At 43.7% G+C, this 288,358-nt stretch overlaps 4 protein-coding genes and 1 long non-coding RNA gene across 9 annotated transcripts; 4 read left to right on the forward strand and 1 right to left on the reverse strand.

Moving 5' to 3' along the window:
• Window positions 1-1,504: 1,504 nt before the first annotated feature.
• On the reverse strand, window positions 1,505-40,164 carry MLH1 (mutL homolog 1). Of its 3 annotated transcripts, none has more exons than XM_033133247.1 (19): window positions 39,830-40,164; window positions 37,958-38,048; window positions 35,817-35,915; window positions 33,781-33,854; window positions 32,129-32,201; window positions 30,933-31,024; window positions 30,086-30,128; window positions 29,861-29,949; window positions 27,733-27,845; window positions 25,381-25,474; window positions 24,326-24,479; window positions 21,149-21,519; window positions 19,302-19,450; window positions 11,302-11,410; window positions 8,671-8,734; window positions 5,017-5,181; window positions 4,399-4,491; window positions 4,009-4,122; window positions 1,505-2,688 (listed from the first exon to the last, which is right to left on the reverse strand). In XM_033133247.1, exons 1-19 carry the CDS (start codon window positions 39,943-39,945, stop codon window positions 2,521-2,523), a joined length of 2,271 nt encoding a protein of 756 aa, XP_032989138.1. In that variant the 5' UTR covers window positions 39,946-40,164; the 3' UTR covers window positions 1,505-2,520. The 3 variants fall into 3 exon arrangements, with proteins under 3 accessions (XP_032989138.1, XP_032989140.1, XP_032989139.1); XM_033133249.1 differs by having other exon boundaries at window positions 39,986-40,101; XM_033133248.1 differs by lacking the exons at window positions 1,505-2,688; window positions 4,009-4,122; window positions 4,399-4,491 and adding an exon at window positions 4,514-4,877.
• Window positions 40,165-40,293: 129 nt separating this feature from the next.
• EPM2AIP1 (EPM2A interacting protein 1) lies at window positions 40,294-48,053 on the forward strand. Its single transcript, XM_033133250.1, has 2 exons — window positions 40,294-43,103; window positions 43,554-48,053. The coding sequence occupies exon 1, from the start codon at window positions 40,399-40,401 to the stop codon at window positions 42,223-42,225; it is 1,827 nt and encodes a 608-aa protein (XP_032989141.1). The 5' UTR covers window positions 40,294-40,398; the 3' UTR covers window positions 42,226-43,103; window positions 43,554-48,053.
• A 2,855-nt stretch (window positions 48,054-50,908) lies between these two features.
• LOC117037191 (uncharacterized) lies at window positions 50,909-59,963 on the forward strand. The gene is made up of 3 exons (XR_004425473.1): window positions 50,909-51,031; window positions 59,014-59,069; window positions 59,469-59,963. It is a non-coding gene; the product is annotated as an uncharacterized LOC117037191 (long non-coding RNA).
• Window positions 59,964-70,207: 10,244 nt separating this feature from the next.
• TRANK1 (tetratricopeptide repeat and ankyrin repeat containing 1) lies at window positions 70,208-166,844 on the forward strand. Of its 2 annotated transcripts, XM_033133008.1 has the most exons (24): window positions 70,208-70,508; window positions 95,939-96,070; window positions 100,631-100,757; window positions 103,707-103,857; window positions 106,051-106,169; window positions 108,727-108,810; window positions 109,031-109,169; window positions 110,965-111,096; window positions 119,324-119,494; window positions 126,631-126,792; window positions 130,297-130,551; window positions 132,103-132,279; window positions 132,906-135,833; window positions 140,380-140,579; window positions 140,854-140,991; window positions 145,944-146,090; window positions 147,308-147,464; window positions 150,066-150,154; window positions 152,332-152,435; window positions 152,545-152,677; window positions 157,694-157,839; window positions 160,528-163,577; window positions 164,029-164,127; window positions 165,305-166,844. In XM_033133008.1, exons 1-24 carry the CDS (start codon window positions 70,486-70,488, stop codon window positions 165,400-165,402), a joined length of 8,961 nt encoding a protein of 2,986 aa, XP_032988899.1. In that variant the 5' UTR covers window positions 70,208-70,485; the 3' UTR covers window positions 165,403-166,844. The 2 variants fall into 2 exon arrangements, with proteins under 2 accessions (XP_032988899.1, XP_032988900.1); XM_033133009.1 differs by lacking the exons at window positions 70,208-70,508; window positions 95,939-96,070; window positions 100,631-100,757; ... (6 more) ...; window positions 126,631-126,792; window positions 130,297-130,551 and adding an exon at window positions 130,734-130,798.
• Window positions 166,845-205,429: 38,585 nt separating this feature from the next.
• Window positions 205,430-248,856, forward strand: DCLK3 (doublecortin like kinase 3). 2 transcript variants are annotated; one of them, XM_033131627.1, is made up of 5 exons: window positions 205,430-205,533; window positions 226,814-228,663; window positions 243,171-243,303; window positions 245,889-246,056; window positions 248,249-248,856. In XM_033131627.1, exons 2-5 carry the CDS (start codon window positions 226,864-226,866, stop codon window positions 248,581-248,583), a joined length of 2,436 nt encoding a protein of 811 aa, XP_032987518.1. In that variant the 5' UTR covers window positions 205,430-205,533; window positions 226,814-226,863; the 3' UTR covers window positions 248,584-248,856. The 2 variants fall into 2 exon arrangements, with proteins under 2 accessions (XP_032987518.1, XP_032987517.1); XM_033131626.1 differs by lacking the exon at window positions 205,430-205,533 and adding an exon at window positions 224,013-224,084.
• The last annotated feature ends 39,502 nt before the right edge of the window (window positions 248,857-288,358 follow it).

The following is a 288,358-nucleotide window of genomic DNA, read 5'->3' on the forward strand; positions in this document are numbered from 1 at the left end:
TGTGGTCTGAAGCCAACCTCCAAGTATGTTGGTTCTGGGGCTTCTTGGGAGGGGCTCCAGTGCAGGCGCAGGTCACCCACTGCCTGTGACTGGCCAGGGACTACGTTGTAAGAGCGACAAAATGATCCGCAGTTGTTCGCTGCCTGTGCTAAACCTAGAGGCGCATGGGAGAGGCTGCGCTGTGAACTGAGGACAGCTGCTACCAGTACCAGGCCTGGGAGGTTACTTCCTCTGATAAATGCTCAGACACCTGGAGGCCTGCTGCCACCTGCCAGCTTCCTTAGGTTCATCCACTGATAAAGTTGTGTGGTACATGAGTTGAACGAGGCAGGGTCTCAGGGAGTCACTAGAGCAGGGGTGTCCAAACTTTTTTCAACGGTTTTCACCAAGGGCCATATGCGGTAAAACACACAAACAGCCGGGCCACTCACTCGAGGTGAAGCACGTATTGCCTCACCTGGTTTACTTAAGTAAACTAAATATATTTTTGGAATTTGCTGCAGGCCAATTAAAAATGGATTGCAGGCTGCAGTTGGCCTGCGGGCTGCAGTTTGGACACCCCTACACTAGAGTGTGAAGAGTTGTGGTCACCATGTTAACGTAGACTGGTTTGGTGCCAGTGCTGAGCCTGGAGTGACTCAGCGGAAGTCTCAGAGCACGCGGAGCTCAGTCGCTGCTGCCTGGGGCCCGTGGTCTCTGCTCGTGTTCCTAGAAGGAGTGCAATGGAAGTAGGGCTGGCTGCGTGCGGAGAAAGTGCCTCCGCCTGTGAGCGAGTTGAGCGGGGCGGGGTCCCAGCTGAGTCGTCAGGGCAGAGCAGCAGAGCTCACCAGGCCAATCAGGTTCAGATTTGGCCGGAAACATAGGGGGTGGGCTTAACATAGGAAAGATGGCGCCCACCTGCTGGCTGCACCGGAGGATCCCTCACTGCGAAATTGCCGACTGTCCTCCAGTCCACCCGAAGCCACACACCTCAGTCTGTCCCCTGCATGAGGCCCTTCACCCCAGTCACTGTCTCCACTGGAGCTCAAGGTGAGTGCCTGCGAGTCTGTGCACGGGTCGTTTAATAAGAGGACGTCTGGGTTTCCTGCAGCCTTCCATCCCACCTGAAAGGTCAGAATCCCCACTGTTTTTCACAGCCAGATATTGTGGGGGCTCCTCCAGGGGTAACCTCCACAGCTGGTTCTCTCTCTCCTGATTCTCAACCACCAAATGGAGGTTTAGGGCCCGTTCCGCTTCTCTGCCCTTCCTACCAGTCTCTACGTGGCTTCTTTATATTTTTAGTTATAGGACTTCTGTTCTACTACTGTGTTTCCCCCGAAAATAAGACCTAGCCAGACCATCAGCTCTAATGTATCTTTTGGAGCAAAAATTAATATAAGACTTGGTCTTACATTATGTTAGTAAGACTGCATCTATTAGTAAAATAAAATCGGGTCTTATATTAATTTTTGCTTCAAAAAACGCATTAGAGCTGATGGTCCAGCTAGATCTTATTTTCGGGGAAACACGGTAGACATCAGATGGTTCTTCAGGATGACAGTCCTGTAATTTGGTTGTAATTTTAATATGTTCACTGAAGGATGCAGGCAGTGTTTATCTACTCCACCAACTTGGATCTCTACTTTTTGGAAGTTCTAAGTGTTAGAACCTGATCTTGCCCCTTTTGTGGCATAAAAAATATGTGTATCTGTTGTCCCAGCCTTTTCCATATGGAATGGCTTCACTTCTTCATCAGATAGTTTTCTGTTCCTCCCAACGGAATTTTCTTCATTGAGTCTTATAATCTGCATTTGACCTCCAAACTATAGGCATTCTTCCTCCAGTGCTGACTACATTTCTTATAATGCTGATTAATACTAAAGTAGCTGATTTTATGGCACTTATAGTTTAATTTTGTATTTTTTTAATCATCATTCAAACAAGAATACCCAGAACTTTCTTTATCTTAAGCTGCTAATAGTCACAGCCATTAACAAAAATGGGCTACCTTAAAAGGTCACACTAGTTATAGACTGGATAAGGACTATTGTCTTCTCGAGTCTTTTTTTAAATAAAGAACAAATTAGTTACTCTTGGGTTACTGAACATACTCATAAATTATCAATTCAGCTTTCTCCATAGGCTGTGTCATCAGAGCCTCTTATATGTTCAGAACCTCTTTTAAAAGACACCTGAACTATGTCTATCACCTGACATTAGACATTTACCAGAATACACAAAGATTTAAATTAGAGCATGATCTATGAAATCTTAGATGACTTAGATGCCCAGGGGGCTTTCAAAGTACCTTGGGATTCTTCACAATCAGGTATATACTAAGTGAAAATCGATCTAGAAAAACTTTCAAGTGTAATGAAATTAATAAGAATTCATGTTAGGACACATCTGACAATTTATTTATAGTCAATCAACCATGCATACGGAGTGCTACTAGTTAGAAGGAAAAGTCTTCAACCTTAAGACCTACCAACATCAGGATACAAGGAAGAACACCACCCCTGAGTCCATAAATGACCATATTTAACACCTCTCAAAGACTTTGTATAGATCGGGCAGGTTAGCAAGCTGCAGGATATTTCCATCTTCTGTGAAATGTTTAGGAGGCAGAAGGTGTGAGCGGAAGGCTTTGTAGATAATGTGTTCCACAGTCCACTTCCAGGGGCTCGGAGTGGGGCCAGGCACTTCACTCTGGAAAAGACATGTTTGATGTCATAAGCCTCCCCGTTTGCGTCCCAACGTACACTGGCTTCCTGGCTGACATGCACTGCCGGGAAAGTCTCAGTAGCTCATAATGGGCTGCGTTACCTAATGCTTGTGAAGCATCCTCTCTGGGCCAGCCTCACAGGGATCCTAGAGGCCTGAACACGAGAAGAGATGGGGGAAAAGAAGCCACAGCTCTCATGATACTTTCTTCCCTGGAACCTGTGTTTCCATTCAGGGAGAATGTGTTTACTGTGTCTGATCTTGACTATGATGTTTGGACAGCAGTAATAGGAAGTAAATTTCTAATTCATTGCAAAATTTGGGGATCTTAATGTAGCTGTTTACCAAAAAGCACCACAGGTAAGAAATGAAAATAAAAATAATGAGGATTGTTGTGATCCACCCTTCCTCTCCTACAGTTGAGCCTTCGCGGTCTCATGTAAAAAAAGATGTTCTTTCTCATTCATCCTTTCCTTGAAGTAAATTGTTCCAATCAAATGAGATATTCGGCACAGTTTGAGTATGCTACCTTACATCCTCCCCTGGAATGAGATATTCCCTAGGGGCTTTGGCCAGTAGGACCTGGGACTGAATCTGCTCCAACACCTACAGGCTCTGGGGACCCCGGAGTATATCAACTGTCCCTTAGTTTCGTCACCTATGAAACTGGAGCTTATCACTTCACCTCAGAGGATGACTGTAAGTAATCACCAAGGTTACTTACGCATGGCAAGTTGCTACCCTTTGATTCTTAGACTATTTCGATCCCCAACGCCTCCACCCAACGAAACCATCCAAAATAGTTGTTGATTGAAAAGCACTGTCATCTAATCGGAAAAAGTGACATGGAAACCTGAGGAACCTAGGCCCTTTTTGTGTCAAGCTGACCTTCCTTAAGAAGAGCTGGGGATCTCTCAGTAAAGTCTTGTTTTCCTGGCTAAGCAGTGGTCAAATGTAGACTAAGGCAAAAGCTGAAAGAGCCTGGGGAGGCTGGCCCAGAATCTGAAGACTGTGGCCACACTTACGGACTAACACTGGGAGATACGGACCGGTTAGCCCTGGACAGTTTGAACTCAGCCTCCCATCTTTCACTGTGATGGCTGTGTTTTTACATTTGACAGTGAGATCACTCTGGAGGTCCCTCCAGCAAAAGAAAATAAAAATCATGAATAAAAGCTGACCATTGTGTTTAATCCTTATATACAATGAAATCCTAGGAATTTAGAGATGAGCATGTTTCATCTCCTAATGGTTGTGTGAGGGCCCATCCCAGTCCTGGGGTGCTAACGTGCATCACCACAGTACCTGCTGGCCTGAAAGGGTCGACTCCTCAGATATGTACTGCTTCCGGATGGAGTAAAACATAGCACATTCTTTACTGAGGCTTTCAAAACATTCCTTTTCTTCATCCCAGTTCACCTGGTCCAAAGAGAATTCAACACCTCAACACAAGTATGTGCTTTAAACACACCTGATTTCTAAATGGAGATCACAGATGACTTTAAACCTTAATGTGCCCTTTTAGGCTGTAAATTGGAACCGCTGAGTATCACTGGGGGTCGATGGGGGTACAAGGGGGCCTTTAGCTATTTTACCCTTTTCATCTTTATTACTCCAAACGAAGGCGGGGCCCAGTGCCCTCCTCCTAGCACACACCCACATACCCACACACTTAGTACGGGTTTGATCACTTGCCTCAGTGGCTAGTCGAAGAATGAAGATCGGCAGACCCTCTAATGGGGGCACGTAGTTGTCGATCAGAAGGGGCAATCCAATCAGGTTCCCTTCCTGTTTGTAGGAAGAAAGGCCAGGACGGGGCCAAGAAATAATACTATTACAGTTTAGTTTAAACAAATTCCATTTCCCCAGAGCTTCGTCCAGGTCTTGTCCTGATATGTGTCACTGATACGTGTCATTCTGCTGAGCAGGTGCTTGACTGCGTTGGGCAAGGGGGGCGATTAAGAGCCAAGCACCTAAAAGCTTTTTGTCCCGACATGTAACAGAACAACCTTTTCTTTGATCTGCTCACCAACCAATGGTCTTATTGAGAAGGAATGCCCCAAAGTGAAGGGGTAAGAGGAAGAAACAGGAGAACCAGTGGCGCAGCATAAACTCATTCACTAGCTGGCAGGGACTGGGGCGTTCAGCTCTCCTTCGTGTCTGGGTCCTTCACCCTGGGAACAGGAATGGGCACGATGGATGATAAAACTGTAGGGTAGCCTAGAAATGCAAACGCCAAGTCTCCTAATCTTGGACCAACTACAGAATTTGACTCTGAAGGATACAACAGGCATAAAAATGGCTGTCACACACCTTGTCAATTTCCAAAGAGAAATAGTCTGCAAGCATCTCAGTCTTCTTTTTCAGAAACTCAACAATGTATTCGGCAAGCCCTTCTTTGGGACCATCCTCCTCTGTCCAGCCACTCTCGGGACTATCTAGAGCGAGCATGGCGAGGTCAAAGAGTGCTGCTGGCTCCTGGGAAGAGCAAGAACGTTAAACAGCAAGCATAACAGGGCCTCCAAAGAAGCCCGAAGTTTCCCTCAAAACCACTATTAGAAGAGCCACAAAACCATGGTCCCAACTGGAGGTGAGAACCCACAGATCTAACACTCATTCCCTAACAACAAAATCCACAACAAAACCCCTTGTTCCTCACCAATGGCCATTTCAACAGAGGCTGTGCCAGACAAATCGCCTGCCGAGCAGGTGGGAGGGTGAGGCTGTGTGCGAGGAGGCACTTCTCTTCTGTGTGGCTTTAAAGATGCCACTTCCTTATTTCTAGAAAATCACTAGGCAGATTAAGAACATTCCTTTCTTTCTACTGCCTTACCATAACTGAGGCAAGGGGGAGGCATAAGTTAAATGATATTTTAGGTAAATCAGCTTACTAAGGAAGAACACCGAAAGCGATTGTTAAAAATAAGATGGCTAAATTTTCTTCCATTTCTCCCTTTCTGATCTCGTTACTGTGGTCAACCATTTTCCCTTTACATGTTATAAACCCACAGTGCACTGTTCTTATTTTTTCATAATCCTAGAGGATTCAATCAAAAGGACTTAACAATCCTAAATGTTTATACACTCAATAACAGAGCTTTAAAAACATGAAGGATAAAACTAATAGATAGAACTGCAAGCAGAAATAGACAAATTCACAATTACAGCTGGAGGTTTTAATACCCCTTTCTCAATAATTGACAGAACAAGTAGACAGAAAACCAGGATACAGACAATTTGAGTTTCACTATCAACTTGATACACTTGCCATTTATACAACATTCTACTCAAGACCAGAATACAAACTCTTTTCAAGTGCACATGGAACATTTACCAACATAGACCATATTTTGGGCCATAAAACATGTCAATAAGTGTAAAAGGATTCAAGTATGGTTTCTGACCAAAATGGAATTAAATTAAAATCAATTAATCAATCTCTGGAAAATCCCCAAGTAAGAAGAAACTAAATAACATGCTTCTAAATAACCTGAGGGTCAAAGAAGAAATCAAGAGAAATCAGAAAGTATTTTGATCTGAATGAAAATGAAAGAAACATCAAAATTTGTGGGAAGCTGCTAAAGCAGTACTTAGGGGAAATTTATAGCACTTAACACCTATCTTAGAAAAGAAAAAAGATCTCAAATCAGTGACCCCAGCTTCCACCTTAAGAAATGTGAAACAGAAGAGCGAATTAAACCTAAAATAAGTAGAAGAAAGGAAAAAATCAGAACAGAGATCAATGAAAGAAAAATTGAGAAAAATTAATGAAACCAAAAGTCAGACTTGGTTTGAGATCAATAAAATTAATAAACCTTTAGCTAGATTGATCACATAAAAGGAGGATATAAATTATCAATAGTAGGAATGAGGGGGCCAGCCTGGTGGCTCAGGCGGTTGGAGCTCCATGCGCCTAATTCCAAAGGCTGCCAGTTCGATTCCATGGGCCAATGGGCGCTCAACCACAAGGTTGCCGGTTCAACTCCCGTAAAGGATGGTGGGCTCCGCCCCCTGCAACCAAGATTGAACACGGCACCTTGAGCTGAGCTGCCGCTGAGCTCCGGGATGGCTCAGTTGGTTGGAGCGCCTCCTCTCAACCACAAGGTTGCCGGTTCGACTCCCGCAAGGGATGGTGGGCTGTGCCCCCTGCAACTAGCAACGGCAACTGGACCTGGAGCTGAGCTGCGCCCTCCACAACTAAGACTGAAAGGACAACAACTTGAAGCTGAACGGCACCTTCCACAACTAAGATTGAAAGGACAACAACTTGCCTTGGAAAAAAGTCCTGGAAGTACACACTGTTCCCCAATAAACGTCCTGTTCCCCTTCCCCAATAAAATCTTAAAAAAAAAAAAACAGTAGGAATGAGGGAGGTCACATCATTACAGATCTACAGACACTAAAAGAATAAAAAACATTATGAACAACTTCATGCCAATAAATTCAAAAATTTAAATGGACAAATTCCTTGAAAAAAACAGTACCAAGGCTCATTTAAGAAAAAGTTCATTTAAGAAGAAAACGTTCATCTGAATAGCTCTATGAAAAAAATTGAGTTTTTAGTTAAAAACCTTCCTATGAGGCAATCTCCAGACCCAGATGGCTTCATTGGTGAATTGTACCAAACAGTAAAGGAATAAACACCAATTGTACACAAAGTCCTTCAGAAGATGGAAGAGGAGGGGATACTTCCCAACTCATTCTATGAGACCCAATTACCCTGACACCAAAAACTGACAAAGATACTACAAGAAAATGACAAACCAATACCATTCATGAACACAGATGTAAGAATTGTAAACAAAATTGTAGCAAATCAATTCCAATAATAAATAAAAAGGATAATACACTGGCTACAAGCACGGTTCATCCCAGGAATGCATGACTCGTTTAATATATGAAAAGCAATGTAATTAATTTCCTATATTAACAAACTAGGGAAAAAAAACTATACAGTTATCATAACAGATACAGAAAAAAGTAGTTGAAAAAATTCAACACCATTCCTGAATAAAAACTCTAAACAACCAAGGAACAGAAGGGAACTTCCTCAACCTTATAAGGGGCATCTACAAAACTACCGAAAGCAGAACAACTGAATGCTTTCCCCCTACAACAGGAACAAGACAAGGATTTCCGTTCTCACCTCTTCTATTCAACATTGTACAAGGTTCTAGCCAGTGCAATCAGGCAAGAGAAACAAAAGGCATCCAGCCCAGACAGGAAGAAATAAAACTGTCTTTATTCAGACACTATGATCTACGTAGAAAATCTGATGGAATCTTAACTTACTAGAACTAATGAGTGTGTTTAACAAGTTTGCAAGATGCATGATCAATGTACAAAAACACTTGTATTTCCACATACTTGCAACAAACAATTGGAATTTTTTTAAAAAGGTCATCTACAATAGTGTCAAATAATGTGAAACACTAAAGGATAAATCTAACAACAGATTTTCTCCCAAAATTGATCTATAGATTACACATAATCCCAATAAAAATTCCAAAAGGCTTTTTTATGGAGTATGTCACATGTAAAAAGAAGATATGAAACTACAAAGATATGTAGTGTGATTTTAACTCTAAATTAAAATTAGGCAATGAAAAAGTTTTGGAAAAAATGGACTAAAATTCTTGGTTGGGGTTGTGTTTAAGTCATGGGTTTTAGAGAACATTTATTTCTATTAATATTTTTATCTCTACCAGTTTTCTTAAATAGATAAATTAATTTCTGTAATAATAATAAACATTGTTTAAGTTGGCTACCAAATGACAGTTCTGCTTTGTATAAAACTATTATAATTAAAGATACCTCCATATGTAAATCATATAATATACAGAAACTATCCTACGCATATTTAGAAAACTTTAATATACCACAAATAAGGTATCAGGGTAAAGCTATTAATTTCAGAAATAACCAGTTGTTGAAGTTTCAGAAATGAGAGGCAGGAAATAAACTTACCGATAACCTCAGAACACCAAAGTTGGCAAAATCATAAATGAGTATCTGGTAGAACAGTTCTTCACTGAAAATAAAAATGAAATGACTTAAAGGAAAAGCTAAATCCATGCTTGAGAGCCAAACCGTAGGGACAAAAGGGAAAACTAACCCCTGAAACTGGATGGGACACTGAGATGGTTCTGCCTTGCTGTGGAAGCTTTTAACAGGCTACCAAGATCTCCTTTTCCTCCACAGAGCTAGGATTGTAGTGCGCTGCAGCCAGGGCTTTGGCCGGCCTCTACGCACAGGCTCAAGCACTGACACCAGGTTGAGCTTGTTCTCACCCACGCTCTGGTGCTAGGGAAGGTTTTGATACCTGCAGTGAAACTGAAGGAGTTTTTGTTTGCTTGCCTTTTTCCCACTTGTAAAGAATCCTATAAACCACATTCTTTTGTAACTCACCATTAAAAACATTAGGTTGGTGCAAAAGTAACTGCGGTTTAAAAGGTTAAAAATTGGGGCGGCCGGAGGCTCAGTTGGTTAGAGCGCGAGCTCTGAACAACAGGGTTGCTGGTTCAATTCCCACATGGGCCAGTGAGCTGCGCCTCTACCTAGATTGAAGGACAACTACTTGGAGCTGCTGGGCCCTGGAGAAACACACTGTTCCCCAATATTCCCCAATAAAATTAAAAAAAAAATAAATAAATAATAAAAAAAATAAAAAAAATAAAAGGTTAAAAATTGCAAAATCTGCAATTACTTTTGCATCAACCTAATACTATGGAATGTACAGGAGAGCACAGAGACTTTCTACACAATCAGGAGAGGACATAAGGCAGAATCAGCCTATGCTGGTATATGGTTTAGGATGATGCCCTGGCTGGCAACATTTCAAAAACAGCTTTGAGGTTGTGACAACATGGAGGGCCCTAGAGGGTATTATGCTGAGTAAAATAAATCAGAGAAAGATAAATACCGTTACAAATTTATTTATATGTGGAATCTAAAGAACAAAATAAACAAAACAGAGACAGACTCATAGATACAGAGAACAAACTGATGGTTGCCAGATGGGAAAGGGGTTGGGGATTGGATGAAAAAGGTGAAGGGATTAAGAAGTACAAATTGGTAGTTACAAAATAGTCATGGAGATGTAAAGTACAGCGTAAGGACTATAGTCAATAATGTTGTAATAATTATTTATGGTGCCAGGTGGGTACTAGACTAATTGGGGGGATGACTTTTTAAATTATACAAATGTTTAACCACTATGCTGTACACCTGAAACTAATATAATATTGAATGCCAACTGTAATTGAAAATAAGATTAAATCACATCCCCTCAAAACAAAACAAAAAAGCTGTGAAGTATACAATATACTGAACTTACAAAAATACAGAATTGAAATAAATGGTACTTCATAGTTCTGAATGCAATTTGAACCATATAGATCTTGTTTAAAGACTTCATTTTATCAGAACAGATGAAGCATCTGCTATGCCTGCATTACAGTGGGGAAACTGAGGCTCCCAGTGAGTCATAGTCAGTAAAGTGGGGAAGGAAAGAGTTGGATCTAGATATTGCACTCAGAAACTGGTTCTTTGTCTGTGTTTACCTTCTCACTGGGAAACCGTTCACATTTATTAATAGCTGAAATCCTGAGACTGGCCTGGATTCACATCTGACATGAAAGAACATGGACAAAGCTGTGATTCAGAGCCTTGGAAATCATGCACTTAGATATGCTGGAAAAGAAATGAGTCAGCTCACTGTGGAAGCCCAAGGATTCTCAAAGACAATGGACTCTGAACAGGGCTGCACCAAATGGGTTTCCAAGCCCAGGAGGAATGAGTTCCAAATATCCAAGGAGGTATGTGTGCTAACAGTGAACTGCTGAACCGGGGCGGTTTCAAGGTCAGGGAGAGCAAACAGGTTTTTCTTTCGTGTGCCAACTGCAAGCAACATACAGCAGCTGCCCCACTCGCAGGGCCAAGCAGCACTGTGGGGGCCACAGAAGCGCTTAGTGGGGAAAAGTAGATGGAAGGTGGCGGCACCCTCCTGTCTGTACTACCAACTAGAGAACATATTTAATACTGGTTCTTGACTCAACAGGAGCTCATCCACCAACTTCCCTGGAAACAATCAACAGAAATGGCACAGCTGGGATCACCCTTCCTGTGCTCATCAACCCCACTGGCTTGTTTGGTGGCTGGAGTAAGCCTTTGCCACATTCCCAAAGCTGGGAGGCAAGGAGGCATCAGGACCTCTTTCTCTTGTATCCCCACAGTACCCTGCAGTACACAGCAGATGCTAGAATGCTCTATGAGCACTTAGCCCTCAACACCTGGTTCACAGCAGCCAACAGTCACTGAGCACCAAGCACCAGGCTTCTCGGTATTTCTTATCCTCACAAAAGCCTGCAAGTTTATCCCAATTTACAGATGAAAACTCTGAGATGCAGTTTTGGAAAGGAACTTGTCCGCGGTCACATCAATGGTCAGTGGCTGAACCTGGATTTGAGACCACGTGTGTTGGACTCCGAAGCCTGGGCCCTTTCCAACTGCACCAGGCTGTTCTCCCTGGTTTTGGGCCTGTGCCTTCAGGACCATTCGTCAGGCGGCCCTGCTCTTTTCACACACTCACTGACTTACCTGAGTTTGGTGGTGTTGAGCAGGTATAACTTGGTCTGGTGCTGTGCCAGGGCCCACTGAGGATTCACACAGCCCACAAAGGAGTGGTTATGCAGCATCTCCCGCAGAGCTGGAAAACAAACACAAGTAAGTGATGGTATCCCACCAACACCTCTCTTCAGCCCAAAGCACCAAGCATCACAGGTAGAGACAGCAAACAAGCAAAGGTGCTGAGCCAAACTTCTTGAGGAAAACAAATGAGGAATAAAGCATAACTAATCTTTCATAATGCAGCAAGGAATTACCAAAAGAGTCAAGAATACTCAAAGTCCACAATCTAAGGCAAAGCAGGAAGCCAGAGAAGTAAGGAGAGCTCTGAATCCAGCTTTATCCAGATGCCAAGGGAACCTCAGGAGTCATGAACTTTAGTTTCTGCAGGCTCTCAGGTGTGGAAGAAAAAAACAACAGAAGCCTAGAAATGGTTTGAAATGGGGAGTCAAACAGACTATCTCCCCACCACATGAAGCTGAGACCCTAAGGGCTCCCTCAGTGTGAAGGGAAAAAACTACTAACATGTCCCAGGCTCCTGCCCCTCAAAGGTCAGTGCCCACCGGCCTCCAACCTTAGTGCTGGGAGTAAAGAAAAAATTACCTCCCTGAGAATCTGTGACCATCAGCTGGTCCTCATGTGCTTCTGCAGCCAGGATTCACACTAAGCGGGCTGCCTGGAAACCTTAAGTGCAGATTTTAGTTTAAACTGATTCCAGGGCTGACTGTTCCTCCAGGTCTCTGACAGAATCAAATGCAAATTCTCTGGAGAAATTCATCTTCAATCCAGGCTTCAAATAATTCTTCACAGAGACAGTACCAGGAAGTAGCAGTCAAAAATTAGAAAACACACAAAGAAACCAGGCACCAAGAATTCGAGTATAGAAGAAAGCACAGAACCATATCTGCAAAGGTTCAGAGACTGGAAATACCAGCAAAGAAGATAAAGTATGTTCAGTATGTTTAAGAAGTATTAAAACACATGGATGGACCTAGAGAACGTTATGTTAAGTGAAATAAGTCAGACAGAGAAAGACAAATACCATATGATTTCACTTACATGTGGAATCTAAAGAAAAGAGTAAGTGAATGAACTAATCAGAAACAGTTTTGGAGACAAAGAGGAAAAACTGAGGGTTGCTAGGTGGGGGGGTGGGGATAAGGGGGAAGGTGAGGGGATTAGAAAACAGTCAGTAACCACAAGATGGCCACGGGGTTTTGAAAACTAATTTGGGGAATGTAATCAATAATGTTGTAAAGATTTTGTAGGGTATCCGATGGACACTTGTCCCATTAGGGAGACCACCTCAGGGATGATGTAGATGCCTGATCACTGCACTGTACACCTGAAGCTGAAGCTGAACAATAATGAATGTCAACTATAATTTTATATATATAAATATATATATATATTTTTAAATATATATTTTTAAAATATATGTTATATATATATTTATATATATTATATATATATAATATATATATTACAAGAAGCGGAGTACAGCATTAGGAATAGAGACAGTGGAAATGTAATGGCTCTGTGCGATGTCAGGGGGATAGTGGATGGGGGAGGGGGGTTCACACAGTGTGAGGGATATAAATGATAAACGTCTAAGTATTACTTTGTCTTGTGCACCTGAAACTAATTTAAAAAAAAGAAGTATTAAAACAGTAGCAGGAGACTATCAAAAATGATCAAGATTTCCAAAAGAACCAAGTAAAACTTCTAAAATTGAAAAATATAAGAATTGAAATTAAAAATCAAGACAGACTTAACAACAGGTTAGACAAAGCTGGTGAGGTAATTAACTGGAAGGTGGATCTAAAGAAATTATCCAGAACGCAGCACAGAGACAAAGATGGAAAAGAGAGGTAATAAGAGACACCAAACCTCAGCTCCAAAGCCCAGCAAAATCCACACCTGACACAGAGATATTGTAGGACCCTAAAGAAAAGATATCTTTAAAGCACTCAGAGACAAGAGAGATTACCCACAAAGTAATAAACTATAAGACTGAAAGTTGAACTTTCAATAGCAACAGTAGAAGCTGAAAACTGATAGAATAACACCTTCAAGAAAAAAATAACTGCCAATCTGACATACTAAACCCAACCAAAAAACTTTTCAAAATAAGGATGACAAAGCAAAACTCAGTTTGCCACCTAAGCCCCAATGAAGGATGTGCTTAGGGCAGACCATGAAAGGTCAGAGGGAAAGAATGTATGAGCAAATAATATTTGCTAAATCCAAACAAACTAACAGGAACATTGTCTTATGGAACAGTGAGATCCTCACATGAAAACTGTGACTGATACCACACACCACAGATGAATTCCAGGGGGAACAGAGATTCAAGTGTAAGCATTTTAGGAGACAATGTAAGAGCATGTATTAAATTATCTTAGAGAGAGAAGAATTTCCTAAATAAGATAAAAGAGCCAGTCTATAAAGAACAATTCATAAAATCTGCCTACATTAAATCTAAAAATTTCTGTTCATAAAACAAGTGTTTATCAAAAATAATTAAAAAATACCAGATGAGCCCAAAATTGGGAGAAGATATTTCCATGTACCTGATTACTATTCAGAATATATAAGGAACTCTGAAAATCAGTTAGAAAAAAAACAAAAATGCAACAGAAAAAAATGGGCAAAAACCCTGAAAGAGTACTTAACAGAAGAGGAAATACACTGACTCAACTTTATCCGTAACCAGAGAAACACAAATAAAAACCACCATATTTCATTTCACAAACACCAAACTGGTAAAAAGTCTGACCGTATCAAACACTGGAGAAAGAGTGGAGCAAATGCAACTTCTTCACATTGTTGGTGGGACCGTACATGTATCTGAACCCTTTGCAAAATGCTTTGTCATTTTATGACTCAACAGTAACTCTCCTAACTGTGTACCCTGTGGCAGTTTCCCAGCCGGCGGGCCAAGCTCTTGATCCTGTCATGGGTGGGAAAATGGATGGGTTGTGAGAGGCAGGGATGAGGCCATGAGTCCTCCAAATGTCCCTCAACAGCAGAATGAACATGCAATGTGGTCATGAAGTGGAATCTATCACACAGAAAAGATGGATGCATTTTAGGAATGTATAAAGAGGGTGCCAAAAAAATGTATACACATTTTAAGAAAGGAAAACTGTATTACCATTGTAATATTCAATATATACCGATAACAAAAGATGAATACAAGTCACGTTTGACTTTTGCAATTGCAAGAGGTGCTCAAGGTGGTTACCATCAGCATCCAGACACCTCTGATTATGGAGAACTACTGCTTGAGCAATGTTGACCTAAGTGTCCACATGTATCCATTTTTTTGGCACCCCTGGTAAATATATCTCAGAAAACTACAGTATAATTTCATTTATGTAAAATTTAAGACTTGTAAAACTAAACAAGTTTTTTAGGGCCACAAATATGGGTGGTTAAACTACAACAAAAAGAAAGGAAATAATAATCACAAAATTTAGGGTCTAGTTACCCTTAAGGGAGAAGCGAAGGGGATAGGAAAGGCAACCAGACCTAAAAGCTTCAAAGGTGATGGCGTTGTTTAAGCACGTGTCCTTCGTTTCCTTCTGTAGATCCTACACGTACTTGATAAATACGATTTTCATTTACTAATATATCGTATATACGTGTGTGTGTGTGTGTGTGTGTCTTAATGAAAGAAGTAAAAACATTACCACCATTAAGGGGGCTGGGGGACGAGGCGCTGGAGACAACAGGGTAAGGGTCGTGGGGGCAGCAACAAGCCTGCACATCACGTTTTTATTATACTTTTTTTAAAGCTTGGGCATCACAAGTGAATTCTCATTGTTACATAAGTTCTGCAACAGTTCCTCCTCCCCCCATAAGAAGCAGCTTATTTTCTTCAGTTTTAGAGTAAGTGTTCCCCTCTGTTCCCACTGGAAACTCAATGTCTCTGCAGGATGTTCTGTGTAGGCAAAAAATGATTATTTTAAAAGCTGGAGAACATCAAATAATCTTGAATAATGAGGCACTGGAGGAAAGAGAAGCAGTGTAATCCACTAAGAAGGGTCAGCGATTTTTCCACAGATTTGTCATGGAACGTTTGCGGCATCCGCAGCTACTGAAGTGTAGGGGGGGGGGCTGCTCCTGGGCACAGGGCTTCCCGAGCTGCAGCCAATCAACAGCGAAGACCGCCTACAAGGACGTGAACCTCTTCAGGGCCTCTTAGCAGACCTGTATTCCATTCCTCTCCTAAAGACCCCACAGCACTAGAAATTTGTGGGCCTTTCCCTACCATTCTGTCAGCGGCAAAATGGCACAAAGTTCTGTGCTTCAAAGCCAAACTGCACATCTGCGTTCACAAGGAGGCCTTGGGTCCCAGCAGCCTTTTCAGAGAAGCAGTAAGGAAAGGCAAACCCCAGGGAAGGGCAACCAGTCCCCTAGGTCCAAGTGACCACCTGCAGAGGAGAAGCCCTGGGTGCCAGTGAGATGATCAGGAAGCCCCCCAGGCAGATCTCACACGGGGCTCTGCTGAAGTGGCCTCTCTGTTACACAGCGTCTCTCATTCTACCTGATGTTGCAGCCAGTTATTTACTCAACAGTCCCCACGACACTGTGCTACCTTCACGGCAGGAGTCATGGGTCATTCATCTCACTTTCTGCCTCAGGGCTCGGCAGGGCACACTCTGTACCAAGAAGATACTTGACAAATGTCGGCTGAACTAATTTCACATACCAGAGAAATTCATTTGGTGCCAGTATGAGTAAGAACATTTAGACACAGGACTGTTTGCCAAAGACCAAGGCAATAAATTAAAATTGTGGATAAAATGCGAAGCACACTTTCACATTCAAATGGCAGCAAATAACTTAGGACATTCCTCGTCCTCACTCATGAATTTACACATCAGAATTATGGGAGAAGCATAAGTAAGTTATCAGTGATCCGAGATGAGCTTAATTCCATGGAACATTTGACTGGCTACTCGGCCAAAAATTCACCTCACTCGGGGCAGCTGGTTAACTCGGTTGGTTAGAGCATGTGCTCTTAATAAGGCTGCCAGTTCGATTCCCACATAGGCTAGTGAGCTGCACCCTCCACAACTAGATTGAAGACAACAACTTGAGCTGAGCTGCCGCCGAGCTGCCGGTGGGCGGCTGGGATGGCTCAGTTGGTTAGAGCGCATGCTCTTAACAAAGTTGCCAGTTAGATTCCTGCATGGGATGGTGGGCTGCGCCCCCCACAACTAGACTGAAAACGGCGACTGGACTTGGAGCTGAGGTGCGCCCTCCACAACTAGACTGAAGGACAATGACTTGACTTGGAGCTGATGGGTCCTTGAAAATACACACTGTTACGCAATTAAAAAATTAAAAAAAAAAGAAATCACCTCACTTGCTGACTGAATCTGTGCCCACCAGGATGGGCAAACCCCACCAGACTCAGGAGTTGTCTGAGTGTTCAACTTGGACCTCCCTTCAGAACAGAGATTCAAGGGCTTCACCCCCCAGGCTGCTCCTCAGTCATTTACTCAGCACTCTTTTAGCAAATACCTACGGAGTCCATATGCCAGGCACTCTGCCGGGCGCAGTGAGCTCAACAGACACGATCCCTGCATAGACGATACACTGACGAAATACAAATAAGTGTGACTAAGAATGTCATCACAGGGACAGTCTCTTCCTTCCTTCCTGGGCCAGCAGCACAGCTCTATGGGGGAGTAGCCAGGCTGTTGGTCTATCAAGGTGAGGGGCCGACCTCACCACTTCTGAGCTCCAGAGAAGTCCCTGTACAGCATTCAACTCAAAAACAAAGAGCTTCCCCTGCTGCGGGCTATGGGTGGAAACGAAATACCAGCGGGCAGGACCCAAGGCAGAGGTCCCTCCCCGGAATGGAGGCCTGGAGTTTACAAAGCACGCACATGGTATCTGAGGTGTTCATCACAAAGCCCAGGAAAGGCTGCCACAGTAGCATTTTACAGAGCAGGAAAATGGTGCCCCAAAAAGGTGAATAAATTCCCAACAAGCTAAGGAATGGTGCAGCTGGCAGGAGCTTCAGCAGACTTCATCTGGATCCAAAGGAACTGCTCACTCCACTCCGCACGTCACAGCTACTCCCTCTGGAGACCCTACGGCAGCGTGCCTCAGTCTCAGGTCCGAGTCACAGGGTGTGCCTGTCCCGCACAGCCAGCTGGTGTGGGTTTGCATCTGAATACTGGGCTGCCTCGCTGCGTGCAGGTCATGCCCGTAACTACCCACCCTCAACAGGCATGTACCTGGGATGTTCCAACTAATCTGTCCTCTCCTCCATCTTCCACTCCATTTCCTCATCTTTAAAACACAGATAACAGCATCTGCTCTTTCTCCCTTACCAGACTATTCTAGAATTAAATGAGATAACGTGTATAAATATGCAATTTTAGAACATTTAGATTCATCATCTTAGCCTCAGCCATGGACGCCAAACCTGATCAAACTTGATACAGGTTAATTTTATAGTGCACTGAAAATAGTTTGCACCCATTCAGAAATGTATTGAAATTTTAACTTTAAAAGCCTGCTTTGCATGAGGGCTACAAACCCTTAAAGAAAACTGAGTAAATTCCAGATCTGAGGGAGTCTGCCCATTAAAACTACTGCAAGCAAGGAAGACTGCTAAATAAATCAAGGAATAGCCCACCTTTCTTATTTTATTTTAAATGGTTTTAAAAGCTCCCAGTTTGAAAGCCAGAAAGAGGGAAAGAGCAACCGGAACAAATCCTCATGGAAACAAAAATCAGAAGCCAACTGTCAGCTACTCCCACTACTGGCAAGGCCTTAGTCACAGGAAGTTTCTACCCTTCCCAATGGTAGAGACTCTCTATATGTTCCCCCACACGCAGACAAAGGCCCAGATGCTAAGAAAAGAGAATGAACAAGAAAAGGCAAATTGAGGCCTTCCTGAATTCGTTCAAACAAGTGGTGACTGAGACAGAGAAAATGGAGGAGGCCACTGAGTCAGACCATCTGTTTTAGAAGGTTAAGGATTAGTGGGAAAGGTACTAAATTGCTCCTCAGCCCCCATTTCCTTTAAAAGTTAATCCAAGTTGTCACATTTTAAGATACATTTCATAGCAGTATTGATATTTATTTTAATCAAGAACTGTGTTATAGATGAGAAGTGGGGACGCCGTGGCTAACTTGTGTGGACTCACGTGCAGAGCTGCCCTGTGGGGCCTGGAGCAGTGATGTACACACTTGGAGCCTTCCTGGCTGACTCATGAGGGGTGAGAATTGTTGTAGGGACGAGTGGCTGTTCTACACCCCCATCCCTGGGTCAGTTCATCCCCGGGAGATGACTAGCTCTTTCAGTTAGTTTAGAAGAAACGGGAACCAAAATGGAGTTCTCCACTCAGGGACTCTGAAAAGCTGTTTCTGAGGAAGATGATAATGATTTTTACTTTGTCTTCAGGATATAAAAGTTATCTACTGATTCCTTACTCTGTAACAAGTGTTTTACTTACATTCTATCTCTAATCAGCACAATAATCTTCAAGATGAGGACAAATGGAGGTACAGAAAGGTTAAGTCACAAGTCTAAGGTCACACAGTAGAAGCAGAAGTGCCGGGATATGAACCCAGGGCCCTCCAAAGCCTGTGCACTTTCAGCAACAGCACACCCCAGTCAGGCCACGGATTGGAATTTTGCTGATCAGTACACTGTGTTAAGCTAAGAAACAAACTGAAGGTTATTTAAATGACTGCTTTATTCCAACTCCTCTGGTTTAATGAGAATACCGATTAATTCTGATTAAAACCAGTGACGATTTTCCCCTTCTCTCCCAGTTGAAAACTGTCTTTAAACTGTTGCTGCTGCGGGTCAGTAGGGGAAGGGAGGTTTGCTCAGCACACTGCAGCGGCCCTCCTAACCTGAACACTTTCTGCACTTCCAAACACGGGACATGAGCAGTCCCGGCCCTCGGAGTCCCTGACAGACCTGGGCACTTACGTACTCTCATGTCCCCGCTCATTAATTTCTTCCTGGAGACTCAGAACACTGGTGAGGTTAATGATTCTTCTACGGGGGGTACAAGCTGCTGTCATTTCCTTTCGGGACTCATCTTCTACCATTTCCACGTCGGAGACTTCCCGATGCCTCTTTCTGCAATGAAGATAAGGAACTGGCAGATCATCACTGTTCTTTTCCTTTTTTTTTTTTAAGTCAGCCAAGTTTGGTGTACTGCATTTTGGAGAAGGGAGCAGCTGCTCTTAGCTGCCTCTGCACATCTGGGGAGGGATCCCTGTGCTGGTGGCAGGCCAGTAAGGTCAGTCTGCCCTCCAGCACACTGCTCACCTAACAGCCCTCAGCTCCCAGCAGCCGGCCACTGCACACAGGCCTTCAGAGTCCAGCTCAGCCCCATAGAGCTGCAGTGCCGTGAGCAAGGGAGCTGACAAGAGCCAAGGCTCATTCTTCAGTCCTCCATCTACCTCCCCATCGGACAGAGTCATAATAGCCACTGCACACAGCCACGAACAAGACAGACACGCTGCCTGCCCTCACGATGCTGCCTTTCTAGCGGGGAAGTCAAACAGTTTTAAGTAGCAACAAATGCAATGAAAAAAACAAGGTAACATAACAGAATGACGGGGAAGGGAGAGAGAACCTGCGATCAAATGGACAAAGAAGGCCTCTGGTAAGAGGCGACATCTGAGTTGAGACCTGAGTGACAAGAAGCCAGAGTCTTCCTAGGCCAAGGGAACAGTGAGAGCACAGGGTAAGCAGCTCGGTGACCTCAGGTCACCCACAGGAGCAGTGTGAACAAAGTGCCACGAGGGAGGGGACGGTGGTGGGCTAGAGGGAGGGCACGGGGCTTTTATCCCAAGGGCAATGGGAAGCCACTGGTTTTCAGCAAAGGAGTGATACAATCTGATTTCTGGTTTAAAAAGATATGACTGATGTGTGGTTAAATAGCTTGTGGTGTCAGTTCCTCAAACGATCAACAGAAATGTCATACCTCCAGGCAGGGCTGTTGAGAGCATGAAATGAGACGTCTATAGAGCATATGGCACATAGCAGGTGCTCAATAAATGTTAGCATCCTTTACAATTCTCTGGAAAAACATCCTTAGAAGTCGTCTCACTAGGCTGACTCGGAAATGAGCAAACTAGAGTTAAGTAACTCATCCAAGTTCCAATGGCCTATCAGTGCCAGGGTTTTGGAGGTCAGCCACCAGGTGGACGTGCAGCTTGGGCAAAGGACTTCACCCTGAGCTCCAGGTACAGGCACCCGAACACATGAGATAACGAATACCCACCTTACGGAATTCAGTGGGATGTGTTTCAAGAAGCTGCAGATTGTATATTGGAAATGCCCCAAATTAAATGACAGTCATTATTGCTGTTATTCTGCCCTCTTTTTCTATCCTCACTCACCACTAGTTCACATGCTTCAGAGAGTTTCATATCTAATTTGAATTGAGAAAGTACGGTTTCCTAAAAGGAATGAAAGTAGGATGAAAGAGAACCCTCCAGATATTTTGGGTTCTCTGTCTAGCCACCTCTGCTATAGAGACTTTATCAAAAGTCATTACTGAAAATAAAGCGTAAGTCTTCTGATTCTTTTTCCAATGTGTTTTTAACTAATGCTTGGAATTATGGAAATTTAAGGTATTGCAAAGGCCATGGTGATGGGTGACTCTTGAGACTCTCGAGAGTGGACAAGGCCACAGCACTGTTCCATCGGAGGCAGAGGGTGAGTCAGGAGGAGAGGAGATCCAAGTTGTTCATGAGAAGTCCAAGTCAGAGGCGGTTTTATTAAAGAACAAAGGATGCAAATTGCATTTTTCCCAAAAGGCCATACCTGGGGTTGTCCGTGCTAGAAGGGGGCCCTCTCTTCTCTGATGTTTCTGAAGTCGCCTCCCCTTCCAAACTCTGATTCTCGGCAGCCACTTCAGCAGGAGCTGGGAGTTCAAGCATTTCCTCACCTTGCTGTTTGGCACTACAAGTGTCTGTCCTGTCCTCTGGAACCATTGTTCCAATGGCCTGGGGCTGACAGGATGGGGCCTGGCTCACAGGCTGCAGAAAGGCATCGAGCTTCTGTTCCCGGGAGTCTGTGCGGACCATCTGGTGGGCATAGACCTTGTTGCCACTTCCAGAAGTAGACGTGAGGGTCACACCTGTTGATGATTTAACCATCTCCCCAGAGGGGCCAGCAAGACTTGGTAGTAAAGTCTGTGTCAAAAAACAAGACAGCGGGAAGATTCAGAATACAAGGTATAAAAGGCCAGATCCCAAAATGGAGCAGTACTGAAGAAAGAAGCTAGAACCTGGTAAACTCACCATTACTGAATTATTATGCAACTGGTCCAAATATGAAGTATAAAATTAAAGATATACAAATATAAAATTCAAAACTTCAGCAAAATCTTTAAAATCTTAAAATTGGTTTGAAATGGAAATATTCGCATGAAGTTCTCATATTTTTGGAGTTTTCTGCTGCCATAGGAGGATTTTATTTTTTTATTGTGGTAAAATATACATAATCCAAAATTTTCCATGATACCAGTTTTCAGTATACATTTCTGTGGCATTAAGTACATTCACACTGTTGGGCAACCATCATCACCATTCATCTCCAGAACTTTTTCATCCTCCCAAACTGAAACTCTGCCCTTTCAACAGTAGCTCACCATTCTCCCCTCTTGCCCAGCTCCTGGCAACCACCACTCTACTGTTTGTTTTTAAATATATATACTTCCTAGCTCTGTCCACTGGAAAGGCCTAGAAGCAAGGACCACCCTGTAGCAATGAGGACCCTCTGGTCAGAGATTACAGTCTCTAAATACCATTCCCCACTACAGTATATCAGAGCTCCTTGGAGAAGTGGCCAATTTCGGGGCTTGGACTGGGAAAGTACATAGTGAACCGACAATATCTTGCCATGCCAGAAACAAAGAAATGACCAAAGACTAATGGAAATGGGCCAAAACGACAAGAACACCACCAGCTTGAAGGGGCTACCATTGGTCTAAGATGGGATAATGTGAGCATCAAAAAGAAAAATGACTACAGTTGGTTAAATTATATATTACTTTGTTACCAGCTATGACAAAATAATGAAAAAAAGAAAAAGATGGGGAAGGAGAAAGAGCGAAGAAGAGACAGAAAGAGAAAGGAAAATGTCATTAAACATCACTGGAGAGTGCTAGAACACCAACTCATTCCTTTGCAAATGGATAACTGAAGGGACAGAATTCAGCATTTATTCTTACTTTCTATTATGAACTGTATTTCAGGATAACCAAATAGCTCTAACAAATGAGGAAAAGTTATTCTATACAGAAGAATTAATTAACACAGAAAAAAATGATACAATCAGAAAATCATAATCTTGCAATCTTAATGAAATGACTGATTCAGGTAATGGCTATCCATGGATGGTGAAACCATTAAGCTAAATATCACTGGGGATCATTACAATGAAGGAATCAGGCTGTGACCAGCTGAATCACCAAAATGACATAACAAGTCAATATGCACCTCCTGCTGGGACGCGATAGAAAGTACATGGCATCATCTATCAAGAATTCTCGCCCCCAAATTTTTTTATCTGAATATAATCATGCCTCTAAATCTAATTTCCAGTTTATAGAAAACATGGAGGATTGCAGTAAGTTAAATGACACCGAGAAGAAGCAATCAGCCCATCTGAGATATGTAATATTTTACAGGCAACCTTTAGAATAAGCCAACGGGAACAACAAAAAAAGGTAGGTAGGGTGACTTCTAGTTTCAAAGACACTTAAAAAAGATTTAAAAGACATATGAGTAACAGCCACACCTAATGAGAAACTTAACCGGATACACATTTGAACAAAGCTACTATATAAAAGGATCGTTTTTGCATAACGGGGACATTTGAATGTGGACTGGGTATTAAATGATATTATTACTATTAATTTTATTAGGTATAAAAGGACATTAGGTTATACAAGAAAAATAGTATTTTTAAATGCATAATAAAGTACTAAGTAAAAAAATAAATACCTGGAATATGCTTTAAAACACTCCTTTCCTCAACCCCAAGTAGGAGAGGGAGAGAAAAAACAAATATGGTAAAATGTTGATGGTTAAAACTGGGTGATAGGTACGTGGGTATTTGTTATGTGATCTACTTCTTTTTGTTTAGAAATATTCAACAATAAAGAATTAAATAATAAAAGTTAAGATAGCAACTTTGCTCAAAAAGGAAAAAACCTTTCTTCGTGGACAATTTAAAACCCTTGCAATGTATTTACTTCATTTGCCTATGCAATACCCAGAGGTGGGTTTCAGGAAGCAGAAATTTACTACTTTGCAGCCAGTAATTTTAAAGCCCAGAAAACTGAAACAGCTTGTCCAATATAACTGCGTTGGAACAAACTGCAGGCCTCGCCAGGGCTCCTGATTTCATACCAAATGGCTGCACTGCAAACCAGGGCTTTTGCTGTACTGGCCCGGGGCAGTGGAGTGCAAGGCACAAGCTGGGAGCAGGCAAGTGACTCCAAGGCCAAAGAGTCAGGGGCCGGGTGGCCAGCCATGGGCAGGGACAGCCGGTATTGTGAGGACGCCACAGAAGCAGGGACAGCAGTGGGTGGCAGGTCCTCTGCCACACTGCGTCCCCAGGGCCCAGCCCCTCCACGGTGCCCTGTATGCTGTATGTAGGACGGGCCCCCTCCTGTACATCTCCGAGGGAGGAGCACACATGGAAGAGGCGCCCCATGTGTTTCAGAGAGCTCGTTTTCCTAGGAAGTCAGTCTAAGGTCCCAGATGCAGGCAGAGGGAGCAGTCAGGCCTTATGACTCCTGGCCCACAGATAACATGACAATACCTTCACAGTTAGGTTCAAAGACGGAAATGGTACTCAAAGAAAATACCAAAGTAATACCTGGAAAGAGCCTTACAGCAATAGGCAAAAACCTGGGTTCTCACGTCTGACAGGCTACATTTTAAAGGTGGCAAAGGCACCAGAGAAAGAGCCGGGGGACAGCACCCTCACCTGGGTGAAGTACATCCTGGAGGAGTTGGCACCCAGGAGCTTGCTCTCTATGTGCTGCTGCACTCGCTCCAGGATGCTGTCCTCGTGCAGGAAGTGAACTTCATGCTTTGTGGGGTGCACGTTGACATCCACATTCTGGGGGCTGATTTCCAAACTGGCCGGAGAAAAAGAGAACAATGACCTCACATGGTAGGCAATGGGGGAAAAATTCACACATGTTGTACGTGGCGGCCAAAAGACTTGGGAAGGCCAAAATGACAGTGTTTAAAACTTCCAAGGTCAAACCTGAGTGATCTGGGTTCAAAAGCTGCTGCTGCTACTTAAAAAGCTGTGTAGCTGTGTATAAATTACATCATCTTTCTTTGCCTCAGTTTCCTCATTTGTAAAGTGGGGGATTAAATTCATGGAAAGCACTCTGCATGTAACTGGCACATTTATTATATGTCAGCTGTTGTTATCATTCCAGAACTAGTGGAATTTCTTATTATGTGACTAGGGTAAGTCACTTAATGTCTCAGCACCACTTTTCTCATCTGTACCCATGAATCTGTCCCCTCCTTATATTTCAGTATTATATGAGGACCAAAACAAGAATACATGTGAGAAAACTTTCTATTGTTAAAATGTAATACAAAAGTCAGTTTAGAAGCTGTGCCAGCTATCAACTTACTGCCTCAGCTCCAACTGCACCTTTCTGTGGCTGCTCTGTGATAACAGAGCTTTGTAATGTGAACCTTTGTCAGTAGAGGGCGTGGGGAGGACTTAGGAGGAAGGAGTTTCTCTACCAGGTTTGTTTCTTCCTGGTTCAGGGGCAAGCTATGTTATTCACCTTTGTTTCACCACATGGGGGCTCTGAGTGAGATTCTGCTAAATGAGTGAGCAAATGAAGGCACACTGTGCCCGTGACCTGTGAGAAGGGACAGGACATCCTTTCGCTAGTGTGGTGTGTGGGATTCACTCTGATCAGGCTGCTAGCAAGCCCATCTCTTTCAAGGGCAGCAGGATAGAATGTCTGTTCCTTGTGAGTCTTGGGTGAGGAGTTGGTACTGCATTACCTGAGGTACAGGAACGGGTGTGTGTTTTTGGGCAAATATGCTGCATACACCATTTCAATGGCTTTTCTTAAGGAAGTTGACTCTACCAGACGATCTAAAAAAATGGAAGTAACCAGTTAAAGACTGTCCTGAGGGGTGGGGTGACGACACTCGTACCGTGACATGAAATCACCTCAGGAATACGCCTCTGAAATGATACTCACATCAGACTCCCAGGAAGGAAGGGTCCCCGTTACCTGCAGCATCTTCCTACAGGGGTGGGTCTCTCTCCTCTCACCCAAGTAGCAGAAACAAGACCGGGCAGTAAATTCTGCCTCCCCACTTCCCTTCCCCCCAGTCATCCCGGGTGGACTACCTGTGCCCTTGCTGTGCAGTGGGCAGTATGACATCAGCTCTCAGACTTCATTCTGCAAATACACACGTGTCGTGTGCTGGGAGAGGATAAGCTGGTGAATAAACTAATTCCAACTCCAAGTGGTAAGCATTACTAGAGAGATGTATGTGCTAAATATTGAGACGAGGGACCAACTACCTCTGCTCAGGGACTTCCAACTGTGGGGTATCCAAACTGAGACATGAAGGTAAAGAGGTGTCAGGCAGTACAAGTATCTAAATGTATGTTGAAGGTAATTTCGGAAACGAGGCAGATTTGCAGGAGTGGAAAACAATAAAAGCTGGGAGAGGTAAGAGTAAAATCAGAGGAAGATCTATGTTCAGATAACACAGCTCTCCTTTCTCCCCAGACAGGTGACCTGCTGAGGATCTGCTGTCCTGTGTCGGTGTAGCCAAGGTATGTCACATCTTTTTATTTCCAATGAGAAGAGTGGCTGTGATTTTATCAGTAGGGAAACTATTATTCTCTGAGTGCTCACTACATCAACAGCCCCCTCGATAACGTCACTGTACTCTACACCACGTGTCCTGACCACACAGGCCCGGAGCGGGTGTGGGCACCTGACAAAAGGACAGCTCTGCTGAGCCCCTCTGCTGAGCTTTCTGACCTTGCAACATGCCAATGGAGTGTTCCTTCGTCCCTGCTATCTGAGTGAGTCTGCAGAGTGTGTAGCTAACTGAACGACACGCTAAGAGTCTGACGTCTCTTGGCTACTGGGAACTTGGCATCAGGACCCGATTAACTAATGTTAACGCACAGCCCGTACGGTAATCAGCCCCACCAGAAGCAGGGACGTGAGATACTCCGATGGCACTTACTGATCTTTGCTTGTCTGTTCTGTAGCCAACACATGTGTTACAAAGCAGTTATTCTTCACGGTTAGGAAAAAACAAATGAAAAACATTCCGAGCCTTGATTAAAGCAAGCTTTGTTATGTATCAGGCGTAAGTCCTTCCTAATGAAGTAGGGAAAGACCCTGCTAACGTAAATCCATTTGACAGAGTGTGTCTATAAAATACTGGCTCTCGCCTCACTCTTTCCATATTGCTTTGAACTGTAAAATATTCATGACTTGGGACATTTATAGTTGGCAATGTAAGTGGAAGGGGGGGTACTATGCCATTTCCAACAGCAAGTAAACAAAACAAAAATTATAAAATATATGAATTGCTTTAAATAATAAAGGTAAAGGATCTGTATGATAAAAATGATAAGAACTGAACAAATGGAGAGACGCATCTTGTTTCTGGATAGATAATGAAAAACAGTCAGACTGTGGTTGGGATTATTTGTTGTTGCCCTGTTACTCTCTCTCAAAACCGTATAATATGCAATTAAGTAAAACGAAGTATTAATAGAACGCACGATAGTATTTTCTTAATAGTCAGCAATCATGTAAACACTATGTCAGCAGTGTCCAGAGATAGAGACTGAAAAGAAATCTGAGAAAAATCCGAATGTATTTAGTTAATTTCCTCCCTGATTTTCAGTACTATTCTTTGTATCATAAATAACTCTCATTCATTAAAAAGAAAACTCAAGGGGTTTAGCATTCAATTTCTTTAATTTAATAACATTGCCTGTACCCAAGGTACCCCTCTCCCTGTGTCCTGCTGTGTCATTTCAAACAGGATACCTCCATCTAAGGGGAGAACGAAGGCCTGCGTAGGGCCTGCTTGGAGAGGCTCTGACGCCAGCAGGCGACAAAGACATGGTGGCTCCCAGTGGCCTGTCGCACCCTTTCCAGGGCTCCCTCTTAGAGCAACAGCAGTCGGCCAGCAATAAGCGCATCTCAGAGGGCTGAGCAGACTTAGGCCAAATTATAAATGCCTCCTAATCAAACCACATTGTGGCATGAGGTGTTCCTGTGTGTAATCAAACCCATGCATTAGGAATTTTCCATGGTCCCACAGATTCCCCGGGGGATAGATTTCCCCACTTGGTTCTTTTTCACTTACGGTTGATGAACAGTAAGAAGATGCACTTCTTCACTGAGTAGTTTGCATTGGATATGTAGCCATTCATTCTGAAGCCTAGCGTTTTATCTTCACACCCAACTTCTATCAATTCTCTGGTTGGAAAAAAGAAATTTTGAGGCTCCTGAATATACTGGAAAATTCAAATGTTATAAAGAATCAGAGTTGGAAAAATCAGAGCTCCTTCCCATAAACTAACTGCCAAATAAGGGCCCCAGAGATGGTTTGTTGTGGTTCTCTGGGCCCACCCATTAGTTCATCTCCCTGTCCAACCACTCACCATCTATCTGTCCATCCATCCATTCATCCATCCACTTACCCACATAGTCATTGTTTTCGAGCACTTAATGCTATATGCCAAGCACTTCTCTAATTGCTAGGACATAATGACAGGTCCAAGCTCTGAAACTTTATTTTGCTGAAACATATGTATCTTAGTAACTATATCCCAACCATGGGGTTCCCCAAAAACTCATCTCTGCTGAATCCCTTACTATAACGAATCATATGGCAATGGGGCTCCAGTGTGGTGTTCCCCAGGGTGTGTTTAAGAGATCAGTTTAACAGGTGAAAGGAGGTCCTCATACAAGCCACACCCATTTCTGCCTGTGGGCCATCCAGAGAGCTGGTCCCTCGGCAGGCAAAGCTCCTAGTATCAGCTAATGAACTCCTCACCCCTCACACCTCAGGGATTACTTCTGCAAAGGGTCTTCTCTGACTGACCCCTCCCCATCCCAAGTTTCTCCCATTGTGCCTTGTATTTTTTCTTTGTGGCGCCTAGCACAACCCCAATGAATGGCATGATTATTTCATGTGTCTTTCCAACTAGAATATGAGTCCTTTGAGGGCAAGAATCATTTCTGTTTTATTCCCTACTATGCATCTCTACCACACAGCATAGCACCCAGCAAACAGCAGGTACTCAGTAAGCATTTGCCCAATGTATGCTGGAAGCTCTTCATGCAGTAATATGAGCTCTGAGTATCCGAGCAGAGGGTACAGCTTGCAGTGTGTCCCATACACCATCAACCAGCAGACGCTTTCTTTCCAAAATCTCAAGGGGGGGGTGTTCTGGCAACACGCTTTGGGAACTGCTGCTCTATGGGATTTCTAATCTCTTACAGTCCCTAGAAATTTCTTAACAACTAATTCTGAGTCTTACAATTTAGTCAAAAAGCTCTTAAAAGTTTCTATGTATAAAAGAGCTCCCTCCTTGCTCTGGGAGCACAATGTAAAACAATTAATTCAGTAACACTTAATTAGTAAGAAAAGGGTAATTAAAAGCAGACTGACTGTTCCCTAGTTAGACACTTGGTTTTGCTCAAATAATAATTTGTCTTTCAAAGTAGAAAACTGGGTTCTGGGACTACTGCTGCTGCTTTTAAGATTATTGGAAAAAGGGAAGTCAGAGGCTATCTCATCATCCATCTATCCCTAGCACCTGGTACCTGCCGGGCATACAGAAGGGTCTTAGTATTCTCCCCTTCAAATGATGACATACGCATTTTGGGCTTTGTAGAGTCCTGAGATTTACCTAGAATCTGATAGACATGGTGGTTTTGGTGGTAGTGGAACAGTGGCAGAAGGGAGTGCCATGAAGAATCTATAATGTAAGTAATTTCCCCTCTTACGCTTTCCTTGACAATGAAGATTGGGTGACACTCATAAATCTGCTTGCCACCAGATAGGGAAGTCTTTGAGGGCAGGAAATACTGTATTTGTCTTTACATCCTTAACTTCTGGCACACAGCCTGGAATATGGGAGGCAATTAATAAATGTTGAATGATACTAAATGAAATCCTAAAGTGATGATAACGGAAATGTAAGGAAAAGAGGAAGCACTGGAGGATGAAAAAATTCTACTCCACTATAAATATTTTGAAGACAGAGACCTATAGAGAACACAGTGACTCATAGCCAGACCACCTAGGAGATAACATAAACCCAAGAAGTATTAGTAACATGAAATAATGACTCGATTAACAAATGTGAAGCATGACAACAAGCCTGCATATTTGATTAAAGCAAACTCTTAAGGCAGGTGCTATCTTATCTAAAATAACGTGAGGGAGTGTGGAAGATTTTTTTTAATCTAAGTTCTCAACATACCGGCTAACAGCATTTCCAAAGATGGAGCGAATGTTGTCCACAGTTGTGGCATTGGGCAGTGTTCTAACATCAGCTACTGTCTCACCTTGCTGATAAATAGAAGAGAAAATACAACTGACTGTCTCATAGTTGTGACTGAAACATCATAACCTTATCTCCACAGGAGAACTATAAAAAATCCTTCTTTTATAATACATAACCACCCCCTATGAATCAATAACTTACCTTTTTAACTGAGAAACTAATGCCTGAATTGTGTATTGAATACCTGGCAAAGAAAAACAAAACAAAACAAAACAAAACAGTAAGCAAAGAGTGGCCAAATGCACAGTACATGTCAGAGCCCCCTTTTAGTTAAATAAATTGGTGGAGTTAAGTGATATAAACAAAGATATATGCAAACAAAAATATCTTCATCTATCATATTTTACCCACAGGAAAATAAGCCAGCATTGACTTCATGGAGATATCACTGCTAAAAATGTGGTTGAATCAAACCAGAAACAGGGTTCCACTTTGCATCTATAGACTGCTAACTAGACTCAATATCTCAATACAATTACCTCCAGTTTTATTTTCACAAACTCAAAATGTCTGGGTTGCCTCAAGGACATCTTGGGAACCTCGCTGTAACAATCCGTGCAGTCTTTTTATTCTCCCTCAGAGACCCTCAATACAGACCCTCCCCTGCTTCTTCCTCGAGCAGGGTCACTGCATTAAATCTCTGAAGCCGCCCTGGTTCTTGTTCTCCCCAAGAAGCAACTGTCCATGCTTCTTTCCCTTTGGTGAGTCACCCTAGCCTTCCAGTAGATTTATTTTGGGCTCAGGTTAGCCAGAGTCAATTTGGTTTGCTTGTCATCGAAGAACCCTCACTGATACAGAGACCAACTGCTCTCTCCTGGGGACATGAGCGAAAACCCAGAATTAGTGACTAAACCCTGACTAGATACAATATGTGGGCCAGCACTGCTGTAGTCCAGGTAGCTCAGCAACCACTGTCAGTTCACACGCACTGGGACACATTCCTTTGGCGAGAGATCTCAGAGACCCACACCCAGATGCAGGACTGTACCTGCCGACGACTTCCAAAATCTTCCCATACTCTTCACTTGGATTTTTTAAAGCTTTCCTCCTCGTGGGTATGTTGTAAAAAAGGTCCTCCACCTAAACAGAAGATTGAGTTTTCTTGTAATTTCATAGAAGTATATGGAAATAAAGACCCAAGCTGTCCACGTAAAGCTGGGTCTTAATGCAGAGAATCCAACTATATTTATCAACAGCCGGTTCTAAGCACTAATTGGGGCGAGGGAGTGAGAGATAGGGAGCCTTAACAAAGGAGAGAAAGGGTATTTTTTCTGCCTTCCGCATCCATTCACTGATTTCTCAAATGGGTACTGGGGGCTATCTTTATGCCAGGCTCTTCACTTTGCACAGGAAATATGGAGACAAATAAAGCACAGTCTTGCCCAGCACAACTTAGTGGGACAAACCTAAATTTACAATTATAACATCACAGGGCATTCAAACATAACTTTTCAAACTAAGAATTACAAAATTTCTGAGATCATTTGGGGTTTTTGGAAATCGGCTGCGGTCGTCTGGCACAGGAGCCCTCTTAACGTGCCCTTCAAAGCACACGTTCATTCCTGCCTCCCGCCAGCCTCGACAAGCCCAGGGCTTCGTTTCAGGGGAATGTGCTCTAGTTAGGGCTGGAGGCGGAAGGTGGGATGCATAACACGACAGTGGGGTACTTTATGCAACCGCAGAATGGGAAGAGACCAAATGTAACACCACAGAAACAAGGGAGCGGAAAGGACTTTCTCCTGAATAATGATGCAATCACATTCCTCAAACACCCTTTGAGTGGGCAGGTATTCTTTATTCTGTTTGACAGATGAGAAAAGTGAGGTTACGGGACATTAAACAACTTGCATCTGGACACACAACCACTGAGTAGCAAGGCTGAGATTCTAACTCACGTCTTCTAGAGCCACGCTTAAGGTTCTTTCAATGCCAACTACCCTGCCGTGATTTCTGCCACCCCCCAAAAAAAATCTCCCGGCCTCTTAAAAAAGATGAGGGAGTGGACAGCCTGTCATGCCACAAAAGCCAATAATCATTTCTCTTGTTTAGCAGGTGATACCTTAGGGCTTCTATTAACTAGTAGAGATTTATTTTACTATTATTTTGCAAGTTCAGAGATAATTTTTTTCAGTATTTACACAAAGCTCTTTTTCAATAATTTACCCTCCCATGTACCATTCTTACCGTGATCTGGGTCCCCTGATTGCCCGCACATGGTTTAGGAGGAGCTTTCAGCTTTCCATCGGAGTAATTTGCTCTAATCAGGAAATATAAGCGATTATTAATATCTAAATAGAAACAGAATAGATACTTATCCAAAGGATAAAAAAGAAAATTATACCAACGATAGGTTAAAATATATGCATGTCATATATTGTCTTAATTATCATTTTCCCACTACACTACTTGCATACCATTCTAATTGGATACCAAAAAAAAAAAAAATCTCTGTTCTTCTAGCAAATGTGGCTTTTTTAGTTCCTGAGTTCTGAGCTACAGAGAATAGTTTTGCCAGTGTCTAAGATGACAGTAAAGTTTTTTTCAGTAATTCTGTGATCTTTTATTGAGGGACTACCACACATCAGGCCTAGAATGAAGGCAGGACCAGGAACAGTGGGCTAAGTGATCTAGAGAAGAAGTGATCTAGAGAAGGGTTGAGTATGGTAGGGTGAAAGTGTCACAGAAGAGGTGACAATTCATCTGGGCTCGAGGGAGCAATAGTTTCAGGTGGAGAGAGCAGGGAAGACTGTCCAGGAAGAGAAAAACAGAAACAAAAGCATAGAAGCTTTAGAATACGTGGCGGCTGGGGATGTGTGGCGAGAAGAGGCTGAGGGCAAGGTGGACTGAGGGCACATTGGGAGGGCGCTGGTTGCTGTGAGAGTGACTCTGCATTCATCCGGCCATGAAGGGGAGCCACCAGAGGCCCCAAGGAGGGGCCTACCGCCATCCCAGAGGTGAAGAAACTGAAGTTGTGTCCCAGGCTATACAGAAAGACAGTAACTCACACGTCTCCCCATTTTGAGAGAAGGGATTCTAATCATATCAGCCTACCCAGATCCCAGGGTAATACTAAATCACAGAGTCAAACTCCTCTAGCATCAGGGCTGTGTACTCGGAAAAGCTCCATCTTCTACTACTTCACTCATTTGTCAGATGAAGAAGACTGGGAAGCAGGCAGCACTGTCCCTGTTGAAGTGATTTTCTATATTAACTCACAAAAAATCTGTGATAAAAAAAAATTCTCTTTTGGGGACATGAATTAGGTACTCCTACTTGTCTTCCACCAGTGAATGGCCAGTGCTTATAAAAACAAAGATGTGATTTTTGATTCCTTGAATCTGGTTTTCCGCTGTCCCAAGGCCGTTCATAAGCATAAAAACTGTGCCAGCACAACAGTGGGTGGCCACCCACGGGAAGGCGAATCTGCACAGGCGCACGTGTGGCAGGGAGCTGCGGCTCACCAGCCAGTTAAACAACCGTGAGCCGCCAGCATTCCGGCCGCAGTCCTATAATCAGCCAGACTGACTTCCTACGGAAGGGCCACAGGGCAGAATAACGCCCACGCCTACCACTAACTTAGGATACCTGTGTAATAGACACCTTGCTGTGCACTTGTAGTATTTCACATCTTATCCTCTAATAATCCATGAAGTAAGAGTATTACCTAATAATCATCCCTGTGGATTATCAACTAATCCAAAGGGAGGAAAGCAAACTTACCCAAGAGTTTGGCCAAAAAAAGGTAACACTGGTGTTTAGGCAGGATTACTTTGAGAAATAGGCAAAAAGCACTTTTCTGGATGAATACATATGAATGAAAGAAGACAGCACTTTACCTGTATGCGCACTTTCCATCAGCTGTTTTGGTTGTAATAGTAACGTGAGCCACATGGCTGATGCTGGCCAAAGCCTAATAAAGAAAAGGAGATGGAATGAAAGAAAAACACAATGCTGGGTCACCCCGTATCATGTTAGTAAGGGCAAGCGTATCTAAATTGCCTCTTCCATTCCGTATTAACAAACGACAACAATGAGCACTTGGCTCACTCACTTTGATGATATGTTAAAAAAAGACAAAGAATATCAAATGGAATCTGTAGCACAATCACTAGAACAAGGGGAAAAAATATATTAAAAAGTCAAAAAGGGAAACACACCAAAGCATTAATGGGTTACTAGCAATTGAGTTCAGGTGTAGAGTTACAGGCATGTTTAATATTCTTTATTTGTCTTCCAACAATTTTAAAACTTGCCTTCAGAAATAGATAATAGAGTCACTCCAAATACACAACGTTGTACACTTTTAGTCAAAACTGTTTTCTGTAAGTAATTACATGTTTAGAAATATAAATTTAAAATTATACAATTAAGACAAAACGAATTTAAAACAAAACAAAACACCGTGACCATTTTTTCCCTTATAACCAAGATTGGTTTCCCAGCCCTTTGGAACCTGCATCTCCTTTCACCAGGACATCATGGCATATAAAAGTATAACCAGGCACGGTGCTGGGGTGTGTGTGATAGCACCTCAGGAACATAGCCCGTGGCTGGCTGAGTGCATTAAAAATGCACATGGCTCAGGCTAAGATGTCATCAGATGGTTGCTGGATTTCCCTGGTTTATGTAATTGAGCTAATTTTCCTCATTAAAAATGCAAATGATTTTGAGACCCGTGTAAGGAAGGACATGAAACACACACAGTACTGGAGGCCAGGAAGAATGTACCACTGGCAGATGGTCCTACAATTTGAAGTCCTTTGTATCGGCACTGGAGCCAAGCAGACAAGAGCACAAACTCTGGAGTCAAACTCGCAGGGTTCAATCCCCACTCTGCCACTTTTAGCTGTGTGCCCTGGCTGTGTTTCTTAATCTCTCAGGGTCACTTTCCTCATATGTAAAACAGGATAATAACAGAAAGTACTTTGCAGAATTGTCAAGAATAAGAGTTAATACATACAAAGTGCTGAGAACGATGATAGTGCAGAGAAACCCCTCAATCAATCTTCTCCTTTAATTACAGTGAAATAACAACCCCAAAAATACCCTACAACTAGGTTAAGGCTCCAAGAGGTCATAGACTTAGAAACTGACCCGGGAAACCGCAAAGCCAGAATGAAAGTGCTTTGCTAGGGCTTCATCTGAAGCATAGTTAAGGGGAGCATCAGGATAAATAGTCTGGTATTACCCCTACCTATAGCAATTTGGGGCTCACTGTGAGCCAGAGGGCGTTTGAGACCCCTCTGGTTTGATGCAAATTACAGTGACTAGGGTCACAGTTGCCATTTAATTTTTAAAAACTAAATAAAAGTAATACATGCACATAAAAAATTGCAGAAAGGCCTAAAATGAAAAGTAATTGGCTCCATTCCCCTCTCTACCTTCACTCTCTATACATTGGATCTAGTTCATCTGCCTCTCAAATCTCTTGTAATCTACAGGTTCTTGTTCCCTTTTCTGCTTTTCCCCCTTGCAGTTTATTTGCTGAAGAAAACAAGTCTTTTATCACGTAGTTTCCCACTCTCGGTATCATTTACCATGGTCCCCTGGCCCCTATATTTCCTGTGTATTGGTACTTAGATCTAAGTATTGATCAGATTCACATGTGATTTTTGGACAAGAAAACTGTGTAGATGGTGTTGCATTCTTCCATCGATAGACACAGGATGTCTATAGCTATAGTTTATGGTGTATTAAGTATGTATGAATAATTCTCAGTTTCAGCAAATTGAGTTTAGGTTTGTTTAGATTCAAATATACTTGCCACGCAAAAAGTATCGTATCTTATTTACCTGTTGAGAAACATGCTGACAAATGGCAGAAATGTCATCCCAGAAGGAGGTTTTACACATTTATTTAACCCTTAGCTTACCTCACCCCGAAAGCCATAGGTAGAAATATTAGCTAAATCCTCAAAGGACTGCAGTTTACTTGTAGTAAACCTCTCACACACAATATCCAGATCTTCTTTCTACAAGATACCAAAAAATAAGTAAATAATTACGGTACTCATTTTTCCAAATCTTTTTGAATTTACCTTTTCTTGATTGAACCCAAGAAGAAAACTCTTAGGAGAAGAGGTTTTAAATTAGCAGTAACTTCCTCACCTGGCATCCAGAATGCCACACTGACCTGGTGCTCCTTCTGCCTCACTTGTCTCACTTCTCAGTCTCATTTGCTGGTTCCGTCTCATCTCCCCTGACTGTGGAGTAACCCAGGATGCCATCCTTGGACCTCTTCTCTACCTACACTCACTCTGGATGATCTCATCCAGTCTCATGGATTGTATACAACTTTTTAGAAAACGTCTCTATAAAAATCTACAGATACATTTAATTGTACTAAAATATACAATTAACAAAATTTACAATTTTAGCCATGAAATGTATAGTTCTGTGGCATGATGTACATTCACACTGTTGTGCAACTATCACTAACATCCATGTCCGGATCTCTTTCCTCTTTCCAAACTGAAACTGTACACGTTAAACAAAAACTCTCCATTATCCCCTCCCCTAAGCCCCTGGTAACCACCATTCTACTTTCTGCCTCTATGAATTTCACTACTCATATAAGAGTAATCATATGTCCTTTTGTGATTGCCTTGTTTCACTTAGCATAATGTCTTCAAGGTTCATCCACATTGTAACATGTATGAAAATTTCATTCCATTTTAAACTGAATAATATTCCATCGTATGTATATATCAAATTTTGTTAATCCATTCATCTGTTGATACTTGGGTTGCTTCAACCTTTTGGCTGTTACCAATATGTTGCTATGAACATGGTATACAAATCTCTTTAAGACTTTGCTTTCAGTTCTTTTTGGTATATAACCAGAAGTGGGATTGCTGGATCATATGGTAATTCTGTTAAATTATTCTGAGGTATCATCATATCGTTTTTCACAGTGGCTGCGCTATTTTAGATTCCCATCAGCAATGCACAAGGGTTCCAATTTCTCTACATCCTTGCCAATACTTATTTAATTACTTTTAATAATAGCCATCATAATAGATATCAACTGGTATATCACTGTGGTTTTTATTTGTATTTCCCTAACGATTAGTGATGTTGAGCATCTTTTCATGTGAGTCTCATGGCTTTTAATATCACCAAAATGCAATACACAAAATTTGTACCTCCAGCTCAAATCTGTACCTTGTACTCCAGACTCACACATGTATCCAGCTAATAGGCAACTTAAGTTTAACATGCCCCCAAATGAATTCCCAAACTTCCATCAAGCCCGCTTCTTCCACAGTTGCTCCCATCAGTGAATGGCAATTTTTTTCCATTTGCACAGGCCAGAACCTTAAAATCATTCTTGATGCCCCCTTTCTCTCACACCCTACATCAGCAAATTTTGAGCTTTGTCTTCATAATTGACCCAGAATCTCACTACTTCTTACATCTCTCTTGCCCAAACTGGTCCAAGGTACCATCACCCCTCTCCTGTACTGCTCCAAGTGCTTCCTCACTGCCGCTGTCCTGCCCTGATACAGCCTATTTTCCACGCTGTAGACAAAAGAGTTCTTATAAACTTGCCAAACCATGTCACCTCTTTGTTCAAGACCCTCTAAGAGTATCCCACCTTATTCAGAGTAAAAGTCAAAGATTTTATAAGGGCCCACAATGTCCTACATGATCAGTCTGCTTAGCCTTGAGATCTCATTTCCTATTCTTCTTCCATCCCCTCACCCTGTTCTAGACACACTGGCATCCTTACTGGTTTAAACATGTCAGGCATGCTTCCAGGTCATGTTTTTTGCATATATTGTTCTCTGTTCAGAACATTCAGCCTTTAAAGGGTCTCATGACTCACCCCTAGACCTCCTTGTTCCCCTGAACAGTGCCCAGCTCAATAAATATTTATAGTTAGAGCTGAATTTTTCAAACAATCCCATCCACAAAAGCCCAGAGTTTCCAGAATAAGGAAAGGTTCTGCCATCTCCTGCGTATGTATCACAAGATGAACACAAACGACTTGCTCCTCTGAGGTTTTACTTACCCTGATCCCGGTGCCATTGTCTTGGATCTGAATCAACTTCAGGCCACCCTCTTTAACAACCACTTGAATACTTGTGGATTTTGCATCTAAGCTAGCAAGTCAAACAGAAAAAATAATTTATCAGTCTGCAACTAATCTAATGCACATATTTTAATATGAGCCAAGGAAAAAGAACACATTCCAGATAAATATAAGACTAATTAATGTTTTTCCTTTGTCTAACAGGCCCTGTGACTACCTTCTTATCAGTTCACATACTGTGTGAGAGAAAGGGAAGAGAAGGGCAAAGGGAGATAACCATCATTTCCTCTAGGAAAGAAATTGAAATTAGAAGTCCTTTTAGTACATGTCTTTTTCTTACCCTCTTCTCTACTAATTCTACCATCTGTTACTTGAACTTTATTTGAACTTCATTCAAGTTCCTAAATGACCCTAATAAAATGTCATTTTTTAAAAAACCAAAAATTCTAAATGTTTTTCTCTACTATTCCCTTTCCTTTAAGAAAATATATTTACGTTGAGGAACAGAAAAAAAAACTGGCAATGAAGAAAGTTTTTTAAAAAGCCAATAAATCTTTTATACCTTCCAAGAGTAGCCTCAGAGCATAGAATGAGCACCTGCTAGCGAAAACAAATTCAGCCTGGTGCTGCATGGGAAAGAGAAGTTATCAACTCCTTACGCAGAAAATTCTTTATCCAGAAATATGACAGTAAGTTACTTAAATATTAAAGACTTTCTCAGGAGCCCCTGAATTTAAGTTGCATTAGCCATCTTGACTTATTAAAAAGAGCATAACTGGACTCCATACAAGGTCTCTACTTATAGAAATTAATGATAAACCACTGAGCTAATGTTTGGTTTTGTTGTATTCTGATACAGTACAATAATAGGCCCAAAGTGTTCTGTCAGTTAATTCTAACATTATACAAACAAAAGCCAGCCTTATGGTAAGTAAAGTCAAAAGGAGAAGCTGTTCCCAGGTCCTTCTTTTGCCTATCTCCTAATTCTCTTCCTTTCCCTAGGTGGCCCTTTCCGATCCCGTTCTTTCAGTCCCATTACCCTGAATGGTTTGTTTTCACAAATATCTCTTTACAAACCTGCCATTCTTCGGTGGCATATTTTTTTGTCTTTTAATGTATGGATTTTATCAGCATCAATTGATTTTAACACAAAGGATGTGACATTACCTTTGGATACGTTATGAGCATTTGTCTTTTTTGAGGTTTACCTTTCCACGTTTTTAACCTTTGCCCTCCACATTTTGATAGTTCTTTGATAAACTTCAGAATCCACGCAATAACCCATAAAATCAGGTATCTTCGAAGTGCCCCAAAGTAAAGGGCAGGAACTACACTAAGTGGGATCACGAATTCGACAATAGGGAAATCACAAGTTAAACCCAGATAAAGTACATCGGCCTGTTCTAAAATCTCGACAATTTATTTAGAATAAAACTCAAAATGACTTGTACTCATGAATGTGCATGATTTCTGGAATAAGCATGAAACTGATAAGGTACCCTCCGAAGGATGCAGAGATTACTTTTTCCCCACCGAAAATTTTCATACATTTAAAATTCTGCACCTTTTGCAATATAATCTTAAAAGCATTTCCTTCAGTTAATGGCCCCATTAAAACATTCCCGTGTACCCTCTAATTGCGCCCACAATCCTAGAAAAGTCTCGCGACAGCGATCAAAATCACGCCGCGGAAAAGGTAAGAGTTTAGAAAGCAAGACCCGCAGGCCTCCGCCGCTGTGGGCATGCGCCGTACACGTCTCCGCCCAGGGCAGGGAGGCGTGTCCGCGCCTTCCCGAGAAGCGGCCCGTTAAGTCGTAGTTTCTAAGGAAGCCTGGCTCGACTCCCCCGTACCAGTTCTCAATCATCTCCTTGATGGCATTAGCCGGCCGCTGGATAACTTCCCCTGCCGCGATGCGGTTCACCACCGTCTCGTCCAGCCGCCGAATAACGCCGGCTACGAGCGACATTTTGGCGCCAGAGGAGTCCAGGTCACGTCGAGATGCTCACCGGAAGTGCCTTCAGCCAATCACCTCAGGGCTTCGTGCTCACGTCTTAACCTCAACTTTGTTTACGCCGCCCTGCCTACCCCTTCCAGCTGCAGCGCCGCTTCCCAGCTAGGGAGCTATTGATTGGGCAGCTTGAATGCCAGTCAAGTTTCTCGGGTCCGTGGGTTCCTAGGGCTCTTCGTTCCGCCATAAAGCAGCTTCAGCCGACTAGGTAGAAAGATCTGCGCCTGTGCGCTAGAAATCACTGTCCGCTCTTCCGGCCAATAGGAGCGGAGGTGAGGTAGCGGGAGGTTGGTGTCCCGATGCTGGGGTGATCTGGCGCAGAGCGGAGGAGGTGCTTGGCGCTCGCTCCTGCTCCGCCCCTCTCCTTGCGGCCGCCGGGAGGTTGGCCCTGCTCTTCTGCCCTCCAGTAGAATGTGGATGACACCTAAGAGGAGCAAGATGGAAGTCGAGGAGGTTCAGGGTTTCCGGCCCGAGTGGACCCAGCGTTTCTTGGTGGTAGAGCCTCCGGAGGGCGAAGGGGCCCTGTGCCTGGTCTGTGGCCACCTCGTCGTACCCATCTGCGAACGCGACGTCAGGCGCCACTACGAGGCCGAGCATCACTACTACGAGCGGTATGTGGAGGAGGGCGAGCGCGCGGCCCTGGTGGAGCGTATGCGTCAGGGCGACTTGCCCGAGATCCCCCCGCTCACTCCCGAGGAGAGAGCTGCTCGTGCAGGCCTCGGGCTCGCCCGCCTGTTGGCCTTGAAGGGTCGCGGCTGGGGCGAGGGGGACTTTGTATACCGATGCATGGAGGTGATGCTGAGAGATGTATTGCCGGATCATGTAAGCGTCATCGGTGGCATTGATTTATCTCCAGAAATCATCCGGCAGAGGGTCCTGAACATTAACGAGAATCTACGCAGTCAGCTTTTTAACCGAGCCAAGGACTTTAAAGCCTATTCCCTTGCCTTGGACGACCAGGCTTTTGTGGCCTATGAGAACTACCTCCTGGTTTTTGTCCGCGGTGTGGACCAGGACTTGGAGGTGCAAGAAGAGCTTCTGACCATAGTCAACCTGACTCATCACTTCAGCGTCGGTGCCCTCATGGCGGCAATCCTTGAGGCCCTGCAGACAGCAGGGCTTAGCTTGCAGCGAATGGTAGGGCTAACCACAACCCACACTCTGAGGATGATTGGTGAGAACTCAGGACTGGTGTCATACATGAGAGAAAAGGCCGTAAGCCCCAACTGTTGGAATGTCATTCATTATTCGGGATTTCTTCACTTGGAACTATTGAGCTCCTATGATATAGATGTTAATCAGATCATAAATACCGTATCTGAATGGATAGTTTTGATTAAGACAAGAGGCGTTAGACGACCTGAATTTCAGGCTTTGCTAACTGAATCTGAATCAGAGCATGGCGAAAGGGTTAATGGACGATGTCTGAACAATTGGCTTAGAAAAGGGAAAACTTTAAAAGTAATATTTTCTCTAAGGAAAGAGATAGAAGCATTCTTGGTTTCAGTAGGGGCAACAACAGTCCATTTCACAGACAAACAGTGGCTTTGTGACTTTGGCTTCTTGGTGGATATTATGAACCACCTTCGAGATCTCAGTGAACTATTGCGAGTCAATAAAGTCTTTGTGGCTGCTGCCTTTGACCATATTTGTACCTTTGAACTTAAGCTGAATTTACTTCAGAGACACATTGAGGAAAAAAATCTAACACACTTTGCTGCCCTCAGAGAAGTTGTTGATGAGCTTAAACAGCATCTTAAAGAAGATGAAAAAATACTTGATCCTGATCGATATCAAGTGGTGATCTGTCGCCTACAAAAAGAATTTGAGAGACATTTCAAGGACCTCAAGTTCATTAAAAAGGACTTAGAACTTTTTGCAAATCCATTTAACTTTAAACCTGAATATGCACCTATTTCAGTAAGGGTGGAGCTCACAAAACTTCAGGCAAATACTAACCTGTGGAATGAATACAGAGACAAAGACTTGGGACAGTTCTATGCTGGATTGCCTGCTGAATCTTACCCGATTATCAAAGGGGTTGCCTGTAAAGTGGCATCCTTGTTTGATAGTAGCGAAATCTGCGACAAGGCATTTTCCTATTTGACTCGAAACCAACACACTTTGAGTCAGCCATTGACAGATGAGCATCTGCACGCCCTGTTTAGGATCGCCACAACTGATACAGAGCCACACTGGGATGCTCTTGTGCGAGGAAGAAATCAATTGAATCCATGAGCCTTTTGTAGTCCCACATTGAGACAACATTGAGGAATCCCGTTCTAAAAGCAAAAATTTGTCTGATTTTTCAAGTTTACTAATTTGGATCATGGGAAAGCCCCAAGTGTATTCAGCCAAATTGATCATGATTCAAATTCTTCTCACAGTTTTGTTGTTTTGGTTTTTTTTTCATCTCAAGAGGCAGCATGCAACTGAAACATGCGAACACCTTTTTTAGAACTTAATGACAAAATCATTGTCTTTTGATTTTATGGTATAATTGTTTTTAAAGAGGTTTAGTGCCAGTAATGTGAGTGGAATTAGAAGTATTCTGAAGAAATTTTAGCTCTTATTTTAACAAAATGTTAAAATTCTGATACACATAGTCTGAAATTATCAACTCCTTAAATGTATGCTTAAGCCAATTTGCAGAAACTCACAAGGCAGTTCAGGAGTTTCTGAAAAGGAAGAGCGTACATTCAGTGGAAGTATTTTGTCAAGCTATCAAAGTGTTTGTAACTTTTTTTTTTAAACATTTTTGAGTCTGAGGTAAATATTAAGATTACCTCCCTCTCACCTCCTCCCTCTCCACCTCAGCGATAATGATAATTAGTAATCATAGAGGAAGTAATCAAAATTTTAGGAGCAAGAATTATTTTTTAAATTGCTGGTTAGAAAGCTTCCTGCAATTTGGAGATCAGAGTAACCAATTTTGGAGGTTTCCCCTGAATTTTTCACAGTTGGGTGCTGTTTTACCAGCTTGCCTATTAAAGGACTATGGTAAGTATAGAATCTTAATGATTGCCCATTAGTAATTCTTTTTTCTGTTGTAGACAGAAGTTTGACCTTGTCAATGAAGATGAGGAAAAAGGATTTTTCCACACAAGTATCAGGAGGTGTGAGATATTTTAGCTTATTTGTCCTGTCTGCATAGATGTATAACTGCTTTATAAAGAAATCCTGCTCAAAGGAAACATTTTATTTTACAGTGATATATTATCAGATTTTGTTAGCTGCTGGAAATGGATTTATTATAGAATTTGAAACGCCCCCCCCATTCTGTATTTAAGACTGCACAGGTAGAAATATTTAACTCTTTGAGAAGCAGCTTTATTCACAGCTTGTAGCAATTTCGTATTTCTTGTGAGCCATCATGTGCTTTGTGCTAAAACAGTAATTTTCAAACTTAATGTTAACCATGAAAAGGAAATCTTACAGTAAAGCCAAATATGCAAAATGATTTAAAAACAGGACCCAACTTTAGATGTCTTAAGTACAATCTGAAAACTTGTGCTAGAGTCCTGTCTTAACTATTGTAACTCATTATTCTATGGTCACTAATCCAGCAAATTCAAGGAACCAGGATACAACCAAGAATTTAGAAGGAACGGATACCTGAGCAATGAAAATAGATGCCATGGGAACCCAGGCACAAAAATTGTGTCAGTGGTTCTCAACCAGAGGCAGTAACCCCTCTTTCCAGAAGATGTTGGAAAACACAGGGGACTTTCTTTGGTTGTAACATTTACTGGGAGGGTCTGCTGGCATTTAAATGCATAGAACAGCCAGGCACAATGAAGAATTATCCCTCTCAAAGTGCCAGTAGACACCCAATGTATATTATTTTATTTTGAGGGACAAAGAAAATTACCGGTAGAAACAAAATTAGAAGTTCAGGTTGGACAAACTGACAATGCTTGAGAGGGGAAGACAAATTCCAACATTCTAAGTTTGGCTGGTAAGGTGCAATAAAGGCTTTAATAGGTTTTGGTACCTCACAATAGCATTTATAAGCCAATAATTAATATTAAACAGATTAAAGGCTCTACGAGTATTCTGTTTATAGATAATTAGTTGAAGGCAGAAGAGCAAGTGTTAAGTATTAACAAGGTACTTATGCTACTTATCAAGAACGGTCAAGGTGAGATTTTGGTTAATAGGGAGTAGGCTTAAATACTTGGGAAAACAACATAGTGAAAAACCAACCAAACGAAAAGCTACCGGTAATTTCCCAATAGTTTGGAGTATTCTCTGTCATGCAAGTGCTTTGTTGAAAGAACGATTGGAGACCTGAAAGCTGCTCTGCTTTCTAACCCCTGTGCCCTCAAGTATCGAAGTCTTGTACATTTTGTGAAGTTCTAGTATATATTTTGCTTAAGGTAACAATGAAGTTAGTTTGCATCGTACACTTACTGAGGGGGGTGGGGGGAAATACAAGCCAAGGATTTTAAATTCATCTCGAATAATAGAGAATTTATTATAAACTAGTCTTGTTTGTAAAAAAAGAAAAAAGTGTGTATTTTACTGTTTTCTGTATTAAGTAATTCTGTAACTGCATGGGAGTCTTGTTTTTTAAATATTTTTTATAAAATAGTTGTTACTGGTCCTGTTGTATCAGTGAATATAGTTAAAATAAGTGCTATTTTTAAAATATTGTTATCTCCCTATATCTTCCGTTCCTACTAGTTTTCTTGAAAGATGTATCTGTATTTGCAGTCTCCTGTATCGCCACTCAGATGGCTCTCCCCTGCTCCCAACGTCTTTGTCAATATTCTTACCCTGTGATACCACTGACCACTGTCCTTGAAATACTTGTTTGCTTTGGCTTTAGGGAGATAACATCTCCCGGTATACTTGCTTAGTCTTCTTTGCAGGTACCTCTTTCCCTTAAATATCTGTGTTTTGGGGATTTAAAAATTTTTTGGACTGTCTTCTTATTCACATCATCTCTTAGCTATTCCATCTTCCTTGGCTTCAGTTATGCTAGTGACTCCCAAATGCGTATTTCCTTTCTCTTCCTATCCTAATTCAGGTATCTAATTGCTAACTTTGCTGTCTCAAGCACCACAGCATGTCTTTGGTGTTGCCCCCAAACCTGCTTCTCCTCTCATGTTCCCTCTTTGAGTAAATGGCAGTACCACTACCAACCATTCAGTTGCCCTTGCCTAAGCCAAAAACTGAGTTATCCATGACTTTTCCCTCTTCATCCATCACACCTACTCACAAAAACCTTTCTGTTAAGTCTACTGTCTAAACTTTTCTCAACTCTCCAGTGCCACTGTTCTAATTCAGGCCATCAACCTGCCTAAGTGATAGCATCAGCCTCCTCATTAGTTTCTCTTTCTCTGATTTTGATCCCTTTCCACACTGCAGCCAGATTGTTGCAAAAGACGTATCTGGGCATGTCACTCCGCTGCTTTCACCATTGCTCTTAGGATAAGACAATTTCTGCTCATCTTTCAGGTGTTACTTTATATACCACTTCCTCTTGGAAGCCTTCATTGATGCCCTCTAGACTAGGTGCCCCTACCACACGCTCCCTAACTACCCTGTTCTTTCCCAACCATACACTTCACACACTTTAATGCTACTTCTTAATAATCACTGCTAGACTGTAAGCTTTGTGAGGGCAGGGACCGTATTATGCCTTGCTCACTGTTTTATCTCTAGTGCTTAGCCCGATGCCTGGCATTTCAATAAATGTTTGGATGAATAAATGTACGTGTAGTGTTTTGTACTCTTTGAAACCCTTTCACAGCCTTATTTCTCTTCACAGTGGTCCTGCCTTAGATTGCTCTCTGGGTAATTGCTATTCCCATATTACAAATTAAGGAATGAAACTAAGTTCTTTGTGACTAGGAATCTCTTATAGGCCCAGAATTTAACTCAGTGCTTGGCATAAATAGTAAAGCCAGATTCAAACCCAGGTATACTCACATAAATCCACTATGTAATACTAAGTTTTCATCTCCTTGATAAGAAGTCTTAATTTTTTAATTTCCAAAGACAGACTTCCAAAAGAACCTGGATGAAAAAGATTGGACAAGGAGTGGTCTAAACAAAACTTAAGTAATTAGAAAGTTACATTCAGTATCAGAAAAAGAGTGCTGCTTGAGAGTTAATATCCATTTTCCTTTTGTCAGCGTCAACCGTAGGAGAAAATGGCATACTATTTACAGATGGTGTCTGACTCTTCCGGGATTTAAAAGTAAGTAAATCTAACAAAATGTTAGAGGAATGACTCAGTCAGCCCTTCTGGTCACTCAATATTCAGTTCACTTACATTCCTACCTGCAGACTCCCCTCATTTCCTCCCCAAAAGTGGAAGAGGACCCAAAAGTGACATCTAGTCAACATGTACTTCCTTGATTTGCTGTATTTCTTTGGTTTCTTGTTCACAAGCCTCTCTGAACTTAATTTCTGGGTAACTGGAACCTTCAGCCTTCATGGGAGAGCCATACCTTTATTCTCTTTATCCCTGAGCCATTTTGTCCAGTTGAAGGGAGTAACCAGTATTCTACTCTTAATTGGATGTTAGTCTGAAGCACATTAACTCAGAGATCTTAACAGTAGGTATGATAGTCATCCAGTGCTTTCATCCCTGCTGCAACACTGGATTTTAATCAAACTTGGGATTACAGCATTTCTCATGTTTGAGAAATGGCCTCATCCTACTCAATGGGTAATTGAATTTGTGAACTCTGTTCCCTTGCATTTCTGGTTGCAAAATGATGAATTATATTTTATATTGAGTTCATCTCTTTCCTGTGCATTTTGTCAAATTCAGCCCACAGCAATCATAAAGTATTTTTCCTTTAGTAAAGGGTACGTTATCTGCTTTCCAGCTTCTCTCAAGCGACAGTTCTCGCCCGTGTGTAACATGAATTGCCCCTCCATAAGTTATTTCTTCCATCTTCCAATACAGTGTCCTGAATGCCTGCCAATGAAGCCAATGTTCAGTATTTTAGGCTTTTTGAAAACTGAACCAGTTTCTGTATCAGGATAGGTTAAGGTGCCACACAGTAACATCCACAAAATCTCAAGTGTCTCACACAACTTTTCTCTCACTTGGGCAAGGACTTTGCTCTAGGTCAGGGGTGGATCACAGGCAAATCTGCTTGTTTCTGTAAATAAAGTTTTACTGGAAGATAGCCTTGCCCATTTACTTGTGTATTGTCTGCTTTTCCCTACAATTGCAGAGTTGAGTAGTTGTGACATAGTATATGGCCCACAAAGGCTAAAGTATTTACTGTGTGACCCTTTACAGAAAACATCAACTGATCCCTGTCCTAAGTTATGCTCATTCTGGGACTCAGGCTGACCGAGGGGATACCAGATAGGGTGAGGCTGCTCATTTTGGGAAATGAAGAGTATGGCAAATCACTCACAGGCCCTTAAAGCCCTGTCATTGGCTAAAGTAAATCACATGGCCACAGCAAAGTCTAAGGGGCATAATCCTTCCACCTGCCTTGGAAGAAAACCAGAAATACTCGGAAGACAACACTACTGATTAACACATGGTTATAGCTCTCCATTTAGAGAATTTCTTTCAAAATATTTTTCTTTTTTATTGAGATAGAACTTACAGTCAGTAAAGTGTGCAAATACTAAGTGTATACCTCAGTGAATTTATATATACACCCATGGACCCATCACCCAGATCAAGGTACTGAGCGTCTCTAGCATCCCAGTAGGTACCCTGTGTCCCTCCCACACAGTTAACCACTATTCTGAACTTTATCACCATGGATTACTTTTGTCTGTTTTAAAACCTAATGGAAATGAAATAATTATATGTACTCTTGTGTCTTTTGTTCAACACTGTTGTTGCATGTAGCAGCAGTTCATTTTTTACTTCTGTGTAGTATTCCCTTGTATGACTATCACGATTTATGAATCCATTCTAGTATTGATGAAAATTTTGATTGTTTCCAATTGTGGTTATGAATAAAGTTGCTGTGGACATTTTTGTATTTGTCTTTCAGTGAACATACACACCTATTTCTGTTGGGATCCTCTGGTATATATACTCTGCTTCCATACTTCCCACATAATCACATAGCAACCAGAGGGGTCCTTATTGTTTTTCTCATTTTAAATATAAATCAGACCGTGCCACTCCTCTGCTCAAAATCCTCCAATGGCTTAGTATCCAGTCAAAATAAAATCCAAGGTCTTTTATCATGGTCTACACGGCCCTGCAGGACCTGCACCCACATGTACCCTGCACACACCCTTTTCTTCGTACACCATCTTACATCGTATCCTTTATCCCTTCCCTGTTCCCCCTCACTCTGCGCTACTAGGCAGTGCTTGTACATTGGGAAATCAAGATAAATAATTTGACCCTCTCCTTAAAGAGGTTGTAATCTGCATAGATAATTTTCACATAAGCCATGACACTGGCGTAAGGTTATTCTGAATTACATAGCAGAGCCAGGACTAAAGCTATTTCCTGACCCCCCTCCCAGTGCCTTTCCCACTCTGCCATTGCTGTCATTACTAGATTGCCCCCATGACTCCATTCCTTGTAGGGAACTGCCTGTTTGCCAGGTAGAAGGCCCCAGAATCCTCACTGTCCTGCCGTTTGGTTCTGGCTAGTAATGGCTGAGACAGGATCTCTCAGGGCTTGCAGAGGAATCCTTTAGGAGTCTAAGAATTCTTTGAGATGTCATTTTGTTAGATAATTAATAAAAATTATAAAATTTTCATATTTTAATGTGTATTCTGAAATAGTTAAAATAGTATGCATATTACCAGTTTCTAGAGGCTTGAAAAAATTGAAAGGCATGAACTACTGCCACATTAGGTAATTATTGACAATTTTAAAATTTATTTTGTTTTTCTTTCATATTGAATTTTAATGTTTTAATTTTCCTAGGAAATTTTCCATTAAGTTAAGGTTTTAAAATTTATTGAATTGTTCATAGAATTTTTATTTTATCTCCTCTGTATCTCTGGTTATACTTCCTCTCTCATTCCTAGTGTTTGGGCTCTTTTTCTTAATTAGCCTCATTACAGATTTTTATTTTTGTTTTTATTTTTTTGTCCTTTTCAAAGAATTTAGTTCTGTGTTTATACATCAGTGCTCTTGTTTTCTAATTTCTTGATTGCTGCTTTTATTTTCTGTAATTCTTCCTATTTTCTTATTTTTTGGTAGTTTATTTTTTCCATATCCTTGAGTTGGATATTTTTGCACTTTGTTTAATAACCTGTTTCCATTGTACACCAAACCTATTGTCAATGTAAAGTGAATTTCGAAGCCTTTACTATGTCTTTTTTTGCTTTGAATTCTTGTTTGACTGGTGTGGGTAGTGTGCTACCCCATCGAGAGAACTCCTTTAGCACTGAAGTTCATATTTAATCTCTAAAAAACAAGAACATTTTCTTATATAATTATAATGCCGTTGTCACACTGAATAATAATTCTTTGACAAAAAAACTAATGCCTAGTTCATACTGAGATTTCTCTAATTGATCTCAAAAATGACTTTTTATACCGTATTTCCCCCAAAATAAGCCCTAACCGGAAAAGAAGCCCTAGCATGATTTTTCAGGATGACATCCCCTGAACATAAGCCCTAATGTGTCTTTTGGAGAAAAAATTAATATAAGTCCCGGTCTTATTTTTGGGGAAACACAGTAGTTGGCTTCTTCAAATCAGGATCCAAGCAAATCCACAAACCGTGTTTGTTGTGTCTCTGAAATCTTATTTCATCTCCAGGAATGAAATGAGCATGGTGCCTCCCCATCTACCTGCTCCCCATTTTTTTCCTGCCAGTGTCTTTTTCAGGAAACCAGGTCAGCTGTATAGAATGTCACATTCTGGATTTATCTGTTTTCTTTTTTGTCATGTTTTATTTGTCCCTCTGTCTTCCATGTTTTGTGTAGTGTTGAAGTTAGTTCAAAAGGCTTGATTAGATGCAGGTTTAAATACTGTGGCTAGAATCCTGAATAGGTGGTACTGTGTGCTGCTTACTGCCTACCATCAGGATCACAGAGTGGCTGATGTTTCCCAGTGTTCTTAATGCTAAGATTGGCCAATGGTTCAGATGGTTACAACCTGATCCTGCTCTTGTCACGTTCCCTGTCAGTCTCTCACCCGATGGTTTTGATCCATAGATCATTGTTGGCTGAAATTCTTCCATAAAGTAGAACTTTCCTAATTAGAACTATTGGGTTACCTGGAAATATAGTTTGAAGCAGACATGCAAAGGAGGGACAGATCCCCCAGGGTAAGAATTTATTTTGCTTTACTGATGAATCTCCAGTACCCAGACCAGTGCCTGGCACTGGTAGGCTTTGATTAGGTAATTGTTGAATTCAGAATAAATGCTCAGTTCTTCCCCTTTAATTACTGATTTTCAGAGTTAGGAGTTGGTGTCTCTCCTCTTTTTTATTTGTGGACTTTTTGTATTTTAATACAAACTTTTATTTATAAACCTATAGATCTTTATATTTTTATTTTCAGTCAATTTGCAATCATTATTCTTCTGGATGCTCGTGTTGCCTCATCCTTGCCTACTGGGAGCTTCTTTGAGCTGGCTCCTGTATCCTTTGCTGTGATCCTTAGTCTTTTATAGCTTCCATGCATTTCTTCATAAGATGATCCTGGCTCATCTCTACATTCCAACTATAAAACATTGTTGAAAAATTAAAGGTCTTCCCTCCTTTGGGGTAAATCTTCAAGTAACTTTTTCTAAAAGTGAACATAGATGGTGTAGTTTTTTAATTCTACATTTCAAAATGTATACTTCACAACATTTTCTAGGCTATATCTAGGGATGGGTCTTTTTACTGATATTCTTTTCCTATGGAAGAGCTACCTTGCAATGAACTATTTGTCCAGTTCGTTGGCCTTTTGGGTGGGAAATTGGGCTGAAGAAAGGATGTTTTAAAATGCAGGTTTTATTTTATTCAGGTATGGTGAGGCCAACAGATCAGGAAATGACTGCCGTTGACAAGATAGCTTGTTTCTCACAGTTCCCAAGAGGAGGGGGCACTCCACGCGATGCAGGGCCAGGGCCACATGGGAAGCACCAAGGTATGTCAGGAGCCAGAAGGAATGGGGGGAAAGCATGGGTAGGAGCCTCTCTTGTGGTTTCCATGGGAAATGCACGGCAAGGCAGGTAAACGGGATTGGCTAGTTTGAATAATTTCCGCCAGTTCTGGGAGATAGGAGCTGTCTGTCTCTCTAGTTGTCTAGTACCTGGCCATGGGATGATTAGGCCAGAGGAATATTGCCTCCTAGAGTATAAGAGCCAGATAGAGGAGGAAGTGGTTCAGAGCTTATGCTCTGGATCGGCTTATGCTCTCATTTGTATGTGAAAGGCCTGCTCCAAGGGGAGCAGGAATTATGTAGCTCTGTGTAGGAATTAGCCAGCCCTGGGAGGGGCAGTCAGCCTTGAGTCAGCAAGGCCCCAAATGCCAAAGCATGAAGAATACAGCAAATAAGAAAATACAATTAATGCAAGGGGTACCTGCCATTCCTGATCCCATAAATTTCCCGGAAGGGGAAAGGTAAGTACCAGCTCAGGAATAACAGACTTATGCTTGCAGATATTCAGAGGACTCATTTCAGGAGTCTCCTATTCAAGGGGACACTGGCTCTTAACTTCAAGCATGGGCGTGTCAGTCAAGGTCAAGCCAGTGGCTTGATGGAGAATTCAGTTCTGGCTTTTGTGCCTGGCTTGGGTTCCTCACGTTTTCACATAACTAGGAAAGCCAACCAGCTTCAGTACCACCTACAGCATCTGGTTTAGTCTCCCTCTGGTGCATCACATGAGTCAGCAAGACACATGAGTTAGCCTCCTCCTGTGAAAGGAAAATTATTCGTTAGTTGGAATATAAAGGGTACAGTCTGGGGGATGAATGATGGTTACGGTTCCTTTCTGGCCCATAGATTGTGACCTATCTCTGCTGATCCTTTACCGAGTATACTTGACTGTTAGCCCTGCCTTGAACACAGGCAGAAACAGCACACCAGTTATCCAGCCTTATTGGTCAGGCAGCCTGCAAAACACTTTCCTTAATTGGAAGTTTCACATAGATCTTTGTTTGCCCCTGCTTTTATAGCTGCTGTGGAGAAGGTGTGTCCTTCTCTACCTATTATCAAATGTCAATAATTATTCAAGCTGGTGGGTGGGTACATGGAGAAGTCTCCCATCTTTTGCGTATATTTAAAAATTCCATAACATAAAAGGTTTTTAAACATGAATCAAGTTTATACCATTAGGATGGTTATTACAAACAAACAAACAGAGAAAATAAGTGTTGGCAAAGATTTGGAGAAATTGTAGCCCTTGTGCACTTTTGGTGGGAATGTAAAATGGTACAATTACTATGGCACTTCCTCAAAAAATTAAAACAGTACGGCACTTCCTCAAAAAATTAAAAATAGGATTAGCATATGATCCAGCAATTCCACTTCTAGGTATAGACCCCAAAGAAGTAGAAACAGGAACTCAAAGAGATACTTGTACATTTAAGTTCATAGCAACATTATTCACAATAGCCAAAAAGTGTAAGCAATGGATTAATGGGTAAACAAAATGCGGTATACATACGTGGGATATTCAGCTTTAAAAAGGAAGAAAATCCTGTCATGTGCTCCAACATAGGTGAACCTGAGGATGTTATGCTAGGTGACGTAAACCAGTCACAAAAAGACAAATGTTTGATTCCACTAGAGTGTCAAACTTGATACCTAGACTGTCAAATTCATAGAAAGTAGAAAGGTTGTGGCCAGAGGTTGGGGGAAGGGGAGAATGGGGTTATTATTTAATGGGTACAGAGTTACAGTTTTGCAACATGAAAGTTCTGGAAGTGGATGGTGGTGATGGTTACACAGCAATGTGAATGTACTTAATACCACTGAACTGTATGCTTAAAAATGGCTAAGATGGCAAATTTTACATTATGTATATTTTACCACAATTTTTAGAAAGAATCAAGTTTAACTATCTTATAAAGTTTAACATAGGTCTACCTCATGACTCAGCAGTTTCACTCCCAGGTGTTTATTCAAGACATGAAAACGTGACAAAAAAACTTCATTGTTAAAGAATATTCAGAGCAGCTTTATTCATAATAACCAAAAACTGTCAATAAACCCATGTCCATCAACAGGAATTGGATAAACAAAATGTGTTCTATTCATACAGTGGAATACTAATCTGGAACAAACTACGGACACACATAATAACATGGATGAATGTCAAAAATGTTATCCTGAGCAAAAGAAACAGACACAAAAGGGAACATACTGTTTATATGAGGGTCAAGAACAGAAGAATCCAAACTATGATGAGACCATAGTAATAGAAATCAGAATAGTGGTTGCCTGTGGGGAGTGAATGTGGGAAATGGGGGGCGGGGGTAGGGAGGATGGGGTAGCATGCGTGTGTGTGTGTGTGTGTGTGTGTGTGTGTGTGTATTGACTAAAAAGGTCTAAGAAGGAACTTTCTGCATTGGTAGAAGTATCCTATATCTTGACTGGGGTATTGGTTCTACAGGTATATATATTTGTCAAAACTCATAAAACTATACTTAATATCTGTGCATCACTATATGTTATTTATATCAACATAATTAGTATTAAAAAAAAAGTAGTCTCTCTGCTCTCCCTCTCTCCCCTTGGGATCGGTGAAGCAAGTATGGAAAACGTAAAGTGGTTTTTATACTATTCTCTGTGCTGTGATGCATGTCATTTAAAAAAAAGACTGATACTCATTTCTCGTGAACACGTGTGCTTGTCATAAAACAAGGACAGCAGGTCATGCTGACTGGTATAGACCCCTTAGCCAGTGTCACAGGCAACAAAGAGGGAAATGAGAGACAGCAGGTGTAAGCTTTCTACAGCTGTACAGCATCACACTGGGACAAGAGATAATTCCGGAAGGTGGCATGGTTCAAGAGAAAGGTTGCTTGGTGAACGAACAGCAGGCTTCAGCATTATCTTTGGTATCAGTGAAAAGCTGGTTTCCCTGGCAACGAGGCTTACTTAATGAATGGTGCCGGGAAGCAGGCACGAACATGTCCATAGCAAGTGTACAGAGAAAAAGAATGCCTCGTCAAATACTCCCTTTTAGTCTGCATATTTAGGTCTATCGATGGTTTATTTAAAAAATCAGAAAATGCCCAAAGACATAATAAAAAGCTGTGGTGCCCTCACTTCCCCTCCCCTCATTGCTATGCTCCGGTGATAACCACTTATAATCTTTTCTTATATTCTTTTGGTTTCATATCTCTGTATATATCACTAACTCAATTTATCAACTCTAAACATTGTCTCTTTATTGTCTGTCATGATAAATATGCACTTAGTGAATTTGTACCACCCAATTTCTCCTTTCCTTCTTTTTTGCCTCATTTTTTCACAGTTGTATTGGTTTTCGTTCCATTCGTTACTTTTGCAATTTAGATTCTATTCTTAAACTATTTGTGTTTCCTCTGTCAATTTTCACCTGTGTCTCTTGGCTCTGCCCTTGCCTTTGCCTCCATCCCTCCTTCCACCTCATAGTCCCTTGGACCATCCAGTGGAGTTAGGGTTAGGGGACTCCGCTTTTATATTTACATTGTCAAAGTTGAAAAAATATATAACATTCTGTTCAGAAATCCCCCACACTATAACTATCCCCCACACTTGGTCTCTAGGTTTATGATAGAAGTATAAAATTAATAATAAATTGCTGTGACATACTACATTTTTTCCTATACTAATTATGTCATGAGCCCAAATCTCTCAAAGGACAATGCTCCTAGCAAGTCATCAAAGGGACTCTCTTTTCTTAAACTACCACAGCTGTCCAAATTCATACCCCTTTTTTGTTTGCTTCAAATTTGGATCATAATTTTCCTGTCTTATTGGAATTTTTTATTGCTCCTCTCCCCACCCCAGCCCAAATTGGGAAAAGTAAAAGCCTTTTTCATCATAGCACTGATAGTTTCTTTTTTTATTGCAAAATAGTTCAGGGTGTATCTAGAGTTCTTAAGGACATCTTTTTGGAACCCATTGACCTCCTATTTTGATTTAGATTTCTTTCAAAACCTGCTGCAAGCTATCATCTTGGGATTTCTTTTCATTAGATTAACAAGGTTAGTTCTGTTATTTCTTGTTTCTGCATACTCCTCACACTTGATTTCCTGGCCAGCATCTTCAGTTATCTCCTTCAGAAAAGGTAAGTAGTAGATAAACACGCTGAATCTTTACAGGTGTAAAAATGGCTTTACTCTGTCCTCAATCTCAATAGCTAGCTTGGCTAGATACAGATTTCTAGGTTCTAAATTGTTTTTCCACAGAACTTTGAAGATACGTTCATTTAAAAACATTTAATTGTGAAATAGGACACATATACAGAGACGTAGATAAACACAGATGTGTATCTTAATGAATTGTCATAAATACCCTTATAACCACTATGAAGGCCATAAAATACAGTTTTGTCAAAACCCTAGAGGTCTGCACCACCACTCTCCACCCCCCAGCTCATACGCCCCTTTCCAATCACAATGCTGCCCTTCCCTCTTAGAGATATCCCTAATTCTGACCTTTATGAACACAGCTTTCTTGCTTTAAAAAGTAATGTTATCACATAAGGATGCATCCCTAAACACATAGTCTAGTTTTGCTTATTTTTGAGCTTCATATAAGTAGGGTGATACAGTATGTATTATGTCTGACCTCATTTGTTCAACATTATATTTTGAAATTCATACATGTTGTATGTAGCTGTAGTTTTTTTTCATTGCTGTGTAGTATTCCATTGGATAAATCTAACACAATGATTCATCTCTTCTATTGATGAATGTTTAGGTTGTTTCCAATTTGGGGCTCTTGTGAATAATGCTGCTGTAAACATCCTTATGCATGTCTTCTGGTGCTAATGTGTAGAATTTTTGACTGTTGTTCTACCAGTTACTGATAGAACATTGTTAAAATCTCCTACCAGCGTTGTGAATTTGTCTTTGCGGGTCTGACAACCTTTGCTTTACGTATATGGAGGCAGTTATTTGGCACATACACATTTAGAATTGCTCATTTTTCCAGATGAACTTTTGTAATAATGAAGTGGCCCTCTCTAATGCTTTTTTGACCTAAATTTTGTTTTGTCTGATATTAGTAGAGCTTGACCAGCTTTCTTGCATTTTTGCTGTGGGAAAATACATACAATATTAAACTTTGCCTCTTAGCTATTTAAAAATGTACAATTCATTGGCATAAAGTGCATTCACAATCACCCCTATTGTCAACCAGTGGTCACTAGCACCAATTCAACACCAACAGGAATCCCCAATGTGGGGTATGGTGCAGAAACTTTATTCAGTGCAAATAGCTCAATTGTGATACAGCATGGTTCTGAGAACAGCATGGCTGTAGAACACCTCAATAGTGTTACAGCTCATTTATTCATTTATGAAGCAGTACAGCTGTGAGGCAGCCCTGGAGAAAGGCAGCCCTGAGGCCAGGTCCCTCTCTGTACAGCGATGCTCTACTCTGCCCTGCTCTGCGTCTCTCCAGCAGGAAGTCTTTGGCGTTTCATCATCAGTGTTTCAGATCCCGCAGGGGAAGTGCAGTCTTTGGTGGAAAGGGAAAATGTGCTCCCCAAGCCAGAGGGGACCTGACTTACAGAGACAGAAGTCCCTGCCCCTGTTCCCTGATCAGTCTGTCTCATGCAAATGAGGACTCCAAATCCTCACAGTTTCATTGGTCCAAAAGGCACTGTCCTGATTGGTCAGAATGGAGCTGCTCTGATTGGTCAGTGAAGATGTTGATGGGAATATAGCTGCACAGTTCCAATCAGACAGGAAAAGCGTCAGTCATATTGGTTGAAATACAATTCCAGGAACTCCTTTATAAGGACTAGCTGGGATGGCAGGAACACAGTGCAAGTAGGTAGCTTAGTGCGGGCTTCTCTGTTAGTGTAGCATGGAGGCTCCTGTGTACAAATGGCTGTTAGGCTCTCTTATTTTTCAAATTTGAGCCCGGTTAGCCACCAGGAACCCTTCTTGGTAGGTATCCTCTTTCTCAATGTCCATACTATCTTGCTCCAGAATGTTTTTATCATTCCAAACAGAAACTCTCTACCCACTAAGCAAGTGCCCTTTCCCTTTCCCTTCAGCCTCTGGTAACCACTGTTCTACTTTCCTTATGAATTTGAGTATGCTAGGTACCTCACATAAGTGGAATCATACAGTATTTGTCCTTTTGGCTTATTTCGCTTGTTATTGGAGCTTTAAACAAACTTGCTACAAGTTATCATCTCCATGTAAATGCACTAAGCAGAGATTTAAAAAAAAAAAAAGCAAACACACCTGCAGTTTGTAAGGCCCTGTGGAAGAAACAAAGGTGAATAAACCTGTGTCCCTGAAGCCTTACAGACCAGTTAGGAGGAAAACACAAGACAAGGAATGAGCATCAAGGAGTGGCATGTTGGTTGTGAAATGAGTGGCTGGTCCTTTTGCTTGACCTCAGCTGATTTAAAGAAATTTTGTGTATGACGTTCAAATGCCAGTAAGTTGGATCTATAAAGGTGCTGGGCTTGAGGAGGGTTTCTGCTTGGGTGGAGGTGATATCTGAACCTGTCGCCTAGTGGTGTAACTGCACACTTCTGCCTCAAGGTGGCGGCATACCGAAATGAAAGCCACAGCTCTAGGAAGTAATCGTGTTTCCCCGAATATAAGACCTAGCAGGACCATCAGCTCTAATGCGTCTTTTGTAGCAAAAATTAATATAAGACGCAGTCTTATTTTAATATAAGACTGGGTCATAATATAATATAATATCGGGTCTTACATTAATTTTGGTCCAGCTAGGTCTTATTTTCGGGGAAACACGGTAGCAAGTCCCTCTAGATCTGAAGCTGGAGAAATGAATCAACAAGGATCATACCACAGGAAACAAAAGCCCGCTCAAGGTGGCTGTCAGCGGCGTGCTGGAAGCACTTTCTCATTATCATCTCAGTTATCCCTGCACAACCCTTTCTGCACAGTTCCTCGTTAAGAACCCTCCATCACAATCACTTAATTTCATTTGTTGTCTCTCTGTTCCTACTATCCTCCATCAGAGCCCACCACAGGCTTTCTGCCTTTGGAGTCTTCAGTTTCATTTCTGTATGTTCTTCTTTTGCTCCTCCCCTTCTGCCCTGAGAATTAGTTCTCCAGTTCAAATGCAGATCCTTAGTCATCCCGATGAACATGATTTTGCCCTACTCCTAATCTCTTATATAATAAACATTGTCAATAAACTTGTCACGAATACCAATTTGGAACTAGATCCAGTAGTTTTGTGACATTGGTCTCATTACTGATATGTATTGTTTATTCATTCATTCCACAAGTATTGTGTCATGTGAGGGCAAGGAGCCAGAAACACAAAATGAACAAGATAAAATCCTAGACTTCCAGGAGCTCGCTGTCTAGTGGTAAATGACGAGTAAACAGTTATAAAGCAATGTGATATGGGCTGTAACAGACATGAGTAAGGGGCACTGAGCAGGAAGCTGTGAAATTGGGAATCTTGGGCTGGGCGGATGAGTCAGTTCAGGTTTACACACATGGAAGATGATAATAGAGATGAGTCACATAGGGACTTTGGGATTTTATCAGATAGAAGAGGGTGGAAAGGCCATAGCAGGCTGCAAAAATAACAGCATGTGAAAACACCATTACTTCCTTGAACTGTGGAATTCAGTGAGGTCAAAGCAAACCACATGTGGGGTAGCCCCCAGCTTGCCTCAGCTTGCCAGCCAGATCTGGTATTGGTGTTTAGTACGATTTGTGGCTAATTGATTACTAAACTTGGCTCACCTATCTGGCCTGTCTGTGGCTGGGTTTTATTTGTTGGGCACTGTGTTAAATTTTTGAATTAGTTAATAGGAACTTCACATAATAAAATCAAGATTTCTGGTTTCTATAAAAAACAAAATATTTTTGACATCAAGCCCACCTATGGCAACAGGCAGCTGGAGCCACTTTTTTAAAAAAAGATTTTTATTAAAATATAGCTAACATACAATGTTATATTAGTTTCAGGTGTACGCCATAGCTATTCAACATTTATACCTAAAGAAGTGATCACCATGGTAAGTCCAGCAACCATGACACTTGTACCACGTTATCACAATGTTATTAACTATATTCCCTATGCTGTATATTACATCCCCATGACTTAATTTGTTTTATATCTGGAAATTTGGACCTCTTATTCCCCTTATCCTTTCCCCCCCTTTTTAAATTTTTCAATTAGAGTTAACATTCAATATTTTATATTAATTTCAGGTGTACAGCATAGTGGTTAGACATTTGTATAATTTAAGAAACGATCCCCTGACTAGTACCCACAGGGCACTGTACGTAGTTATTACAATATTATTGACTATATTCCCTATGCTTTACATCCCCATGACTATTTTGTAACTACAGATTTGTACTTTTTAATCCCTTCATCTTTTTCACTCATCCCCAACCTCCATCTGATGTAGGATTTCTGATGTGTGTGTATACGCACCAGGATCGTAGTCTCACGAAACCGAAGAATGGAGGCATGGACCGGAGAGGCCAGAGGTTGCAGAAGAGAATAGTTATTAAAGCAAAGAGTTAGAGCTCCCGAACAGGAGGGGGGTACCCGAAGCTGGGATGCCCATCAGATAAAGCAAAGACTTCTATTTTTATACTTTTCCTTGTATATCTAAAGAGAAAAGCTGACGTCTACTGGTACAGTTTTATCAAATTCTCAGCCTTGAGGAAGCTTTCGAGGAGGTTTTTGCAACAAACCAGCTGTCCTGTGCTAATGATGTTTCCCAGGGCTACGGCCTTGAAGATATGACTGTCCTTGTCTATCGTACCAGGGAATTCCTGACTGCCTGGAGTCATGCTGACTAACCTGCCACACCTCCTATCTGGCAACCATCAATATGGCCTCTGCATCTATGAGTTTGTTTCTGTTTTGTTTGTTAATTTTGTTCTTTAGATTCCACATAGAAGTGAAACCACGTTGCATCCGTCTTTCTGTGTCTTACACTCCATTCAGCACAATACCCTCCAGGTCCATCCATGCAGCTGCAGATGGCAAGAACCCATTCCCTTCCATGGCCGAGCAATATTCCATTGTACATATGTACCACCTACTCTTTATCCATTCATCCATCAACAGACACCCAGGCTGCCTCCACATCTTGGCCACTGTAAACAATACTGCAATGAACATACGGGTGCTCACGTCCCCTCAAAGTAGGATTTGGGTTTCTTCAGATAAATACTCTAAAGTGGGATTACTGGGTCTTTCTTTGTCTCTTGTTCTAGCCTTTGTTCTAAAGTCTATTTTGTCTGGCCTAAGTATTGCTACCCCAGCTTTTTTTTGTTTTTTGTTTTTGTTTTTTACATGAATATCTTTTTCCATCCCTTCCATCCCTTCTGTGTTGTGTGTGCCCTCCTGTTATAGTTGAGCCTTGCTTGCTATTGGCATGTCAGTGGGTGGGATTGACCCTCAGGCTGATTGGCTGGGGGGTTTGGTCATGTCCACAGCTTACAGACTGCTGTGAGGGGCCCTTATCCAACTGAGTGGGATTTGCCACAGGGGGCTCTGGTGCCTGTTGAGACCACCTTTGGGTGTGCCACTTGTGGGGCTAATTGGTGCTCTGCTGTGATCTAAAGCCAACCTCCAAGTATGTTGGTTCTGGGGCCTCTTGGGAGGGGCTCCATTGCAGGCTCAGGTCACTCACTGCCTGTGACCGGCCAGAGACTACCCGGTAGAAACTACAAAGTGATCCCCAGTTGTTTGCTGCCTGTGCTAACCTTGGAGGTGAATGGGAGAGACCATGCTGTGAACCAAGGACGTCTGCCACCTGTACCGGGCCTGGGATAGCTCTGCAAAATGCCAGGACACCCCGAGGCCTGCTGCCATCTGCCAGCTTCCTTAAGGTTCAGCCACTGATAAAGCCTCAAGTGGTAAACAAGTTAGTGAGGTAGGGTCTCAGGGAGTCACTAGAGTGGGAAAAGTTGTGTTCAACAGTTAATGTAGATTTTGATCTGATGCCAGTGCTGAGCCTGGAGCTATTCAGCAAGTCGCAGAGCATACCGGGCCAGTCGCTGCTGCCTGGGGCCTGTGGATTCAGATAGTTTTCCAGGAAAATGCAATGCAGTTGGGGCTGGCTGCTCGAGGATTAAGTGCCACCAGTGTTGGGAGATTTGGATGGGGCGGTCCCAGAGCAGCTCACCAGGCCAATTAGATTCAGGTTTTTCTCTTGTCGGGGAGTGTTCAACACGGTAAAGATGGCGCCTGCCTGCCAGCAGCATGGGAGGAGGACCCTGTCACAGGGAGAATGGCAACCATCCTCCAGCCCTCGCTCCGAAGTCACACACCTCAATCTGCCCTCTACATGTCTCTGACACCCCCTGAGTCACTGTTCCTCCATTGGAGCCCAAGGTGAGTGCCTGGGAATGAGAGAGTCTGTGCACGGGCCATTTAAGAGAACCTCTGGATTTCCTGCAGCCTTCCGTTCCACCTGGATAGTCGGAATCCCCACTGTTTATCACAGCCAGATATTGTGGAGGCTCTTCTTCCTGGCACCAGTGCTCTGGTCTGGGGAGGCTGGTTTGGAGCTGGGGTCCCTTGCTCCTCTGAGGGGAACCTCTGTCCTTCCTGGTTCTCAACCACCTCACAGAGGTTTGGGGCAAGCCTGGTTCTCATCTCTGCTCCTCCTACCACTCTTGACATGGCGTTTTCTTTATATTTTTAGTCATAGGACTTCTGTTCGACTAGATTTTAGATGGTTCTCCAGGTTGCTTGTTCTATAATTTAGTTATAATTTTAATGTGTTCAGGGAAGGAGGCAAGCAGAGTGGTTATGTACTCCACCATCTTGGATCCTCTCTCAGCTGAACCCACTTTAGAAGGAGCCTGGCTGTCTTGGTTTGCTACACATCTTACCTCTCCCAGGTACTTACATGTGGCCAGATAAACTCAGTTATGATATATGTCTTGTTCCTGTAGGCACCTGAATTTGTGACCTCTGCTTTGACATCCCACCCGATCTACAGGTGTGAGCTAGAATGAGGTAGAACATACATATGGTTGGAACCTACATGAGGAATAAAGAAAATAATGAATGAACATGCCCAGGCTCTATGCCTTGGACATTAATTCTTGTCTGTGAGGGTGAGAGTGATAGGTCCACCACTGATTGTCATGGGGGCCGGGGCAATAGTACACATGGAGATCCACAGCCTGCCCTCTTTCTCTTCCTTGTCTCATCTCTGTCCCATAGCATGAGGTGTACATGTGTGTGGACAACCCAGCTCACAAGTTCAGTTCTGTCACAGCTTCCCATTTTCCTAGCAAACAGCCACCCCTTGGCTAGCCCTTGGCCTAGAGGTTTACACACCAGCAGTTTGGTCCACTCTCGGACAGATTCAAGAACCAGGTTTGACCAGACCATGAAAGCAGGCCCAGAGCCATTTGGGCAGGGAATTATGGCCAAGATCATGGTGTAGATGGAAGGCCTGGGCTCTGGATGGGCACATCCCTTTGGGCCAGTGGACTCCTCGCCCTCAAAGGGGGCGTGTGGTCAGAGAGGCAGAGTCCTGGAGTCTTCTAAAGCTCATGGCCAAGAGGCAGTGTTAATGCCCTTGGGTTACCTTAGGTAATGAAGTCTGTATTCATTTGCTAGGACTGCTGTAACAAAGTACCACAAACTGAGTGGCTTAAAACAACAAAATGTATGCTCTCATAGTTCTTGAGGCTAGCTGTCCAACAAAATCAATGTGTCAATAGGGTTGGGTCCTTCCTGAGGGCTCTGAGGGAGAATCTGTTCCATGCCTCTCTCCTAACTTCTGATGACAGCTGGCAATCCATGGCATTCTTTGGCTTGAAATGCATCATTTTAATCTCTGCCTTCATCTTCACATAGCATTCTGTCCGTGTCTCTGTGTCTTCATATGGCCATCTTATAAGGTCATCAGTCATACTGGACTAGGGGTTCACCCTACTCCAGTATGACCTCATCAATTACATCTGCAACAGCCCTATTTCCAAATAGGGTCACATTCTGAGGTACAGGGGATGGGCACTCCCAACATATTTTTTTCTGGGGGAGACACAAGTCAACCCACAACAGCGTCTGTCATGAGGTCCCAGGCAGTGATAAGGGAGGTAAGACTCAAATGTTCGCAGAAACCATCTTTCAGCCAGGCCTCCTGCAGTTGGGGAACAAGGTGTGGATGCTTCCAAGGGATAGCTTGGTTCTCACTGATTCTTGCTAACAAGCATTTACTGATTATCTAATATCATGATGCCCCAGTCTCCCTGCATCTGCTTTGATTTCTCCTGCTGCTTTCCAAACCAACTACCTACCTTCACTCCATGTATCTCTTTCTCTACCTGATGCCTTTGGCTGACTCGGGCCCTTATGGCCTGGATGGCTGCTGTTTTTCAATATCTTTCATCTTTTGCTTCTACTACCAGTTGTCCTGGCTCTCTACTCTAACCTCCAATTCAAATTGCTGAGAAATGGTCTGGTCCAGAAAATCACTGTGGTTCCTGCTGGCACAGCCTTCTCACTGGTGGCTCCCATCGGTTTGCCTCAGTGGGAACTGGCTAGTCTGCATTGGTTGTCCTTGGGGTAGGAACCTGCCCACCCTGGTCTAAGTAGCAGAGTTGGAATTTTGTGGTGCAAACCATGGCCAATTATCAAGGAGAAAGCAGTCCCAAGTGGTTTATTAGCAGGTTGCTAAGCGCAAGACAATTGCCCACTCCTTCAAAGGCAAGGTTTCCCAGCCTTGGCACTATTGACATTTTGGGCTGGATAACTCATTGCTGTGGGGGATGGACGTGTGCATTGTAGGATGTTTAGAGCATCCTAGGCCTCTACCTAATAGATGTCAGCAGTGCCCTCTCCCTGTTCCCACCAAATTATGATAATCAAAGTATCTTCAAACATTGCCAAATGTCTCCTGAAGGAAAATCATCCCTGGCTGAAGTCATTGTTCTAAGGGTATGGGAGGCTCCAGGATTAGGCCGTCCAGGTGGGTGTAGTCGACAGACAGGAGTGTGAGTATAAATGCTACTGATTATAGTATACTCGTGTCTGCCTCTGTCAGGGCTGTCTCGTAGGTTTAGAGGGGCAACTCATGCTGTGGGCAGGGTGTTGGTGGGTTCACATGTGAATAGATGTGCCAATCACAGTGGGGAAACCAAGACAGGGTACCGTGTGCGTGTGTTTTGTAGCTACTTGAAGTTGAATGAGCATGTTCAGTGGTTTACTTTTTGTGTATACATGTCTGAGAATGTGCAATTCTTGGTGTGGGTGTAGGTATCTGTGCGAGGACATGTATCTGTATGTGTCCAGGTAGGACTGTACATAGTCCACACTGCCCCTCCTTCTACGTTATCAGAATAGGTTAGTGTCACATATAACACACTTAATTGGTATTCTCTGAGTGCTACACAGGGTAGGAATGAACTCTACTGAATTGAAACGAAAAACAGCAGTTGCTTAAGAGCAGGGGTGTCCAAACTGCGGGCCCGCGGGCTAACTGCGGCCTGCAATCCATTGTTAATTGGCCCACAGCAAATTCCAAAAATACATTTAGTTTACTTAAGTAAACCAGGTGAGGCAACACGTACTTCACCTCGAGTGAGTGGCCCGGCTGTGTGTATTTTACCGCATATGGCCCTTGGTAAAAAACGTTGAAAAAAGTTTGGACACCACTGCTTTAGAGTGATTTTTCCCTACTGTGTACACCTGCGTGCCTCTAGGCATATGTAATGTGTAATAAATGGTCTCCAATGACATCATGCTTTAGTATCAGAATCGTCGGTGGACCAAACTCAGGATCCAAGAAGCACAGCCAAGCCCATTCTGAGCTCATCCGTGTTCTCTAGTCTCAGCCCTTTCACCAACTGGTTGTATAACAAACCGCTCAACCTTCCACTTTTTTATGTTTCCTGTCTGTAAAACAGGGATAATTAATATTGTTAGAGGACTGTTTGAGAGCAACTTACATTATCATAAGGAATTAAAATTAATGCTACATAAATGTTGAATGAAAATAAATTGTACTTCCTCTATTTGGCATTGTATAAGCTCTTCCCTTTAAAAAGATCAACTGATACTTATTTACATACTCTATTTTCCTTATCATCTAGCTAAATGTTTGTCTTTCTTACTTGGTTAGCTATCTGGGTACATAGGGTTGGGTCTGTATCTTCACTTGGTATAATGGCCATTGTGGCCACTAGTGACTCAATAGTCATTTGTTTTCGTGGATGTGTTTGACAGTGAAGATTCTGGCTGAACGAAGTCCTCAAGATGGTCTGTTAATTTTCAGTTATTCAAGATCATTGAAGTGGATTCTTAGACACTTTCAAGGGAGAAGAGCTTGTCATTCTTTCAAGCAACCAACCAACCACAGGTGAGAAGCAGAAAGATATGTAGAGTGATCTCCGGCCTTCAAAACATCATAGTAAGGGACAAGCCACGGAATCAAAGGAGAGAGAACCGTGGATGCTCTCACCAGATACTTCTCCTGTTCTTTCAAATTAATATTCTTTTTTTCCCTCCAGCTTTATTGAGGTACAATTGGTAAATAAAATTGTATCTATTTATAATGAGACATACACCATGATGATTTGATATACATATACTTTGTGAAACGATTACCACAGTTAACACATCCATCACCTTACAGTTACCACTTTTTTGTAATGAGAATGTTTAAGATTTATTCTCTTAGGAAAATTCAAGTGTACAATACAGTGTTATTAACTACAGTCACCATGCTTTTCATTATATCTCCAGAAATTAAGTCATCTTATGACTGAAGGCATATACTCTATGACCAGTCCCTGCTCCAGCCCCTGGTAACCACCATTCTACTCTCTGTTTCTGTGAATTTGGCGCTCGCTCTCTCTGTTTCCACATATAAGTGAGATTATTTAGTATTTGTAAGATTTCCTTCTTTCTCCTGGCTGAATAATATTTCATTATATATCTCCATTGTATTTATCTATCATCTATCTATCATCTATCACATTTTCTTTAGCTGTTCATCTGTTATTTAGGTTGTTTCCCTAACCCTATCTTGGCTATTGTGAATAATGCTGCAATGAAAGAGCAAGTATAGATATCTCTGTGAAATACTGATTTTGTTTCTTTTAGATAAATACCCAGAAGTGGGATTGCTGCATCATAGAGTTCTATTTTTATGTTTTGGAGGAAACTCCATACTGTTTTCCATAGTGGCTGTACAAGTTTCCATTCCCACCAACAGGGCACAAGGGTCCCCTTTTCTCCACATCCTTGCCAACACTTTTTATCTCTTATCTTTTTGATGATGGCTATTCTAACAGGTGAGAGGTGATATCTGTGGATTTAATTTGCATTTCCCTGATGATTAGTGATATTGAATACCTTTTCATGTAACTGTTGACCATTTGTATGTCTTCTTTGGAAAAATATCCAGTCAGATTCTTTGCCCATTTTTTATTTTATTTGTTTGTTTATTATTTATTAAATTTATTGGAGGGTGACATTGGTTAGTAAAGTTATATAGGTTTCAAGTGTACATGTCTGTAATATATCATCTACATATTGCACTGTGTGTTCACTACCCAGTCAGTTCTCTTTCCATCATCATATATTTCCCACCCTTCCCCTCTTCTACCACCATCTCCCCCCTTATCCTCTGATAACCACTAAACTATTGTCTGTGTCTATGAGTTTTTGTTTCTTTTTTCTATTTATTTACTTATTTAAATATTTTATATTAATTTCAGGTGTACAGCATAGTGGTTAGACATTTGTGTAATTTAGGAAGTGATCTCCCTGGCTTGTCTAGTACCCACCTGACACCATACATAGTTATTATTATATTATTGACTATATTCCCTATGCTACACTTTACATCCCCATGATTATTTTGTGACTACCAATTTGTACTTCTTATTGGTAAAAGATGTAATCCCTTCATCTTTTTCACCCTACTTCCCAGCCCCCTCCCATCTATCACCCCAATAAATCTAGTACCCATCTGACACCATACATAGTTATTACAATATTATTGACTATATTCCTTATGCTATACCCTACATCCCCATGACTGTGTAACAACAAATTTGTACTTCTTAATCCCTTCCCTTTTTCACTCACCTCCAAACCCCCTGCCATCTGGCAACCATCAAAATGTTCTCTGTATCCATGAGTTTTTTCTATTTTATTTGTTCATTTATTTTGTTATTTAGATTCTACATATAAGCAAAATCACATTGCATCTGCCTTTGTCTGACGTACTCCACTCAGCACAATACCCTCCAGGTCCATCCACGCCACCGCAGATGGCAAGAACCTATTCCCTTCCATGGCTAAGCAATATTCCATTGTACATATGTACCACCTACTCTTTATCCATTCATCCATTGACAGACACCCAGGCTGCCTCCACGTCTTGGCCATTGTAAACAATGCTGTAATAAACATATGGATGCACATGTCCCCTCAAAGTAGCATTTTAGGTTTCTTCGGATAAATACCTAGAAGTGGGATGACTGGGTCATTCTTTGTCTCTTGTTGTCACCTTTGTTTTCAAATTGATTTTTTCTGGTATAAGTATTGCAACTTCAGCTTTTGTTGTGGTTGTTTCTATTTTCATGAAATATCTTTTTCCCATTCTTTTACTTTCAGCCTTTCCATCTGAAATGAGTCTCTTGTAGGCAGCATATATAAGGGTCTTGTTTTCTTACCCATTCAGCCACCCTATCTTTTGATTGGAGCATTTAATCCATTTACACTTAAAGTAATTGTTGATAGATATGTAGTTACAGGAGACTGTATCCCAGGTGCCAGTCCTGGAAGTTCAATATTTGAATAATAGGATTTCCAAAAAGACAGAATAGGGGAAATGGAGGAGAAGACATAAAAAATAAACAAATAAAAATAAAAATTCAAGCTCATTTCCCAGAACAAAAGAGCTTGAGTTTCAAGACTGAAAGAACACATCCAATATACAATGGGATGAATGAATGGGCCCAAATCAAAGCACATCATTGTGTAATTTTGAAACATTAGGGAGAAACAGAAAAATTTTCAGGCTTCCAGAAATTTAAAAAAAAAGAGAGAGAGAGGTCACATAAAATGGGTAATTGGATGTTTCCAGAATTCTCAACAGCTGTATTGGAAGCTAGTCACTGGAGTAATAGCTTCAAATCCTGTAGGAAAATTATTTCCAACCTAGAATTTTATACCCAGACAAACTATATGGAGGGTGAAGGTTTTCAGACAAGCACAACCTAAAAAAAAATTTACCTGATGATGCATAAAACTGGGGAAAACACCCCAACAATAAGAAGTAGCAGTGTTATTTAGAGATACGAAAATAGCCATCTACCTGATCTGCTAATAGAGACAAAAGTTGCCTCTGGGGAAGAAGTCAGGTGGGAAAGGGAACTGTTCCTTTAACTGTGAGAATGTATAATTTTGATAAAAATATTAATATAGCAGAAAGAGAAGAAACAGTTTTAAAAAGAAAGACTTGACTGTCTTGAGTTGATGTGACTGTTTTGAGGACGATGATGAAAGATACAGAGGACGAAGTATGACAAAAATATTCTGAAATGCTTATGTAAGAACCTGGCTAGGTCTTCTGGAAGCAGAGATTCCTTGCAGTTGGCTCAAAAGAAGAGGATGTTAGAAGAGGTGGTATGGGCCTTTCCTAAATATAGCAGTGGGAGATGTTGGGAAAAACATTGGAGAAAGGATATGTAAACTCTCCTAAAAGTGCAAGAATCAATGATGTCTGGGAAACAGCAAGTAACTCCAACTATTTAGACCCCAGCAGTGTTTCCAAAATTTTTGCTTCATGTTATAATCACCTGGGGAGCTTTTAAAAATCCTGATGCCCGTATCACACCCCATACCAATTAAACCAGACTATTTGGCAGTAGGAGCCAGACTTCAGTATTTTTAAAAGACCCTCAGGTGATTTGAATATGCTGCCAAGTTTGGGAACCACTGGAGTATAAGGAGGCTAAGACTGGAAGGATAGGGTAAAATTGTCAAGAATCCCAAATGCTCAGCTACCTAATCTGGTCTCCATTAGGCAACAGGATGCCGTAGAAGACTTTTAAACTGGAAGTGTTGCAGGGTGGTATTTGAGGAAGATTAATGCACAGAAGAAATGGGAGGAGGTGAGACTCCAGAAGCAAGGAGACTGCTAGCTAGACTGTTTGGCTAGCTCTTCATTCAGAGTAAGCAGCGCAGAGAAGTACATGGGCTGCGTGTTTTAAGTGTGTTTACTGTCATCAAATCCTCTCTGCTTCTGTGGAAACTGTACTGTTCCTTTCTCTAAAACTCTGCGGTGTCCCCCTCCCCGACACAGGGGTGGCCTGGCTGGGTAGTCCCCCAAAAGGAAGCGAGAACCACCAGGAGGCAGTGTAGGCCAAAGCCTTGTCCCAAGAGAGGACAGGGGGCTTTGTTCTCTGATTGGGCCAAATCCGTGGCTTGTGGGAAAGGAATGTCCGTCCCAGAGAAGTTGAGGCCCAAACAGGAGCAGAGGGTGAGAGGGTGTGTGGCTTATAGTTCCAAGAACCGACGGGAAAATGGCAGCCTGAGGTTGTCCTAACTGTCCCCCACCTCAGTTATCACACTGCCCTTCCAGGAGGTTTCCGCTAGTTCCTGCCTGTGGTGAGAGATTTACTAGACCGTAGGCGCCATGAACACGGCTGTGAGCATCAAGAAGTTGGGGGCCTCTTCCCACCTGAGTCCCCAGCGACTAAAGAATGGAGGCTTGAGCTCACAGTAAGTACTTGGTATCCAGTGACTGACTGAGGCAAAAAGGAAGTGGGAGCTCATGGGCCGGTGTTCGGAGCCCCGCAGGCTGTCGCTCTGGTTTCTTTTGTATGAGGGGGACGGAAGGAGGGCGAAGAGGCGAGTCATGACCCTGCTCACAGTTTCCGCGACAATCGCGGTGGGCCCGGGTAACGAAGTGGAGTTCATCGATGGCTGGACCGTGTCCGGGGTGTGTGCGTGCGTGTGTGCGTGTGTGTGTGTGTGTGTGTGTGTGTGCTCAGCCCCTCGTGGTAACCGGGTCGAAATCCCTGTTTTTCAAAGGCAGCCGAGAGCCACTCCATTGGAGCACTCACACGCTTAATGGGAGACGTCACGTCCAAACGCCTCTTTTGAACACAGTGACAAACACCCCCTCCCATCCAGCGGCGACGTGCACGTGACAATCTTCGGTTTCTCCCAACTACGTGGAAACTTGGAATAGGTCTGCGGCTGCACACAGCTGGGCGCCAGGGTCCCCGCGCCCCCGCCCCTTCTCATCACTGCCCCGGCGCTGATCCGCCCGGGAGCAGGGGGCCCCGGCGCGGCCACTGCACCGCGCCGCCCCTGCCCGGTACCGCGGCTTTCGGGCTTCCGCACCGCCCGCTGCGTCCTGTCCCTAGGGAAGCGGCTCCCGAGGCGGTGGCGGCGGCGGGCCCAACGCGAGCCCTCGGGCCCGTGCCATGTGGGACCCGCGGGCAACTAGGTGCGTAAGTGGCGCGGGAAGCGCGGGGGGCGCCTCGGGTCTTCCAGGCCCCTCGCCTCTTCCTAGAGGGAAACGTTTGCGCGCGGGGGCCGGCGACCTCCGAAGCAGCACCCGAGCAGGCCATCCCTGTGGGCCCCGCGCTCATCCCGGTGCAGACCCGGGCCTGTTGCGCGGGGTCGGGCGCGGGGGTGGCTCTGGCCTTCCGAGCCCCAGGGGACGAGGGGACACGCTGCGACAGGACTGCAGAGGCGCGTGGCCTGCCTCGTTCCCAGCAGGGTACAGAACCTGCGGCTCCGGGTCTCACCTCCCACCTCCTTGGGAGGACCCCAGGGCCGCTAGTATGTTCTAATGAGAAGACCAGTGGATGCGCCCCCGGCACACTCTTGGGCTGGGAAGCGCCCCGGCGCGGGGCGGGATTTGCGGGGAACTTGGAGAGTCTGTCTGGTCGATTCCCGGCTGCTGTAGGTTCGCGAATCCAGCACTGGGCAGGCCTCTTCTCCAGCCCGCCCGATCGATCGTGAGCGGGACTTGCCAGAAACGGGCTTGCTTCACGGTCTACAGTCCTCGGCAAAATGAGTCTAGGGGCAGGGGAAGAGCAGGGGCCCAAGGCTCAGAAGCAGAGTCCCCAGATGCCCAGGCTCTGCTTCCGATCGTTTTCAAACGTGGGCTCAGAGCCTGGGAAGGCGCACTCCGCCCCCTTCGGCCGCGAGCCCAAGGAAAGCCCTGAGCTTTTGCAACCCTGCTGAAATTGCACCTATCTTTCCGCGTGCAGCGCAGGCCCGCTCCCCTTCCAGCTGGGGGTCGTTTCTGGAAGGTTGTAAGCTTTGGTACTTCCTAGCGAAAATTTTTAGGGAGATGTGCAATTGAAAAATAAAGAAAAAAATTTAAACAGAGAAAGGGGGCTCTGAGATCTCTAATCCCCAGCGCATTTGCTGTTAGCTCAGTCAACCTTAGCTGGAAGATCAGGGAGCAAAGGACCTTGCGTTCCCAGCACCCAAGTTCTCCCATGGCTGTCTGTGCTGAGCCTCCCTGGTGCCAGGCACCTTTCTGAGGCAAAGCTGTTACACGGATGGCTTGGTCTTTTGTTGAGCATCCTGTTTTGTACCTTATAGGAAGTACTACCTTGTAGGAGAGTCAGAAGTTTGTTTCACCTGTTTTCCGGTCAGCTCTGTTTTGTAGAATTGCGTGATCGGTGCTTGAGTTCTCAGCACCGTTTGCTGGCCCTTGCATTCTCCACAGGGCATGGAGGTGGGATGGATGTGTGCGGCATTCATCCCAAGTCAAATCCCCCTTCCTCAGATGTACGGGTTTCTCAGTCCTCTTTTGACTAAGACCCACAATAGGAACCACACCCACCCACGTGCATATATAAGCATGAAACTGCAACAAGAGCTCCACAGTGTATTTATTCTTTCTACAGGGTGAAGCACAATGACATTTTCTGTCCTATTAAAAAGCTAATCATAATCCATTAACTTGATTTTATGACCAATTAACCAGTTTATGTGGCAACTGCCGGCTCTCTTTGGAGCACCTCAGAGAGTCTTAGGAGAACATCACCATTTCCTTGGGAAGTAACTGTTGGAGAGATGAAGGAGGTTGATATTCATACTCGAGTAAGAAAATTCATACTTGAGTAATGAGAGTACCATAGGACATGGCTATGTGGGTCACACCAGTAGCGTCTGCAAAGGCAAGCTGGAGGATGCTTCTGGTTGCTCTGGTTCTGCCTGCCCACACCAGCTGGTTGTCTACCTTGAGCTCAGTGGGGCCTTGTGTGAGTGCTGGGGAGACAGGGGATTAATGGCTCCTTGTCATTATGCCTGTTTTCTTTTGATCTTTTTTTTTTTTTTTTTTTTTTTTTTTTGAGAAGGAAGTAGAGTGCTTTAATGCTGTCACAAACTCTGGATTTATAAATGCGAAAGGGGATTCTTTAAGTCTCTGCTCAGAATTTTACAAATGCAGTGTCAGGAATGGGGCCATGAACATTTTATAGATGAAGAAACCTAGGCCCATCACTTGTTAGTCATTAGTGGCAAATCAAGATTATATATATGTATTCATCCTCTTCACCTCCCAGTCCATGGCTCTCAGCGACCAAATAGAGACTTTGTGAGATTCTTAAACTTCTCTTTGCTGATTAGTTTTGTTTTTCTGTGCCTGCTACCAAAAGCCCATTACTAAGGTAGATGCCCTTGTATTATTATTATTATTTTTTTTTTGCTTGTTAGGATGAAGCTTCTTTTAGCAGCCAAAGTCGAACCCGCAAGCCTTATGTTTGGGTGGGGAAGGTAAAATGATCCTGAGGATGTTTTTAAGACCTGAAGTGGAGGTTGGGGGTGTGGGCCTCTGGCTGTTGTCAGGAATGTGGCGTTGTTTTAATTAACCTTGAGGAACAAGATCTTTGCCCTTTCAGATGGGGAAGTGGGGCTGACAGGTCAGAGCTTTGCCTTTGTTTTCCAGTCAGTGACACCGCTGACTGTGGGTTCATGGCTTTTGTGACAAGTTTCCTTAGAGTGCACGCCGAGCTTCTTAAGGTCAAAAAAATCCTTACTGTAAGAAATCTTTATAAGAAAGAGGAATTTGGGGGAAATGGATAGTTTTAGTAAAGATGACACTCTAAGTTACAGCAGAGATTGATTATAGGGACAGTGGTGATGGCAGAGAGAAGATTCAGGTTTAAAATAAAAAATAAGTGTTGAAGCAGGTAAACAGGCACCTTGAACCCCAAAATGTCACAGTGCCTACACCAAGAGCAGTGTTCTTCTTGTTGTCAGTGGGGTTGGACATTCTGCCTGACCAGACATTTTTCTTGGTCTCAAATTTTTGAAGTAAACATTGCCTTGTTTCCTTGTTTTTAAGGAAAATCTGGAAGCGGGAATGAGCCTTACCTCTGATACCCTGACCCAGTTTACGTGAGTGGACTCCACGTTTTGCCTTGGTGTTGAACCTTAGTATCAGTGCCCAGCTGGACTCACCATGACATGTGTCTGCAAGCTGGTGGGACTCCTGTGTGTGTGTTGGACCCAGGCCAAATCTGGCTTTAGCTATGACTGTGTTTGAAGTTCCAATGACATTTAGATTGAGATGTTTATATTTTTGTAGGCCCTGGATCCTCCCGTCAATGGAAAGGGGGCCAATTGCTACCTCTAGAAAATGGTGATGACATTTTGGAGGGGTACGGGTGGAAAAGTTCTTTCTCCCTTCTTCCCCGCTAGGTTCTTTGGCTGTTCTAATAGTTAAACTGACAGAAGACAGATTAACAGGAGGGAAACATTTAATTTTGCACACAGGAGAGCCCCATAAAAATATGAGACTCAAAGAGGTGTCCAAAGCAAGAAGCTTTTATACCTTTTAGACAAAGAAATAATGCATTTGCGAAAAATTGACAAGACAAAGGGTTTGGGTTTGGGGTAATCAATTGGTAAAGAAGTAAGAAGGTTTGTTTATACAGCCTCCTCACCCCTAAATCCCCTGTCTCTGGTGATAAGGATGTCTTTCTACCTTCCTGGTACAGGGAGGGCACCTTTCACATGGAGATTTATCTTCTGCTTTCAGGAAGATAAAGAAGGGTCAGAGTCCTTCTTACACCAGCTGTTTCTCAAATACCCTTAATTCAAAATAATCAATATGCTAAAGTGACAATTTGGGGTGGCAGATTCGGTTTCGCTTCAGAGGATGCCAGGCCATTTGGGAGGAAACTTCACAACACAGGGAACATAGAGAATCACAGTGCTATACTGGCAATTTGATTCACTGTGAGAATTCTCAGATCACAGCCTTGAACTGGGATGAGCTTCATGTCCAGGTGTGGCCTCCAGTGCACTCTCCTTGGTCACCTTTGGACCAGCTCGTCCTCTGCCCATCAGGGCCTGCTCTACCTGGAGACTCAAAAATCAGTGACTTCCAGGGCTCACTCAAGTCTGAGCTCATTGGCCAGGTACCAAGGGTCCCCATAAACCGTCCCTCCAAGACTTCCTCTCTAATATGCCCTTTCTGCTCCCCTCAGTGTCTTACCTCTTTTCACCTGTCTATGCATTCTTATTTTTTTTTTAAGGCAGTTCCTCTCCCCACATATCTCAGTGCCCTGTATAGGCCTATGGAGGATGTAAACATATAAGACATACGCGCTGCTCAAGGTGGTGAAACAGAGTTAATGCCAGGCTGACCTGTGGGAAAGGATTCATGGAGATGCAGACGAGCACTCCCAGAGTTCCCTGCTCCTGGATCCTTCCCAGGAGGAAGTATGGGAGGTCAGTTTTGAGTTGTGCCTAGATAGATGAAGAGAACTTCTAGCAGGCAGACTGAAGGGTGCCAGGAGGGAGAGAGGAGTATTCTAGGTAAGAGGAGCAGCTTCTTTTTAAGAATAATGGTGAGCAAAAGGGTGTATACTTTAAACATCAATATAATAATTAATAATAATAACAATAATAGTTGATCCTATGCTAGGCTGTATGGTAAGTGTGTTTCATATATATCTTATTTAATTCTCACAGAAATATTACGAGCAATCCCCATTTTATAGACCTCCCTGTACCAGAAGGTAAGCTTCATGAGGGCAGCAGTGTTTCGGTCAGTCTTGCTCATGCACGTATCCTAAGCATCCATCAGAGTGCCTGGCACACAATTAGCACTCACTCAATATTTATTGACCGACTGAGGAAATGGGGAGTCCAGGCTTGTAGGCAATACTATCCCTGTTGTCCAGTGAGGAAACTGAGGCCTAGGGTTAAGTGAATTGGCTACCTGACATCAGGCCTGGAAGAGGTAAAATAAGACTTGATCCCAGGCTTCTGGATTTTCTCTGCTATCAGGGGGACACATTTACGTCCTTCTATCTTCCTGGCACCAGCCCCAGCCCTGTTAACATTGTTGTGCAAAGGTGCGTGAGAGGGAAGGAGCCAGATGAATTTGTGGCTACAATATTGTGGGCATATAGTTTGGAAAATGCTGAAGGTAGTTGAAATGTGTGTGTGGCGGTCTTAGAATGGGAATCGAAGCTTTTGGGGCTTTACTCTAAATGGGGTTAGGAGCCATGGAAAGTGTGGTGTGCATGAGTGTGTGTGTGTGTGTGTGTGTGTGTGTGTGTGTTAACACACAGTTTTATTTAGAAGGCTGGGAATGTGGATAAATACATCTTTCAGCCTGGCCCCTTTTTTCAAGGCCAAGATTAAGGTTCCATGTTTCAGTAAACTGTCAGCTGGTGTTAGAACTGAGGCTAGAACTCAGATTCTCCTGACACTGTTAAGGGGCTGCCCTTCAGGTGTCCCTGTCTGGGGGAGACTGTTTTGTGTAAGGGGAGCTCCGGGGCACCTCGGGACCCTCCTGATGCCACAGTGGATGGTGTTTTAGCCTTTGCTGGGTTTCTCTTGCCCATCAGGTTGACGGGGAATTAGATTACTCTGGTCTTGAGGGTGGGAAGTGGAATGGAGGCCATTAACCAGCATTTAACATATCACAGAGGGACTTGGCGACATGGAGGGGAGGATGTCTGGGCTGCTATTATTCAACTCAGGTTCTCTGGTGAATGAGAAAACACCTTTGTTCAAGGGCTGCTGCCGCAGGGCGGCTTTGTGCCCTCTGGGGCTGCTCCGAACTTTGCAAACTTTACCATCATCTCTAATTCCCAGGTGCTTTGGTGGGGGGGGGAGGGGACCTAAATAAAGGTAATGTGGCAGTTTTAGGGCAGCCTGGAGTTAACGCAGGTACCGAGTCAAGGTTTATGGGCAACCTGTCCTGGCTGAGGGTTAACTTCCTCATTTGTTTGTCTTGAGGCAGAGTGTGGAGTGCTAATTTCTCAGACTTTCTTTGGGGTTGCTTTTGCAGGGATTTGATTTTAATTTTAAAGGCCATCCTTCTTGGTTTCCCTAGTTACCCTCCCCTCTTTGTTCACCGTCTCTCTCCAGGCTTGTGAACACAGATTTTGGTATCAGGCTTGGGTTTGCTCCTTGCTTGAAGTCTCTTCACCTTGATTAAACCTGTTTTCTGACCTGTGAAATTGGGATAATAATTATACCTCTTTCACTGGCATCATTAGGGATATTTAAGGAGAAAATGCCCGAGAAAGGCTTAGCACAGGGCCTGGAACATAGTACATGCTCAATAAATTTTATTTGTTATCACACAGCTGCCTTGGACTACTCTCTCATTCAAATAGCAAAATGGAAAAATGCCCATCTGTGGCACACACTGGGGAGAAATTGTGCCTATCAATGGCCACCAGCTGGGAGGGAGGCCTCCTTATGTCCTTTCTCTTTGTAGGTCACATGATTGAGACTCCACTGCAGAACCAGGAGTTGAAATTGATCTATCTTTGCCCTTTAGCGATATTTCTTGAGCACCTTCCAGGGGCTTGGTGTGGTTTTAGGGCTTGAAATGACTCTTTCAATGTCCAAACCCTCTGCACACTATCCGAGACTAAAATGTGCTGTAAGGCTCTTAGCTCGTCCTTCTTGAGAATGGCTTTCTTTCGTCTGAATTTACATTTTTCCTCCTTTTATTGGAATTAAAATATTTCTTCTTTTGTGCAATTATGGGGGTAGTAGACAGTACAATTTTTTTTTTTTAAAGTTCTTGTTTGGCAAAATAAAGAGTTGGCAACCCTATTTAGGTTCCCTTAGATTTCTTTTCTGTGTGTGCAAATGTTACTGTTTACCAGCTCCAAACTAACTATAGGATTACTCTTGGTTTGAGCATTTCTAAATCTCTGGGACTATAATTTCACACGGGATTATGTAGCCTTGTTCGCTGACCATCGAATTCTCAACAGGTGCTTATAAATGTGTAAACATCTTTCTCCTTTGTTTTTCCCAAGTAGCCAGCAGCTTTGGGAATTTTATTTCTGTTGGGTTTATCTGGTGGTTTCTGGCTTACACTTTGTGTGATTGGCTTTTATTGAATTTGTGTCCTCCAAGGGAACATCTAATAGTTCAGCATTTCTTGGCATTCCAGGAGGTGGTCAGAAATCCAATACCACCAGTGAAATCATCTAGTTTGAATTAAACACCTAAACCTTTCTTCCTTCCCCATTCCTCTAGCTTACTCATCTGTCTCTGATAAGTAAAGAAACAGCCAGAAAATCATTTATTCATGCAACGCTGAGCCCTTGGGTTGCAGAAATAAGACTTAGTTAAGACTTAGTTTCTGCTTTAAGAGCTCAGTCTATTGGGGAAAGCAGAAAACCAAAGGTCTAGCACGGAGCTTTGGACGCCTAGCAAAGGGTTGGGGGCAGGATACCCGTGATCTAGACCTTGTTTAATGTGAAGTTGTAGAGAGGGGTGAAATAGGCTAGCCACTCTGCCTCTTTTCTTCCTTTCTAGTGAATGAAGGAAACAAACAACTACTTAGGCAAAAAGAGGCAAGTTCTGGAAGACTGCTGATATCTTTGGGAATTAGGGAAGGGACAGGCGCACAGCTGGGCCTCAGGGGCAGTGGTATGCAGAATGGTGGGGCCCCAGAAGCCCCCTCTTTCTGCCTCTCCTGTCTCTGGGTATAAGTATCATATTCTCTCACCCCAGAGTGGCTTCTTCGCAGGGTAGGGGGGCAAGGCCACCCCCCTCTGGAGGCTCCTACCCCATCTGCCACCACTGGAGGAACTCCTCCCAAAGTTCCAGTTCAAACACCCCCATGGCAGGGCTGCAGCCTGCAGGTGTGGCACATACAGCACACCCGCAGGCCCACCTCTGCACTCGGCTGTCCCCTCAGAAGGCCTTTGTGGTGAGCTGAGCTGCCATCCCGGAGCGTGCTTCCCATGGTCTGTCCTCCAGCTGAAAAGGGTTTATTAGGGCCTGTGAGCAGGTGTGGGGCTATTCTTCCCAAAGGAACAATCACAGTAGATTTAGGACCACTTTCTGATGGTCCAGCACTGACCCCTCCCACCTTCCATTCAAGGCCTTGAGTCTCACAGATTCCCTCAGCTGTAACTGCTTAACTGACTGGTAATTTCAGGAAAGCCCTGTGAAAACAGGCAAATACGAGGGCTATGTTTTTAACAAATATTTTCTCTTTGCTGGGTCAACAAAGCAAAGGTTCTGTAAATGTTTTAGGGTTTGCACTCAAATTACATGCATGGACTGCCATGGCGCGTACCATTACCCTGAACCATCGTGGTCCAGGGGCAAAACCCGGGTTCTGGTCCTGGCTGTCCTGCCTGGCCGCAGGTAAGCCGGGATCTCACCTCTGGTGCTCACTGCTGTGTGACCTGGGTCAGGCCCTCGAATCTCTGAGCCTTGGGTTCCTTACTTCGCAAATTTTAGTCCAACCATCTCACTTCATTAAATCCTTTCTACTTATCTGATTCTGTGAACATATTCAGAGAGGTGTTGTTTTAGTTTCCTAGGGCTGCAATCACAAATTACCACTATCTGGGTGATTTAAAACAACAGAAATTTATTCTCCCATAGTGCAGGAGCATTCTCTGCTTTCCCACATCTACTTCCCAAAGATCCCCACTCTTACTAGTTTCGTAAGTGTCCTTCAGAAATTCTCCTAGTAGATCAAGTGCGCACACACACACACGTACATACACCCTTAAGCTCTCCAAGTTTCTGTACAAATTATTCTCCAACTTGCTTTATTCACCTTAATTAGCATATTTTGACGTCTCCTCCTATTTATCTAGATCTGCCTTAAGTTTTTAACAACTGTATAGTGTTCTGTACGAAGCTGTACCATTCTTTATATAAATGCCTCCAGTTGTTGGACTTTTGGATTTGTATTGTTTTTGCTTTTACAAAGAAAGAGGCAGTGAATATCCTCATGTACTTGAACGAAATATGTTTGTAGAATTAATTCCAAGCAGCTAAAGAGCTGTATGAAAAGTTTGTGCATTGAACACATCTATACACAGATGCCACACCACTTATTCCTGCCATCAGCAGTAGGTGAGTGGCTCGACCCATCATCTTGTTGATTTAGGTTTTTATTAAACTATTTGGAGGACTTTTTGATGTATAGAAGCTTTCAATTTTTTATGAATTCATGTCTATCGCCATATGATTTTTGTTTTTGTTGTCATTAGAATGGCTTTCTCAAATGTGAAGATTATGTACAATTTATTTTCCTTGCGTTAAAACTTTTGAATTTATGTAATTCAAGAATCAAAAAATATAAAAAGGTTACAGTGAAAAGGAGGGAATAGGTCTCCCTTCTTAGCCCTCCACCCCACCCCCCGATAAGGGTAAATAATTTTATTTCTAATGGATCCTTCCAGAACTTCTTTATACACATACAAGCAAATGTGAATATATATTCTTATCCTTTTTTAAAAAAATTTTGCACAAAAGGGAGTATAACGTACACACTGTTCTACGTTTGTTTTTAAAAAGTATGTTTTGGAGATTATCCCAGATCAGTACATGGAAAACATCTTCATTCCCCTCTCTCCCTCCCTTCCTTCCTTCTTAAACACTTGTGTAGTAGTCTGTGTGGGAGCTGCATTTTAATTTGTTAAACCGACCCCCTGTTGATGGGCTTTAAGCTTGATCTCAGTCTTCTGTTATTACAGCAGTTTGACAGTGAATAATCTTGTATATCTGCCATTCCTTGTGTGTGTAATCAGTTTGTAAAATTGATCCCCAGAAGTGGAATTGCTGGGTCAAAGGCCATATGTATATGTCACTTAGTTAAGTATTATCAAATTTCCTCCTAGAGCAGTTGAAGATGATCTAAAATTTGTACCTATATTTTTCTCTTAGCGCTTTTATGGTTTCTTTTCCCCAATACTGAAAAAAGAGAGAGATTTGCGTGTGATAAAAGGCACAGATTTCAAATGTACTGTTCAATGAGCTTTAACAAATATATATACCAATGTGGTCAGCACCCCTGCCAAAATAGAGAATATTTCCACCCCCTGGAAAGTGCATTAGTGCCCCTTTCCAGCCAGCCCTTCCTCACTCCCTCGACAGCCACTCTGCCGTTTCTTAGATTTGCCCGTTCTAGAACTTCATCTAAGTGGAGTCACAAAGACACATTCTTTTTTTCTTTAAAAAAATTTTTTTTTTTTTAGGGAATATTGGGGAACAATGTGTTTCTCCAGGGCCCATCAGCTCTGAGTCGTTGTCCTTCAATCTAGTGGAGGGCGCAGCTCAGCTCCAAGTCCAGTTGCCATTTTCAATCTTTAGTTGCAGGGGGCGCAGCCCACCATCCTGTGTGGGAATCGAACTGGCAACTCTGTTTTCAGAGCTCGCTCTCTAACCAACTGAGCCATCCGGCTGCTCCAAGATACGTTCTTTTGAGTCTGGCTTCTTTTGCTCAGCACAATATTTTTGATATTCTTTATGTTGCGGTGTGCATCAGCTGCTTGTTTCTTTTTATTGCTGTATTATTTTTGTGTATTTTATCTTAATACTTATTTCCTTCCTTTGGACCAAATTTTGGTGTATGGATATGTATTAGTTTTCTATTGCTCCCATAACAAATGACCACCAATTTAGTGACTTAACACAACATAAATTACATAATCATTCACAGTCTGTAGGTCAGAAATTTGGGTTAGCCTGGCAGATTTCACAAGGCTGAAGTCAAGGTGTTGGCTGGTTGGGCTCTTAAGAGTCTGCAAAGAATTCTCGTCCAAGCTCATTCATGTTGTTGGCGGGATCCAGTTCCCTGCACTCTAGAGCTGAGGTCCCTATTTCCTTACTGACTGTCACCCAGGAGCCTCTGTCAGTTTCCAAGGCCACCTGATTCCTTGTCACATATTCCTCCCCTCTGTCCTCAAGGCATGCAGTGATGGGTCAGGTCTTTCTCATGTTTCACAGCGTCTGCTGCATCTCTCCTGCCTTGCTCTTCCCTGGCATCTCTGTCTCCAGCCAGAGAAAGTTTTTTGCTCTTAAGTGTTCATGTGACCAGATTGGGCTCACCCAGTCATCCGGATCATCTCTTTATCTTAAGGCCTGCAGTCTTAATGACATCTACCACGTCCCTTTTGCCATGTAGTGGAACGTATTCACAGGGTCTGGGGTTTGGGGCACGGACATCTCTGGGGGAGGTGTCCATTATTCCCTGTACCACATGGTATGAAGTAGAAATTTAACTTCTATTCCAGATATTTAGCCAGTTTACCAACTGATTCATCCTTTCCCTATCTCTTTAAAAAACCACATTTGTCACACATGCAATTCTTTTACAGTATATATTTGTTTCTGTATATTCTGTTTATTCCATGGATCTGCTTACTCTCATATTCATATCACTCTTTAAACATTAGATATGTTTGAAAATGCATTTTTAAATGTTAGAGAATGTTTTCTCTTTTTATTATAACTATCTTGGCTATTCTGGCTTGTTTATTCTTTTAGATGAAGTTGAGAATTCTTTCATTAATTTCTTTAAATATCCTGGTTTTTTTAATTGAAATTTTGTTGAAAATATATATTCATTCATTAATATGGAGAGAAGGTGATATTTTATAGTGAATAGTGAATTTGTTCAGTAAGAAATATGTTGGGTATTTTTAAAAGTCAAGTCATTTTCTTGAGTCAAGTTATTTTTCTCCATGTTAGTCTTGCAAATTTATGAATGTTAGTGAATATTCTATCAGAAGCATTTAACAAAGCTCTTATATATATATGTATGTATATATATATATATATGTTACATATGTATATAATATATATATTTACGTATTTTTTCATTAAAATTTTTCTTATTACCCTGGATTTTCCTTGAAAATCTGTGCCTGTTCCCTCAGGTTAGACAGATACAGGTTATTTTATTCTTGTGTTAATTTAAGCCTGTAAACGTTAAATTGTAAAGCAGTGTGAATATAATTAACCTTCCCAGGAGTCCTCCTTCTGCTTTTCTCCACATAATGAAATGTTCCATTTATAATCTAGAATTTAATGAAAAACATTTTGAAGAACTGCTTAGTTGAAGGACAAGAGTGAGTTGGGCTGAGGTGATTCAAGTCTGACTGTGAATGTCAGGGGAAACTGAGGGCTGTAAAGTTGGCTGTATTGAAAATTCTAAAGAGCTGCTCAGTAGGGATCAAACTTCAGTAGTAGAATAAAACTATTTTATCCCCCTCTCAAATAAAAAACAAGTTGCTCTATGAAATCGTATCAGAAAATTTTCTTCATGCTTGCTTTGTAAGGTCAGTAGCAGTTTTCCTGGCTTGTACTTTGGTTTTGCAGGTCTTTCCTCTTTTTGTTAAGGGAGTAAGGAGGATAGAAACTTAAGGTTCTGTGTTTATGGGGGAGCTATGGAGAAATGAGCTACTTTCTAGGTGTAGTACTGTGTGCACTGAACAAGATGCTTGGAGAAGATCTGGCTCGGTTTACTCAGCACAACGTGTGACCCCATGCTCTGTCCAAAATATGTCCAAAGCAGAAGTAATTCCAAGAGAACCTCGTTCCTGAGTGTAGATATGATTAGTCTGTATGTGTTAGGTGTTGTATGGGATACAGACGGCACGATGCTTAGCGGTGGGAATAAGGTAGTGCGAGGAGAGTGGCAATAACCAGTCCCTGGGCAGAGACCCTGCACACCGAAATTTGGGGCAACAACCCTCATATATCTGCCATTGTCTCACACAGAGGATTAAAGGCTGCATTTCTCACTGAGTAGAAAAATAATATTTCAGATGTTGCACGTTGGTTACTATTCTATCTAGAACTGCACTCTCCAATAAAACTTTCTCAGTGATGGTGATAGTGTGTATCTGCCCTGTCAGGTGTGGCAGCCATTAGCCACGTGTGACTACTGAGCACTTGGCATGTAGCTTTCAAGTGTATTTAGTTTTAGTTAAACTAAATATAAATAGCCACATGTAGTTAGTAGGTGCCATATTGGACAGAATGTTCCAGATAGAATAGTATAGTATAAAGCTCTAAATCACGGTGCTTTCACTCTGAGTAACAGAAAGCCTAACATAAGCTTCTTTTGTCAAACCCAGCAATCCCTGCCAACTTCCTCCTCCCCGGCCACCTGCCATTATAGAGCCAGATACTTGTTTTCCAGATTCCTCTTTCTGACCAGTGAAACACATGAAGAAGTTTACTTGTGGGCTGGGGAAAGTTCTTCTTTTATCAATGAGATGAGTGGTAGCAGGGAGCCAGATGGTTGTCTTCTAACCCTCTATCCTGCCTTGACTGTACGTAGCGCCTGGACTTGTAGCACCATCTTCAATCACAGGGGCACAAAACCAGGCACTTTCGATGGTGTCTCAGGAAGATGAAGAGCTGTGTGCTCTCTTACCCCTGACTTCTGATGATGTGAAAAAATGACTCCTCCTGCTTCAAGCTACCGGTAGTCAGCTATTCTGTTGCCTGCAGCCAAATGCATCCTAACCGATGCACTCACAGAAACAAGTCCAGAGACAAGGCGGGCCTTAGGGTTCTCTCAAACTGAGGGCTCCCACATATTTTCCTGGGATTCCCTGGGCTCCGTCCTCTTCCTGTGAGTGTTGGCTTCATCCTCAGACCAGAATCAACAAGCTGCTGAAGTTCAGGGCTACACATCTTCAGACTTGGTGTCTGGATTCGCAGCTCACTTCTACACTGGACAACACCCCAAGTGACAGATTTGCTTCTGGAAGCTTATTCAGAAAAGGGAGAAGAAATGTTCCTAGAGGCCTCCGACAAACGGCTCGTTAAGTTTCAACGGCCAGAATTGAGCCCCACACCCAGTACTGAACCAATCCCTGGCAGGGAGACAGGATTTACTCATCAGATCCTCCTCAGGAACTAGGGGTGGGGTTGGCTCCCCATAAAGCGAGCAGTTCTGTGGGGAAAGGGTAGGTAAGAGAAACAAAACAGGAGTGCCCCAGGAATGGTTCACTGTAGCCAAATGGGTGCAGTGTCCCAGCCTTCTGAGTAGCAAATACTGTTAATTGTTATTCAGAGCCAACTTTCAAATTTCTACAAAAAAAGTTTAACCTGGTTTTAGTTTTTACAATGACACCGCGCTATCACTGGAATCTAATGAAATCTCCCATGCCACTTATTTGTAAAGCCCCCTTAGGAAGTTTATTTCCTGAGCTTATTACCGTGTGTGTGCTGTTGCATGGCGGCTGTTGGGTGTCCAGGTCAGAGTCCATTCCTCTCCCTGCTATCAAGTAGTGATATTATTTCTAAGAAAATGAGCTAAAGTGGGTCTCGCATTTGGTCATCTAGTGGTTACTTATTAAAAACAAAACAAATAACCCTTTACTTTTAAGATCGGTTTTGTTTGGCACATCACAAGAGGACATTCATACAGCTTATATCCTTATGAAAATCACGCAGTCATCAGGAAAATGCTAATGAAAACCACAGTGAGATACCACATTGGTTAAAATTAAAAAGACTGACAACTAATATCAACAAATGTTGGCAATTTATACCCACAGCACACGGCTATTGAGAGCAGAAATTTTTCCAACCGTCTGAAAAACAGGCAGTCTCTCCCAAAACTATACAGTTTATCTACTCTCTGACCCAGCGATTCCACCCTGGGTGACGTACTCAAAACAAATACGGACGTATATTCACTGGAAGACACATACAAGAATGCTTATAACAACTTTCTTCATAGTTACCTCAAACTGAAAACCCAATGTCCATCAGTGGAATGGGTAAGCAATAAATTGTGGTATAGTCATGCAATGAAACACTGCACAACAATGAGAAAGGTGAGTCTTACACACACCCTGTTTAGGGAAGGAAACCAGACCCAAGCATTTCCACTGTAAGATTACAAGGTGTAAGAAGAGGCAAAACTAATCTATGGTTTAGAGATCAAAATAGTGGTGAAGGTGGGTTTAGACAAGGCAGGGGCGAGAGGGAACCTTCTGGAACCTGGAAATGACCCATATATATTGACTTGGATGGGTTACATGGGTTAAAAATTCATTGATCTGAGCACCTAAGATTAGTGCACGTAACACACATTACGATGTGTTACCTCAATGACCATATTAAAAAAAATTGGGCCTGTTCAAGGTAATGGTTTAGGACATTCTTACTACACACATCTTTTCATTAATATTGCATGGTAATTGCACATGTGTGTTGTCCGACGATTTGACTGGAAGCCCAAAGATCTTAATTGTATAATGTAGTTGTTTTTGTTGTTGTTTTCCTTTATGGTCATAGAAATTACCCTTTGAGTGCCATAAACCATATACATGTGATGCCTGCTGGAGGATGGTTCTCCCCACCGGCAGCTTTACTGAGGTATACTTGACAAATAAAATTGTAAGATTCTTAAAGTGTGCAATGCGATTTGATGTTTGTACACACTGAGAAAGGATTTGGGAGATGGGTTTTTATTTCTGTCTTCTCAGCGGGGCCAGCACGTTAGCCTGGCTTTGTGAGATATTAGTATCTTGGCTGCCTTCCCTTTCCCGGAAGGGCATGTAAATCAGTACCATGAGACAGGGAGGTTTTTGGTACCCTGCCGTCTTATGGGTATATTGGTGTAGCATAGGACATATAAGGAAAATAAATAGTTTTTCTGTCAAACTTGGAGTAGAAATACAAATCTTGGAAATATTCTTTTACACTGGTGTTTTAATGCTTCTTTTTCTCCCTTTCTGGGTTTTTGGTTTGTTGTCATTGTACTTTTTAAAAATTTTAATTGTGGAAAAAAACCACACATAACATAAAAGTTACCATCTTAGCCATTTTAAGTGTACAGTAGTGCTAAGTATATTCACACTGTTGAGGAGAACTTTTTCATCTTGCAAAACTGAAACTCTATTCCTCTCAAACAATAACTCCCCATTGCCTCCTCCCCCCAGCTCCTAGCAACCACTTACTTTCTGTCTCTACCAATTTGACCACTCTAGGTACTTCCTGTAAGTGGCATCATACAGTATTTATCTTTTTGCGACTGGCTTATTGCACTTAGCATATATCCTCAAGGTTCATCCATGTTGCTAGCATGTGTCAGAAGTACCTTCCTTTTGGGGGTTGAATTCTATTGCACCCACAAATATATACCACATTTTGTTTATCCATTCATCTGTAGATGGACCGTTTTTACTTTTAACATTTATCTTATCCCTTTAGTTTCCAATAGGACAGTGTTTCTTAACTATTTTTTTCATTAAAGCCACTCCCAACCTTTTAAGAGATTTTTCCTAACACAGAGCTTGTCCATTGCCTATGAAATTTTAATACCACACATACACTGTATATCTGTTTGTGTATTGTACATCTATATCTATGTTTTTTACATAAAAATATTTACTCCTCAAGAAGCATTTTTTGCTCCTTTTGGGGATGATATTCCCCCTTGAGAATGCATGTTGTAGGGAAAATCACTTCCAGACTAATGTATGTAGAGGCAGCCCCAAATGTGCTAAATATCCTGGTAATGAAAGAAATGGGTCTTGAAGAAAACTTTAAATTCCCCTCTGCTCTCTCTTTTCCCACTAACTCTCTATCTCCCCGACCCCTATCCTAAGTACTCCACCACCTTTAAACAGACAGACAACAGAAAAGAAGAAAAAGGCAACATCCTGACTTTGGTTTGGTTGTGGTAGAGAAGTATCTTTCCCGGTCAAGGTGTAGGGCTGACCTCTCTTCTAGAGGGGAGAATGGCTCTCTGTGACTGCTACCCCCACTTTGGCCGCCCAAATTGTGCTGTTGCTGGGACACTGAAATGGGTGTATGATGCTTTGTTTGGCTCACAGGATATATTTTCCTAAAGAATGTATTTCTACTTGGTACATCCTTGACAGTCACAAGTGACCCATTCTCAGGCTTTTGTGTATTTTTCAAAATTGTGGATTTTATAGTGCATATACTTTACCCCATTAGATTCAGTGGTAACAGAATGGTTCTTCCCAGGGGCTAGACTCTGTGCGTGTGTGTGTAAAAGAATATTCAATATTATATACATTTATATTTGAAAACAAAGCTCCAATTTTTGTAATGCAAAGTAAAGTTTGATGAAAAGCTTTGGAGTTGATTTTTCCTGCCCTTTACTCCCATGTAGTTCCATCACCAGCTCTTACTGACTCTGCCTCCTGAGTTTCTTTTACATTGGCCTATTTCTTTCCACCTGGCCTACAGCCAGTATGAAACGGTTAGTTCTTGTTAATCCCCAGCTTAAAACCCTCTAGTGCTGTACTGTCCAATGTGGCAGCCACTAGTCACATGTGGCTATGTAAATTAAAGTTAGTTAAAATGAAAGAAAATGAACTAAAAAAAATAAAGAAAGAAATGAAATGACATGGAAGAAAATGAACAATTCAGTTCTGTAGTTGTACTAGCCATCTTTCAAATGTATAATAGCCACATGTGGTTAGTGGTGACTGTACTGGAGAGCACACAACAGATCATTCCCATCATCACACAAAGTTGTGATGGACACTGCTGCTTTCCCAGTTGCATTTGAAGATGAATTACAAGACCCTCTGATGGCCCTCAAGATCCCAGGTCGCCCATCTATTGCAGCCAGTACCTATTCCTCCAGCTTCACTTCTGTCCTTTACTTACCTGGCAGTTCTTGAACTGTGAAGCTCAGAGCCTTTGCATATACTGTTCCCCTTGCCTGGACACCTATCCCTACTCTTCACTGAGCTACGTACTCATTGTCTGGATCTTGGCTTAAATCACTTTCAAGAAAGACCTGCCTTCGCCCCTGCAGTTTAGGTGATATTCTTCTTTTATATGCTTCCTTATACTCTCTACTTTTTCTTCTTAAGATGAAAAAATCTATTAACTATAATATTTGTGTGATTATTTATTTAATGTCCATCTCCCTAATAAACAGTAAACTTCTCAAAGGTGGGGATAGTGGTTGTCCTTTCACCGTCAACCCCCCGACGCCCAGTACACTGCCTAGCACAGGGTAGATGCTGTGTAAATATTAAAATTGGGGTATTCTGAAAGTTACAGATCTTCTTGGGAGATACTTAAGTGTTGTGTGAGTATGTGAAAATTTTATCAAAAGAGGCATAGATTTAAAAACAATCAAGAGATCTCACATATTAGGGAGATAGTTATTTATGGTGTTTATTTTTTGCTGACAGTATGAGTTTTAGGATGTAAATTTTCAAGAGTGGTTCAGAGTTGGACTCCTTAACTGGCTTTAGAATCACCATCTTGACTTTGGTGTTCTGTGTAGTTGGGGGCTAACGAGGCAGTAAACTGAGGCGGAATAATTTAAAGTTGATGGACGAAGGAGATTGGTTGGACTGGGATAGCGCTAGGTTTAGGGAAGGCTACTGACCTGGGCTTTGGTGGGCTGGGGCAGGCTGGTGAGAGAGCAGAGGTGGAGTAGCAAGGGGATCTGTTTTATCCTGTTCTATCTAGACACCCAGGTAGGAAAGGCTTGCGCCTAATACTTCACATTTTCCAGAGGCCTTTGGAAAGATTTTGAGTGAGTTTCTTAAGAAAATTCCTTCTCCTACATTTCTCTTCTCCTACATTTGCTCCCCTTCCCCCAAGGAAAAAGAAAGAAAAGCAAAAAAAATAAATAAATAAAAATAAAAACACAAAACCAAATTGGAGTCCCCAGAATGAGTCTGCCTTTGCATTCTTATCCTGGCCTCCTTCCAGTGGGAAGTAGGAAGGAGTCAGTTTTAAGATTGTTCTCTCTGGCCTCAGTTGGAAACTGTCTCTACCCCTAGCATTGCAGAGTTGCTCTTGGATCGTTGACTGCTTTTAGGGTTGTTTGAAAGGACTTTAATTAAAACAACAACAACGACAACAAAAACAACAACAAACCACCAAAACCTCAAAAAGGGAACAAATTTGCTTTCAAGATTTCAAGTAGTACCCAGATAACATATAAAGGTAAAACGTCCCTCTGCCCATTTCAGCTGTCCCTAAGCCCACCCCTGTTGGCAGTTTTTGCTCTATTCCTGCAAGTCAGGTATAGAATTTCATGTGTACATACACAGTGAGTAATAAAAACTACAACAACCTGTGTCTTCTTTCTTTCAACCTTCTTTGTTTTAAAATCCACTCAGTGCATTTGCATTTTTTTTTTTTTTTGCTTCTGTTTCCTTAGATGTAGCTAGGTAGCCCATGACATACCTGAGTCCTGGATTCTCATAGGGACGTAGTGAAACTGACTGAAAGCCAACGCTGCAGCTGTCAAACTGTCTCTATTTGTCTTTTAGCTTTTTGCATCATTAACAATACTGAAAGTGCAAGGGAGTGTTCGGTGTCAGCCAAACTATCACATACTATAGTGATTTGACTGGGTGCTGACCTGTTGGCCTCTTTTTTAGCCCTTCAGAGTGTAGCTGAGCTCTTAAAGTCAGGCCCCCTATGTTTGGATTCCAGCTCTGCCGTTTTCTGTATGACTATGGCAAGTAGCTTAACCTCTCTTTGTCTCATTTTCCTTATATGTTAAATGAGGACACAATCATGCCTACTTCCTGGGGGTTCTTGTAAGAATGAAGTGACATAATGCTGTGAAGCACATAGTAGGGGCTCACTACACATTATCTATCAAGCGGATTGTTATTATGTTAAATTGTTACCACTTGTATTTAATAATTTCATTTTATAAATAGACCACTCTGTTGTTTAAAAAAAAAATAGACTCAACAACTGAGCCCTCTGTGTTCTAAGGCAGAGATAAAGAGCATTCTTTCCTATAATGAGAACGTAACTGTCAATAAATCAATCCTATTAAGAAGCGAAAAGCCTTCCATGTGGTTGGCAATTCACTTTCCCCTGTGATGTGATTGTACCAAGAAAAAGCAGAAACATAAGTGGATGAATACATGTGATGTTTGCCCATTTAACATTAAGAGCTCACTCTTGGTTTCTAGAGGAATATGAAAAAAAAATTCTGACATGAATGTTTTTATTGTATTTGTAAGTACAGTGGAAATATTTTTTTTGGAAATCTTTAAGCCCTTTTAAAGAGTTTCATTTTAATAACATTGATTAAATGTTATTTAAAATAGTAATAACAACAGAATGGTATTAGTGTAAAAAGAGGCACATAGATGGTGGAATAGAATAGAAAGCCCAGAATGAAACCCACACCTATATGGTCAATTGATTTATGACAAAGGAGCCAAGATATACACTGGGGAAAGGACAGTCTCTTCAATTAAATTATGTTGGGGAAAACGGGACAGCCACATGCAAAAGAATGAAACTGGACCACTATCTTACACCATACACAAAAATTAACTCAAAATGGATTAGAGGCTTGAATGTAAGACCTGAAACCATAAAACTCCTAGAAGGAAACATAGGCAGTAAACTTCTTTACATAGATCTTGGTAGTAAGTTTTTGATCTGACACCAAAAAGAAAAGCAAGAAAAGCAAAATAAATAAGTGGGACTACATCATACTAAAAAGCTTTTGCAAAGCAAATGAAACCCATCAACAAAATCAAAAGGCAACTGAATGGGAGAAAGTATTTGCAAGTCATATCTGATAAGGGGCAAATATCCAAAATATGTAAAGAACTCATACAACTCAATAGCAAAAAAAAAGAAAAGAAAAGAAAAGAAAAAAAACCCAAATAATTCAATCAAAAAATAGGCAGAAGATCTGAATAGACATTTTTTTCCAAGGGAGACATACAGACGTCCAACAAATACATGAAAAGGTGTTCAACATCACTAACCATCAGGGAAATGCAAGTCGAAACCACAATGAGATATCACCACACACCTGTTAGGATGGCTGTTATCAGACGAGAAATAACAAGTCTTGGCAAAGATATGGAGAAAAGGGAACCCTTGTTGGTGGGAATGACAATTGGTGCAGCCACTGTGGAAAACAGTATGGCGTTTCAAAAAATAAATAAATAAAATTAAAAATAGAACTAACATTTGATCCAACAATTCCACTGTTGGGTATTTATCCAAAGAAAACAACAATATTAAATTGAAGAGATGTATGAGGTCTGACAATTAAGTTCAAGAATTTGGTGCGATGATGTTGCTTGCCTTTTTTTAATATCAGAGGACTTATTCATTATGAATTTGTACCAACTGGACAAACAGTTAACCAAGTTTACTATTTGGAAGTGCTGAAAAGGCTGTGAGAAAAAGTTAGACGACCTGAACTTTTTGCCAACAATTCATGATTCTTGCATCACGACAATGCGCCAGCTCACATGGCACTGTCTGTGAGGGAGTTTTTAGGCAGTAAACAAACTGTATTGGAACACCCTCCCTACTTAGCTGATCTGGCCCCCAGTGACTTCTTTCTTTACCCGAAGTTAAAGGAAATATTGAAAGGAAGACATTTTGATGACAATCAGGACATCAAAGGTAATATGATGACAGCTCTGATGGCCATTCCAGAAAAAGAGTTCCAAATTTGCTTTGAAGGGTGGACTAGGCGCTGGCATTGGTACATAGCTTCCCAAGGGGAGTACTTTAAAGGTGACCATAGTGATATTCAGCAATGAGGTATATAGCACTTTTTCTAGGATGAGTTCACAAACTCAGTTGTCAGGCCTCTTATGCACCCATGTTCATTGTAGTATTGTTTACAATAGCCAAGATAGGGAGGCAACCTAAGTGTTCATCGATGGATGAATGGATAAACAGTGTTATCCAGCTATAAAAAAGAATGAAATCTTGAAATTTCACAGCATGGATGGACTGCAAAGGCATTATGCTAAGTGAAATATGTCAGGCAGAAAGACAAGTACTGTATAATCTTCTTTATATATGGAATCTAAAACAAACAAACGGACAAACCCAAGCTCATAGATACCAAGAACAGATTGGTGGTTGCCAGAGGTGGGGGTGGGGAAAATGGGTGAAAGGGGATATAAATTTATTTAAAAAAATTTAAATGTCAGATAGCCTCATGGGGCTAGTGGCTTCTTTATTGGACAGCACAAGCCTAGAGTGGGGATATCTATTAAGCTAAGCTCACTCTGTACATCACTTACTCTTTCATTTAACCCTCAAAGCAGCCCTATTGCACTGATGAAGAAAGTGAAGCTTTCTTCATGCCCATGGTTACACAGCTAGGAAATGGCTGAGTGGGAAGCAGGCGTGATGCTCTCATCACTCGGAGATGAAGCTGAAGCACAGGCAGGGCCAGGTTCAAGACTGGACATCAGAGAGTTTCCTCCCCAGTTGACCGGTGAGCTAGTAGAGAACCACATACCCCTGCTAAGGAAACTGAAATGTTGGGAAGCACTTCCCTGGTTCCACGTGCGACTCATGTTGCTGACAGACCTCAAATTGCTGAATTCTAGCAATACGACCTCTGAAGGGGCTCACGGGTCCACGTAAGGACCTCGGCCCACCCAATACCAAATAGCTCAGCAGTGAATTTTGGCCAGGTAGAAGGTTCTAGCAAAACACTATTTTAGAAGGCACAGAGGTGGAAACCCACTGGGGGCTCCCTGAAAGAGAGTTTTGGGGTTTGAAGGTATCCCTGAGCTCAGATTTGCTTAGCTTCACTGATGGCTCCATCTAGTGAGGCTTTGATAACATAGCCACCATATTTGTTTGCATTTGGGCTCTTTCCTGGAGAAATTAGGACCATAAACAGGTCCTGCAGAGTCTGTGGAAATGTGGAGGGGCTTTTGTTAGAGCTAACCCAGAATGGAGGTGGTGGGCCTGAGTTTCCCGGAAGAAAGGCACCCATTCACTGAGGCTGTCTTTTGAGGGATCTGCTGAGAATGAGACATTTGGTGACAACCAGAATGCCTTCCCACTGGCCAGTGACAAGGCTAAGTAGAGAGGGAATGAAAGTAGCTGAGAATCAGGCACCGAGGAAAGCCCAGAAGGACTTGGTAGCAGCCCCAATAAGTACCTGAGGCTAGACACCGGTGTAGAAATAAGCAAGGAGGGCTGCCATTTTGATGGTTTTTCAGATATGCACGTTGATGACAATGGCTTCCACTCCCTCAAACGCCCTTCCTTGAGATGCCTGTGGGCAGCTTGTGAGACATGAAGAAGGACCCACTCAGAGATGTTGCTTGGTGCCTAGAGTCGAGGTTCTCCATGATGCCTATAAAACACATGTTTAATGGAATCAATAAATGAATGAAAGAAGAGCAGAACTCAGAGCAAAATTAATAAAAGGTGGGGGGCTTATTCTGCTTAGTGTAGGCAGAACTGTAAAAACAAACAAAAATAATTCATGGTCTGATTATTACGGTGGTACATTGTAGAGTAATTGGAAGTTCAGGAAGACACGAGGAGGAAAATTGAAACCCTGTGTAACCCTGTTACCGGAGGGGTAGCCCTTCTCGCTGCGGTGTCCGGGCTTGGTCAAACCCGGTGGTGTCTGGGTAACAATTCCAGTGGTGTGACTGTTCATATTCCGGCATAACTTCAGTACATATGTGAGTTTAAAATGTAATTCGGGATTATACACCTTTTGATGTAGCTTGTATTTTTCATTGACTAACTTAGCCTGTCATTAAATGTTCTTTTACAATATGGTTTTAAAAATAACTGCATGGTGTTACACCATATGGACCTTCTACAACTGATTCTAACCCACGTAATGGTGCATTTAGGGAGAGTTATTTCCAGTTTTTCACTGTGGCAAACATCCATGAGCCTAAATCTATCCACGGTAGGGTATATTTCCCTGTAAGCAAAATATGATTGCACCCAGACTTGGGGTCAGTCTTTTAATCATTTTCCAATGATACCCTGTTGCTTTAATTTTTCATCTCTTGCTCACTAGTGAGGGTGATGCTGTTTATCCAGTCTCCATATATTTAACCATTACTTGTATTCCTCTGTGAATTGTCTATTTAGGACCTTACACAGTTTGGTCAGAGTGTTGGGCCTTTCTTGTGGTGTAAAGCTATTTACAAAAGAGGAGTATTAACCCTTTGTTCATTGTTACAGCAATTTCCCTTTTCTAGTTGTCTGATCATGGCCAATTTAAAAAAACATTCACTGGACATGTATGGCTAACAATATTTGACAGAGAAACATGTTTGTATTCTCTAGTTCACCAACTTTTTTTTTTAATGTTCTCCTCAGTCATCTCTCTGTAAATGTGAGCCATGGAATTGAGAGATTATTTAACGAAAAGTGTAGGTGGAATTTTGTCTTCTGACTTGTTTAATAGTCAAGTGCCTCATTCTGATGCAGCTCTACCTGAGGAATGCAGCACAGTTAAAAAATCAAACAAACAAACAAAAACCCATTTCCAATAAGCTCACATGCGTTTAAAATAAGCCACTACTTATGTCTGCTTGGGTCTGCTTCCCCTGTCCCCAAGCCCCTTACCAAGGTTTGAAATGATAAAAAGAATAAGAATGATTATCTGCCCAAGAACTGTGTTGGTTTACAAGGCCCCCAGTAGGTTGTGTGACCCCACAGGTACGTGGCATATGCAAGCGCCTGAACTCTCCTTGTTTAAGACCTTCCCCATCACCTTGCCCTCTCTCTTTTTTTGTAAATTAAAGTTTATTGGGGTGACCCCTTGCCTTTCCTACGGCCATCTTGGGAGGAGGAAATCCTGAGAGCTCTGCTGCCCCTACCTCCTTGGCATCTGCTTCTTGAGGCTCTCCAAGATGCTCTCCTCTCCGCTACCTTTGTTCAGTAAACACTTCCTGAGGCCCATCCTGTCAGCAGGGCTCCAGGGACTTCTCTCCGATTACCCAGGCCACACCAGAGAGCATCGATAAGTAACAGGCAACCTCTCTGGGTCAGATTTGTTACACCACAAATATTTAAGTTCCCGTTATATCCTAGGCCATAGGGATACAAAAATGAGTAAAACAGAAGACACGACCTGAAAGAAGCAAGTGCTTCTCGGGGGCACAGACAAGAAAGCAGGTGATGGCAAATTCAGAGACAAATCTCAGGGACAAACACGTACTCTGGAGCTTATTTTATATGTAGTGTTTTAGGAAGAGAAGAGCTCGGGAGAGGCAGGAGTTGTGACCCTGCGTCTTAGCCCCTTGTATGTGGTGGCTTTTAGAACTGTACCTTCCCTCTCCAATCCACCTTCTGAGTAGAAGGACTATCAGCTGGGTTCTGCTTGTATCACAGGCAATGTGATATTTGTGAAGAGCAGAAACCTGAATTTGAGGTCCGAACTGGGGAATGCCATTAGCAGATCCTTAGGCAAGCGGCGTGAACCTCTTTGAGCCTGTTTCCTCATCTGAACAGAGAGGACAATGCCTCCTTATGGGCAGGCTGTAGTGATGGGTAAAGGAGAGAGGAATGAGAGTGCCTGTTATGGGAATAGCTGCCACTTCTTGAGCCAAACTGCCTGCCAGGATTATGTTGTCTTGTGAATGGAAGCAAACCTCCTTGCTCAGTGCCTCACTTGATCATTAATACAGAATAAATGGCATTGTTCTGGCCTGCCCCTGAGGTCAGAAAAGAACTGAAGAAGAAATGACCTGGTTAGACTCCAGTCAGGTCCCATAGTGGTGAGGGGTGTTGTTAGGGTGTGCCCTCCCCTGGTGGGTGGGGCCAGAATGAACACACTGCCTCTCCAGACTCTCAGCAATGCAGATGTGAAAGGGACCGGGTCCGTGCAGTGCGGGCCTGGCAGACACCCTTTCCTCTGTCTCCTCACAGGATGGACCCCACAGTTTACGCTGAGCTGTTGAAAGAATCTGGCAACCAGGTTTTTAAGAATGGGAACTTCTCTTTGGCCATCAGAAAGTACGATGAAGCCATCCAGATTCTCCTGCAGTTATACCAGTGGGGGTAAGTAAGTGTTTGGATTTTTCTCTCCACCTTTTTTTTTTTTTTTTTTTTAAGTAAGTGGGGATTCTGTTGCTTTTGTCTTAATGTCTTAATGTTATTGTGTTTGTCTTTCTTGTCATTTCTTATCACACTGCTGAGTTTCTGTTTTCTTTCTCCCCTACTTCCTGTTGCTTTTCTCTGTATTGTCAGCTGAGAATCTGAATAAAGAACACCAGAGTAGTAAGAGAAATAGAAAGTGAAACCTAGGGGATAGTTGATAAACATTACTAAAGTTTCCCTTCTGTCTGGTTACTGGATCAGAGTTCCTGGTTTGACTGAAGTCCCCAAACTTCTCAGTTGTCATTCATTTCATCTTTTTGAGTACCTATGTCATTTATCCCTAGTAGTGCACACTACTCGGGTACTAAGGCTTACTTCTTCCCCAGCACCTCTGCTTCTAGTAGACCTATTCCCAAACATTTTAGTATTGTGACATGCTTAAAAATCATGGAGGATCCCAAAGAAGTTTTGTTTATGTAGGTTTTAGCTGTCAATATAGTCTGTATTAGAACTGAAAACTGAGAGAAATTTAAAGTATGTATTTATTTATGTAAAAATATCAACAATAAGTCCATATTAACATAAATAACATATTTTAAAGAAAAATAACTATATTTTCCAAAGCAAACAATTTGGTGGGAAGAGTGGCACATTTTATTATACATTTTTGCAGATCTCTTCAATGTCTGTCTCAGTAGAAGACACCTGGCTTCTCACACCTGCTCCAGCATTCAATCTGTTGCGATATCACATGTCATATAGACTCTGGAAAATTCTCCGCACACATGAGAGAGAATGAGCGTGAAAAAAGACATACTGTCTTAATGTTATTGTGTTAGTTTCCTGTTGCTGCTGTAACAAGTTACCCCAAACTTCGTAGCTTAAAACAGTACAGGGCTGGTTCCTAGTGGAGGAGAACCCCTTCCCTTGCCCCTTTCAGCTTTGAGTGGCTGCCTGTTTTCCTTGGCGTGTGGCCCCTTCCCCCATCTTCAAAGCACATCATTCCAGTCTATGTCTGTCATGACACTGCCCCCTACTCTGCTGTAGCCCGGTCTCACTCTGTCTCTCTCTTATAAGGACCCTTGTGATTGTATATAATATAGGACAGTCTTCTCAAGATTCATAAATTAAACACATCTGCAAACTCCCTTTTCCCATAGAAGGTGACATTATTTGGGGACTATTATTCAGCTTACTACAATTGTGAAAATAATTTGACCTTGTGGACCATCTGAAATGGTCCTGGGGACCGCCAGAGGTTCCCAGATCATACTTGGGGAACAGCCATAGTAGAGGAAGCAGAAGGTGGCATTTGTGGGGTATGTGCAGCCTGAACTTGTACTGAGAAATGGCACTGAATTAAATCACCGAAACATGGCTCTCACCCCCTACCTCCTATCACCTTGGTGTCTCCGCTCTAGCTGGACTTCAGTTGAGTGTAATTGGCTTGGAGCTATAGTTCTATGATTCTGTCACCTCTTGGTTCAGATCAGAACTGTTTCAGAGCTGGGCCTAGAGCTCCTCCTTCAGGGCGAAACAGCCAGCTTTCTTAAAGCAGTCGCGTTGTATATTGGTTATGGCCATAGACTGACCCCGCTCTGTGAGGGTTCAAATCTCAGCTCCACCACTTGCTAGCTGTGTGACCACTGATGGGACTTCGTCCAGGACCCTCACATGATATCTTTTATGGATCTTCCTGGAAGTGTTCCCCTTACCCGTCAGTTGCTGCCTGCCTTCCTGCTGCTGCCAGCTGACATAGGGATTTAGGTGAACGTAGTTTATGGAGCAAGTGCTCTGAGGAGGAGGGAACCGAGGGAGCAGGATGGGGCAGGGGAAGGCTCCAAGCAGGGATGTTGTCTCATCTGGAGTCTGATCCCTCCGGGGAGCTCTGAAGCATGAGTTGTACTGCAGAGCTGGTCCCACTTTGGGGCAAGGGGGCTGACCTTTTGATTCCCATATCAGTCAATGATTGTTTGTAGGCTGGCTGGCCTCTGGGAGTTGTCCTAGGGACAGGGGCTATATTAGTCAGCTCAGGGAGCCATAATAAAATCCCATCACCTGGGTGATTTAAACAACAGGAATTTATTTCTCACAGTTCTAGAGGCTGGGAAGGTGCTGACTAATTCAGTTCTTGATAAGAACTCTCTTCCTGGTTTTCAGGTGGCCACTTCCCTGTGTCCTTATGTGGTGGAGGGAGAGAGAGAGTGAGGAAGCTCTCTGGTGTCTCTTCTTATGAGGGCGCTAATCCCATCCTGAGGGCCCCACCCTCAGGACGTCATCCAAACCTAATGACACCCCCAAAAGCCCCATCTCCAAATACCATCACATTGGGAGCTACGGTTTCAACATATGAATCTGAGGGGGTGGGGACACAGTTCAGTCCACAGCAGGGGCACAGTTTCCTGGGGACAGCATGCTCCCATTAGGCTGAGGGTAAAGCTCTGGAGGCCCTAGCTGCAGCCAACACTCACTACAGCTGGGAATGGCCACACTGGCCAAGGTATCTGAGCTGGACACCTCCACTGGCATCTCCTCCACTGCGGTCACAGCTTCCTTGCCAGTCACCCAGAGGGAATTATGGGTGCTGAGAGAAGCTATACACATAAAGCATTGGGGTGGGGACAGTACTAAAGGTGATTTTTAGTGTGCTTTACTTTATTTTTAAAGATTTTATTAGGGAAGGGGAACAGGACAGTACTGGGGAACAGTGTGTATTTCCAGGACTTTATTGGAGAACAGTGTTTTTTTCCCAGGACCCATCAGCTCCAAGTCAAGCCGCCGTCCCTTCATTCTTAGCTGTGGAGGGCACAGCCTAGCTCCACATCCAGCCCCATTGTTCAATCTTAGTTGCAGGGGGCGCAACCCACCATCCCCTGCGGGAGTCAAACCTGTAATCCTGTGGTTGAGAGCATGCGCTCCAACCGACTGAGCCAACGGGCCGAGCGGGAGCTCAGTGGCAGCTCGCTGCCCCCACTCCAGCTGCGGAGGGCGCAGCTCACCGGCCCATGTGGGAATTGAACCTGCCACCCAGCTCCAACCAACTGAGCCACCCATCCACCCCGATTGTGCTTTATTTTTGTGTTTATCTGCATTACCTAACTTTTCTATAGTGATCTGTGTTCTTCTCTTTGTATTATTTTCACAATTAAAATATTCATTTAAAAAAGATGCATGAGCCTTCCTTTTTCCCCTTGTGTGTCTTGAATTCAATGGCACCTGAACTTCTGTTAACATATTGTGGTATATTTTGTGATTTCCTTCTTTCCACCTGGTTTCAGCACTAACCTTGCAGTTAGTTGTACTACCCCGAGACCCAGGTAAGAGGGGCCCCATCCTGTCATGCTTTAGAGAGCCCCCTTTTGGCCTTTCCCCCTCCCCACTGACAGGATTCTATGAGGCCAGGGGTTTTATCCACCTCGAGCCCTTCCGTCCCCTTTGAGCCACACCGTGGATACCAGAAGCCTAGAATTTCTGTCCATGGACCCTGTTCCTGGGGCCTGCACAGGTCTCTTCCTGCGGTCCATTTTTCTGAGAGCTGGCCAAAGTCAGGGGTGTGGACAGAGCTTGGAATTGTGCCTGTTGCAGTGCAGGATAGAGGCTGAGGTGAAAAGAGAGGAGGAGGCTCACCCTGCCCTGACACAGTCCCTGCAGTTCTAAATATGAATCTTGCCTTCCGGTTATTATAAATCAGGAGGGCAGAGCATATTTTATTGAACAGTTTGTAAGCTTGATTTATGGCCTTCAAATACTTAGAGTAGCACTGTCCAGCGAGACTTTCTGTGATGATGAAAATGTTCTGTGCTATAGAGTGTGGCTACTATTGAGTACTGAATTGTGGCTAATACAACTAAGGAACTGAGCTTTCAATTTTATTGTACTGTAATTAATTTAAATTTAAATAGCCGTATGTGGAAGGTGGCTACCCTATTGGGCAGTGCAGATTAACCACATGGTGTGTGGGCCTCTGTTTGCAGGCCTCTGGGTCCTGCAAATGTTAGGGTGGCCCTGCCAATATACTAGAACAGCACTTCTCCTGGGTCCATGGGGATGGTGTGGTCACGTGTTTTGAAAGGCCCTTCCTGTGATAAGCTCTGTCTCCATGAACATGCATGTGGAATGATTCGCACCTTGTCTGGACTCTGCTAAGGCTCAGTGGGAACTCCAGTCCATTCCAACCTTAGAAGCAGTAACCATTTTTGCAGCATCTTCAGCAGTGGTCTCTAAAATATGAAAAGGTCTGTGGAGATCAATAGGAGATGGAATTGAGGTGTTGAGAACACTGTCATTAAAAGATGGGAGCAGAGGATTTGGGGGCAAGGAAGGACAGATTTGTACCTTGCAAGTGCCCCAGGCTTTCTAGAGGGCTACAAGGGTCAGATCTGATAGGCATAAGTGGGACATTTCCTGCTGACACCCCTTCGTGATGGCAGCAGCCGGCACCAAAACGGTGGCCTTCGCGGAATATTTTCTGTTTTTGCAGGAAGATAGTTTTACCGACCACCAGCTTGTTCTTTCTCATAGGGTTCCCCCCAGGGACTTGGCTGTGCTGCTGTGCAACAAATCCAATGCATTTTACAACCTTGGGAAATGGAACGAGGCATTTGTGGCTGCCAAGGAATGTCTCCAGTGGGATCCAACCTACGTGAAGGTATGTACGGTGCAACGACAGCTGGGGTGGCTGCTGCCTCATTCTTCTTAACCTGCCACCTTCCTTCCCTTCTTTTTAAAAGGGGAGTGCTTCTTTTTCAACTCCTTTTGCACTTCAAACAGATGCCCATCAGGCATGTGAGCAGTACCCAGAGAAGAGTAAAAATCAAGATGGCCAAGTGTTGAAACCTCCTGGTAGGGGAGAGCTGAGCTGGGCCTCTTGGCTGATGGAGTACAGTGGAGAGCCTCCTGGAGCTTGTTTTGTTCTGATGGAGTTACACCAGAATTCATCCTCTAGTCATGTTTTGTGCTGTTTGCAAGCTTTCATTTTAGCAAAGCTTTATTTCAAATGTGAGCTGGGTGTCCGGCATGGCATCTATTCTTCAGGTAGTGTTTCTTACAGTAGAAATTAGCCCCTTTGGAGGGATCTGGGATGTTTGAGAGGCTAGTAAATAATCACTTGATTACTTTTTCGGCTAAAATGTTTTGACTGCCCTCTCCGCAAGGTGCCTTCACCCTCTTGATGCTTCAACGAAAGGAGTGGAAGACACCATCCCAGGCCTTGAGTCGTTCACAGTTAAGCTAGGGAGAGGAAAAGCATGTGCAAAACCAGGGACCTGAAATTCCATTCTGGAGCTAGTGGAGGCCGCATACATCTGAGTGTCTAATTAGTGGTATAGACACTTTATAGAGAGGTTTCATCCATAGGCACTTTATAGAGAGGCTTCAGGATGAAGTGGGGAAAGTGCAGCCCTTTCTCCCTTGCACTGGTTTCAACAGATTGGGTGAGTTACTTTTCCTCTCTAAGCCTTCATTTCCCCAACTATAAAATGAGATGATACCTATGCCTTCGAGTTGCTTCTAGGATTAAGGAGCCATGAAGTAAAGTTGTTCACATTCAGTAAATAAGAGTCTGTATTATAGCCACTGTCATCTGCATTTTCTGTATGGCTGCTAGAAACAACGCGGTGGGAAGTGGTTGGGGAAGTTTGACCTACCGAGTAGGCCAACCTCAAGGGAGGGATTTGTATATTTTATATTAAACCTCTTCTATTGGAGAATGGATACTATAGGAATTATTGAATAGTTTTGAAAATGGGAATGCATTTCTGAGGAGTTCTGCCTAATGACATTTTAGGATTTTCCCTTCCTCTAACTAGGGTAGGGCGGGGAGTAGTTAGGGTTTGCCTACATCTCTGAGGTGGAGGCTGTGGCTGTGGCCCATGGAGCGGAGGGGGTCTTGGGTGATACTCCCGGGTTCTTCCTTGAGCAGTCAAACCTGTAGCAGCTTCTTACAGCATAGCAACCAGGACCACCGTCCCATTTTCATCCAGAACTCCTGGGTGTCTCCCTCCTTCTCCATTGTTTCCCCCTGCCTGCCCTGCCCCCAAATGTCCTCTGTAGGGGAGGAAAGAAAACATCTCCTTTACCCTCTTTTGGTTCAGTGGCTGGGGCCCTGCAAATGAGCCTGATAAGAGAAAGATGAACAGGAGAAAAAGCATACAAGTTTTATTTGATGTTAATTTTTATGTGACACGGGGGCCTTCTGAGAAAAGAAGTGAAAACTCTTGAGAAGCAGGTAGGCCTGAGAGTTCGTATACCATTTTTAACGCAGAGCCATAAATTGTGGAGATGACAAGACAAAGGAGACGGTTTTAAAGACTTCTGGGGGCTGCAAACTGTGGAAAAGTAAATATACCGGGAATCTAGGGGAGGGTAAGGGATATTTTAGCAAGGATTTGTTTGTGAGGCCCATCGCAGTGCTGACTTTCTGTCTTCTTCAAGGCCATAAAAATTCCCCAGGAGAGATTTATGCAGTCCTCATTTCTCATATTTTGGGGTGGCATATTCTGATCCTATTTACCCCTATCCAAAATAAAAAGATGAAACTTAAGTCTGAGGAAGTCAAAGAAAAGGAAAATTCTGTACTAGCTTACCTGGTTGGAAAAAAAAAAATGTTTTTCCCCCTTTTCTGATCATTATCTAAGGTTTAGACTTCCAAATGAAGGTTAAGAAAATTCAATAAATAGAGATTTGGTGGTAAGTGGAATTTTAAGTACCAGTACATGTAGATGGTCAAAGTAGTTGGAAAGTAGATGGAAAGCAGTTAAGTGTTTTTTTGTTCCTACTCAAGCTACAGTGTTGCATGTATGGGAGGCCTTTTGCATCAGTCTACATAGAGGCAAAACTAGATTATTTTCCTTTATTAATTGTAATTTTCCTCTCTACAGAAAATCAATTTTTTTGTTTTTTTTTTTGCCTCTGGTACCCTGTTTCCCCGAAAATCACCTTGCCGGACAATCAGCTCTAAATGCATCTTTTGGAGCAAAAATTAATATAAGACCCGGTCTTACATTATATTGTACGAGACCCAGTCTTATATTATAGACCAGGTCTTATATTAAATTTTGCTCCAAAAGACGCCTTAGAGCTGATTGTCCGGCGAGGTCTTATCTTTGGGGAAACCCGGTATATATTATCTATAACGTGGAGATCGGTAAATCTCTATGCTTGTGATTATTTTGATTGAAAGGAGCAGGGAGTAACTGCTGTGTTTACATGATCATCTCATTCTTTTCTGGAACACTCTAGTCGTAGGATTTTTGTCATTCCTCTCTTCTTGCCCAGGCTGTGATTTGAGGCATGAATAAATAAACCACACATGTAATTGGAACCAAGCCTGCTTCCTTTTCTCTATGTCATATGTTAGATGCTGTGTACGTCACAGATGTGAAAGCAGTGATTTTCTTGCCAGTGAGAAAATGACAGGAAAAATGTGGCACCGAATATAATGTGGCAACCCTGTATCCAGTGCTCGTTAGAAATCTCTGTTTCCATAAAAGGGAGACTTCTAGAGTCCATTTCCCTTGTCGTCAATCTTGCCCTTCCTTTCAGCAGCAGAGGAGAAGAGATGGGAGTATTAAGGTTTTCCTTTTTGTCCCCATTCCAGGGATACTACCGAGCGGGTTATTCCTTGCTGCGGTTGCTCCAGCATTATGAAGCTGCTCGCATGTTTTTTGAGGGTCTTCGACTGTTACAGCGCAGCCAGGATCAGACCCAGGTTGCTGATTTCCTTGTGGGAGTTTTCACCACTATGGGCAGTAAGTTGGATATGGGGAAGCCTTCTTTTTCTTTTCCCCTCCCTCCCTCCTTCCCTGCCTCCCTCCCTCCCTCCTTTCCTTTCTTCTTCCCTTCCTCCTCCCTCCCACTTTTCCTCCCTCCCTTCCTTCCAAGTCCTTGTTATTTTATTTGAAGGGCTCCTAGGGACTCAGGCTCCTGGGGAGATAATTACAGGGTGTTTCTTTGTGGCTAATTTATGTAGTTTGAATCAAACTAGTTTTCTCATTAGAAAGCATTTTGAAAGCTTCAGTGGCTCATGCCTTTGTAAAAAAACAAATTTCTTAAAGCAGTCCCAATTTTGTTTCAGCTCTTTTCTGTGTTGCTATTCAGAGAGCTTTCCCTATTTATACTACTTGTTTTATGTAATTTTTGCTCTTTCTTGTGATTTTCGCATGTATTTCTCCAATGCGTCAAGAACACATTCTTGTTTGCGATGAAAATAACCTGAAAGGGCTGACAGAGGGCCCTGGGAAAGCTGGCAGTGGGCGCTCGGTGTCTGGCTGCGAAGCTCACTGCAGCAGAGGACCCAGCTCTCAGTCTGGGAGTGACGCATGGGAGGCCTTTTGCATCACTGCATTAGATTCTTACTCTAATGACCTGGCCCCTGAGGTGGCTTTGTCAGTGGCCTGGCTTAGGCAAAACCAGAAAAACCACAAAGCACAAGTGACATATCCCTTGCCAGTGACAGAGGAGCTCCTGCTCTGGTTATTTTAGTGAGGTCTGAAGTTCCGCTAGTAACCAGGCCGTTGTTTGCAAATACTATGCTTGATCAAATTTAAGATTGCACTGATTTAAGACGTGCCTTTAATTTATGTTCTGCCATTGAGAAACAACATCGATCGTAACACATATCCCGATTCTAGAGATGTTAGAATGTGAAAAATGTCATGTTAGCATCGCTAAGAAATGTTCTGTGGCTTTCAGAAGAGGGAAAATCACTGCTGATAACAGATTCAACTGTTAAAGAGAGCCAAGTGTCGCCACTGTGACTGGGGGAAGGCGACTTCTGTGGTCTGTGGGAAGAGTTCTGCGGAGTTGGGCAAGTTAGGCACTGAGAAGGGGAAGAGCAGGCGCAGGCAGTGAGTGGAAGTGGTTAGAGGTGGACACGACTCCCGCCCGCAGACAGAGGTCTCCAGGCAGGTGCTGATGGGTCACAGCTCCACAGTCCACCATCTGGTGACAATTACTGAATCTGCTTCCCTTTTTCTGAACCTGATGGCTTGGCCCTTTCCCCACACTTCCTTATTGTCTTCTCTGTGTCTTTTAAAAATCACTGTTCTGTCAGAAGCCAGAGTTAGGACAGTTCTAAACAACTGCTCTTGGTGACTGTCCCTTTAAGAAATCTGGATGCTTTTCTTTCTGCCCTTACCTTGAGAGGCAATGCATCCCATGCTTTTCTATCAAAATACTGCTGTTTGGAGGGGGAAAGTACGCCCATGTCCAATTTCTAAATTTTGAAAAAATATGCTTATGGAAATTTTGTATCCTTTCATACAACATATTGTTGTTTTGATATTTATGTATTTGGGATATTGATAATCCTGGAAGAGGTGCCATGTTATTCCGTCTGATCTGTCCCCCTGGATGCTTTCTCTCATCCATGAGTTTGAGAAATGTAGTTTGAAGGATCATGAGATGCAATAGGTTGATGGGCCACTAGGTTAGAAGAAGGCGTATTGACTAAAAGAGTTGGTAGACCTGGGTTCCAGTCTTGTTTGTCATGAACTAGCGGCATGATATGCCGTGAAGCCTGACCTCATTTCTTAGTTTCTTATCTGTTGGGTGAAAATAGTATTTGTCACATTTTTCTTAAAGGAAGTGAGTTTTGTAATTCCCCTTAAGCTTCCATTTCTTCCTCCATGAATGGAGATACCAGGCACTGCCTTCATGGTTTGTTTGAGGCATTAAATATAAACACGTATCACTGGATTGGATGACTAGAAAAGCTAAATGGATGTTGGCTCCCACTATCCTGTCTAACTCTTAGGGGATTGATTTTCACCTGAATTTAAAATGATTGCAACTTCAGGCAGTTACATACTTTAAAATGCTTTTCTTTCTGATATCTTTAATTTACCATTTGTCTATGTGTGCTCTTAATTGGAAGACTTTTCCCCAAATGTCCTAGACTTTCCCCCCATTAAAAATTTCTCCACTATGAAACTTTCTTTCAGATGACCCCATTGTTTTGCAAAGTTTCTTGCCCTGCTTTGATCATATTTTCACCACTGCATTCTCAACAGAAGTGTGGCAATCTGTAATAGAAAAGCTGGCAAAGAAGGGATTGTGGCACGTAAGTAAAAGGAGATGGTTTTCTTGTGGGAAAGCGCATTCTTTGTTAAATGGGGTCTTTCTGCCGGCACTAGGGGATTATCATTTATTATTTGTTTCTCTTGATGCCCAAGTCAATTTTTTTAACTGTAACACCATTAAAGATGGAAAGTCATTGAGATGTTTTAATTAGTTAGTTTCCTTTTTTTTTTAAAGATAGGAAATATACTCAGTTTGTGGCGACCTCACTTCCTTGCTCTGTGTCGCCATTGTCATCAAAGAAATGTTAAGCCCTGACGCTAATGGTAACATGGAGTGAGGAAAAAATCCATACTGCATTTGCTGTGGAAAACTGTGAGGACCCAGGTGACCTGCCTGTGCTGCTCGGGTGTTTCAGCATAGCTTTAAGGGGCTTCTCTCCAGAGGTAACACTGAGGCTGTAGGACCCGAACCCAGAGCCAGGAATCCATGGAATGGAGGAGCAGGGTGGGCTGTGGGCTTAGGTGTCACGGTCACACGGATGTCTCTGTGTACCCTAATTCCTCAGTTTCTATCTTAGACTAATTACTTCCCCTCTGACCCTCATTTCCTTATTTGTAAGTTGCAGAATATAAATTCCCTCAGGGTTTGGGTGAGGATTAAAAATAATAGACCAAGAGCACCTAATAATATCAGCGAATGTTTATTCAGGGCGTACAGTGTGCCAGACACTGACATAAAGGAGTTTTATAATAACGCGTGGCATGTGCTGAGTGCCCAGTGAATAGTAGTTATCATTGATGGTGGCCCATAAGTGCTCCTGAGAATGGGCCGCTTATGTCCTGGGAGTCTGGTTAGAAAGGGCCTGCTGGGCTTTCTAAAGCTGGGAAGTCCAGGGACGTCACCAAAGCAAGAGCAACCCCTAAGGACTCTAGATCCTGGCAGGCCAAATGACTTTAGAGTACAGAATTCTTACATTTTTGGAAAGGTCATGAATGCCATTGGAAATCTAATGAAATGATGGGACTCTCTTTGCATGTACATGCCATTATGGGACGAGTGTCAGGGAGTTCATGGAAAACGCTTTCAAGTCCAGCCACAGGCTCCCTGAAGCTCACCCCCATACTAAAAGGTCTTGAGAAGGCAGGCACCGAGGATGAGGAAAGCTGGACTCTGGGGAACCGGGAGTCAGGAATCCAGGGCCCTATTAAGAGATCTAGACCTTCTCTTTTTGGATTAGATGGCTGAACGAAGGTATCTTTCTAGCTTCAATTTAAAAAAGTTCTGAAATTCAATGATTGCAGGTATTAGGGTAGATCTATGACTAGGAGGTTTTCAGTCTTCTTAGCAGCCCCCAGGAAAGAGCCCCTTATGTCTCCTCTTCCCCAAGAGGGGTAGACATGAATAGAGTCCCATAGCCTAGGTGGAGAGTGAGGGAATGAGAGCCAGGTAGTTCCTGTTAAGTTATCCTTCCAACCAGCCAGGGAAGGCCCAGGAATCCAGCCCAAGTGGCAGGTCCAATACCCCACTAGCAGTGGGGCCCAGGCCATTTTCAAATATTGGAGACAGAGGTATCTTATTTAAAAAGCCAAGCCAGCCATGAGGACTGTCGGAACTTCAAACATGTCATCTTGGGTTGAACATGGGCAGTGGAACCTGTTTAGAGTGAGCGGTTAAGAGTGGGTGTCAAACTGAAAGAAACGAGAAGCAAGTGTAGCCATGGGCTCAGTTCCTGTGGTCCCACTTCCACTGGCAAGAGCAGTCGCGAGGGAAGTTGATGCTGAGAGTCTGGGTCTCCGATCATGGCTGTGCCAAAACCTAGGACTCTTAGACCTGTTGGCACACCTGGCTGATCTCAATAGGGCCCTCTCTGGATGTGCTATCTGTGTGACCTAGGAAAAGTTGCTTAACCTCTCTGGAACTCAGTTTCTTCAGTGACTTTAGATAGGGTCAGTGGCTGAACAACTGGCTCTCTGAGAAAAAACAAGTCCTGATTTATAGCGTTTGCCAATTTCTGTAGTGTAAATCCTCTCACCGTGGCCAGTTTCAAGCTGCTAATGTGACTACAGGACTTGAAGTTGCAAAGAGCTGGGCACAAAGTCGGCTCTCCCTAGCTGGTAGGAGCCAGCTCCAGCACACCACTCAATGGGGTCGAATGGACCTCAAATACTTGGGGCTTATGAAACACTAATATGCTAAAGAATTAATTGGGGTGGGATATTTCTCAAGGACTTGATTCTTCGGCTTGCTAAGCTTTAGGAAATTTTCAGGGAATTACTTTTTTATTTACCCCACTGCCACTATACTTTCTATAGTCCTGCTTCACAGCTGCTGCTCCTGTCCTCAGCGGGCTTCTAGGAAATGTGGAGAAAGCTTAGCTCTCAGCAAGAACAAGAAGTTGGCTACACAGAGTGACTTTGATTGTCATGGCTCAGGCTCAAAAGCTTGGCAGGTAGCTTAAAAAAAGAGACAGGGCCAGAGGGCATTTTGTTTTGTATGTTTGCGTCTTCATTTTAAAGCTTAAGATAACTTTTGCTCTAATAACCTATGTGGGTGGATAGCATCCTTATTCCGACCTTTTCTTTTTCTCCCCTCATCAGTCATTTCTACTTCTGTCAGCGAGAAAAGACCGACTGCCAAGAAATATCCATGTCCCAGAGTTATCACTGAAAAGTCTCTTTGAGGTAAGGTGGCTTCTTGAAGCCTACTTTTTTACTTCAGCTGTGTATTTGGGACCTTCCCCTTCAGCTGCCTCATGGCATACGTGTTATTTATGATAATCTTATGCTTGGGCCACAGCTCATCCGGGTTTTACTGATTCGGAACGTTATGGGTAAAGGAGTTTGAAGTTTCATATTGATATAGCGACTCCCGTGATTGTACCTGTGTGCTTTTCTTTTCCAGAAATATGTCTTCATTGGACTTTATGAGAAGATGGAACAGGTGCCCAAGTTAGTCCAGTGGCTCATCTCCATTGGTGCAAGTATTGAGACTATAGGACCTTATCCTCTCCATGCCCTCATGCGACTCTGTATCCAAGCAAGTGAGTGCTCTCCCAGTTAAGCCCCTCCTTCCAGCTCTAAGCTCTGAGCTCTGGCGGGCGCTCTGCTGAGCTCAGGTGAAACCAGAATTTAGCCGTTTGAATGTAGAATATTGACAGGATCTGAATAGTCAATGGTTGATCATTCAAATGAATGAAGGCAGCAGGGGAACAGCATCGTTTTTTTATTTCTCCTGGGATCCAGTAGATACAGGAGGCCCAAATTGAAAGGATTCTGTGTTCCTAGACAGATCCTGGCAGGGGGTGGAGCCCTGGGACCCCGGAAGGGAATGGAACAGACAGCCTTGGCTGGGCAGAGCTCCCAGGAGAGCTGTGGCGTTTCCTCCCACTGGCAAAAGCAGAAGGGGTCTTTTTCCTGGTTCAGGTTCATTTTCTCTGTAGCCCAGAGGGCCGACTGCTTTGGGGGTGGGGTGGGATCCCGGGGGAAACACTGGTTATTGCTGATACAGTTTGCTTATGGTTCTTTTAAAGGACTCCTATTTTCATAAAATTAAAAAAACAAAACAAAAACAATTTATCATTAAAACACACACACACACACATACACACACTACACTTCAGATAGAAGCTTGTTTTTCTTTTCCAAGCACATGTGGCATGACTGTTGGACATTTACCCATACTATTTTAGAGCCAGAAGGCGCCAAGAGAACTTGTCTAGACAGCCTTTCTCTTCCAGACGCCATCATCTCCCTGAGAATGAGGGAGTGGGGGCATGGCCAGGGGCTTCAAGACCTGGGCCCCCATCTTTGCTTTAACCAGATTGGCCCCACTGTTATTCATTTTATGTATTCAGGAATCTGTAAGAGATTTTGTTCTTACACAGGGATTGGAGGATAAAACGTTTAAAAGTAAAGTCTGATGAAAAGCAATCTAATCCAGTCTTTGCTGTTTCAAATCAGGCACCTGGAACCCGGAGAAGTCGCCTCTGGTTATGAAAGGCACGATTCCTCATTGTGTTTACTCTTTCAGTTAGCTCCTGTGGGTATAGGCAGGTATTGATAAGATCACATCTTCAGTTTATCCCTGATTCGTTTCTCACCATTGACATGGTGACAAGTGGTGTCTACAGAGTTGGTGGAAGTATGTGGATTTCCTCGCTCCTAGGAGCTACAAGGCGGAGTCTGGGAAAAGAACTTAAAATCTGTGTCCTATTGATAGTCGTGTGGTTGGGTGATCGACTGGGGATACTGACATGACGGGCCTGTTAGGCCCTGCCCAGATCCTCTCTCTGACTGGTGCTCCCCTGCCCATCTGCTCTGAGTGTTGGTGGCTTCAAGAGAATTGCTATTTGCCAAAGAGCAATTCTTTCCAGGGAGGATATCCTTGGACCTCTCCTCCCTCCCTGGGGACCCTGTGGGTATGAAAAGTCAGCCCCTGCCTCAGGTTGGGTCCATGCTGAGGTGCAGCTCACTCTCCAGAGCTCCCCACAGGGTCAGGCTGAAGCAGACTCAGCTGAGACTACATGTCTGCTTGCCTCCTTCCCTGGCCCTGACCTGCTTCCTTCACTGTCTTTCTCCTGAGCTCCCTCTTTCAATAAGTCACATGTACAAGAATCCTTATCTCAGGCTGTTTCTAGGGAATCTGAAACAGTGTGTTGTGAATAACTTTCTGTAACTTATCCTTTCAATCCACAGACTCCTGCGTTTCCCACACCTAGGGCATCCAACGTGTGTTGGAGTCCCCACTTGGTTCCCTCAGTGTGGTAACATTGCTTTGCTTTGCTGATTTTCTGTATGCAGAAAAGAACGTCAGTAACTCACTTTAATTCCCTTCAGGAGAAAACCATCTTTTCAGGTGGTTAATGGACCACAAGCCCGAGTGGAAAGGCCGCATCAACCAGAAGGACGAGAATGGCTGCACCGTCCTACACGTGGTTGCTGCCCACTCCCCAGGATACCTCATCAAGCGTAAGTAGTGACACCATCTGGAGGGCGTGCTGTGGGCAGGAGGACGCCAGAGAACCCACACAACTGACCACTACGTTTTACCTGTCACATCCCGTGACAGGTTCAGAGGGCTAAACTTTGCCTGGAATTAAACATGAGTGGGAGGGTAGACTGTAGGCAGAAAGGAGGTGGGGAAAGAGAAGGAAGAATTGCTGGGCTCCATGTGCTCTGTTGGCTTTAAGTGGCTTGTGTGGAGTTGAATGACTCAAGGACATGGGTTTTTGGCTGCATGTGTTCCCTCGCTCGTCACATAGTTACTACGTGCTTTATTTTGTGCCAAATCCATGCTGGCCACTCGAGGTAAATTGCGAGCCAGATGACAGACATTGTTCTTCATGGCACCTAGAATCTAATGCAGGAATTGTACCCTCCCATACCTGCCAAGGCCGACTGGGTATGTGAAAAAGTGAGGCTTGCACATGCAGGGAAGAGCTGGCTCTTTGATGCCAGTGTACCTTGTTAGCTTGTGAAACAGGAAGACCGTGTACCTCTCCCTTAGCTCTCTGATGTCTCTCGTTTTTCTGGACATTCTCATGGAGAAAAGTGTATTTTTTCTATAAAAGAGTTAGGGTAGCTGTGATGATAAATGGTCACGGACTCTCAGCCCCTGGGGAAGGGAGGTCACCGTGAGCCGTGGGGAGCTTGTGTCTGGTGTCGCTGCAGCCTGGCGCTGATAATGGGAACCAGGCAGTGCTGCCATCTTCTGAGGGTAGAGACGTTGGAAGGCTGGATTTAAAAAAAAAAAAAAAAGGAAACTCATGATTATAAAATGTCAGCTTGAAATTCAACATGCCTGTGGGCTAGACACAACCTGAAGTCTTCCAGTCCGGGACCGCTGGTCTGGTGGGTCCTCCTGGGAAATTGCAGTTTTCTGTTTTCAGCATGTCCCAGGAGCAGCCCAGTGAAGTTTGTTTCTCTCCTGTCATTCCTCATGGAGCTGGGTCCCAGGAATCCACATCTAAGGGATAAAGAGAAAAGGTGTCCTGTGGGTTTTTATTTTGAGCTTTATTGAAATAACAATTTATATGCCATATAATTCACCTGCTTAAAGTGTACAACTCAGTGCTTTACAGCTACCATCATCACAACCAATTTTAGAACATTTTCATCATCCCCAAAAAGAAACCCTGTATCCATTAGCGGTCACTCCCATTTTCTTCCCACTTCTCCAGCCCTGCGCACTAAATCCACTTTGTGTCTCTATAGAGTTACCTACCTATTCTGGACATTTCACAGGAACAGAAGCATGCAATATGTGGTCTTTTGTGTTTGGTTTCTTTCCCTTAGCATGTTTTCATGGTTCATTCATGTTGTAGTGTGTATCAGTACTTCATTCCTTTTTATTACCAAGTAATATTCCATTGTATGGAGAGACCACATTTTGTTTATCCATTCGTCAGGTGATGGATACTTGGCTTGTTTCCATTTTCTAGCTATTATGAGTAATGCTGCTAAGGACATTTGTGTATAAGTTTTTGTGTTGGAATATCTTTTCATTTTTCTCAGGTAGATAACCTAGGAACGGTACTGCTGGATCATGTGGTAATTCTACGTTTAAACTTTTGAGAAACTGCCAGACTATTTTCCAAAGCAGATACACCATTGTACATTCCCACAAGCAATGTATGAGGATTCCAATTTCTCTATATCCTTGCCAAGACTTGTTTTATGTCTTTTTGATGTCCTGTGTACTTTAGCATCTTCTTAAAGACAGTGGTATCCTGGCAAATGTTTGACAACTGGGAGTTCAAAAAGAAAAGTCCTGATTGTAGTGTTCACTGATTTCCCTGGTATAAATATTCCCTGCATCGCTGATTTCAAACTACCGATGTGACGCATTGAACATGGAGCTGGAAAATGTGAAGTCGCACACCATTATATTGCATTTTAAGATAGATGTAAAGAAATATATGAAGATAGATATAAAGAAACCTCATCGTAGATAATAGCACAGCATAGAAAAATAATTAGGAAGTGATGACTTTTGTTTTTAATGTACTTATTATAAGTTTAATTAGTCTAGTTGTTAATGATGGCCGTGTTTATCAACCAGCTCGCACCACTCCTGGACATGTGACTGTTGGTCCTTGTGGACGGCTATGAGCTGGCCCAGCACACCACTGTGGTAAAGCTGTCATTAACCTAGTGATTTATGCAGATGGTTAAAATCTGTGCCTCCAGTCATTGTGCTGTCTTTACACATCCCCATCCTAAAAATCCCCAAGAAAAAATGTTTCCAGACAGGACTCTTGGATTTGCAGGGAAACCCATCTTCAGGTCTCCTGAAATACAGGTGGCTTGAGCGGGGTTTGGGTATTTTTTATTTTTTTAATTGGGGAACAGTGTATTTCTCCAGGGCCCATCAGCTCCAAGTTGTTGTCCTTCAATCTAGTTGTGGAGGGCCCAGTCCATTGGCCCATGTGGGAATCGAACCGGCATCCCTGTTGTTCAGAGCTCATGCTCTAACCAACTGAGACATCCGGCCTCCCGGGTTTGGGTATTTTATATATATGTAATGCCTTGGTTGTTAACTATACATGTTGATGACTTGGCAAAGTATTCCATTTCCTGAGGTTTAAACCAGTGCTGTCCAATACAAGTATGAGAGCCGCATATACAATTTAATTGTTTTAGTAGTTGTATTAAAAAAAGTAAAGCAAAATAGATGAAATTAATTTCAATAATATATTTTATTTATCATTTCTCCCTGATCATTTATCAAAATATTATCATTTCTCCCTGATCCATTGGAGTTTAACGTAAGGTTCTAGTTCTATCTTTTTCCAAATGGCACCTATTTGTCTCAGCACCTTTTATTTAAAAGTCTGTTGTGACCTCAGGGATTTGAGATGCCACTAATTCTGGACTTTCTGTTCTGTTCTACTGGTCTCTTTGCCTCTCATGTGTTACAGCCTTCTTTGAATCACCTTTTTTTAAAAGCTAGTTTAAAAATGGAAAGTACACTTCACACCAAGATGGCTAAAATAAAAAAAAAAAGGATGGTAACAAGTATTGACAAAGATGTGGAAAAATTGGAACTCTCGTACATTGCTGGTGGGAAATGAAAAATGGTCTATCTGCTTTAGCAAAAAGTCTGGCAGTCATTCAAAAAGTTAAACAGTTACTATATGACCCAGCAATATCACTGCGAGGTATATTGAAAACATATGTCCCCACAAAAATATGTATGTGAATGTTCACAGCAGCATTATTTATAACAGCCCCCAAAAAGTGGAAACAACCCAAATATCCATTAAATGATGAATGGACAGACAAATGAGGCGTATCCATACAATAGAATATTATTCAGCCATAAAGAGGAACGAAATACTGATACATGCTACAAATAGCATGGATGAAACATGAAAACATTTTATGCTGAGTGAAAGAAGCCAAACACAAAAGGCCACATATTGCATGATCCCATTTATATGAAATGTCCAGAATAAGGAAATGCCTAGAGACAGAAAGTAGATTAGAGGTTGTCAGGGGCTGGGGCTGCAGGGAGAGAATGGGGAGCGGATGTGTATAAGACTTCTTTTAGGATGATGGAACCGCTCTGGAATTGGATAATGGTAATGATTGTACAACTTTGTAAATTACCCAAACCCAGTGAATTGTACACTTTAAAAGGATGAATTTTATGGTTTATGAATTATATCTCAATCAAAAAAAATTTAAAGGCAAAAAACTTGAAAGTGCATGTTCTTAGTAAAAAAAAAAAAAAAAAAAATCCAAACCAAACCAACAACGACAGCAAACCACTTCAACAAGATGCATGATAAAAAGTAAATTCTCTTCCACAAAGTCAACTACCAAAATATTTTTTGAGTGTCTTGTTAGTAAATATATTTATAAAGTCAGATGTCTTTTTTCTCTTTCAAATAAGAAAGCGGACAAACTCTACATTCTGTTCAGCGACTTGTTTTTTTTCCCCTGAACAATGTGTCTTGGCCATGTTGCCGTTGAAGTACCTGTGCAGCTATTTCATTTTTTAACAGCTCACAGTATTCTCTAACATGACTGTACCCTACTGATGGTTGTTTAAATGGTTTTCAGTTATTTTGCTACTGAAAACAATGCTCAGAGAACATTTTTCTATATCCATCTTAGTGAACTAGTAGAAATGTATCTATTGGGTAATTTCCTGGTTGAGAAATTTCTTGTTCAAAGAATTTGTACACTCTATTTATTTGGATAAACTCTGATTTTATTGAAATTTTAAAATAGATTACATTAAAAAATCTAAAGGTACAAAGGTACACATTGAGAGTCTCTGTGCTACATCTGTGTCCTTCAACCACTCAGGAACCAGTGTTACCAATATTTTATGTTTTCTTTCACAAATATTTTATGTATGTACAAGTAAAAACATGTACAGTTTAAAATGTTAGCCTATTCATACGTGTTTGGATTTTGAAAGCTATTGCTAACTTGAACCCGAGAGGTTGCCCCAGCAGTATGAGATTATTTCCATCTTGAATATTTTTTTGGTACATGAAGAGTCAAGAACTCTGCAGATCCTTTCATCTGGCCTGAATTTCAAACCTACCATTTGAAATAATGCATTATATAATGCAGCATTTTCTGTTCTGTTGGCATTTTGGTAGGGGTTGTTTGTTATGATGGTCCCCCTGGCTCTGAAGCAGCGGTGCAAAAGGCCCAGGGATACAGAGTCTTAGGGAATCACTAGAGCCAAGCAGCAGTTGGACCCAAAGCCTAGATATGGTCATCTCTTAGAACTGAGGAAGTGAGGATGGATAGGGACTAGTTGTATCTGTCTTGGTTACAAGCTACAGACACTCGAAGAAAGAGAATTTATTGGCTCGTGTAACTAAAGAGTTGAGTTTGGTCGAGATGCTCCCAAGGTGTCTTCAAGAATCAGCCTTACCTCTCAGCCCCTCTTTTTCTGTGCTAGGCCTATTTTTAGGCAGATACTCTTTCAGTTGAAGCCACCAGAGCCTTCTGGATTATATTCTGCCAATTTTTCAATCTCAGCAAAGAGAATACCTCCTTCCAATTTTCCAGTAAAAGTCCTAGAAATGTCTCAGTGACTTAACTTTTGTCTCATGCCCTCCGTGAACTAATCGATCATTAGAGCCAGAGGATGGAATGATCTGATTGGTCAGGTCCTGGGAAGTATTTGCCCCTAGAGCTGGGGGTGGGGGGTGGGGGGTTGGGGGGCCTGGGACAGAGCCAGAGGATGGAAAGGTCTGATTGGCAGGTCCTGGTCAGGTGTTTGCCCCTGGAGTTGGGGCAGTGTTAAAGGGTGCTGTGGTGAGAGGCGTGTGTATCTGTCTGGTTTTCACTGCTATCAAATCAGGTAGGCTTGGAATGGGGGAGAAGTGCTTCCTCAAAGGTAAACTGGGTTGTTATTATCAGGAAAAGAGGCAATGGATGTTAATCAAGTAAAAAAATAAGTCTAGTATGTCAGTGATCTTCAAATTTTGCTTCCTCATCTCCTTAGAACATTTTGAAAACTGTGTACCTCATTATACATTTTTAAGTTGACATCTAGAATTTTTTATCTGTGAGTCTAAATAATTGTAAGGAAAGGTAATTTGCAGAATTTTTGTACATATTGATATTTTAAAATAAAGCTGTTATGTCACTCCTTTACTTGTATAGTGGAATATAAACACGCAACAATTTAGTATCTTCTAATGTCCATTTAAAAATTTTAGACAAGATCTTTTTAAAAAATGTATTATTATAAGAGTTTATTTGAGCCAAACAGAGGGTACGCTTAGCGGACAAGCTCTTCAGTGGTCAAAAGTATCAAATATACGTTTTTTTAAATTCATATTTCCAGTTTACTTTTTGAGAAGAAATTTGCCCTAATATATTTTATGCTTGAAAGTCGTATCAGTCATTCAGTGATACTCTTCTGGAACAAAAGTACTCACATAACTTTAACATTTAAATCTAAAGGTTAATTTTTTTTCTGGATTGAAATATTACTAAAAGTATTACTACAGAGACCATGAAAACAACAGGAACATATTACAATTTGAAGGGGGTTAGGTAAGAGGAGGATGGATTGCAATGCATTTTAAAAGGGGCTTGGCAGGAACCTAATGTTCTCTTCGGTGATAGCCTGGAGGTTAGGAGTTTTCATCTATGGGGCAATGCACCATGGTAACTGCATTAGCTTTCCGCTATGTAACAAATCACCATAAACTTAGTGGCTTCAAACAGCACCCGTACTTTTGCTCACACTTCTGTAAGTCTATAGTGATATGACTATAGTGATATGGTCTGTAGTGATATGACTGGGTTTTCTGCTCTGTGTGTCCTGGAGCTGACATGAAGGTATTGGCTGGGGCTGTGTTTTCATCTAGAGTTCCAGGGGTTCTTTCAAGCTCAAGGGATTGTGGCAGATTGCAGATCCTGATGGTTGTGGCACTGAGGTCCCTGTTTCCTTGCTGGTTGTGAGGCACAGGCTACTGTCAGCTTCTACCGGCCACACACATTCCTTGTCACGTGGCCCCCTCTGTCTTCAAAACCAGCAGGGGAGAATTTCTTGTGCATCAGATCCCTTTTGTACTCTCAATCTCTGCCCTCTTCCATCTCTGACCTCTGTACCTTTGACCTTTAGGGCTCATAGGATTAAGTCAGGCCCACCTGGAAAATCTCCCTATCTTAAGGTCAACTGCTTTGGGACCTTAATTTCATTTGCAAAGTCTCATCACAGCAGTACTTGGATTAGTATTTGATTGAAGAACTGGGAGAAGGTATGTGTACGCTGGGAATCTTGGGGGCTATCTTAGAATTCTACCCACCACAAGGAGATACTCAATGGGGAAGAAAGAAGTAGGACTTTTTAATTTTGTCTTATTTTTATAAAATGGAAGAAGGGCGGCTGTGGTGGGGAGATGGGAAAGGAGAACATCGTGAGTGGAACAATACTTAAGAGTATGTGAGGTGGGACAATTAAGTTCGTGAACTGATCCTAGAAAAAGTGCCACATACCTCGTTGCTGAATATCACTATGGTCACCTTTGAAGTACTTCCCTTGGGAAGCTATGCATCAATGCCAGCACCTCGTCCACCCTTCAAAGCAATTTTGGAACTCTTTTTTTCTGGAATGGCCATCAGAGCTGTCGTCGTATTACCCTTGATGTCCTGAATGTCATTAAAATGTCTTCTTTCAATATTTCCTTTATCTTCGGGTAAAGAAAGAAGTCACTGGGGGCCAGAGCAGGTGAGTAGGGAGGGTGTTCCAATACAGTTATTTGTTTACTGGCTAAAAACTCCCTCACAGACAGTGCCGTGTGAGCTGGTGCATTGTCGTGATGCAAGAGCCATGAACTGTTGGTGAAAAGTTCAGGGTGTCTAACTTTTTCACACAGCCTTTTCAGCACTTCCAAATAATGAACTAGGTTAAGTATTTGTCCAGTTGGTACAAATTCATAATGAATAATCCCTCTGATATTAAAAAAGGTTAGCAACATCATTGCAACTAACATGTGAGCTTACTTGTCAGATCTCATATGTGCTTGGTTAAGGTGATGAATGTTAGAGAAGCATGGATATGGAAGTTGGGGAGCAGGCATTGATTCGTTTAACTCTGTGCCCACCTCAGTCTTTGTACCCCAATGGATACACCTGTTCTATTCTGAAAACTGTTGCTTGTGTGATCACAGAGACACCGTGATGCTTGGCAAATATATTTGTCAAAGCAGCAAATGAACCTGGCAGCCAGAGGGTAGGATCTGGGAAGGTGGAAACAGTGACAACAAAAAGACCCTGATGTGAAAGCAATTGCCCCTTTCTTCTGTCCCCAGACAGGCTTTTTTTTTTTTTCTGGAAGAATATTCTGTTTCCTCTCTAGGGAATAAAGAAATCTGAAGTCACAGCTTGCTGTTATCCGTACAGCTGTAACTGTTGCCTAGTAACCAGATTCCCCCTCTCCTTGCTTGTTGCCAAGGAGAGGGGAGAAAGGTATAGAGGAGCGCACTTCTAAACCTCTTGAAAGCTATTGTCCTTCCCACTCCACACAGGACTCCTTGCTTCTGGGAGTTGGTGGATTGCCCAAGGCCAGCAGTTCAGGTTCTGTAAGCAGAGAGGCCTTGGTCTCCTTGGCCCTGGCTGCTCAGGCAGAGAACTGGGAGGACAGCACTGATGGGGACGTCTCCTTATGGAAGGAACCATGACAATGCCCCCTTTTCCTTTTGGCCTGCTCTAGGACAAACAGAGGATGTGCAGATGCTCCTGCGCTTCGGGGCAGACCCCACCCTGCTGGACCGCCAGTCCCGGTCCCCCGTGGATGTCCTGAAGAGGAATAAGAACTTCAAAGCCATTGAGAAAATCAATAGTCACTTGGAAAAACTGGCTGTGTGTTCTAAGGACCTATCAGGTACAGCTTCCAGTGAATTAACTTTCTTGGGGGGCAAAACTGGTTCTGTGATGTTAGATGCAAATCAGCTTATCTTTTCTTGGTTTATGAAGATGGAAGTGAGACTCTCAGGCTTTGGAAAACTTGTTTGCTTTTTTTTTTGAAAGATAGAATGAGACAACAGTCTACAGAGCATCTGCGACATTTGGGGAACTTCACCAGGTTCACCTTTAGATATTATGGGTGTTTTTTGTTTGTTTGTTTGTTTTTTAATGCATGCACATAGTAAAAAAGAAAAACAGAATAGGAGATAATAAAACTCGATCCTTTTCTTCAAAAACAACCACAGCCAGCAATTTAAAATACATGTAGATTACACTGAATTATACTTATGCCCTTATATACTGACTTATATTTCTATTTCTTGATTTATCAGTTTGAGACAACATCTGTTGACTGACTGCTGTATAAGATACAAGTCAGCCCACCTTGTTGAATTTTGTCTAGTAATATTGTTTGCGTCACTTCCATTCTGTTCCTTAACTTTAAGTTTTCTGTGCTTTATCTGGGTATTGATTCTAAAAACTGAAAACCAGTAAATGGCATTTGCACAGTAGGATGATTATGTAAATGTTACACTTTATACAACTGGACCCATAGAAAAGAATTACCAAATGTCCTGACAACTTTGCTCTTTAAATATTGTATATGTATGGTGTCAGATGGGTCCTAGACTTATCAGGAGGACTACTTCGTAAGGTATATAAATGTCTAACCCCCATGCTCTACACCTGAAACTAATATAATGTTGAATGTCAACTATAAGTGAAAAATTAAAAAAACAAAAAATGTGATACTCAGGCTTCCCAGTTTATGTGTATATATATATGTATCTATGTGCACATCTATACCTTTTAGACTTTATTTAGATTTTGTTTAGACTTTAACCTCAGCATATGTATACCAAGCTTCTTTTAGTTCTTGTGCTCATATATGACTCTCGTGGCTCATGTTTGCTTCGATTTCTGCCTTGCTCTGGTAAAGTACCTACTTAAGTAAATTTTTCACGGAGGGAGACATAGATAGTAGACTTAGGGCATTTTTGAAAAGTCTTTATTTTATCATTGTATTGGTTGATAATATGTCTGAGGATAGGCATTGTATTTCATTGACTCCAAGTTTCACTTGTTCCCACATTTTAACTTTGGAATGGGAATGTGTTGCATAAACAGTGACATGTCCCAGTTTCATGGTAGCCTTTTCTGGTAAGTCTGACAATTCTTGGTATTTTTGATTATGAAAAACTCTATAAAACCTTGTTCCTCACAGCTCTGAAGAAATTGTTTCATTGTATTCTAGCCTCCCTTTGCTACTGGTTAGAAGTCTGATGTCAGTCTCCTTTATTTCCCCTTCTAGGATTTTCTCTGTCCTTAAGAGTTCTGAAATTTCCCTAGGATGTGTCTAGGTGTGAGCCCTTATTCGTTCTTCTTGCTTGGCACTTGTGGGCCCCTTTCAATCTAACTTTTTTAGCTCAAGGAAATTGTCTTCTATCGCTTTGTTCCCCTCCAGTGTCTCTCTCTTTTAAAAAACTTTTAGTGTGTTTTTCCAAGACCCATCAGCTCCAAGTCAAGTAGTTGTTTCAATCTAGTTGTGGAGGGTGCAGCTCACAGTCGCCCATGCGGGGATCGAACCAGCAGCTTTGCTGTTGTGAGCACTGCTCTCTAAGCACCTGAGCCATCCGGCCGCCTCCCCACCCCTCCTCCAGTGTCTCTTTGCCATCACTATTAAATGGATGAGCTTCCTGAATTTATAACATGTCCTTCTACTTTTCTTTCATGTTTTCAATCTCCTTTTATCCTTCCCAGATCTTGAACTTGGTCTTCAGCTTTTTCTTTTATAATTCAGCTTGCCCATTGCATTTTTTAATTTGGAAGCTCAGTTTTAATTTCTAAGAACTCTATCTTGTTCTCTGGGTATTCCTTATCTGTGGCAGCTTGTGCTTGTTTACGTTTGCCATTTCTTCTTGGATGGCATTTAAGAACACTGAGAATTTTTTTTTTTTTTTTTTTTTTTTTTTAAAGAACATCCTCCTCTCATCTCTGAATTATTTATATTTCTTTTGGGGTCCGTTGTTCTTTTTCTTGCTTCTCTTTTGTGCTATTGCTTTTCCTTAATTATCTTCTTATCTTTGGATGGTTTACATTTATGAATGAAAGACTAGACTGATTAATACTTAATAGATGGTGAGTGTGAGTGTACTGAAGTTATTTGGATGTGTTTCCCCAGAAACACTCCCTCCCTGGGATGAGTAAGTAGGTGACATGTTGCAGGCAGCTTGTAGGGTGTTGGGGTGGGAGAGGGAGTCAGTGTGACAGACTGGGGTCACATCACAGCTGTCGGGGTCAGAAAAATTTTACATGTTGGAGATTGAATCTGCTTTTCATTTAACATCTGCTCCTCATTTCCCCATCTATGTCTTCATTTTCATGTATTTACTTAAAACATCTTCTGTTGCTCCCATGAGACCATGGGGATGAAGGGAGAGAAGTGTATTTACACAGTCCTCTGTGTTTCATAGATGGTCTTTTAAAGTTGTGACATAGCATGTACAGTTTATAAATGGCCTCTGTTTTAAGGAATTGTGATTTCTTCAGTGAGGTTGTGTAATTCATAAATCATTGTGAAATGCTTTCTGAGAGTTTACGCCTATCATCTCTATTTCAGAATGGTCTCTACTGTTTGAGAGATTGAAACTAACCATCTTTACCAATGAATTTCAAAGTCTTAAAATAACAACACAAAAAGACCACCAGTTGATGATAGAAAAAGGCTGATTGTTTGCAAATTTATTGTTTATTGTTTCTTAGAACGTTGTATATGTGTATATGTAAATTTAGTGTTGTAGACTTTAGCATAAGTTATTCATTTTTATTTCATTTTTAAAGTTTTGATTTCTTTTTAGTTTCCTTGTATAATAGAATCTTTTAATATCTGCTAATCTTAAAATAAAAATTTCATCTTCTGAGACAGGGTCTTATTCTCCTTTCCTCTCTTTGCTTCTTCGCCAGCTAAATCTGGTCCAGGTTTGGAACCAAGAGAAGAGACTCAGTAGAATTGCAGCTCGTCCCTTTTTTACTTGTTAGAATTCAAGGGTACTTGCTCAGCAGAGAAGCACACAGAAGAGGAATGTGCCCCCTGCCAGGCCTGCCGTTTGGCTCACTGGGTAGTTGGTGATGGCCGTCAAGCCTAAAGCCTGCAGTACTTGTTAGTAAACTTATTGTATGTTTGATTACTTTCAAGTTTTCTAGACCATTGCCCACGAAGCTTTCCCTGCCACGCTAGAGGAATATTGAAAGACTATAGGGAAACACTGAGTCAACAAAAGCAGAAGAAACTGATAAAAATCGGAAAAGGGGAGGACGACAGTTATCAGGAAGGGCTAGCAGGTGATGGTGTCCATGGATGGGGTGGGTGACCTTTGCATCTGGCTGAGAGATAAAACCTGAGCAATAAAGGGTCTCACTGAAGATGCCTGCTGTTCTCTAAACCGGGGCTTCCCGACTTTAACGTGCACACGAACCACTGGCGAGCCTGTTCAAATGCTGATTTTGATTCATCAGGTTCAGGGCAGGACCCTGCATTTCTCACTAGCGGCCAGGAGAAGCCAGGAACAGTCAGGGTTATGTAACTGTCTTTACCGGCCTATCACAGCCACCACCAGATGGCAGCAGGTCCACTTCCTGTGGCAGCTGTTGCCCAACTCTTTCGGTAGGACCCAGTACAAGATCATTTGCGTTCTTCTCTGATGCACGAATACATGGCCTTTGAAGTGAGAACAATCCCAGCTCTCTGAAGCTTTCTCTCTGATCCTCCGGCGGTAGCCAGCTGCTTTCTGCTCTGTGCTCATGCTGGCATCTCTAGCACAGCACTCAGGACTCGAACCTTCTCTGTGTGTCCGTTTCCCCCATCTGTGACTTAGAGGCCATGGTTTGTCATCTTTACATCCCTCAAAACCGAGACGGTGCCCTGTTTTCAGTAAATGCAGACATGCAGTATTTACTCAAAGGATGCTCATGATACTTATTATAAAGGCAATATATTCTTTATTAAAGAAAATTTATAAAACATAGGAAAGGAAAACAAAAATATGTTAATTCTACATAAACCCACCTACCCCCAAAATGTAATATGTGTGTGATTTGCTTATTTAGTCTTATTCCATGCATTTACAATTATACATTTTTATTTCCTTTTATAAAAATGAGATGGGTACACAAATTTAAATTGGTAAAATGTGTGTAATAAAACTTACCAGTTTTGCCTTTTTTAGCATGAAAGAAATAGGCAAAATGAAATCTGCTTTTGAAATGATTTATTTCTATTTCCTAACACTTCTGAATACCATTTTCGTTTTAATTTCAGATCTCCTTATATGTATTTACTGCAAATATGACCATTGTAGAACATTTGTAAAAATATAGTTTTATATAAAACCAAAAAATTATTGTAATTACACTTCGGCATATTTTTATCCAGTCTTTTTGTTGCTCAATACTTACACAGTCGCCTTTTTAAAAAAATATTTGATTAATATGCATAAATAACTTCATATCTTGATGTTTCTTTTGCCTCTTACTAAGCTTACACAAGATTTAGGGGAAAAAAACTGAGAAGCTTGGAGCAATAAACACGTTACCCGTACCACCCAGGGGTACCATTGTCAGTATTTTCGCACCTTTCCTTTTATGCATTCTTACATTATTGATATCATTCTCTGGTTTCTTTCCGGATGTCTGGAGCTTTCTCTGATCTGTAACCGCCTTCGTAACTCTTCTGAACAACCGTGCGTTTATGATACAACTGCACATAATTATCTCTGTTGGTATATTTCTATAAGCTTGGTGTATTTCTGTTCAATTTCAAGTGACTTTTATACTAATTCCCCTGGTGGAAAAATGATGCTCCCGAAAAGCATGTAATGACATGAGGCAGGGAGGCAAGCAGCAGGTTCCCATCTGCTACGGTAGTAATAGTGGGTCTTGTTCTGTGTGGCATCTGACGGTCCCTTGATTAGAACGCATTGAGCGTTTGCACCAGAAGTGGGGTGTGTGTGTGTGTGTGTGTGTGTGTGTGTGTTTCTGGTGTTCTATTATTGAAAGGTGATCCAGCTGTGTATCAGAAATCAGAGCAGATAATGTTGGAGCTCTGCTTGGATTCCCCCTTTCCCATGCTGTGTGCTGCCTTTACTCTGAAAAGTCAGCACCTAAGCCTTGTTCTTCAGGATGACAGTTTTGGGCTTATGGAGACTGTTTAGTTCATGTTCCTTCAAACCAGAAGCGCCTGGGAGTTTATGTCCTCCCAAGGCAGCCTGTAGCCAGTGACAGACAGAAGTGAGACATTGAAAGCTTGTTTTCCTCGTCTTGGATGGGGACAGATGTGAAGTGTGACTCACTCCAGCACTCCTCTGTGGGACTTGGCCTGAGCTCAGACTCTGACCTGGCTTCTTCCCTGACCCTTAACTTGCTTCCCCCACTTCCTCACTTGTCTCCTCCATAATGAACTATGTGCACACACATCCTTGACTCAGGGTCTGCTGCTGGGAAACCTGACTGAAGATAAGATGCTTTTTATGTTTTTTGCAATTTCCAAATAGTTCATCTCTTTTAAAGTGTTCCTACTTGGTTAGAACATGACACCGAACATTTATTTGTTCATCTCTTCACAACATGATAGCGCTTATATTGTGGGTCTGGCCCTTTTCATTGGGTGTGAAAATGGATGTCCAGCTTTGCTCCCCTGTCTGTTCAGTAAGATACTGTTTTAACCGAGAGTGCTTTTTGAGTGTATAATCTGATACCATATGAAACATTTGCCCTTTTCAACATTCCACCAGTGGGTGTTTTCAAGTCATGACTACTTTCTCAAATAAATTAAACCAAGGAAATATTGTCTTCCCTTCTTTGGCCAGAGAGATGGCTCCTTGCTCTTGGCTTTTTCCGCTTGCCAGTAAGACACGTGGGTGGCTGTCATGTATGATAACCCCCCGTTATCTGCAGGAATACGTTCCAAGACCCCTAGTGGATACATGAAATTGCGGGTAGTACCGAACCCTACACATGTTATTTTTTTCCCTATACATACATATATATGGTAAAGTTTAATTTATAAATTAGGCATGGTAAGACATTAATGACAGTAACTGATAATAAAATAGAACAGTTATAACAATATACTGGAATAAAAGTTATGTGAATGTGGTTGCTCTCTTTCTCTGAAACTGAGAGGTCTGCTAAGTGACTAAGGGGCAGGTAGCAAATGCCGTGTGGATACGCTGGACAAAGGGATGATTCACGTCCCAGGTGGGATGGAGTGGGATGGTGTGACATTTCACCATGTTATTCAGAACGGCATGGAATTTAAAGCTTACGAATTGTTTATTTCTGGAATTTTCCATCTAATATTTTCAGACCATGGTTGACCGCGGGTAACCGAAACCTTGGAAACTGAAACCGTGGATAAGGGGGGACTGCTGTGGTTGGATTTTGCTGTTGCACTAAGTCATCCTCCTGCTGTCACTTCCCTGAATTGTTACATCAGTTACCTACTGCTGCATAACAAACCACCGCCAAACTTAGTGGCTTAAAACAATAAGCATTGATTTAACTCATGATCCTGCAGGTCAGCAGTTTAGGCTGGGCTGTTCTCATAGCCTTAACTGAACTCCTTCAGGTGTCTGTAGTCTTGCTGATCTTGGCTGGCCTCTTTCCCATCTATGGGGCCTCCGTTTGGATAACTGGGCTGATTCCTCTTTGTTCTATGCTGTCTCTTCCCCCAGAAGACTGATCTGGATCTGTTCACATGGCAGAGGCCAGGGTCTCAAGAAGGTGAATAGTACTAAACAAGCCCTCTTGAGGCCCTGGCTCAGAACTGGCAGAAAAAATCCCATTCCACTGCATTCTATTGGTCATAGCAAGTCTTGAAGCCAGGCCAGAATCAAGGCTAGGGGAGGGGGGTAGTTGCCACCTCTTGATGGGACAAGGTGCAAAGTCACATGGCAAAGCAGGTGAACACACCATGGGGTAGAGATTGTGGTCATTTTTACTCTCCCACAGCTCTGATCTCTGTATTCGGAAGTATCACCTGGTGTTATTTTACAGGACTGAGCAATGGCGATGGACCCATTAGTGAGAGTGACAGTTTCCGGAAGGCCTCCGCACAGCTGGTGAAGTACATGAACTCAGGAAACCGGTTATTGCATAAAAACTTTCTGAAGCAAGATGTAGTTCAGAGGTTCTTGCGCCTCCTTTCTTCTCTGCAAGGTAATTTTTCTCACAACATTCAATTGTGTTAAAGATGATTTATGCTCATTAAAACTTTTTTGAATGTCTTTTAAAAATTAATTAAAAGTGGGTGGCTGGTTTGCTTAGTTGGTTAGAGCGCTCATAACACCCAGGTTGCCAGTTCGATTCCCACATGGGCCAGTGAGCTGCACCCTCCACAACTAGATTGAAAACAACAACTTGACTTGGAACTGATGGGTCCTGGAAAAACACACTGTTCCCCAATATTCCCCAATAAATATTAAACATAAAAATTAAAATTAATTAAAAGAATGTAATGATATACATGTAAAACATTCAAATAGCACAGAACATTCTTCAGTGAAGTCTGTCACCCACACCTGAACTTCTGTCTTTAAATCTCATCCCCAGGGCAATCTCTGTTACTAGTGTTTCATGTGTCCTCCTAAAATTACTCTTCACATAGACTGTCCTTTTTAAAATACCACAGGTGTTTCTCTCTTCTATAGATATCGGCTAATGTTGGTATATAAAGTTATTGTAGAACGAACTGAGTGTTAATTTTTTTTTCATTATGGGGAAATTAGGAAGGTTCCAGAAAAGAACTGTAGATGACAAAATTTAGATAATTAGGGAAGATTCTAGAAATCCTAAGTAGATGAAATGCAGTGTTTTTAACATCGGCAGTCAGTATGGACTATAAAGCATTCACTTGCACATCTTGTAAGGCTGAGGTTTCTCAATTTTACAGAGAGTGCAGGAAGGCATGGCCAGCGGACCCCTAAATGCTCTTCAGGGTACGCAGCACATCTCAGTGTTGAAGGCCTCGAGTTTTGAATCTTTAACTCCATCACTTATCAGATCTGTGACCTTGGGCCAATTACTTACTTTTTTACACTTCAGCTTCTTCCTGTCTGCTTTGGCCAGGGAACTAAGTAAGCTTCCGAGATGATGGATGTAGAACACTTAGTCCAGTGTCCTGCACAAAAAATGCTAATATCCACTAGCTGTCAGGGCAGGTGGAAGTGAGGCAAGGTTGCCAGGCTGATCCTTTCTTCTTGGATATGAGTACGTCAAAGACAAATAGCACACTGAGACTCTAGGATGGGGCCACCTCGTACGGGGTCTAGTAGGTATGGGCCATTCTGTGCAACCACTGCTAGGGAGGCTTTGGCTTTTGAACTTGGTGTTGTCTGACCCATGACCCATGACCCATGACCCATGAAGACTGTCCTCATTTATACTTCAGGCTGTGAAAATAAAACATTGGTGTTTGGTAAAGATCTTCTAAGGGACCGTAAGATGGGAATGCTACTTCTTGACTATCCTTCATGTCTTACAGTCTGTACCCCTGTGTTTTCTCTGGGGGGATTTTGTATGTTGGTGTGGTTCTTCTTTCTCTCACTTTGGCTAGGTTACTTTCTTGGTTCCTCTCTGTCTCTTGCTCTTCCTATCTTTCCTGAAGGTCTTCCCCCAACTCTCTTCCAGCATCTCTAATTCACTCAACTCTTGAATTTTTTTCTTTTTATCCTCTCCCTTTTTGTCTTCTCTGTCTCCTTAATTAGCCACAGGATAAGATATTTAGAACTGTTTCGGTTGAAAGTGGCAGACAGACTCAGACTGGCTTACACCAGCAAAAAAGTGACATTTTTGACAGTCATAATAGGAATACCAGGCTGGCTTCAGGTACAGCTGGCCTGAGGGATCTAACCAATGTCCGCAGGACCCACTATCTCCCATCTTTTAACTCAGCTTTCCTCTGGTTGGCTTCCATCAGACTCTCTGTGGAGACGTGGTCCAGGTCTCTAACCACTGACTTTGTCTAGTTTCTGGACCTATGGACCCATCTCTCTCTCATGTCTGAACAAAAGTCCTTCACTTTTGGTCACAGTGTGTACCTCTGAACCCAATACCTGTGGTTAGGGGAATGGAGAGTCGTGATTGACTTAGACCCAAATCATACGCCGCTCCCTTCCCTGCCACGTGGAATGGAGAGTGGGAGAGCACTGTTACCAGAAGATAAGCGAATAGATTATGGGGCACAAAAATTGCAAACGTCTATTATGAAAGTTTGTATTTTACACTTTTTATTTTGCTGATTCCTGTTAAGACGATAGAGTAGCGTATACTGGGTTCTTTTCTTATTTTCAAATGAATATTTTAAATATTAAAATAAATACTCAATTAGAAAACTTAAAAAAAGATGGGAAGCAAAAGCTTGCAAATGCAAACCAAGTTGCTCTTATTTAGGTAACTTTGATTTCTTCCCTTCTTCTCTTCTTCCCTGCTTTTCTTACTGGTAGAATTGCCAGACAAAATACAGAGTGCTTTTTGAATTATAATTTCCGATGTACAATGAATGTATTTTTAATATAAGTATGTCTCAAATATCGTGAGGAATACTTATACTAACATTTTATTTGTTGTTTATCTGAAATTCAAATTGTACTGGCATCCTGTATTTTTTATTTCGTAAATCTGGCAATTTCCTTACTGAAGATCTCTTTTAAAAGTTTTCCACACTTAAGATACACCAGCATCATGAACTAAGATATCCAGGAACCTGTCTCCAGACATTAGAGATCAGATGGAAATACTTACGTATCAGGATACAAAATTAAGAATTAGGGGTTAAACCATCTTCTCACCATTATCCTATAACTCTTGACTTTTTTATCATTCTATAGTGTTTCCCTGTATTTCAGTGTTGTTTCAACTCATAATATTCTGTAAAATTTAAGCTAGGCTCTTGCTTGTTTGGTCTCAATAGAATGCCCTAACTCAAGTGTTTTTCCTTAAGATGCAGTTATCATTCTGCTCTCCTCCTGGGCCAGGCTCTACTCTCCTTAAGGTATTTCTATCCTTCTCAAGAAGCTCTGTGGGGCCGGCCTGGTGGCTCAGGTGGTTGGAATGCCAAGCTCCTAATGCCGAGGTCACCGGTTCAATTCCCACATGGGCCAGTGAGCTGCGCCCTCTACAGCTAAGATTGTGAACAACGGCTCTCCCTGGAGCTGGGCTGCCATGAGCAGCCAGATTTTGGTGTGAGCTGCCGCCCACTGCTCTGTGCTGCCAGGAGCGGCCGTTGGTCAGCGTGAGTGGCCGGCGGCTGGTGAGAGCTGCCATGAGCTGCTGTGAGCAGCCGACCAACAACCGGCGACTGACTGCCTCAGCCAGGGGAGTGCAAGACTCATAATACCAGCATGGGCCAGGGAGCTGTGTCCTACACAACTAGACTGAGAAACAACGACTTGAACCGGAGTGGGGGGGAAGCAGAAGTAAAGGGGGGGGAAGGAGCTTTGTGAGTGGTTAAGTAGCCTCCCCAAAGCAATTAATTACCCAAAGTAATTAATTACTTGTTTATAGTTCCCCCAGTGCTTAAAACTACAGATCAATAATTCATGTTAATTTTATATATATATGTAAAATATGTGTGTGTGTGTGTGTGTGTGGGTTGGGTTGTAGTTGGGGATAGAAATCAGATGAACCTTTTTTCGGAGTTTGGTATATTCTTATTTTTGAAAGAAATTCCTGCTGACCTGGTCTGTGACATTAATCGTGACTGTGCCAACACCTTCATCAAGTTTTTACTGGAAAAACAGAAATGGCCTGAAGTGCTTCTGCTGCTGACCCGCAAAGTAAGCGGGGAGCCACCGCTCGGAGATTCCCTCATCAAAGACTGCAACTTCGCCGACCTTGACCTCTGCACCATCATCCCTCTGCTCAGCACCTGGGACCATCGCAGGACACAGCTCCTGAGCTGCCTGATAGACGGTGGAGGTGAGGATGCCGAGGGGATGAGCACTGCAGGATTCGTCCCACGGGAGTTCAGGCCACCGCCTGTCCTGGGGTCTTTCACTTGATTTTGGAGACACCTTTAGATTCTGCCTCATTCTCTTCCTCCATATCTTCTCATTTTGAAACAGTGAGGCTCGTCGGTGGGTGGTGCCCTGTAGGAACTCTGCATTTCTGTGAATTACAGTTCCCTCTGTTGTCTTCTCTTTCTCTCTTGTGGGAGAAAGCTCAGGTACGTGGAGGGGGCCCCTGGCCCCAGTTCAGCCCACAGTCGTCACTGCCTCCTGACCTCCAGCTGGACTTTTTCCTGCACCCCATATGCAGTATGGGTCCTGTGGCCTTCTTTTCTAAACAACAGATTGGGATTTGAGATGCTTGTTTTTAAGGCAACAGCCAAATAAATAATTGGTGCGTGGAAACATCTGCTATTTTCACCAGCACAATCACACTTGGCTGGATGTATGTCTGGAGTGTGCGGACATCTCGCTGGATTGGGTTTTATTTTAAAACTAATTTGGAAACACCAATCTCCTTCCACCCCACGTACCCCCACTAACACCACTGCTAACTGTGTGGCCTTGGGCACGCTAGTTATGCCTTCCTCTCCTCACTTATAAAATGGGAAATGATAATAGTCCCTCTTTCTTAGGGCTCTTTGGAATGTTCAATGAGTTCACATATGCAGGCTCTTAGAAGAGCATCTTGGTTGTATGGCTTTCTGCTTGCTTTTCCATTTAAGGTGAAATGCCCTTGAGAAGGAGCCGGGCCTCAGCTCTAAAAGTGCCATAGAAAGCCTTTGGAGGTTGGCTCTACCCACGAGTTTCAGGAATGCTGCCTCCTATAGTTTATTTCTTCAAACTTAAACCTTGTGTGGAGTGTTCCTACCTTTGCCCAGAAAGTATGGCTATCACGGAATTCCTGTTTTATTCCTGATTCACCAAGCACTTACAGAGTACCTCCCTGGGATCAGGTGTTAGGGACCAGGGACAGAGAGTGAATGCGTGGCTGCTGGAGGCGTGTGCAGGAGGGCTGCAAATCACAGCGGGTGGAGGTCAGGGAGCCTGCAGTGCAGAGGGAAGGTGTGGACTGAGCTGGAGAGGTGTCAGGGAACATGGCAGTTGAGGGCAGAAGCTTCGTAGCAGCAAAGGATGTAGGAAGTGGCACTCATGTCCTGATCACCGACTATGGTAGGTATAGGTTAGGCAAGCACTGGGGTTTCCGTTGTTTGCAGGCCCTGTCCCCACGCCTTGGCAGTGCTGATGCTGCGGTCCATGGTCCTGTGGTGGGACGAGGGGAAGCTGGAGAGATGTGAGAGGCAAGGCCCAGGGACAGGGCACTTGAGGAAGTCGCGCTTTCACTCTGAGGGTGTTGGGAAAGCTTTGCCCCAGAAAAAATGGTTGGTAGGAGGACCTCGGAGCATCAGCTCTTCCCTTGGAACAAATGGCAGAAGTGGTCCCGCCCTCCTCAGGTGAGCCAGGCTATACCTTGTCACAGCAATGTAACTCATGGGTGCCCTTCCTCCTCTGCCTCCCCCAGCCTTGCCAGAGGGTCTTCAGAACAGCCAGGAGAGGCCGCTCGTCATGTGCCTGAAACACGAAGACTTCGAGTTGGCTTTCCTTCTGTTGACCAAGGGTGCAGACCCCCACGGCATTTCCCTCATGGAAGGCGATACTCCTTTGCATGCAGCACTCCACATCTTTTTAGATATCAATGGTAGGCCTCTGTTTTTTGACCAGTCTTTTCCTTGAGGAGGGCGCTGACTATTAGAACTGATGCTGTGCTTTTTGGTCTTTCCTATTGTGAAAACCAACGATCTGGAGAAGGCCCATTTCTTGGCGAGGTCCACCCCTGGCTTGATGGGAAAGCCTGACCATCATGGTCCATGGTCAGGGTGGGCTGATTGAGGAGGATGCTTAAGTTTCAAAGTTGACCATCCATAACTGACAAATGCTTTTCATTTATTTACACCATTTTCAAGGGTCCTGACATAAAGGCTCTTACAGGAGTGTTATAAGTTTATTTCAACCTTGGCACCATTGTCATGTGGGCCGGATAATTCTTTGGTATGGGAGCTACCCTGGGCACTGTAGGATGTTTAATAGCATCCCTGGTCGCCACCCACAAGATGCCAGTAGCACCTCCCAAATTGTGACAATCAAAAATTTCTCCAGACATTGCCACATGTCCCTATGAGGAGCAAATCACCCCTGGTTGAGAACCAGTGGGTTATGAAATACTTAGGGAAATTCTGACATGCCCCTGGTTCTCTCAGATCCAGGCGTCTCTGTTCCCTGAGAAGAGTGGCTCGGCACTCACAGAGTTTTGTTTGTGTCTTTCAGCTGACATCGGTTTTAACTTCCTCACCTACCTGTTGGACCTATTCTGGTCCAACTCCACCGAATTTCACTACCTCAACCCCAACATCCAGGACAGCAATGGGAACACGCTGATGCACATCCTCTTCCAGAAGGGCATGCTGAAGCGAATGAAGAAGCTGTTAGACGTGCTGGTGAAGTTTGACATCAACTTCAACCTGAAGAACAAAGAAGGCAAGGACGCACGGCACCGGATTAAGAAGAATGACCCTCTGCTCCTAGCCTGGAACAAAGCTCTCATGGAGAGCCGGCGGAAGAGCCGGCAGGATGCGGCTGCCCACCCGGGGAAATTGCCGAAGTCTGCGGCCCCTGGTCACATATCTCAGCTCAAGTCCCAGGTTTCATCCAAGTTGCTGCCAGGCAGTGTCACTGCCAGATCCCGGCCTGAAGGAGCCATGGTCCCTGACAGCTGGGAGACTCTCCCGGATGCCCAGATGGTAAGGCAGGAGCCTGAAGCTGTCAGGCCCTGCTCTCTGAGAGACCGCCTAGTGCAGGACATCACGGTTTTGATTGAGCGGGTTGAATTGGATACGTCTCTCCCAAGGGACTATCCTCAGGACTCCAAACCTCTGGAGACTGGAGATGGCACCCAAGTAAAGAAAGATGAGCTCCAGCGAGCCCTAGGGGCGGGGGGCTCTGACCATAGTGGGAACAAACTTGCCGTCCTGGAGGCAGGGGACGGACATGCTCAGGCAGGCCTTGGGGCCTCGCAGCTCATTCCTGTTGGTCACAGAGGCAGGGAGGTCTGTGGTGACCAGGATGACCCGAGCGTGCAGGAAGTTGAGTTCTGCCTCCAGGACTTTGAGAATATGACGTGGGAGATCGAGTGCACTTCGGACATGCTGAAGAAGCTGTCCAGTAAGGTGATGCCCAAGGTCATGAAGAAGAAAATCATCCTGGCTATCCAGCAGCTGGGGAATGGTGAGTGGACCCAGGGCCTGCAGAAGCGGCTGAAGCATCTAAAAGGAAACATCCAGCTCTATGAGGCCAAGCTGGACAAAGGAGCCCGGATGCTGTGGGAGCTTGCCATCGACTTCTCCCCTCGATGCAGCGAGAACCCAGAGAAGATCATTGCCACGGAGCGGAGTTCACACTCCATGGAGAAGTCAGGGCGGGTCTACACGGAAATCATCCGGATCTGGGACATCGTCTTAGATCACTGCAAACTGTCGGACTCCATCAGGGCCATCTGCAATGCCTACAACCGGGGCTTGTCCTGTGTCCTGCGAAAGAAGCTGAAGGGTATCAACAAAAGCCAGGTGTCAAACAACATGAAAATCCAAAAGCGGATACCCCGCTGCTATGTGGAGGACACGGACGCTGACAAGAGCCGGGAGCCCGTGGAGCCAGTGGAGCCCGAGTACTTCCCCCCGGCCAGCGCAGTGCAGACGGAGTACAACATCATGAAGTTCCACAGCTTCAGCACCAACATGGCCTTCAACATCCTCAATGACACAACAGCGACGGTGGAGTACCCCTTCCGGGTCGGGGAGCTCGAGTACTCGGTGATTGACCTCAACCCCAGGCCGCTGGAGCCCATCCTCCTCATCGGGCGGAGCGGCACTGGGAAGACGACCTGCTGCTTGTATAGGCTGTGGAAGAAATTCCATGTTTACTGGGAAAAAGCCGAGCGAGCAGAAAGCCCGCTGCTGGTGAAGCAGATCTGGCCAAAGAGAAAGTTGGAAGTGGAACCCAGAAAGGAGGGTCCAAGTGGAGAGGAAGAGGAGGACGAGGACGAGGATGAGGATGAGGACGAGGAAGGTTCTATGGAAATGGAGACGGTGGACAGTGGAGATGAGGAGCAGGAGCAGGAAAGTGAAGCCTGCACAGGGAGAGCCAGTGGGGAGCCTGGGGCGCCTGGCCACGGGGCGGAAGTATGTGCCCCCCACCATCCTCACCAGCTGGAGCATTTACATCAGATCTTCGTGACCAAGAACCACGTCCTGTGCCAGGAGGTCCAGAGGAATTTCATTGAGCTTTCCAAGTCTACCAAAGCCACCAGCCACTACAAACCATTGGAACCCAATGTTCACAAACTCCAGGACCTGAAGGATGAGAACTTCCCTCTGTTTGTCACTTCCAAGCAGCTGCTCCTCCTGCTTGATGCTTCTCTGCCCAACCCGTTTTTTCTGAGAAATGAAGATGGCAGCTTGAAAAGAACCATTGTGGGATGGTCCACGCAGGAAGAACTGACCATCCCCAACTGGCAGGAGGATGAGGAAGAGGCTGAGATGGATGGGGACACTGGCGAGGAGGAGAAAGTTGTGGAAATGCGTTCATGTGACATCGACCCCCGAGTGTACGTAACATTTGAGGTGTTCACCAATGAAATATGGCCCAAAATGAACAAAGGGAAAACCTCCTACAACCCGGCACTGGTTTGGAAGGAAATAAAATCTTTTCTGAAGGGCTCCTTTGAGGCCCTCAGCTGCCCACAGGGGAGACTCACGGAAGAAGCATATAAGAAATTAGGGAGGAAGCGGTCCCCCAATTTCAAGGAAGACCGGAGCGAGATCTACAGCCTTTTCCGCCTGTATCAGCAGATCAGGTCTCAGAACGGTTATTTTGATGAAGAGGATGTTCTGTACAACTTGTCCCGGAGGCTGTCGAAGCTCAAGGTGCTCCCGTGGTCCATCCATGAGCTCTATGGCGATGAGATTCAGGACTTCACTCAGGCCGAGCTCGCGCTGCTGATGAAATGCATCAACGACCCCAATGCCATGTTCCTGACGGGGGACACGGCCCAGAGCATCATGAAGGGCGTGGCCTTCCGCTTCAGCGACCTGCGCTCTCTGTTCCACTACGCCAGCAGAAACACTGTAGACAAGCAGTATGCCGTCCGCAAGCCTAAAAAGATCTACCAGCTGTACCAGAACTACAGGTCCCATTCTGGTATGTCCAGGCCTTGGGCTCACCTACAAGGGAGGTGCTGGGCATTGACCTTGGGCTGCTTTTGAAGCTGCGGCCTAGCTCTTGCGAGGCTCTTGTAGCTGAAGTAAGGATAGTATTTTGGAGTTTGTTAGTAAGTAAATATGCTCATGAGCAAGAGATCTTATGATTTCTGCCACCACTCATTCTTAGGTTGGCAATTCCAGTTGTGGTTGAGTGGAAATGGAGCACTAAGTAATACATCTTAGGGTGTTTGCCATGACATGAAAACATTGCAGGGGAGCATTGACACTGCTGGAGAACTTTATGAAAGCACTTTGCTTATACAAGATAAAGTAATGCGCCAATTGCAAGTCATTAATCCTTAAAGTAGCTTTTCTTTCAAGAAGAAGCCAAAACACAGGGGTGGCCAGTCGTGGGAGATAATATACACTCAGGTGCTTTGAACTTGTACGTCAGTGGTGCCCCTTTTCTGTGCCAGGCATGATGCCAGGCAGTTTACATCTAGTACCTATGCTTACCCCTCAAACAACCCACGAGGTATGCATCATTCCCCTTTTACAGAGAAAGACAGTGAAGCACAGAAGGTTTAAATAACATGACACCAATGCCAGAATACTTCTTTATGGTTTATAGGGTGCTCACAAATTCTGTGTCCTACGTGTCCATGAATAATATACAGTATTCTTTTACCCATTTAGAAACTATTTAATGGGCTCATGCCAGACATCTTTTTGAAACTTCCTATTTCTGCTTAACGTTGTGTTTTGGGATTTCTGCATGTCAGTAATGTGGAGCTCTAGTCCACGCATTTCTAACTCTGTTCATATTCTATTCTGTGATTATAACACAGTCTGTTGTGATGGACATTAGGTTCCTGCTAATATTTTACTGTGACATGCAATCCTGGAGTGAATTAAGTTTCAACATGGGCTGTCCGTAGCTGACAAATGCTTTCCATTTGTCTACATCATTTTCAAGGATCCTGGTAGTAAGGATCTTACTGGAATATTATAAGATTATTTCATGGTTTCTCCACCTTGGCACTATTATAACCCTTTTGTGATCTAATTTTACTTTTTTCCATGTGGATAATTTGTTGTGTTGATGCCATTTACTTCACAGTCCATCCTTGCCTGTGATTTGTAATGCTGTGCTTTGTGTTTTGTTTTGTTTTTTTCTTTCATACATCTGTGAATCTGTTTCTGGGCTCGATATTTTATTTTATTTGTCTTATGTGTCTATTCGTGGGCTATTATCACACTATTATAGTTATTATAGTTACCAAACTTGTCCAACAGCTCTTTGTAATTTGGATTGGAATTTCATTGAATTTGTTGCTCTTTGGGAAGAATTCATATTTTTACATTGTTGAGATTTCTGAGTCATGACCTTGGCCTGTTTCTCTGTTTAGATCTTCTTTTACTGCCTTCAATAATATTTTATTATTTTCCCCAGACATTTTACACAGCTGTTAGATTTGTCCTATACTTTTTGTTGCTATTATGGCTGCCCTTTTTTTAAAAAAAATTTTTTTTCTTATCAGTTATTACTAGTATAGAGGAATGCTGTTAGTTCTTTTTTTTTTTACAGTTAAAATTTTATTCTGAGTATAGGCATATTTGTATGCTGTTAGTTCTTGTATGTTCATCTGGTATCTAACAATCTTGCTGAACATCCTGACTTTTAGATTTTGGCATTTTCCTACAGATAAGGGCAGTTTTATCTTCTTTTTCATACTTGTTATTTTTCCCCATCATATTTCATTGGTTAAGTCCTTAAATAGAAGCAATAACAGGAATTTGCTGTGTTATTTCTGAAGTTAATGGGGATATTTCTATTAATAACATTTCATCATTTAAGTGTTACATTTATTGTAGGTTTTTGATAGATGCGCTTTTTCTAGATGCGTTTCAGATAGCTATAGTTTGGTGGAAAGAGAAAACACATACATACAACACACACATATATATATATATATATACATATACACATATGTACATATACACACATTCATACACATACATATATACACATACACACTCATACACATATGCGCACACACTGTAAAATTAGATTAAAATCCTGATTTGTTTAGCCAAGGATTCAGAAAATGATTAGAAGCCAGGTGGCCTCCCAGAGTATAGCATACACCACACAACTCAGCCCAGCTTTCCAGGGCTCTCGAAGTTCTCATTGGTGTTACCTATGAATCACAGGATCCGGCTGGGTCTAAGAAGCTCATCTTCTTGTTCTTCCATGGTCTTAGACTGGGATTTGTGTGGGAAGAGCTGGCACAAAGGAATTTATGCTCTTAATAGGAAATATTAGCCCTTGCTCTTCCTTCATCTGTTCAGGAAATGTTTGTTGAGCTCCTACCCTGCTTGGCACTGTGTGACCGAGATGCCTAGTTACTTCTTTGTCCTCAGGGAGCGGCTCTGATGGCACCCTCCTTCCATCGTTGGATCCAGTAGAGAGGACCTGGCATGAGTAGTTGAATGAGCCCCTCTTCTGACGTGTATTCCTGGTTCCGCGGTACTGGTCTGGGACCAGCAGCCTTTATGATCAGCACGATAGAGCATAGCAAAGGGAGTTGTTCCTGTGAACAGTTGTTTTTTGTGTTTTTTGGTTTTTTACCCCCGCTAAGTAACACACTTGGATGATTACTACACAAACCCCATTTCCCACCTCCTATCTTGGAATGGAGGCAAGACTATGGGTATATGTTTCCATATACCAGAAAAAGCCCAACTAATATGTACTAGATTTTAGAGACTTTAGAAAACATAAAATGTTAAAAAAAAATTACAAGCTATCTATAAGGCTACTCACTACTAACATTTTGTTTCATTTCCTTCTGATCTATTTTCTGTATATACATTATATGCATTTATCACACTCATGTATTGATTATGCAGTGAATATATACTATGTGTAGTGACTATTTCTCCCCATCTTTTATTCTTTTTTTAAATTGAGATTCACATAGCATAACGTTCACCTGTTTACAATGTGCAGTTTAGTGGTTTCTAACATATTCACAAGGTTGTGCCACCATTACCACCGTCTAATCCCACAACGTTTTCATCACTCGAAAAGAAACCCCACACCCATTAGCAGTTGCTCATGCTCCCCCACACCCCACTCTGTGGGAACTACTGATCTATTTTCTGTCTCTATGGATTTACCTGTTCCGGACAGTTCATATAAATGGAATCTTACAATATGTGGCCTTTTGTGTCTGGCTTCTTTCACTTAGCATAACGTTTTCAAGGCTCATCCATGTTGTAGGATATCAGGACTTCATTCCTTTTTATGGTGGAGCTGTCGTATGCCTTGAGCATGTTTATATAAAAGTTATTTATCTATTTCCTAGAAGGGCATTTAAGTGGATTTCAGTTTTTCACCACAATGAACGCTCTGATACTTTCATTAATGAAAACCTCTGGCCTTTGCTAGCTCTAAATGGGGGAGGGAACCCCACTAGCAGCTGATTTGCTTGGATGCAGCAGTTTCCAGTTGTGCTCATGATTTCTTTATATTGTATACTTTTAATGATACTAGTATTGGGTAGTAAAATTTCCCTTTATTATTTGTCCATAGCAATGGGGACATGTATGCACACTTCATGGTGTTCTACCAGGAATGTAGTATTCTATCCAGTGCTAGGTAAAGAGCACATGGCCCTTGAGAATAGTGGAGAGATCCAGGATGATCTGTTCAATCCAGCTGCAAATCCTGTCATGGAGGGGTTGAGTGACTTCTTGGACCTCGGCGTCTCTATGAAAACTGGGTCTGTCTGGTTTGTTTCACTGGGCAGTTGTGAGGATTAAATGGGATGGTTTTTATGAAGGTGCCTGTTATACGGTAGTCTTCAGTCAGCATCACTGTCAGTGTTACCTCAGAGCTTAGACAAAAAAATGGGACCCAGGGAGAAAGTTCTTTGGAAAAATCTTTTTTTGAAAATCTTTTCTCCAGCGCTGGGAATTTTTCTTGATATGGTCTTCTCTCAGCTGGATACAAACCTGGTGAAAAAGGGCAGTGGAGGCCTTGGTTGCTGCCCCAGCTAACAGCCAGCACTGCTGTTACCATGGCAATGTTGTCTCCAGTGCTCTAAGCACCAAGGAGAGGGGACAGGATAACTCTTGTTTCCTTACCATCTATACTGGCCCCTTGTATTAGCATTCTAACAGCTTTAATTGTTCAGGTTACATTTCTGCCTTGACTCTTGTTTATGAGGTAATTTTTTCTAATAGGAATGTAGGTCGGGAATGAGGTCCCACAAAACCTTAGCACAGCAACACATCTCTGCCTTCATCCACTGTACCCAGAGTAATAAGGCTCAGGGACGAAGTGATAATCTAATGAGAGCTGGAAATTGGCTTGCAATTATATGTACTATCAGGGCCAATACTGCTTCTCAGGAAAAAACAAAACAAAACAAAACAAAACTGAAATAAACAACAACAGAAAACCCCACAGAAACCAAAAAGCCAGCCATATTGTCATGTTGTTCAATGTCTGACATGTGTTTTCTGTTTTATCCCAGGAATCCTCAATCTGGCATCAGGAGTGGTGGATTTACTTCAATTCTATTTCCCAGAATCTTTTGATCGCCTTCCAAGGGATTCTGGCCTCTTTGATGGTCCGAAACCAACTGTCCTGGAGTCTTGTAGCGTAAGCGACTTGGCAATTTTGCTACGAGGGAACAAAAGAAAAACCCAGCCCATTGAATTTGGAGCCCACCAGGTGAGCTTCTTGGAATTGTATGTTTTGAAATAAAAGGCACCTCGCAATTGAAAAAAGAATAGCCTCTCTCCCAGAATGGGTAAGTTTCGGAGATGGGTGAGTGACTAATTGTTATTAATATTTCCACTACACTGGCTGACCAAGTCCATGCTGGCCTCTTCTCTTTAAAGACATTACCTGCCTCCCATAGAAATAGACTGAGCTTTACCAGATTTCTCTATGTAGAATTTGATGGGCTTTTTTTCCCCTCTCATCTCCCTTTTCTTTTTTCCAGGTAATCCTTGTAGCCAATGAAATGGCAAAGGAGAAAATTCCAGAAGAGCTGGGGTTAGCGCTCGTGCTAACAGTTTATGAAGCAAAAGGCTTAGAATTTGATGATGTCCTCCTCTACAACTTTTTTACTGATTCTGAGGTATGTCGTGCTGAATTCTTTTCACCTAATGCATGTATATGTATGAGCTACACTTCCACTCCAGGAAAAGGAATTTGGAGCTGAGTGGAAGAGGGTTTATCACAGGTGCCTGTTTCTGTTTTCAAGCATCATCCATTTAGTGTGGGGTTTGGAGTGTTTGATGTGGGTTTTGACAATGGCTGTGGGTTGTTTCACAGTGTGTCATGGCTGGTTCTCCCCGTGCCCTGCCCTTCCCTGCTCTCTTGTATTCATCTTCTTCTGAATGCCTGGTACCCAAGTGCCAGCTTCCGGTTTTCACCAGCTGCTGTTATCCTTGACTCTCGAGGATGCTCAAGTTGGAGTGAGCTCTAAGGAGAGCCTTACCAATGAAGGCAAGGTTAGCAGTGTCCACCCAATGAGGAGAGAACTGGGCAAGGTCAGTCCATAGAAAGAGACAACTCCGGGAAGACAAATGAGGCTTGGTTCCTGCACACTGGATCAGGTAATGCGGGGGACAAGAACAGCCGCCCTGTCTGGGAGCTCCCTTCTGGCATGGCTTCACCACCATTGCTTGCCGCCCATGCAGACACTGGCAGTCAGAGAGTCCCTGGAATGACCCCCAGTTACCTCTGGGCCAGCTCATTTCTTCGACTTGATGGTCTTTCTTCCCAAGCTCGGTACATTACGGGTAGAGCGACCAACTCAAGACCATTGTCCAGGGTTTTCTAGCCACTGATTTCTCTTCACCACCGTCTTTGGGTGGGAACTCAGGCTGGCTGCTGACTGTGCTGTGGGGTCTCTTTTGGGGACTTAGCTGACTGTGCCCTGGTCCCTGGTGCAGACTTCCCACTGCACATGGTGCATGCTTGAGGAGCTGGTTTTCATATCCAGGTCAGGACCACCTTTAGCTTGGACACCTTAAAATCTGCCCAGAACTGACCCTTTCCATGGAGTCCTTATTTTCTTTTTTTGATCTTTCAAAAAATGTCATGTTTGCCTTGATAATACCTGTGACGAATATTGCTGTGGGTGCTTTACAGTTTATCAAGTACTTTTTAAATGCATTGTTTCACTTCATCCTCCACCGACCCTCTGAGGTGGGATGTATTTTTATTACCCTCATCCTATCGATAAGGCTGAGGGTCCTGGAAATTAAGTCAATTGCCCGTAGGTGGCAGAGCCTAGAACTGAACTCAGATGCCCTGAGTTCTAAATCTCTACTGTATTCCCTTCCTTTTAAAGTCCTGCATGCAAATCAGCTTCCAGAACCTTCCACACTGAGTATACCATTGCCATACCTTAAGTACATTCCTTTTCTATTGACTTTTGCTAATAAAATCAGATGCAATCTCATTAAGCCTGGAACCATTTTTAATCTCTGAGGACTAACTTCTTTTTCTCATAATATATCCATTGGTCATAGTTGGACCGAGGTTCTCCTAAAAGAGGAAGGGGTAAGACTTTGTTGTTCCTGTCCTTTATTAAGTGCCAGTTGTATGCTTGTGCCAGTAAGAAGCTCAAGGAGCTCTGGACTTAGGGATCTATAACTCGTGGTTGCTTCTGCTTGTGATAGAAAAATCCAGTGATTCTGTCTCACCTTGATCCTGGAAATGGCAAAGACCTGGATACCTTGTCCCTATGCTCCCACCAATGGCTCAGTGAATTGCATGAAGTGAAAACAATCACACATTGAATCTTTGGTGACATCCACTTCATCCCATGTACACTGGAAGAACTTCTAGAAAGACCTCTGATGGGGTGCTTTCCAGGGTACCAGGGAATGTAATTATGCGTCCCTGGTACAAAGCACACGCTCAGTTTATTATTTACAACCTCAAGACCTAAAAGCGGCAGTCAGCAGATGGTAGGAAAGGCTTTAATCAAAGCCAAGAGTGACAAGGATCACGTAAGTCCCTGGTCACCTGTGGTCTGGCTGCTCATGTGGGGTTTCTTCCAGGGTGACTGGCTGAAGGCTGTTGAATAGTAATTGCTGTTTGAGATGGGGGAACTGCAGCGAGCTCCTCTCCATCCCTGTCCTCTACTCCCCCACCCCATTTATGTTTCTGGCAGGCAGTCCCTTTGAAGCACCCGTCAGTTGGGTGCGGACGTGTGGAGGGGGCTTCTTGTTGCCCTGGATTGTGATTCTTCTCTCTAGAGGGTTTATTGTTTCCTGTCCAACCACATGGTCAGTAGCACTCTCTCCTGGAACGGGGAAGGAAACAGGGAATGTTGCACCAAGTCCTCTTACAGGATTTTGCCTCATTTGGAGGAGGGGCAGTCCTTCTCCCAGTCACCCCCATACTCTCCTCCTGTGGGGTCCATTTACACTCTGCCCCGGTGAGGAGTCCTTTCCTTCACACTCATGTGAATAAGACCAGAGGGACTTTGAAAGCCACAGCTTTTATGGGCTGCTTAACTAGCCTAGAGAGCAGGCCCCACAACGCTTGGTTTGCTACCATGTTTCCCTGAAAATAAAACCTAGCGGTACCATCAGCTCTAATGCATCTTTTGGAGCAAAAATTAATATAATACCCGGTCTTAATTATTTTTTGCTCCAAAAGACGCATTAGAGCAGGTGGTCCAGCTAGGCCTTATTTTCGGGGATACATGGTAGTAGAATCTAAGCATTTTTCCTTCACAATGGCTGATCCCAATAAAATAAGCTGGATGACTTAATGCTTCTTCCTTTGTTGCCAGAAGTGCTGCAGGCCTCTATTTTTGTGTCTTCGTGGACATAAAAGGCTCTGTCTTGAAAGTCAAATGTGTTTTATTCATGGGAGCATTTAGTCATGTGCCATACAAGCAGCTTTTGCTTCTCGTTGAGCACTTTTAAAATACACTGTGCTTCACTAGCCCTTCCGAGGTCAGTCAGTCTGTGCCTCGTGCTGTCTGCTAAGAGATCCTCTCAAATGTTAAGCACATGTGTCTTTTGCCTGCTTTCTTTGGCATACAATTCAGTTGTCTAAACAGCTTTACAAAGAGGATAGTCATAATATGTCTTGAAGATGTTTTTTTTTAGTTTCCAACTATTTAAATGGTTAGATGATTCACATCTCTTTAAAAAAACCTGTTGGGCCGGCCCGGTGGCTCAGGTGGTTAGAGCTCCATGCTCCTAAGTCCGAAGGCTGCCGGTTCGATTCCCACATGGGCCAGTGGGCTCTCAACTGCAAGGTTGCCAGTTCAACTCCTCGAGTCCCACAAGGGATGGTGGGCTCTGCCCCCTGCAACTAAAGATTGAACACGGCACCTCAGTTGGTGGGAGCATGGGCTCTCAACCACAAGGTTGCCAGTTCGATTCCTCAAGTCCCACAAGGGATAGTGGGCAGTGCCCCTGCAACTAAGATTGAACACGGCACCTTGAGCTGAGCTGCCACTGAGCTCCCGGATGGCTCAGTTGGTTGGAGCGCGTCCTCTCAACCACAAGGTTGCCGGTTCGACTCCTGCAAGGGATGGTGAGCTGCGCCCTCCACAACTAAGACTGAAAGGACAACAACTTGACTTGGAAAAAAAAGTCCTGGAACTACACACTCTTTCCCAATAAAGTCCTGTTCCCCTTCCCCAATAAAATCTTTAAAAAAACCCCAAAAAACCTGTTGATTAATTTCGTAATTGGTTAGCAGCATAACCATTCTCATTTAAGAGGTAATGTTTAAAGCATTTAATCTAATATTTATATAGTTTAAGTTATGGAGTAACTTAAAGGAGGTAATGAATTGTGTCCACTCCATCTTTTCATCCTTGAAAAGGTACATAGGTGGCAAGTAGCACTATTTGAGGAATAGAAAAGTAAAGGCTAGAAGTGTTAACTAGCTACTCTCGCAAGACACAGTAAAGTATGAAGTCTGAAATTGAAATTTCATAGGAATTCTGAACCTAAATACTGCACGTAATCTGGGTACTTTAGCTTCACCAGGGTCTGTAAACCATGGCCCCGGGGGCCAAATCCAGCCCACTGCCTATTTTTGTATGGCCTGTGGCTCACAATGGTTTTTGCATTGTTAAATGGTTAAAAACATTAAAAGGAAAGTAATATTGTGTGGCACATGAAAATTACATTACATTCAATTTTAGTGTTGAAAAAGAACGCTTTGTGGGGACGTACCACAGCCATTTACGTCCTGACTATGGCGGCTTTTGCCCCATAGTAGCAGAGTTGAGTAGTTGCCAGAGAGACCATATGGCTTACGAAGCCAAAAATATTTATTATCTGACCCTGTAGAGAAAAAATTTGCCCACTCCTGGTCCCACTGTGTTTTTAGGATTTGAGTTTAGGTAAAGAGAAACGTGGCTAAAATACCACCTATTTATCAAGCATAGTGTCAGACACTTGACATTGATTATCTCCTTTCATTTTCCCAACAAACTTCGGTAGTTCTATCATCCCCATTTTAAAGAACAGGAAAATGAGACGGAGAAGAGACAAGTAAACAATTTGTCCAAGGTCACATAGCTAATAAGTGAAAGACCTGAGATATGAATTTGTTCTTTCTGACCTCAGAGTCTAAGTTACACAATGTACCCCACAGCTCCGGAATTTTCTTCCATCCTCGGTTCAATAATTTAGTTAGAACATTCTGCCACATGTGTCTTAACAGCTGACCCTAAAAGGCATCTCTTTAAACAGGTTGTGAAAAGGGGTGAGGACACTGGGTTCCTCTCTCTGTACTGTTTCTTGAAATTCTTTGCTCTCAGCATTCCTTCCAGAAGTGGGTACATGTGCCTGGCTTGTCAGCTGTCTTGGTCAAGTGTCTGGGGGAAGTTTTCCCAGAAGCTTCCCTGGTCTCTGCCTCTGCAACTTGAGCATACTCCCCTCACTCTGAGGCCATATGGTGGCCCCCTCCTCAGAGCTGGGGATGAAGGCCTGGTCCCCATCCCAGGAGAAAAGGGGCTCAACTCTCCATGAGGCCCATGGAGGCTGCGCGTACAGTTCAAAAGTATATTCTGTTGGTCTTTACTTTGTCATCATTATTCAGGCTCACAAGGAATGGAAGATCATTTCCTCTTTTATACCTTCATCATCTGACTCCAGAGGGGAAAACCAGCCACTGACTGAAGTGCCCCTGGAGAAACCCAGCTCCTCTCAGGGTCGGTCTGTCATGATGAATCCAGAAATGTACAAGGTGATTTTCTGCCATTTGTCTACACGCTTCTTTGACAGGGAGCCAGTAAACGAAGCTTGGTGGAGAAGATGAGATTAAAGATGGAGCCTGGTACTTGGTGGGTCTTCCTGTGCATGAGCACTGGGGAATGGAGGATGGCAAGGGAGCGGCAGGGATCTCGGTGGTGGCAAACTCCCTTGTCTCCACAGGGAGCTGGGCTTGATGGGTGGGGCACTTTCTGAAAGTGGAAGGGGTGGGTTATACCTTCTGTTCCTCTCTGGACCTCGGCTCTGTTCAGAAATTTTGTAGTTGCTGCTGGGGAACTCAGAAGGCAAGTCCAGGACTATAGTTAGTGGAGACTGTTGTATAGTTAGTGGAGCCTTGACTATTAAGGAATCTGGCCTCCCTTGCCCTTCACATCTCTGCTTCGTCACCAAGAAGGAGGCCAGAGCTAAGAAGTTTTATGGAGTTCTTGGCAGAGGGGGATTGATGGGGCCCTCAAGAGAATGAGGGTGACATCATGGAAAGCTGAACCAGCAAAAGCAAAAACTGGGAGAAGCTACTGTCCTAGTTTTATGTCTCATATAAAGTATAAAGCAAATAAATAGAATAGCAGTTATCAGGTTATTTCTGTAAATGCCTCGAAGGCTTTGCAGATACAAGAAGTTAAATCACTGCTGAGCTTTGCATACTTGTAGGCAGCCACAAATCTGTTGTTGTCTTGAAATGTTATTTAATCATGTAGATCTTCCCTAGTCCAAGTCATAATCCCCTTATATCCACAGTCCCCAGTCCGGGGGTAGATCATGAGTAATTTAGTTCTAGTGATAGTTATAATATAATAGAAGTATATGACTGGTTTAATTTTTAAAAATCAGTTCCAGTAATTGCTCAAGATGTAACCACTGGGGTAAACTGAATGGAAGGTACGTGGGACCTCTTTGTATGATCTTTGCGACTTCCTATGACTCTATAATATTTTAAAATATGAAATCACAGCAGACCCCAAGGGTGGTCCTGTACTAATGGTGTGCTCCCTGCTAGAGCTTTGCCTGTCTCTTCTCCGGCCACAATGAGCTCCTCAGGTTTTCATGGCCTAGGCTATGGCGCTAGCTACTTCTCTACAATTTACACCTCGTGTTTCTCCCAAATCAGAGTTTTAGCCCATTGAAGTGTGTCACCTTCTCGCTACAGACAAAAGGCTCACTCATCATCTTTTCCCTTCATCTTGTCTTTAGCTCCTCAATGGCGAGCTGAAGCAGCTGTACACCGCCATCACACGGGCTCGGGTCAACCTCTGGATCTTCGATGAGAACCTAGAGAAGCGGGCTCCTGCTTTCAAATATTTCAATAGAAGAAATTTTGTCCAAGTTGTGAAGACAGATGAAAATAAAGGTAAGAGCTCATCAAAATATTCTGGCTGTTGGATAGGAAGCGTGTTACTATCAGCTGTTCTTAGAGTGTGGTATAAAGGGTATCGTTTTTTGAAAGCACTTTCTTTTCTATTCTGGGAAATAAGAGTTGCTATTTATTGCTAAGGTGTGCTGGAAAGTGTGGTCGTAATGGGATTGAAAGGGTTAACTCCTTTGGGGAACATCTTTTATTGTCCTTTAAAAGTGAGGGTCATGGGCAAAGGTTGCAGGAAATAGGCTCTGTTGGGAGAATACAAATTATTATGGGCTTTTGGACAGCTGATTGGCAATATCTATTAAAATAAAGGATGCACATACCTTTGGACCCAGTAATTCCACTTCTAGGGATATATCTTGCGTAAAATCTCAAAGATACATGGACAAGAATGTTCATCACAGGTCTGTTTGTAATTATAAGAAACTAAAAACGACCTAAGTGTCCACCAATGCGAAACTGTTTACAGTGGCTCCTCTGGTTCTAGAATTGATGGGTGTCGAGTTGTTGAGGAGCTATGGATACCTTTTACTTTTCACTTTTATACCCTTCTGTGCTGTGTGTAGTGTTTTGTTTTGTTTTTAAAAAAACTGTTGTCATGTATTGTTTTCATAATTTACAAAGACTAGCTAATTGAAAAATGGAGTGAAGATTTCTTGATAGGATAACTGGGGGAGAAATCAGCAGCCCTTCATGAAGGAGACAATTGTCATCTTTGTTGTGGCTTAGCTATTGAGTTGGCCCCTCCAGGCCACAGTTAATTTCTCCAAAGACAGGGGAAAGCACAGGGCATGGCTGCTGTACAGAGGGGTCTGCTGGTTTCCTCAGCATGTTTCAGCCAGTTCTTTAGGGGGCTATTTCTGCTTACAGCCAATGGCTGAATTGGGAACCGGGATTAGATGTTTTCTTCCTGGGCCCTGACTGCTGTGGTTTAATGGGAAAACTTGAAGGCTTGGGGCTGACCTAGCTTCTTATTAGAACCCTCCACCTGTGTGGCCACAGGCCTTGTTCAGGTCCCACTTTCTCTCCCTGGGCCTTCACTTCCTTAACTGAAAGACAAACGAGTGGGTGGGGCCTACTGTGGCCATTTTTACTCTTCCCTACACTCTTTTTATTCTCAAAGTTTATGTTCTGGCACCCATAATAAGAGATTGTCAAGATAGGCATCTGCTTTACTCTCAAAATTCAAAATAAAAAAGGATTCTAATTTATTTTGTCTTCATAGTATTAAGAATACAAGAAAAAGTACAGTCTTAATTGTGTTACAAGCTGCACATGGTAAAGTCTTTGAGAACATCTGTTCCCGCTGTGCAGGGGAGCTTGGGATGAGCGTAGTGACTGCGTGGTTTGGGTTTCTTCAACGTGGTGCTGGCGGAGTTCACTGGCCCTATGCAGAGAGATACTGCAGGGCTTTGCTGTAGGGATAAAATGTCACCAGGGCACTAATAGTGAATATGGACTCAGAACAAGATGCTGCGAAGTCATCTTTGCTGTGGAGCCTGTCAGCCCGCAAGGAGGGGTCAGGCTCTAAGGCTTAATGTGTGTTTTTGCACCTTCTAAATAAAGCTGGTGCGTCTGCCTTGCTCCCCGGTTAATAGCCATTAGCCTGGATATCTCTAGCCCTCTCAGCTCAGATTTGGCCGTCAGCGTTGTTCTGGTAGTCAGTGCCATTCCTGGGCTCGATGAAGCTGTGGCTCAGACCTGCAGGGAGTGTCGCCCACGGCTGGTGCTGCTCAGGGGGCTGAGGGTGGGGAAGCTGATCCAGTCACCAGCAGGCTAGTGAGGATAACAGACGGGTCTGACAGCAGGTCGTTTGCAATAGTCTGTGTCCACCAACGGGAGTGTCAGATTGCTCACTATGATGAGGGCAAAGTCTGCACATTTGGAAACACTGTAAAATCCTGTCACGTTGTCCCTTGGTAAGGCCCGGCCATGGGACTTTGCTGAGAGCTACATAGCTTTGGATTTTCAAGGAGGAGTTATGAAGCCCTATCGTCTTCTAATTCACAGCCGTAGATAAGGAAGGTAGAGCAAAGTTCACAAACCAAACAGCATGCTTTCTCACCCTCACATCCTCCTTCCAAAACCCACAACCACCTGGCCTGGTAAGAGAATCTATATCTTAAAATGAATGCTAGGAAGACAACTCAGGTGTATTTGTTTGCTAAGGCTGCCATAACAGAATACCACAGACTGGGGGACTTAACAACAGAACTTTATTTTCTCACAGTTCTGAGGGCTAGAAGTCTAAGATCGAGCTGTCAGTAGCGTTGGTATCTTCCGAGGTCTTTCTTCTTAGCTTCTAGATAGACTTCCTCTGTGTGAGCTCCTGACATTTCCTTGCGTATGCGAATCTCCTCTTCTTATAAGAACGCCAGTCAGATCGGATCAGGACCCACCAGAACAGCCTCAATGTAACTTAATCATCTTTTTAAAGTCCCTGTCCCCAAATACAATCACATTCCAAGGGACTTGGGGTTAGGATGTCACATATGAATTTTTAGGTGGGGGGCAAAATTCAGCCCATAACAACAGGTTGAAGTGAACAAATGCCAAGAGAAGCAAATTCACGTTGCTTTTTCATTTTAGACTTGGATGACAGCATGTTTGTTAAGACCTCCACCCCTGAGGAGTGGATCGCACAAGGGGAATACTATGCAAAACATCAGTGCTGGAAGGTAAGCGGCTAGACCCGCAGCTACAGGAGGGGTCGTTGCGACGTGTGGCCTCGTCAGGCCTCATGGCAGGTTTCCCACCATCCCATTTTCACTGTGACCGGACGAGGGTAATGGTGCTTGTGCTACTTCTTCTGAAACATCAGGTCACCCCTCTTGCTCCTTCATTTGGCCACGTGCCAGCATGGGCTGATGGGAAAACGGAAGGTCATGGCTTTCGCCCCACTGAGGAACACTTCTATTTGTTTTCTCCTGTATTCTAAGCTTAAAAGGTTTTGCCGTAGTCATATGGTGTTTTTTAAACTGGAACAAATCGTTCTCTTGTTTTTTTCCCCCCAAATCGATCAGACATGGACTTCGCGGCCAATTTGAGTCTGGTGGGCACAGGTTAAACTTTATCACTAGACTGAGCTGACTGACTGATTTCCGGCCACAAGCCATCATAGTGAGCCTAGCGTTCTTCTTTCAGGAAATGTTGTCACCATTAGTCCTTGAAATATTGAAACCAGCATAAAAAGCTCCATCCTTTTCCCCACAGTCGGCATCCCTACACGTCACATGATCTCAGGTGGGGCACCATGGCCTGTGTGTCTCCTGTGATGTAACGGTAATGATGTCTTCGCCCGCAGGTCACAAACACCTTCAGCTCAACAAAGTCATCATGGGCCCAGTCTAATTCCATCTCTTCCCTGTGTCACCTGCAGCTTGTCAGATGTCCCCCCCTCCTGGTTGCGTGATGGCTTCTGCAGGGCTAAGCACCTCATTTCCCTCAGCAGCACCCCAAGCAAGAAGGAGGGGCAGGCCCTCTCTTCTCGTGTATCTTTTTTATCATGAAGTCCCGGTGGACTTCTCCTTACATCTCATTGGTCAGCACTAGATCACATGTCCATGCCTGGCTGTAAGGGAGTCTGGGAGAGCAGTCCCATGTGACAATGCTGGTCCTTCATGGCAGGCAGGTTCTACCATCAGGCAAGAAAGGGAGGAGTGAGTGCTGTGGGTAACTGACCAACCGTGTTTGCCAGCCCAGGCACGATCAGACAGGAACGCATTGCCCTGAGATTTGACTCTCCCAGGCACCTGCAGTGCCCCATGCTGGTGCAGGAGAGCTTCCTGAGAGAATACCTGAAACTGAATTCTGGTCAGAGTGCTTTCTTTCCTTTCTATGCCTCTGTGCTCGTGTCAGACTTGGGTCCAACTCCTCGAATGTTATAGGGAAAGTGCCTGCAATTTCTCTTGCTACTTCTGAACAAATGTTTTGAGACAGTGATTTCTTGAAGGGCTTGTCCTGCTGCTTTCATGATTCTTCTTTTCACTGGAATGTCATAGAGTTGGACCCTAGTGAAGGTACTGGGAAGTGATGACTACAGTGAAATTGCAAGTCAGAATTTACTGGAAGCCACTGTTGGAGGTGCCTTCTCTCTGACATGCCTGGAAGAAGAAACTCTCAGAGTTTTCTTTTTCCCTATTAGGAGAATTTTGTCTCCTGTATGAGGAAAAATGGTTTTATCTACAACAAGTAACTCCTATTTAGGGTTTATCAGTTACTTTTTGCTGCATGACAAACAACCCCAAAATTTAGTGGCTTAAAACAAGTCACTTATGTATCTCATAGTTCTGTGGGTTGGCAAAACTGAGTTCAGCTGAGTAGATCTTCTAGTCTCAGCTGGGGGACTCATATGTCTGAATTTAGCTGTCAGTCAGCAAGCAGGTTGCTTCTGGGGGTTGGCTGGCTCTTGGCTCAGGTGATGGGGATGAATGGGCTTCCAGAGAGAAATTGTGTTGAGCCCAGAAAAGCCACCGGGTGACTTTGGGCCAATCACTCTGTGTCTCTGACCTGAGATTGCTACTATGTACAGTGAGGAGCTGGAAACTTCTCACACATGGTTGATGGAAGATTAACTGAACGCCTGTAAGATATGTATTATGTACCTTTTCCACGGCTACTGGGTACTTCCAGAAGGAACCTTTGAGTGTGAAGTGTTAGCAGTAACATTGTTGGGCTTTGTCCTCGGAGGCTGTTGTCTTTAGCTTGCCGGCACCTTCCCGCTCCTTCCTCTTAGATTGGGCTGGGGTGAGACTCAGTGCTTTGTCGATGCAAACACAGAATGCCCGCTCTAACTCTTGTTCTGTATGTCACCTCCATTACCTTGTGGGTTCTTGAAACCGTTTGCCTTTTCCAGGTTGCAGCCAAGTGTTACCAAAAAGGGGGTGCGTTTGAGAAGGAGAAACTGGCACTGGCCCACAACACCGCCCTGAATATGAAATCTAAGAAAGTCAGCCCCAAGTAAGAGTCTCAGGTCATTTCGGGTTTGCTCTGATGAGATCAGCAGGTAAATATGTTGGTGTCAGGTCAACGGTTCACGGAAACTCTGTTTTGTTTCCCCCCGTCCCAGGGAAAAGCAAATGGCTTACTTGAAACTGGCTAAGACCTATTTGGAGTGCAATGAGCCAAAGCTGTCCCTCAAGTGTCTGAGCTACGCCAAGGAGTTCCAGCTCTCTGGTCAGCTGTGCGAAAGGCTCGGGAAGGTACGCTGCAGCCCACAGCTGCTCCTGGGAGAATTATAGTGCCCTCGGGCAGGTTGACGGGTGGGCTTTCTACGTCTGTTTGTGTCAGGAAGGGGCTCCAGTCCTCCAAAGAGAGAGAAGTCGGCCCTGTTGACTCTAGGCTGGCCCTTCTTTCTCTACATGCTCAAGTGTTTAGATGGCTCCATATGCGTGTGCACGTGCGTGTGTGTGTGGTGTTCATGTCTGTGGGAATGTTTGCGACCTGATAGTAACAAGTAGCCCAAGTGTTCTGATCAAAGGGGTGATGGGCTTCAGAATATTTCTGCCTTCTCTTCCTCTATGTTCATAGTCTGGGGTCTGCCTGGGTGAATGGCTTGGCATTTACACACTGGTCTTTCTATGTTCCCAGTAATCAATTGCTCTGGAACTGTACCCACCAGGTTGACAGCCACTAGCCACATGTGGCTACTTAACTTAAATGTAAAGTTAATGAAAATTGTAAATAAAATTAAAAATTCAGTTCCTTAGTCTCACTCGGCACATTTCAAGTGCTCATTGTTATAGAACATTTCCATCCTTGCAGAAAGCTCTGTTGGACAGAGCTGATGGTCTAGCTACTCACAGAGTGGTCGGCAGGCTGGCAGAGGGCCACACACTCTTACTTGTCTGAGATAAGATTAACGCAGAAGGTGAAGGGAAGTAGTTACAAATTTTTATAGCCATTTGGCGTTGCTGTGACATCCAAGTGGGGATACTTTTCCTAGTGATTCATCGTTTTATTGAGTTATAATTGACATGTAACAGTGTATTAGTTTTAGGTGCACAGCGTAGTAATTTGATATATATATATATATATATATATATATAGTGAGATGATCGCCCCAATAAGTTTAGTCAATATCCATCACCACCCATAGTTACGATATTTTTTCTTGTGAGGAGAACTTTTAGGATTTCCTCTCTTAGCAATTTTCAAATATACACTACAGCATTATTAGCTTGCATCAGCATGCTGTACATTACAAGGTTCTTTTTTTATAATTGGGGAATATTGGGGAACAGTGTGTTTCTCCAGGGCCCCTCAGCCCCAAGTCATTGTCCTTCAATCTAGTTGTGGAGGACACAGCTCAGCTCCAAGTCCAGTCACCGTTTTCAATCTTTAGTTGCAGGGGGTGCAGCCCACCATCCTATGCAGGAACTGAACCGGCAACCTTGTTGTTGAGAGCTCACGCTCTAACCAACTGAGCCATCCGGCTGCCCCTCCGGAAGCTCAGCGGCAGCTCATTGTCTTCAATCTAGTTGTGGAGGGCTCAGCTCACTGACCCATGTGGGAATCGAACCTGCAGCCCTGTTGTTAAAAGCTTGCGCTGTAACCAACTGAGCCATCCGGCCACCCATAAGATTCACTTTTAATGTATCAGTTGTGATGGATTGGATGTGTGAAACCATCTCGTCCTTCCCCACAGGCGGCATGAGAAACGGTGCTCTAGGCGCCCAGCTGTGGCTGGAGCATTTCCCCTCATGGGCTTTATGACCCTCTAGTAGGGAGGTGGGTTTGCACATCTGTATGTGAAATGTAGTAAGTCCTGGATCCTCAGAGCATCCCAGGCACTGGGTGGCGTGGGGGGACCTAATGGGATGTTTGATGTGTGCCCCCAGTGCTGCCAGCCCTGTCCCATGTTTATTATGGGATGTGACTTGTGAGGGAAATGAGGATGGAGTAGGGATTTCAGTGTAGGTGAAAGTTTAACTCTTAAGATTCCAGGAACTAGAATCGTTTCCAGCCTCTCCATATTCCTTAGCACCCTCCCTCCAATCTCAGTACCACCGCCTGGACCCCAAACAGTGACAACTACAGGGGACAGGCCTAAGCCTCTCACTTTCCCCTTTTTGCCTACCAGAACCTGTCATGGCTACACCAGAGACCCCTTGTTTATCTGCCCACCTTGCCTCCGCCAGCCTGCCAAGCGCTGCCTTTAAAGTGGGGCAGGGTGGAGGGAACCAGGAGGCCACAGAATAGCCCATGTTCCCTTCTCCAGGACCTCAGAGCCTTCAGAGTGTGAGGCCACTCTGCTCCTAGAGACACGTTCCCTCTTCCCTTCCACTTCACAGGCCTGACCTCTGGTGTCTACCCTCTCCCACCAGTACATTCTAAGCCCCACCCAGGGAAAGAGTCAGATCACTTTTTTTTTTAATTAGGCCCCTCCCTGGAAGGGCGTTTGAGCCTCAGCCACGACCAGCCCTCTTGTGGTCATCCCACCAAACTAACCAGTCTGACTCCAATTGACCAGTGTGGTAGCAGCCTTTGCCCAAATCCTTAAGCCAATCACTTCCCTGTTCCCAGCCCCAAATCTGTGCTACCCCGGGGAAGAAATGCTTGGGAGGGGGCCACGGGAGTGTAAGATTTCCTTTCAGGGATTCCTCTGCCTCACCTGCTTCCTGCCTCTCTCCAGAGAGCAACACTGGTTTCCCTGGAAACCTCTCAAGGCCCTTGGAGCAGAGTGGGCCTGAGTGGGGAGCTGCCTCTGAGAGCCTTCCCCTGTCCCTCTCCTCCCTCCAGTTGTGTGCACACTTGGCACCGAGGTGGGCCACACTCTAGGAGTTTTCTCTGAGTACTCAGCCTTGTCAAGAAGAGGAAAGGAAATGGGTGGTTAGATGTACTGATTATGGGGTTTTATTGATGTGGCAAGATGGGTCTAGGCGCTCCCCAGTCTGTGAGGTCTCTAGACCTAGAAGAACCTCACACCTGAATCTTGGGTATACTTTGGTCCTTCCTGTAGTGTGTCTCCTTAAATAAAACCCAGCTAAAATTTACTAGAGGGCCTGGCATAGGTATTTGGTTTCATTTAATTTTGATTTTGTTTTCTCTTTGGATCTCCGGTGCATCAAGCAGAGTTGCATATTGTTAAATATTCAATAAGCAGATGGGCCCCTGCTGTGTACCGGGCACTGTGGGTGCTCAGAGGCCTCTGCCCCTGGAAGGGAGACGATAGAGAGGCCAATGGTATATAAGGTGAGCGGTGATGAGGGCCAGGTGAGAGGAGAGAGGGGTCGGTGTTTTAGACACAGGGCAGTCAGGGAGCTGACTTTTGAGCAGAGACTATGAGAATGATTTCTGGAGGGCCCGGAGGGACAAGGGTCCCTGCAGGCAAAGGCCTCAGGCTGGGAGTGGGTGGATGAGTTTGAAGAACAGCAAGGAATCGTTTGGCAGGAGCAGAGTGAGCGGGACAGAAATGGTAAGATGAACAAGAGAGTGTGGCAGGCACCAATCACGTAAGGCCTCGTGGTCCATGGTAGGGATTGGATTTTGTTCATGTGTGGTGGGGAGCCAGAGGAGGTTCTGATTGGTGAGTGACAGGAAGCGAATTATTCGGATGCCCTATGGAGAGGTCTGTAGGCAGCAAGAGTAGAAGCAGAAGGTCACTTAGGAGAGTCTAGTGGTGGCTCAGGCCAAGGTATGTGGCTTGGAATGCCGTGGTGGTGGTGGAGGTGGTGGGAAGGGGTGGTGTCTGGGAAATGCTGGGAGAGCCAGGCAGACAGGATTACTCGTGGGCTGGATGGGCAGTGGGAGAGGGAGAGGAGAGGAGTATAGGCTTCTGTTCACAGCCAACCCACCCTTGGTGGGTACCAGGCCACGTTCACGGCATTTTACTTTGTTCATCCTCTTCCTCTTTTTAGCCAGTCTCCATTCCCATTGTCTTCTCACCGGCAGCCCTCCCAATACATTTACTATATGTTCCCATATGCACGCATAATGGAAGAATAAATAGTAGTATTTTCTATACCTATATATTTTCGGCTTATCTTAATAACATCTTGCTCTGTTTTTCACTTTTTCCGCCTCCTGCTGTAGTGTTACGGTCTGGCCAGGTTTCTGACCGCGGATAGTATTCTAGAGTAGGCATCCACTGCATTTGAGTTATCCATTTCCCTACTAGTGGACGTCCAAATTGCCACCAACTCCTGGCTGCCACACACCGAACGGTGGCGCAGTGCATCTCCTTCCAGGCCTGTCTGAGACCAGGGAGGTGTTCTGCTAGAGGTGGGCTTGATGGCCCCACGGTATGCGTATACTTCACTCCGTAAGTGAAAGTGAGAGCCACGTGGCTTCCAGAACAGCGGTGCCCCACATCCCTAACCAGGTTCAGTGGGTATTGATTTTCTAACTTTTTCAAAACCTGATGGATGTCTCCCACTGTGGTTTTAGTTTGTACTTCTCTGATTATTAGTGAGGTTGAGCAACTTCATTTATCTGTTGGTCATTCAAGTTTCCCCCACTGTGAATTGCTGGTCTATATCCTTTGCCTAATTTTCTGAAAAATCTTTTTTTCTTTTCTTTTCGTGTGTGTGTGTGTGTGTGTGAGTTTGTGGTTGCCAGAATCCATTTAATATTCTAGACCTGCCCAGCCTAGTACAGTGGCCACTACCCACGTGTGGCAATTAAAATTAATTAAAATGAAATGAAACATAAAATTCAGCTCCTTTGTTGCTTTACCCACATTTCACGTGCTCACTGTTCACACGGGGCTAATGGCTGCCATACTGGATACATAGATACAGGACCTTTTCATCTTCACAGGAAGGTCGATTGGACAATGCTGACCTAAATGTTAATGTTTGTCTTCTCTCCGTTAACTGTATTTCTCATGGCCTTTGTTGAACAGTTTTGTCGTAATCAAATCCATCAGTTTCTCTCCTGAAGTTTGTGTGTTTTGGGTTTTGTTGAAGACCTCCTTTACCTCAAGGTCACAAGATATTCTTATATATTTTCCTCCAATAGCTTTCACCTTAGATCTCTGAGCCAGCTAGAGCTTAACTTTGTGTGTGGTCTATGGCGTGATATTGGGATTTAACTTTATTTTTTCCCTATAAAGAATTAGTTTTCCTAATAGTAGCTATGCGTTAGTGTTTTCCCCTAGAGTCTAACAAATTGCAAGACATATGACCATCCTCTTTATTCTTTAAGGTGTTGGTGTATTTTTAAGATAAAAAGTTACGTTACGAATACTCTAAGAGGAAAATTTTACTCTGTCCTAGATAAGAGATGCCGCCTATTTCTACAAGCGAAGCCAATGCTACCAAGATGCTTTCAGATGCTTTGAGCAGATTCAGGAATTTGACCAAGCCCTCAAAATGTACTGTCAAGAGGAGCTTTATGAAGAAGCTGCTGTTGCAGTGGAAAAGTAGGTTTTATTCTCTCCCTCTCCCTTCCACCTACTCTCAGGGGGGTTGGGGAGGGGCAGCCTGCCCCAGGTGGTGTTGTCCTGCTCTTCTGCAGTGTGTGGACCATGTCACCCTCCTTCCACCAGAGTGGTGTTCTTGGTGCTGGGTCAAGAGCTCCTTCAGAGGAGGACTCTGTGTTCTCCTTCTAAGCTTCAACACAGGAACCGAAGAAGGTGAAGGGTGTAGTCTGAGTGCGTATATGCATAGAACATGCACAGCAGGTTTGTGCTTAGTGGTTCTGTCCTCTCACCTTTACCTGCTCAGTTGAGTTTCACTGTTGGGTGGATGGATACAGGTAAGAGCACTAGGGGGCAGTCAAGACTTTGCTTCGTCATGATCTACTGGCAGATGCTCACCCACGCACTTACACGTGTGTGTATGATACGTATGTACATGTGCCTTCAATTGCAGGCCACATGCATTTCATACATGACCCAGCGGAGGCCTCCTTGAGCCTTTAGCGGATATTCCAGAGGTGAAGTGGAGATGGGTGGAGTTAATGGTTGACAAGGAATCTAGAAACAGCATGAGGTTGGCGTCCCCCAGGAGATCGCCCTGGTGGTATGAGACAGCTAGAATTACAGAGTCTGCTTTTCTGCCTTTCTGTTCAGCAGGGGTTTGAGTTCACACATAGCTCCTGGGAAAGTAGGCTATGGATTGGTTCTGTTTTGCTTTACACCAAGTTATACATGTGACAAACATAATTGCCCCAGAGGTTCAACCCTTAGGTTTTAATTTTTAAGTTTACTTTTATCAAAGTATAACATATATTTTAAAATGTGCACATAATTTTCACAATAAATACACTTGCATAACCAGCACCTCGATAAAGAAATTGTTTTCTCTTTGGAAATGGAAAAGTAGGTATCCAGTGCCACGGTTGGTAATTGAGCATATTCCTTTATCTAGGTCTTTGGGGCCATTGCGCATCTGATACACACAATGGGTATATATTAGTCAGCTCAAACTGCTCTAACAAGATGCCACAGATTGGGTGGCGTAAACAACAGAAATTTATTTTCTCATAGTTGTGGAGGCTAGATCAAGGTTCCAGCCAATAGGGTTACTGGTGTGAGCGCTCTTCCTGGCTTGCAGGTGGCTGGCTGCCTTCTCTCTATGTCCTCACGTGGCCTTTTCTTGGTAGCACATGTGGGAGTGGAGGGGATAGGGTGGGAGAACTTGCTTTCTGGTGTCTTTTCTTATAAGGACACTAATCCTGTCAGATCAGGGCTCTAACCTTATGACTTTATTTAACCTTAATTACTTCCTTAGAGGCCTCATCTCCAAATACAGTTACACTGGGGGTCAGGGCTTCAACACAGGAATTTTGGGGACACAAACTATCATTCTAGAACAGGTGCCAGCTGTGACATTTATTGGGTTCCCAATTATCAGGGTGCTACACAATGGTGTGAGTAATGGACCAGGCCAATGCCTTGTGAGTTCATATGACAAAACTGATGGAGAGTTGTTTTTTTTTTTTAATACTTTTAATTATTTATTTAACTTCTCACTTTTCCAACAGAGCACTGAAGAAGCGTAGATTTTTTTTTCCCCCAGAAACATTTTTTTGGTCCCTTATTACTTTATTTTTTTCAGCTTTCTTAAGGTATACAATTGAGTTTTTAGTATATGTGCTGCCGAAGCGAGCACTATAACTGAGCTTTTAATGATGTGTTGAGTTGAGATCTAAGTGTAGTTGTCTGAGTATTAACCAGAGTTTCTCACTAGATTTATCTGAGTGTCCTTTGAATGCCGTGTGTACTGGATGTAGAATTCAGTTGCTAAATGGTGTAACGCAAAATTCAATTGCTAACTGGACATTTTATATTTGAAAGAAAATACCTAGGTAGTTCCTTAAACTTGCTAAAAATACTCCCTACTCCATCAGCCGGTGCTCACATGAGAAGTGTATTCCCTTTCTTCATCTTCATTTATACCCCATTCACACAGGGCCTGTTATACTAGGAAATCTGATGTTTGTAGGATAAACTGAGGCATCACAAGGTCCCTGGCCACTTCTCTGGTTGTGAGGAAATGAATTTTGTCCCAATATGAGAGTTCAAAAGTAAGCATGTTTTGTCGGATTGTTCCAATGCCTTGAAAATTGGTAGTGTGGGATATACGGACTTTGATGAGCAGTTCATTAGTCTTACTCTAACTGAACCCCATACAGACCTGGCAAAAGAAAGAAATCACGAGTTGGTTAATTAGAGGAAGACTAATGTAATTGCTGGAGTGTGCAACCCCCGTCTTCATCCTCTCTCATTAATCACATATCAAACTGAATAGGTTTGTATACCCAAAAGGATTATCATGCTTTTATGAAAGTGTAAGGGATTTATTTTTCAAGGATAATTTTGACTGCATAACTTTTGCACTAGAGATTGACTTTCAGACTTAAGTTTCAATTACTTAGGTTGCAACTGCATTGTATTTCACTAATCAAACACACTAATACTTGGCTCCTTTGGAAAATAAAGAATTAATTTTATCATTGTAAAATGAAGCATTTATAAAGATGTTGGATAAGTTGAGGTCCTATTTTGTAATTTATTTCCTTTAAGTTTCTCTGTGCTATGTTTTGGAGGAAATTTTCTATTGGTTGGGTGATAATGAGTTATCATTTGTGTCATCTGTCATTGTAGGTATGAAGAAATGCTAAGGGCCAAGACCCTTCCCAAACCCAAGCTCTCCTATTCTGCCAGTCAGTTTTACTTAGAAGCTGCAGCAAAGTACCTGAGTGCCAATAAGATCAAGGAGATGATGGCTGTCCTCTCGAAGCTAGACATAGATGACCAGCTGGTGTTCCTGAAGTCTCGGAAACGGCTCGCAGAAGCCGCAGACCTACTGAACAGGGAAGGTCGGAGAGAAGATGCTGCTTTGCTTATGAAGCAACATGGCTGCCTCCTGGAGGCTGCCAGGCTCACTGCCAACAAAGACTTTCAGGCCTCATGTCTGCTGGGGGTTGCCCGCCTCAATGTAGCCAGGCAATTGGATGTAGAACATACCAAGGCCATTCTGAGCGAAGTCCTTGATCTCTGCTGCCAAACCAATCAGCTGTCCGGCATTGCTGAGGCCCAGTTCTTGCTGGGGGTAATCCAGGGAGACTTTCAGAAGCTCAAGGATGCCTTCTTTAAGTTTGACAACCTCAACCACTCAGCTGGAGTGGTGGAAGCGCTCTACGAAGCCACCAACCAGTGTGCGGCTGAGCCTCAGAAGGTTCTAGCCCTGGCTCCGGGGGGCTTGGAAGTCCTGCTCAATCTGGTCAGAGCCCTCAAAAGAGTGACCAACAATGCTGAGAAGGATATGGTCAAGTCTTGCTTTGAGTTTTTTGGGATTTCTCAGGTAGATGCCAAATATTGCCAGATAGCTCAGAACGACCCTGGACCCATATTAAGAATAATTTTTGACCTGGATTTGAACTTGAGAGAGAAGAAGACAAAAGACCCTTTCTTGATAATGACTGACCAAGTGAAATTAGCCCTAAACAAACACCTTTTGAGCAGGCTGTGTCAGATCACACGGAACCTGCTTGGGAAGAACTACCCGGGCATCTGCATGAGGTTTATTGTTGGCTTAAAATGTGAGGATAAAAATTGTGAAGATTTCCATAGGCCTTTGCGGCGTTGTGAAGCCAGGTGTTTGGTTCAGTCAAAAATGCACCTGGTTGCAATCAATGGATTGCTTTTGGAAGCCAAGAAAGTGTTCCCTAAAATCTTAGCTGAAGAACTTGGAGAAATTGATTACATTTTGTCTACGGATATGTATCACCTTTGCAAATCCTTCCTGAATGTCCTCTTCCCTAAGCATTTCCATCAAAGAGTGTTGTCAGAAAACCCCGTGGCATGCAAAGAAATCCTGAAACCAAATTATAAATCTTTCCGATCTTACAGGTTTGCTCTGAAAGAGTACATCCATTTCCTGTTTCAAAACGAAAGGGCACGAAGGCGCCGGGAATCTACAGACCTGTGGCTCAGCGCCATGCAGGCGTTCCTCTCCTCCTCCAACTACCCGGAGGAGTTTGAAAAGCTGCTGCGCCAGGAGGAAGACAATTACCACAGGGAACTCAAAGCTCTAGAGTCTGAAAAAGAGGAACGGGGCAGGGGGAGAGGCAGCAGGATGAGAGGAATAGAAGGGAAATTCGGCATGCTGGCACCCAACAAGGATGACGCGAGTACCGAGAAGACCCACCTGTGCTTCATCCGGCTGCTGGAGAATTGCATCGACCAATTCTACGTGTACAGGAACCCAGAGAACTACAAGAGGCTCTTCTTCCGTTTCATGAACGTCCTTGTCAAGCGGTGCAAAGAACCACTCATCCCCAGCATTGGAAACACAGTGGCGCTGCTGGAGTTCCAGTTCATCCACTGTGGGGTGGTCCTGGCCCGCCTCCGGAAGAACACCATCCTGTGCCTCCCCAAGAGCTACCTTGCGCTCTTGTACTACTGGGAGTTTCTGTGCAGCAAGAAGGACAAGGAGCTCGGGGACGTGTTCTCCATCATTCAGGAGTACAAACCTAAGGATGTGACAAGAGCCGTTCAGGATTTCCGGTTCCACCTGTCCTACCTTGCCAAGGTGCTCTGCGGCTACGAGAATATGGACTTCAACGTCCTGCTGGATGCCTTCGCCGACATAGACTACGTGGTGTCCGGGGAAGCAGAGCGGACTCTGGTGCTGTGCTTGGTGATGCTGGTGAATGCAGAGGCCATTCTGCAGCCGTTCTGCAAATCTCTTCTGCATCGCCACTTCCAGGAGATCGAGAGGAGGCTGCAGCTGATGAGCATGGATTGTCCAGGCCAGGTTCCCGAGAGGCTCCTGAAAGTGGTGAAACAGGTGTTGATGGCAGTCAGTGTGAAGTCGATGGCAGAAGCGCTGCAAGACCTGCTCTTTGAGCGAGATGAAGAGTACCTGATGGACTGCTGCTGGCGGTGGGACAGCGTGCACACCAAAGGGGTCATGGTCCGCGGCCTCTATCACGAGGAGGTCAAACTAAACCGCCTGCTCTGTGTGGACCCCGTGGACTACTCTGCCGAACCGGAGTGTGAGTTTGACCAGAACGAGACGGATGAGCTGGCGTTAGAAGACCGAGATCACCTCCTCGCCACCATCCTTTCCCAGAGGCAGCGGAAGGCTTCCATCCAGCGGAAGTTGAGAAGAGTATGCCTGGTGGTGTCCCTATGCATCAGCTGGAGGAGAAGGGTGAGTGCCCAGACAGAGTGCTTCAGGGAGGAGGCCAGGGAGCCCGGGACTGGGAACTTCAAAAAGGCCGACATCGACAGAACCCAGTGTGACCTGTGTGGAGTGAAGTTCACCCGAGGTCCTGAGAACTATTTCAGCCCCAGTAAAGACTTCGAGGGAGATGCTTCAGAGACTGTGGCCCTTTCTGGGGCCGAGCTGGACGACAAGGAAGGTTGGGAGAGGAATAGCGAGACTTACGAGCAGCACATCTGCCAAGAAGGCCACCAGAGGCAGCAGATGGCCTACCAGAAATACTCTGAATTTTTCCATGACAAGGTGGACCCGGCTATTGACGAGGGCAAGCTGGTGGTGCAGGATATTGAGCAGAGCGTGTGGATCCGTAGTCACCTGGGCTCCAAAGAGCAGAGCCACATGCTGCAGAGGAAGGTCCAAGAGAACATCAAGAAGGTTTCGGATACAGTGGAGGACCTGTACAGGCGGAAGGCCTGGGCTGGTGGTAAGGGGCCCTGGGAAATGGGGGCCCACAGGGTGTTAGACCAGGGCTTTGAGAACACACGTCAGAGTCAGCCCTTTGTCTGACCTGGGCGTGATGGAACTTGGTGTTTGCAGAAACGCAAGCGAGGACCGTGTGTTGTCAAATTAGAGCAAAACCCAAGGTTGGGACCACCCTTCCCCCCATTAAACTGATGGATTATCTTGGGCCAGGATGGTTTCCCCTGGCACCACAGATAAGAAAAGGGCTGCTAACTATGGAGAGGATATAGAGAGAATGTTTCAAGTTTTGAGGACTTCGCTTCTGGCGGCAGAAGGCAGCTGTGGGTCTTTACCTGTCGTTCTCCTTAGGGAAGCACAGAGAAAACTCTTGGGAGGTAGGGGCTTTGGCTCTAGTACTGGGTGCCCTTACAGTGGCCCCTTCACTCAGATCCCTTGTTCCTTGGTTCCCATAGCGGAGGAGGTGATGACTCGGCTTGTCAACATTCTGAGCCCGTCAGTCAGGGATGCACGGGAGTGGCTGAAGAAAACAGAAGTCCACTTAAAGGAGGAAGGTAAGGGGTCCTTTATCCCTGGCAAGGCTCTGGGTCTTGGGGTTCTTGGCTCTGCTGACTTTCAGGTCAATCTGAAGTGGGGCTGCCTCTGATGTCAGCAGTGACCGCTCTCCGTCTGGGAGCATCCGCCCCCACAATCAAATTATTAGCAACATAGAATCTGAGTGTTTCCACCTGACTGTGAGGGCTTTATTCTGGGCTTAAGTTAGTTGCTTTTTCAAAAACCTCTTTTGCCACTCAAGAGCTATTATCAGTGACGTTCAGTCACTACTCACGCTAAAAAACAGTGACTCCCAAGGTTACGCAAAGTATTGCAAAGCCATCTCTTGATAAATATGTTTGCCTGTGTCAATGGTTCATGTAAGTTAATGAATATTTATTGAGTGTTTAGTGTGGATTAATACTGTTCTGGGCTTGGGCATATAAAAGAAACACACTGGTGAACAAAACAAACAAAATCATTGGGGCAACTTGCATGCATCTTCCTACAGAGCAGTAAAGGCTTGTGTAGAATGAGTTTCTCTCCTGACAGAACTATCTTGCCAAGTTCTACGTGATCTGGAAGGTCTTCCCTCTTGCCCATTCCAACTGCTGACCCCTTAGCCCCACCTCATTTCTTCTAGCTTTTGAGTATTTCACCTGCCTTATATTGTTCTGTGAGTCCTTTTAATCCAGATGCTACCAGGAAATCCAGACCCCGGAGCTTGGAAAACTTGAGGGGACCGGGCACAAATATCTGTGCCAATAAAAAAGTCTTTAGAACACAGTCCCTGCCAGATCTGTGATTTCTGAGATTGTTGCAAAAGGAAGATAACGTATATCAACTGAAGTCTGTGGTTGAGTTTAGGTTTTGATTTCTTTCATTAAAAGGGCCTTTAAAATAAGGCCAGAGGAACCAGCCTGTGAGAGAACTTCCTTCTAGAGAAGAGTGTTTACTTTGGCTTCATCTCATCCTGGGAGGCAACGTCAGTACTCGAAGAAAAATCCTGTTGCTGGCACCCTGGTGGAAGGCCCCTTTAATTTAAAACAATTACAGCGACATTAGGTTTTGCTAGTTTGTTATATTTTGCAGTGCATTTGTGGGGGAAGGGGGAAATCACCATTCTACACTTACACTTTGTTTCTTTTCTTTTCTTTCTTTCTTTCTTTTTTTTTGTTGTTGTTGCTTTTTAAACAGGCATCATTCAGGAAGATGAATACGAAAATGAAGTTGAAGACTTTGGTGAGCTTCGTCCTAAAAGACGTGCACGGAAATGTGGAAAGCAGAGGAAATAACTAAGGTTCCCACAACTGCCTCAACCTTCAGAACATTCCATCCTGACTTAGAATTCTGAGTGCTGCGGCAGAGGAGAAAAGGAATGTAAAGCAGCTTTAAAAAGTAGGGGAGTCTAGCAACCTCTTTGCTTTTTGTTCCCGTTACTTCTCTTTCTGTGGTGGCTTAGGGTCTGGCTGCTCCCTCAGAGCGGGGCCCTCTAATGCTTTCCCAGTTAAAGTCCAGCAGTGTTAGTTCCCCTAAAACATGACAGATGAGAGGAGTCATCAGTGAAGGGATAGCTCCTCGCCCCAAAGCCCCCAAGTTCTCTGGCTCCTCCCCAACACGACAGGAGTTAGTAGGAGGGACACCCCTCACCTCAGTTGCCACTGTCCTGGGCCAGGAAATGCCTCCACAGATCCCCCATCTCCTTTTCCATGGCTGCAACATCGAGTAGTGCAAGAGCTGTGTGTGCCCAGTCTCTGCGGGCCCTACTGTCGGCCACTCCTGCCCCCAAGTCCCATCCTGGTCACCTCTGAGCCTACTTGTAGCCTAGTTCATTGCATTATATATGTTAGCCTTTTCTCTCTGTGGTAACTTTTCTGCCCTCCGTCCCCTCCCCTCCCCCATTCCCAGCTGCCTGTGCACATTATGGTTAGACTACCTCAGAATGTAGTCAGGAGTTCCCCCAGCATCCTTTGCGTGGCCAACCTCAGGACCTTCCCCTGGAAGGAAAGGCTGGGGGGTGTGGCCAGGGGCTTCCCGGCCTGCCTCTCCAAGGTGGTCCTAACTCCACCTTGGCTATGGTGCAGACATTCCAAACAGTGTTTTGTATGTAGCCTGGTATATCTGGTTCTTTTGGTTCTCCCAGGCAAGTTTGTCATCCTAGCTCAGGTTGACATTCTGATGAGGTTTGTCCCACTGAGCTCACCACGGTGGGACAGTGACTTGCAGAGATGCAGGTGAGGGACAAGCGGACAGAAAGGGGAGCCAGTCTTATAGTGCCGATCCCTAGGGAATATGGCTGTGAATCACTGCCCTGTGGCTGGTAGGCCCTGTAAGAGGCGGGGTGGGGCGTGGGTCTGTCTGTGGGAGGCCAGTGCTTTCTCCTCCCACCCCCCTGGGCCAGCAGCCATCAGTACAGTCCCATTTGGGAAGCCTTCATGCCTCTCTGATTACTGCCCACCCTTTCCCCAGCCTCTCAGTTCAGCCTGGTGGGAAAGGTCAGGTTCGCCTTGGCCCTTCCTTGTTTCTGTTGTCACCACAGAACCAACTTTCTCCCCATGTTGCTGCTGCTTTTGCTGCTCATTGTTTTCTCTTCATTGCTTTTCTAAATGACTCTCTTTCCTTGAAATGTTTATGTTTCTAATTTTTATTAGGTTATGTTTCTAATTTTTATTCCAGGTGTTTTTTATAAACTTCACTCGCCAGAAAAAAAAAAAAAGGGGAAAAAATCAAATCTGTATCATCAGATTTGTATCATCACATTTTTATAAAGTTAAATCATTTCTCTTACATGATGCTGTCCATTTGTTTATTTGCAATCTCCACACGGAGAGTAAAGGGGTACGTTTGTGGCTGGTTCTTTCTGGTCAGCTGGTTGAGGCTGACCAGGGCAGAAGCTTGCTGTGCCTTCTGAAGTGAAGACATCTGGGGACAGAGAAATAAAGCATAGCCCAGGGCTCACGGCTGGTCGCAGTCTCCTGAGGGCCTGCCTGTGCAAATTCTTTCCCATCTGGTGGCTCCTAAGCATGCAGAGGGTGGACTGTCCAGAGTTTTGCCAGTGTCGTCTACTGGGACTGCTCCCTGACACCAGCATCGCTCTGGGAGGCAGAAGACCTGGAGTCAAATCCTCGTCCTGCCCCTCATGAGCCATGTTACCTGGGTTAAGTCCCATCCGTTCAACACTCCCTGAATGCCTAAATATGGCACCACCCTTGGGGCTGGGGGCCCTCACGATGTGGTGTGGGAAAGAGATGGAGACTGGGAAAAACAACAGCAATAGAAAAGGGGAACGCGTGGGGTGGTAGCAGCATTTATATCACCCAGCTGGGCCTCAGTCTCCCCATTTGGGAAACTGAATTGTCTAAGATGTCTTCCTGCCCTAATGCAGAGTGGTTCTGTGGGCTGTTGGCAGGAGTTTGGAAGGAAGAAGGGACACTGACTTGGGAGCTAACAGTGTCCCCCAGCTCTGTGCTGGCACCTCAGTACCTTACCAAATTGCTGGAGGGAAAACTGAGGCCTAGATGCTATTTCTCACTCTGGGTTGCAGGGCCTGCTATCCCGAGTCATGAGAATGAATAAAGCATGCTTGCTTTAAGCTACTTAGTTTTGAGGAGGTTTGTTACACGGCAGTGGATAACTAAAACAAGGGCCTACTATGCGTCAGGTACTATTAGGCATGTTGCAGCTGTGATCTCTAAATCTTACAACTCTCCAAATTATATAGTGATAATCACTAATTTGTATATGTGTAAAGTGAGGCATTTGCCTGAAATAGTGAGCACAACTCCCTATGGAAGCCCCTGTTATTACACCGTCTGCCATCGGAAGGAAAGGGCTTCAGCCACCTGTTTTCCTGACCTGGTGGGGATCCTAGTGCCCTAGTGTTCTGAAGGATCCTAGAACCCACCCTTGGAACCAAGCTTTCTCATCTCAGCCACCTCCTTTCCGGACCCTGACATCTAGCTGGCTGCGCAAGCTTTGCCAGCAGCTGAGATATCGTTGCCAGGGCAACCTACAGGAGAAGTTACTCTGACCAATGTTACAGGGTTCTCCACTCAGCTCCTGGGTTCTGGTTCCCCTGGGACACTGGCAGCCAGCACTGCTGGCTATCACATAAGGACAGGTCTGCCCCCTAACGTTTGTGGGGACTGGGGTAGGACTGCAACGAGAGGTCTCTCCTCCATCCCTTCTCTTCCCACCATGAAAAGCCCGTTTGTGTGTGGACATTCCAGCCACAAATGCAAGCTCATTATATAGCTGCACCCACCTCCCAAACACTCACCCTTGACTGCCCCCTTCGACCCTGCACACCAGCAAGGAAGAAGCTCAGGATATTTGTGGGGGGGCAGCTTGTTCATATTAGAATGTGATCTGGAGGGGGCCGTGAATACGTACTTTTCACAAGTTTGGGACACAGTATTTAGCTAACAACACAACATTGTGCCACTTTTCTTGTCATTTCTCTTCCTACATCTATCTCCTTCAGGATCCTTGCAGGACAGGAATCAAGCATTCATAGGTTCTCCAGCCATGATTACAATATAACCATCTTAACTTCCTCGGTGTCAAATCTCTCTCTCTCACACACACACACACACACACACACACTTCTCCCTGGCCTTCTCCTGCAGGCTCAGATGTGTTTCTTGGTCAATACTGTGTAATTGCCAGAAATCTGTGTCCCTGGGGTCAGCCTTAAGTGTATGACCCAGGGGATGGAGAAATCAACGCAGCGGGTCACTGCTCTCCCTTTTGCCACAAATATCTTTCCTAAGAAATTGAGACTGGCTTTGCCTGACCTTGTCGATCTAATGATGCTTCAGAGATTCTGGCTGTAGAGCACAAGACCAGGTGGGCAGCAAGGAGCCATCTCCCCACCACTGCCCCCAACAGCCCCCATAGTGGCACAGGCTGGAAGAGTTGCCAGGAAGCCTCCCTGCTTAACCCAACAGACCGCCATTCCTTACCACAGCAGAGAAACAGGTCTGCCAACAACGGTAGACAGCTGATACTCACTCCTACCCACCAGCCAGGAAAATGTGTCTCCCCACTCGCGAAGGGGAGGGAGAAGCCACCAGTGAGGTACCAGGTGTTCTATAGATGAGATGGGTTGTTTAGAATCCTGTCTCCTGGTGCTGCAGAATTCTAACCCTATTCAGAATTCTGTGTTCTCTGCTTAAGACACTTCATGTCACCCTCCTTGGTGGTGATGCAACCTGAATAGCTGATAGGACATTTCTGTGGGATGAGTTGCCCTGGGGAACTAGGACCGTCATCACAGGATTTTTGAAGTGAGCTACAAAGATTGAAATTTGGCTTATACTGGTGGGAATTCAGACACGTTATTTAAAGTCTCTGAGCCCGTTTGGGGATTGACAAAATGGAAATAATGACACAGGCTTGTAGCTTGGTTGTAATATCATTAGCTTCCTTCCTCCTGCCTTCATTTGGTAGATGGAGGAATAATGTGAAAAGGTTTCAGGCAGGACAGGGTGGAGTGGTCAGGAGCAATGACGGAGCCCTGGGGACAAAGCTGGGTCAGCTTTTGAGTGCCCTTTATGTGTGCCCATTTCTAAGAGGGCTTTGTTCCCAGCCACCCAACCTTCTTTTAGAGACTGAGAGTATTTTTTAACCCAAATTTTAGCAATTCTACAGGACAGCTGTTTCAGGGAAATAGTAGGCCAGTCTGTGATATTTGGAGTCATTGTTTTAAGGTCAGGGAGTGGGATGGGGCACGAGAGAGAAACCCCGGAGTTTCTGGAGGCTGTGTCCTCAGAGATCCACACCTGCAACCCGAAGCGACTGTGGCCACTCTTGAGGGTCTGGAGGTGCCCAATAGGTGAACATCCTTTTGTTACACTGCCAGTTGGATATTATTTTCTGCTGTTTCTGTCCCCATTTGGCATTACCAAATCATGATGGAGAAAAGATTGGCTATGCCTGTGCTGGAGAGGCTGTGGGAGAAGGACATTGTCACTCTGCAGTGGGAACAAAACCGGGACAGCCTTTCTAGAGGGTACTTCGGCAACATCTATTAAAATTTAAAAATGGACTCACTGGGGCCGGCCCAGTGGCTCAGGCGGTTGGAGCTCCATGCTCCTAACTCCGAAGGCTGCCGGTTCGATTCCCACATGGGCCAGTGGGCTCTCAACCACAAGGTTGTCAGTTCAATTCCTCGAGTCCCGCAAGGGATGGTGGGCAGCGTCCCCTGCAACTGAGATTGAACACAGCACCTTGAGCTGAGCTGCCGCTGAGCTCCCGTATGGCTCAGTTGGTTGGAGCGTGTCCTCTCAACCACAAGGTTGCCGGTTTCGACTCCCGCAAGGGATGGTGGGCTGCGCCCCCTGCAACTAGCAACGGCAACTGGACCTGGAGCTGAGCTGCGCCCTCCACAACTAAGACCGAAAGGACAACAACTTGAAGCTGAATGGCACCCTCCACAACTAAGATTGAAAGGACAACAACTCCACTTGGAAAGAAGTCCTGAAAGTACACACTGTTCCCCAATAAAGTCCTGTTCCCCTTCCCCAATAAAAATTTTAAAAAAGAAAATGGACTCACCTTTGGACTTAGCATCCCCACTTTATGATTATGATTATTATTATTATTAATTGTGGTAAAATACACATAACACAGTTTACTCTCTCAGCCTTTTTTCACATACAGCTCAATAGTGTTAAGTACATTCACGTTATTGTGCAACCACCTTCTGGAACTTTTTCATCTTAAAAAGCTGAAACGCCATACTCATTATATAATAACTCCCATTTTTCTTCCCCTCAGCCCCTGGCTACCACCATTCTACTTTCTGTCTCTGTGATTCTTGACTACCCTAAGTACCTCATAAATGGAATCATGCAGAATTTGTCTGTTTATAATGGGCTTCTTTCACTTAGAATTCTGCTCTCAAGGTTTACCCATGTTGTAGCATATGTCAGACTTTCTTTCCTTTTCAAGGCTGACTAATATTCCATTGCCTATGTGTTACCAGCATTCCTACTTTTAAGGATTTATATTAGAGAAACATCCCTACAAATGCCCAAATAAACATTCACTTCAGGAGTGCCTGGGAGAATGAAAAATTGGCCGCAACTCAAATATTCAGCAGGGGCATGAGCAAATACCATGAATATGGTTCAGATTTTAGAAAGATCTGAATGTGCTGGCATGGAAATATGGCAAAGAAAAATTTCTCACTGCAAACTCAAAGTAAAGAGGAGGCTCTAAGGTTCAATCAATTTTTTTTTAAATAAATAAAAATTTACCTCCAAATTGCTGTTGTTGGTGTACTTGAGTACTCTGAAAGACTTGGAATTTTAAAAATCGTTTGGAGTGTATTTGTGGTCACACAAAAAAAATATTTTTAGAAATCAAAATGGAGAGGCAGAAGAGGGCAAATATATGTTGCTCAATGAGGTGGTCAGAGATGAATATGCTCCACCCACTCAGGAGTTTACAAAGTGATATTAAAAGGTAGTGTCATGCAGGGTGTCATGCGGGGTCTCAGCTCCCGCTCCCCACATAAGAACGCAGGACATGGTGAGGCCAAAAAGGAACACCCACGGAGCCACAGATAGGAGAGTCACACCACTATATTCTCACTGGCAGCTGGGTTGGAGACACAGGACGCAGGAGCCACACTATCTTCTACCTGCCGTCCACTTCTCTATGCCCACCAACCCCACTTGCTAACTGCAATCCGCACTTGCTAGCTCAGCCACCATCTTCTTGCTAGCCCCCATTTTTCTGCTGGCTTAGCCACAGCAGTTATATTAGTGGCCAATGGTTCACTGGTTACAGCTGACGGCCAACTAGCCACAGCTGATGGCCATCCAATCACAGTTGATGGCCGTTTACTACCTGAGCCAGCACCTTTCCACGTGAGGGTGAGAGCCTGGAAACTGGACTCCTGGCTCTGTCCCCACAAGTAGTGTCATGTGTTCCATGGTGATGATACCCCTGTAGGAACGGATGCTCTTTTAGACATCCCTGAGGTCCCACACAGGTTTGGTTCAGTCCTGTGTTTCTCCTCCGACTGACCCCATCCAACTGATGTGTATCTGCAGCCAGCTGTAAAGAAGAGGGAAGCCCAGCTTCCACAGTTGTCCGTCATTTACACCTTGAACTTTATCACCTGATCCTTATATGTCCTGTTCTTAGCAATCTTGGCTCTAGACCTATCTTTCTCCACAAGAGCATTCTTGCCCTTGAGTCTCACAGGTGATGATATCCTCCTGCTACCTTCCCAGGCTTCTTTCCTAAGCCATGAAGACACACTCATCTATGTAGCTATGGGGCTTCAGACCAAGCAGTCACAACAATACTACTAACCCCTGTCATTCAGTGAATGAGTACTTCAGTACAGGCTCATACAGGTGCAACCCCAAAGAGTACCCACAGCAACCCCACGAGACAGATGTCGTCATCATGTTCGTCATACAGAGGGAAGCTAGGCTCTGGGAGCTCCATCCAGCCTTGTCCCTCAGGACTCCCCCCTCCCGCCCTGGCCCATGGGGATCACAGGGAAGTGTTTGAATTGCATAGATAGAGAGGATAGAAGTTTTCTTGAGAACGAAAATAGTTTTCTTCATTTTCTCTTATCAACGTCCTCCTCCCTTCGGTTTTTGTCTTTTGGTGTGTTTTTTTTCAAGCAGATGTCAGCATGTTTCCAATTACCTGGAGACCTTGGCTGTTTTGACTGCTGACCTTGCAGGTGCCAATTTGGCAACGAGGAAGAGGTGGGAGCATCTTTTTTGTTGCTAAGCATGAAGTCCATTTTCCTGGGTGAGAGCTACTATGGTTGACCCAGCAAAGGGATTCCTTCCCACCATGTTGCTGGTCTTGTTGGCTCAGGAGTGGGGCCCCTGGGACAATGCAGGGCTGGGCCACATCCACCAAAGGGAAAGACTCCCTCTCATGGAATGTTTCTGATTTCACAAGTGAAGAAACTGAACAGACCAGGTTGGTGACTTTTTCAACTTCACTCTGAGCTTCTGGGTCAGAACTGGGGGAAAACTCTATCCCTTTGTGGGAACAGAGCCCCAGAGAGCAGTTTCCAGGCTCTCGGCCTCACGTGGAGTGGTGCTGGCTCAGGTAGTAGATGGCCGTCAGCTATGGCTAGATGGCCGTCAGCAGTAACCAGTGAGCCATTGGCCACTAATATAACTGCCATGGCTTTGCTAGCAGAAAATGGAGGCTAGCATGAAGATGGTGGCTGAGCCTGCAAGCGGTGCAGTGAGGGTTGCGAACAGTGTGGCTCCTGCTTCCTGTGTCTCCCACCCAGCCGCCAGCGAGAATATATTGGTATGACTCCCCTACATATGACTCCGTGGGTGTTCCTTTTTGGCCTCACCATGTCCTGCATTCTTATGTGGGGAGCAGGACCAGAGACCCCGCAGGCCGCCCCGCACGACACCCTTCCACTGGGGCTGTGAGATATTTGAACAGCAGGACAAAAGGCAGAAGTGCTATCTGCCTGGGGTTTGTGTGTCTGGTGCTAAGCACCATGAATTCTCTTGGCTCGTCAAAACTCAGCTCTGAAGAACCCAAGTTGGGTTAGTGTTTTCAGGGAGACCTGCATTTCTCACTGAAGTGTTTTCCTAGAAGAACTCTAGTCTTCTTCCTATCAAGAACTTTCAAATGAAAAAATTGGAAAACAGTGGCAATCCTGTTAGAAGAGAAGGAAAGTGTCAGGCTGTCTGTGCTGGTGGAAGGGAATGTGGCCTGGGCCCCAAGGGCACAGCTTGTGAGTAGGCAGGACACTGCCTGGTGGGGTGTGTGTGTGTGTGTGTGTGTGTGAGTGTGTAGGGGAACTGGGGCATGGAGGAAGAGGGTGCAAGTGGCTGAATTTATCATCTCTTCTGTTTCTTCTTTGCATTTAATTCAAAAGAAAACCAATTCAAAGGAAAGAAACCTTCCAGGCTGCCTGGGGGTGTCCAGGTGGAACTAAGCCATGGCAGTTTACTCCCAGTGAACTGCAATCCGCAAATACCTGTATCTGAGGAGTATTGGCCAGGGGACAAACACTGTTTTGTCTACCCTTGTTACAGGAGGTAGTTTAAAAAATACGGTGGAAGCCTGCAGTCGGAAAGGGTCTCCAAATCCTTTTTTCATCCTGCACTGATGGGAGTCGGTGTGTGTGGGTGGGGTGTGCAGGGAAGGGCAGGGTAGGCTGTGTGCAGTGGGGAGGAAGCTGCCTATCTGGTGTAAGGAAGGAGAACGGGAGATCTTCTTGACGAGGGCCGTCACCCTTTCATGATAGGTGTCTTAGTCAGCTCAGGCTGCCATAACAAAGTACCACAAGCTGCGTGGCTTAAATGGCAGAAATGTATTTTCTCACAGTTCTGAAAGCTGGAAGTCTGAGCTCAAGGTGTCAGCAATTTGGTGTTTCCGAAGGCCTTATCCTCCCTGCGTCTTCACCTCGTCTCCCCTCTGTGCGTGTCTGTGTCCTAATCGTCTTTTCTTATAAGGACACCAGTCATATTGGATTAGGGCCCACTCTAATAACCTCATTTTAACTTAATTGCCTCTTTAGCGGCCCCACCTTCAAATACAGGAGGTGTCTGAGGTACTGGGTGTCGGGACATCAACATGAATTTTTGGAGGACACACACATCTCATAGCACCAGGTAAAGGCATCTGCTTTTCTGAGGAATATTTGAGGAAGAATGAGTTTAGCTGAATTTATTACATTAGCCCCAGTTGTCAAATGGCAGAAAGCAGAGCCTGTGATGGTAAAGTTTTGGCTGAACAAAGGGGACCAAAGGATTTATGGCATCTGGTTGCCTGGAATGTTTCAGGTGCCGGTAGGGCTTGGACAACTGGCTGGCAGGGTGGTGGCCATAAAGACTGCCCTTGGAGCTCTGTCTTCTCCCTCCCTTGAGTCTTTTCTGATCCTACTCCCTGGACGTCTGCATCGCTCCTGCGGCCTCAGTTTCCCTGATCTGCTCATGACTTCAAAGTTAAGTCTTCCTGCCCCAGTCCCTCTTCCCAAATCCTGCGGGACTTCTCCATCCTGATGTCTCACTGGTACACTAGTCAGGGTCCCAAGCAAAATGCTCTGCCCCTTTGGGTCAGCTTTTTGTCCTGATTTATCGATTTTCATGAAAGGTCGATCTCCCCTCAGTCACAAGCCTCGAAGAAGCTGGTTGCATTCCTCACCAAGAATGATCTCCTAAGGGCAGCACTCGGGCTGGTTACCGCTCCGTCCCCCATGCCTATGTGTGCACCCCGTAGTGGGCACCCAGTAACTGTTGGGAGATGGAGGGAATGGATCGCTAACCCAGTTTTATCCTTATGGCTTATTTCTAATCAGTCACCAGGCCTGAGAGATCACTCCGTTTCATCCATCCTCCTGCAAACCTTTACTGGGCACCTACCTTGTGCTTTGACCCCCTTTTATTGACTGAAACTTAGTTGGGTGCTGGGGATGCACAACCGTAGGAGGTGCTAGGAAGGCCATCGAAGGACAAGCTCAGACTCACTTTTCCCTCAACCCTTATTTCCTTCCTGACTCAGGTCTTCATCCCTTGTCGCTTGGACCATGGCACCCACCTCCCACCTCCCAGGGCTGTCCGGCTTTCCCCCTCACTTGTGTCTTAGCCGTGCTCGCTGCTGCTTACAGCTCGCATTGGCTATATTGTTCTGTTACTCAGAGACCTCAGACACCCCAGGGCCGAGCCTGCCCATCGAGCTCTCACCAGCCCCCTTGTCCAGCCTCATATCCCAGTTGCCCTTCTTTGCCCGCAAGTGACCGTCTTTTCTAACTGTCCCCTGCATGTATAGTGTACTTTCCAGCTTCTGCACCCTTGCCTAGCACTAGTTTCTGCCTGGAAGCCCCTTTCCCACCCAGATTCACCTGTTGAAATCCTTTCCCTCCTTTATTTCTCTTCTCCCAGATCTCCACTTCCAGGAAGCCTTCCCTAATTCTCACATGGAAATTAACCTTTTTCTTTGAGATGTGGGAGGAGGGGGACTGATACTCTACTCCCCAGAATGTGGGCTCCATGCCTCTTTTGCAGCACTTCAGAGCAGAAGGGGGAATAGGGCTTTGATGTACGTACCTGCCTCCTAGCTTACGCTGTCCAATGTAGCAGTCACTGGCCACATTTGGCGATTTATATTAAAATGAAATATAATTGAATATTCAGTTCCTCAGTCACAGTAGCCACAGTGGTTCTGTAGTGGACAACACTGGTATGGAGCATTTCCATCACCACAGAAAGATCTGTTGGACAAGGAGCGAGAGCTCCTACCTGCCGGTCCCGGCATTAGGCCTGGGGCTTGGCCCATAGTCGGTGTTCAATAAATGTTTGTTGAATTCAATTAGACATATGTTTTGGAGGGAGAAAAAGAATGAGGGGACGACCGGAAAAAAAAAAAAAAGAATCTTTTGCGCTTTTGAACCAGATTTCCAGTCTTCCAAAGTGAGCTGGCAGCTGCCCCTGCGGAGCAGGAGATGGGGAGAAAGGAAGAGGAGCCCAGGGGCTGAGCACCTACTACTGACCAGGCCTGACGTACAGCCCCCCAAATTTGCTGGGGCTAGTGGGGTGCGTGGAGAAGTGCAGACAATTGCTATTTTAGACACATTTTCCCTACAGATGAGACACATTTTTGGCTTACAGCTTAACACAGAATCAGGGCCAAGAGTGCGTGCTCGAGGGCGTGCGTCTGAGACTGTCATAATGTTTGAGTATGGCCTCCTTTATTCCTATCCCACTTCGTTGTCTTGCCCTGTCCTGCCATGCATTCGGCAGGCTTGGCAAGGGGCCAGGTCACCTATAGTCAAGCTTCTGAGAGGGCATCTGGGGAGACTAGAGAAAATGCAGGGAGGCCCATGCAGCGAGTGAGGAGTGGGGCTCGTGGCCTTTTTCCAGACTGAATCTGGGGCTGTGTGTCAGTCTCAGCTTCAAATAGGGCAGCTCCCTTGCAGTGAGAGCGAGCTGTCACAGGGTTTCTCTGGGAAATCCAGTCTTCAGGTGCTCTGACAGCCAGTGGGAGGCTCTGAGCTCTATCCAGCTCAAATCAAGAAACGGATCAAACTCGGTTGTTTCCCCCATAAATGCTCCCACGAATTAATATCACAAGATGATTTTGACACCTGGAACTCCGTCTATTCCTGGTCAACAAAAATTGGTACTTGGTTCCTTTTCCTCTAAGAATGTTCATGAACTATTTAAGTATAAGCAAGCATGGCCTCTGTGTGGAACACCCGCTAATCGGCGTTTGGAACCAGGTGTCTCACGGCTATCATTGTATTTAAGCTTCCTGGTAACCTTGAAAAGCAGGCAGCGTCCACTTTGCAGATGTAGAGACTGAGCTGCAGAGAAGTTAAGCTGCCAGCCAGCGCCTTTCCCTCACCACTCTCAGTGCTCTGCTCCAGCCTTCACTAGCACAGTACAATCACGAGGGAGGTTATTTGCTGTCCCCTATGGCCATGATAGCGCTCTGATTTGCCCCTCCTGCGGGCCTGATTTCTCTGAGCCAGTGCATTCATCTGGGACCAGATACAACATCAGGCACTGCTGACCCCAGTTAAACCTTTCACCTGCTCCACCACAGCCTGGCACCTTCAGCCCTAAGGAGCCCCCGGCACAGATGCCTCGGAAGAAAGACAATTGTTGGGCAGGACATGAAATCTCCTTGCTGCCTACCACCCTCTCCGGACTCAGTCTCCATCGGGGCATCAATTCCTCGCTTCCTCTCTTGGGCTTTTTGCAGCCAAGCCTAATTTTGCCCCTGCTCACTTCCTCACCTAACACACACCTGCCTCATCTCTCCTGTGCTCCCCTGTTGTCTTCAGTTTTTCCTTCTCTCAGCCCCTATGGCAGATTGTATTTTCCCAAAACTGGCACAGCAACGTTTCTAGCCCCACCTGCTCTACCAGGGCTTTGACACACCTCACCAAGAGACAGTCTATTTTTCCTCCCTTGAACCAGGTGGGACTCTGTTAGTTCCTTAAGGAACAGAATATGGCAGGAGGAAAACTGCATTATTTTCAAAGCTAGGTCCATAGAAATTGATATGGCTTCCACTGGGCTTTCTCTCTTGGAGAGCCCAGCCCCCATGTTGTAAGGAAGTCCAAGCAGCCGCATGGAGAGGCCCATGCAGGTGTTTCAGCCAACAGTCCCAGGTAAGGTCTGGGCCAGCAGCCGGCATCAACCACCACTAAACATGCAGGTGAGCAAGGCCTCAGATAGTTCTAGCTCCCAGCCCTTGCCCCAAGAGATGTCAAATGGAGTAGAGACATGAGCCATACCCAAATTGTAGATCTGTATGCAAAATAAATGTTTTAAGCCACTGTGTTTTGGGGTAGCTTGCAACCATAGTGACTGGTACCCCTGCAATGGACTTTCAGTCCCAATCATTAATAATAATTGGTGCATCCCTTTTCTGTTTTGTTCTCCAGACTTTCCTCCCAAGCTTTTAGTCTAGGCTATTATTTCCTCTGTTATCTATTATCTCCGTTATTTCCTCTGTTAACTGTTATCTATCACCTTAGGCAGCAGCAACTAAGACTGTTAGCCTATAAATATTTTCAACAAATGCCCCCTAGTACTCCTGTCTCTGGCTACGGCTTAGTACGGAGGGTACTGAAAAAATGTATACACATTTTAAGAAAGGAAAAAACTGTATTAAAATTGTAATACTCAATATATACTGATAACAAAAGATGAATGAATACAAGTCACGTTTGACTTCTGCAATTACAAGAGGTGCTTAAAGTGGTTACCATCAGCATAATTTTAGTACAGTTTTTTCCTTTCTTAAAATGTGTATACATTTGTTTGGTACCCTCGGTATATATCCTGTAGGATAAAGTCCACAAGACCACAGACTATGACCTTGTGTATTATAGTTTTTAAAAATACTGTCTTGACCTAGTTCTGAGGCCCTGGCTAGGGGATGGCAAATTCTCCTTCTTGAGCAGCTAATTGAGTTCACATACCCTATCCCCTCTATCAGGTTTTCACACTCAGGGGGACTTGCCCTAATGCCCCAGGGCAAGAGAACTAAAGGAAACCAGGGGAACACTATCTCATGACATAGAGAACATTGATAAAAAGATAGGAATTGTATAAAGAAAATGAGTAGAAATTTTGGAGTTGAAAAGTACAAGTGAAAATGAAAAATCACTTCTAGACAAATCATAATCAAACGGTCTAAAGCCAAAGAGAGAACCTTGGGCCGGCCCGGTGGCTCAGGTGGTTCGATTCCCACATGGGCCAGTGAGCTCTCAACCACAAGGTTGCCGGTTCAACTCCTCTAGTCCTGCAAATACTGGTGCGCTCCGCCCCTGCAACTAAGATTGAACACGACACCTTGAGCTGAGCTGCCGCTGAGCTCCTAGATGGCTCTGTTGGTTGGAGTGCATCCTCTCAACCACAAGGTTGCAGGTTCGACTCCCACAAGAGATGGTGGGCTGCGTCCCCTGCAACTAGCAACGGCAACTGGACCTGGAGCTGAGCTGCGCCCTCCACAACGAAGATTGAAAGACAACTTGACTTGGAAAAAAATCCTGGAAGTACACACTGTTCCCCAATAATCCTGGAAGTACACACTGTTCCCCTTCCCCAATAAAATCTTTAAAAAAAGCCAAAGAGAGAACCTTGAACGCAGCAAGAGAAGCAACTCATCATATACAAGGGAGCCTCAAAAAGATTAAGGGCTGATTTCTCATCAGAAGCTGTGAACTGAAGGTCAGTAGGAAGAGATTCTCTGAGTAGTTAACATTACTCCACTGAGGCTGAAGACATGCACCTAAGATGCGTATGGGTGGGGGATGTCAGAGTTGAGAAGGGGGCAGGAAGGACATCCCTCCTGCTCAATACAGGTCTTCACCCCACCCCTTGCACCCTCAGGCCATCCGGGAAGAAGCCCTGTTGCTAGGTGCTCTTCAACTCGGTGTCAGTTTGCCAGATGTATGGATGGGGTCAGGGAGCCCAGACAAGACACAAAGGACCAGTCAGCTGAAAGGGAGGGTGTAAACAGAGACATGGGACAATCTTTCTGGCCAAGATTTGCATAGTCTAACGCTAAGTATTGTTGCTGTTGACATTGTTCTTTCTGAAAAGATGTTTCAGTCTTGTCTTCCATGGACCAAGAGTTAGGACCACTGACTCTGCCCCCTCACAAGTGCTTCTCTTCCTCTCTATCCTTCAAGGACCTGTTGGGCGCGACCATCCAGACACCACCATACTTTGGGTGAGAGCTTTCTTGCTTAGCAGAAATTGGCTTTGCTCACCTGGGTTCCAAACTCTGTGCCAGTTTTGCCTGTGGCATGGCTGGGTTGCCTGGCAACGGGGCTCAGATAACAACAATGTGCTGAAATGACAGAAGGATCCACCCCCACTCCACCCCCTCACTCCCAAGGTGCTTCTCTTCCTCCTTTGGAGAATGAGGACTGCAGTCTTCAGTTGCCAAGATCATGCTAGGCCAGAAGCAATAGAGAGGCTCACCTTTCCCATCCTTACTCGCTTTCTGTCATAGCTTTCTGCTTCATTCACCTTATGGGATCTAGCACAATTAGACGATAACTTGTTTATTTGTTTTCATCTTTGTCTTCTTCCATTGGAATGTAAATTCCTCAAGAGTTGGAATTTTGTCTATTTTATCCACCTCTGCACCTAGAGCAGTGCCTGTCCAATGCCGTGTTTCCCTGAAAATAAGACTTAGTTGGATCATCATCTCTAATGAGTCTTTTGGGGCAAAAATTAATATAAGACCCGGTCTTATATAATATAATGTAATGTAATGTACTATAATATATTAAAATAATAACATATATATTAATTATATAGTATATATAATATAAGACCGGGTCTTATATTAATTTTTGCTCCAAAAGAAGCATTAGAGCTGATGGTCTAGCTAGGTCTTATTTTCGGGTAAACATGGTAGATATTTCTTGAATGAATGAATGAACAAGTGATACAAGAGTAAGGCCCCTGTGCTCTGGGAGGTGCAGAGGTAGAGTAGTCGGCCTCCTGGAGCCACCTTAGATGTCCCTCCCTCCTTTCTGAAGGGTGGGGAGAAGCTGGGTTGTCAAGCCTTCTGATAACAAAAGATGAATACAAGTCATGTTTGACTTCTGCAATTACAAGAGGTGCTCAAAGTGGTCACCATCAGTTAAACCATTTAGTACAGCTTTTTCCTTTCTTAAAATGTGTATACATTTGTTTGGTACCCTCGGTATATATCTTGTAGGATAAAGTCCACAAGACCACAAACTATGACCTTGTGTATTGCAGTTTTTAAAAATGCTGTCTTGACCTAGTTCTGAGGCCCTGGCAAGGGACTGATAAATTCTCCTTCTTGAGCAGCCAATAAAGGGAGAGGAAAGGGAAGTAGAGCTGGGCAGGGAATCCCAGGCCAGGCAGGGAGTCTGGATTGGCTGCGCAGTGATGACCAGTAGGCAAGAGGGGCACAACTGTGGCTGTTGACATTCTGTGTTGGCTGCACACAGAGCTTACTTTTTTAAAATTCCCTTTTATACTTGGTACCCTGATGCTGAGATGTTTGTAGATCAGCATGCTGAGATTTTTTTCCCCTAGCCTTCCTCACTCTGGTTTTGTTTTTAACGCCTTTTATTGGGAACAATCTCAAACTCACAGAGAAATTGCAACAACTACAAAGAACTTTTCCTGAGTCATTCCAGCGTAAGTTGCTGACATACTGCTCCATCGTCTTCCAAATACATTAGTGTGTATTTACCACAAATGAGGACATTTTCCTACATGCCCACAACACAACCATCAAAACAGGAAAATTAAATTGATATGTTACTACTATCTAATCCCCAGATCTCATTCAAGTCACCAAATGTCACAGTAATGTCCCAAAGAATTCAGTTCAGAATCATGTCTTTCAATTAGTTATATCTCTTTAGTTATCATATCTTTTTAGTCTCTGTTAACCTGGAAAGCTCCTCAGTCTTTACTTGACTTTCTGAACTTGACGCGTCTGAAGATGATATGTCAGGACTTTGTAGAATGTCCCTTAATTTGGGTTGAGCCGGAAAGCTGGTTCCATCTAGGATCTAGCAGACCCACAGCTGAAACAGCTGCTGAGAACGGCAGCTAGAAGAGCTGTCTTTGCTATGTTTTCATTCAAGTAATCCCATGACTTGCAGGTAATCACTATCACCACACAGCAGACCCCGCAAAGCAACATCTCAGCCCTCAGCCACTGGACTCTACCTGGATGCCATACAGCCACTTCAGACAACACCTCTATTTCAAGCTCATCATCTGCCTAATTCCTGGCCCCCATCTGGCCTGCTGGCCTCCAGACCCAGATTTGGTTACTAGAATCACCACCCACCCAGGCTGAAAGCTCAGGTCTGATTTGTGCTTCTTCCTTGTGAGAACTGAGACCACCTGCATCCACACAGCTTAGCTATCAGGACTGAGAACTGGGACCACCTGTTTATTCCAGGAAATTCTTGCCCAGGAATTAAGGCTATGAACCAGTAAATAATAACCTCATTGTTTGCTTCAGGGAATTCCTGTAACCCAGTGTGGGGACGGAGTCCCAGAGAGCAGTTTCCAGGCTCTCGGCCTCACGTGGAAAGGTGCTGGCTCGGGTAGTAGATGGCCATCAGCTGCAACCAGTTAGCGATTGGCCACTAATATAACTGTCGTGGCTCTGCTAGGGGGTTGGTTGGTTGGTATCGTGTGGATCCTGCTTTCCGTGTCTCCAACCCAGCTGCCAGCGAGAATAGTGGTATGAATCCTCTATCTATGGCTCCGTGGGTATCTCTTTTTGGCCTCACTCTATCCTGCGTTCTTGTGCAGGTAGAGGGAGCTGAGACCTTACGTGACACCCAGTTTGTTCAGTTTTGCTCATCTGGGCAAATAGCCTCCTTCTGGGACAATATATTGTTCAGCTGGGCAAACACTTACTTTTGATGTCGGATCTGCCGGCAATTTCTGGGTGTAGGTTGGGATCGTGTCTCGTGAAGCTGAAGAATGTACACACGGACCAGGGAGAGGCAAAGAGTTGTAAAGGAAGGTAGTTTATTAAAAACAGGAGAAGAGGTTGCAGCTCTCGAGCAGGAGGGGGTAACCGAAACTGGGAAGCCCAGTGACTGAGACAAAAGTTCTTGTATACCTTCCCTTGCCTGCTTGGGGAAGGAGGCTAGAGACTTCTAATGGAATTTGTCTATCAGGTTTGTCCTGTTTGCCCACCCTAAAGGGATTACCAACCGATTCCCTATCTATCAAATCGGCTCCTTTGTCCGGCCAAAAGGGATTTATGAGATAATTTATTAACCTCAAGGCGCATTCTCATATCTTTGTCCTGGAGTGAAGGAGACATTCCAGAACCTGGAGTTTCAGGATATGGCTGTCTTTTGCTTTATTCACCAGGGATTTTCCTGTCTGCCTAACAATATGTTAACCAACGTGTCTCACATTGGTATCAAGATTTACTGTAAGACTTTCGTCAGGCTGTATCCCCTGAGGGATAGCAGAATATGCCACCCTGAAGTATGCCACTTTGGCATGAGGACTATTTTGATCTGAAGATAACTAAGCAGAAGTTGATATAAGACAAGCTCTCTGCCCTCCCCTTATTTGCCTAAAAGCAGGACATAAATTTGTAAGGGTGTCCCCCTCCCTTCTTACCAGAAAGGAGAAAAGTTAATGAATGGAGACAACTCTAGATCCATTATTAGCCAAGGGAGGACACCAAATAATCTGCACAAACTTTGCTAACTAGCCCTTATCTACCATTGTTTTCTTCCTATATCTGCCTTCCCACAATTTGCTGCACCTAGAAGCTGTTTGTTTTGCCATTTCTCTAAAAATTTATCATTCTTCTTTTAAGATGCTATATTAGCCCAAGTTCTAACCATCATTTTGAGCTACTCATCCCTGAGTGCTCCCATGTGCATGAGAGCTGTACATGCGAGCTGTACATGCAATACACATCTGCTTATTTTTCTCTTGTTAATTTGTCTTTTGTCAGTCCAATTTACAGGGCCCCAGAGGAAAACCTAGAACGGTAGAGGAGCTGGCTTTTTTCTTTTCCCCGCTACACCACCAATCCTAAACTATAATGTGTTGGAGAAATAGATTAAAAACAGAATGTTCTTCTGACCCAGACGTCCTCTTCACAAAGGGAGTAGAGGAAAAAAAACCCAACACTTTCGCTATCGTATAAGCAGAATGTGATTGAATAAAGTAATACAGGCAATCCACTAAGCGATTGCAAAGAAAGAGATCTCACCCCTTTTTATAGTCAAGCAGATACAACCCATTAATACATGTTTTCAAGATAAATGGTAACTAGTCTTCAACTAAGGAGACTTGAGAGCACCTTTTGTTGCACATGGTTGTCCTAACCAGCATGGTAATTGGGGAGACTCTGTGTGTTGGCTTTCTTGGAGGAGAAACAAACTCAAATCTATGACGGAAGATTGTTTTGCAAATTGGAGCAAGGTGCCCACGGAAACCGAAGCTCTTACCCTCCCACAGGAATTTGGCGGCAGGCGCACTACCTCCCTTGGTGTCTGCATTTCAAAAAGATGGCACCCAGGAAACATTCCTGAGTTGTGACCCTGGAGAGAGGCTTATTTAGCCCTGAGGTATACATACATTTGAAATGGACAGAGACCGAAATTCTGAAGGAAAAGAAAGTGGGGAAAGAAGCCTCTTTTCTTATTTTTAGCAGGGAGAATTAAGCTTCTTTTTAAAAATTTGTATTTGCCCTTGCAAATGTCACAAACTTTTCTCAATCCTAATTAGTTCCTCCTTCCCCCATCCAGAAGACCTGTCTTAAATTACTTGATCCCAGATCCAAACCCCATAAACATCTACCCCTGATCTGCTGAGACAATACTAAGAATAGATCAAGGTGGCAGTCTCCCTTACTGCAGTAAGTTAAGTTACAGTGGTTTTGCTTGCTCATCAGGTTATTTTGGTGGTGTTTTCTGGAAAGTCAGCATTGAAACTTGCATTCTATATAGTCTGTCATTAAGTCCTTTTGGGTCTCCCTTCAAAGTTTCTTCAATGTGTCTTTTCCTAGTCCCAACTACTTGGGACCAGCCCCTTAGCCCTTACCTTGCATGCCACCTCTATTTCTTCTAGTCCATGATATGACTTTCTCCTTGATATGACTACCAAGGGAAATTTTCTGAAATAAAGCTCAGGCCTGTTTATCAGGCCTCTGTGGATTCTCAGCACAAACCAAGATATCCGTAACAGGCTTTTCTTTGTCATCTCCCATCTTTCTCTCTAGCCCTCCCTTTCACACCACAGTCCTCTGTATGTGCTGGTCTTTTAGTCTTAAAGGCCTTCACCACTTGCACTTTTTGAAATATTACCCTAAAGATGATTGTTAAAGAAAAAATTATTCTGGCGCTGGTTAAAATGGTGAGGAAGACTTTATTCAAGACTATTGCAATAGGGGAGAGAGCTCAGGCTCACCTTGGAATATAACAAGGAAAAGTGGGGATTTATGGCCAATGAACAGAGTAAGGGGGGGCGGTCAGTGGATGGAAAATTACTAAGAGGAGACATGAAGAGTGGGGGATTTTTGCTAAACTGACCAACAGGATTCATGCTGAAGGTAATTCAAGAACTTATATATCAGAGATGGGGATGAGGAATTTAATCAGAGAGCAGGGGTAGTCAGTTATCAAGGAGGGAGGGATTCTTACTAAACTGACTTTGCGGCAATCTTGTTAAGACTAGGCAAGCCAGTGGGGAGACAGAATGAGGGTCAACGTCAAGGTCTGTGTGAAAAGAGGACTCAGAGGAGCCTGACGAAAGTTTGGCTAAGGAAAGAATCTTTTTCATTACATAATGTAATAGTGAAAAAAACAAACAAAACACAAACAGTATAGATAGATGCCACTGTTGCCAACATTGCTAATCAATTATGGTACGTTTCCTCCTGAGTGCAGACATGATTTCAGAATTCTGCTCAGTGGCTTTTCGTATTATCCGTGTTTTAAATAAGATTGAACCTTGCTGCAGAGAGTGGAGACTGAGGCCAGATTGCCTGAGTTCAAGTTCAGAATTCACCCACTAACTAGCTGTGTAAGTTTAGGCAAGTTATTTCGCTTCTCTGTTTCTGGGTCCTCATTGGTAAAAAGGGGGTGAGGTGGTACTAGTACCTACTTCCTAGGGTTGTTGTTAAGATTAAGTGAGTTAATGTATGTAAAGTACTTAAAATAATGCCTGGTACATAGTAAGGGCTGGATGACGATGATGACAGAATTAGAGAAGAAGAAACTGAGACCACGCCATTGGCAGAGCCTGGCCTGCTGAGTCGGGGCTCTCTCGCATGCCTCCCCATTCCGAGCCCACCTTGTTAACAAGTGGTGCTGAACAGAGCCCAGGAAGGAGGAAGAGGTGGTCCCCATGCGGTGGGAGATGACAGTTGGGGGCAGTTAATATGGTCAGTGACTGAGGGAGGCCTAAACACAGGGAAATAAAATGACTAACCATGTCAGGAAGAGACACCAAGAAAGCATCCTGCTGTTTCTTCAGCCTCAATCTCTTCCCCTTCCAGAAGCCATCTTGTCAGACAGAACGAAGTCTCCTGATCTAATATGTTATTTGCTATTCAATAATAAAAAGTGCATCCCCACTTCCTCATTCCCTGGTCCTATGGACCTCCAGGTCCCATATGCGTCTCTTGACCTCGGGGTTCACAGCCGGCCCTGCCCCTCACTGCTCAGGGTCTGCCTATTACTCCCCTTCTCCTTGAGCTCCTCAAAGGCAGCCATAGACAAGGAGAGGACTCGTGGCCAGCATGGTACTGAGTTACCCCCGGGAGAAAGCAGACTCCCAGCCTGACCCAGAAGGACCCCTCTATGAAACAATGCAGGAGATGCAGGGAACTGAGCCTGCAGAAAGATTCTTCTATAAATTTCCCAGAGTTTAATTTGTAAACTATGATCTAGTTCTGTGAAGGAGCTGTCTTCTTCGGCCTCAGCTGGTGACTCCCTGGGTCCCCTGGGGTAGGGGTGGGGTGTGGCTTTTGCTCTTCTTTTTCTTTTAACTCTGGTCTTGGAGGGGCAGTAAATATGGAACAGTAAATATATGGGGGAAACTAATGGAAGATAAAGATTATTTAGTAAGATTTGTAATGGAGAGTTATGTCTGAGTCTTCTCTATTGATAAGAGTTGGTGATTAAGAATCTAAGACCCATCTTCCTCTTCCTGGTAAGGGAGAGGAAGACACCTTTACAAATGGAAACTTATGTTACCTTTACAAAGGGAGATTTATACCCTGTTTTTAGGCAGATGGAGGAGGGTAGAGAGCTTCCTTTGTGCCTGTTCTCTCTCGATTGCCTTCAGCTCAAAATAATCCTTATGCCAAAATGACATGTTTTAGGGTGGCCTATTCTGATCCCCTTCAATGATATTTTATTTCCTACAACATTATTAGTTTTGCTTATGTAAAGAAATGGGATTATCTATTTCAAACATATGATACAGAGAAGTGAACATATGAGAAGACAACTCAGTGAATTTCTACAAACTGAACATGTCCATGTAACCAGCACCTAGGTTAAGAATCAGAACATGACTGGACCCTGGAAGCACCCTGATACCTCCTTCTGGTCACAACTGCTACTACCCTGACCTCTAACTTTCTATATCAGTTTTGCTTGGTTTATACTTTACATAAACGGAATCAGACAGTGTGTACTCTCTTGCATCTGGCTTCTTTTGCATCTGGCTTCTTTTGCATCAGTCTTCTTTTGCTTAATAATGTGTTTGTGAGAGTCACATATATTGTTGCTTGTGGTTATAAATCACTCATTTTCATTGATGTGTAGTACTTCGCTGTGTGAATATATCACCATCTATTTAATCCATTTTATTATTGATGGATATTTGGGTAGTTTTTAGCTTCTGCATTATTATGAATAGCACAGCTTATAGACATTTTTGTACACATCTTTTGGTGAACATATGTACATATTTCTGTTGGGTATACACCTCGGAGTAGAAGTGGTGCATCGTAAGGTTTGCATATGGTTGTTTTTAGTAGATACTGCCAAATGATTTTCCAAAATGGATGAATTGGTATTGATTTTTCTTCCATTTTTAACATTGTGGTAAAATACACATAATGTATAATTTACTACCTTAACCATTATTTTTTCTCCCCTGCCCCCTATCTTAACCATTTTAAGTGTACAGTTCAGTGATATTAAATACATTCATACTGCTGTATAACCATCACCACCATCCATCTCCAGAACTCTTTTCATCTTGTAAAACGGAAACTCTATACCGATTAAATAATAGCTTCTCAATCCCTTCTCCTTATAATTGATTTTTATATGTTAGTTATATTTCTGGAAAGCACGATGAACTCTGTTATTCATTCTAATAGTTGATTTTGTTATGTTTTTGTGTGTGAACCCCTTACCTTCATTGAAAACTTTTTAGATCAGAGCATAGGAACATTTTTGTGTTTCCATACAATTTGGTGTGTTCATTACATAATTTGGACAAGAACTATCTCGCTTTTCAGAGTTGCCCACCAGTTTTTTAAATTAACTTTAAATAAATCATACTTTAGATTTGTGTGAGGCACTAAGCCACACTAAAGACATCCTTGCCTTAGTCTCCGAATGTTGGATTTCCTTCAAGTTCTCTGCCATTTTTCAATTTTTTGTATGTTTCTGATTTCCACAGTGCTACTGTTTTCTATGTATCTGATAAAAAAGGCTCAGGCGGTGGGTGGGGGGACTGGCATTTATTAAATGCCAACTCAGTATGAGGAACTGCAAGGTACATCCCAGGTGTCTGGAATACTAAACAAACATAGCACATATTTTTTACTTCCTACTGCTAATTTAAAATTATGCAGCAGTATTTGTTCCCTTTATTGGTCCCTTGTGGGTAAAAGAATCCTAAGTTCAGCGTCACCAGTTCCATAATAACAAACAAAATCCTCCTTGCAAGAAACCTGCTCTCCAGGAGGAAAACATGACCTTTCTTCTTCTGCCTCACATTTCTTCCTTCTTCTTTTTTTTAAAGTTAGGTCTATTGGAGTATAACTTATGTGTGGTAAAATTCACCCTTTTTAGGCATACAGTTCTATGAATTTTGACAAATGTATTTAATTGTATAACCACCACCACACTTAAGATACAAAATATTTCCATTACCCTGCAAAGTTCCCTGATACCCCTTTGTAGTCAACTTCTTCCCTCCACTCTGATCCTTCATTGGATTTCTGTTCCTATAGTTTTGCCTTTTGCAGAATGCCATAGAAATAAAATCATACACTTGTAGTTTTTGTGTGATTTCTTTCATTTAGCATAATGCCTTTGAGAATCATCCATGTTGTCACATGTTTATTCCTTTGTACTAGTATTCTACTATATGGATGCACCATAGTTAACTTATCCATTCACCAGTTGATGGACATTTGGGGTGTTTCCCATTTGAGGCCATTATGAATAAAACTGTTATAAACGTTCAAGTACAGGTCTTTTTGTTTTCATTTCTCTTAGATAAGTACCTAAGAGTGAGATGGCTGGATCACCTAGAAAGTGTATGCGTAACTTCATAAGAAATTGTCAAACTCTTCTAACAAACTGGCTGTATCATTTTGCACTCTCACCAACAGTGTATGAAAATTCTAGTTGTTCTGCATCCTTGGCAGCATTTGATAGTGTCAGTTTTTAAAAATTATTTTAACCATGCTCATAGGTGTGCCTGCCTCATATTTCTACTCCTCCTCCACCTGATAACATTGGTTTCTGATCCTTTTAGAGTGGAAGAGGGAAAGAGAGGACGGAGATGCTGGGGCTATCGTAAGATGTCTTTACAGCTCTGAACGTGGCAGGCATAAGACATTGATTCCTTTACTTGCAGGGGCTTTTGGGATAAAGCCCCCAATCCCTGGGTGAACCTGCAGTCTCTCTAACCAGGTAAAGCCTTCTTTATTGGAATTATGAACTCTTGGTTTCTCAAGGTCAGCTCATGTCATGTAGGTCAAGCCCCTAGCACAGTGTTAGACAATGAGGTGGTAGCCTTAGCCTCTCCAATGCTAAATTCTGATTGTCCTTCCAGGTTGGCCTCCTGGACAATGCCTAAGGCAACACACAGACTGGCTTTGTTGTGCATTCCCCAAATCCAGTCCCCTGGGAAGGACTCTCAAAGTCTTTGCCCAGACGAGCTTTGGGAGTGAAGGATGATTCCATTATAGTATAATCTCTCCTTTATCCATTTCATCCAGCCTATCTCTTGCTCTCTTGATTTCCCCCACGGGAATCAGATAAGGGCCCACTGTATTTCCCTATGTAGGATAGTCAACTTTCTGAAGCCCCTCTTTCTTTGCTCAAAGCAAAGTGAAAAGTACCACCCACTTTTACCTCCAGGGGTGAGGTATGAGTCTCAAAACCACCCTCTTTTAAGACATACAGAACTCTGTAATCATACTGTTTATAAATTGATGTGTGAGGAATTCCAAGGGTCATGCAATCTTTTTTGGGATATCTACTTTGAAAGTCTCACAGGGTCTGTCCTTTAACTCAGTTTGACATCTGATATTTACAACCTTGGGAAATTCATTCCCAACTTCCATTTTCACACTCTGTCATATAATATAACTTCCATTAATCCTAAAAGCATACTTGCAATGGAGGTATTATCATCTTCATTTGTTGAGGGAATTAAGGACAGGAGGTTAGGTTAAATACTTTTCCAAGGTTACCCAGCTGCTGAGTACCAGCAGTAGGATTCAAGGCCAACTCTGTCTGACTCCCAGTTTTGTGTTAATCCCATAATACCATATAAATAAATGTCGCAGGTTTGACTCTTTGGGAGCAGATGCTGAGACAGATGTGGGGTTCATGATGTTTAATAGGAATCGAAAACTGTGAAGGGAAGGGGGAGGAATCAAGATTGGGCAGAGAGAGAAGTTAAACTGTAATGCAGACCCAACGAGGTCTTGGCTATCCTGGTGGGGTGTTCTGGAGTGAGTATCAACCATCAGAGCTGTCCCGAGGTAGACAAATGCCTGGGCCCTAAGGTCCCACCTCAGTCTGTCACCAATGTAGGCTGCCCGAGAAAGGGCATGATCTCAGCGGAGGTGACTTTCTGCCTCTGACCCTGAAGGAAATGACAATGGAGGCAACATGTCCTCCCTTGGGGGGGTTCTTTGGGTGGCTCGTCTCTATGTCTGAAGCATAAAGGAGACCCAGAACCCCTCCTTGAGGCAACTGTCCCCTTCCTAGTGAGAAGCATCATTGGTTCTGGGGTAGCACAGAGAGAAGAGGGCAAGATATTTTGGGAGCTACTTCTGTAAAGGTCATCAGCTGGAAGAGGCGCCCAAGAAGGACGCGTTCTGAGGAGCCAGTGGTGAGCTCTATGTGAGAGGCTGTGGTGCCTGAGGCATGGGCAGCCTCTGCTGAAGGGAAAGTCCAAGTAAGACTCAAGGGTGGATGTGGGCAAGGTCAAGAAGAGGCTCCAAGTTGGAAGGGGGTGGGGCCTCAGGACCCCACACTGAGTGAGAGGCCTCTAGCATTTGGTTGTGCTAAACCCACTAAGAGAGCTGCCATTTTACTGAGTGACCTCTATGCTGACATTGAAGAAGGAGCAAATAGTGGCTCAATGAGGAGCTGGGAAAGAGCATTTGAGGTGGAGGGTACAACATGGGCAAAGATTCTGAGGTGTAGAAGAACTTGACTGAGTCTTGGAATGAGGTCAAAGTCCAGATCACATCAAAATGAGCACGTAGGAGAAAAGGCCTGAGTGGAGCATGAGGGCCAAGCCATGCAGGGGCTGCAGGCTGTGAGGAACTTTGTACTGCACTCGAAGAGCAAGGGACGCCATTTGAGAGTCTGAGGCAGAGGAGAGCCATAGAAGAAAGGTCCAAAAATCTTCAAAATGTGGACCCAAGCTTCTGTGAACAAAGGACATGTTTTTGCTGAATTCTGAAAGGTGAGTAGGAGTTAGATAGATGGCGTAGAGTAGGTGTGTGAGAAGGTTCTAGGCCAGGGTTTGGCAAAGTTTCTCTATAAAGGGCCAGATAGTACATATTTTCAGTTTTCTGGGCCATACAGTCTCTGTTGCTGTTGTCCTACCAAAGCAACTAGAGACAATATACAAATGAATGGGCATGGCTGCATTCCAATAAAACTTTATTTACAAAAACAAATGGCAGGCAGGATTAGCCTGTGGGCTGGCCGTAGTTTGCCAACCACACTATTGGAGGCCAAGGGAACAGCAGGTGCGAAGCCCCTGAGGTAGGAAGAAATGCAGTACAATCAAGGAACTGATTCAAGGCCAATGGGGTTGGAGTTAGTAAGCAAGGCGGTAAGTGGTTCAAAAGAAGGATGGAGATGTGAGCAGGTGCGAGATAACTTACAGTCTTGTAGCCCGTGTCAAGGGTCTGGGATTTTCTCTCACTGAGAAGTCATTGAATAATTTAAATAATTTTTATTTAGTTGTAAACCACATGGAAAAGTGCACATAAATACACAGCTTGCTGAAGTTTTCACAAACTCTATATCCACATAATCAGCACCCAGATCAGAAAACAGAACGTATGAGAAACACAAAGGACTCCTCTTTGCACCTGCCTCCAGGCTGCCCCCCTCCTTCCAAGAGTAAGCACTGTCTCGACTTTCAACAGCAGACATTTGTTTGCCTGTTTTTGTCCGTTCTATAACAGGAATTATACGATATGTCCTCTGGTATCTAGCTTCTCTCCCTCAAAATAATGTCCATGAGATCCATCTGTTTTTGTACCTGTAGCTTATTCATTCTCATTAAGTGAACATATCCCAGCTGGTTCATCCATCGTAATGTGGATGAGCATTTGGCAAGTTTCTAATTTTGGGTTGTTATGAATTGTGCTGTGCAGAATGTTTGTGAACATGTCTAGATAAATATGTCTTTCTGTTGGCTATATATACTTAATGGCATAGTTGCAGGGTCACAGGATGCATGTATGTGCAGCTTTGGTAGATACCACAATACTGGTTTCCAAAGTGGTGGTATCATTTTACATCCTCACCGGCAAGGTATGAGTTTCAGTCTCTACATACTCACCTACCCTTAGTATAGTATTTTGCACCTTTTTAAAATTTTCGCTGTTCTGGTTGTTTTGTAGTGATAGCTCCCTGTGTTTTTAATTTGCATTTTCCAAATGAGTAAACAGGGGAACATCTTCAAATGTTTATGGGCCACTGAAGACTTTTCTGCAAGAGCATGACACACAATCATATTTGCATTCTAAGAAATCCTCTCCAGCTTCTGGTGTGGAATAGGTGGGTGAAGAGCAAGATTCGAAGCAGGAATATGAATGAGGAGGTTATGGCAGTGGACTAGATAGGATGTGATGATACTGGTAGCTGAGATGTAGATGGATTTGAAGGCCACTTTGGAGGTAAAATCGACAGGACTTGGTGATGATGTAGATAAAGGAGCTGAGAGAGGGAGGCATAAAAATTATGGCTGTAAAATTTCTGGTGAACCCACCATCCCTTTCTATTCTGTATTTAGGTTGCTATCATTACATATATTTTCTTTCAGATTTTGTTTCTGTTACTTTCCAAAGAGTGAGGAACAAAATTTTAATTGGAAAAAAGAAACACACCTTGCAATTGTGCGTTTCAAAAAGAAACACAATGCAAGCACATAAGGTAATTGAATCCGACCTTTTCACTCTTCCTTGTTTTATTTGACTTGTCTTTCTTATTCTCTAGGGTTTCTAAATTTTTAATTTTCAGATGGCTCAGAAATGAAACAATGCAAGGACCTAGGTAAATATTACATTGGTGGTGAGAGAATTCTCGGAAGCGCGGAGACCTTGAGGTAGAGACTGCTGGTCTGGGTGGTGAGGTAAAGTGCTTCAGGATATGTTTTATGATGCTCATTCTGTGGTTTATGTTCATTCCGATTTTGGGAAGGATTCAAATCCTATGGGAATCCAAGGGACCCCCAGGATCTTAAGTGCCCCCACACTGAGAAATCCCTGCCCCAAAGCTGGCAGGGCTGAGAGGGCTTCTGTGGCCCAAGAAGCAGTAAGGAGACGAGTGGCAAAGTAGGGAGAAGAGGCCAGCAACCTGATTCCTGGCAGAAGCTCAAACAGGCTATGGCCACAAGTGGCCATCTCTCATATTTTTTATTCTTTTGGGTAAGTCCCAAATGACCATTTCCTTTTAAGGCATAAGGCCTGATTTTACCTAGGGCAAATGAACCCTATCTCTGGCTTTCAACAAAGAAGTATGCACCTAAGTGACCTTGGACCTCCATTCCAGGACCCATATGGCAGACATCAACCATCACTTGCAGTGCCCTGTCCACAGAGTCCGTGTTGGCATGGAGGCACGGCAGCTCCATCTACGAGTTCTTTCCTGGAGTTTCTTTCCTGGGGGAGTGCCTTCTTCCCCTGACCTGACTACCCAGGGCACTGCAGCCAAATGGGCCTCATCCGGCTCATGTAGGCTGAGCAGAAAGAAGGAAACTTGGGAGTCCTGAAATGTTCCTGAGTCATGTTGGATGTTCCATAGTTCAGGTCTCACAGGAGGCCTTGATGTCTATTAACAGAACCGCTTCATTTTTATGTCTCCGGGACACATTTTTTCCCATTGAGCTGATTTCGTATGGGCAGTTCCCATGATGCAACGACATCTGTCTCTAACAGCCCTAAAGACAGACTTTTTCATTGAGAATTGGGCCTGTTACAATGAGCTCTCACTCTTGGTTTCTCTCAAGATTTCCGGTGTGATCCAGATGTTTTCTTCTGACAATTTCCCATGTATAAAGAGGGCCAAATTCCATTTGATGACCTTTGTTTTTTAACCTAATCAGTATCCGCCAGCTGAGGGCTTAAATTGCGTCTCTTGAAGCCTCAAGTTCCCACCCAGCTTCTCACAGCCATTGTGACTCCAGATAAGAGGGAGGAAGATGAAGATGGGATGTTGACACGTATGGGGAATGGTGGCCCTTCTGAGTCCAAGTTCTTGATAACCAAGAAATTTCAAAGAACAGAGGTAGATAAAATTTCAGAGGTAGATAAAGCTGGACTGGAATGTCTACATTTGTGATATTCGATAAATTGCTTAGACATTGTGAAAAATGGAGTGAATAGTATCTATTTCACGTCTAACTCATAGTTTTTCAAGGTCTGAAGCCTCTAGCATAATGTCTAACAGGGTAGGGACTGGGAAAATATTAGTTTCTTTTACCTTTTTGTATCTAAAATTATTTCCCTAGGATAGAATCTTAGAAAGGAAATTACTGAGATAAAGGAATATAATTTTTTTTATAGAACCTCAAAGCTAATTACTTTTCAAAAATTATACCATGATTAAAGGAATGTTTGTGAGTCTCCATCTCACCACATGTTTGCAACATTGAGCAAAATGTTTGTGTCTGCTGTTACGTTGTTTTATTCTCACTGCATTATATTGCTTTGATGGCAACTGCAGTCGAATATTTTCCTATATCTTTTTAATACTCGATGGGCTTCTGTGTTACTTTGCCTTCTGTATACTGGGACTTATATAATACTTTATCTTCCATAAGCTCTCATTTCAAAACGTTATCAAAACAGTTTCATTGTGCTCCTTGTTTAACTTTAACATGAATATCTTATACGTGTGAATATATAAAATAAATCCACCAAGAGAATTCTTCTGTTATTGGTCTTATACTTTAAGGTTTCATGTAAGATTTCAGTTCAAAAATATGCATATATATATATGCTAAAATATGCTAATACACACACACACACACACACACACACACACACACACACACACACACATCTGGTTTGGAAATTGCTATCATAGGCAAAGAGGCTCTTATCTTACCTCTTCCTTGCTGACCTCTCCAAACTTCTCGTCTTCTGACAGGGGTAAGAGGGTTCTGATGTTATCTGCTTAGGCCAGAACAGAGCCTCTTAAGTCACAGTCCATAAAGCTGCCTCCACTCTCTGACATGGGGTAAGTGAGGAGGGTGATGGAAGGGCCTTTTCAATGTGATGTCCACAGACCAGCAGTCTGGACGTCACCTAGGAGTTAGAAATGCAGAATCTCACGCCCCACTCCAGACCTCATCAACCAAAATCTACATTCTTCTTCTTCTTCTTCTTTTTTTAACAGGACTTTATTAGGGAACAGTGTGTACTTCCAGGACTTTTTCCAAGTACAGTTGTCCTTTCAATCTTAATTGAGGAGGACACAGCTCAGCTGCAGATCCAGCCACCGTTGTTAGTTGCAGGGGGCACAGCCGACCATCCCTTGCACCGGCAACCTTGTGGTTGAGAGCCCACTGGCCCATGTAGGAATTGAACCGGCAGCCTTTGGCGTTAGGAACTCGGAGCTCCAACCAAATGAGCCACCAGACTGGTCCGAAGTCTACATTCTTAAAGGTATGAGAATCACTGATACAGGGGAAGAAACACAGTCTTTGCCATCAAAAGACCTTGGCATCAACTTCCAGGCCCACAATGGATTTAGCTGAATAATCTTGGGTACATCACTTAATCTATTGGAGTGTCTGATTTTTTTTTTTTCCTAACATGTAAAATGAGGATGGTAGCATTCTGCTTCACAGGCTGGTTATTGAGGATGAAATGAGCTGAGACCTGGGAACGTGCTCAGGGAAGCAGTCCTCAAACGAGGATCATGACTGAGTCTGGCTTTGCCCCTGGGTCGTTAAAACTGAACTGTGAAATCTGGTGAATTCATTGAAAACTCTTGGGCCTTAAGTGAACTTTTTTGTTTTCACGTCTTGCATTCCACTACCATTTCTATTTCTCTGATTCCCTTTATTAAGATTCTGGGCATTGCATGTAGAAATCTGTATAGATCCCTTGAAGTCACTAAGCTAGGTATAAACTTGAACTTAATTCCCTTATTGTTTTCTGTATTTAGATTGGAAACTGGACTCTGCTAGATAAAGAGGAGACTCACAAATGAAACGTGGTTTCTTGTGAACAGTTTCCCTAAGTCTATGTAGTAAAACGAGAAGGAATCGGGTAAGTAATATTTCCATATATAACAACGAAAAATGGGAAATATACTTTGATTTTTAAAACATATTTCATATCAAAAAACATCTGACAAACAATGGGATCCAATGTACCACGAAATGGGATCATTAGTACCATGAAAACCAGTTCTTGAGACAGGTTAAACATATTGCATGATTTACAGCATTTACTATATTCTCATTGGCAATTATTGTTTAGAATCTACATTTTAGATGGTTGTTTAGCGTTGACTTTGTATTGGAGCAGTTTAAGTGTTTTCTGTTTTTGTATTCAAATTTAAATCTTTATTGAAAAAATACAAAAGTCAAATAAAGCCTTTATAATCTGTTAATCAACTTTTTAAAAAAGATTTTTTATTAAAATATAGCTAACATATAGTATCATATCAATTTCAGCTGTACACCATAGTTATTCAACATTTATACACCTAAAGAAGCGATCACCATGGTAAGTTCAGCAACCATCTGATACTGTACCATGCTATCATAATATTATTGACTATATTCCGTATGCTGTATATTACATCCCTGTGACTTATTTGTTTTATACCTGGAAATTTGAACCTCTTATTCTCCTTCACTTTTTCTCCACTTTCTAAAATTTTTGATTATAATTGACACACATGCAATGTTATTTTATATTAATTTCAGGTGTACAGCATAGTGGTTAGACATTTATATAACTTAGGAGGTGATCTCTCTAACTAGTCTAGTACCCACCTGGCACTATACAGAGTTATTACTATATCATTGACTATATTCCCTATGCCTTACTTTATATCCCCGTGACTATTTTGGAACTATCAATTTGTATTCCTTAATCCCTTCACTTTTTTTCACCCTGCCCCCAATTAAGTGTTTTCCATCAGTCCTTCTATTATAACTCTGTCATTCATCTCTTGTTGCTGTATTTATATCACTATGTGGCTTGTTGGAGAGTCACTTCATCTGACTTATTTTTGACATGGACATAACAATTTCTGCACGTAGATTGCTGTGAGGAATAAATAAGACAATTCATATAAAGCTAGCCACCCAGATCTTAGTACAAGATAGATGCTCTATAACTGAGGTTCTCATCACCAAGGTGGCACCTTCTTAAAGTTCAAGGTGTAGGAGGTGCCATCTTTTGGGAACCAAGTCTTCTGTCACTGTGTGTCATTTGCTTTCATTTTTTTTTTCAGAGGAAACATTCTCTAGACTGTTTTCATTACCAGCGATTTCCATTTGCACTCTCCAAGTTCTGTTTTCCTAAAGACTAAGATAAATACTGTCTGTTCCTGCAAGACATTTGATCGATGATAATCTTGTTCCACAGTAGAGATTTCTCCAGAGCTGAGGCACAAAGTTCTGTAGACATGAAGGAACCAAACGAAGCCCACCTATCCTTTTAAACAAAAGTTATCATGTTGCCAAGTGCTGTGCAATGATATAATTATCAGTTTTGCTTTATTAGACATTTGTGCTTTTTAAATGCTTTCCTGAAAATAGCTTTAAAAAAATTTACATTTTATACCTCTTCTGAAACTTAGGGATAATTTGAGGGATTTTCGTCTGATTTGTTTTTTGTTGCTAAAATGGTGTAAGAAACAAGATTATTAAAAGTAAACCAGAACAAAGGTATGGCTTTTTTTTTTCATTCTTACTCTCTTCTCTGACACAGAAGAGGCTGTGTCATTTCCGTGGGTCTCATGTTCTCCACCCACTCTCAGTATAAGTGGGATGGTCTAAAGATTCATGGAACACTTGCAAAATTCTTGAAATTTCAACCCAGGAAGGTTCTATGCAAGTGTGAAAGACAAAGGCAAGGACTATATACAAAAGACGATGGCTGTCCACACCCAGCCATGATGGCCCTGCTTTCATATTGCCAAAGTAGCTGTGCTGCAGTTGTTGTTTTGTTTTTGACATGCTTACTTGGGAACTTAATCTTTTGAAATTTAGACCACTCATGGGGGTTTGGATCACGCAATTTACCAACTTTAGTTTCAAAAAAATCATCACGATTTCCAAATATTACAAAACATGACATTAAAAAGTCAAGACTAATGACAATAGTTTTAGATCATCTAGGAGAAGAGTTTTTTTTTCTCCCCCCCACTAGGGTTTCTGTATCTGCCAGCTTAAATAGTAGGTCATGCTCACTCTCTCCGTTTTCTTGTCTGACTCCTTATTTCAACTAAATCACAGGGGTAGGCACTCAGGATACCAGCATGTGTTTGATAGCTCTGATGGTTTGGATATAGGAATTGGACTATCACCCAGAAATTATATGGCCATTTCTTACTGAAGACTACACTCGAAGTCTGTTAGGTGGACAGTTCCATTGCACTCAGAGCCCAGGAGGGTGATCGTCTGAGTTTGGAAGAAGACACTACCTGTATTCCCGTTTTGCACTAGGTCGACTTGGCCCAGGAAAGAATTTCTTCACGGCCTGGTGCACTATTTGAATGTCACTTTTAAATATGCTCAATAATATGACATTGACTTATTTCTCTAATGAATGAAGAAAATAGTGTTGGGGAAAAAAAAAATCTTATCCAGTGGTAGTCGTTTGTACCACAGTCCAACCTCCTTATGAAATTCTGATATCTTACCTTCGATAGTATTTACAACTGTGATAGATTAGCTTTGAGGTTATAATCTCAGCCCCTCTAAGATACTGAATATGTCACTACTGCTTGCCACTTGGAAGCATAGAATGGGTCTTTTTTGCGTTGTCAGTGACATGAAAAATACCATTTTCACAATCTCATCCTCATCTCCATAATTTACTGTAAGCACAGTCCTTCTTGACTGTGATCATACTGGAGTGTGGGAGAAATAGAGTTGTTGTTGTCGTCCGTTTCTTCCCACAACATGCTGACAAGGCAGACACTAAGTCACTCTGATTTAATCACGCCTGTGATTGTTACTGGCTCCTTTCTCATTGTGCTAGGACCAGAGGGACTGCTGTTGACCACTGACATGTTCTCTGTCAAAGCTGTATATGGGTTGGCCTTTGGGAACAGACCATGGACAGTATAGAAATAGTTTTTGCTTCAGGTGTGACTGGTGCTCCATCAGCCCTGATTGCAATGCTTGTTTTCCAGGTTACAGCACAACTGCCAAAACCATCTCTCCTCCTGGAGCATGAAAATCATTGAACATTTCTCCCTCATATATGTGCCATGCAGGTGTCAAGAGTTGAATTAGACAAACTTCCAGTTATAAACTAAGTAAGTCACAGGCATGTAAAGTACAGCATTGGGAATATAGTCAATAATATGGTAATAACTTTGTACAGTGACAGATGGTTACTAGACTTAGCATGGTGTGATCACATCATGAGGTATATAAACGTTGAATCACTATGTTATACACCTGCAACTAATATAATATTGTATGTCAACTATATTTCAATAAAAAAAGAGTTGGATTATATTTTGCCGTGCATTGTCCAAATCTAAGCTGAAGTAACTTCTATCACGTACACACACACAATGCAGATCCTAAGATCATACTAAAAAACGACACCCAAGTTAGAGAGTACAGCATAGTAACAGTATCTAACTCATCAGTCTGGTGGGTTCCATGCCAACAGGACGTCAGAATTATGCTTGGTATGGTGGTTAATAGAAATTCAAAGGTAATGTAGATAAAAGAAAAACTGAATTGGTTTGTGAAATTGCTTTGAATTTCATTAGCCAGGCAACTTCTCTGACATTATATCAATAGTCTATACATCAGGCACCTACTTCAGCATTACAGTCTAATTAGTCAACACTGCACCTTTTAGAAAAATAAAACCACGCAACTGTACTTCATAAGGATATGGTTACTCTTAATTTTTTAAATTAGATTATGGATCGAGGGGATTCTGGGGTGGAGGGTCACATCAATCTTATTTGAAATGTATCTTCCCCGAGTGTCGATTCCTCTTCCTTTTTTGATTATCTTTGTGTCCTCGGTGCCTGACATAGTGACTGAATCAAATAGATACCCCCTGAAGTGCTCAATAATTATTCATTGAATGATTATATGAATAATTCAGTCAGGCAGCAAGGTATGGTGGAAGGAGCATTCGAATCAGACAGACCTGAATTTGAGTTTTGCCTCTGCAACGTATTAGGCTGTTGTGTGACTTTGGGTGAGTTTCTTAAGCTCTCCCATTTTCAGCTTTGTCAAACATTTAAAAACAGGATACAGCCTCAGAAAAATGGCAAGAATGGCCTTACCTTATAGAGTTATGAGGCTTAAAAGAGCTTTTGTGGATGCTTCTGAAAGATAGTTCAGAAATGTTCACACACACAAAAAACAAAAACAGAATGACTGGCTTGAACCTGAGAATGAGGATCTGTAATTTTTTTTTCCTGAAAAGAAACTCATCCTTATTAAACATATAAATAAGTACATTTTGGTGGCTTGCTCTTCTCCATTTCATCCAAAGACAGAACACAGAAATGTGCTGACTCTATAGCAAGGGTCTGCAAACTTTTTCTGTAAAGGACCAGATAATAAATATTTTTGGCTTTGTGGAATATGTAGTCTCTGTCACAAGTATTCAAAAGTAGCATAGACAATCTGTAAATGATAGGCGTGGCTGTATTTTAATAAACCTATTTGCACACACTGGCAGTAGGCCAGATTTGTCTGTGAGGTCCATATAATTTGTAGATCCCTGCCTTACAGCAGCAACTTTCAGCTAAATATTAGAACCAGGAAAGGTCTGTCCACTTTCTCTCTGCATAACTTCGTGAACAGCACCCATATCCACCAGAAGTCACCACAGAAGGTGACTTCTATCCTTTATTTAACATTAAGATGAACAGAAAGAATTTTTCTAAGGCCAACTGAAGCGTTGATAATTTTAAATTTTATGTAAGAGAATTTCAGCCCCTAATTTAGGAATTTCTTAATAGCATTCTCAGGTGCCCTGTACATGGCATGACCCATACATATACATTTTGCAAATGTGCACGTGCATTTGTACATTTTTAACTTTGAGTGCCTACACATCTTATTCTGAAATCTTAGAACTGGACCTCACTTATCTATTATCTTTTTTTTTTTTTTTTTTTTTTTTTTTTTTTTTAAGGAACGTTTGGTAAGTCAAAAGAGATCACACATATTTTTGTACTAGAGTCCAGCTTTTGCTAACTCAGGCCCAGTTCAGTGTTGTAGCTATAGTATCTAATTTTAGGCAGTATTTTGGGAAATTGTGATTAAGTTTTAAAAGTAACATAATATCCTGTGATACTTGAAATCTTGCCTTGTATCTACAACTATACTGTAAGGACTTGGAAAGTGGATTAGTAGTTTTGCATATGAATTTGTTCTTATTGCTGTAATAGAGAAACAATTATTTGCATCTTGCTTTTATAGCACTGAGTACCATATTCTTGGGCATCAGGAGGGCCCAGATGGCAATTTTAGCAGGCATTCAAAATAAATGGATTCATTTAAAAGCAAGAGCTTGGGTCCAGGAAAAGAGGTAACATACGTATTTTGATATATTCCTTATCTCATGTCTACAAAGTTAGCTGACACAGTTATCTGAACTAAAGTGAGAAGATAGATTATATGCATCAAGGACAGCCACTGGAAACCCTGTATTTTCTCTGAGGCAATAGTTTTGACTTCTTGCTTTTTGAAGCCTTTCTCCAGTGTGGGCTCAGGTCAACAGTGCTGAGTCTTTCACACCAGACTGAGGCAATTGGGCTGACTTCAGGGTAGATAAGAATCACTGGCTGAATGGAACGTGCCAGTGACTGGGTCAGTTGTCAGCACTGGGGAGAGCTCAGACTGGCCACGAGGCAGTAATTTCAAACACCCTACTTTCCTATCGTTCTGCTGGTAGGAAGGGCGGAATAGTTAGGGCTTTCATCACGGTGTGGCGGTTATGTACGTACTATGTGGAGGTGATGCTTGAGTCAGGGCTGCAGGAGGCAGATGGAGCCATGTATGGAAAGAGACGGCAGCCGAGACAAAGCAGGGAATGTGCGCTAGCTGGAGGGGGATGGCAGGCAGGAGATGAACGCTGGCAGACAGACAAAACCAGAGGTCGAAGGGCCTGGAAGATCATTCTAAGGGATTTAGATTTTAACTCTCAGGGGACATAGAGCCACGGGCAGATTTTCAATGGAGACATTGTGTAATTATAGAGAGCAATTGAGAAAGATTTCCTCATCTCCGGTAAGGCTGGTGATCTGGGAGTAAGGATGGAAAGGATGTAGCTGTGTAGGAGAGGAGATGCTCGGGATGGTAAAGATGGGATGTAATGAGAGTGTGAACAAGACAATGGCAGGCACAGGGGAGGAGGATGAGGGAGAACGGAAGATTTGGTGACTGGATGTGGAGTTGACATTAATTTCTGGGTTATGACTTGGACAACTGAATAAACTGAGACTAAGCATCCAGCAGGTAGGACAGATTTTTGGGGAAAGATGCTGAGTTTTGTTTTGGATATATTTTAAGAGGTGCCTAGGAGATGTCTGTGAGGGCTAGGCAACTGAGCAGGATTTTGAGAGAGATGACACTGGACAAAGGGATGACTCATGTCCCAGGCAGGACAGAAAGGGATGATGTGAGATTTCATCATGCCACACAGAATTGTTTATTTCTGGAATTTTTCCATTTAATATTTTTGGACTGGTTGACCGTGGGTAACGGAAACCATGGAAAGTGAAACCATGGATAAGGGGGACTACTGAAGGCTCTTTCTTCAGGTTATTGCTCAGTAACAACCCTCCCCATTTCCCTTTCCTTGCTTCCTTTTCCACCATACCTGATTAATAATGGTATGGATTATTTCCATACCATTTCTCACCATACCTGATTATTTCATTATTTGTCTCCCCCTACTAGAAGGTGAGTGACTTGGAAGCAGGTCATTTGTCATTTTGTTCACTGTTGGTGAACTGGATTGCTGAAAAAGGTCCTAGGTGACCACTTGGAGTTGTCTGGAACCAGCTAGAAGCAGAAGTTCCTTTTCACATAGTAGTTTCATGAGGTCGTTGCTGCCATTTTGTGATCCTGAGGTAACAAAGTCTGGGGAGAAAAGGCAATATGTTGCGAGTGGACACATGGAAGTCTGGAAAGAGACTGGGTCCTAAGGTCATCTCCGAGAGGCTGAACAACACAGAACAGCCTTCTTTTAGATTTTTGTTATGTGTGAGAAAGAGAAAGACCCTTATGTCTCGGAGCTGACCTGGTGGTACTATCAGCCCAGTCTCAGTGCTCTGTTGAATGTGAACAATTTTGCAGAACACCAATGTCGGACAAGGCCATTCTGTGACTTGAAGGATTGAGGCAAAATCAAGACCACGGTTGTAAACATGTCAGTGGCCATGTGGAGAACTGGCCATGTTTTTCCTGTGCATTCATCATTTCTCGCAGGAAGAGCTTGGGAGCCAGTTGAGGATATGGTATCATCCCCCCCACTCCCTCTCCCCACCTGGACTGTGATTGCAGACCTGGGGCATCTGCAAATATGAGGATTAGACATGTGGTACTGGGAAGGGACATAAGGGTCTAACAGTGCAAGGGGCATTGAGCCGCCTTTAAATGGTATCAGGAAGACTTGAGGCTAGAGGGATGTTTTGCAACCTGTCTTGGAGGCCGCGGATGTGAACCAGAGCGTAAGCAGGTCTTTGAATCTGGAGGGGCAACAAGGATGAAGTCTACAGGACCTAGAGTCAGTGTGTGAGACTAGCGGGAATCGGGTAGTAGGAAAGGAGTGGTGTAGAAAGTCTGGACTCTGCCAGCCAGGAAGGGCGAGGATTGCTGGGGGTGCTGAAGACGTCTGTGGTCTGCCACCTACAGAGAACGTGGGCGAGGCTCACGTTCAAAACCCGACCCCTCCTGGTTCCGAAACCGTGCACAAGGCAAGGAAGGAATGCAGAAAGGCTGGACCCGGCGGGGCGGGGAGAGGCGGGGCTGCTAAGGGTCCCTGGGGGCCACCTTCGGGTGCTCAGTGGCAAGTAGTGGGCGTGGGCCCGGGTTCAAAGCCCGGCCCCGCCTGGCCTCCAGGGCCCCAGGCGGCGCGCCCAGCGGGGCCAGTGCGCGGAGGAAGGCTGTGGCGGGCGCGCGGTTGCTAAGCCCAGCGCCCCCGGAGACGTTCCTGGTAGTTGTCGCCGGCGCGGCGCGGCGCGGTGCGGGGCGGGCAGCGGGAGGGAAGGAGGGGACAGGGCGGGCGCGGGCTCGTGGCTGCTCGGTCGCGCCCCGCCGTCCCGCGCCTGCTGGACCGTCGAGCCGCCGCCCCGCAGGACCGCGGCGGAGCCCTGCTCGCCCGGAGCCCGCCACCTCGCCATGCCGGCCGCCGCGCCCACCTCGGGCCCGCCGCCGCCCCCAGCCCGGCCCGCCCCGCGTAAGTGCTGTGCGCTCTGCTGCGGACCCCAGCGGGGACGCCGCTGCCGGGGGTGGGGGCACTTCTGTCGCCTGGACTTGAGACCCCCTCCGCGCGGGGTAGGGTAACAGTGCCAGCCCCGCGGGGGTGTCCGAACCGCGGTGTGTGTGTGTGTGTGTGTGTGTGTGTGCGCGCGTCTACACCCGCGGAAACTCGCTTCCTCGGGGATAACGCTGTCCGGAGCTGGTTTCCTCGCCAACCAGTGGGCATTCCTGGGAAACGCGTGGGCATCTTTCGAGGTGTAATGGGGCTGCAGAAGAGGGAAGGCACCTGGTGGGGAACTGACATTTACCGAGCAGCTCAGCCTTCCAGGTGCTTTACCTCGAGTTGACCTCATTTCATCCTCTTCACAAACCTGTGAGGAAGGTGGAATTAATCTCCAATTTCTGAGATGAGAAAACGAAAGTGCCCAGAACTCTTGATTTGCCCAAGGCTGCAGGGCTGGACAGCGGTGGGTCTGGGATTGGAACGCTCATCTCCAGAGCTCTCCGATCCAGATGAAGGAAAGGCAACTCCTCAGAACTAGATAAAGAAACACGGGAACGCTGAAAACCATCAGGAAAAAGACTCGACGCATAGCATTTGGGAATTAACAGAAAAAAATAAATGAGTTCGTGAAATACCCCATTAATTAATTTCAAATCTCGGAGAGCATTTACACTGCTTTCCCCGTCTGGCTCCGGGGGCGGTGTTGTGAGGTAGGGGGAGGACAGACCGCACCAGTGCTGGGCAGAGGCGTCTGGGGACACCTTTTCAGAGGATCCGCCTGCTGGGAGTGGGGGGTGAGGAGAAGTAGTGGAGGGAACTCAGTTGTTATTCACCCCCAAGTTAGTCATCCTTTCACCTCACCCCCTCCCTGCTGGCTCCATTTCCTTCCCTTTCCTTGATGTACTGTCCAGGGTGACAGTGGAAGCTGGGTCCTGCCTTTGTCATTCATTGTCTTTCATGAAGCATCTTGGCATTGGGTGGTCCTGTGGTTTGATAACTGTGTTAGGAGCTGTGACGTTGGTTTCGGTTCCTGCTGGCAGAGGTGATCTGGGGCTAGTGTTGAGTTTACAATCCCAATCCCAATCCGCGGGGCTTCCAGAGCAGTAGCCAAGCATCGTGTTTAATCCTTCAGGGGCAAGGTGGCAACAAACAGGATAAAAAAGGAAAGGGATATTAGATTTGGCTGGCAGCCCAACTTCACAAAAGCATTTAAATGTAATATTTGGATTGCTTTGGGTCGTGCCATAAAATGCTTCACTGGAGAGAGAACAGAGGCAGAAAACTGTTTCTGAAAGATGCTCTGTAACTCACTCCATTTAAGGTTTGAAAGGTCTTTGGGCCGTGGTCTTTGATGGTGAGCTAAAAGAAGTGCAAGAAGGGAAAGAGTCCTTACTGAGAACCCCAGGAAGCCTCAGAATAACAGAGATAGAGTCTTATTATGGTAGGCTTTGGGCAAAACTTGGAGGCAGAAATGTTGGACTGTCACAGAGGCTTCGGTGCTGTGCTGTATCCCCTCACAGCTCTTTGCCACCTTTGTGCACTTGGGTGCTTTCACTCCCAAAGGCCAGCCCCTCCTCTCCACAGGAGGATGACCTTGGGCTGCTGGAGTCTGCTTGGTCTACAGGAACTGAGAGCAAAGAGTGTCTGGGAATTGACCTCTCCCCTGGGGGCAGCCCCTCACCAATGACTGAAGTATAAACAATCCAGCTCTCTTACCCTTGATTGAGACACTCCAAGCTGTGACAGACTTTGTCTCCAGAGACCCATTGTAGAGTTGTGTCAGTTGACTTCCCTGGATCGTTTTTTGGGCTTGCTTCTCTTTCTTGTCTCACTTCTTCACTCCCCAGTTTTTCCTAATAATACTTCCTAATAAAACACTTTCATAAGGATTTTTATCCCAGAATCTGTTTCTAGAGAACCAACCAAAAACATGGACCCGCTCACTCTCAACCTTTTTTTCCTCCCATGGGATCCAAGTCAGACTGTATCATCAGTAATGGGCAGCCTGTGCAAGTCTGGAAAGTGCTTTGTACACATTTGCACAAGGTGCCTCCTTCTGGCAGCTGGAGTCCTGTGCCTCGGCACAGGATTAGCAAGCAGGGGTTCAGCACCCCTTAACCCCCTATCCAGGTGCCTTTGGTGGTGCACACAGTGCCCAACAGGGGGGTGGCATGGTGCTTGGGCATGGTGCTCAGAAAAGCAAAGCAACACGAAGATAGCTCAGTTGTCCCAAGATCTCCTTTCTTGGTCTCTCTCCTCCCTCTTTTGCCCAGTTTGAGGGAAATTTCTCTCCCAGGTTTTCCTAAATATTTGGATATTTCAGGCAGATGTTTTTGCTTTTCTCTGGTGAAGCGTCAAGTTGCTTAAACGTCTTAGCTTCTTTCTAAAACCAATAAAGGGAAGGGAAAGGCTGTCTTGGCCAGTGGAACCACAATACCACTGCAGGGATGGTGGTACCTGGTAAGAGAGGGTGGTGGGCAGGTCTCTACCCGCCTGGCTCTCCCGGGCCCTCTGCCTTGACTTGGCCTCAGGGGCTGCTGGAGTCAGAGGCTCTTGCCTGATGAGGTTTCCTTTACTTGCATCCAGGGGCCCACTGTATCTGGTATCAGAGTTTCTCCACCTTTTCCTTTGGTGGCCTCCTGTTACTGTCTAAATTTGGCTCATCTGATGGTAAAGCAGAGCCCCTTTTGAAGATGCATATGTGAGGGAGTTCTTTGAAAACGATGTTCCTGTTAACTGCCAGGCAATGTAGGTCAGAAGAGGGAAATACAAGGAGAGAAGAAGAGTGGGGAAGAAGGTGTCTACTGGGAATCAGGGAGTTGAGTTCCATCCCCAGAGGTCTGAGGCTTCCTGGTGATCTGGGGCAAGTGATTGAACTTCTCTGGGAACCTCAGTGTCTTCACCTTTCTTTACTTAATAATTTTCCAGTGACCTCAGAGGGTTGTTTGATGATCAAAGGGGAGCTATTTTCATTGAATCATCAAATAATGATTGAGCAAGCCCATAAAATCCTTACCCGGGGAGAGCTGGCAGTCTCTCGGGAGCAGTGGTGTATATGGAGGCATCGCGGTACAGGTAGTAAATGGAATAGAGAGAAGCACCAGTTCAGGGGCTGTATGAAGGGACAGGAGGCTTGGAGAGCTGCTGGGGCAGCTCTCGAAGGCTAAGTGTTCACTGAGTTTTGCAAATGTCAGGGTGCCGTGTACTGTGTGGTTATGGGGCTTGGAGCTCTTGAGTCCACCAGAACTGCCTTCAAACTTGGCTCTGACACTTCAGAGCTGTGTGATCCTGGGGAGGGTATCTACTCACTCTGAGCCTCAGTTTCCTCATTGGTAAAATGGGCATGATCAAATTGATCTGAGGATTCAGTGATGTAAAACACTTAGGAGATGTTATTACCAATGGAAAGCATTGTAATTAAAGTTACTTTTTAGGCTGGAGAGATTCTGTTTGAGTGCGTTGGGTTAGTGTTTCTCAAATATTAGGCATAAGCATTATCTGGGGATCTGGCTAAAATGCAGATTCTGATTCAGCAGGTCCGGAGTGGAGCCTGAGATTCTGCTTATCTCACGCTCTCCTAAATTCTGTAGGTGCTGCTGGCTTGAGGACCACACTTTTGAGTGCAAGGCCCTGGGCCACTCCTCCCCAGGTAAAGCCTGAGGCCTTTTGGGGGCCTGAAGAACACTGCGTTTGGGGAGGTGAGGCAAGGGTTCGGGCCTCCTGGGCAGGTCTGGCCTGGGGCTGGGGCAGAGACCGCTGGGACTTGCTATTGTGTAAGGTGTTGCCGACAGGGGGTTAGGGATCTAACCCGACTTCTTTCAAGTGCCTTAGAAACAGCCCCCTGGAAGAAGCTCTTCCTGGCCAAATGGCCAAATGTTGCTTACTTCTCCTGCATGCTAGCCTTGTGGGTGTAGAGATGAATAAGCCACTGAACCTGCTATAGGGTGGTCGGGGGCTGGAGTGGGGACAGTCGTGCAAACATGTGATTGTACGTGGTGAGAAACGCATTCTGTAGAGTTCATGGGTAATGGTGATGGGGGTAAGAGGGTTGGAAAAGGGAGGAACACTTCCTGGTAGTAATTAAATCTGATTGGTTTTGAAGGATAAATCACAGTGGTGGGGTGAGGGAGGAGGGCAGAAGAATAGGGGGAATGGAATTCTAGGATTAAGGAATAAATAGCACGTGCAAAGTTAGGGTGTCATGAAACAGCTCAGTGTGTTCAGGTCTTGGAATGAAGCGTTGTTTGGAGCATGGAGTATTCTGGGAAGGGATTGGTCAGGAAGGCAGAGCTTAGTTCCCAAAGATGTATGTCAGGATAGGCTAAGCTCTGCTGCAGTAACAAATCGACTTCATCATCCTAGTAGCTTAATGCAACAAAGGTTACTTGTCACTCACACTGTGTGACCCTCACAGGTCAGTGGAGGGCCAAGTTGACACAGCTTTTTCCATCTTGCAGACACACCATTTGGAGAATGTGGTCTGTGTAGTCAGTCACCTGCACAGGAAGAGATGGTGGGAGAGTCGCTCTCTGGCTGTTCCGTGCTGTAGTCTGGAACTGATGGATTGCTGCTGATTCCCACGGTCCATGGGCCAGAACTCATTGTGAGGAGCCTGGGAAATGACGGGGGGTATGAATGGAAAGTTCAGAGGCATCACTGTCTCTCCCCCATATGCCTTATTATGGGCCTTACACCTTACTCAAAGGCCAGAGTTTCTCAAATGGGAGTAATATGTGAATTCCTTTAAAGGAAAAGAAACATCTTATAGATTCCTACTGGTGGCTTAAATTGTTTTTATTATAATGCAGTTCAGATATGTAATAGCATTCAATAGGTTTAAACTCTGTGTTTAGAGCTCTTATATGACCATAAAACTGAAACAAATATAGAGGTAAAATATCAGCACAGCTACAAATGAAGGAAATTCAGATTAACTTCGTGAATTTAATGTGATGAAGTTATTTTTGCTAAAACCAAATCACTGTTTCTGATTCTAAAAACAGTTGTTCAGGTTCTTATGAATTTGGTATGCAATATGACATGTCACATGAGTTGTGTAATGGCTCAAGTCTCTCATCAGTTTCCTCACTCTGTGTATATTAAGTCTGATTTGTTACTTTCTCATTAGCCTGCGACAGTTAAAATAATCTTTCTTGCTGCCAACTATATCATCGATGCAAGAATATGTCCGGTGAAATGGTGTGGTAGCACTTGGTCATCACGTGGTCATTCGGATATCTGGAATATGTTTCGATTGATTTTCTAATGATATTCTTTAAAAAGATGATCATGAAAATGAAAGCACAAGGTGAAACAGAAAATAATGTTAGAGAACATCGGAGCCCCCTAGAATATGTCTGAGGATCCCCCAGAATCTGAGAAATAGGTGGAAAACCACCGGAGTGTTTCATGAAGGGGGAGAGATGACCACCTTTATGAGTTAGAGATATCACTTTACTTTATCCAGGTGTGTGAGTAGGTGAGGTTTAGGGAGGAAGGCCAGAGACATACGATTCAGGTCAGGTGTGATGAGGGTGGGCACTAAGGCGGTAAATAGTTAAGGGAATGGAGAGGAAGTGTCATATTGGAGATGCGTCTTGGAAGTGGAATCCACAGGGCTTGGAGATTGGCTGGTTGTGGGAGGTGAGGGAAGGGAAGTCAGGGATGACGCTTAGTCACGGGGGTCGGGGCAGTTGGTGCCGCTGACCAGGGTGGGGACCACACACGTTCACGGAAAGAACAGTAGAGCTCCAGGCCAAAGCTGTGTGCAGCCATCGTCATCATCCCATCTTTTCTAAGTCACTCGAGCTTTCCTAAACCATTTTCTGAGGAACTACTGCGTCTAGTTCATTTCATTAGTGTTCATTTGGATGATAGGAGTGTCTTCGTTAGCCTTTCTATTGTGCCTGCTGTTTCTGACCCAATGGAGAGGTTTCTGGCAACATTTTGCCTAATGAAGCACACACTTTTTTTTTTTGGTCTTCTACATGTTTGAAGAAAGTGGAGAAAATTGTGGCTAATTCTGAGGTAGAAGCTGTGATACCATCTGATGTGAGATTAGCTATCCTCTTCAGCTTTAAAGAGCGCTAGCAATCAACTTTCCACTCTTGTATTTTTTCGACAAACATACTCAAAATTCTCTGAGGAGAGAGCAGACTTGGTGCTGGTTAAATGATCTCTAGATAATTACCCAACAAGGAATGTGGAAACTACCCTTTGGGGAGGCATCGAACACAAGGTCACCCAAACAGACAGACAAAAATGTGACCAACAGAAAACAAATCCTTGTTGTTGCTAGAGTGAAATCTTGTGTTAATTAAAGTTTTCAGCCTTAAATAATTTAAAATGCAACTTGGTGTTTCCTGTTTGTATGAATTATTAACCTAAGGCACCAACTGATGGAAACCTGAGCAAGCTGCCAGATGTGGCTTTGACCCCACTTGTTCTCACTCCTGACAACTTCTTCCTGTCTCTTGGCCTTGGTCCAGGCATCACCTTCGTGGCAGAGCCTCTGAGGACCTCCCGGGAGACGTGTAACCTCCCCCTGCTGCGTCTCTTTGGAACTTGTGATACATGGTTTTTACGTGAGAGCTTACCTGTCACCCCCAGAGCTCGCATACTACTTGAGGGCAGGCACCGTGTCTTTTCATCTTGGAATCCCCCCAAACTAGCGGAGCATTTTTTCTAATAGCCATCTCCACACCCTCAAGCTAGACCAGGGCAGCCTTCAGGAAGCGTTTTTGGGCCTCAGGGCTGGTTGGAGGAGAAGGTTGCCTAGTACTTGAACCTCACACTTAGGAGCGTCCTCCTAATGAGATGACCGGGAGGTGGGTAACCCCCGGGCATCAGTTGACTCCAAGTTCCACAAAGAAAAAGTCGCTTCAATCTGGTATACTTGGTTCCTTTCCGTTTCTTTTTTCTTTTTAAATGAATATGTTTAATGATTTGAGTTTTCTTAACTCGAACACAAGGTGAGACGCTGAGTAGAACTGTGGTGTCCTTTTATTTGTTTTACGTTAAGCAGCCTGACCTGCCAGGTCTGTCTTTAGCATCACTGAAGAGCTGCATCCTGGCGTCCTGATATTACCTTTTATTATCTAGACTCAAATATAAACATGTTCTTACTAACAAGTGTCATTCGTCCAAAGGAAGACTATGATGTTGGGGCCAGTGATGTCTAGGACCAGTCAGAGACACCTACACACAAGTTTTAAATTCACGAGAGGTTATGTTTCAAAGAGAAGACACACAATTGAACCCAAGCTGTTTGTGGTCATGGCATCTGTAACTCTGCACATGGACTATCGGGCGGGATCCTGTGATTCCTATAGCTGCCCAACTCCTCTGTGTACCTTTTCTCCCTATCCTTATTCCCTCCCTCCCTGCGTTCAATTCTAGAATGTTTATCTATTTGTTTATTCTGAGCCACCCAGAAAGGCAATTACAGTACATGGAACCTCATGAAATAGCCTTATATATTTTTACTTCAAAATATAATTAGAAAGTGGACAGGTATAAGGTCAAAATTTAAAAATTATATAAATTGTATATATCAAATTATATTAATAATATAATTATTATATTATTTATGTTATATTATTAATAATACAAATATTATATATGCATATATAAAGCTGTTCTATATAACAGCAATAACCAATTGGAAAATCCCATTTAAAAATAATAACATATGTAATGTCAACATATAGAGAATTCCTAGGAATGACTTTAGCAAGAAATGTGCATGATCAACAAGGAAAACTACAAAAAGGAGAGAGGAAATAGAAGATCCATTTCGATGACTGTCCATTCCAGAATGTGAAGTCCTAATAAGTTAAACATATCAATTCTTTCCCATTGTAATTTGCAGGTTTGCTGCAAGTTAAGCACTAATACAGTTTTTGATGGAAGACAGGAGGGAAATGAGTAATGAAGACAGTAAAATATATTACAGAGCCAGAATTACTGTATCTTGGTACTTACCCAAGAATAGCTGGATTTAAGGAAAAAGAAAACTATAGCCACCCCCATAGATACTACTTCACATGAGAATTTAATATATAATAAACGATCGTTACAAACTAATCAGCAAGGGAAGAACAATTTTTATTCAATATTGGAACAATCGGTTAATAATTTGGAAATGAAAGGAATCTGGGTTGTTATTTCACAGGTATATACCAAAATCAATTCCAGATGAATTAAAAGCCATAGACAAACATAAGTAAATTGTACTTTAATATCAATCAAACCACTTACGAAAGAACGAGTTTGGAAATTAGAAGCATTCAAGGGGATCACAGGTAAAAGTTTCCAAGAGTTCTTAGATATCTTACAGGATGGAGATGGGAGAGGTGCTGACCTATGTACTGGCACCCCACGGGGGCAGTGCTGACGCCGTGTGTCCGCTAGGTAGTTGTCTCAACCGAAGATGCCAGGAAGCTCAGTGGCTACTGTAATAAATTAAATCAAACGCTGATTATTAGAACCTTTTAGTACTTTTTTTATTCTTTTATTTTTTTTCAGTTACAGTTGACATTCAATATTATTTTATATTAGTTTCAGGTATACAGCAGAGTGGTTAGACATTTGTCTAATTTATGCAGTGATTGCCTCAATTATTTTAGTACCCAGTTGACACCATGCATAGTTGTTGTGACATCATTGACTATGTTCTCTGTGTTGTACTTTACATCCCCATAACTATTTTGTAACTACCGATTTGTCTTTCTTACTCTCTTCACCTTTTTCACCCAGCTCCTCAACCCCTCTTCTCTCTCTGGCAACCATCGGTTTGTTCTCTGTATCTATGAGTCTTTCTGTTTTTGTTGAGTTTTTGTTGTTGTTATTAGTCTTTAAATTCCACATATTAGTGAGATCATATGGTATTTGTCTTTCTCAGTCTGACTTATTTCACTTAGCATAATACTTTCTAGACCCATCCATGTTGTCGCAGATGGTAAGATTTCATTCTTTTTTTATGGCCGAGTAATATTCCATTGTATATACTGTGTCCAATTTGTCTATTGATGGAGACTTGGTTGCTTCCATATCTTGGCTATTAAAAATCGTGCTACAATGATCATAGGGGTGCATATATCTTTTCAAATTAGGGTTTTGTATTTCTTCAGATAAATACCCAGAAGTGGAATTGCTGGGTCATAAGCCAGTTCTATTTTTAATTTTTTGAGAAACCTCCAAACTGTTTTCCATAGTGGCTGTACCAATTTGCAATCCCGTGAAAAGTGCATGAAGGTTCCCTTTTCTCCATCCTCACCAACACTTGTTGTTTGTTGGTTTATCGATTATAGCCGTTCTGACAGATGTGAGGCGATATCGCATTGTGATTTTTATGTGCATTTCTCTGATTAGTGACATTGAACATCTTTGCAGATATCTGTTGGCCATCTGGATGTCTTCTTTGGAGAACTGTCTATTCCGTCCCTCTTCCCATTGTTTTAATTGGATAGTTTGCTTCTTTGGTGTTGAGTTGTATGAGTTCTTTATAAATTTTGGATATTAACGCCTTATTAGATGTGTCACTGGCAAGTATCTTCTCCCATTCAGTAGGCTGTCTTTCATTTTGTTGGTGGTTTCCTTTGCTGTGCAAAATCTTTTTAGTTTGATGTAGTCCCATTTATTTATTTTTTTCTTTTGTTTCCCTTGACTAAGATAGATCAGAAAAAATATTACCAAGAGCAATGTCAGAGAGTTTACTGTCTATATTTTCTTCTAGACGTTTTATGGTTTTGGGTCTTACCTTAAAGTCTTTAATCCATTTTGAGTTTATTTTTGTATATGGTGTAAGAAGGTAGTCCAGTTTCATTTTTTGGTATGTATCTGTCCAGTTTTTCCAACACCATTTATTAAATAGGCTGTCTTTAACCCACTATATATTCTTTTGTCATAGATTAAATGATCATGTATGTGTGGGTTTATTTCTGGCTTCTCTGTTGTCTTCCATTGATCTATATGTCAGTTTTTATGCCAGTACAATGCTTTTTTTTTTTTTTTTTAAAGAGTGGGGAAGGGAAACAGGACTTTATTGGGGAACAGTGTGTACTTCCAGGACTTTTTTCCAAGTCAAGTTGTTGTCCTTTCAATCTTAGTTGTGGAGGGCGCAGCTCAGCTCCAGGTCCAGTTGCAGGGCGCGCAGCCCATCCGGGAGCTCAGCAGCAGCTCAGCTCAAGGTGCTGTGTTCAATCTTAGTTGCAGGGGGCGGAGCCCATCATCCCCTGTGGGACTTGAGGAGTTGAACCGGCAACCTTGTGGTTGAGAGCCCACTGGCCCATGTGAACCGGCAGCCTTCAGAGTTAGGAGCATGGAGCTCTAATTGCCTGAGCCACCGGGCCGGCCCCTAGTACCCTGCTGTTTTGACGACTATAGACTTGTATAGTTTGATATCAGGTATTGTGATACCTCCAACTTTGTTCTTCTTTCTCAAGATTGCTGTGGCTATTCGGGGTCTTTTGTGGTTCCATGAAAATTTTAAGATTATTTGTTCTAGTTCAGTGAAAAATGCCATTGGTATTTTGATAGGGATTGCATTGAATCTATAGATTGCTTTGGGTAGTATGAACATTTAAATGATGTGAATTCTTCCTTTCCCTGAGCTTAGTGCTTTCTCTTTAATGCCATAAATATTAATTTTGTATTCAAAAGAGTTGATCAGTTTCTACAAGAATGGCATAACCGGAAATGTTTTACTGGTTTTGAAGATGATGGTCTTTTCCAGAGATGTCCTGTAGTCGGAAGGGAAAACAGGAGCCCAATCACATTAAGGAGAAATAGAGAATAAAAAAAAAATAAAAAAATCTGAGAGCCAGTTGATAGAACCCTGTGGTTCCCCTGTTCTCAGGAACATTTGTGAGTTATTTGCTCTTTTCTTGTTGCTTTGTCTACATTACAAAGCAAAGACAGCAGTGGCTGCCTGGTTTCTTGATGTTTAGCTGCACTTTCTTTATCACATGTACAAAGTAGGTGTGTTTGTTAAGCTGTTTTCTTAGAAAGGAAAGGAGTGTTAGTGTTGAGGTTGGAGTGGGGTGGGGTAGGGGACAGACTGGTATTGCTTTATCTTGCCCCCAGCATGTTCACATGGCCATAAATACAGCGTGGGCTTTTAAATAATCTTAAGTGTGGATGTTAACAAAGAAAAATAAACCCGATACATGGTGGATTTTTATTCTATTGGGAGGAGGGAGTGGGGTTTTAAATCTCTGCCCATTTCAGGGGAAAAAAACCACACAATAGAAAAAGTTATATATTTTTCATGCTGCCTTGAAAAAATGTCAAAAATTCTCAGCGGTTTCTGGCTAGCTGGCTGTCTCCATCTGGAGGCTGGCATTGTGCTTTTTTATCTTACAATTAACTACCATCCGCTAAAAATTCAACCACTAATAATCATATTGTTTCATAGCTTTTAAAGGAGCTTTTTCTTAAATGTTCTTAACCGTGCTTTCCTTACCCTTGCGAGTTATCAGTGTTTGTTTAGTGTAAGAGTTGCAAAACTAGATACTGGAGAATCACTGATGATCACCCTATACTGTTCTTTCATTCAGTCACATACATTTAGTGAATGTCTACTATATGCCACAGTGGTAGGCACAGTAATTTTAATTTACTTAAATTTAAATAGAAAATAGCCACATGTAGCGAGTGTCTGTTGTATTAGACAGTGCAGAGCTAGAGGGTTGGGGAGACAGAGGTTAAACCATCAAGTAAATATTGTCACACCAGTAGTGTTAAGTGCTATGAAGAAAGAAGCAAGATTGGAGACTGAGGGGGATGAAAATCTTCGGTGGAGGCCTTCGGGGACATGATATTAAGGTGATCGCAGACCCGAACAAAGGTAGGAAGGATGTGTGCGAGAGAAATAGTTTGAAGACGCTCCCGGTATCTTTGGGTAATTAATTGCCTTTTGTTTTTAATGACACATGAGAAAAGGAATACCTCCTACTTAAGAATTTGAAAAAATGCCACAGAACACTCAGTGTTCATTCTTACTTTAAAATTTAAAGCCCTTATGGACAGTGGTGTGGGTCCAGGTTCCCTAGAAGCAGAACCCGAGGGTAAGATTTTTGTGTACATAATGTTGTCCATGTCAGGAGAAGGGGGCAGGGGTGCAAGTGGAGCAGGGTGTGGTCTCAGCTGGAGATGGGCCTTAGCCTGAGCCCATGGGAGCCCTGGGGCATGCATTGCACCACCGAGCTGGTCCCACCTTGGGTTACGGGCTGGTCTTTTCTACCCTTCCCCGGTCCGTCAGTCCTGATGATGCGCTGCCCTTTGAAGGCGAAATGGGTGTGTAACCTCCTGGGTGGAATGGCTCGTCAGCAGAGGGTAATTCCTGAGCAATGGTGGCCCTTTAACAGCCACCTCTCATAAGTGGGTAGGGGCCCCCACCTAGTAAGGTATAGGGTGGGCACCTACAGCACTCATGGCTGTGCTGGCCCTGTACAGTGTTCATGACTGAGTACTTTAGATAGATTTGGAGCAGAAACCAATGAAAAATCCTGCGTACGTGGTTGTTTTGATCACCTAGCACATTCCAATGATTATGAACTTAACTGATAGGCTGTTTTCATGAACACTCCTGTGGATTTATTGGGTTCTTCATGCAACACCTGTTTATTGCCGGCCTACCACAGGCCTGGCCTCAGGTCTCTGCGTTTGGAACCTGGCCATGCAAGGCCCATTTATTTAGTAGAGTCCATCCCTGCAAGTTATGTCTTTTTAGCAAATGCCAAGAAACAGCATTGCAAGGGGTCCTGAAGAAGCTTCGCCACAGCTCCTAGAGATGCCAGAAGCTGCCAGGGTTTACCCTGTCGAGGCTCTGAAGCCAGCAGTCTTTGTTAAAACATTTATATGATGCTCTCAAAAGGCCTAGATGTAGCAGTTGGGCTGTTGGAGGGAGCCGGGTAAGGTTCTGTCCACTGAGGTCGGCTTCTCAGCAGAGGAGCCAGCTCACCTGGGTGCCACTGTTGTCAGTCTGACTTAGCAACAGTGTATTGAGTGCTTAGCACGTGCAGGCGACCTTACGCCTGTCATCTTGTTACAGTCTTTGCAGCCATCCTGGGAGGCCGAGTTGGTGGTGGCTGCAAAGGCCCCATGCCAGTGAGGACCACTGGGCACTCCGCGACATGTAGGTGAGGACCTCTTGTCTCTGGCACTCAGGGTGGGTATTGGGGCCCCTGCTAGAGCTTTTTGGATGCCTTTTGCAGTCAGGGTCTTGGTACCATGACTTTCCTACTTTTCAGTTAGAGGAAAACTAAACCTAATCTGAATTCCCTAAAGAAAGGCAAGTTTGCACCTTAATCTGCTTTGCCCCAATATCACTCTTCCTGGTTTGGAATCTTAAAACACTTCTGGGAGTTGTTTTTTAGATCATCCTGTGTATGGGGATATCAGGGACAAGCTTATTTGTTTATTACCAGCTGCGGGAACACTGTGTGACTTTATTTTGCCCAATTGGGATGCTGGCTGGCTTAACAATTAGGGCAGAGCTCAACCGAGTCTGCTTTGCTTGGGTATCAATGCCCGTTGATGAGTCTGAGTCCTGCTCTGTTTCCTCTGGATGATCCCGTGAGCTTTGCTTTATTCCATTATTCAAATGACACCCCTACACATGTCTGAGCCATTGTTCAAAAATATTCAGGGTCTGTGGAAGGATGGTTTCAGTTCTTAATAACTAGCTGTGTGATCTTGGGCTGTTGCTTACCTTCCCTGGTCTACAATTGTTATCTGAAAATTGAGGGTGGTGGACTACTGGCCCTTTCAGTTCTATTATGCAAAGATTTTTTTACCCATATAACCTTTGTGTCCAACACACAAACCCTCCTTGAAATTCTTCTTTGTATCGTCCTTAGATTGGATCGGTGGCATTACTTTTGTTGACAAAGGATGCATATTGCAACATAAGCAATTTTTACCAGTAAATCCAATTGATCATGTAAAGGACCATGCCTTGAATATTTATGGAAAGTTCTTCCTCAGTCTGGTGTACCTGAACCTCAGATAAATAGCACAGTGGAGTTAGTTTATTTATTTCTTCTTGAGTGAACTTGGGTAATACGTATCTTTCATGGAACCTGTCCATTTCATTTAAGTTGTCTTATTCCTTGGCATAAAATTATTCATAATGTTCCCTTATTGTTATTTTTTATATAAACAGCCTCAGTAGTTTTCAAATGTGTCGTCTCTCCTGAATACGAATGAAAGCTATATATTTTTTGGACATATTTCCTCTTACATTATTCGACTTGCTTGCTTTTTAATTATATGTCACACATGAAGTTCATTTTATCAAGAAGTCAAAATAGTTTAAAAACCACTTTCTAAAGAATCCGCAGGCTCTTTGCCACCTCTGACTGGTACAATAATAGGTGCTGGAGGTACCTGCCTGCCCCTCAGTTAAGCATCTGATAAATGAGGGATCAGAGGCTTCAGGCCGAGGCATTGATGGATGGTTCAGATATTCCAAGGGTCTTCACATCAATCTAAGATCCATCCAAACCCAAGCACAAAGATGTAGAAATGAGATAGATGTGCTCAGTCTTTCTAGAGAAAAGCAGATGGAGGAGTTTGCTTTTAGAATGATTTCTGCAGCCTCATCTCTAGGGTGTGGATGGGATGTGGGGAAGCTCTAGCTAGCCTAGTGTTTGTTGTCGTGACACAGGTCCATGGGCTCCAGCGGGCCATTGGAGGCCCTTGGGATGGGATAACCAGACAGAAGAGGAAAATATGGTGAGGTCTTGCAGACATCAACTCAGCTGCAGACTGGTCCCAGGTAGGTGTACTATAGCGCTCCCTTCCACATGAACACGCCCAAAGAGCCAACCTGGGCAGAATCAGGAAAAACAAACCAAATTCAGCCCAAATCAAGGTTGTTGTGACTCACAACTGCAACAGACAGGGAGCAAAATCCAGGTCATAGGAAACAACAGCCGGCCTGGGAGCCATGCCCTCTTGGAATTTTACTGAGCGAATGGTGATTCCCCCCTGACCCCCCAGGGATGAAATCTTGGGTGAGTTGGAAGTGTTAGGAGGAAACATTAAACCCAGGGGTGAGACAGAAAGATAAGCTGTCCCCAGGGACCAGCATCAGATGTCTGGAAGGACAACATGAAGGACAGGGTGGCAGCAGAGAGGCTCCTGTACAGTGGCACACAAAGCAAGGGCGACGGGCATAAAGCCTTCCTGTGATGAAATAATCGGAAGTCGGGAGAAGGGTTCATCTGGAGGAACAGCAGTCGGAGAGAAATGGTTATTGTGTGGTCACTGGAATGTCCAAGGCCTCACCAGCCCTGGGAGCAAATGAGGCCGTGTTAATATTGATGTCCAGCTTGGAGTCCCAGAGTCCCCACCTGCTCACACAGGACCTCAGCCAGCGTCCTCAGAGTCCTCAGGGCAGGATGTCTCACCTGTGCTCAGGTACACTGTGGCTCCTGTCTTCCTTCAGTTGTTGTGTCACTCCTCATCCGCCCCATCCCCTTTGCTGTCCCCTGGCTGTCAGTGTGTCCCCAGGGTCCCACATTGCCCTCTTCCCCTGGGGCCCTGGGGCCTGTGCTGCTTACTCTGTTGTATCTCATTATCTGGTTCCCAGCGTCTCCCCTAGGCTTTTGAAACACTAGCTCCATTGACGTCCATCCCTAACCCTGTGTTCCAAGGGTTGGGAGGTCAGGGTGTAGGTGCCATGCCCTCTCCTCTTTTTAACGTTGCCTCCAATGCTTGTCTCATCCCAGGTGTCCTCCGGTGCCTGTGCACAAAACACCTCCTTCTTCCCCCTTCAACTACCCACTTGCCTGCCCGTTTGGCAACTGGTACAAATAGACAACAGAGAAATAAACTCATCGCTGGGCCAAAGCTGACCCTGGGTCCCAGTTTGGATGTAGGTGGGTCATGCTTCCGTACTCCAGTGTTCATTAAATGGATATGTACTGGTCCAGGGGCTTTATGATTTCTCCCATCATGTTCTGCATATTTTGGTCCCACTAAACAGTTTGGTGAAGCAAGAGATAGTCTGTAGCAGGGCCTCTCAAACTTGAATGTGCACCAGACCACCTGCGGGTCTTGTTAAAATGCGGAATCTGCTTCTGTAGGTCTGGGGTGGGGCCCGAGAGTCTGCATTTCTAACCAGCTTCCAGGTGATACCAAAGCTGCTGGTCACTTGGGGTGGTCAAATTCTAGATCACGCCTCCCCCGTTTCTGTGTGCTGTACTTACAAGAAAGCCCTTTGACAAGGAAATCACGACTGGACTTTTTGTTTCACTGCACTGGTGATGTCATGTTTTGATTACATATCACACATCACTTACTTACATTATGAAAATAAATGTACTGTTTATTATAGTACTTCTTTAAGGAATCAGTCAGTGTATGGGCCACTTTGAAATTAGGGATAGTTGAGTAGTACTCCCAGAAGGATGCTCTGGACCTTCTCCTTGGATCTTTGCTTCTCAAAGTGTGATCTGTGGGCCAGCAGCACCGGCATCACCTGCGACCTCGTCAGAGGGGCAGCATCTCAGGCCCCACCCCAGGCTTAGACTGACTGAATTGGGAACTGCACTTTACCTTGGTACCCGGCCTGTGTGCGCGCGCACGCATATTAATGTTTGAGAAGCCCTGCCCTTTAGACCTCAGTACATCAGAAGTGGTAGCGCGGGTTTAGCCACTTTAGGAGAAGGTATATTCTTTGTTATGGTTAAGAAAGACAGCTAAAAGATTAATTTAGTAGTATATTTTTAATTAGTTAATTATTTTCTTGATCCTAAACTTGATGGTTAGTAGCCCAAACAAAGTAATAACAAATGATGAGAAAGGAAACTGGGTTACTGTGACTTCCAGTCATTTTGGTAGCCCTTTCAGTATACTAAGGTGTAGGGGTGTAGGGCTGACCATCGTGGAACCAGGTGTGTGAGTTCATCTGAATTGTAGCCGCAGATAGGAGCTGACCCCATCAGAGGTAATAACAGCAAAATGCCTGGGCAGTTACTGAGTTTATAAGCTCACACCAGTCAGAGGATCCTAGGATTAGTGACCAGGAAGTTTATCTCCCAAGATGAGCTGTCTGCTTAGACTTGCTGGAGTGTTTCTCTTACTATCCTGTCCCTACTGGCTTTCTATTTCAATTGCGGTACGACTGACAAATTCACCCTGCAGAGTGACAGTTAGCATCGGATTCTCTTTGTCCTTGAGGTGTATGTGGATTTGGGGAAAATCTAAGGTTCCAAGATCCATTTTCTTTTGGAGAAGGAAGAAGAAAACAGAGTTTGAGTGCCTGCTCTATGCTAAGCAATGTGCTGGGTGCCCTCAGCAGGAGTGAGATACTAGGTTTGGCAGATGTGGAAACAGGCTCTGGGAGGTTATATTACATTCCCAAGGTCAGAGCCTGGTAGAACCAGGATTTAAATGAGGTCGTCTCATCCTGTATTTAGTGTTCTTTGCACAATTCTAAAATGCAGCTTTCACAAACTGAAGAAATGTACTGCTCTCCCTTACCTGTATCAGTTGCTCTTTATAAATGCTGCTTTGGCAGATTTCCTGGTAGTCAGTGGATGTCTGTGATCATGTTTTCTTTCACTGCACTTAATCTGTTGAGGAGGTCTGTTGTGTGATGTCTACCAGTGCTGCAAGTAGTTACGCTCAATTATTTATGAGAGTTGGAAGATTGAGACTTGACATATGTAGGTGTTTCATGTTGGGGCTAGAACCGGTTTCCCAAATCTCCAGTGACTTCTGGGTGTAACTGGGTGGAGTCGGGGATCATCATCCCGGAGTTGCATCATCCATGGTCTCTGCTTTTGGAGAGTGTAAGTTTAGTTGAGAGGGAGAATCCTTACATCTATGAAGATGAAGTACCAATTAACTGAGATGTGCAGAATGTTGGTCATGCTAAATGTTGGTTTAATGAAATGAGTAGGTCTATGGCTATGAACTTGTGAGGTCAGAGAAGGTTTGGTGGTGGATGTGAGTCATAGGTCTTGCAAGATGGTAAGGCTTGGACGTGTAGGAGGTGTGAGCGTGGAGTAGGGATGGGATGGGATGGGATGGGTGGGGGCCACTGGATTGTGGAGGGCCTTATATGCTAAGCCAAAGAGTTTGGTTTTGACCTTCTGGGATGGTAATAAGGAGTCACTGTAGGTTCTTGAGCAGAGGAGTGGCTCAGCGAAAGCAGCGCTTCTTGTTCTGCTATATCTGTGGGGTTTAGACTGGCCCTGAGGAGAAACCTTACAAACATTTGTATTTGTGGTGTATGAAGCAAAGCAGCAGAATGCTTTGTTAAATCGAGACCAATTTACGTTCCTTAGGAAGTTAACAGAAAAACAAGGGGCTACAAGAGCATCTTTTCTCTGTGTCACTTCCTGGGAAGCAGCTGGCTTGGTGACCGAGGACTAGGAATTGGGATGTTTAATTTTTATTACCTGTATCCTCATTAACTATTTACTGTTGATGTAAGGACAAAGGTCATATTAGGTTGAACCATATGAAATTTCTTCTGTTTTTTATAGGTCAATATGGGTAGAACTACTGGCAATTTTCTACGATTCCGTTTAGTGACTTTTGTAAGTTGTTGTTGGAGACGGCTAGACACAGGCTGGCTGCTGGCTGTCTGGTCGGGTTGATGGGGGTAGGTACCCGGATAATGCTGCCGACAATCAGCCTAAAGGTCCTCAGAGTGCTGTAGTGCTTGGGAGAGGAGACTGCACCCAGAGCCCAAGGCGTGTAGTATGTTCTTTCTCTCGTAATGTTTGTTCTTCCTGACCACGGACCAGGCATTCAGAGTCTGCTAGTTTTATTATTCTCTTACCTTGAAAGAAGAAAACGGCTCTGGACTAAGAATTTTAAAGGAGGGAGGAGAGCTTGGGGAAGAGAGGATAAAAATAGTTGCATCTTGAGATTGTTTTCCCAGCACTCCCAGTAGCGTGATGCAGACAGAACCCAGTTATGTTGGAGAGGTGGGGGACTGAGTTCTCACTCTGGCCCCAGAATGGCAGAGGTTTTAAATGAGTTCGCAAATGCCTGGGCAGGGACTGAGTATGCCTGAGGGTTTGGCAGAGGCTGACCTGCTCTGTCTTCATACCGTTTGTGTTTGTGTCCTAGGATGGGGGCCACTCTTGTGGAGTCTCTCCTGGGTTCAGGGTTGGGGTGTTCCCAGATTGCTCCCCTACCCCCAGCAGGAATGAGGGCTGATTCTGAGGTTGAGTCTCCTGAAAGTGGCTGGGCACAGCCATCCCAGAGAACATGCCCCTTTCGACCCCAACTCTGGGTACCAGGGTGCCAAGTCATCTGTCATCACACCCAAACTCCATGGTTTCACTCTTTGGGACCTTGAGGCCACCGATCCCATCATGATTTGCTTCTCGGTCATCCTAGGTTACCACTCAACATGGGAGCCCCCACAGTGTCCTGTTCCATGAGTATTCTTCTTTGCCTCCCTGATATCCCATACTGGACCTTTCTCTGGGGCCCTCCCAACCCTCTTCCATACTAAATTCTCCTGCATCTCTAAGGTATTCACTGATTGCTCCCCTGTCTTCCTGGTTCTCTCCTGAAAATCCCTCTCCTGTCCCTTCCCTGGAAAAAGAATTCATTTCCATTTACTTAGCCTAACAAGTACATACTGTGAGAAGCAACTACTCTGTGAGAAGCAACATAAGGAGAACAGATGAGAACACTGGTCCTTGCGTGCATTTGAAGGTCACTTTCCTCAGTTTTCCCAGTGAGGAAACACTAACTGGAATTACTGCTGTGGATCTCTCTCTTTCTCTCTCTCTCTCAGCATCAATTCTCAGACAAAAATGGAGGCAGATTAGAGAGATTATGAGAAGAAAAGAAATAAAAGATGTCCATAAATAGTTTCACTATAAATGTGATTTTTCAGCTCATCAATTTATGGCATGTGGGAAGATCAGTACCAGCCACCACTTGTCATCTAATCTGACACCTGTGTCTAGATGGGAATCATTGCAGAACAGATTGCATGTTATTGTTAAAAAACATTCTGTGTAAATAGGCTGGGCCAAATTGCCCATCCTGGTGCATCTGGAGTTTCTGCCACAATTGAAATGCACTTTAAAAATCAGTTTTAACTTCTTTTTAAAGGAAGCATAAACGGCAGATTCCTACCTGTAGGATATGACATACGGACCCTGTGGGGTAGCGTTAATAATTTGCAGCCCACCCTCATGGTTTAATTGAGCTACACATTCTGTCATTTTCCTGTTTCCCAACGTGGACAGGAATCGAAATTGAACTACTTTTGCCTCAACTACTTTATTCTCTCTGGGTACAGTTGACCAGGAAATACAGTCTTGTTTTATTCATTTATTCAGTTCATCTGGAAATACAATGATAATGAACACATTTTCATTATTACAGTTCTAAGCATTCATATGACCGTGGATTTTCCACCCCCTCTTTTAATAATGAGAAGAAAAACCTTTTGGAGAAGAAAGTTTCTATACCTAGACCTAAATCTTCAACTTTCTTTTTTTATAAATGCTAGTGCAAAAAAATCTCAAGAGTTTTAAGAAATACCCACCATGTCAGGTTAGCCCATGAGTTCTTGTGAAGCCAGATGAAGCTGGGCACAGAATTCTACATTAGATTACATTTCTGTTGATCATACAAAAGAGATATTAAGATCGTGAGGACACTATTAGTAACTAGCAATTATTGTGCCCTGACTGTGTGTCAAGCATTCCTTTAAGTGAATTTTAGTCATTTTTTTGTTTACTCTTCACAAAAACCCTGGGAGGAAGGTGTTAGCATTCCTACTTCACAGATGAAAAAAACTGAAATGTGTGTGATTTGCCCAAGTGCACACAATCAGTGGCCATGCCAGGATTCAAATCCAGATCTGTCTCAACCTCTGTGATCATAATCTCTTCACATATTGCCTCACCTTGAGTGGGTTGAAAGTCAAGCTGAGAAAACTTGTGGTGGGTAAAATGTGGGTTCTTTAAAGTTCCAGAATGTTCTGACCTCTTGTTGGTATTTCCTGGGTAGCAAACCTTACACCTTTTATCTCAGTTTTAGATCCTTAAAGGTCAGCTCTCTTTAGGATAGCAGGAATTGTGTTCTCTGAGTCAGGCCTGGCCAACCTGGGGGTCCCTGGGAGGACTAGAAGAACCACTTCAGGTCCAGTGCTGACTCCGTTCCACACTCCTGGTCTCTCACAGAGGAGACTGGGGATTAGACCTAAAGTGTAAAGTCTCTATTGTTTCAAGCAGATCCTCAAAGATCACCCTTATAAACTGAAGTGGAATCAGTAATCTTTAGTAAAGTTTTGTTGAAGGCCAAAGGGCTCTTTGCACCTATCTTGACTAATACTGTGTTGTCATTTTCCTCTTGCAGGACATCGAGGCCTATGTGACCACTCTCTAAAATATTTAAGCTCGAGAATCATGGAGCGGAGGCTGCATGGCCCATGGCTGCCTGCTGGCCGAGGGAATCTGGAGAAGCCCCCTGCCTCCATGGTGCCCGTGTTCAGCCCGCAGAATGGCCTTCACTCCGCCCATGCTGAGAATAGCCCGCTAAAGCCCAGGGTGGTGACGGTGGTGAAGCTGGGCGGGCACCCACTGCGGAAGATCACCCTGCTCCTCAATAGGCGGTCGGTGCAGACCTTCGAACAGCTCTTAGCGGATGTCTCAGAGGCCTTGGGCTTTCCAAGATGGAAAAACGATCGTGTGAGGAAACTGTTTAACCTCAAGGGCAGGGAAATCAAGAGTGTCTCTGATTTCTTTAGGGAAGGGGACGCTTTCATAGCCATGGGCAAAGAACCATTGACGTTGAAGAACATTCAGGTGGCCATAGAAGAACTGTACCCCAATAAAGCCCGGGCCCTGACATTGACCCAGCACAGCCGGGTCCCTTCTCCAAGGCTGAGAAGCAGGCTTTGTTGCAAGCCTCTGAAAGGGGGTCACCCCTGTGGGGAGACCGAGACCGCCAAGAGCTGCAGTGAGGTGGCTGAGTCCAGGGCAGTCATGAGACCCCAGGGGAAGACCCCTGTGGAGCCGGTGCTGGAGGACAGGGCAAGGGCCCAGAAGAAGTGGGTGAGGGGAAAATGGGAGCCTGAACCCGGTAGCAAGCCACCCAGGGAAGCTACTTTAGAGAGGCATGCGAGTGGAGAAAAGCACCTGGGGGTGGAGATTGAGAAGACCTCAGGTGAAATTATCAGGTGCGAGAAGTGCAAGAGAGAGAGAGAGCTCCAGCAGAGCCTGCAGAGGGAGAGGCTCTCCCTGGGGACCAGCGAGCTGGACATGGGCAAGTGCCAACGGTATGATGTGGAGAAGCTGGTGAGGACCAGGAGCTGCAGGAGGTCCCCCGAGGCCAACCCTCAGGGTGGGGAGGAAGGGTGCAAGGGCGACAGCCACAGGAGCAGTCCCAGGAACCCCACTCAGGAGCTGAGCAGACCCACCAAGCACACAGACAAGAAAGAGAACAGAGACCCAGGAGGTCAGGAAGGTCATCTGCAAGGAGCAGCCAAGGCTAAAAAGGATCCCATGGAAGCTCAGCCTGTCAGAGAGGAGGGGTTGAAGGAGGGGAAGAAAGACACCAGGAACAAGCATGGTGGCTGGTTCCTCAGGGAGCACCAGGCCCACTCCGAGAAGCTCCCCAGGACCCGAGGGGAGGAGCAGGAGGCAGAGAAGGAGAAAAAGCCATGTGTGTCAGGAGGGAGAAAGATGCTTCCCAGAGATGACCAACCTCCAAGGGTAGAAAAGGAGCCCAAGACGAGGCCAGAAGAAAGCAAGCCCGAGAGGCCTGGTGGCCGGAAGCGGCGGCCAGCGGGCATCATCTCGGCCGACGTGGAGAAGCATTATGAGACCTGCCGAGTCATTGGGGACGGGAACTTCGCGGTGGTGAAGGAGTGCCGGCACCGCGAGACCAGGCAGGCCTACGCCATGAAGATCATTGACAAGTCCAAACTCAGGGGTAAGGAGGACATGGTTGACAGTGAGATCTTCATTATCCAGAGCCTCTCTCATCCCAACATCGTGAAATTGCATGAAGTATATGAAACAGAAACGGAAATCTACCTGATCATGGAGTATGTGCAGGGCGGGGACCTTTTTGATGCCATCATAGAAAATGTGAAGTTCCCAGAGCACGTTGCCGCCCTCATGTTCACGGACTTGTGTAAGGCGCTCGTCCACATGCATGACAAGAGCATCGTCCACCGGGATCTTAAGCCCGAGAACCTACTGGTAAGCCCTGACTTTGCTGCTATGGGAGAGGGTGTTTATAGAATATAGGATACAGGAAATATCCATTGCCTCATACTCTGTTACCCTTACGCGCTAGAACGTGACCTTTATCCTGTTTTAACATACTTGTTCCACTATTTAAAACTTTGGTTATCGTTCATAAAAGTTGCTGAGATAAATTGGTTTTCATGAAATTATTGAAAAAGAAACCTTCCAATTGAAATAAAATGGCATATGTTTCCTCATCCCTAGGAGAAAAATACTTCTGCCTTGACACTGACCAGGTGGACTTATTTCTTGGGCGTTTGCATAAACTCTGGCCTAAGTATTGGGGTGTCTACTGATAGCAGCTTCCCCTGCAGGATTTGTGTCCCCCCTCCCATTGAAACCACCTTTGACCCTTTTGAAGATAACTTCTTGCCACGAGAATTCAGAAGGCTCAGCACTGCTGGGACCTGTGTGTGGAGTGGAGAAGAGGCTGGCTCTGGAGTCAGCTAACCTGACTTTGAATTCTGGCTTTCATAGTTGCTTGCTCTGGGAGAAGTCCTTCACCCCTTTGGGCCTCCGTTTTCTCATTTATAAAAGAGAAATAATAATAGTACCTGTTGTGGAAGGTTGAGTGAGAATTGAGCACAAGAACTAGGAGAGCAGGCCCTGACAGCTGGGAGCTGGCCTGACATGCACAGCTCAGCTGTCGTGTCCCCCTGTGGAACAGAAACAATTTCCCAGAATATCAGCGTCAGATAAGGCCAGATGGATCAAGATAAAAGCAAGACCCTTTTATAATCAGGTCCAAATGCAGGTAAGAATAAGATTGTCCAAACCCCAGATACGGCCACATGTCTCCCTTCTGGCTACTGAGTGGCTGCCTCATTTCATTCCTTCCACCTTCTGGGCAAGGATGACTAGAATGCACAGTCACAGAATTACCCTCTTCCTGACAGTATGTAATTCAGAGCAGAATCCTGCCTTTTGGAATCCTTCCCTAAATCGCCTAACACAGCCCAAATCTTACGATAAGTTCAGCGAATACCCTCTTCTTAGGTTGGATGCCTGAATCCCAGTGGTGTGTTCTCCCTTGTGGCAATGAGCCAGTAAACCCAGTGTGGTCCTGAACTACAAGTGTGTTCCTGGGCGTCTTTGTTAGGACAGCACACTTACACTGTCACCCTCTGGCACCTTTATCCCACTTTCTTCTTTATAGCCCTGATCACCAGCTCATCCTACTATATTCTTTTGTTTTCTTTCTCCTCTTACTGGAAAGAAAGGTCTATGACAACAGAAACCGTTTTATTCAGATTGTATCCTGAAACAGTTCTGTCACATGGCGGACATTCATTAAATATTAGTTGGATGCATAAATGAGCACAGACAGAGCGTGATGCCTGGGAAATAGTAAGCATTCCATCGGTGGCAGCGACCGTCCTTATTATTACCTTAGACCAATGCTGATATTAAGTGGGTATCTCGAGTAAGCACTCAAAGCCAGATTGCTGCAGGTAAAGCAGTAGTGAATGGAGACAGCTCCATGAGCCACAATTTTTTTTTGGGGGGGGAAGAAAAGGAGGGACGTGGATTTAGCTTCTTTCCTTTAATTTCCATGGCTGTATACCCAGCCTGGAAACATTATCCCACTGCGTTCATCTGTCTGTAAACTGCTCCCTCAAAGAGAATGAAACGCTGAGTGAGTCAAGCTAATTATCTGGTGAAATGAGGTCTACGAGTACGTGGACCACCGAGTCAAGCAACCATATTTTTTGCCCAAATTCATAGAATTGCTGAACTTTGACTTGTTGCCGAAATGGTCTGAATTACCACCAAATAACTCTCCCTTTGGAAATTCCATTTTTGCCTTAGCTGAGTGTCCTCATCTTTCTTTGCTTGCCTTTTGTTTCTGTCTTCTGGGTCTAGATGCAGATAATCTCCACGTGTGATGTGTGCGGTACCCTGTTTATGATGGCCACTTTGGAAGGGCAACAGAACAGGGTTCTTTAATGACCCTCTGATGTTTTCCCTGAATTGTCCCAGCAGGAGAGGTTCTGACTAGCGCCTGCGCTGGTCTCATGAGCTGAACATTTTGGGCACGTGCCTCATAATGCATTATCACAGTTATACAAATTTTCCAGGATGTGGAATGAGATCATTTACCCTAGAGGACTGTTTTCTTTTGGGGACAGTCATCTGAGCTTGCATTTTCTCGACAAGGTGCGGGAACCAATCTGTCGAGCTGGCCCATTTCTTGGGCAATAGGGACTCTCACTTATATTAAGGGACTTGTCAGCAATATTTAAAATGGAGAAAGTTAGTCCTGCTTTAGATTGCATGGAGAAGTTCGCTTCAGGAAGTAGAAAATTGCAAGGTATTTAGTCCACACATTTAGTGCTAACTGCCTTAGACAAATCATTTGGCAACTCTTCATAGCTTTAAGTAAATAGGTGTTTTTAGTGCCTTTAAGGTCAGTAAAGTGTGTTTGCATGTTGTGTGTGTGTGTGTTCTGTGAGGCAAAACTTCAGAGTAGCTATAATTTTTCAGCCTAAATACGTGAGTTGTTTATTGGTGTTAAATGTAACTTATATTTAGACCCTTTTTTTCTGAATTTGAAGAAAACCCACTTTTTGTTTTGTTTTGTTTTTTAATAAAAAACTTTTTTGGTGCTGGTATGGCTCCTTCTGAAACTGTAGAAAGCTATCTATTTCAGCTATCTTTTGTGGAATGGGTTCATATCTTTTCTCCCCTGTGGATAATTTTGTCAGCTTGCGTTTACCAAAATGAACAGGCCTGTCACATTCATAAACCAATCGTCCTTTTTTTGGGTGAGAAAAGTTCAACATACCTATTGTTATATCAAAAGTTAAATGCTAATGTCAGCGCTTTTTGTTTTTTTCAGACAGATCTGGATTGTTTTGGACTTGACAATGGGATCCTAATCTGGGTTTAGAAAGGTGTTACTCTAAATTTACTGAGATGATAATGACATTGAAAACTTGGTGGGTCTTCTAAGATTTAATATTAGTAAATATCACCATGGTGACTACTGTTCTCTCAAATAATCTTCTCTAATTTAGTGCTCTGCACTTATGTTGAGCATGTATTATCCAAGTAACTTTATGCCTTGAATGAATGGCTGCTGTCTCTATTAACACCTGTCTTTGCACACGGAAAAGTGATTATGTTAGAACTAACTTTTGATCCCATGGCCAATGCTGCTTTCAGAGACTTTCTGAATATGCTAAGAGCTCTTAATGATACAGCAAGCTTATTATGTTGTTTTAAGCAATATAAATATTTGTATTTGATAATTGGGTGCTAGAATAAAATTTTAGGCCTATATTACTGAGTTTGTCTATTTCTACAGATCACATTTCCTGATAAGATGCAAGCTAGTTCTCCTCTTCTTTTCGACTTATTTAGACTCCTGAGGTCTTGCAAAAGAAATTTTAATTATGAGAATTTCCAACTTGTAGAAATATCGGTGTTCATTGCTTCTTCTTCCGGTGTGTGTTCCCTTGGTGGAGTTGGGATGGGCTGTGTGGGGTTGGCTGGGCCCTGGGAGGAGGGAAGGATGGAAACAGGAGCCAGAGAGGTGATGATGATTAGACCAGCCCACACAGGACGGGAAGTGGACAGGCCAGGTTATTTATGACCAACAGCCAAGGTATTCCATACAGCAAATAGAGCTGAGTTGGGGGGCAGGGAGAAACTGAAGAGATGTCAGACAGGAGCAAGGTCATTTGAGAAAATCTGTCCCAGACTAAGGGAAGAGAAGGGACGGTTTTCTGTTCCAGAAACTGGGCTGAAAGGAATGAGGCTGGTGGACAAACACTATAGCCCGGAGTGCTTGGAGCAGAGACCCTGGGAACCCAGGAGAAATGGTGGTGGGGACAAGTCAAAGCTTGGTCAGGGACAAAGTTTGTATCCTCTTTCTGGCCTTTTATTGGTTCTAGGAAGGAATAGGCCCTTCTAGATTTTTAACTGCTGAATGTGACTAGGACAGGGCAGTGACTGATGTCCCATCCCAAAGGTGGCACGGAAAATCCAGGATTAAAAAATGTCCAAACACACTCCTTGCCCATTCTTTCTCTAAAATAAACTCGTTCAGCCATTTTGTTCATTTTAATCCCCTAAGTTGTTTTTCCACTTCTACTCTGATATACAAGAAGGACTCAGTGATTATTGCTCTGTTAGTGGTTCTGCAATAGTTATCTCCGATCAGCATGGCTTTGCTTCTACCAGCTCTAATTGCAATCTCCTTTTCCCTGAGCTTCCAAGATGGAGGTGTCCGTGTCCTCTCATTAATGGTCCAAGTATTCATGAATGCATTTATACACCAACTGCATTAACTAAAAGATGGTAACAACTGTGAAGCATAGCTTATTAAGATATACTTAATAAAATGAAGAAATGTGGAATTCAGCAATAATGTGCAATCTCTAAGAAATAGTACAGTGACACATGCCTTCGGGTCATTGGTTAATATTGATCAAGTCAGCGAGAAGACAGGTTTAAAAGGGATAGAACTCATCCCGAGACTCTCAGGGTGAATTCTGTCAGGAAACGTGACAGTTAACTTTATAGGTTTGTGTCAGTGAGAGAGGCTCTCAGTATCCATTTCTGCAGTTTCTAGGAAAACAGAAACTATCCGAATAGTCAGTGAACCCACATATTGTCCACATAGACAGAAGCTACAGTAAATTTCTTAAAGTCTTCAAAATTCTAGATCCTGGGTCATCTTGGTAACGGAGGATTTCTGTCTTCTGTAAGTTCCTTTTGAAATAGCCACCTAAAAGTAAATTTGAAATAGATAATTTACTATCTGTAGTAAATTGTCAACAACAAAGGCAACTTAAAGCATGATTCATAGTTATTCACCTTGTTGAATGTCTTTTAAAATTGTGACTTCATTCCGCCAAGGAGTCCTGAAGTTCAGGTCATTTACTAAATGACAACGGCCTCCTATTATCCTCTTAATAACTTGTATTCATGTGTGTTGTCACCTGTCTAATAGAGTGATTTCTTGTGAGCCGTTTGAGGGTCTAAGATTAAATTTCTTAAACCTCTGTATTTTAAGAAGGTCCTTAATCTGAGAAAGCAACTCGGTGAATCTCTTCAAGTTTTCAAGGTCTTAAGGTCTAGTTGTCTAATTGCAGTAACATGAAATCCCCTGGTTTTGTTCCAACTTCTTCCACACATCCTATATGTTAGGGGTTATGTAAGAACAAGGAGAGCAAGGATGGAAAGAAGGAAGGAAGGAAGGGAGGGAGGGAGGGAGGGAGGGAGAAAGGATTGAAATAAAGATAGAATTAGAGGTAGAGATAGAAAGAGAGAGAGAGAGAGAGAGAGAGAGAGAGAGAGAGAGAGAGAGAGAGAGAGAGGACTACTCAGCCTTGCTCCTTAATTCTTTCTCTCTCTCATCCATTCAGCCTTGCCAAGTTGATTGGAATGTTCTGACTGAGCCTTCTGACGAGGACTCAGTAGAACTTGCATTCTATGTGGACGTGGATATACTGTTAATCCCTCTCCATCCTTTAATATCTAATGTACCATTTTGGGCAAGGACACTCCACTTTTCCATATTTAGACAAAACCCTTAAAATCCCTTTCAGGCAGGTGAATAGAATAAATAGAATCAGGTTAAAGGATTATTTGTCCAAGAATCTCATGTGGGCTGCACCTCCAGACATCTGGCCCGCCGTGCCTGCTTGAGATGGTCAGTTTCTTCTCGAGGAACCCCCTCTAATGTTTTGACCCTCTCAGATCTCAGGGTACCGCTGGAGGCCCGTGAATAGTTCATGGTGACCACAAGAATAATAATTCTGTTTGAAATAACTTTGGCTTTACTGAGTAGGACTTTGACCTTGGGAATTTTGACACATTAGTTGTATGGCCATGTAATTATGGGCTTGGTGTTCTGCGTAGGTTCATGATCTTTCCCAGGAGGGGGTTGGAAGCAGGACCATAAGGTAAGGATGTGTGTCCATGAACATACTGCCGGTGTCTGCATCCAAGGGAGCAGCATGAATTGTCAGGGCTGAGGAGAGGATGAGGAGGGCGAAAGAACACCTTTACGGGCTCTCCTTCTTACAGCTGAGCTACCTTCCAGGTAGGACTACCTGACTCATTCAGCACCTCTCCAAACTTTCCCGTGCAGAGGAATCACCTGGGATCTTGAGAAGGTGCAGGTGCTGATGCTGTAGGTCTGGGGAGGGGCCTGAGCTGCCGCATTTCTGATAAGCTGCCAGGTGATGCCGGCGGTCTACAGAGCACACTCTGAGGAGCAAGGGCTCAGACAATAAGACATCTGGTTATCTCAGGTAACAAGAAGCCTGGACATGGGCCATTCCAGGGATGGTTAATAGAGCAGGTCAAAAAAGTCAGGGCAGTTCTTGCAGTTTCCCTCATGGCTCCGAAATGTCTATCATACTTCAAGCATCACATTGTCACACTCACATAAAAGGCAGGAAAAGCAGCAGTGAACTCTTGGTGATGTTCTTCCTTTGTGAATTGGAGGAAAATCTTGCTCGGAAGCTCCTCAGCACACTTCCTGTTCTATCTCATTGGCCGGGGTGGGCCACGTGGCCTCCCTTGGAAAAGAGGAATGGTTGTGGTGGTTGACTTAGCTCAGTTATGATTGCCACTTGGGCTGGGCCCACCTTTCCTGATGCACGTTGCCCAAAGGCTGGATAGAATCTAGCTTCTGTTGGCAAGGAAGGAAGCCATGGGAAGGGACCACAGTGGCGGCCACACAGCTACAAACACTGTGTGCTTCTGAGGCCGTGCAGATTCTGTGTCTTCGAGGCTGGTAGATGGGTGGGGCGATGGTGACGGAGGGCTGTCTGGGCCTGATGGTTGGGCCCTGCTGGCCTGTCCATCTCTGTGTGCCAGCCATTCCAGGAAGGCGCTTCGTATGTTTGTTTAAGTTTCAGGTGGCCCTGTGGTGAGTGAGGTTCTTTGGGGAATGCATTTTCCCGTGCTTTGGCCTGTATTTTAGGCTTACCTTGGCTCCTCAACTAGGTGCAGTGAGTGGAGCACAGGAAACGTTCGAAGGACACATTTTCCTAGGATAGTACACTTTTGAGGTGCTCAGTTATGTTTTCTCTTGGGGCCTCTGCCCAGTAGCCTGGCCTTTGGGTACCTCTTCCCTTAGGTGATGATTGGGGGTAGAATTAGAAACTGCCTGCCAGCTATTGCACCGAAGACAATGACCTCCTGGAGTGGGAGGGGAGGCGGAGACTTCCCCACACGGGGCCCTGTCTGGGTTCCCTCAGCCTCTCAGTGTGGTTCAGGGCCCAGCACGACTTCTACTCAGGCACATGCCACTTCTGGGACGGCCTGCCACCTCCTCCCTCACTTCTCTCCCCTCCTCCCTTGTGGGGTCATGGGGATGCTTCAGAGTGCTCTTGCAGGGGTTTTGGTGGACTGCTGGTAGAGCATAGATCTGGGAGACGACAGCTCTCGGGAAACTGTGGATAAGAAGTGCTTGCCAGGCATTTATTGCCAAAGTACGTACTGTATTATCTCCCAACTTAACACAAAAACAAACCCTTGTTTTTTCCACACACACCCTTCACCTACTACCCCATTTTTATGATCTCCTACACATATACACACACCTTGGAAAAGGTGTCTATACTCACCGTTTGCAGTTTTCCATGTTCCATGCTATCCTGGACTCCAGCCAGGCTCTCATCCTCATACTGCATGAAACTACCCTTGTCCATCAGAAACATGGGGCCACAACTGACCCAGCTGCGGGGATCAGGAACCTCAGAGTCACCCTTTCCTCCTCCCTTTCCTCCTCCTCACATTCGATCCATTCTCTAGTATCTTTACCCTGAAGATGACACTCCCTACCTCCACTGCACTGCCCACGACCAAGCCACCATCCCCTCTTGCTGAGACGATGACGGTCACCTCCTCACGGGTCCTTCCTCGTCCTCTAAAGCCATCTTCCTCACAGAAGCCTGAATGAGCTTCTGTAAATGTAACTCAGAACCTGTACCTCCTCTGTTCACAGCTGTCATTGCCTTCCCGTTACACTCAGAATAAAGGCCAAGTTCATTTCCATGGCCTGCATGACGTGGCCTCTGTCTTCTGCTCAAAGCTCCCCTCTAACCACTCACTCGCTCCACTCCTGCTCTTACTTGCTGATCCTACATCAGGCCAAGCGTACCCCTGGACCTTTGCACTTGCTATTTCCTCCACCTGAAAACCTTGCTCCTCAGATTTTAATATGGCTCATCCCTGATTGTTTTCAAATGTTACTTTCCCAGTGAGTTCTTCCTTAGCCACCCTATTTAAAACACCACCTCCTGCCGCTGTCTATCCCAGCCCTGTCCAGTAGAATGTTCTGTGATGATGGTGATATCCGATATCTGCACTGCCCAATACAGGAGCCACTAGCTACACGAGCACTTGAAAGGTACCTTGGCTCTCTGAGACACTGAACTTTAAATTTTATTAAAAAAAGAAAAAGCCACATGTGGTTAGTGGATACTGTAATAGCCAACCCAGCTTTTATCCCACTTTTACTTTTGCATAACATGTATCACTACCTCACATAGTATATTCATTTGAATATTGTTTATTAATAGAAGGCTTCATGAAAGCAAGGAGTTTATCTGTTTCATTCGCTATTCATAGTACCTAGAATAGTACCTGGCACATGGTAGGCATCTAATTAATATTTGTTGAAGGAATATGAGAGGTTAAGTAGAAAAAAATGTCATAGACCTGTCATATGACAGGTCTTTGTCCCCACTGATTTTTTTCAGTCATTTGTATTACTATATCTTTTGCTGTTGAAATGTCAGTTGATTTTAGACATTGGCATTTTGCTGTGAATTGGTTTCTAAGATCAAGTCAGTCCTAATAGCCAGTTGAAAATGGAATAATGGAGGAAAAGGCCGGAGGAACCATGATGGATCCAGAAGTTGGCAAAGATAAATAAGCCTTACCCACGTCAAATATTTTTTCCTCGGGAATCCTCTTGCTCTTTAGTCTATACTCTGCTGCCATCTTCTGTTCAGAGATGATAACTGCATGATCACATTTAAATTATGATCAAAGGAGAGCATGGAGGCGAATTGTTCAGAAAAATAAAGATTCCTCTTGAAGCTTTGAGACCGTCCAGATATTATCTGGGTGCTTATGTAAACAGTATGGACCACGTGGATTCAAAGCAGGATACTTAGGTGTGGCTGGAAAAGGAGGTGATGGATGCAGGTGAGTCAGCCGTCATTACAGGCAAATTAATCTCTCACACTCTTTCCGTTAGAGGGCAACTGAAAACAGAGCCCGGGAAGGACCAGGCCGAAGAGGAGTGAGTTTAGATAGACGAGAAGATAGGGAAATGTGGGGGAAGGCAAGGCAAGATACGTGCACTGGGGCTACTGGCCTGGCCCTCAACAAACCTGGCCCAGGACGGTGTAAAGGAAGGAAAAAGAAAACTCTTTTCCTTTACCCTGCTAGGCTCTGTGCCTGCAACCCGGGACAAAAGATAGGTTAACAAGAGAAAAACAAGAGGTTTTTTATGTGTACATTGCTCATATGTGTGGGAGAAACTCGGTGATGAATGACTGAAAGGGTAGTTAGTCCTTGGGGTTTATACAGCATTTTAACAAACAATAGTACATGTTTAGAGAAGTGACAAGACAGAGGAAAAGGGATGTAGGCTTTTAGGGGTGGCCCAGTGTGGAAGGTAAATGCGTGGGGGAAACTAGCGGGAGGTAAGAGTTGTTTTAGTAAGGTTAGTTGCGTTGATTCCTGTCTCAGTGCACCTCTGGGCTGATAGAAGTCTGGTGATTTAGTGTTCTGCCCTTCCTGGCCCAGGGCGGGTGCCTTCCTCATGGGAAATTTTATGCCCTGCTTCTATGTACGGAGGGGGAGGTGAGAGTACCTTTCCCATATCGGCTGTTTCTCAGGTGTCTTCAGCTTAAAAGAATTAATGTGTCAGCGTGGCATCATTTGGGATGGTATGTTCTGATCCCCGACAAAGGTTTTCTGAGGAAGGGACATCAAAGTGAGCATTTAGTGGGGTCTATGGCTGTCTTCATGGCCACTCCTTGCCCAGTCGGCTGAGTCTGAAGTCCACTGGCCTGATCAAATTACATCTGGTGTGATGTTCATTTGTGGGCATTCTTTGTTAAAACAGGTATCAGTGAAGTGAGGGTCTTCCAGAACTCTTTCTGTACACAAGAATCAGCCTGGGGTCGCGGAGATGCTGGTCCTGGCTCAGTGTATCTGGGACAGCCTGCGAGTTCTCACAAGCTCCCACACGATGCTGCTGCTGTAGGCTGAGGCACGTAGTGGAGGAAGGACTGACAGGTCAGGAGCCCAGGTCCCGCACGGGTCTGCTGGAGGATCCTTCGATGTGAACCCAGAGAAGCCAGACGCTATATGGGGGATCATGGTGCTTGTTTCCCATCTTTGGAAGGGGTGCACCCTTCTTCATTCAGTGTCACCCTAGAGGACAGATTTAGAAAATAGAGCAGAGGTACAAAACAGAGGCAACATAGGGGTGATTCTCCTCCTAAGTTAAGCTGGCCATAACTGGAATGGACTGCTGCATAGAGCTGTGGACACTTTTCCAGTTTGAGATTTCCATCAGAAGTGAACAATAGTCTGGTGGGAGGATGGTTTCGACACGTTTCCTGTTTGGGTGGCAAATTTGATGGTGTCAGAAGTCCCACCGATTCTTGGAGGAAGAATTATTGCAGGAGATTGTCACTCATTTGATTTCAAGGAACGGTCTGAAGCCAAGAACGTGAGATGCCTGCTGAAAAAAACAAAACGAAACAAAACTCACACAGTTAGTGCACAACCGTCAGGGTAATTAACCTGCTTAGGTAGGTGAAATACATGAGAAGCTGCAAGTTACCCGGGCTGCGCTGAAGAATGTTACATAACTCCTGACAGCAGATGTTGGCGACAGAAACATGAAAAACACTCAGCAGTCTCCAGCCACTTTCTGGAAGGGACAAACAACCCCACTGATCTTCACCACCCCCCAGCTTCTGCTCCTGGTGACGGTGGTACTATGGGGTTGATCCTAAAACTCGAAGAGAAAAGCTAAACCACAAAGAGACAAGAAGCAGCATAACATATTTTAGAAAGGTCATAAAACGATTTGAAAAACAGATTTGATACTTGAAAAGGGAATCCATTAGCATCTGGACATTTATTTAACACAATAAAATTTCAAAATGAAAGACTGAGTTTGCACCATGTTTAGTCTGCTGCTAACTACCTCCGTGGAGCCCGGTTTTGGAATTGGGGGGTTCCAATAAGGAAGGGAATTTTGTGATTTTACATAGGAATACGTATTTTATTTTGGTGTATTAAGTCAGCCAGATGCTTTTAATGATGACCTTTTCATTGGGAATATTTACAAATATTTGTGAGGGACGTATTTTTTCACCAATCACCCAGCAAATGTGATTAATCATAGATGATCCATCTGGAAATGCTAGGCAGCGCACAAATTTTTTGTCATTCCCTTCCAAACTAGATTTTCTTGTCTAAATTATTCTAATAATTACCTCCCTGTCTCCTTGTGGGCTATGTCTGCCTGGATACGCAGACCAAGGCAGAATCACATTTTCGTTCTATATCTATGATTTTCCATTTGGTTAGGTTAATTATGGAGACATTGATTAGATTGCCCCATGGTGACTCAGACTCAGTAATGAAGACATTCTGCTTACAGAGACGTGAGCTCACTGGCAGGATCCAGAGCAAGTTCGGAGAACTTCTTGTCTGGGGAGAGCAAGGAGTGGCTGCCAGCCCTGAATTTTGGAGTGTTGCTGTGCCCAGGGCTCTGATGGGACACAGGGAGAACCAGAGTATTTCCCGTTGCACCCCTTCCCCCCCAAGTGCTGGTAGGAGCTTTGGGAACCTTTGTCCCATTCCACTAGAGATGTGAGGACATGTGCCTGCAGACAAGCTGATAATTTCTCCTATAACTCTGATGACCCCAATGAGTCTCTCATTTGGTTGATATCAGTGTTGGTACTTTTTGACCAATATCTTCCCATGTCCTCCATCCCCCAGTCTCTGGAAACCACCATTCTACCCTCCATTTGTATGAGTTCAACTCCTTCCTTCCTTCCTTCCTTCCTTCCTTCCTTCCTTCCTTCCTTCCTTCCTTCCTTCCTTCCTTCCTTCCTTCCTTCCTTCCTTTTCTCTCTCTCTCTCTCTCTCTCTCTCTCTCTCTCTCTCTCTCTCTCTCTCTCTCTCTCTCTCTCTCTCTCTCCCCCCTCCCTCTCCCCTTTATTCTCTCTATCCTCTTATGGATAAATTCTCCTCTGGGCCTGAGACCCTTGATAGTCCCAAGCTTTGCCCTTTATATTGGGAAGAAAGGGTGTCAGGCAGGATGTGACAACAGGTCTTGGGTGGGCTGCACCTTTCCCAAGAGGTAGAGGGAGGAAAAGATGCCACACTTGCAGAATCTTTTATTCAAAGCTTCCTGTTTAGAGATTGTGCTGACTGCTTTCTGTGAGCAAATGAGGTCAGAGTGATGGTTGCGTGGCCAGGCTGCTAACAGGGCTCAGACTACCTTCCGAGAATCTTCCAGGTTTGTGCAGACCCACCTGCAAGGTGCAGCTGCCTAGGATAGCTGCAGAGCAGGGCCAGCCCAGGGCTCAGAGCTGCTGCAGCCAGAGGGCCAGAAGCAGGCAGGTATCGCGTCGCCCAGGTGTGCTTAACTTCCTGCATCCTCGAAATGAGGGGCTGTGAGAACCCTTTGGCTTCTGCTTTTATTTCTTTGCGTCCTGACACCTGTCATGGTGAGGCTCATATGGGGGAGGCCGCTGCCCTGAGTCGAAACATTCTCTGATATTGGGGGGTCCAAACCTCCTATTGAGTTACCCTTCTACCATACTTGTGTGGATACCAACCATTGTTACAGGAGGTTGGAGTTTGGGTTTGTGCCTGATTCGGTAACCTTTCCCCAAAGTGGAAAACCGCCTCCCTAGCATGCAGTACCAGTGTGTCGTCTTCTACTTGCTTGGAGATATGATAGGTTTGCCCCCTCATTGTTTCTTTTTTTAGGTGAAATATATTTTTAGCTTTATTATTTCTTGCATGGTGATGTAAATACTGGCTAAGCTCATCCCCCTGGAGATTCATTTCTTTTAGGTTAAGACCCAGCTTTTCCTGACAGTATCATCTGACGTGAACGTACTTTGAGGGTGAAGGAGGACAGGCAGATGAACTTGGCAGTGAGAGTTGGTTGAGCAGAGATCAGAAAGCCAGTCACCTGGCCCTGCTGGAAGGGACAAGACTCTGTTGGTGGGACATGTTTTGAAGAGAACAAGTGAGAACAGTCACTTCTCTGTGTTCATTTCAGAGTGAGGGTAGATGTCTTCTGGTTTGTTTGTTTGTTTGAAATGCCTAATTCTACCCTTCTCTAAAACCTAGTAGAAGTGAGGTCGAATTTCTTTCACCTTCATGCAAAACATGTCAACACTTAGAACCTAGTTTGTCAGTTCACATACATAGGAATAGATCTTAGTTCAACAGCATTAATTTTTTGTTTTTGTTTTTAGTGTTTATTATGTGCAAACGAGGGCAACCACCTCATTCTGGTTTGCCCAAGACTGTTTTAAAAATGAAAGTTTGTACATGAAAGTTTTAAAAATGAAAGTCCCACATCCTGGGAACCCCCTCAGTGTCACGCAGCCTGGAACTCTCGGTCACCCGAGGGTTAACACTGGGTGGATTACAGACATGGAGTGAAACTCTTGGCATAGGCCTATTTGCTGGCAATTATCACCTGCCTCCCCACCGCCCTCCTTTTTTTAAACAAATGAGAAAACAGAGGCTCACATCAGAAAAGAAATGTCCAAGGCCATCCAGCTGCAACTCTTGGAATTGGAACGAAAGACTCCTGGTCTGTTTGGTTCTTAACTAACCCCCCCTTTGTCCCCTAAATTAGAGCCTTTATTTAACGTTCCTCCATTGCTTGTCTACTTCTTCATTCTAATTCCGAGTAGTTCTTTTTTCTTTTTTCCCCTCTGCCTAGGCTTAGTATGACCCACAGGCCTTTTCTAGTCCTCACTCAAGCTAGTCTGTGCTCAAAACATCGTTGATCCTTGTTCTAGGTCAGGGCTGCCCAACAGAACTCCCTGGGAAGGAGGAAATGCCCTATATTTGCACTGCTTGCAATTACTGTAGCCGTTAGTCACCGATGGCTGTTGAACACTTGAAATGTGATTAGTGCATCTCAGAAACTGAATTTTTAATTTAATTTAAACAGCCATCTGTGGCAATAGGGTGCTACCATATTGGAGAGCACAGTAAATCTGACTCACTGGTTCTTTAGTTGGAAATATGAGCACCTGTCACCGAGATCCAGCTGCGTTTATCAGTGTTGGGCTAAACTATAAGCTCGTGTAGGTTTATTGTTTCTTATCCTGACTTTTTATGCTTGTTGTCTCATTAGTTTTCCTTCCTTGTTCTCATCAGAATTTTGATGGTTTGGGGATTTGGTTATTTTTTTTTTTTTACAGGTTCAGCGAAATGAGGACAAATCTACCACCTTGAAACTGGCTGATTTTGGCCTTGCAAAGCATGTTGTGAGACCTATATTTACTGTGTGTGGGACTCCGACTTATGTAGCTCCTGAAATTCTTTCTGAGAAAGGTGAGTGTTACCATTGCTCTGTGGGACTCTGGCTCACTTACTATCCTGTTTTATTTTTAACATTTAATATTTTGTATTTTTTTTCAGTATGGAGTAGTCAGAAATCTCAGAGAGTTGGCACTCAGCTTGCACTATGATTTTAATGGAAATATTTGAAGCAGATCTCTTTGATCAAAGCATGAGAACTTTTTCCTCATCAGGGCAGCCTTATTATAGAGAAGGGATTGGGGTGTGTGTGTGTGTGTGTGTGTGTGTGTGTGTGTGTGTGTGTGTGTGTTGGCTGGACAGTAAGATGAAAGATGGTGGAGAATTGGGTGGGGAGCTTCGTGGCACTGACCCAACGCTACCTTTAATGGGAGAGAATTGAAGCAGTTCTTATGGAAACTGGCTGAAAAATTCCTCCAAAGGAATTTTTTTGAAATGGCGGGGTCCCATTTCAAACCCTATGAATAATATTTATAACCTGTTTCTATATTGTATAAGGAGCCAATGAACTGTTTTAGTGACACACTCTGTAAAGTATATGAAAAGGAAATCATTATTATTATATGGCTCCAGACACATGAATGACTGTTTAGCCACTGAGGCACTCCAGGAGAAATCCGTTTAGGCACCCTCCGTAAGAAGGGAAGGCTCTGGATGGGTTGTAGGGAGGTAGGGCGAGGGGACAGAGGCATCAGGGAAGCTAAGACGAAGAGACTGGAATATGCATGGAGGTTGGGTGGTAGAGACATTGAGGAGACTCGCCTCAGAGGGCAGTGTAGTTGGTTGTGTATGTTGAACATGGATTCCCCACAATTAGGAAGGCTGGGCAGAGGAATTTGGATTCGGTGTGGCCAGCATGGTAGCCATGGTAATGTGGTGACAGTGGCATAGGAGAACACTGAGCAACCGGAGACATTTTAATGGAGGCATTGATGAACTGGATGAGAGACTATTTGCTGATAGTCTAAGTGAATCTTAGGGGAACCACAGTGTTGGTGGTAGCACCAACTAAAATAAGGTGTTGGAAAGATCTTTTGGGCGATGGGGAAGGGGTGACTTAAAATTTGAACACACTAACTTTGTAGCGGTATCAGGATGGACACACAGAGTTGTCTGGTTGGCAAGGAGGTGACGTTCTAGGCTGAGCGTGTGGTTTTGAGACTCCTCACCTCAGAGGTGGCAGCCGGAGCGGGCGAGATAATGAGCTCCTTAGTGATGCCAGCAAGGGCAGCCAAGGGCAAATTCTTGAGGGAGGCCAAGAGTTAGAGGATGAGAGAAGGAAGGAGGGGTCAGCACAGGACAGGGCAGCTGGAGGCAGGAAGAGGAGGATGAGGACCATACAATGTCACCAAGGGAGGGGTGAATCTCAGGAAGAGGGGAGGCCCAGCAGAATCAGACCGTCCTGAGGGTGAAAGGGGTTTGAGAACTGAGTAAAATCCATTCGAGTTGGCTAGAGAAAGGACATTGGTGGCTTAGTCCCTTAATATTTTCTGCTGATTTGTTTCTTGACAACATTGCTCTGGGGCTTAAAAGTGAGAATCTAACTTACAAATTAAGGCTGTCAAGTGTTTTCCTTTTGCAAAGATAAAACGTTAAAAAGTGTTTGAAAGTGTATATACTGCTGTTGTAAATTTTTGGGAGGATGATTCGGCAATATGTATCAAATACCTTTCCTGTATATTAGTTTGTGTATTTAATGTCTAGAAAGTTATTTAAGAATATAATCAGCGATGTGTGCAAATATTAAATGCAGTAGAATGTTCATCACAGTATTCCTTAAACACTTGTAAACAAAATTAGAAACAGACTTAAACGACAATGTAGGGGATTCATTATATATAACGGGAATGCTCACGGCTATTAACAATCGTACTTTTGAAGAATATTTTTTATATTTTTCATAGGAAATGCCATGATACAATAGTCAGTGAATGACATAGGGTATAAAATATGTACAACGTGATCCTAATTTTGTTAAAGAAAGTGTAAATGTGTGTATGCGTGTGGGGAATACAGCTAGTAATAGCAATCTTTTTATGACCATAAAAAGAGCCAGTAAATAATATTTTGAACATGAGAGAAGGCAATGACTAGATAGGAGGTAGAGGCTGCTCGTGTAGACGGGGGCTCCTCCAAGAGCCAGGTTTTAAAATTTCCAGTACAGTGTAGCCCCATACGAAGGCCTGCTACATGTGCTTAGATCTCAGCTCCTGCCACATGTGACTTCCCACGCGTGTTTGACGTCCCTCAGCTCACCCCTACGCTGTTCAGTGAGATGTTTCCATGGGTCATGCAGTGGGATGTCTCGGCCCTGTCAAATTGCTATACAAGTTTGCAAGTGTTTACTTTCAATTTCTGGGCTTGTTTTATTACAGACCAGTAATAATGGATCACAGAGTGGCAGTGGTCAGAGGAGTACACTTTGAGTCACACTGGTGTGGACCCCGTGTTTGTTGGAGCTGGCAGCCGTGACACTGGCTCTTGTTTACTAAGAGCCCAGGTCCTCTGACACTGAGGGCCACGATTTTCCACTCTTGCTCTCATCGCGTTTGATTCAGCCCAGTCTCAGTTTTGCTTGTGTCTCTGCCCCTGTTGCACAGGTTACGGGCTGGAGGTGGACATGTGGGCTGCGGGCGTGATCCTCTATATTCTCCTGTGTGGCTTCCCCCCATTCCGGAGCCCGGAGAAGGACCAGGAGGAGCTCTTTAACATCATTCAGCTGGGCCACTTTGAGTTCCTGGCCCCCTACTGGGACAATATCTCTGACGGTGAGGTGCGGGGCTTCCCTGAGCAGGAAAGGAGGGTGTGTGTAGCTGGAGCCCCTCCCGGGTTCTGACATCAAAGCAGGTGTTAGGTCAGATATGTAATTAGATACACAGAGGGTCCACTACGGCACCTGGCACGGAGGTGGGCTGGCGTCCTATCGTCATTCATCCTTTATTTTCTGCTGGTTTTATGTAGATTTATGTGGCACTTCGGACACACGTCTTGGCTTTGAGAGTTAATGAAAAAGTCTAACTACCAGTCGTGGTCACCAAGTTAATACTTTTTCTTGAGGCAAATAAAGAACCTCAGCACTGAAAAATATCAAACGGGTAGCCCTCATTCGGAAAGATCAAAGCCTTCTCACATATAGCAGTGTCCATGACTTGAACAGCCTGGAAATGCTCCTTTTACTCATGAAGAACCAGGGGTCCTGCAGGGGCAGACTGGAGACGGGGGGCTCTAGAAGCTAAGGGGTGGAGGTCTGTTATTTTTAGTGGAGCGGAAGCATATGTGGTCTTCCTCCTTTTTGGCCCTTTCACATGGAATCTATCACCTTGTTTCCACTGATTTGTCTGCACTACCCTCTGCCCTTATAAAACTGAGAACTAGATAATTGGGGGATTTTGGGTATTTGAGTCTTTAGCTTAAAAGTAGAATAGGAGTGACTCCCCCCCACCCCTCAATTTCCCTTAAACGTGTTGTCTAAGGTTAGTTATTGAACTACCCTCATCCCCAGCCTGCATCTTCTCGTTTGGGGGTTGGGGGAAGGGAAAATCTTCATTTTTTTACCCCTTTAAATAAGGTAGAGAGAGGGGTGGCTTGCTGCAGGTAGAGTGAGGGTCTAGAGCTGATCAAGGCAGTAGCAATTTGGGAATTCAAGGACTGAAAATAATTCTAGAAAGTTCTATGCAGCTGTCCTTAGTGTAGAGCATGGGTGGCCCCTGCCCTGGGCCCCTTGCCTTAGAGGGCCCTGCTGTGGTGACACCACAGGGAGTGGACCAAGGGGTTGTTTATCCCCGAGCCCAGAGCTCCCCTTCTAGGCCACTTAATTGGGACCCCGGAATTCCTTGCCCAAATGGTCCAGGCCCACTTCCAAGACTGGGGAGGCCTCTTTTCCCAGCTTCTCCCAACAGTGTCTCAGGGTAGCCAAGGAGATGCTGTTTAGGGTCACCCGTGTCCATGTGAGTCTGAGAATTCCCAGTTTACACCTGGCCTTCCACTCCTGAGTCCTTTGAGGGCCTTGAAGGAGTGGTGTGGGTGGGGGTGGACGCAGGGACACTTTGTGGGCAGCATGTGCCCAGCATGAGCTGGGTGGGGTAGGAGAAATTCTGTGGTTTTAGTGCTCAAGGGGTGGCTGACATTGGTGTAGAGGAGGGGGTGAGCCGCTGATCTGGAGCAAGAGGCGGCTCCCAAAAAGGTAAAGAGAAGTAAGTGTTTTTCTTTCTTTCTTTTTTTTTTGCCCCCGTGTATTCTTGACTGATTAGAAGAGTAAGTTCAGAGAGCCAGCTCTCGAGAGCCAACCAGCCATGAAGAAATCTTTCCTGCTCCCTGCCTGCCACCTGGCCCCCTAGTTGTCACCACATCTCTCTCAAGTCAGTTGTGGTCTTGGGCAGAAAATGAAATTTATTTTGAATTTACACTATTTATTACTTAGGTTTCTTTATACATGTTTTTCAGTGTTGTCAATATGAAGGCATATGTATCAACGTAGGAAGGAAGATGGAACATCTTTTATTTAGCAACTTGATGGTTTGATTGACAGATTTAAAATATGTAGACATAGGGTCTGTGGCTTCCATTTGTTGTCTTGCACTGGGCTCCCGGGGTGTTAAGTGGTGAGTTTGGTCCCTGGACTCTAGAGAAATGAATAAACATCCTCTAGAGATGCTCTGTCCAACAGGTTAGCCCTTCGCTGCACACGGCTATTTAAGTGCAAACTAATTAAAAGTAGATATAATAAAATTCAGTTCCTCACTTGCACTAACCACCTTTCAAATGCTCAGTAGCCCCAGGTGGGGAACACAGATATAATAGAAGGTTTCCATCATCGCAGAAAACTCTGTTGTCCAGCACTGCCCTGGTATAACACATGGTGCTATCGTGGATGTTGGTGTTCCTATTTCATGTATGGGGAAGAAAAATTCAGAACCACCTGCCATCATCTTGTTTTCCCCTCTTTCTCTCACTTCAACAGCTGCCAAAGATCTGGTGAGCCGGTTGCTGGTGGTAGACCCCAAGAAGCGCTACACGGCCCACCAGGTTCTTCAGCACCCTTGGATTGAAACTGCTGGGAAGACCAGCACAGTGAACCTACAAAAAGAGGTGTCCCCCAGCAGCGAGTGTCCCTCCCGGAGCCAGCACAAGCGTTCTGCAGAGCAGGCATCATCGTCACCGCCTCAGGCGCCTGTCCAGCCCCCGGTGCTGCTCCAGGAAGGAGAAAAACGTAGAAGCCTAGGAGAAAAGCAAGGAAAGGGGCTTCTTCATGTCATTGGAGAGTCAGGGGAAGGAGAGATGCTCAATATATTTTAAAGCTTATTAAAAAAAAAATCAACTCGAGTCTTAGCGTTAACGGTTGTGACATATTTTTAGATTTGTATATTCGAAGCCTTTAATACACTTGGAGAGGGGAAGACTTGTTATCCGTGAGGAATTTTGGGTAATAATAATGTGTTTTGCTTCCTCTTTGTAATCAGTTTCATGGTATATACTTCATGAGTGGTGCTGATTCGGGTCTCAACTCCCCCTGTGAGATTAATAAGGTGAATCATAGTCTTTCTGTGTTAATAAAACGTGCTCTGAATGACTGAAGTGGGTCGTGTTCTGATGACTTCCGAATGCTGCTGGGGAGAGCTGGGGAATTGTAGTTCAGATGTGCCTCCTGAAGCCAATAAGACTACACATGAATGCTGTGGTGGACACTTGGTTAACGGGCAACGTCTGTTTGTTTAGGATGTGCTGCTCTTGGTCTCTAGCATGTTAGTCTTACTGGAAATCAGATTTGCTGCAGTGGAATGGAAAAGAAGAAACCATTGATTCCTTCTTGCCCCTTCGATATCCATTTCCACTGCTTTTCATCCAATTATGCCTGAACCTGAGTCGCTTCTACATGAAGTGGGGCACTCAGGCTGCGACTATGGTAACATTTCCAGATCACGAGGGAGCCATTTAGTGCATTAATATGTACTATTAAATGCAGTAAATGGATTGCACGCAGACTCGAAGGAGCTCTGAGTGTTCACGCACGTTCTGCTCTGTGGGGCAGACACACGGAGGTCACAGCACGCATGTTCACTGGTTACTGCATTCCAGATTTCTGTACCGAAATGTTGGTTCCTTCAGACGACTCTGGGAGTGTGCATGAGCTGAAAGCAAAACATAATCTCGATTATTTCCCAACTTGACCTTTCTGGTTCGATGTGACCTGGTCAATAACAGAATGAGTCACAAAGTGTGGGCTTCTCACCCCTTCCCTCCTTCCCTCCCCCAGGGTTGGAGGCCTCTGGGTGAAGGAGTGTATGAATCAGGAAAACGTGAGTAACACTGGAGAATTTAGTAAAAGGAATGGCTTGAACAGGTGTTGGAGACGGCAGCTCTGAAGTAATTTAGAGAGAGTAACTGCAGGGAATGGCTTCCTAGCCCCAGTGGGGGCCCAAGGGAGAGGTTGGGGTGGTTAGAATCTAGAATCCGGGAGGAGAAGCCCCTTGGTAGTGGACACTCAGTGTGCTGTCCAGATCCTGCTTCAAGACTGGAGGGAGTAACTGTGCGGCTGCTGCTGGCTGACAGCCCTATGCGGTCACCATCTGTGGAACTGCCCTTAGGGTGAGTCGTCTCACCCAGGATCACAGCCCGTGTCCTGGGGCGGGCCGTACCCAATGACTGGTCCATGTAGGATGTGACCAATGAGGCAATGCTGATGGGCCTCCCAGCTCCAGAGCTCCTCGTGGGGGTTGGCTGAGCCCTGGGTTGAGACTGCATCACATCCCAACTTCTCCCTCTTCCAGTCCTGCTTCTTTCCCTTCTCTTCCAGAGGTGATGATCCTGAGACTGCTCCCTAATAAACCTTTTGCGTGCTAATCTCCACCTCAGTGTTGGCTTCCCAGGGAATGAGGGCTGTGACACCCCTCCACCCCCCGACTTAGAACTGCTGAAAAGTGGTACCAGCTGGTGCTTTAACCTCCGGGGCTCCGAGGTGAGGCCTCCTGGAGCTGGGACCCAGATACCCAAGGAGAGGGTGCTGCCCAGCAGGCAGTGCAATGGTGCTCATTCTGAAAATGTGGAAAGAGACTGGAAGCTGGAACCAATGGCTACTGGAACTTCTTTTGATAGTCACCAAAGGCCTAAATCCAAAAGAGAATTTTCATCTTCATGTTAGCGTCATTTGAGTGTATGGACCACTCTTACTTTCTTTCTCAGTGTATTTTTATTAAAATATAGCTAACATACAACATTATATTAGTTTCAGGCATATACACCATAGTTATTCAACATGTATATACCTAAAGAAATGATCACTGTTAAGTCCAGCAACCATCTGACACTGTACCATGCTATCAGAATATTACTGACCGTATTTCTCATGCTGTACGTTGCATACCCATGATTTATTTGTTTTGTACCTGGAGATGCGGACCTCTTGTTCCCCTTTACCTCCCCCCCTTTTAAAATTTCAATTACAGTTGACATTCAGTATTATTTTATATTAAGTTCAGGTGTACTGCATAGTGGTTAGACATTTGTGTAATTTAAGAAGTGATCCCCCTGTCTAGTCTAGTACCCACTTGACATTATACATAATTATTACCATGTTATTGGCAATATTCCCTATGCTTTACTTTACATCCCCATGACTTTTGTAATGATCATTTTGTACTTCTTACTCCGTTCACCCTGCCCCCCAATTCCCTCTCATCTATCACCCCAACGAATCTAGTACCCATCTGCACCATATAGTTATTACAATATTATTGACTCTATTCCCTATGCTGTACCCTATTTCCCTGTGATTACTGTATAACAACCAATTTGTTCTTCTTAATTCCTTCCCCTTTTTCACTCATCCCTAAGCCCCCTCCCATCTGGCAATCATCAAAATGTTCTCTATATCTATGAGTTTGTTTCTGTTTTGTATGTTTATTTTGTTCGTTAGATTGCACATATAAGTGAAATCTCATTGCATATGTCTTTCACTGTCTGACACTCAGCACAATTCCCTCCAGGTCCATCCATGCCGCCACAGATGGCAAGAACCCTGCAATGAACATATGGATGCACACATCCCCTTGAAGTAGCATTTGGGGTTTCTTTGGATAAATACCCTAAAGTGAGATTACTGGGTCCTTCTTTCTCTGTTCTTAATAGACTTTGTTTTAAAGTCTGTTTTGTCTCATATAAATATTGCTACCCCAGCTTTTTAAAAATTTATTTTCATTTCCATGAAATATATTTTTCCATCCCTTTACTTTCTGTCTGCGTGTGTCTTTCAATCTGAAATGAGTCTCTTGTAGGCAGCATATGTAAGGATGTTTTCTTATCCATTCAGCCCTTCTATGTCTTTTTTTTCCCTTCTATGTCTTTTGAATGGAGCATCTAATCCATTTACATTGAAAGTAATTTTTGATAGATACATAGCTATTGACATTTTATTATTCAAAATTTTTATCTTTTTTTTTTTTTCATCTTAAAGAAGTCCCTCTAACATTGGCTTGGTGATGATGAACGCCTTTAGCTTTTTCATGACTGGGAAGTTCTTTATTTGTCCTTCGATTCTAAGTGGTAGCTTTGCTGGGTAGAGTAATCTTGGTTGTAGGTCCTTGCTTTGCATCGAATATTTTGTGCCAATCCCTTCTGGCCTGCAAAGTTTCTGTTGAGAAATCATCTGACAATCTTAAGGGAGCTCCCTTTTAAGTTACCAGTTGCCTTTCTTTTACAGCTTTTAGAATTCTCTCTTTGTCTTTAACCTTTGCCATTCTAATTATAGTGTGTCTTGGTGTGGGCTTATTTGGGTTCATCTTGTTGGGGACTCTCTGCACTTCCTGGACTTGTATGTCTATTTCCTTCACCAGGTTAGGAAAGTTTTCAGTCATTATTTCTTCAAATAGGTTCTCAATCTCTTGCTTTCTCTCTTCTCCTAGTACCCGTATGATGAGAATGTTGTTACATTTGATGTTGTCCCAGAGGTCTCTTAAATTACCCTCAGTTTTTGGGTTCCTTTTTCTTTTTGCAGTTCAGATTGGATGTTTTCTGCTACCTTGTCTTCCAAATCATTGATTTGATCCTCTGTTTCATCTAGTCTCCTGGTGATTCCTTCTAGGGCATTCTTCATTTCACTTACTGTATTCTTCAGTTCTGACTGTTTCTTTTTAATGGTTTCTATGTCCTTTTTTATGCTTGCTATCTCTTTGTTGATGTTCTCACTAAGTTCCTTGAGCATCATTACAACCATTGTTTTGAACTCTAGCTGGTAGGCTGCTTGCCTTTATTTTGTTTAGTTCTTTTTATGGATTTTTCTTCTGTCATTCAATTTGGGATGTTTTTCTTTGTTTCTATGGCTGCCTCTGTGCTTGTTTCTATGTATTAGAAACAATTAGAAACATAGATTTGCTATGTCCTCCAGTCTTGGCCCAGTGGCCTTATGAAGTAGGTGTCCTGTGAGGCCCAGTGGCACAGTCTCCCTGCTAACCTGCACTGGGTGCTCCAGGAGTGTCCCTTGTGTGTGCTCTCCTGTTATAGTTGATCCTTGGTTGCTATTGGCATGTCTGTGGGAAGGATTAATTCCCAGGCTGATTGGCTGTGGGGTTTGGCCACATCCACAGCTTACAGGCTGCTATGCAGGGGTCTTACCCCACTGAGTGGTATTTGCCCAAGAGAACTCTGGTGCCTGTTGAGACCACCCTTTGGATGTGCCACTTGTGGAGCTAATTGGGTAGTGCTCTGAAGCCAACCTCCAAGTATGTTGGTTCTGGGGCCTCTTATGAGAGCCTCTGGTGCCACCCCAGGCCACCCACTGCCTGTGACCACCCCGGGACTACCAGGTAAGAGCTACAAAGTGATCCACGGTTGTTTGCTGTCTGTGCTAACCCCTGAGGTGTGTGGGAGAGGCCACACTGCAAACTGAGGACATCTGCCAACCTACCGGGCCTTGGGTAGCTCTGCAAAATGCCAGGACACCCCAAGGCCTGCTGCCACCTGCCATATCCCTTAAGGTTTAGCCACTGATAAAGCCTCATGCGGTATACAAGTTGAGTGAGGCAGGGTCTCAGGGAGTCACCAGAGTGGGAAGAGTTGTGGTCACCAGGTTAATGTAAATTCTGGTTTGGTGTCAGTGCTGAGCATGGAGCTACTCAGCAAGTCTCAGAGCACACCCACCGAGGCCAGTCGCGACCCGTGTGGGGTCTGTCAGACTCTGATACGTTTTCCTGGAGGGTGCAATGTGAGCGGGGCTGGCTTTTCTTGGAGAAAGTGCCTCTGGTGTTGGGGGTGGTGGTAGTGGTGGTGTGGGATCCCAGCTGAGTCAGCAGGGCGGAGCAGCAGAACTAACCAGACCAATCAGATTCAGATGTGGCTGTAAACGTAGGGGGAGGGCTCAACACAGGAAAGATGGTGCCAGCCTGCGGACTGCAGAAGAGAAGGACCTCACACAAGGAAAATACCAACCATCCTCCAGTTCTCCCCTGGAAGTCACACACCTCCGTCTGCCCCCTGTATGTCTCCAACGCCTCCCGAGTCACCATCCCTCCACTGGAGCCTAAGGTGAGTGCCTGCAATCAAGTGAGTCTGTGTGCGGGCACTTTAAGAGGATGCCTGGGTTTCCTGCAGCCTTCTGTCCCACCCAGGTGGTCAGGATCCCCACTGGTTTTCACAGCCAGATATGGTGCAGGCTCCTCTTCCTGGCACCAGTACTTTGGGCTGGGGAGGCCAGTGTGGGACTGGGGCCACTCACTCCTCTGGGGTGAATCTCTGCGGCTGAGATATCTCTTCCGGTTCTTGTCACACACAGGTTTGTGGTTAGCCAGTTTTGTGTCTCAGCCCCTCCTACCAGTCTTGATGTGGCTTCTTTATATCCTGAGTTATAAAACTTCTGTTCAGCCAGAATTCAGATGGTTCTCCAGGTTGATTGTTCTATAATTTAGTTGTAATTTTAATTTGTTCATGGAAGGAAGCAGGCACAGTGTTTATCTACTCTGGCATCTTAGATCTCCCTCTCCACCATTTTCTTTTTGAATAATTTCTCCTGTTGACTTCTGTGATGTCACATTTTTCTGGTTTTCCTCCTGCATCCCTGTTTACTCCTTTCGGTCTCCTGCACAGGTTTAGTCTTCTTCCACTTGCTGAAAATTTTAGTTCCATCATTAGTTACTAGAGAAATGCAAATCAAAACCACAATGAAATAGCACCATAAATCTATTAGAATGGTTAAAATCAAATGCTATGATGAAAAGGCTGACCATACCAACTACATTCTGTGTGATTCCATTTATATACAATTCTAGAAAACCAATCTATAGTGACAGAAAGTAGATCAGGGGCTTCCTGGACCAAGGCATGTTGGAAGGATTACAAGGGAATGCCAGGTAACTGTGGAGGTGATGGATATGTTCGTTACCTTGAAAGTAACAATGGATCCACTGGTGTATATATGTCAAACCTTATCAAAGTATACACTTCGTGCAGTTTATTGTGTGTCAATTACACCTCAATAAAGCTGTTAAAAACATATACCTGTGGTATCTTCATGACCAGTCCTAGACTTCAAGACTCGTGTTATTCTTTTACTCCAAACTCTCTCCCTTGACAGTTTCGTCTACACTCACTATCTGTTTGCAGATGATCCTCTTTGTTCCTCCCCCAACTTACTTCTCCAGTCCCGGCTTCTCCTCTAAGCTCAGACCATCTGTCCAACTGGCCAAATGACACATCCACGCGTACGCGTCAGAAGTTGCTCCAGGGCAGAAGGTGTGACTGTCACCCCAAAACCTGGCTCCTTCCACTGCTGACTATCTCAGGGCGTGGTTCTGCTGAGCAAAATGAAAACTTGGGCATCGTCCTTGATACTTCTGTCCCCTACCTTGAATCCCGACCATCTCCATTGGTTTTACTTCCTGAATGTTGCTTGAATCTATGCACATTACTTCCTTGCTTCCCCTCTTGATGGATATTAGGGTTGTTTCTCATTAATTCTTTGTTACAAGCATGCTGCATTTGCCATCCTGTACCATTCTCCTTGTGCACACATGGGGGACTTTTCTCTTCTTAGACGTAGAAAAGCTTCAACATGTCCAGATATTGCCAACTTGAATTTGAATTAATTTACCTTCTCACAATGAGCATTGAAAGTTTCCTCGTTTCCCTCATGGTTTCCCACATATATATTTTTTAAATTACTCAAATGTTAATATATGGATATAATTGAGAAGTGGATATGGATATGGATATAATTGAGAAATACAACACAGAAGCTGCTTCCTAAACGTTGACAATTGTGTAGCTGTTTATAGCTCTTAGAGTGAACTCCTGTAAGTATCTCATTTTTACCTTAAAACAATGGTACCAGCAGGTATGATTCTCAACCCTATTTTACGGAGACTGAAGCCCAGAGAGGTGACCTGACTCAGAAAAGTGGCCTGACTTACCCACTAACATTTGTCAGCTGCCAGATATGGACCCCCAGAATATGATGGTGGATATGGCACAGTATCTGCTGTCAGGAAATGTAGTCTCGTGGCAGAGACAGGCCTTGAAGCTGATAATTTCATGCAATGTGTTAACTGGCATGAGGTCCATGTGCACAGAGTTTCATATATGTTATAATTAATAGTGGTCATTTAGGAGCACACATGAGGGGCCAGGCTCTGTGCCCCAGCTCGTTGAAATTTTCTCAGCTAATCCCCAGACAACCTCATGATACAGGCACCTCACCCCAGCATCTCTTGCATGAATTACCATAGGCAGAGTGAATTTTTAAAACAAAAGTTTAATCGCATCACCTCAGTTTAAAATGATTTCCCATTACATTTGGAACACAGCCGAACTCCTTACCGTAGCCTATAGGAGCTTCATGAGCCGGCCCTCCTCCCATAAGTGATTTTTGTCTCCCACCCCTCTCCACTCTACTAGCTCTGCTGTCATCACACAAACCCTTCTGTGGCTTCTCAAGTGCAGTCCTTGGGGACTTTGTTCTGGCTGTTTCCTTTCTCTGGAATGATTTCTTCAAGCTCTTTGAGTTCTGAGCTCAAATGCTGACTCCTCAGAGAAGCTGCCTCCCTGAGATGCTGTCCCATGCCCCTGTTTCATTTCCTTTAATGCACTTCTCAATATCTAAAATGATCTTGCTTGTTTTGTCTATCTACTTGCCTGTGTCTGTCCTCCCTCCTCTCCAACTGCTAGACTATAAGTTCCAGGAGGCCAGACACCTTCTCTGTCTTGTTCCCTTGGTATCATCAGTGTCTAAAACTGGAAAACTTTAGCCTCAGAATAAATAATTTTTGTATGAATGAAGAAATCCCTGGTTTACTGATGAGGAAATTGAGGACCCAGGTCACTTAGGTAGTAAATGGCAGAGCTGAGATCTGAAGGCATAGTAATCAAAGACCACCTTGCCTAGGGGATGGAAAAGCACACCTCCCCCCTTTTCTGTATCTCGATCCCAAGTTTTATGACCTTGCCTTTGGTCCCACAGGGTGATCACCATGGCCATCCTTCAATGGCATATACTAAAAGCTGAGGTGCTATGAAATTGAATCTCCATAGCTGTTTTCCATTCTTTCTGATGGATGCTTTTTCATATTTTAGCATTTCTTCAATTGGAGTGCATTTTACAATTGACAAGTACTCAATAGAGTTTCCTTTTCCTCTTGAAAGCTCTTATTAAACCTAGGGTACATCTTACAGTGATATTGTCCTAGAACCTGAAAATAAATTACAGTGAAAACTGTAATTCTTTCCAGAAAGTGGTGGTACTTCGAATAAGTAGTAGAAATTTTTCTCTTTCCCTCGGGTTATATTCTTTCTGTTTTACACAGATACTGTACAGAGTAGTCTCAGATATTTATTTTGTTGTTAATGATATATTGTTTTTTCTCCTTGTCTATCTTCCTGATAGAATCTGGGAATTGAATAATACAAGAATATAAAGGTATATTGAGATTTGTTCTGACAAGTTTCATATCATTGAATATACCTGGAGAAGAAAATTTGACCTGAAGAAAAATTACATTGAGAAATCCAGCTGCTAGTATAAAAACTGTGCAGCATAGAGAAAATGATGCTTCGTCTATTGTGATACCTGTGTAATTTATGTCAACAGAAAGCCAATAACTTCATCATGATCTGAAAGTAAATTTCACTTGAGAGATCTTGGGCTCTCTCCTGATCTGATAGAAGAAAGCATACAGGATAAATTCTCAGCTCCAACTTCCCAAAAGAAGTTTGGTGGGAGGTGGGCGTAGGGCAAGACAGATGGCTCTGAGATTTCTCTCCTTTCACATCAGCCATCACCAAAGGCTCCCAGGCATTTGATATAGAAAGAAGATTTATGCAGGAGCACCACAGAGATAACTCTGAAAACAGAAAATACGATTTTCGTAAGCATTCTTCCTAAGACCAAGGAGGTCATTTTAAATGGACGTGTTGAAATTGATGTTTCCCCATCACATGTAGATTCATCCAGTCTTTTTCTTTAAAGCCAATCACAATGCAAGTTGCTTAATTAACCTTTTGGCTTCAGTTTCTCTATCTGGATAGTCTTACATTAATCTGGAAGCACAGATGTGCAAAAATGACTGCATAATTTTATTTTCTGTCAACTGGATTATGTTTTGACTGTGTACCCCATCTGCTGGCTGTTGGGCAGTGATCTCAGCTCACACTGGACCACAGTTCTAGAGTTTTGTGAAGTGCTAAGTCACAGGGAACATGCTTTACGGATCTGTTCCCGTGGGGTTACTGCTGACACATCCACAGTCCCAGCCCACTTCTCTTCTGCCCCCTTGCCACCTCAGGGCCTGGGAATCCTTTGTACAATTGTTCGTGGTCCTATCTCCATGGCCACACTGGTTATTCTTCTTTGGGGTTCTGACCCTTCACTGAGTCTCCTTTTGGATCTCTGGGGCTCTAAGAGCCTGTAGAATTCTCTCTTTCTATTTTCTCAAGCCAGGTAGGATCTCTTTGTATGGTTTGGGGAAGAACCTTTCTTCCTCTTTTCCTCTCTGTAAACTCCTTTCTCCCTCCATAATTCCTCCAAATTCTCCCCTGGGCAGGACTGGAATTAGAATGAGGTGAATGAGGAGTCCTCAGCCATTACATTTAAGGATACACCTTAAAAATTGTGGATTTTTAATTTTTAAAACTATTGCATTAAAATATTATTTCATCTTGCTTACTGAGTGTTTTGGTGGCTCCTTAAATTTTGTGTTCGAGGGTAGTGCCTCGCCTTAATCCCAGCCATGGGTTTTAGAAACCAAACCAGAAGATCCTATGGCTTACTTCTCTTTTCTGTCTTGCCATGTACCCTGAAACCAGCATGAATTGAAGGAAAGAGGGAGAGAAAATGCTGGAAGGACAAACCATAAATTAATATCTCAAAATTCATCTAGCCACGTGGAAGTAGAGGGTTGGGTTCTCTGTCAAAGGCACGTTCCAGCTCTCATGTCTATACTTCTAATGTGAAGGAGAAGAGACCGAGGTTGATGGCTCATGGATAGACATACAAAAAGGAAGATACCTGCTGCCTCATCCACCTTAGTCACCAGTAGCAATTCAAATTGCTTTTCAGCTTAGCTTCTGGCTATGGAAGCATGGCCAACTGACCATGTTTCACTAGCTAGAAAATCACAGCAGAAGAGATTTGGCCCGTGACCTTGCCGGACGTTTCCTAGTTTCATTTTCCTCATTTCTTTGAGGCTCAACTGCTTACTTTCCGGCTGTGGCCCTGGGCTGCTCTGCATTTTTCCACTCATTAGAAAACAAAAACATGTTTTCAAGTGTTTTTTTTTTTTTTCCCTCTCAAAAGTACTATTTCAAACACATTCCCCAAAATGCGATCAGCAAAGTTTGCTTCTATTTTTAGAGGAGGCCCAACTTCTGCCCCAACATAGCACTGTTATTAAGGAGGGGGAACTGAGCCTTCAAATTGGAGGGTGACTCCTTTTACTGTGCATCTTGCTTCAAACTTGCTCTCAAGGGTAAACAGCAATGCCAGGAAAACAATATAAGGTTGTGAAAAGTCAGCAGAGTTGTTCTGCCTGGAATCAGAGGGGCCCGGGCCCTTTGTAACTCGGAAGCAGCTGCTTTTAAGCTGCCTGGAGTGATTTTTTTCAGCCCTCGTACAAATTGTTCAAGGGTTGTTTGTTTTCTCCACTTTGCAGACTCCCTTGAAAAGGACAGAAGCACCATGGGACATTTTTGTCCCACATTTGCTGCTTCTGAGTGTTTTTTTTTTTTTTTCCACCAAGCTTTCTGACACAGACTTCTCTTCCCTAGGCTCTGAGGGACGGAACATTGTTTTCACTCGTATTGTTTTTTCCAGGTTGTGCTTTCATTGCTCGCTCACATAACTCTCAAACGAAACAGAGCCAGCGGTGGCATCTCCTGCCACTCACTTTCTCTCACCTCTGTTTTGTTCCTTCCTTCTCAAGGCACTTTCCTGACACACGAAGCTGCATCTTCATCAGGAATCATGAAGTTGCAAGGAAGATAAGCACCCCAAACTATGCAGCTCGAGAGGAGGCTTAATGCAAGGCCATGGGGGAAAAGGTTTCCTGAGAACCAGAGGTCACCTGCACTGAGTCTCCAGCCTCGCTATCTTTCTGAGGGCCAGTGGGCTCTCAGCTTGGTCTTGAACTGGGTGTCCTCTCCTTTTGTCCCCTGTGCACAGCTTTCTTCAAACTAGCTCCCTGGGTCTTGTTCCCTCACCTTTCTGGGTGTCATGGTGAGCACTCTGGCTCCTGAATCGCCGTTATCTTGTAGCCTGTGTCCTGAGAGCCTACTGGCTCAGTGTCTCAGGGATCCATTTCCAAATTCCTGGGAAAGAAACTGATTGGCTAAGCTTGGGCCAGGTGAACACCTCTAGCCCAATCAGCTGTGTCTGATGGTGGTGGAGGTCACATGGTACATGGGTTGTCCCTTTCAGAGGAGAATGAGATGGGGAAGATTTTCTAAGAGGGGGGTGTGGGCTGAGCAGGAGATCATTAGAATCTTTTGGGCCATTCCTAAGTGACACTTTCTGTTGCTGCTCATTGCTCTGGGCATACTCCTGGTAAGCTTCTCTTTCAAGGAAATATGATCCTCTCCTGATGGTCTGACTGCCTCGTCTTCTCTGTTTTGGGTGCTGATGTTGTCGTATTGCTTAGAGAGTCCTTCCTCACCCCAAGATTAAATATTAAAAATTTTCTTATGTGTATCTTTATTAAATATTTAAACAGTAAATATTTCATCCATCCAGAATTTATTATGGTGCAAGGAGTTAGGTAGGGAATTCAGTTGTATTTTTTTCCTCCAAGTGGTTACTGTGCCTCCTGAAATAATTTTTGACACCTGTGTTTTTCTCATTTTAAAGAATACCTACTGAAACTAATATAATATTGTATGTCAACTGTAACTGAAAAATTAAAATTATTTAAAAAAAAGAACACCTTATCGTATACTAAATTTTGCTTTTGGCTGACTGCAACACCACCCACCCCCATCTCTAGCCACTTTGGTTTAGAGCTGGGGTGAAAGCCAGTTTCCTGGGATCCCATCACTTATTTTCCAGTTGATCCCTTCTCAGAAGTTTGTGCAGCAGACAGTGAAAAGGCAGACAGTTCTTCTAAGGTCCCCTTTGTCTGCAACCTCAATTTTTAAGTTTTAGGCATATGGTTGCTACCCCCTCAGGTTTCCTGCTTTGATTTAGAATTTTTGCCCCTAAGTCGTTTAGTTATTTTGATGGAGATTTCAGAAATGGAAGAGAATAAAATGCGTAGACAGACTTACCATTTGGATTGGAAGTTCTGTGATTTTTTAAGGGAATATAGATGATCCCTTTCCTTAAAGGCAGGATTTCTAAATTGTGGATATGTAATACGTTGTATACTTTGTGCACAACTCTACCTTCCCTCCTTGCCCTTGTCCTGGCTTCTTGCAACCTCTGTGGAATGTACTTCCTTACCCTATTGATGTTGGCCACATGACTGGCTTTGCCAATAGAATGTGAGCAAATATGATGGGAGCAGAAGCTTTAAAGGTGTTTGCCTGTTTAGCTTGACCTCTTGTGGTTCTGCCATTTGCCACAAAAAGAGCATGCTCTAGTTCAAAGATGAGTGACACATGGAGTGGACCTGATTCTGGTCTGTAGACCAAAGCAGAGCTACCCTAATTGACCTGCATATCTACAGATGAGAACGACAATTGGTCTTCGTAAGTCATTGAAATTTTGGGGTTTTTTGTTATGAAGTACACTACAATTGCAGCCAAAATCATATATATTTTGGCTGCTATATATATATATATAGCAGCCAAAATATATATGATTTTGGCTGCAATTGTAGTAGATATATATAAAATCTCCTCTTTGAGAGGAAGAAAATTCTAGCAAACCGTTGGTGATGAGGGATAGAAATAGGAAGACCAGTTAGAAGATGTTAGAAGTAAATCATTTTACATAATATAATTAAAATATTTCAGACAATACTAGGTATACATTTCTTATCCTTATAATTCATACTCAGCCATCAAAGCAAAATAAAATTACAAATTAACTTCAAATAAAGCTATATCAACTCAATGGGATGGATGATGTGTTGCTGATACTACGTGGTCTTGGCCTTGAAAATATGCTCCTTACTGTTCTGTCCCAGCTTCTGCTGAGCTAGGTGTGCTTCTATCACTGTGCGCCCCGCGATGACTCAGTTCTCACACCACTATTCGGCAATTGCTATGGGACTGAGTCCTTTGGCTTCTACTTAGTAGTATAAATGCTTCCTTGAGAAGTTAGTCCGCCTGTGTTCTCTTTCATTCACATGCCACAATGAAAACAGCAGCCCCTGACACACCCTCCTGGTCATATCCTAACAAATGCAAAATAAAGGAAGGCCTGGAATCTGGTTTGATGACTTTCCTTTATCAGTCTGATGATCCAGCATCTGCTTGTATTAAGTTTTTGAGGCTCTCAGACAAACAAACAAACAAACACACACACACAAACAGCTCACAAGTCTTGGAGAGCACTTCGCATCGTCAGCATACCCTTCCAGGGTGAGACCCACTGCATTGAGGCTCTTTCCGTGTGTTGATGGTGCTAAGAGAAAGGAAGAGACAAACCAGACTTTTCACAGTCTGGGCAGCAGGTGGCGCCCTTGACACTTGGAATCAGACTGGGGCCTGCAGTACCGCACGCGTTTCTCAGCTTTAGACAAAATTTGCTGGCGTGGCATTGCAGTGGGTTTGCTGTTTTTTAATCTTTTGAAAACACGCTCTCTGCAATGACTTTATCTGGGCCAAGTCAGCCAAGTTTTTAGGCATGTGGCTGGGCTGCATTTTGGTCCCTGGTCTATGGTCTGTTTTTTTCTGGGCCGTGAAAGCAGCCCTGGCTCCAGCCTAGTAGTTGATGGTTTGCTGGGAGACTCTCAGACCCTCCCTAGACATAGGCAGTCGGCTTGTCCAAGCTGGTTTACTTCAAAGCTCACACCTGCAGGCTGGTGGATTACTTCTCGTGCTAAGACAGGAGTGTGAGGCCTTTGTGCTCCAGTTCTTGATCAGTCTAAGGAGCCCCCAAAAGTGCAATGGTGGTGATTTTACGTGGAAATCATGGAAATCCAGCATGCTTTTCACCAGGCCTGTCTGTGTCCACTGCAGGGATTGTGTGTGGCTCTGAGCTTTAAATGCTTGCATTTTAATTCCTTACTTCTGAGTCTTGTCTTCAGTCTCCATTTTCTATTTCCTCCTGGGTCCCTCTAATTCTAGTGGCAGGTATGTGCAAAGTCTGTTCTTGCCCATAGGGTTGGGGTGCTGTGATTCTGAGTCTCTATTCTAGGCTGAATCACTTTTCTTTATTTTCTAATGCTGAAGCCCCATTCTACTGAGTTGACAGGAAATATCTCAGGTGTTACTGCGGGAAGCTCTTCAACCTGGGGTTGTGCCAAGGTCCTGGGGTCATTCCCAGAGATTAAGCGAAGGGGAGGCCTCTCCGGTCATGAATCATGGGTACACACTGGTTAATGCTGAGACACACTTTTTAGCCCAGCCTATTGGGTCTGCTCAGGTTCAGCTAGGAGCCCCAGAATTTTTGGTGAGGCTGAGAGCTTTGGGTCATTAAAATATTTTAGACAATACTAGGTATACATTTCTTATCCTTATAATTCATACTCAACCATAAAAGCAAAACAAAATTATAAATTAACTTCAAATAAGGTTATATCAACTCAATAAGATGGATGATGTGTTGCTGATACTACGTGACCTTGGCCTTGAAAATATGCTCCTTACTGTTCTGTCCCAGATTCTGTTGAGTTAGGTGTGCTTCTATCACTGTGAGCCCTGCGATGACTCAGTTCTCACACAACTATTCGGCAATCGCTATGGGACTGAGTCCTTTGGCTTCTACTAAGTCATTGGGTCTAGGCCTCTGACACTAGTATCTCCTTGAGGTCTTGTGACCCCCCCGCCCCCCAAATCCCCAAGTTCTGTCTCCATGACTCATGGACTCATAGTCATTTCCAAAATCTTAGACATGGGACACATAGATATCCCCCAACTCTGCGCTGCACACTCTCCTGGCCAGCATAAGTTCTCCTCTCTCCACACCACCTCTGGGCCACCTCTTATTTCCTCACCAGGAAGCTACTACAGAGGACAGAAGGAAGACAAGTTACTGATCTCAAGTTGCTTCTGCATCATATTCTACAAAAAATACCCCGAGGCAAAGAATTACAAAGGCTACTTGCATGGAACCTGAGGGGATAAAAATAGCACCTAGCAAAATATATCTCAACAAAAGTGTTCTGCCAAATGTTTACAATACCTTTTTGGCCTGCTTTGCTTAAGTTGCTCGAGTTCTAGCCCTTGCTCACTTTTCCAGAATGTTCTGTGTCCCCTTTGTCTGCTGTGATTTCTCTGACATGATCTGGATTATCATGGCAGGGGTTTAATGAGCATTTTTTACCTGAAAATAGTCATTTTCTGTACTGGGTTGAGCTGAAAGAACACATCTCCTGAGCACCGTTAGTCATAGCTGAGGCATTTGTCTTCAGAGGCATTGTTGTTCAGTTGTCCCACCCTTATTTTTGTGTTTGCAGTAAGATGTTTGGGGAAAGCTGGATGTTGTCCATCATGGCATTTGAACACTGAAATGAGCATTGATTTTAAAGAGGAGTGGACAAGGTTAAAAAAAAAAAGTCTTCCAAGTTGCTCCCCCGAATAATTTGACAGTCACAGATACTCATTTTGGGCTGAGGACAGAAAGGTAAAGTGACCCTGCTCTCCCAGGGGCAGCCGGGTAAGAATCTCCCCTGTCCTCATTTCCTGCTGCTTTGCAAAATCATCAAGGGGCAGGGCAGGTGGGGAACAACCACACACAATGCTGCCTTCCACCATGGGCTGGCACATTCCAGCACTGCCCCCTGGCTGAGTTGATGTCTAATGTACCCCAGGAAAGAAAAGGAGTGAATTGCTTAATTTCAAATTGAACTGGGGTTTGGTGAAATTTTTCCTCATCATGCTCGTTAAAAAGACCTGAAAAATCTCGATAACTAAACAAAAGTGAGCAAGTGGGAGAGAGAATTAAAGGCAAAGGGCTGGCCTGGTGGCTCAGGTGGTTGGAGTGCTGTGCTCCTAACGCTGAGGTTGCCGGTTCGATTCCCACATGGGCCAGTGAGCTGCGCCCTCTACAGCTGAGATTGTGAACAACGGCTCTCCCTGGAGCTGGGCTGGCTACCGTGTACTCCATGAGTGGCCGGTGGCCAGTGTGAGTGGCCAGCAGCCAGAGAGAGCTGTCCTGAGAGGCTGTGAGTGGCCGACCAATGACCGGCGACCGACCGCCTCAGCTGGGGGGAGTGCAAGGCTCATAATACCAGCATGGGCCAGGGAGCTGTGTCCTACACAACTAGATTGAGAAAGTGTGAGAAAGGTAAAGTGAAACATTGACTTTTCTGAATCCTTTTGGTGAGATTTTTACTGGTGTCTTTAGGCTCCTCAGGGTGGCACATCCTTAAGGGGCCACAAGATGGCGCTGTCGGCAATGTAACGTTAGGCCTCTCCCGGGTGAAGCTGAGATTATCAGGGAATCCGTCCTTGCCTCCAGGGCCCTGTGATCAGGGCCTGAGGAGCTAGCTTTCTGATCAAGGAGTGACCTGAGTTTCACAAGACACAACAAGCGGATGCCTGGCTCTTGCTTCTTGACCCTGTACCTGAGGGATTTGAGTTGTATTGGCTTCTGATAAGTGCTTTCTGTGACAATCTAGGTTTGGTATCTTTCTCATTTTCTTCCCTGCTAGGTTCAGTCTCTCAAAATGGCAGATTGCTCTCTGACGAGATAAAGATTGTGTCATTGAAACAAAATATTCTTGCGCCTGGCAACGAAACCTTCATGGATAAGCTCAAAGTGTGCAGGCCTGCCCTTCCCCTCATCTAATCTCCCTGACTTAGCTTTGCCCCATTCCAGAGGTCAGGGTGAAAGAGAGTGTGGCTAGAACAGGCCCAGGGATGGGGTAGACCTTGGACAAAGGACGGGGACAGGGATGAACTAGTAGGTGGTCAGAGGATGGGTTGTCAATGAGAAAAGGCTCAGATGCCAAGTAATGCTGAAGGTTGGGACGGGGCTGTGGGAGGGGCTTATGCACACACTTTTACAACGGCTAAGGTCCCGTTTTACAATTTTGATAAAGTCCATGTTTCTGTAGATGCTATAAAAGACTGGGGTGAAAATGTCCTAAAGGTTGGAAGAGCCTTGTCAGATAGTTGCTTTGAAATGTCCTGATTCATCTGACGGATGGCTCCAGCTATGGGGAACATCTCTTCCAGGATAAACCGGGACACAAGCTGAGCAGCATCTGCTGGACTAGAATCTCTGATGGATGGTGGGATGGTGGGCTGGGGCATGCGGCCAGCTGAGGGCTGTGGCCACACCTGAGGGTGCAAAGCAGTCGGGGTTCATTTCTGCCTGAATTTCTGTCTTTGAGAAAGAGGAAGTTTGTTAAGGTTTGAATGTCAGTGCTGGGTACAACTAACTCTCTCTCTCTCTCTCTCTCTCTCTCTCTCTCTCTCTCTCTCTCTCTCTCTCTCCCCCCCCTCTCTCTCTTTCTCTCTCAATAGCTAACAGTCCTAATTCCTGGCTTAGGGAAGCAATAAATGCTCAGGGCTGCTTAGCCCAAGTTTGCCTGGAACTAGCTGTCATGAAGAGGAGATAAAATCTCAGGTTGAAATGTTCAAATTGTACAATTTTTCCCCTAATAACAGAATTGTTGACAGTTGTGAGGCCTATACCATTTTAACCTTTTAAAATTGTTAAGGGTCAACCAACATTTTAAAATCAGAGAACTAAATTGTGTTAAATATGCCCAAGACACACTACTGGTTATGACTTCCGAAATGTGAGTTTTCATTTGTTATAAAAGAAATTCTCTTCATATGATGAAAATGTGTTTTTATCTCTGCATGTTGAATAACCTTAGAAATATTTAGGTTTGGAGTGTGTGTGTGTGTGTGTGTAAGAGTCTAAACTTTTAGGACTTTAATTACTTTCCTAGAGCAGTTTGCTTGCCAACTCCCCAGGATTGACTAAAAGTTTCCCAGAGCCTTCTTCTTCTAACATATCCTAACTTCAAAGAAAAAGTTTTGTTTCTTCTAGAAGGTTAGGGAGAATTAGGCCAAGTCAAATACATAGGAGGAATGAGTGCATATATTATCTTACCCAGACCCATACCTTTTCACAGTTGTCTCCTGCACTGTCCTGCCCTTCCTTCCATGAGAAGAAGAAATACTCTGTAACTTTAGCTTCACAGGTGACCATGATTATCCATGAATTGATTACCTTCTTTGACAAAATTCCCTGAATTTTGGGGGTGAGAAATATGGTGAGTGTATCAGTCAGCTATTGCTATGTAACAAGCAAGCACAAAAAGAAGTCTCAGTGACATACAATAATAAGAATTTATTTAGCTCAGGCATCTGCAGGTCAGCTACATGCCTCTGTTGCTCTCAGATGGACTGTTTGCACATCACGAGTTGGCTGGAGGTTGACTGATCTAAGTGGGGCATGACTGAGTGGTTTGCTTTGACTGCAATGTCTGGGGTCCCTGTCTTACTGCAAATCTAGGGGTCTCTTGAGCAGTGCATCTCATCTTTTCTGAACCAGCATGCTAGTCAGGGCACGTCTTTGTCATGGCAATGGCAGAGGTATAAGAGGGAAGGCCCCAATGCAAAAACCCAGCTGTGTTTCATGTCTGCTAAGATCCCCTTGGCCAAAGCAAATTTCATAGTTGATCCTGAAGTCAAGGGATGGGTAAATACACTCATTCATGCTTACACAGGGGAACTGCAAAATCACATGGGAGAGGGTGTGGACATAGGAAGGAGTAAAATCACTGTCCCCCAAATTGTAATCTACCTGCATTGTTCAGAAAACATCAGTGGCTCTGCGTTACCTTTGGCCTGGTACTCAAGGATCTCTTTCCTTTGCCTCTCTCTATAACTTCTTATAGCCCTCCCCTACCCACTTCCCCCAGCCAAACACATTTTAGACATGTCCACATTTGCCTTCCCCTCTCGAGTTTTTGTTTGCCTATGCCCTACCCTACTTTATAGTGGAATTCAGACTCTGCTTCCTCTGAACAGTCCTGCCACTGGCATACCTCCCCTTCTGAACTTAGATTATCGCTCGCCTTTCTTGCATGCTGGGCTTTCTTGGAGGGCTGTCTGATCTACTGCACCTCTGATCCCAACATCTAGCCTATAAGGTGCCCAGCATGCAGTAAATCTGTGCACTCAGTAAATATCTCTATCCCTATCTATCTCTATCTCTATCTCTATCTCTATGTATCTCTATCCTATACCTATGCCTATGCCTATACCTATCTCTATCTATCTATAGCTATCTCTATCTCATCTATATCTCTATATATGTATCTATATCTATCTATCTATCTATCTATCTATCTATCTATCTATCTATCTATCTATCTATTTTTTTTTTTTGGCCAGGAGCTGGGAGTGAAAAAGAAGGAGAAAGGAAAGTTAATCTTCGCCAAACTGGAAGGAGCCAGAGCTTCTGCTTATTCAGCTGTCAGGATTCCCTCTCCTCTTCATTCTCACATTGGAATTAGGACAAGTCAGAGACAGAGTCAGTCATTGCATCGTTTCAAGTCCTTTCATCCCTCCAATCGACCAGTCTTCTGTCTCAATACCTGATTGTCAGCCTCAGTGATTTTCCTCTATCACTTAGGGTTGATTAAGTGATAAGACAATCGGCTCATATGAATTGGGTAGTAAAATATGTATGTATGAGTTGTGAAACCATCTCCTCACAGTATTGGTCCCATCCCGTGGCTCTTATTTCAGGAGGTTTGTTCATATTGCTCCTTCCTCTGAAACGCCTTTACATTCCTAGAAGTCAAGGTCCAATTCTAGCTTGACCTCTTCATGACATTTTTATTCAGGTTGGAGATCGCAAGAGAAATCTTGGCTCTAGCACTGTTTAGGTAAATTACTTCATTACTTTGATTCTTAAGAGTCTTCATCTGTAAAATGAATTGGCTTTTTAAAAGATTAAACAAGATAATGTGCAGAGTGTTGAAGATGGGTATTACACATAGTGTACTTGACAAAACACACCACCACCCTTCTATTATGGAAAATTTCAGAGAAGAAATACACTGCCATGCATGCAGGACCCATCCTTAAATTAGCACCATTTTGCCAATGTTGTTTCATCTATCCTCCCACTTTTTATTTTGCTGGAGAATTTGAAAGCAAATCCCAGATGTCGTATCATTTCACCCTTAAGTACATATAGCAGCTTGCTGATAAGTGTTCCCCTGTCCTTTATCTTTTGCGTCATCCATGGATCTCTCGGCTCCCCAAGCCTTCTTGTTTCTGCTTAGCATATTTAGCACCTAATCACATAGCTCTGCCGTGCTTTTCCTTTTCTTCCCCAAAGGAAATTGCAAACAAGAGATAGAGGATCTTGTTTTGCCTTGCCTCTGTATTCAGCTATATCCCTAATTTGATAATACTCATGGAGCACGAGACATTGTGTTTGAACAAATAAATAATAAAGGAGTGTGAATGTCATCGCAGGCCACTGTGGCTTGGTGAGGATCAAACAGTTGATTTTATACTTGGATAATGAACGAGATCAGTTGTAAAATATGTCAGCAAGGTCTGGTTGTGTGTCAGCCCACTTAGCTTTCAATTGTTGGTTGATAAATCAGGTAATTCTGCAATGTAAGAGAGAAAGTGGACTCTGAGGGCCAAAGAAGACCCATCTCGTAGGTAAGGTGACATGTTTAACTCCAGGTAACAAGCTGATGGAGGTCAGGCCTGTGTAGGCACCTGAATCTCCAGCATTCTATCTTTTATTCTTTTATTATTATTTTTTAAATAATGTTTGGAGTAGGAGAGAACTTTTTATTTTATTTTTTAAAGATTTTATTGGGGAAGGGGAACAAGACTTTATTGGGGAACAATGTGTATTTCCAAGACTTTTTCTAAGTCAAGTTGTCCTTTCAATCTTAGTTGTGGAGGGTGCTGCTCAGCGCCAGGTCCAGTTGCCATTGTTAGTTGCAGGGGGCAGAGCCCACCATCCCTTGTGGGAGTTGAGGAGTCGAACCGGCAACCTTGTGGTTGAGAGCCCACTGGCCCATGTGGGAATCGAACCGACAGCCTTCAGCATTAGGAGCATGGAGCTCCAACCGCCTGAGCCACCGGGCCGGCCCCTCTATCTTTTATTCTTGATTTACTTCTGTGCTCTGTAGAGTTGGCACATTCCTGAAGAAGCCTCAGAAGCTGACTGAGGCCATGAAGTTGGTCCCAAGTAAGGTAGGTTGTGGGGCTAATCTCTGTCCCATGTTCTCTATAAGATTTCCTATGAAAAAGAAAAGGGTTCCACGACTAAGAGGAGTTTGCAAACCTCTGCTCTATAGGATTCTGCATATTCCACAGGTCTGTAGCTGCAGAGAGTCATCTTCAAGCCCCAGACTGCTACTTGATAACATGAGAAGTAGGACTCAGCGTGGTTTCTTCTCTCTCTCTCTCTCTCTCTCTCTCTCTCTCTCTCTCTCTCTCTCTCTCTCTCTTTTTAAAGATTTTTTTTATTGGGGAAGGAGAATAGGACTTTATTGGGGAACAGTGTGTATTTCTAGGACTTTATTGGGGAACAGTATGTTTTTCCCAGGACCCATCAGCTCCAAGTCAAGGTGTTGTCCTTTCAATCTTAGTTGTGGAGGGCGCAGCTCAGCTCCAGGTCCAGTTGCCATTGCTAGTTGCAGGGGGCGCAGCCCACCATCCCTTGTGGGAGTCAAACCGGCAACCTTGTGGTTGAGAGCACGCGCTCCAACCAACTTAGCCATCTGGCCACCTGGGAGTTCAGTGGCAGCTCAGCGGCAGCTCATTGTCTTCATCCTAGTTGCAGAGGGCACAGCTCACTGGCCCATGTGGGAATCGAATTGGCAACCCTGTTGCCCAGAGCTCACCCTCTAACCAACTGAGCCACCATTCCACCGCTCAACATATTTTCTTTTGTTATAATATCAAAGAAATATAGCCAGAAAAAATTTTAACAAGTTTTTTTAAACATGGAGAGGATGGTTACATGACCAGTTCAACAATTCTAACCTTGTTGAACCTCCTTTTATAGATGCAGATCGTCGTAATGGTGCAGTGGGGATGTACCCTCACCCACTTAGACCACCTGGTACCCTCACATCTCTGGTGAGCAGTTCCATGTACTTCATCAGAGTCCCACACTGAGCACATGGAGAACACAACACAGTGTCTCTGCTTTTCTGTCACTGAGATGCTGCTGAAGCTGTGGAAGGTTGCCCAACCTCATGCAGGCACAACTTCAAAATGCAAAGGAGTTAATGCTACAGGGATGACGCTCAAGTAGAGGAGATTGGGAGTCCTTCTCTCTAGTCTCTCTAGTTACTTCTCTAGTCTCTCCATCTTCTGGTGGTACAATTCTGAGATGCACGCTCTGCCGTTTCATGGTGTCCACAGTGGGATCTGAATCCCAGTGGCCCACGATGGTGAAGAACTCATTAATACACTTTCTATTGATGCCAGTGTCCCTCAGCCAGACCTCAGGACCCTGCCGGAAGTCAAACAAAGTGAGGTTGATTAGTTTGCTTCAGTAGGAAGAACACAAATCATGGGCAACTGTAAGAGAGATGTAAAGAGCGCTTTTTTATAGGGAGTGGACTTGTGTTAGGTGATTGTGGAAAGGATTGTAAGAGATGAGTTTTCTTTTTTTTTCTGCATTGGGTGCTGGGGGCAATTTGGTGACTGGGTATTTAATAATTTCTATCTAAGAGGACTCACTTGTGTTAGAAAGAAGGAGACGTTGGATTATTTTTGTGGTTTCACAGTGTCCTTATCTTTGTGTTCAGTAGTGATTATGGAGTGGTCTTGCTTTTGTCTTGTTCTACCATTAGTGGCCTTGTCTAATTATTTTCTGATATTTTGTGGAAATTTTTTGTTGCCAGCTGCCAACTGCCAGCTTTCAAGTCCTTTTATCCTACCCTTCCCCGACTCTCCTCACTCCTTCACTTCTGCTCCCTGGGATCACCCTTCTAAGGAACTACCTGCACACAAGTCTCAGGTTTGCCCTCTTGGAACTCAAAGTAATTCAACACTCTTTTCAGTAACCGGGCACTTTGGGTTCCTGGGATATCTATCTTACAAAACCCAGAGGCAGTTTTGGTTCTCAGAATCTTAAGGGTTTTTATTTTTATTTTTTAAATAGATGACTGTTACATTTATGAGAGTCTGAACACACTTATCTTCTCCCTACCTCATACATATTCATTCATGAATGAAGCACATATAAATTAAAAACAAAACAAAACATAGTCACAGGAGCATTTCACAGCCCTTCCCAATTTCTGCCACCTGCTAAGGGAACTATCAGGAAGGAGTCCTCCTGCCACTATTACTTTCATCCTTAAACATCCCACAGATGTTTAAATAGGACGTTTCCTTCCACTTTTCCCCTCACGTTCTTAGTATCTGGTGACACTCAGTTGCAGCTGGACACTTTAGCATTGGGCCATCCCCTAGTCCAGCATGGACATGCCAGCCTAATAATCCTAGTCACAATACAGTCTATACAGTTGTCCCTCAGTGTCCATAGGGGATCGGTTCCAGGAACCCCTACACATACCATAACCCGAGGATGCTCAAGTCTCTCAGTCAGCCCTCCGTATCCAAGGGTTCCTCATCTGAGGATTCAACAAACTGCGGATCGATCCATGGTTGGTTGAATCAGTGAGTAAGGAACCTGTGGATATGGTGGGCCAACTCTACCTCCATTGAGAAGAAGGTCAGATGCATTCCAAAGCAACAGGAAGGGCAGGTGCTCAGTGAGTAGGATTAGTATTATAATTTTTAACAATGAATAGATTTTACTTTTTTAGTACAGTTCTAGGTTTACAGAATATTTGAAAAGATAGTGCAGCATTCCATACACCCATTCTTCAACACCCCACTTCCATTCCAAGCATACAGTTTCTCTAATGTTAACATCTTGTGGTGATATGATACATTTGTTATGGTCAATGAACCAATATTGATCCATCACTGTTAACTATAATCAGGAGTTTACATAAGGTTCACCCTGTGTTGTACAATACTATGGGTTTTGAAAAATGCATAAAGACACATACCCACCATTACAGTTTCATACAGAATAGTTTCATCACCCTAAACATCTGTTTTTCACCTATTCATGCTTCTTCCTCTCCACCAACCCTCTTGCTCTGTTTTTGATAAATGGATTAATGGATTAGGAAAGGCAAAATAATATTCTATGACCCTGGAATACCAACTAGCATGGTTTTTGCCTTTTCTGTTTCATCAGGAAGGCGAGACTGGCTTCCCCTATTTACAGCCGTTCTGCAAGGAGTTATTGGAAAGTCATCCCAAAGGAGACAAAGGGTGCAAAGTGCCCAGCACGTGGTAGGAGGCTCTGTACAGGTTATCCTTCTTCCCCTTCCTCCATTGTGGGTTAGCTGAGGCTTGGCAGTTGGAGAAAAGGGTGAGGCAGTCATGGACACCCAGGTAACTGTATTTTCTTGTGATAACTCTTTTCCCTGCCTCCACCTTGAGGGGAGAAACAAGACACTTCATTGGCCACAGTCTGGGGAGAGATCTGGTGGAAAATTTTGCTATCTTTGTGCAAGTTTAAGGAAGTCAGAGGACAAGACTTTCATTAATCACCCTGAAAATCCTCTGCTGCCCCATTGCTTGTGGGCGTCACCTGTCCTGAACTATCTTTTTGGGACTGGCTACTCAGAACCACCCAAATTAGCCCCTCATGATTGGTCTGACCCACCCTGACACTACTTGCTGAAGGCTGGCTCCCTCCAGCACGGCCCCCTCCCTTCCCGGCCACCTTGTTCTTTTCTGACGTTGGAATACTTCTTCCTTGATGCAGAGTCACTCCTTCTCTGGCAGGATTTCACAACACAGACATTTCTCTTTCGCACAAGCTTTCATAATGCTGATTGGAAGTTATGCGAGAGATTAATTAGGAAGCTTGGTTTGCAATGTGGAGACAGCTATTGGTACTAACGTGGAGCTTGCTCTACGAACGTAGGAAAAACATTATCACTTACAACTCAGATTCTTTGTTGGAGTGGCTCTGTGCTCGGTTTATCCCAGCAGTGGTGGATCGGTCAAGGTCCTGCAGGAAACAGATGACATGTGCAAATGTAATTTAGGACAGTTCAAAGAGAAGGTGTTTACAAAGGTATAGATTGGGTGAAAGGCACCAAAAAGGAATGGTGAGGCACTGTAGGGCCCAAATCAGTGGGGAGTCATTGCTTCCCATGATGGAAAAGAGGTAGCAATGGTAATGGGAACTTGGCCAGAGCTGTCCGAGAGGGGTTGTCTGAAAGACGCTGTGACCTTGGGGAGAAAAATGCAGCCACTGTCAAAGTGTTGTTTAGCAGGGAGGAAACCAGGGAAAAAACATGCAGCTCCTCTTCCTTGCCCTTCAGTTGCTTGGTGGTACCTCCATTTGCCAAATCCAACCACAAGCCAGAGGGCCAATGAGCTGGGTGATGCATTCCACCAAAGTCAGCCTTCTGGGGTCCCAGGTCAGGGCAGCGAACTGTGGACAGGCGCTGGGGAGCGGCAAGTGGAGAGTACACAGCACACGCGATTGTAAGCAGGATAAAGATGGTAAGAACGTGTGAGGAGACCAGGGCTGATAAATGTGCTGATGGTGAAAGGGAGACACGGCATGAGTGCTGCCCAACCGCCACATGAAATAAAATCCTGCAGGTGCTCGATGATGCTTGATTTTGCAACTGTTGGAAAAAGCGACAGAAAACCTCTTATTAAAAATATCTATAGGAAAAATAACGCACGAAGCTAAAATTCTTGAAGCCCTACCTCGTTACCACCTCCACTCCTATTGCCACCAAAATTATAATAATAAAAAAGGTTTCTTTTTTTTATTGTGGTAGAAAACACATAACGTAAAGTTACCCACTTAATGCTGTGTACACTACAGCATTGTTAAATACATGCGTGCTGTTGTACAACAGATCTCTAGAACTTTTCTGTCTTGCATCTAAAATTCTATACTCATTGGACAAAACTCCCCATTGCCCCTTCCCCTTAACCCCTGACAACCGCAATCAAGTCTACTTTCTCTTTCTAATACAGGGAAGGGCTGTGAGGATTATTCTTACAAAAGGAGGAACTAGGAGGTTGGATTCCAAGCCTGCTGTCCACGTGTTCCAAGACCCAGAACTCAGGCAGACATTAATCAACCACACGGAACAAACCAGCCAAAGGCTGTTAAGCAAAGAGATTCCATTACAGCCATCCTCATAGCGAAGCCCACTACAAACAAGCCACAGGTTGTGCTTTACAAAAGTTAAAGACAAACCTGCCCCTATTCTTCTTAAATCATGCAGAAGTTAAAGGTATACTTACTGTTGTTTTTTCTACTTTCTGAAGCAGTCTGGAAGTCCTTTTTTGTGAGTGTCTTTAGTTGCACTGTTGTGGCTGTCTTGAGGTCCTAAATCGATTCAAAACATTTACCTTTCGTGGTCATTTTGACTTTGGGGAAGAGCCAGAAGTAACACGGTGCCAGATTCAGTGAATAAGATGGATGAAGACACACTGTAATGTTTTTATTTGACAGAAATTGCCATACCAGAAGTGATGTGTGACATGGAGCATTGTCATAATGAAGGATGAAGTAAAGACACTCACAAAAGAGGACTTCCAGAACTGCTTCAGAAAGTGGCAAGAACGATAGGATAAGTATGTTTGAAGTGAGGGGGAGTATTTTGAGGGGGATTAGTGGCAATGCATTTTACTGTAATGTTTTTTTATTTAAACAGTCACCATATCTTCTGATCATACCAAATACTAGTTCATAGCGATTTCTTATAAACCTTTATTTCTGTGTTATCAGTTGTAATGTCTCCTCTTTCATTTCTTTTTAAAAAATATTTTTATGAAAAATATAGCTAACATACAATATTATATTAGTTTTAAGTGTACACCATAGTTATTCAACATTTATATACCTAAAGAAGTGATCACTATGATAAGTCCAGCAACCATCTGACACTGTATCACGCTATCACAATATTATTGACTATATTCCCCATGCTGTATATTACATCCCCATGACTTATTTGTTTTAATACCTGGAAATTTGGACCTCTTATTCCCCCTTCACCTTTCTGCCCCTTTTTAATTTTTCAATAAGAGTTGACATTCAATATTATTTTATATTAATTTCAGGTGTACAACATAGTAGTTAGATATTTATATAATTTAAGAAGTGATTGCCCTGACTAGTCTAGTGCCCACCTGGCACTATACATAGTTATTACCATATTATTGACTACATTCCCTATGCTTTACTTTATATCCCTATGACTATGTTGTAACTACAAATTTGTACTTCTTAATCCCTTCACCTTTTTCACCCTGCCTCCCAATCTCCTCCCGTCTATCGCCCCAACAAAGCTAGTATCCATCTGACACCATATATAGTTATTAAATATTATTGACTGTATTCCTTATGCTATACCATACATCCCCATGATTGCTGTGTAACAACCAATTTGTACTTCTTAATCCCTTCCCTTTTTTTTCATTTACACCCCCAAGCCCCTTACCATCTGGCAACCATCAAAACATTTTTCTGTCTCTATGAGTTTTTTTCTGTTTTGTTTGTTAATTTTGTTCTTTAGATTCCACATATAAGCGAAATCACATTGCATCTGTCTTTCTCTGTCTGATATACTCCACTCAGCACAACACTCTCCAGGCCCATCTATGCTGTCACAGATAGCAAGAACATATTCCTTCCTTGGCCAAGCATTATTCCATTGTATATATGTACCACCTGCTCTTTATCCATTTATCCATTGACAAACACTCAGCCTGACTCCACATCTTGGCCATTGTAAATAATGCTACAATGAATATTTATGCACATGTCCTCTCGAAGTAGCATTTTGGGTTTCTTCAGATAAATACCCTGAAGTGGGATTACTGGTTCCTTCACTGTCTCGTGTTATAGCCTTTGTTTTAAAGTCTATTTTGTCTGGTATAGTATTGCTACTCCAGCTTTTCTGTCGTTTCCATTTTCATGAAATATCTTTTCCCCATCTCTTTCTTTTTCTGTGTGTGTCTTTCAATCTGAAATGAGTCTCTTGTTTTATGAGTGGAACATTTAATCCATTTACATTGAAAGTAATTGTTGACAGATATTGCCATTTTATTATTCATAATTTTGATTATTTTTTTCCATCTTAAAAACATTCCTCTAACATTCCTTGTAATACTGGTTTGGTGATGATGAACTCCTTTAGCTTTTTCTTGTCTGGGAAACTCTATTTGTCCTTTGATTTTAAATGATAGCCTTGCTGGGTAGAGTAGTCTTGTTGTAGGTCCTTGCTTTTCATGACATTGAATGTTTTGTGCCAATACCTTCTGGCCTGCAAACTTTCTGTTGAGAAATCAGCTGATAGTCTTATGGGAGCCCCCTTATCAGTTGCTAATTGCCTTTCTCTTGATGCTTTTAAGATTCTCTCTTTGTCTTTAATCTTTGCCATTTTAATTATAATGTGTCTTGGTGTGGGCCTATTTGGGTTCATCCTGTTTGGGACTCTGCACTTCCTGGGTTTGTATATCTATTTCCTTTGCTAGGCTAGGAAAGTTTTTTTGTCATTATTTTTTCAAATATGTTCTCAATCCCTTGCTTTTTCTCTTCTTTTTGTACCACTATGATGTGAATGTTGGTATGCTTGGTATTGTTCCAGGGGCCCCTTAAACTCTCTTTATTTCTTTGGATTCTTTTTCTTTCTGCTGTTCTGTTTGGGTGTTTTCTGCTACCTTATCTACTAAATTGCTGATTTAATCCTCTGCTTCACCTAATCTGCTGTTGATTCTCTGTAATGTATTCTTCATTGCAGTTATTGTATTCTTTATTTCTGAGTGGTTCTTTCTTGTTTTCTATCTCCATTTTTATGTTTCCTATCTCTTTATTGACGTTCTCCCTGAGATCATTGAGCATCCTTATCACCAGTGTTTGGGACTCTGTGTCTGGTACATTGCTTGTCTCCATTTTGTTTAGTTCTTTCTCTGGAGCTTTGTTCTGTCCTTTTATTTGGAACATGTTTGTCTCTCCATTTTGGCTGCCTCCCTATGTTTGTTTCTATATGTTAAGTAGGGCTGCTATGTCTTCTGGTCTTAGCAGAGTGGCCTTATGTAGTAGATGTCCTGTAGGGCCCAGTAGCACAGTCTCCCTGTTCACCAGAGCTGGGTGCTTCAGGTGTGTCTCTTGTGTGTGTGTCCTCCTATTGTAGTTTAGCCTTGTTTGCTGTGTGCAAGTCAATGGGAGGAATCGACCCCCAGGCTCATTGGTTGCGAGCACTGGCCCTGACTACAGTGGAGGAGCTGTGGTGCAAGGGCTGACCCTATAGAGCATGATTTACTTTAACAGGGCTCTGGTGCCTGGCCTGTCTTCCCTTTGGGGGTGTTGTCCATGGAAATGACTGGATGATGGTCTACCTCACTTTGAAACTGGCCACTGGGTGTGCCAGTCCCAGAGCCACTTGGGAAGGGACTCACTGCAGCCAACTTCAGCTGCAGGTTTTGTCCTGCCCAGGCCCACCTGGCATGAGTCACAAAGCAATCCACAGATGGCCTCAGCCCGCACTGGACTTGAAGGTATCTTCAGAGGCCAAGCCTCAAATTGAGGCTGACTGTCGCTAGTGCCAGGCTTGAGGCTTCTCAGCCAGAGGTACAGGACAAGCTGAAGCCAGATGCTGCTTGTTTGCATTTTGTGAACCTTTGAACGATTTTATGAAAGTCTGCAGTATGAGCTAAGACATGTTGTTTATACAGAAAAGCCACTGAAAGCGGCTTGGGTGTGCCCGAACGTTGGGTGGGGTAGGGTCTCAGGGAATCACTAGGGTGGGGAAGACATAAGGTGATAGTTTGATGCAGACTCAGATATGATGTCTGCCTGCGTCTGCACACAGGGAGGGGGAGGGCTCAACAAAGACAGTGATTTCAACCAGCTCCTCCATCTGGGAGAAAGCTGCCCCTCCAGCCCTCTGCCTGGAGCTAGACAACTCAGTTCCTCCTTGTATGTTCCTGTCATCTTTTGAGCTGCTGTCTGAGCATTGAAGCTCAGTGAGAGTGAGCCTGTCAGTGACTAAGTTCATGTGCGGACCGTTTAGGAGGAGTGCCTAGGACTGCAGCTGCCCTCCGTCTCACTCAACCACAATCTCTGCTGGTTTTCACAGCCAGAAGTTATAGGGACTTCTCTCTCCTCAGCACTGGAAACCTGGCCTGGAGAGCCTGGTGTGGGGCTGGGGCCCCTCACTACTCTGTGGGGGACCTCTGCAGCTGAGGTGTCCTTCCCGATTTTTAATGGTCACAGGTGGGTGTGGGACCAGCCTGTTCTGTGTCTCTGCCCCTACTACAAGTCTCAAGGTGGCTTCTTCTGTATGTCTGTAGTTGTAGGGTTTGATTCAGGTAGACTTCAGGAAATTCTCAATGATGGTTGTTCTGTAGTTTAGTTGTAGTTTATATGGTCCTGAGAGGAGGTAAGCACAGCATTACCTACTCCACCATCTTGACCAGTGGGATATACTTTTATAAGACTGGTAGCTCAGTAGGTTTACCTCAGAGTCGCCACAAGCACTTAAGTAGTGCAAATCCTGACAGTTGGATTTTCTTTTTGTAATGCAAGTGTCTGACTTAAACTTCAATTGCCAAGGCATCCATTTCAAAAATATATCCCTTTTGAGGAAGGCTATCTCAAATAAATGCATTGCTAGCCACATTCTAGATAAAGAGCCAGGCCACCTCCTCCCATTGAGGCTTCTTTGTTTTAGAGATCTTGGTTGATTACTATAACTGAACATTTGAGTTACTTTTTCTTTCTTTTCTCTTCCTAGTCTTTAAATTCCTGTTGTTATGTTTTAAATTCACCAATAAAGAGACCCCATCCTTGACCTCAATAAAAGCCAAACCACCCTCCCCCTACCTTGCTAAGTGTCTCGTGGTGTGCCTTGTAAGCTCCAGGGTCTGTAAGTAATAAACTATCTTTTTCTTCAAAATTTCCTAATGGTTATTGCCAAAGGGCATCTGGCAATCCTAATAAGAACCACAGGGTAGGTCCAGTTGTAACATTGGTTTAGAAAGGGGAGATGTCTGTGGGAAGCGCAGTGGGTCTCAGGAGAGTGCCCTCAGGCGTTTCTAGCCAATAACAATACTATTCATATACTGAGACCAGCACAAAACAGAAATGCTTTGCACTTAGTCCATACAATTGCTATGATGTCACGAGGTGGTAGGAAATTTTCAACTCCATTATAATCTTATGTGACCACCTTGGTATATGTGGTCCATTGTTGATGGAAACATCAACATTAAGTGACATATAATTGTATATATAACACTAAAATTATATATATCTTTGCCCCATTATCTACTAACAGTAGCACACAGGCAAATTTGTTAATGAAATCTGGCAAGAATATAGGGGAATGTCTTAATTTACCTGAGAATGGAGATATTTAGAATATTCTATAACTGGAAACTACCTATATTCAATCCTATTTATTTCTCCATTCTTGATATTAAATGAGATTAGGTCCAATTAGGAAAGTCCCTAGATTGAGAACCTTAAAGTGGAATATCTGGACCCCTCAGGCTTTTGTATGGGTGAAGACCACAGCATCCAGGATAAGCAAGGTTCTACTTCCTGGAGTATCAGTATCACTTGATCCAAAGCTTCTTAAATGCTAAATTAAGCCTGAACATATTGTGTAATAAAATGCAAGACGTATAATAAAAATTTAAAGATATCACATAAGACTCCCAGGAAATTTTGATATTATGGTAGGATCCAACAGCCAGCCTCCAGGACCGCTGAATGTTGAGTTCCCCAATCTCTGCTATTAGTGAGTATTCAGTGAAATGTTTGAGAAACCTGCAGTAAGGGCTTCACCTGTTTAAGGTAGCCCTTGTCATGGGGAGAGAAAGGATCCCAGGTATCATCAATGTCTACCTTTAATATTGTGCAGATGTGGCCCTCATGCTGTTGGCCCTTTTCCTGAGGCCATTCCAGATACAGTGTTGAGAGGAGTTTGCAGTTATTCTGGAGGGTTTTCTTCTTGGCTGACATTCAAAGGGGAACTTTTTTTGCTAGGGTTACAAGGAGGTCGACATCTCATTAACAGTGATGACAGATTGTAGGGGCTCTAAGACAGCCTCATGCCAAATGTGGAACAACCAATATGTTTATGAAATCATCTAATCCATAATCAGAACACATAATGAAAGGGGAAGGTGGCTTGGCATCGGCATTCACAAGGCTGACGCCATGATATGTTTCTGTGAATTACAGATTCAACAAACTGCAATTCATGAGTCATGGGAAAAAAGACCCATCTAGGCAGTTCTTGAAGCTTGTTGAGGCAAGGTGATATCTTTAATCAACCTGAATATGAAAATCACACTCGCTGAGTTATTTTGCTCTTCTGTTCAAAATTAGTTTCCTCTGGTCCTTAGTAGTTTCTAAGGGATTTGAGAAGCAGAGGGGGTAACATTCTTTTCAGTTTTGCTGATTATAAATCTGGTATTTTCTAAAGATGTTATAGACATGCTACAATTCTTTTCTGTTGTCTTTCAGAGGCAACAGAGCTGTGACTTTCAGTGTGCTGCTTGTATTGACCTTGAAAAATTACTTGAGTTGTCTTTCATTGGATAGATTGAGAGTCATAATTTGGCCCCAAACCAGGCTGCAGACAGAGCATCTGTGAGATTACTATGGACTCTGGGGTTTCTTATCATCTTCCGCAGTGGAATGCAACCCCTCTGTGAACTCTGACCACACTGATCTCTATTTCATGGGTCATTAACTGTGTTCACAGCTATTTATTCCTTTATGACTACCTTAGAAAGGCCCCACATATCAGCTTCCACAATCACATATTTGTGTTGTGTTTGGGACTGCAGGTCAAATTTAATATATATTCAACAAATCCATGCCTACCATGAACTTTAGTGTCTTTATCTGGAAGGTGATGATAATAATATTGATTTTTATGGTGGTCCTGAGGGTGAAATGGTCAATAAGTGTGAAGCACCAGCACATTGGTGCTAAATTCCTGTCACTTTGAGTGCCTTTCCCTCACGGCATACATACGCATTCAACAGGTTCTCCCAGGGCAGGGAAAGGTGATGGAGATCAACTATATGCTCCCTCAGTATTTATGGATGTGGGTGGTGCCCAGAGCTAATCAAACCAGGGGTGTAAGCTTATAAGATGAGCATCAAAAGAGGCAGACAAGTGTTGGCTGCATATTGTTGTTGAAATTGTTACATACACGTTTTTTCCTGCTACTCCATATACTTTATAACCTATCTTTTGAGGAAGAAAGGTATAATTTTGTGTTAAATTTCAGCTGCTCTTATGGCCCTGAGGTGCATTGCTCGCTGCAGTAGCATTTACCTATACAATGCTGTAGGATTTTAGTATTAAAGCTAAGATATGTGTGCTAAAAAATGCATTCTATGAGTAACTGGAATACACAGAGGTAATGGGCTTGGCAGTGGAATCCAGTGCTAGGTTTTCACTACACCTGCCTCCTCCCCACTTTTGTTCTTTATTGTATCTGGGATTTTTGAACAATTTGGGCTGTGGTCAGATATGGTCAGGGGACCTGAAGAAACACTTCACAAACCTTAGTATGACCTCAGTATTTACAGATATACCTCTTTCTGGCATAAGGGGATTGTTTCATACTCATGACCTAGTCCTGAGGTTTATAAAAATAGAAATATTAGGCTAATCTATATTTTTTAGAAAGAGCCATTTTCCCCATTATCCTCAGAGAAATAATTAACGACACGTACACAGATATAAGAATGTTCACTGCAGCTCTGTTTATACTAGCAAATAAATGAAAAATGAAAGTATCCATAATTATTATTGAGACATCAATTTCTTTGTAACCCCCACAAAAAGAATCCCACTTTAAATGTCAGTCCCAAAGGAAATTCTCTGAAACCACATCAGTTCTGTAAACTCTTCTCAAGCACAATATCCAGAATGGCCTAAAGTAAATGGTCATTGGCAGGGCCAGAGGGAAAAGGGCCACATCTATAAAATGTGACATTTACTCCTGTCAACAGGAGCCACCTTAAATAATGGGAAATAGTCACAGAGCCATATCTCTCCAAAGTTCTCAGTAATAAGCGAGAAGAGTGAATGCCTTCCCTTGGGGGACCATGGTGTGGTGTGAGGGGGAGTGGTCTGGCATCATGCTGATGTTTTCCACCTGCATTTCAAAATACCCTAGAAGTCTTAGGTTTTATTTTCAAAAATTAATATACATTCTATATCTTACTTCACAATAATCCATCCTTTATTTTAATATTTAAGACGTTTGAAGTTACTATTATAAGTAAAATTGGTGCCCCAAGAAGCTGTGCCATGTTTATCCTGGGCTTTGAGGAGCCCATGGCCTTCTGCCAAGGGTCAGTCACCCCCAGTGTAAAGCCTAAAGTTGGGTGCAATTTCTCTGGCACCCCCTCTTAAAAATACCTGCTTTGATGTTTCCTGAGGTAGTGGTGTCACTTACTGAGGTGGTAACACCAGCTGTGCATAATGTCAGGAGTAAAAGGGAGAACCCAAGAGCAGAAGAAGAGGGTAGATGTGGAGGTACGCTCAGGGGAAGCATGAAGACAATGTGGCACACAGTAGTGGCCTGGGTCCTTGTGAGTGTCAGTCATCCTCCTTAGGTTTGTCTCAGCAGGAACATGGCCACTCTCCTTGTAGTCAGGCATGGACATAGGAAGACAGTCTGATTCTAGGGAAGGAGGCAGGTGCAGTACCGTTAAAATATGAGGTTCAGTCAGTCATTCTGGCTGTAGTTACAGGCGAAAAGAGGAGAAATAGAACGAGTCCAAATCCTGGGCTGTCTTGAAGGAAGTCAGAAAGCAGGGCTCACTCTGTCAGTCCCCTGAGGCCAAAGTAGAATTTCCTTCTTGGTTCCAGACACTTAGATGGGATAGAAAAAGTCAGATACTCAAGAGACCCTTGCAGAGGGGGAAACATGGGTAGTTTGGCCTTTGGTGGGACAGGGGATTCCACTCAGCCTTTTCCTAAAATCGGGGGCTTTCTACTTTGCAATGAAGAGTTGGAAAAGGTAGTCTCCCGATTCCGTTAGCAGCCCTTGGCCTGGTATGATTTTAGAAGGAGGCATCAAGGATGGCAGTAGGACTGGACCCTGGACTGATAGTGTGTGCAGGAGCTAATGACCGCCAGCAGAAAGTAGAAGAAGAGGAAAGGCAAATAAATACTAAAAGCAAGAACATAATCTCAAAGGCAGAGGACTTTGAGAGTAATCACTAGCCAAGGAGTAATAAAAGGATTACTCAGAAGTGACTTCTGGCAGTGTGTGTTGTCCAAGGAAAGCGAGAGGTCGGCTAAGCTTTCGGTGTAGTTTCAGCATGGGGATAAGGAGGCAACATTTGGTTAAGACTAAAAATGTTCAGGCATAGATTTACTGTGAATGAGTCACACACAGATGATCAGCTTGAGCAGCTTGAGGTTGAAAAGGGCTTCAGGACTTCTCAGAGCTTCATAATTCATGAGAATGGCTTGGTGTCCCAAGGAGTTAGATAATTCCCACCATGTTTCCCCGAAAATAAGACCTAGCTGGACCATCAGCTCTAATGCGTCTTTTGGAGCAAAAACTACTCTGTCTACTTCACTGATGGTCTTACAATAATATCCTCCATCTCATATTTTCTCAACCTTCTCGCCTTCTGTCTGCAAGAACCTGCCCAGACTCATGCATCCATAGCCTGGAAGTGTGAGGTTAATGGCCAACTGGGGACAGAAGCTGGTGAATAACTTCTCCTCTCTTGTCCTTCAGGTAGAAAATTTTACTTGGCTTCTTGGGAGGCCCTGATGAGATTGAGCTCCAGTTGTTGACAGCAGGACTTGCTCAATAATATACCATTTTATTGGCTTTCTCTCCTTTCCTGTTTTGCTCTCCCCAGTCTCCCGTTCCTCTGCCGTGGGATTATTACCTGAAATAAATTTCATGCATGCCTGGTCTCAGGCTGTGCTTTCCAGGGAATCACAGGCTAAGATGCTGTCTTTTAGTTATACTCATATATCTTAACCTCATATGTTTACATCTTTGTTCTTCATTCCTTTCCACACACCTAACATTCCATATGAAATAATTTTTCTTCTGTTTGAGGTAGTTTCTTTATACCTGGTATGGGACTGTTGGCAAAATAGTCCCTGAGCTTTATCTGAAAATATCTTTATTTTACCCTTGTTCTTAGAGAATTTTTTTTCTGGATATGAAATTTTAGATCGATAGTTATTTTCTCTAAATACATTGGAGATATCATTCGACTTCTGTTTTCTGTTATTGCTAGTAAGAAGCTGCCTGCAATGATTGTCATCTATTGTTTTCCTTTCTCTGGCGGCTGTTGCAACATTTTTTTTTTTTTTTGGTCTTGGTTTTCTTCTGCAGTTTTGCTATAACATGTCTGAGTATGTGCTTCTTTTTAATTTATTCTGTTTGGGATTTATTTAGCTTCTTGAATCTGTGAATTGATGTTTTTAGTCAGGTCTGGAATATGCTCAGCCATTTTCTTCATATATTGTCTCGGCTCTACTCTTTCTCTCTCTCTCTTTTCCTCCTCTCATTCCAAGTAAATGTATTCAGCCCTCTTATTGTATCTTCTATATCTCTTGTGCTCTCTTCTGTTATTTTCCATCTTCTTGTCTCCATGCATTATATTTTGTATAATATGTTCTTCCTATAAACCAAATTGCTATTGCCTTGTTGGCAAAGTCAAATCTGCCTTTAAATTTTTGTTTATTGCATTTTTTATTCTTAATTTATAATAGGTTCTTTAAAAAATCTGCTGTGTCACTTTTTATCATTTTTAGTTATTTCCAAAACTTTTAAACTTGGCTTTTACGTCTTTGAAACATTAAGCTAGTAGCCTGTATCTGATAGTTACAATACTCTATGAAATTTTTTAGAATCTGTTTGTGGTCTGTTTCTTCTGGTTCTTGGTCATAGTGAATTGTTTCCTGTGTGCCTAGTTTTCTTTGGCTGTATGTTGTACACTGCACTTAGATTTTTTACAGGAATAATTTGACACCTAGTATGCTGGTTCTCTTTCTCAAAAGAGGTCTCTCTCTCTCTCTCTCTCTCTCTCTCTCTCTCTCTCTCTCTCTCAGTTTGATAATTCCTCTTTTCTTAAAAAAAATGTTTTGCCTGGATTTATAGACATCTTTAGCAAGAGGATTGGTCTGATTTACTCAGACTTCCATTACCGGAAGTAGAAATCCCATTCAAGATTTTTGAGCAGGAGATGACATAATTTGTTATCAAATTTAAAAATATCAGATTGGCTGCTGTGTGGATGTTGAAAACAGGGCAAGAGTGGCAGCTGGGAGACCAGTAAGGAGGTCTTGCAGTTGACCAGGTGAGAGATAAAGATAGGATGGGTGAAATGGAGAGAAGTAGACAGATTTATTTCAGAGCTAGGACTGACAGTACTTTATATTAGACTATAAATGAGTGATAAGGGAAAGAATAGATTCGTGGGTGACTTCTATAATTTGGCTTTAGTAATTCAGTGGAAATTGTGCCATTTACCAGAAAGGAAAGAGTGATCACTTCCTGTTTGCCCTCATGTCCTTTTTCCATTCTACCCAGGTTATGCTGTATGTCATACGACCCCTTATTTTCCCGGTCCCATTGTCAGCTGGCTTTTGGTAGATTTGGTCAATGGAGGCAATGGCAGAAGACTGATTAACAGGAGGAAGGGACAAGCCAGGGGTATTTCTCCCTTTAATACTGCGTAAGGTATTTCTAGCAGAGGTTTTGTCTTTTCCATGACTCTAGCTTCTGTCAGCCTTCATGGTCCTAACTCTCTCTGGATGGCACTGGCTTTTGGACTCTAATGACACCTCCACCTGTCTTTTCTTTCCAGCCCTTCAGGTGCTGGTGACTTTCTGCTGTGACTAACATATGGGTTGCTCTACCATCTCTTGTTTCTGTCACCTGCATTATCAATTTCTAGTATTAAATCCTCTCTGTTGGAAAGACCTAGAGTGATTCTGTTTTCCTGACTGGACTCTGGTTAGGACTAAGTTGGTTGGAAGGAGAGGGGAAAGTAAAAACTGTCCTAACATTTGAGGTATCTTTTAGATATTAAAGTGAAGATGTCAGAGGTGGCTTGACTTGAACCCAGAATTCAGGGGAGAGGAGAAGAGATACAAATTTGGGACTCATTAGCATACAGAGAACACTGAGAGCTAGAATGGATTGTGTGGATACCATGGAGAAAGAAGAGGAAGTGTCTAGGACTGCCTTGGGGAATTTTGACATTTGAAATTCAGGTGGAAGAAGAGGAATCTGCCAAAGGAAGTATGAAAGGATTGTCCAAGGAGGGAAGAGGAAAATCGGTGAAGTGTGCAGTTGCTAAAAAGAAGAGAGAAGTATAACAAAGAGGAATGGGTATGTCAAAGGAGTACGAGAGGTCAAGGAATATGAGAAGAGAAAAATAGCCACTGGATTTGTCAGCCTAGAGTTCTCTGATGACCGTGACAAGAGCAAATTTATGGGAAACATGTGGACTGGAGTGGGTTGAAAGAAAATGAAAACAACTCTTCTGTGAATGTTTGCTACAGAAAGACACAGAGGATTTACTTCTCTGGCTGCCAGTTACTTCTCTGGCTCGGCACTCAGTCTCCTTGGATTTTTTACAACAGAACCTGGGGATGCTTCTCTTTGTCTGTGAGGTTTCCAGTGTGAAAAATGGGGACAACATGTGAGCTTCTCAGTTCCAAAAATGAATTCCTTGACTTTATTTTTAATAAAAGTAAGAGCTGGTGTGTGAGACACATGGGGCTATCCCCACAGGGTTGGGGCAGTGATGTTACAGCTCTGACTAGGTAAGGGTGACACGAGCAGGAGTGATCCTGGAGGAAAGCCTTTCAGCTTGGCCACAAAGATGAAGACTGAGAACACTGGACATCTCACACGTAGAGACATTCCCCACCCCCACACTCTTAGCTGTTGTTGAGCAGTATTTCCCAACCTCTTATTATTGTGCCTTATGGAGCCTGGATAGCCATTTTCCTACTTGCTCCTCCCCCATGAAATTTCTAAAACCACAGATATACTGTGTATCTGTTTATGTACCATTGTATATCTTTGTTTATACATAAAATTTTTTTTCACTCCCTGAAAATCATTTTTATTGTGATATCACTCTTGTGAGCATGCATGGTCTGAGTATAATAATTTTTTTTTTATCATCTCTAGTGGAGCTTGGCAATTTTTTTCTGTGAAGAGCTAATAGTAAATATTCTAGGCTTTGCAGGCCACATATGGTCTCTGGTCCCTGTTGCATATTCCTTTCTTTATTTTTTAAAAAACGACTCTTGAAAAATATAACAAAATTATTTCTAGCTTGCTGGCTGTACAAAAACAGGCTGTGGGCCGGATTTGACTCACATGCCACAGTTTGCCAACTTCCTGATTTGTAATGGTAAAAAAGCTTACATTTCAGTTTAAATATG

This window comes from Rhinolophus ferrumequinum, chromosome 17 (assembly GCF_004115265.2).
Source record: "Rhinolophus ferrumequinum isolate MPI-CBG mRhiFer1 chromosome 17, mRhiFer1_v1.p, whole genome shotgun sequence".
In the NCBI taxonomy this organism is placed as follows: Eukaryota; Metazoa; Chordata; class Mammalia; order Chiroptera; family Rhinolophidae; genus Rhinolophus; species Rhinolophus ferrumequinum.

Excerpts from the sequence above, each read along its gene's own strand:
- MLH1 (XM_033133247.1), bottom strand. The coding sequence starts at position 39,945 with ATGTCGCTCGTAGCCGGCGTTATTCGGCGGCTGGACGAGACGGTGGTG. Across the intron at positions 31,025-32,128 it reads ATCAGGGGACCCAGATCACG|GTGGAGGACCTTTTTTACAA; the intron begins GTAAGAATGGTA and ends TCTTCTGTTTAG. Across the intron at positions 19,451-21,148 it reads TCTAGCACGGACAACCCCAG|AAAGAGGCATCGGGAAGTCT; the intron begins GTATGGCCTTTT and ends TCTTCATTGCAG.
- EPM2AIP1 (XM_033133250.1), top strand. The coding sequence starts at position 40,399 with ATGTGGATGACACCTAAGAGGAGCAAGATGGAAGTCGAGGAGGTTCAG.
- TRANK1 (XM_033133008.1), top strand. The coding sequence starts at position 70,486 with ATGTGGGACCCGCGGGCAACTAG. Across the intron at positions 100,758-103,706 it reads GGGATCCAACCTACGTGAAG|GGATACTACCGAGCGGGTTA; the intron begins GTATGTACGGTG and ends TCCCCATTCCAG. Across the intron at positions 109,170-110,964 it reads GCGACTCTGTATCCAAGCAA|GAGAAAACCATCTTTTCAGG; the intron begins GTGAGTGCTCTC and ends AATTCCCTTCAG.
- DCLK3 (XM_033131627.1), top strand. The coding sequence starts at position 226,864 with ATGGAGCGGAGGCTGCATGGCCCATGGCTGCCTGCTGGCCGAGGGAAT. Across the intron at positions 243,304-245,888 it reads TGAAATTCTTTCTGAGAAAG|GTTACGGGCTGGAGGTGGAC; the intron begins GTGAGTGTTACC and ends CCTGTTGCACAG. Across the intron at positions 246,057-248,248 it reads CTGGGACAATATCTCTGACG|CTGCCAAAGATCTGGTGAGC; the intron begins GTGAGGTGCGGG and ends TCACTTCAACAG.